Raw genomic sequence first — 221012 nt, 5'->3', positions numbered from 1 at the left:
GAGAGGAAAACAAAGAAAGAAAAAGAGGGGAGGGAGTGGGGAGAGGGAGAGAGAGGAGGGGGTAATTTTCATGTGATTCTAGAGTTACTGGGAAAGACATGCTGGAGAAAGGAGTGTTTACTGGTACAAAGTGTGACAGAGTGTTCACCAACATCCCACCAACAGATAGTATGAGATCATTATTTATACCAAACCAAAGTACAGGCCTTTCTCACAACTACACTGACCTCACTCTCAGCCTGAGCATTCTCTCTCTCTCTCTCTCTCTCTCTCTCTCTCTCTCTCTCTCTCTCTCTCTCTCTCTCTCTCTCTCTCTCTCTCTCTCTCTCTCTCTCTCTCTCTCTCTCTCTCTTCCAGTTATCAGTTGATCAGATCCCTCTCTCTTCATCTTGTGAGAGAACATAGGAATTCCCCTTGGAATGTGTTTTGCCAGAAACAGAAAACAGGCAATAAAAGGAGCAAAACCGTTCTGCCTCAGAATAAAAACAAAGGCAAAAAAAAGTCGGTAGTGAAGCCGTCACAGAGCACTGAATAACGTTATAAAAGGCTTATTCTGTCCTCCAACTCTACTTTTTGCACCTGCAATTTACCACACACGTCCACAATTACACCCTCTTCGCTGGTCTGGTAGATTGATAGGTTGTACATTTATAAAGAATAATGTGTTGCCATTTTCATAATGCATTGTTTAGCCTGCTTAGTACACCCATTGTAGTTTGTTATTGCTGAGTTGTACAATTATACTTTTGATGTGTTTTTGGTTACTTTTGCTTATCAAAATGGTACACTTTTACTAAAGTACAACAAACTTTGTAAACATCTCAGATTTTTACTTGGGTCTGAAGTGCAAAATAGATGCGTGCTAGCATAAGTATTAACGTTTACATGATGTTTTGACCAAGGACCTCTCCTTGGCTGAAACGTATTATGTTTATATTCTAAGCAAATAAACGTTGACACATAAACTTCGACACTTATGGAGAGACTGTAGCACCCATCCATATTGCCCCATAATTTAAGAAACCCTGATTTACGGTCATTCCTGTCCCAAAGTATTATTCTTGTTTCAAAAGTATAATTAAAAGTACAAATTTGAACACATTAAGTACAATTACGTGTTTTCAATTTAACACAGACTTTAGTATACTTTCTGAATACATAAAATTATAGGCTAATAAAATATGCTAAATATCCTTTTTTTTATCAATAATATAATATGTTTTTTGTGTTATTATTTATTATTATTGTTATTATTTAAATATGTTTTGCTTGCAGCGGAAACTCCCCTATCCCACTAACCTGCCCTCTGATGGGGACAGCACTAACCTGTCCTCTGCTGATGGGGACAGCACTAACCTGTCCTCTGTGCTGATGGGGACAGTACTAACCTGTCCTCTCTGCTGATGGGGACAGCACTAACCTGTCCTCTGCTGATGGGACAGCACTAACCTGTCCTCTGTGCTGATGGGGACAGCACTAACCTGTCCTCTGCTGATGGGGACAGCACTAACCTGTCCTCTGTGCTGATGGGGACAGCACTAACTGTCCTCTGCTGATGGGGACAGCACTAACCTGTCCTCTGCTGATGGGGACAGCACTAACCTGTCCTCTGTGCTGATGGGGACAGTACTAACCTGTCCTCTGCTGATGGGGACAGTACTAACCTGTCCTCTGTGCTGATGGGGACAGCACTAACCTGTCCTCTGCTGATGGGGACAGCAGTTTGTTGGCCCGTTGTTTCAGTCACAGGACCACCTGGCCCACATTAGGCTCCACTCTGACTCTACCCCTCATGCTGTCACGAGGCCTCCACATTATGTGTGTATACGTATGTGTGTATTTATGTGTGTGCATGTACGTGAGTGTGTGCATGTGTGTGTGTGTGTGTGTGTGAGTGTGTGTGTGTGTGTGTGTGTGTGTGTGTGTGTATGCTCCTCTCTCAAACAAACTACATCATCTATGTACATGGTATAGGACAGTGTTGTGAGGAGAAACTAAAGTCATAAATATGTCACTTTCACAGTGCGAATCTCAAATACTAAAGATTAACTAAAGACTAAAGAAAGACTGATTTGCCATGAAGAACTCCAAATATCCAAACATTATCCAAACATACATTAAAGGCCCTAAAGTCTAAACGTTTGGGTTTTCACATTCTGAAACTTTTGGAAAATAAAATAAAATAAAAATAAAATAAAATAAATAATAAATAAATAACAAATATTTCTCATTTATGAACTGAATAAAAAACGAGGTGCCTATTAATTAGTTGGTAATTTATTATAATATTTCTGAATGGACTTTTAATGACTATAGAAGGCCTATAATTAGATTTATTATTATTATGAATAATAATAATTATTATTATTATTATCATTATTATTATTATTACTAGTATTAGTAATAGTAATAATTACTAGTACTAGTATTTTAATACCAGACGAGCAGCAAATGGGATGCTGTTAAATGTTCCTTTGATGCAGTCAGAGCTTGGTAAAGCTGCATTCTCCCACTATGCTCCCTTTTTATGGAATACGCTGCAAGTGAAACTTTGTCTACAGGCACTTCCTACTGTGAATGCTTTTAAAGGTATGCTACGATTAGCCCTTTATGAAACATGTAACTGTTTTACCTGATGCTATTGTTGATGTGATTATGCTCCTTGCCACTGCACAAATGACCCTCTGTATTTATATTTGAATTGTATGTTTTTTGTTTAATGCCCTGTTTTATGTTGAAACTTGTTGTGTGCTGTGTTGGTCAGGACTCCCTGGAAGAAGAGATCTTGTATCTCAATGGGACATTCCTGGATAAATAAAGGATAAATAAAAAATAAAATAAATAAAAATTATTATTATTATGTTATTATATCAGAAATAAACAGTCACAAACATTATATTGTTATTTAAATATTAAAGCATGGCATGCAACATGCAGATTTGATGTATTTATTTAATCTTGCTATATGCAACTCGAGGATAAAAAATCAAACCTTCTTTGTTGTTTCGTTGATGCAATTAGCCTTTTTAACATAAATCACAAACGTTTTTTGTAAAACATTATTAATTAAACATATATGTCTGAAGCCAACTGTCCGAGCTCCTTTACGCTATTGCAACTTCATTGCGAAAAAAGTTAAGATTTCCAGAAAAAGACAAAATCTTGCATGGCTTAGGCCTGGCCCTATATGGGCTATCAACGAACATAGACTTTATGTTATTGCTATCGCAAAAACAGGCCTGTTATTACTGTTTAAAACTATTCGATGCATTATTCGTTTATTAATGTTGGGAGTTTGTAATCATATAGGCCTCATTCCACGCCAAGTTCGGGTGGGTTAAATTATAGCCATACAAAAACCCTGGTATAGCTCATAAACGGTACTTGGGGAGGGATTTTAATATTGACAGCCTGTTGTACAACTGTCCTCTTTTCAACTGTTTGAGCCTCATCTGGACAACGACATTTGGCCCTGCCCGCAGTGCCCGGCCACATCATAACAATACGCTGTCATATTATTGTTATTTGTATTCTCAATTTTTTCCTTATAAGCGCATTTATTCTGTTAGATTTATGTTCGGCTAAACCAATATCGAAGGCATAATGGCATATCTCCATTCTGCCAAAGCCTACAGTATATTCATTTCAGAGATTTTTTTTTTATAGGTCTAATTCTATACTATTTCCATTCCAATTTCGTTTTGATATATTTCTAACAATGTTCATGAAGTATATGTCACTAGGTATTTATCATTACGGTAAATACATTAGACCATAATAGCGGTATTTACCCCTCGAAAATTTTAGGACGCATGGTGTAAAGGTTACACGAAAACGAATGCGTCTCTTTTCATTCAACTCCCACACCGCGTTTCTGTTAAGTATTAATTTCAGTTAATTACAAAACAGGACTGTTCAATGATCTTGAATAAAATAAATATATGTTGATATTTAAGCGATATCAATCATGACAGCAACGTTGCTCTATAAATATCTTTCGCGCGACCAACATGTTATACCCAACATTCTGTGGCCCTGCCAATAACATTACATTATGGCTTCCCCCCCCCTCCAAACTCCAATCCATGTTCCTTGCTCTCCCCACCTTCATTGCTTGCGTTACACACAAAAAAAACTCACTTCCAGCTGAGGACAGGCCCCGAATGAAGAGCAAGAGTGTTCCCCGCGCGGAGCCGCTTCTGTGTCCCCGGTGTAAGGGCCCCAGGAGCCGGACAGGGCGAACCACAGATCCATAGGCAGAGTCGTGGCGGTCCTGGAGCATTTTTCTCTATATGTGAACGTTTGCTGAGACACGGACAAGGCAGTAAAGGGAGACACAAGTCTTTTCCCTTTTTTTTGTACATACACAGAACTGCTTTTTGTTCCTCATTTTTTCATTTAAGGGGTAATGGAAGGGGGGTGCTCGTTTGATCACATGATTAGAATTCACCTGAGATAAAACAAAGGATGCAAAGAAAGGAGGAGAGAGAGGGAATGAAAGGGAGAGAGGGAGAGGGGAATCGGACAGAGGGATGCACTCATGGTTAGGATTCCCTTATCACAGTCAACATTCATGGATAATGAAAACAGCAGTGATTCTTGTTGGATTGGGGTGTGTGTGTCGCCGAGCAGGAGATACAAGGGGTCATTGTTAGGAAGAACAGCGCTTGTGTGTATGATCCGTTCGGCCCGTGATATTCCCTCCCTTACTCTCCTTCTATATTTTCTGCAAATGATGTTTGGTGTTAAATGTGTGCTCTCTGTGTGCGTATCCAAAGTGAGCGCGCGCTGATGCAATTATAAAACTCACACATAGCGATGAAGTGGCGCACTGTTCAGGCCCGCGCTGGAATTATAGATCATTCCCAACACATTCTGTCTGAGGGCTACGTTGGCCTATTTTAGAAAGTGTACCTATATTCGGAGAGCCAGACGCCTGCAGTTTATAAACAACCCCTCCAGCGGTTCAAGTGTGTCTAATTAAACCCCATTAACACATGTTGATAGGCTATTGGATGCTGAGGGGGGGGGGGGGCTAGATGCATGCAAAGTAAAGGTGTGTGTGAGTGTGTGTGTGTGTGTGTGTGTGTGTGCGTGTGTATGTGTGTGTGTGTGTGTGTGTGTGTGTGTGCGTGCGTGGGGGGGGTTCTGTTATGTTGCAAATATAATTAAAAAACAACGAATACGCCCACATTCATTATATCCATGCATGGGTATTGGCTGTATGGAGCAAATATCGGTACAGAACAGAGCCGATTCAATTCATTATGAATTGAAAATGGGGGACGCTGATGTAAACAAGACGGAAGTCTTTCTCTGGTCTGTCTGCATCCCCTTAATTGTGTGTATTGAGCCGTACTGTATTGTACCCATTCTGCAATCTGTTAATAAAGTTTCCAATCAATCAATCAATCAAGCTAAATTAATCGGTCCATGTCAGGAGGAGCAATACAACAAAGCGACAAAGTGTTCTCACTCGACCCCGACCCCTGGGCTATTTGGTTGATGTCCCCTGACGTCACTTAAATCAGAGGGAAAAAAGTTTTAAAGAAAGAAAAAAAGAGACACTTCAAACTATGTGACTTTAATGCGTGGATCTATCTGTGACCTACAGGAAGCTGTTGGTATCACGGACTTCACAGGCGGTCCGGAGGCCGTTGCACGTTCTGAAACTATCAAGTACCAAATCAAATCAAACAGTCTATGATCAGATCAGTGCCCGGGTTGTAATCTTATTTGATTTATTATTTAACAATAAGATCACCCCTACCTACAACAAAGTAGAATGGTATTGTCCAAAGCTGATAGTGACCAACAATTACGGAAATACGATCGTGATAACTTTGACCATTGGCGGAAAATACCATGATTCCTTTTCTTAATGGAATTTTTGCTTTTTAGGGAATCTAAATGTTCAACCTCGAGTAACAGCAAATGACTATATGCGTATTACAAATGTTGAATTGATCTTGTACAGGTTAATTATGGAAAACACATGCATGTGCTCCTTTCATTTTAAATGGAAACGGGTCCATCCAAAATCCAAATGCGCAAAAGCTATTTTGGCCTCAGCCAAAAAAGGTGTAGGTATAACGGTCTCTCCCACACACACACACACACACACACACACACACACACACACACACACACACACACACACACACACACACACACACACACACACACACACACACACCTACACGCACGCACGCACACACACACACACACACACACACACACACATGCACTGACTCACTCACTCACTCACTCACTCACTCAAAAAGAGCGCAGTTGGTGCGTAAAAAACGTGCGTAAATTAGATAGGCCAATGCCCAAATTACACACAACATCAGGTCCATTTGAAAAATAAATACTACAGCATTTTATTTTATTTCATTAGAAAAACAGCATGGTATTCTACGCTCCATGTAATATAAGTTTCAAAGATAAATTATCTGGCAACACCCCCCCCCCCCCAAATACTGTCGCGGGGAGAGAGAGAGACAGAGCCCGCCCTGCAGGAAAGCGAGTGAAATAATCACCAACCAATCACAGAGATCGCTCATCTCGCACCGCGTCAGCTCGCTGCTCCTTCCCCACTTTTTTTCTTTCGGTCACACAACGGAGCTCTTTAAGTCTCGGCGCGGGACACAGAGCAGGCATTCATGGGCAGTGCGAGCGAGGGGGCTGGGGAGTGAGCGTCACTTTGGAACACTCGGGAACACACGGACTCTCGTGCTAAGCGGGCGACCTCCTTTTTCATTGCTGAAGTAAGGCGCTTAGCGTTTGAAATACTTTCCTCTCTCTGTTACTTACTGCTTACTATACTGTTCTCACGCACTATCTTTCTTTTCTTGATCTTTAAAGTTGTGAAGTGTGTATATATGGGGGCAGAATCACATCACAACATTAAATATGATCATGATTGTTGTAGTAATCATAATGTTAATAATAATCTTCATATAGCCTGACTGAGAACCATCACATGGATCATTATTGTTATAGTGACTATTATAATTTACAAGTATATTGCATAACTACAACTATTTTGAATTAATCGCTTCAATGTTTAACTTTTTTTGTATATGAAGGTTTTTGACGGAATATTTTTCTTAAAACACAGGCTAGCACCTGCGCGTGTTTCAGGTCATTTGTTGCAGAATTTTAAAGTTCAAATAGGTTTTACAGTCTGCTTTTAGCGTTTGACGCACAAAATTATATGCAGGTTAAACTCGGGCTATTTCCTTAAGAAGACGAGTGGGCAGTAGCATACAGTAGCATTTCCTCTCAAGCTGACGAGTTATATTATCTCTCAATTGTCACAACATAAATATGTTCAAATTATTATCTTTAAACGAGCCAGAAGAGCTCTGACCCGGGATACATCTAATATATCCCCCGGGCCCTTTCAAACGAGGGTGTAACCTGCTGCCTTTAATTGTAATTTTCGTTACTGTTGGATTTTGAACAGAATAAGCCACATAAGGTGTTACTGGGGTTTGATAACATCAAACATGCATATTGTAAAACTAATTGGAATAAACAGTGCTGAAGAAAGAAAAATATTCTACAAGCAAATTAAGGGCAAGTTATTGTTAGGTCAAGCGGTTTGAAGTTTTCTTTCATGTAGCCAAAATGCATCATGCCACAGTAAATACGCTCTATGTTGGAAAATTAGACACCATAATTACAGTTTAAAACGGGGTGTGGAAAACAATCTATATTTTGTAAACAGATGGTAAATTAAATAAAAGTGCTCCAAAGTGGACGGCCACAAACTGGCATGCAACTCTTGTTTGTAAATCAATTAGCCATATTTTTTTTTGTTTTACTCACTTCGCTAATCCTGATCTGTGAAGCAACCTAATGAAAGAAATACTTAATTTGTAAGGCATTAAAAAAAAAGTAGCATTTTCTGCCACTGAATAAAAGTGGAACAAATGTTGCAAATGAGTTGATCATCAATCAATCAATCAATCAATCGATCAATCAGAATCAACCAATCAATCTGTTAAATACATTAGTTATAAATCACAAGATTCAGTCGGCTTAGATACAGTCAAGATTTCATACAAAGGGGAATATGTTACTGTAACAAAAGCATAATTAGCATGGGACCGCTATATGTTATCTTTACACCTTGTCTTTTTTAATAACAAACGCACAGAGAGACGTTATGGTGCTAATCAAGACGTCACCCCTGCAGCCCAGGCGCTAAATTGTTAATGTGCGACAGATGGTTAAACTTACATGCACTGTTGCTTTAGGTGTGTGCCAAAATGGATACTTTATCTAACCTGCACTTATGTTAATTAAAATTTTATTTACAGCAGTACTTTTAAGGACCAATGCCTTACAACGAGTCACGTGTAATTACCATACTATTTGAATGAAGAAATTAGCCATAACTCCTATAAGTTTCAACCAAACTTTCTTTCTAACAAATAGTCCTATATGCCCCACAGTATAAGACAGTTGCCCTACATGTAAACAGACAAGATCGTTTATAATGTGATTGGACACACATGAGAAACAATTTCTCAACTCTAGCAATATGATATGTTGTATGTTGTTGAGGTTCACGGTAGGCTCGCTGATTTAAAACACCAAGGCCCTGTCGAGCCTGCAAGAAGTTGTTGATTTAAATGGACACAACAACGCCACACTTTGTCCCCCAATAGACAGGCCCCTATACTTTTTCACAAACAGACAGTGTCTAATTCACACACGCGCACCCACGCGCGGTTTATATTTCCAGCGCCAGTCCATGTTTTTCTAAGAGGCACGGGGTATAAATCGAAGGCCTGTGCTGCCTCGGGCTCATATTATTCCAACACTTTCTCTCCGGGGAGCTTGGAATAACCTACACCTTAAACAGTAGCTTGTTAGCAGGAGTGAGGCTTGGGCTGGAATAACACGCCTGCTTGGAGTTGGACCTCGTGCGCCTGTATGCCTGGTTACACTTAAATTGACTCGCCTTCACGTCGTCATCATTATTCATTAGGCATAAATGTGCATGCTCATTCTTGATCTTATGATAAAATAAAACCTAGCTAAGGAAAGCACAATCATGTTCCATCATATTTCCATAAACAATCTTCTATCCCCGAAAAAGTATCCTGTTAGAAGGCCTATACTGGATTAACTTTTGCCATGGTAGCCTATACCGGCCATTGTAGGCTACAGACAATTGACCATGGTATTACTTTTGTACTTAAATAAGACCATAACCCAATTTAAAGCATGATACCAATATGGTATTCCCATCATTCTTTGGTCACCATCATCATCGTAGTGACCAAAAACAATGGAAATGCCAAGGTACTTTTTTGTACCATGATACAAAAGGGTGAAGTTCTCATAGAACAGCAACTCTTCCAAACGTTACTTGTGTCCCTATACTCTCTAGAGCCACTAAAGTAATCCATTTGTTTCTTTCCAGGACTTTGCTGTAGACAACCATCACAGGACAACCCGAGGGGAGGACAGGAGAAGTAGACTAGGGTGGTTTGGAACAAAGAGGTGTAGAGCATGGAAAGAACTTTGATGTGGAATCCTAACAGAATTTTGGAACGGAGATTAAGAGTCGAGACTGACTGGCAGTTTATATTATAAAGGAGACCTCGAGACGAGAGTGACCTGCTGAAGGGAAATTACTAGTCTATACTCCCAAGTGCAGGCCAATAATAGTCTCCTCCATTTAAGAAAAAAAAGGATAGCCATTCTCAGTCATCCGTTTAGGAAGTAGATTTCACCATACAGGAATAACCTATAGGCTTGCACCCTCTACGCACCTGGAAGCTGTGTCTTTTGAGAGAGAGAGAGAGAGAGAGAGAGAGAGAGAGAGAGAGAGAGAGAGAGAGAGAGAGAGAGAGAGAGAGAGAGAGAGAGAGAGAGAGAGAGAGAGAGAGAGAGCGAGAGAGAGAGAGAGAGCGAGAGAGAGAGAGAGAGAGAGAGAGAGAGAGAGAGAGAGAGAGCGAGAGAGAGAGAGAGAGAGAGAGAGAGAGAGAGAGAGAGAGAGCAAGAGATGTCTGGAGAGGAGCAGAGTTTGTCGGAGGTAGAGATGAGTCCGGGGGTCTCGGAAGACAGCCACTCGCTGTCTCCGGGTCACTCCTCCGGCCCCGCCGGTGGGGGAGACTCTCCCGGTCAGCAGTCCCAACTGTCGGGGATGGACGACGAGACGAAGCCTACTGTGGGCAGGCTCTCCATCAAATCGGACGAAGAGGACGACCGTTTTCCCATCGGTATCCGCGAGGCGGTGAGCCAGGTGCTGAACGGCTATGACTGGACCCTCGTGCCCATGCCCGTGCGCGTGAACTCCGGCAACAAGAGCAAGCCGCACGTGAAGAGGCCCATGAATGCGTTCATGGTGTGGGCGCAGGCGGCGAGGAGGAAACTAGCAGACCAGTACCCCCACCTGCACAACGCTGAACTCAGTAAAACCCTGGGGAAGCTGTGGAGGTGAGGTTGGTGGTTGAAATCTGAAACAAATGACTTCTGAATATAGTAACGCTAGGTTTAAGTTCTGATTGAGACAGTCTCTCAGTCACAAATAAGAAAAATAAACCCACTTGACTGTTCAAAAGGGCAAAGAGCAAAGTAGCCTATATGGGTCCCACATTTTTAAAGCAACTCTCTCTTACTTTGTTGTTTTTCTTAAACTTTCCATAGATTTAAAATCACTCTAAAACGTTGTGTGTTTGTGTTGTTTTTCAACACATTCTTGTATGTGTGTGTGTGTGTATGTGTGTGTGCTCGGGGAAGTGTTATTTAAACACATCTGTTTTGTAGACTTTTACAACAATAGTCTCTCATTGAAACATATAAAACATATTACTACTGATGTCATGTGACCCAGGCTCATTGAAACATATCACATACATATTACTACTGTTGTCATGTGACCCTGCAGGCTCATTGAAACATATCACAAACATATTACTATTGTTGTCATGATGGGACCAAGGCTCATTGAAACATATCACAAACATATTGTTGTCATGTGGTGACCCAGGCTCATTGAAACATATCACAAACATATTACTACTGTTGTTATGTGGGGACCCAGGCTCATTGCAACGTATCACACAAATATATTACTGTCGTCATGGACCCACTGAAAGCCTGCAACCCATAGTTTAAGAAACCAGGCTTTAGGGGGGCTCAATTCAGAAGTATAGGAGGTGAAATAAGGTTTGTTGGGTGTGTGACTGATAAACTGTTATAACTAACTAACCTACTACAACACAGACCTCCATCACAATATCCTATACAGTACTCTATGCATTTAGTTGCGACCCAATACATTCATTTAACACTATACCATATATCTTCGCTGTTCTTTGTGCATGACTTCGTGTCAGAATGTCTCGTGACTCACTTTTGGGTCATGACCCACCGGTTGGGAAACACTAGTCTTGAGAAAATACAGCTGATGTAGAGTGTTTGTGTGTGTGTGTGTGTGTGTGTGTGTGTGTGTGTGTGTGTGTGTGTGTGTGTGTGTGTGTGTGTGTGTGTGTGTGCGTGTGTGTGTGTGTGTGTGCGTGCATGCGCTATATGGTCACATGTCTCTCTGAATCAGCCTAATTTCATAGACCACTTAATTCACTGCCGTTTCGTTGGAATAAATAGCACTCAAGGGAATTACTTTTTCTTTTTAATTCCCTCAGCTCAGTTGTACAGCTCAGATTATTTTAGCACTAATGACAGAATGTTTTTCCATTTGTGAGCTGTGGCACATAAGAAAGTGGTGGGCCATACCCTATTGATTCATACAGCGAATATTTTTCTTTTATATCATGCTCAGGTTGGGTTCCTTTCCACCCTGTTCTGGAACCCAACCTGAGCATGCCATAATGGTCATGTGAATCAATAGGCCTACAGACTGTTAACCTTTCAGTACCACACTACAGACAGTTAAACTTTCACTACCACACTACAGACGGTTAAACTTTCACTACCACACTACAGACGGTTAAACTTTCACTATCACACTACAGACGGTTAAACTTTCACTACCACACTACAGACGGTTAAACTTTCACTATCACACTACAGACGGTTAAACTTTCACTACCACACTACAGACAGTTAACCTTTCACTACCACACTACAGACGGTTAAACTTTCACTATCACACTACAGACAGTTAACCTTTCACTACCACACTACAGACGGTTAAACTTTCACTATCACACTACAGACGGTTAAACTTTCACTACCACACTATAGACGGTTAACCTTTCACTACCACACTACAGACGGTTAACCTTTCACTACCACACTACAGACGGTTAAACTTTCACTATCACACTACAGACGGTTAAACTTTCACTACCACACTACAGACTGTTAACCTTTCAGTACCACACTACAGACAGTTAAACTTTCACTACCACACTACAGACGGTTAAACTTTCACTACCACACTACAGACGGTTAACCTTTCACTACCACACTACAGACGGTTAACCTTTCACTACCACACTACAGACGGTTAACCTTTCACTACCACACTACAGACGGTTAACCTTCTGTAGTGTGGTAGTGAAAAGCATTAACCCTTTGTAGTGTGGCAGTGAAAGGGTTAATCGTGTGCATAGAGATGGTCAAGAGACCCCTGCCTACATACATGTACCTTCAGCGAGAACATCCTGTCTCCTCTATACTTGGTATCCCTCTCATCCTTCCAGCAGTACTCATCCTACAGCTGCATGCTGGCGGCTTGTTAATAAGAAGGCCAAGGGCTGCCTAATTCATTAACCTTGTAAGGACCCAGCATTAATTAGATGATGACTTGACCTCGGGCTCGGGAATCATGATTGGTTAATTGGCCCAGAAACATGATGAACTGGGACACTGAAAAAGGTGGTGATTTTCTCATGCCAGTCCCAACAGCTCGGTCAGGCCTGGGTTTGGTGCACCGCACACACACAGACTGGATACATCTTTGGCTTGTGTTGTAATTGCATTACTGTCTAGCAGTGAAAATCCCCTGGCAGGCGTAACTTTAGATGTAGCTGTGAGGGTTCATGGAGTGGATCAGGCTACCTAGACAAACTAAAACAGCCTTATGTAATAATAAAAATATTCAAACATGTATTGTAAAAACGTTCAATTATGTGAGAAAAGAAATGCCGCTATTGGTGCATAGTATGGCTTTCAATGAGACTTGACTTTGACCATATGTGTTCTTTGATGCCGTTGAATCCATACGTTGGCCCTGGGAATATATTCCTTGGAATATAACGTGCTGATTCATCAGCAGGCAGCTGTGTAGCCCCGCCCCTCTCTGGTTTACTTCAAGTTTCTCTTACAGCCCTCTCTCATTTCAGTCACTCAACACAAATGATTAATCCATACTGTTATGTTATTACTAACTTAATGTCAGGAATCAATCAATTAGTCAACCAATCAACCAATCAATCAATCAATCAATCAATCAATCAATCAATAAATAAATCAATCAATCAACAATTCAACCAATCAACCAATAAATCAACAAATCAAGCAACCAATCAATCAACCAATTAACCAACCAACCAATTAACCAATCAATCAAACAACCAATCAATCAACCAATCAACCAATCAATCAATCAACAGTCCATCTGTCTCTCTTTCCCCAGGCTCCTCAATGAGAACGACAAGCGGCCATTTATCGAGGAGGCCGAGAGGCTGAGGAAGCAACACAAAAAGGACTACCCTGAGTACAAGTACCAGCCACGCCGTCGCAAGAATGGCAAGCCTGGCTCCGGCAGCGAGGCTGACGGCCACTCGGAGGGGGAGGTCCCCCTCTACAAGGGCCTCCACCTGGATGTGGCCCACAGTAGAGACAGGATCCCTCTGGTCGATGGGCACCACCCTCATGCTGCAGGTTGGCCAACAGCTCCCACCTAACGCCGTCCCACTGACGCTATCACACTGTTAGGACATGGTGTTGAATAGCATAGAATAGAATATATCAATAGAACATTGTACGATAGACTGGAATATAATAGAATATTGTGCAATATAATAGAATAGAATAGAACATGTTGCAATAGAATACAATATAATAGAATTAGGGCTGTCAGTTTATCGCGTTAATTAGATTAATTAATTACACAGCAAATAATCGCGTTATGAAAATTAACTCAAAATTAATTACAATTTTTTTTTTTTTATAATAATAATTTTTTTTTTGTATCATTCATTCCATAAGCATGTAGAATACACATTTACAATTCTTTTTTAATATGGTCCATTTGCATGTTCTTGGTATCTGATTCTAGGGACATCTATGAATCTCAGGGAATGTATTCCCAGTGTCAGAAATACTGTGGGTTAGATCCACAAAGAATGGATTGCACGGTGCAAGTTGCACCCTTACTTACAATTCATTATGAATTGAAAATGGGGGACCCTGATGTAAACAAGACGAAAGTCTTTCTCTGGTCTGCATTCCCTTAACAATTGTGTGTATTGAGCCGTACTGTATTGTACCCATTCTGCAATCTGTTAATAACATTTTCATTCAATCAATCAATCTGCATGGTGATTGATTGAATGAACATTTTATTTTGAGTAAATTGTAATGAACCAAATGAGAATATCAATACATTTTTTTTTATCTTTGACTGTGAATAACACCATGCTCAAATTGACCAGACCTGAAAAATCTAAGCAAATTAATAGATGGAAGATGATTAAACAGAAGGTTTTGTAGATACAGTACTGAATTCTGCCATCCGGACACATGCAATTTGAAATATGATTATAGAATATAGAATATGAGGCATAAAATGGTAATGCGATTAAAATGCGATTAATTAGATTAATTAATTACAAATCCTGTAATTAATTAGATACATTTTTTTAATCGCTTGACAGCACTAAATAGAATTTAATATAACATGCAATAAAATGGAATGGAATAGAACATTGTGATAGAATCTAATTTAATAGAATAGAATACAACATTGTGCGATAGAATAGAATAGGATATGGCACAATAGAGTAGAACATGGTGTGATAGAGTAGGATAGAATAGGACAATAATGAGAACACCAGGCTAGTAGCTATGGTATCAGAGTAGACCTATTCTAACTGAAATACAAACAAAAATAACGTACCTTCATCTTCTTCATTTTGTGTTTTTAGGCCAGAGCCACAGTCCTCCTACACCCCCCACCACCCCCAAGACAGAGCTTCAGTCTGGGAAGGGAGGGGATGGGAAGAGGGATGGCGGTGGAGCCGGGGGCTCGCGTGGAGTCATAGGGGTAGGCGCAGAGGGAGGCTCAGGCGCTCCGGGCTCCGGTAAACCTCACATCGACTTCGGAAACGTGGACATTGGCGAAATTAGCCACGAGGTGATGGCCAACATGGAGCCTTTTGACGTCAATGAGTTCGACCAATACCTGCCCCCCAATGGGCACCCGGGTGTCGGGCAGAGTGCCGGGTCCGGAGCGGCGGGCCCCACAGCTTCTCCGTATGCCTATGGCATCTCCTCGGCCTTGGCCGCGGCCAGCGGACACTCTGCGGCCTGGCTCTCCAAGCAGCAGCAGCATCACGGCTCCTCACTGAGCTCCGACCCCTCCAAGGCCCAGATCAAGAGTGAGGCGGGGGGCCACTTTGCCGAAGCGGCCTCGGCAGTATCCCACGTCACCTACACCCCCCTCAGCCTGCCCCACTACAGCTCGGCCTTCCCCTCGCTGCAGGCCTCCAGGGCTCAGTTCGCAGAGTACGCTGAGCACCAGGCCCCAGGGTCGTACTACGCCCACTCCAGCCAGGCCTCGGGGCTCTACTCTGCCTTCTCCTACATGGGGCCCTCCCAGAGGCCCTTGTACACTGCCATAACTGACCCAGCCAGCGTGCCCCAGTCCCATAGCCCCACGCACTGGGAACAGCCAGTCTACACCACACTGTCACGGCCATGACAGACACCAGGACCAGAGGGCAATGGTGCAGATTCATACCCCTGTGTCAGACCCAGAGGGTAGCAGCAGCAGCAGCAGCGTTGGTTACGGTGACGTGGGTCTGGGTTGGGGGGAGGGGGCGGGCACTGGGGAACAGGTGGGGAGAGACCCCGTACGTACTGGTCTGGCCCAGGCGTAGAGAGGCTGTCGTGGCCCAAGGAGGACCTCGGAGTTTGGAGCGTTTGGAGCTTGTTTGATTATCTGGGGTATCACACAGCGTAGTAGTCAGTGAGTGTATTACTTCAGTATCAAAAGACCTGGAAGGTTTAGATCCTTGTTTTGTGAGGTTTGGGTTAGAAAGAGCCAAACTCATCCTAGATAAAAATGAGAAGGCTCCTCATTGAAATGGTTTAATGGTATTGGATGTGTACTGTAGGTGCCAAACTGCCAAAGTGCTTGGCCATAGCCCATTCACCTCTCAGGCAAGTTTAAAGGAAAACGCCAACATTATGGTAAATGCACTTACTGTTTTCTCCAGAGTCAGACAAGGAGATAGATAGCAATTTCCTCTCTGTGAGTTCAGTAGAAAGCTATCCGGCAGCAAGCTAGCCTAGCTTAGCACAAATTAATGGAAGGGGATACGGACCACTAGCCTAGCTAAAACCCTGGGGAAAGTGCTTTTGACCAACAGCTAGGCTAGCTGGTCTGTATCCACTTAAGCTAGGCTAGTTGCAGCCAGCTAGCTTTCTACTGAACGCACAGAGAGGAAATTGGTATCTTCAGTATCTTCTTGTCTGACTCTGAAGAAGACCGTAAGCGCATTTCCCATAATATCGCCTGTTCCTTTAAAGTGTTGTTAGTTTTGTTTTGAAAGCAGCCTGTTGTGGTTTCAGAGGCACATTTCTTGTTCCTTCTCCATTATACAATATCGTATTACATTCATTTACAATATATTGTCTTTTATACATGATGAGGGCTCATGGAATATAAAGAAAACGCCATCAAACCTTGAGTAGGTTATGAAGTATTTGTTTAGTCAGAAAACGGATGCCATGTTACAGTAGATAATTATGGACTAACTTCAGGATATCTTATTGAATGTGCTTGGAAATTTTAAATGTATATTACAGTTGAGGTATAATGTTTTGTAAAAAAAAAGAAGAAAAAAGACCAAAGTTTTGAGACCAAAACTTTAAACAGAGAGAGAAGAAACAAATGTTGTTATGTTTCTCCCAACACGACAGTCAACACTACCTTTAGATTATGTAGCCAATTCGTTTTCTCTTAGTTGACAAAGTTTTCCAATGTGACTTATTGTACCTTACAAATAAATCTGTATTGTACAGTATTTGGTATCAACCTCAAGTTAATATTTTGGATAATTCACAATATGGCACTGATCAATGAAAGTGATTGAGTTTTCAAAAGTATTCGATTTATATAGGATAGGATTCAAGGATATTCACGATGCAGAATTCTATTTATACAGATAATCCCTTTTCATTGACCAACATGATGGTCAATCTCTTTGTACCTTAGAATATATAATGTTCTTTCACTGTTTTAACAAGTTACTGTACTATAAATATTGTCGAATGCTTTTGCCATTATTACTATCTACACTGAAAGTCTGCACCACTGCCCTCGCATTTCTTTTGTGTGACATTCAAAATGTGTATCATGTGTTCATTATAAAATGTTAGACGTGTACATTGTAATTGTGTAGTGTTTTTGTTACCTCTTTTAGTCCCGGAGTCTCTTCTCAGTGTGCGAGACGTCATTATTGACACACAGTTGTCAGAGATTGAGTGAGCGAGAGATTGCATGTACCGGTAGGAGTTTATACGTTAAGAAGAGTGATACCCTTACATGTTTTAACCGTGCCTTTGCCCTAATGAAAAGCCAGCTAATCGAGAGAAACAGAAAAGCAACAATCTATATGTATTTTTCAAATAATGGGGTTGTCTCTATTTTATCACGTCAGCTACTGTAAAAAGAAAAAGAAGAAGAAAAATCAGTAAACATTCTAATGTAAGAGGCTTAGTGGTTGAGGATAATTCCATGTAGGGTCTGTGGGACTGTTATGTGTTCGCACCTGGAAACTAATCTTCCCCCATGTTGAAAAAACAAACCAACAAACAAACACACAAACAAACAAACAAATAAACAAACAAGCACTTCCTTGACAACGTGCCTCTTAAGTCAGGTTTGATATCCTCCATCTTGTAATGTGAAATAATTATTTTATTGTATTTACTCTAATGTATATCACTCTAATATAGTACATCATTATTTGACACAAATCCATACCATATACGTTTGGTCTGCTTTGATACTTTCCGGGTCATCAAAAGCTTACATTTTTCATTTTTGTTTAACTATGTACCAAGAAAAAGCAGAGGATAGTTCATTTTTACATCCTGAATTGTTATTTGTGTGAAATACTTGTTGTTGTTGTTGTTGTTGTTATGAATATTACATTTATTATTTATATTTGCTGGTATTTTGTGCGCTGTTAACCTTTTTTGTGTGTGCGTGAAGAAAACACTGACTGTCATTTTACTGTTATGCTTTGTATTTTCCCCACTTGTGCAGCACAACAAAACAACTGTAAATACTGTATGAGCCTGAATGAAACCATGGAGAAGTGATAATGATGATTAATGGACTTCTTTCCTCTTCTCACACTAAATAAATCTGTATTCTCTCTGCTTTTCTACCAGTCCGTCTCAAGGAACATCCTTTTTTCTTTTTCATGAAGGAGCATGGGGGCGGTAGAGGCTCAGGCGGGATTCGATCCCAGGCCAGCAAGGGTAGAATGAGAAGCATTTCCAGATCGGGGGAGTTGGTCTTGACCTTTACACCATCTCTGGGCACTCAGTGAACATTCTTAGTGAGGCTTGAATTAAAAAAAAAAGTTAAAATGGTGCTGACAGAGAAACCGGCCTAAATGCTATATTCACAATATATCCTCCAATTTATACAAATAGGTTATATCACTGTTGTTTGCGACTTCTAGGTTGCAAACAACAGGTGATTATCATTACATGACAACCTTGGCAAATGGTGGCATTGTGCCATGTGCATCATGAGAATACTATGAATAATATTCTTTGCAAGTGGAAATGTATTTGTTATCTTCACATAACATCATTGTAAATAATAAACTGAAACTAAGGCAAACAATGTATGGCTTCTGCTGACTCCATGACTGCTTCATTCTTCATGCTTCACAATCTACTCAAGCCAACCGTCAATTCAGTTTGTCAGGCTTGAATCTCCGCTCTAAAACAGAATCTACATTGTGTTATTCCAATGATTCGTGACAGCAGGTCAATATCTATAGACATAGGAAATTGTCGACGAGGAACTTTGTGGGTACACAGAATTTTAGTTTGAGCTATTACATCCAAATGGGTTTTATTTAAATGTAGGGCTTACAGCTCTGAATCAGAAAACTATATCCTAGTAGAATCACCATAGGTACTGTCATAGTGTCCTCATATCCCAGTAGAATCACCATGGGTGCTGTCATAGTGTCCTCATATCCCAGTAGAATCACCATGGGTACTGTCATAGTGTCCTCATATCCCAGTAGAATCACCATGGATACTGTCATAGTGTCCTCATATCCCAGTAGAATCACCATGGGTGCTGTCATAGTGTCATCATATCCCAGTAGAATCACCATGGGTACTGTCATAGTGTCATCATATCCCAGTAGAATCACCATGGGTACTGTCATAGTGTCATCATATCCCAGTAGAATCACCATGGGTGCTGTCATAGTGTCATCATATCCCAGTAGAATCACCATGGGTACTGTCATAGTGTCATCATATCCCAGTAGAATCACCATGGGTACTGTCATAGTGTCATCATATCCCAGTAGAATCACCATGGGTACTGTCATAGTGTCCTCATATCCCAGTAGAATCACCATGGGTACTGTCATAGTGTCATCATATCCCAGTAGAATCACCATGGGTACTGTCATCATATCCCAGTACAATCACTATGGGTACTGTCATAGTGTCCTATGTCTATGAAGCAGCTCCCAGATTAGTCTCTTGAGGATATCATCACTAGAGTTTTGTCTCTCAGGTCTTCAGTTTAAAGAGGGACTTGTTTATATTCAGACATGAAAACTGACCTGTACAATATTATAGAAATAACATAGTGAATTATATTTTAGGGTGGATTTACTCTTTTTTTTTTATCCACTTTTTCTCCCATTTTCTATATTTTCTCCCATCCCAATTTCGTATCATCCAATTCAACCCTCCCCTGTCACGAACGCTGTTTCTTGCCTCCCACAAGCCGGCTGCAATGTGGACTAAGTCATACATAGCACAAGTCCCCTCCTGTACTTGAGGTAACAGCAGTCACATCTTTTCACCTGCGCAGCTCGATCTCTCAGTGGCGAGGAGTAACGCGTGGGAGGCTCACGCTGCCCCCGACACTTCCTGATTCTACTGCGCAGGCGCACCAACCGACCTGTAGGAGTCGCTGTCCACAACGCCCGATCCACACCCATCAGTTTCCCACCCCCTAATACGGCCAATGTGTATTAGTATGAACGACCAGCTAAACTGAAAGCAATGTGGAGCGCTGGGATCGAACAGGCGATCCCAACGTCTCCGCATTCGTGGCGAGCGCCTTGCCCACTACGCCACGTAGCCGCCCAGGGTGGAACCATGACAATCCACAGCTACAGCCTTGACAAAAGGCACATGTTTCCTGCACGTTTTTCGTGTGTAAAAATTCTGTATTCTTTCCAGACCGTATGATGTATGTTGATAATGGCACGACACTATAACTTCCAACGAGGTCTCTGCAGTAACTGAAGATTATTCTCAACCACAACAAATATCACAATGTGAAATTACACAATTGCATACTGCATAAACTGTGTAATGCTGTGTACGGCTGAACAGTATGATTTTTTACAACCCCCCAAACGTTTCAGGAGCTGGAAACTATCAAATACATTTCCCATACTTTTTCAGATTTTCCAGACCTGCCTTAATTTGCCTCATACTCATTACTGAATTGACCTATCGGGGAAGCACCCATTGTGGATCATGGAAAGAGGGTGGGGTTTGAGATAGGTCAATTGCACTTCATTTATCTCTTCAAGATAATTCCAAAGCAGGCAGGACTAGATATCCTGCGGTTGTGTCCAGGTGAGGCCTGCGTCAGGACCGCTGTGAGCATGACCGCTGACACCTCGCGCACGCGTGTATAGAATTAAACCGTGTGGACGACGGATTCCATTAGAGTCAGAATGAGAGCAGCATCATCACATTCCATCTCCACTCATTGGCTATAATGTAATGTCCGCTTGTCAACACTGGCCATGCAGGACCGTTACTGCTTCATTTGCAGGTCAGTCAGGACCCTGAACACAAAACACTGTCCTTTACTCGAACACCGGCTGGGCCACTAGCCACCAGCTAGACTAGCTGGTCCTGGTGCTCAAATCCTGTATGAGAATGTGATAGGGTTTGGATGCTCATGCGCATGTTTGAAGTTTGTTGCATGTGTGTGTGTTTGTGTGTCTGAGCATGGGTAGTTATGCATGTGTGTGTATCTGTGTGCGTGCCTGTGTGTACATGCAGGCCTCTCTCTTTCTCTGTATGTATGTGTGTGTGTGTGTGTGTGTGTGCATGTTGCGGGTTAAGCCTGACTCCTAATTCCCTCTATTTAATCGGCTGTGTGATACTTTGGTAAGACAAAGAGAGCCATTGAAAGCGAGCAGGGGGAGGAGGCTGACGGGGCAAGGAGGGAGCCATACCCATAACTGGCTGCTGGCCTGGAGCTTCACCGGGATACAAAGGGACTCTCATACACACTGCACCCAGAGCCTGCAACCCCCACTACCCAACCCACACTCCTCCTCCTCCTCCTCTTCCTCCACTGAAAACCACCCCTCCCTTCTCAGGTTGGAACTGTAATGGGATTAAAACATTCCAAAAGTATAGGGAAGGAGAGAGAGATGGAGAGAGAGATGGAGAGAGAGAGAGAGAGAGAGAGAGAGGGGGGTGGGGTGTAACTAGAGAGCATGACAGTTAAAGAGAGAATTACTTAGTTGTAAAAATTTTAAACAGCAAGCAGTGTAATGAGACGCAATGTGTGCACATACCTCTGAGATACAGAGGTTACACATTCATATCATCGCTCTCATATAACTGTCGACCCCACCCATCTGGTACTCCAAGTAGATGAAAATATATGCTAACAATTATTGCTAGTACCATTTGACCCAGATCTATTAATAGAATACCTGTGTGGCGGAGTGATACATACAGTCCCAGTGCTGTTGTACTGAATATCAGCACCCATTGATCAAATGACTTGGTTGGAACTAACTATTGTATTATGAACATTATAGACTTCTTAGACCCTTAGTTTGGGGTCATTGGACAACAATTATTGAGATATATAAAATAAATGTTATTAGCGAGATCCAACATGCTTCTATGTCAGGGGTCAGCAACCTTAGGCACGAGTGCCACCATTGGCACATGGTATCTTAACCAATGGCACGCTAGCATGTGTGTAAGAGAGGAACCTTTTTGGAAATGTTGAACTGTCCTCTCATCCCCACGCCAAGTTACCTGTTTCACAGCCGTTGGCAGTTGCACAGCCTGTTATTTATGGTAGTTTGACTGATATACCAGGGATATTTCAGGGTCAGAGCCAATCAGAAGGGTCAGTCTGTTGTTGTTTGCCGAACATTGAGTGTCAAATGCCATTTTGAGACCAAACATGATAATAACTAATAATATCGGCTTGAATTTATATAGCTCGTTTCACATACCCAAGGCGCTTGATGAGAAGACTTTCAAGGATGAGGCAGACATGGCTGAATGTGTCCAGGTATGGCAAGCAAGCATCTCATAAAGACGGCAGCATTCTTGTATAGCGCTCTCATATAGTTATGAGAGGAAAATGGTTATTAAAACTATTTATATGCATGTAGCCTATATGGATGGAATATAATTAAATATCTTATCGTAGTTGGAGATTTACATTTTGATGTAGTGTCATAATTAAACTGAATGTTTACCTTAATGTTGATATGGCACACTGATTAACAAGAACATTTAAAAATGTAACTTGGTATCAAAAAGGTTGCTGACTCCTGTTCTATGTGTTGAAAATGCAGAAAATCATTTTATATCACTACACTCAGAGCTCCTTAGTTTGTGTTCACGGGATGTGTTCACTTCATATATTAATATTTAAGTCAAGTGGGAATAACAGCGATTTGATTAGCTATTCATGCATGTTACAACAGTGACATCACTGGATACATGTTCCACGCCTGTTGTATCACATGACAGACAATTAGTGGCAATGTCTCATATGAATTGAGTATAAAACTGGGAATTCTATGAACATATATTCATATTTGCCTTTTGAATAACATCTTCCTTGCTTTGATTTCATTTGGCCTCAGAGACTATCCTCTCATATTGATTTGAGGTTGTTGACAGTTTTGGGGTTGTGGGGAATAAAAAGGTCTGCAATACAGGCACAAGCAAGGCCATGCCTACTGTGTATTTTTAGTTACAGGAAAAGGTTAAAGGAACACTATGTGTAATGTACCATCTTCTCCAGACTCAGACAAGAAGATAGATACCAATTTCCTCTGTGCATTCAATATAGAAAGATAGCTTAGCACAGTACAAATTAATGGAAGTGGATATGGACCACTAGCCTAAACACAGAGGTGTTTTAGCCAAAAGCTAGGCTAGCTGGTCCGTAACCGTGCCCATTCATTTGTGCTAAGCTAGGTTAGCTTGCAGACGGATAGCTTTCTACTGAATGCAGAGAGGAAATTGGTATCTATCTTCTTGTCTGACTCTGGAGAAGACGGTAAGTACATTTCCCATAATGTTGGAGTGTTCCTTTAAGTATCTGGCTTGGTAATATGAATGGTTAGACAGTCCTTGCTCTGGTAACGTACCACAAGAATGGAAAGTGGCTTTCATGGGGATCAAACCCATGACCTTCTAGCCACAGGACACTGTATCTAACTGCCAGGTCACACCAGCACTTGTCACCACCAGTGTTGTAGTCGAGTCACTAAATCTCGAGTCTGAGTCGAGCCTCGAGTCCCCAGTGTTTAAGTCAGAGTCCAACTTAAGTCCGAGTCACCAAAGAAGAGCCAGAGTCAAGTCAGAGTCGATTCCCCATTACCCTAGTCCAAGTCATCAAGGTTGAGTCACCTCCACTCTGGCAGTCAAAGAGCTGACATACAAATAAAATAAAGTCTACATTAAACATAAATGACACAGCGGTCACCATTTCAAAGGGAGTTTATTTACTTTGTGACACAATAGCCAAACAAATGCACTAGCCATCAATATCTTATGCCAAATGATTAGGGCCTATTACAAAAAAATATTAAATAAATAAGTGTATTTATCAATTAACAAGTCCGAGTCCTCGTCTTCACCTTCCAAGTCCGAATGCAGTCAATGCTCGTGTCCAAGTCCAAGTCCGAGTCATCAGTGCTCAAGTCCAAGTGGAGTCACGAGTCCTGAACTAGAGTACTACAACACTGGTCACTACACACTAAAAAGTCTGGGTTCCAGAAAGGTTCTTAACTGAGTACCTCAGATGAAGAACAATATAACTGTTTTTTTTTAATCTTTTTCCCCCTCCTTTTTCCTCCGATTTTCTCCCATCCCAATGTTAGTCGTTATGCCAATTCCCAATCCCCTTCCTGGTCGCTGCGCACTTACCCCCCACAGTCGGTCTGGGAGAGTGGAGGCTACCACGTGCTTCCTCCGACACACGTCCAGCCATTGACCTCATTTTGACCTCTGACAAGTCCATGATCTCCAATAAAGGGGTGATAGCATGCGGGTTAAGTGATCATTATATGATTTTCTGTACCCGCAAAAAGCTAAAACAGAAGGCCGGCTGTCACAAAACAGTCACATCTAGAGACCTCAAAACTTACTCTAGAGAGGCCTTTAACCTAGAACTGGGGAGCTTGGACTGGTCAGATGAACTCAGTGGTACACAGGTTGAAGAAACATGGCTTGGATTCAAAATGATTTTCACAGCAATACTCAACAACATGGCACCCATAAGAACCACCAGGGTTAAAAATCGCGCTGAGCCATGGATGCACACTGAAATACTGGCCGCTATGAAAACCAGAGACAAAAAATGCTCTGAACTTCATAAAAGTCAGACAAAGCTTTCCAAAAGCTCAAACAGTGAACTCCAAGCCCATGTGGTTGAACAAAAAATTCAAAGAAACAGACTAAGAAATGACGTAAACACCATGATCAAAACCGCAAAAAGAAATTTCATCAACGACAAAACTGAGGAAAACAAAAACAAACCCCGCGAACTTTGGAAATTACTCAATAATCAACTAGGCTACAGTAAAAAAAAACTTAAAACCAGATTCTCAAACATAAACATAAAGACAACACGCTCATCACAGACAAGCTGGATGTAGCCAATTACTTAAACATCTTCTTCACAAACATAGCCACAACACTGGTAAACAAACTACCCTCCCACTCAGGGCATTATGGGGTAGAACACATAGTAGCATACTACAAAAACCTAGGGGTCCACAAAGACTTCAAACTTGAAATGGTAACAACCGATGAGGTACTCAAAAAATTGAGCACCCTCCAACCTAACAAGGCCACTGGCCATGACAACATCCCCTCCAAATTCCTCAGAGACGCAGCAGCCGCCATCACCCCAGTCATCACTCACATAATAAACCTCTCTATAAAACAGGGACACGTCCCCAAGGACTTCAAAATTGCGAGAGTGACCCCTCTGCACAAAAAGGGCAGCAAATTAGACCCAGGCAACTACCGCCCTGTTTCTATTCTTACCTCCATCTCGAAAGTCATGGAGAAAATAGTCTTCGAACAGGTCGAAAAGTACCTGGCGGAAAAAAATCGAATCTACGAATTCCAATCTGGCTTCAGAACGTCCCACTCCACTGACACATGCCTCCTCTATTTGAACGACCACATCAAACAAGAGGTGGACGCGGGCAAATACTGCGGCATGGTCATGCTGGACCTACAAAAGGCCTTCGACACTGTCAATCACTCCATTCTGATTGACAAGCTAAAAGCAATTGGTTTTGATAGCTTATCAGTGAGCTGGATGCAATCCTACCTGGAGGGGAGAGAACAGATGGTAGAGGTAAACGGTACTCTATCCCCCCCCCTCACAGTGAGCTGTGGTGTTCCACAAGGAAGCATACTAGGACCGCTACTCTTCCTAATTTATGCAAATGACATGTCGTCAGCCTGTGACTGCAACTTGTTCCTGTTTGCGGACGACTCAGCCCTGCTGGTCTCTGACAAGAACAAGTTGCAGGTTGAAAAAACCCTCAGCTCGGAACTAGGCAAAATCTGCATATGGCTCGCTGATAACAAACTATCATTACACATGGGCAAAACAGAGTCCATTCTCTTCGGTTCAAATAACAAACTCAGCAAGACCGACGGCTTCTCAGTTGCAGTGGGTGACAATATTGTCACAAGGAAAGACGAAATTACCTACCTGGGTTCCATCCTAGAGGCAAATCTTTCCTGTGACAAAATGGCATCCAATGTAATAAAAAAAGTCAACCAACGAACTAGATTCTTGTACCGGATCTCCTCTCTGGTAAACAAGAATACCCTGAAGACTCTGGCAGGAGCACTCATTCAAGGGTACTATGACTATGCGTGCACCTCATGGTACCAAAGCACCTCAAAGGCGCTTAAAACAAAATTACAAACATCACAAAACAAACTAGTCAGACTACTACTTGACCTTACCCCCAGAACCCACCTCACCCCTGCCCACTTTGACAACCTAGGATGGCTTAGAGTAGACGACAGAGTACAGCAACTTGCAATGGGCCTGGTCTACAAGATACACTATACGACTAAGGTACCCATGTACATGTCAAAATATTCCCAAAGGTCAGTGAATACCACAACCACTACACCAGAGGAAGCTCAACAAATCATGTTAAACCCAGATTCGGCTCAAACAAGGGACTAAATACGTTTCGCAATTATGCCACATCAATGTGGAACGCCCTACCTAAAGCTGTAAAGGAATGTGAATCCCTACCCACATTCAAAACCGCTCTTAAAGAGCACCTACGGGAGGCTGCAATTCGAAAACCCCCACCACCTCCTAATAGACAGTCTCCTCCCCACCGCATGTATATATTCCCTCCCCGCCGTATGTATATCTCTCTCCCACCCACCCACCCCCTCCTAATGTACAGTCCCCTCCCCATCATATGTATATACTCTGTCAGGATCTAGGGGTAACAGTACTGTATATTTGAATACCGTTTATGTCACAAATGTATCAGTACTAAATACCTATATGTTCCTATGCCATAAATGTCATGTATGTTGTGTATGTCATAAATGTCTATATGAATTGAAAATGGGGGACCCTGATGGAAACAAGACAAACGTCTTTCTCAGGTCTGCATCCCCTTAACAATTGTGTGTATTGAGCCGTACTGTATTGTACCCATTCTGCAATCTGTTAAATAAAGTTTTCATTCATTCAACCGCTTCTTTTCACCTGGCAGCGCGGATTCTAATATAACTCTGTTTTAAGTTTTCAGAAGAACAATGGTTTCACACTTTATTATTTCAAGTCTACTTTCTTGTGATAGATCACATTCCTCCATGTGATTCGGATTGACTCTACAACTGCAATACAAAAACTGCAAATAAAAAAAAAACATTTAAGTTCTTCAGTCCCAGGGTTCGTGAAGGAATGGTTATGCTTCGAACTGTTTTTATTTTTTTGTTAACGTTATGTATGTTTCCCCCCAAAGGATTCATAGTTAAAGTTTGATGAAAGATTACGGGGTGATAATAACCCATTAATTTTACCTCTACTCATCTTCTGTTTCATTTTAGTGATTCAAAATTATTCTAATATGCCATAACCTCAGAAATAAACATATTTTCATAAAGCCTTCAAGGAAAATGTAGTTTAATTTTTTCATTTCAATGTATAGTTTGTAGAAATGAACACATTAATTTAGTTGGACAGTTATTGAGAGTAAATTAGTTTGAATATGGCACAACATGTGTTGTGTTAATTACAGCACCATGAAATGATGTAGATGAAAAAAATTGCAATACCTTGTCTAACAGGGACTGTTATTATCATTTCATTGAGCTGTAATTAACACAACACAATGATTCAATGTCCTTGATGACATCACTGGTGCCCATAATAAAACTAATAACTGTTAAACTAAATTAATGTGTGCAAAACCATTTCCTTTTTGGATGTCAAGTCAAGTCAGTTTTATTTATATAGCACGTTTACAAATGATGTGTGATTATATGCAAAATAAATCAGCAGTGTTTTGGTGAAGTGCCCCTTTAACCAACTTCTGGTTTAAAATGTTGTAATTCAGTACCAAAAAACAGCAAACCCTCTCAACTTAAGTTATTATATATAGGTGGTATCACTGGAATTATGTTGCCAGGGAACAGTTTGGACCCAAATGCATTTCGTGTCAACTATTGCATTAGCAAAAATGGCAAATAAAGTATTTATTGAATGTTAAGAAGTATAAATAAATATAAGAGTTCTAAGTGAAAAGAACTGCCTAACACACACGTTCACCATTGCACCTTTAAAGGTTCCAATACAGGGGCCACAGGACCTAGATGGAGAACCTTTACATTTGCCAAGTTTCACTTCTTATATTTAAAGGATAATATCAGGTTAAAAGGGAGCTGGCTAAATGAAAGAGGTGAATGTGAGCGAGCTGCTGAAATAAGCCAGATGAGATTCCAGTACTCTAGCTGGAGAGACGGTGAAATGCTTCCGAAAGGATGATAGAAGCCGCCAAGCTGGGGTGAGCAGAGGGACAGGGTAACGTTAGGGGAATTTGAGAAGGCGAGAGGAAAGAAACAGAAGAGAGAGGGGGGAGACGAGGGATAGAGAAGGGAGGAGAGGATTCAGAGAAATAGAGGTAGACAAGGAGACTAGAAGAGCGAGAGTTGATGTTCGACCTGCCCTGGGCTGGATGGGGATTGGTGACCTGACGGCGTCCTCTGTGGTTGGTGCTGGTCACATGCGCCGCCTCTCTGCCCCATGAAAGGAGCGCTGTGCCGCCCTCAGGCACCGTCTCTCCTCATCAAAAGTTTCCCCAGATTCAAGCTATTAATAATCAAATCCTCCGACTGTGGCGAAACGCACTCGTTAAAAACTAGCATAAACTGGATTTTCACCCCCCCCCCACCCCCAGGAAATTAGAAGATGAATTAGATAACACATAAAAAAACATCTTGTTCAGCATTTACCATATATTATTATTACCAGTCAATATAGCATTATTCAACTTCCACACTGTATTTAGGTACAGCAGCCTATACACTAATCTATACTAATACACATGTACATTTACCACAGTACTACTTCTCGTAGATCCTGCCTTGACCGGGAAAGTACTTAATTTTTTTTTTTAAATAAAGCAGTGATTAGAGTGTGATTGTCCAGTGTCCCTCACATCAAAGCCGTTAATGGACCTATCTCAAACCCAGCCCTATTTTGAAGCAACACTTTTGATTGGAGGATTGAGAATAGGGCTGGGCTTGAGATAGGTCAATTGGCCTTTAGAATGGACAACCCTCGCTGCCCCTTTCTTCCAGCATGGGTTGGGCTTCTTGTTGCCACGGTAACAACCCATGGCCGTTTTCCTTCAACAATGAAGTTACTGTTTCCCTGTTTTGTTTGTGTGTGTGTACGTGTTCGCATGACGGGTGGAGAGAGAGAGAGAGAAGCTAGAGGGAGACCATTGACAGTTTCAATTTGTATCCATCCATGAAGATGGTAAACTGTCAACACACATTTTGGTATACAGGAGGGAAAAAAACAAAGCATTAACTTAGTTTTAGTAATTATTTTCATCAGGTGAATTTTAAACAAGACTGTCTAACTGTCCTGTGAGGCTAATGTCATATCAGCTGGTTTGTTAGAAACAGGTTCAGTGCCATTACAGCTTAAAGGGATATTTCACTTTAGTAGAACATGTCAAGTTTCAGCAGTCTCTGCGGCTTGCGCCGATCGTCATACTAACTCGTTTGGCTGAGTTAGCGGGAGGGAAGTCGTGGGTGGTAATCTGGCGTTGTGGACAGCGACGCCTACAGGTCAGGTCTGGGCGCCTGCTCAGCGAAAGGCAGGAAGTGGTGAAGGCAGCGTGACCTCCCACGCGTTACACCAATGAGAGTCCTCGCTGCCAGGTGAAAAGAGAGCCGCTGGCTGTCTCTGCATGTGTCGGAGGAAGCATGTGGTAGACTTCAGGGTTCCCTTGTACCGACCAGTAGGGGGAACATGCGCACAACGACCAGGTAGGGGAGGGGGGGAATTGGCATAATGACTAAATTGGGATGGGGAGAAAAGCATAGAAAATCGGGCAGAGAAAAAGATAAAAAAAATAAAAAAGAGGTTTCAGCAGTCTTAGCTCTATGTAAGTGCATCTACAAGTAAGCTAGCGACCACTGTTGTCCACTGTCAACATCACCATTCCTCCCAGGTATCAGGATCCTCATTCACTTCTACTCATTTTGAGGTCCTAGTCTAACTATCATACATAGTATAAACAAACTACTGCTGTGCAGAATTCAATAAGACAATTCTGAGTCAAGGGTACATGATTGTTTTGGTATTTGATGTATCTTTACAGATGTATTACACAAAAGCAGATTTGTTGTAAATTTGATATGCTGTCTGGCATAGGATTTTGAAGAATGGCTACTCTGTTTACCTGCTGCCTTGCTGGAGGAAAGATTATAAACATTCTCAAATGAGAAATAGTTCCTTTACTGATCATTTGAAAATGGCAACATTCGCTAAAAAAACAAACAACCTTTGACATAGAACAAATATATTCTCTATAGTTTGTTTATACTTTAGAAGTATTATATTTAGACATCGTCCTCAAAGTGAATGAGGAGCCTGACACCTGGGAGGACTGGTGGTGTCGACAGCAGACACCGGGGACAGCAGTGTTCACTAGCTGACTTGTAGATGACTTCAGATAGAGGTAAGACTGCTGAAATGTTCTACTAAAGTGAAATATCCCTTTAAATTCCTTCTCGTAAACTCAGTTAAAATGGATTTTCTACTTGCCCAGCTATAATTGCTTCCCTTTGTGTCTTTATAAATCCAAACAGCTTTAACCCATATCCTGAAAGGATCAGTATTAAACTCATTCCCAATATCCAGTTGTACTGCAATTGATGCAAGTAAAAAATAAATAATAAAAAGGTTCATACAAAATAATTTATTCACAACAATAAAACAGTTCTCTTATTGGAATCGCCTTCCCAAACAAAGTTATCATAAACATATTTTGTGTGGCAAAAAAGCAAATGTTTGACTTGAGTTACATTTCCCCCTTGTGGATTCTAGTTGTAATAACGCCTATTACTCCAAAACTTCCAATATTCACAATGAATAGAGAGAGTAGGCAAGAGCAGGGGCTTACAAGCGCCACATTAGTTGGGTTCGATTAGGTGGCCTGGGCAGGCTTTTCAAACAAAGCTTCTGGCATGGGGTCAAATCTGGTTCAACATGGTGCCTGCCCAGGGCAGAAATCAAACCCTGGCATCAACAGGTGGGTGATAAAGACATCCCTCTCCTAGAACTATAAGAGGAGAATGGGTCAGAAACGTTCAGAAATGGCTTCCCTGTTACCTCTGGGAGACAAGTTGCGTTGCCTCCCAGGGCTGAATAACTTCCATGACAGTGTTGGGGCTGTGTGACCCATCCTCTTCTTTGAATTCTAATCCCTCTCCAGGATGTTAGATTAGCAGATTGGTCCAGTGGGTTGGTGGGTGCGGCCACGTTCTGGTTCTGCCAGTGTGGATTAGTCAGTGATGATGAGCTCATCGCAGCCCCAGTCCTCATAGCTGCCGTCCGGGAGGTACCGTCGAATGATGATGGGGATCTTCCTGCCCCTGAGCAAACACAAGAGCCACAATCAAATACTAGGAATGACAGAACATCTACAAAGCAATGATTCATATGTATAGAAAATTACTGTATTGGTCCAAATATAAGCCAATTTATGGAAAAATACCCTATTGAAGACAAAATCTTGTTTTTATAAAGAAAATTATTTCTGTCAATTTCCTGGAAACGGCCACTTTGCAGACAGTGGCAAGCTTTTCTGACTGTTTGCATTTTTAAGGTGGTCTTTTTGGGCTCACCATCTTCTAACATTACACTCTGTAACGTCATATTTCTTGGCTGCTTGACAGTCGTTTGATGTGCTTTGTGCTTTTAAGGCAGAATGACCTATTGCCTAAATCTGAGTGAATGAACGCAGCAGGATGAACAGAACTCATGCTCCACGTTCATAAGATTCTTCCACACTCTTGCTCTCCGTCTCTTTAAAAAAAATTAACTTGTCACTGCAGGCTGTGTGAGAGATACACAGAGAAGACATTGACTCGCTTGGGTAACACTTGTTTAGCACAATCTGTTGTTGTGAATTTATAATGACATTTAAACGTCTAGTAGGTATGTCATCAGGGCGAGAAAGACAGAGACAAGACGCATGTAGAAAAATATGTCTCAATGTTTAGATACTGTTCTCTTACTTGAGCTCCTTCATAGCAATCTGCAGAGGGTCAGTCTCTCCCTCTAGCTCCACCATGACTGGGGCACACATTCTATAGGGAACACAACAGCACATAATATGACAGTTGAATCAATGATAAATTCTAGGTTTAGTTCTATCATGCGAGTGTGGTTTAATCAAAGTCTATCTAAAGAGAAGTCGGTTCACTCCGTCACCGTTTGATAATGAGGACTAACCAGAATTGACCCCAATCTCTTTGAATGGGGGTTCATCTGGATCTAGGAATCAGTCATACATAGAAATGTTTTTTTTCCTCCCATATTTGAATAATCTGGTTGAAAAGAACAATATTGTGATGCCCTTTCCCTCCACTACATACATTTTACTTTGGAGAATCATGAAAACCATAATATTAAAATCGTCATCATCCATACTTTTAACACACTACACTTCCTCTCAAAACCAATAGCATATATCTGCAGCGCCCCGGCTTGCACTGTGTGATGCGTCGGGGCTTGTACTGTGTGTTGTTTCCCCATAAAAACCCAACAGCATTTGCATTTCTGTGTTCCGCGTTGCGGGTTAGGGTTAACACATTGGGCGCCGGGCATTGTGCCCATCTTATACCACTCTCTGCCACCGTTGAAAGCCTATGGAGATGTTTACCTTCTTTGCAGGGCTATAACTTTTTTAATTGTATTGCTATATTGACATTACTATGGCCCATTCAACATCGATTATCTATCGTTCAGGATGTGGGAACGTTATATTTTTTCATTCATACATTGTTGTGTTACTAGCGTCGAGAATATAAGTATGTTTTTAATCTTTTCTGCTGTAATTCCAAAAACAGTAGTTATAGGCACTGAAGCATAGATTATCGATTGGCGTTTCTCTCCTATACATGCTATATTAAAAAATTCAAATGGATATTATCGGTATACATTATGCTTCATCATGCGTGAAGGAAAGGGGGGGGGGGGATCGTTTATAATTCCTTGATCGTCACTAACGGCTTTATTTACTATGGCTTGATACGTTGATCAGATGGTTTGCAGTGAAATGAATAAACAATCGGGCTGAAAATAACGTTACTGTCCTCTTACCGTGCGCCGATGAGACTGGAGGAGAAAGATCCCAATTATTCGACGCCGATCTCCTACATCCATTTCCGGTTTGTATGGTGCAATAAACACCGAAATCATATTGATTATTGCGTTATGGCAGCGATCCATATGCACTATAGTGTTTGTTTGGAGTCCCGTAACGAGATGTGACTGCCGGAGGAATTTCCTCGATGCACCGATGACAACATCCGGTTTTGAGAGTGTAACTCGCCCAACCATCCATCAGGCGGCGGTATTGAGGAGTTGCAGTCTCATTCAGGGTCCCGCTGGAGCACCGGAGGTTGGCTGGATGAATTATGAATGCCATGGCGAAAAAATTAAATATTGATCTCAAAAACGCTGTACAGATACTACAGAGTATTGGTATTCTTGGAAAAACACGTCACTTGCTGAGCACCGAGGTTGCCACAATGTTATATTACTCTATGGTTTACCCATATATCAATTACTGTAATTTAGTTTGGGGTAGTACTCATCAGACCAAACTTGAGCCCATATACCGTCTGCAGAAACAAGCTCTAAAAATAATCAGCTGTGTTCAACGAAGTCATTCTTCTCAGCCTCTATTCCATAAGTTAGGTATACTCAGTGTTTATCAAGTGAATCATCTTCAGACTGGTTTATTTGTGCATAGTTCTTTAAACAGAGCCCTTCCCCCTTTTTTTCATGACATGTTTGCCCACAATCACCAAATTCATAATTAACCCACACGTAGTTCCTGTTTGCTTAGACCACCCTTTTCCCGCACTTCCCAATCTCAGTTTTGTTTGCTCTACCGAGGGTCAAAGTTGTGGAACTCTTTGCCTCAACATATTTTGGAATTTTCTTTTCTGAAATTCAAAAGAGCACTGAAATCTCATCTCCTAGATCAACAATACTTCCCATATGGACTTCCTTTACAAACTGTGGTCTGATGGCTTGTTGTATTTTGTTATTGCATTTTCGTTTTATTATATAATCTTCCTGTCATTAATTGTTTTCTCTACCAGAAATCGTATGGCATGGGTGCCTGCTTCGGTGTCTATGTAGGCCTGCTTGTGTGTGTTTGTTTGTTTGGGGGGGGGGGGGGGTTATATTTTATCTTGATATAATGTAATTTTGCTTCCTGGTGAATGCCACATGCAAGCCCCTTGAAGGTTTTTAGGCAATTCTCCTACACATCCCTTGTGAATTATATTGTATTATATATGTAATTGTTTTTATATGTGTAAATAAACAAACAAACAAACAAATTTACTATGGCTTGATACGTTGATCAGATGGTTTGCAGTGAAATGAATAAACAATCGGGCTGAAAATAACGTTACTGTCCTCTTACCGTGCGCCGATGAGACTGGAGGAGAAAGATCCCAATTATTCGACGCAGATCTCCTACATCCATTTCCGGTTTGTATGGTGCAATAAACACCGAAATCATATCGATTATTGCGTTATGGCAGCGATCCATATGCACTATAGTGTTTGTCTGGAGTCCCGTAACGAGATGTGACTGCCGGAGGAATTTCCTCGATGCACAGATGACAACATCCGGTTTTGAGAGTGTAACTCGCCCAACCATCCATCAGGCGGCGGTATTGAGGAGTTGCAGTCTCATTCAGGGTCCCGCTGGAGCACCGGAGGTTGGCTGGATGAATTATGAATGCCATGGCGAAAAAATTAAATATTGATCTCAAAAACGCTGTACAGCGTTGTTGGCGTTCAACGCATGGCGGGCAATAACGCTGTAAAGCGTTTTTGGCGACCAATGTGTTCAAAATAAACAGCACAAACTGACTACTTCCGGGTTTTACCGGAAACAACACACAGTACAAGCCCCAACGCACAGTCACACACACAGTACAAGCCGCATGATTTCACCCCCCCCGTAGCCTCTGTTTGCGAAGACGCTCTCTGATTGGCTAGGCCGCGTACAGCAAAAAAGAAAAGACCCTCTATGACAGGTTTAGCTCCAAAGGGTCTCTTCCGCCTTGTACATATATTCTCTTCTTCGAAGTGGTTATGCTTAGGCATTCTTTCTAAGTGGTTATGCTTAGGCATTCTTTCGAAGTGGTTATGCTTAGGCATTCTTTCGAAGTGGTTATGCTTATGCATTCTTTCGAAGTGGTTATGCTTAGGCCCTCTTTCGAAGTGGTTATGCTTAGGCCCTCTTTCGACGTGGTTATGCTTAGAGTTAGGGTTAGCCAATCGGAGAGTGTCTTTTTCTTCTTTGCTGCAATCAAAGAGCGTCTTCGCTCACAGAAGCTACGGAAAAAAAGCATGCGTAAAAGCCGGGGCTCTGCGGCTCTGCAGATATACCCTACTCCTCAAAACACTCAAAATTTTATGACTCATGAAATCAAGCGCTGATGCAATCAACCTTTCGTGAACCATGTGACAACAAATTAATTTAGAATTTTATCTTGCCAATTGCACAGAAAAATAACTTACGCTATTTGAAGGGCCCGGGTCCCCAACACCCTGGCCCTCTCGTATTTGGTCATGTATGGCGTTGTAATTCGCTTCAGGTTGGCCAGCGGGTTTTCTCCAGCTGGCAGAATCGCCACATTCTCACGGTCTTCCTGGTTTCAATACGAAAATGAGAACAGATTTTCACACACCATCCAATCCATGGACCAACATAAATTAGGCAGCAGAAGGGATAATTATAAGGAAAGTGAAAGTATGAGGGCCGACGTTCCACTCTACTGGTTAAAGTTGCTTACTCGTGAGTAGTACGTTCATTGATAAAGAAAAATAATGTCCACAGCCGCTCCGGTGTAAAACAAAGATATCCAAATGGTTTATTTATCTTCCACAGCAAAGTCTTTCTTTACAGAAGTGATCCTAAAGCTATTTTCCTAAATATTCACGTCACTACTAAAAGCAGTACAAGGTAAGAAAACAGTATTTCCCAGTCTCCAAAATCACAGCCGACAGACACATGACAAAATTCCTCCACACCTGAAAGCCGTAAATCAACTTGCCTGCTCTTTCCACAGCAAAATGGTAGGCAAGGCACCCGGGTCTAGAAATGCAGGCTTCAATCTATGTTGTTTAGTCTATCTGTTCAGTACTGCTCAGCACTGTTTCAAGATGCACACTGATCTCTTCTTCTTCTTTAGAATTTCCGGCAGTGTAGACGCATCGTGGCGTATTACTGCCCTCTGCAATTCTTTTGATGGTCTCTTCTTCTTCTTTCTTGGCGTATTTCTTCCCTCCTCAGTTCTTATACTACACTAGTGGTGTGCCATATTTAGGCCTCTTCAACACACACTTTCTCCTTCTTCTCTGCTCCTCTTGTCTGTCCAATACTAATAAATACACTAACGCTATATCCTCTGGTACAACTCTGAAGCATGCAGAAATGTCAGCACTGCCTCTGTGATCAGCTGGTGGTTCTCATTATCCATGCCAAAGAATGATTTAAGAGATAAGGAAGAGACTCCCAACTCTACCAGACTTTTATAAAAGATTTCCCTCTCTTTCCTATACCTTTCACATTTTAGGAAGACATGCCCGACAGTTTCAGTCTCTCCACATTCACACCCCCCATCTGGATGTTTGCCCACAATGCACAAGGTACTGTTCAACCCACAGTGTCCCAGCCTCAGTTGAATATAGATACACAAATGTTCTAGAATCTAGAATGTTTGATTATGACATCATACTGTGACATCACAAATGTTCTATTATGACCAAAAATCCAATCAATATTCCTACTGCCGTTTCAAGGTTATAAAAATAAACATATAAACATTCATATAATACAATAACCTAAATATATAGCTGTGGCTCCTCTACAGAAAGAGTTACTGGTCAAGATGAAATAACTAATATATTATGTTTCACAACTCGACATTGGATCACTCACGTCTTCTACATTTTCCAGGTCATCCATCCCCTCGTCATCATCAGCTTCATCAAAGTCTCCATCATCGAAGCTTAATAAATGTACAGGGACATATTACTATATATAATGTGAACAATGTTTAGAATAGGTTACGTTGTCATTGACCTAGCCTGATCAGCTAGCTGTACGTTGCCACCATGCGTAGAATAGATACACAACTAGCCAGCAGCTAGAAAGATTCCACGTTGGACTAACGTTACAACAAAACACAAAGGAATCGTTTTTCTAATATGTTTACATGTTCTATACTTACTCGGCTTCGTTATCGGACATGTTTCTTTTCTATATGAATTAATACGCCTTCTAGATATAAATGTATGTGAATTTCAGAGGTGTTTTGTTATAAACGCGCAACGCCGCAATTCGACACAAGTCTCGACAACAACATGAGCGTACGATCCAACTTCCGGTTGAACGGTGCACCCACAATTATTCCGGCTTCTCGCAGAAAACGCTCATGCATCGTTCCGCTCGGTTCACACAAGAAATGTCAGGCAGTTACATGGATACATATTTAATAATCGTTTATATCTTGAGAAATATGAAAATATTGACCACATGTCATACAATGGCAAACTCTTTCCATCCAAAAAAGTCTACCATAAAGTGCAAGTTTTAATAAAAATATTGTATCCAGTTCAAATGTGCAAGGGAAATTACAGAATAAAGACATTTTAAAAGTTAATATTGAGGAAAAAATATCTGCAGGGGGGAAAAACGCAAATAGCATGACACATTCTCACAATTGCATCATTATTGTATTGAGTCAATAACAGTTTAGTTATTACGAGCATCTTCCATGGTAGAAGGAATGTGAATCACTACCCACTTTCAAAAACACTCTCAAAGAACACCTACGGGAGACTGCATTTCGAAACTGGCCCCTACAAATGTCCTAACCCAGTTGTACAGTAAATTACCAAGTATGGCTTTGTCAGTATTCCAATGTACAGTGCACAGTGTCCCCCCCCCCCCCCCACCTCCTCCAATGTACAGTTTCTACGTCAAATGTATATACACTCTTTTTTCTGGACACTTTTTGTATCACAAACAGTACTGTATTTGCAAATCTGGTATGTCAGAAATGTATAGATGTAGCAGTACTGTCTATCTGTATGTCGTGTGTGTCATATATGTTATGATGAATTGAAAATGGGGGACCCTGATGTAAACAAGACGAAAGTCTTTCTCTGGTCTGCATCCCCTTAACAATTGTATGTATTGAGCTGTACTGTACTGTACCCATTCTGCAATCTGTTAATAAACTTTTCAATCAATCAATCAATCAGAATAGTGCAAGTTCTGTATTTATATTTCTTTCAGAGTATGAGTGAGGTAAAATATTTTAGTTGAGTGTCTATGTATAAGTCTAGCCATGGTGACAGAGATCATGTGTAAAACTGCAGGGTCATGCCTGGGGACCAATATTTTAACCCCACTAACATCACAACGGCTGCATCTGTCTGTGTTTGTCCTTGAAAAGTATTCCAATACGTTTTTCCAATCAATATTTCACAATGTAGAGGAGCCAAAGCTATATATTTAGGTTATTGTATATTATGAATGTTTATATGTTTATTTTTATAACCTTACATTGAAACGGCATTAGGAATATTGATTGGATTTAGATTGTCATTGAACCGTCTTATTTGTCATAATAGAACATTCTAGAACATTTGTGATGTCACAGTATGATGTCAATACAAACATTCTAGAACATTTGTGTATCTATATATATTCAACAATTCTCTCAGAAGAAGCCAGGTAAAGTAGCGTCTGACCCAGGGTCATATCGACCCATAGCCTTGACGTCTGTATTGTGTAAAATTATGGAAAGGATGATTACTAATAGATTCGTTTATTTTTTAGAAAGTAAGGATCTTTATGTTGGATTTCAGAATGGGTTTATAAATGGCAGGTCTACAATGGAATCAGTAGCTGTTCTAGATCAGGACATTAGACAGGCTTTTGACAATAAGGAAGTAGTGGTAAGTGTATTTTTGGATATCGAGAAGGCGTATGACTCTTTGTGGAAAGAGGGGTTGCTTTTGAAATTGTATGAGTTAGGAGTTAGAGGGAGATTGTTTAATTGGATAAAGGATTTTCGATTAGACAGGACGATCCAAGTATGTGTGGGGGTGCAAACCTCAAAAACTGTAAAAATAGAAAATGGCACCCCGCAAGGAAGCGTGATTAGTCCGGTCCTCTTCGATGTTATGATTAATGACATTTTTGGGCGAATTGGAAGAGGGTTTGGGGTGTCTTTATTTGCAGATGATGGGGCCATATGGAAAAGAGGGAAGAATGTTGAGTATTGTTTAAAGCAGGTACAAAGAGCTCTGGGGGATGTAGAGGAATGGGGAGACAAGTGGGGTTTTAAAATCTCCGCCTCTAAGTCTAATTATATAATTTTTGGTTTTAAAAAGAGGGTGCTTAGGGGTGGGCTGGTTATGTATGGGTCTCCCTTAGAGAGAGTGAAGGTGTTTAAATTTTTGGGAGTTTGGTTCGATGAAAGAATGAATTGGGCTGTTCATATAGAGAAAACCCTGGCAAAGTGTGAAAGAATAGTGAATGTGCTGAGAAGCTTGGCTGGGAGTGGGTGGGGAGCGGATAGAGAGACCATGTGCATGATATATCAGACGATGATCAGGTCAGCAATTGACTATGGCTGTTTTGTGTACAGCTCTGCGGCCAAGTCTAATTTACGAAAGCTGGATGTGCTTCAGTGCAAGGCTCTGAGAATCTGTTGTGGAGCTTTTAAGACCACCCCAGTTCCAGCACTATTGGTGGAAATGGGGGAGTTGCCCTTAAACCTGAGGAGAGTAAAGTTAGGGCTACAGTACTGGGCAAAATTGAGTGGGACTAGTCTGTCCTTCCCAGCTAGGTGTTTACTTTCAGGAGACAGGGATAAGTATAAGCCTTTTTTGTCCAGTATTGATCAGTGGGCCAGGAAGTTGAGATTGCATCAGGTGGGGGTTGCGGAGCACACTCATTGGCTGTCAGTGCCATTTTGGCTAGTTCCTGATCGAGTCATTGAATTTAGGTTCTTGATGGAGGACGATAAGGGCGAGATTGTGGGAGAAATAGAGAGGTTCCTTTTGGCCTCAGGGTCTCTGGAGGTTTTCACTGATGGCTCTGTGGATCCTGAAAGTGGGAGGGCAGGCTTTGGGTGGTGTGTGCCTCGGTTAGGGATCGGTAAGGGACAGAGAATATCTGATGGCAGCTCTGTATTTGTGACAGAGTTGCTTGCCATTCTCTGGGCATTGTGGTGGGTGGAGGAAGTGAGACCAAGCCAGGTGATTATATGTTCTGACTCGGCTGCTGCACTGATGGCTCTGAGGGCAGGTGGGTCTAAAGCTCGCCCTGATCTCATTCAAGAAATAATGTTGGTTTTATATAGGATTGCGAAGGCAGGCTGGTCAGTGGAGTTTTGTTGGGTTCCGGGGCATGCTGGGATTGCGGGAAATGAGATGGCTGATTCCCTTGCCAAACAGAGCCTGGGAAGGGAGGAAGAGATAGGCATTTCAATGGGAAGAGTAGAACTCAGAGAGAAGATAAAGAAAGGAGTTGAGGCTGAGTGGCAGGCTGAGTGGGAAAAGGGGACCAAGGGAAGGCACTATTTCTCTCTGCAGCCTCGGGTCAAAATCAAGGTGGATGGATATGGGTCTAGGAGTGATAGGGTGAAGATGTGTAGATTGAGGCTGGGACACTGTGGGTTGAACAGTACCTTGTGCATTGTGGGAAAACATCCAGATGGGGGGTGTGAATGTGGAGAGACTGAAACTGTCGGGCATGTTTTCCTAGAATGTGAAAGGTATAGGAAAGAGAGGGAAATCTTTTATAAAGTTTGGAGTCTCTCCCTTCTCTCTTAAATCTTTCTTTGGCATGGATAATGAGAACCACCAGCTGATCACAGAGTCAGTGCTGACATTTCTGCATGCGTCAGAGTTGTATCAGAGGATATAGCGTTATATTAGTATTAGACAGGCAAGAGGAGCAGAGAAGAAGGAGATAGAGTCGATAGTAATGTGTTTTGAAGATGAGAAGAAGAAGAGGGTAAACAATCAAAAGTTGATTTACCAGAGGCCTAACTATGGAAACCAAACCACTAGCGTAGTATAAGAACTGAGGAGGGCAGTAATACGCCTGCGGGAAATTCAAGAGAAGAAAGAAGAAGAGATCATCAAACACTGCTGGAAATTTTAAAGAAGAAGAAAAAGAAGAAGAAGAAGAAGAAGAAGAAGAAGAAGAAGAAGAAGAAGAAGAAGAAGAAGAAGAGGTCAGTGTGCATCTTGAAACAGTGCTGAGCAGTACTGAACAGATATACTAAACAACATAGACTGAAGTCTGCATTTCTCAACCAAGGTGCCAAGCCTACCGTTTTGCTGTGGAAAGAGCTGGCAAGTTGAATTACGGCTTTCAGGTGTGGAGGAATTTTATCAGGTGTCGAGTCTGCGGTGATTTTGGAGACTGGGAAAATACAGTTTTCTTACCTTGTAGTAGTGACGTGAATATTTAGGAAAATAGCTTTAGGATCACTTCTGTAAAGAAAGACTTCGCTGTGGAAGAGAAATAAACCATTTGGATATCTTTGTTTTACACTGGACGCTGTGGACATTATTTTTCTTTATCAATGAACATACTACTCACGAGTAGGGCTGTCTTAAATACTTCGAAGCTTCGTTCGATGGCACAAGCTTCGAACATTAAAACATTTTTTTTTTTTACTTCAGTGTGTGTGTGTGTGCATGGGGCCATTGGGTGGGGCCGGGGGACAAATACACTGGAGGAAAGTAACCCAGCTCAGCACTGCCCAAATTATATCATCAATATTGCCTGTTTGAAGGATATCATCCTCAAACACATATACACCACCTACACGCCTATTCTCAGTCCTTGCCCCACAATGGTGGAATGAACTACCCACCCCAGTTAGGACAGCCGAATCCCGTCCAATCTTTCGCCGTCGACTAAAGACGCACTTCTTCAACCATTATCTGAAATAAAATAAAAAAAATCTAACCCTAACTAACCTTACTGTCATGCACTTGTCCTAATAAACTAACCTACACTGTAACACGCAACACTTTGATGAATATTGTTACTCAGCTGATAGAGTTGTATCCTTCCTGATGACCTGTCGTACAGAACTTATAAGTCGCTTTGGATAAAAGCGTTAGCTAAATGACTAAATGTAAATGTGAATGTAAATGCCTTGTAGAATTCCACACATAAGAAAGAAAGATACTGGGATGAATAAACAAAATAGGAAATAAAATGTAGAAATGCATGCAATACATAAATAAATATGAATCTCCATATATGAAATAGAACATTTAGATAAGGTGCTACTGAGATGTTTTGGTGAGTTCTTTGTTTTTTTGTGGAAGTAGCCCTTCTTAGAAATGCATGAACATTCACTGATAATTGGTCTGTAGTGGAGTCTACAAGGTCTACATTGCCGGACCTTGTAGACTGACATAATTATGTGCATAGTTTAGTCTACACAGGCCATATTTCAAATAATCAAAATCTTACTTCATTCATCTTAAACATTCTTGATTTGGGGGATTGGTAGTTCCCATGAAATCTGAAGTTGTTCAAACGACAACAGCGATCCACCTTGAATTAAATCACACAGCCGTGTTGGCTGTGTCACAGTCACGAAAGGGGCTACTTAATTCATTAATCCAATCCACTTTATTTATAGAGCACATTTAAAAACAACAAAGTTTACCAAAGTGCTGTACAAGTCCCACAACATAAGAGAAAAAAAAAAAAGATTATATAAAAAAAAAAAAAATTAATTTGATTTTTTTTAATTCGAAGCTTCGAATTAAAATCGAAGCTCGGCCCCGAAGCTTCGATTGCCAAAAAAAAATTTGAAGGTCAGCCCTACTCACGAGTAAGCAACTTTAACCAGTAGAGTGGAACGTCCCTCATACCACTCCTAACATCACAAAGGCTGCATCTATGTCTGTGTTTGTCCTTGAAAAGTATTCCAATACGTTTTTTCCAATCAATATTGCACAATTTCAACACATCATCTTGCTACTTCTTGTCAGGGAAACCATAGACACATTCCCTTCATTTTGTTGGTAAAAAAATACTTCTTGGAATACTTTCACAGAACAAACAGAAACGTCTGTTTAAGTTTAGAATTAACATAGATGCAGTCATTGTGACATTATGAGGAGTGGAGGTAAAATGTTGATTGCTGAATTAGTGAATGAATGAATGAATGAATGAATGGTCCAACATCATGAATGAGATCAATCAAAAAAAAATTCACAGTTTTACACAGGATGTCGGTCACCATGGCTATTGGCTAGTATAAGTTGTGGCATTACACTCTTGCATCCCATAGTCATATACTTCAGATCAAGGCTCATCCTTTCTTGACAGAACAGGACAAGTCCACCGCCACCTCAGCTTTTCTTCTTCTCTGCTTTCTGGCTCAGCAGCAGCTCAGCTCTTCTTCTTCTCTGCTTTCTGACTCAGCACCTTCAGCATCTTCAGCATCTTCATGGACTTGAACTTTCCTTTTGACTTCCTCAGGTCCTTCAGTCCCTCTCTCTGTAAATCTATTAGATATGTAGCACAGTGAAATAAATATATTAGATATATAGCACAGTGAAATAAATATATTAGATATATAGCACAGTGAAATAAATATATTAGATATATAGCACAGTAAAATAAATATAATAGATATATAGCACAGTGTGATGAGGATGACTAGCTACAAAAGGTTGTATGAGTACTGTGTAGAGCGGGGGGGCCCACACTTTATCTACATGGAGGGCCAAGGACCGAAATGTGACATAGGTGGTGCGACTGGATATTGATAGTTTTCAGCTGAATTTGACCTGTGGGGCTACAAATTCAGCCCTCCACAAAATTATTTTTGGCTATCCAAATGTTCCCAGAGAATAAGAAGATATACTTTGGGCAGAGTTAACAAAAATATGACAGCTAAGGTTGGACAACAGGTAAATATGAATTTTCAATAGAATTGAGTGTATTTTGTGTAAAATGTTTGTTTGCATTGCTAATGTCTGTAAACACTGGAGACAGAATATATTTAAAAACGTACACATTCTGGGCGGCTACGTGGCGTAGTGGGCAAGGCGCTCGCCACGATTGCGGAGACGCTGGGCTCGCCTGTTCGAGCCCAGCACTCCACATTGCTTTCAGTTTAGCTGGTCGTTCATACTAATACACATTGGCCATATTAGGGGGTGGGAAACTGATGGGTGGGGATCGGGCGTTGTGGACAGTGACTCCTACAGGTCGGTTGGTGCGCCTGCGCAGTAGAATCAGGAAGTGTCGGGGGCAGCGTGAGCCTCCCACGCGTTACTCCTCGCCACTGAGAGATCGAGCTGCACAGGTGAAAAGATGCGACTGCTGCTGTTACCTCAAGTACCGGAGGGGACTTGTGCTATGTATGACTTAGTCCACATTGCAGCAGGCTTGTGGGAGGCAAGAAACAGCGTCCGTGACAGGGGAGGGTTGAATTGGATGATACGAAATTGGGATGGGAGAAAATATAGAAAATGGGAGAAAAAGTGGATAAAAAAAAAAGGAGTCTGCAGAGCCCTGAGTGTGGAGAGAGAGAAAGAGAGAGAAAGAGCTATTAGGAGTCTGCAGAGCCCTGAGTGTGGAGAGAGAGAGAGAGAGAGAGAGAGAGAGAGAGAGAGAGAGAGAGAGAGAGACATTAGGAGTCTGCAGAGCCCTGAGTGTGGAGAGAGAAAAAGTGGATACAAAAAAAAAACGTACACATTCTAATTACTTATTTTCAATACACAATTTTTTTTAAAGGTCCTGTGTCTTATAAATGGCCTTTTCCAGTGTTTACCATTGTTTTATAGCAATGGGGGTTTGTATCAATGGGTCTGTTTCTCTAATCCTCATTTTGGCGGATTGCTCTAATTCAGTTGAGACAATCTCCTCCCCCAGTGAACTAGGTCATTCTGATTTGACTCGCTTGGCTACGTAGCAAGGAGCTGATCTGCAGTAACGCCCCCTCTAAGGTTGTAGCGCAACCATTCGCTCAACAACAGAGCGAGTGGAAATACCGACACTTCCTCAAGCGGGTTTTGACAGAGAGGCAGAGAACGAGCGAGCGCGAGAGAGAGAGATAGAGAGACAGGGAGAGATAGATTGAGAGGGACAGGAGCTTCTGTCGGGGAAACATGCATTTACACACACAACCTTGACCGGCGCGCGGGGAAACACTAGGGCTGACCCCTATTAGTCGAATAGTTGACTAATAGATTGAAAGGAGCCGTAGTCGACTGCCAACCTCTTAGTCGAAAAAAATATATATATATATATATATATATATATATATATATATATATATATATATATATATATTCTTTTTAACCCTTTATCTGCCGGAGCTTATTCTCATCCTTGTAGCCTCTCTGCCAGCACTATTTGTCTATGGAGATGTTCACCTTCTTTGCAGGGCTATAACTTTTTAAATTGTATTGCTAAATTGACATTACTATGGCCCATTCAACATCAATTATCTATCGTTCAGGATGTAGGAACGCTTTACTTTTTCATTCACACAAAAATACTGTCTAGAGTATAAATATGTTTTTATCGTTTTCTGCTGTATTTCATAGAACGTGAGTTATAGCCATTTATGCATATATTAGATCATCAAATGCAGTTTGATAGCGATTGACGCCAGATTAAAAATTTCAATTGTACAAGGTCCTAAACGTCATGACTCATCATCTGCTGGTGACCGGAGGGGGGGGGGGGGGGTCGTTTATAATGCAATGACCGACGTTAAATGATTCATGTAGTATGGGTGATATATAGATCAGAACAGTTTGTATGGATAATAATAATCAAAAACACTGAAACTCACCCCAGTCTCCTCTTACCGTTGGGTGATGAGCGTGGAGCAAAAAGATCGCTATTATGTGATGGTGATCTATGCGATCCATTTCCAGGTTGTATAATACTATATACGCCCAAATAATGTTGTTTATTGAGTTATGGCAACGGATCGATATCCAGTGTGTCAAGATGGAGTCCCGCGAGCGATAGCGAGTGGCCGGACGGAATAGGGAGACACACCGGCGTCACAATTATCAACATCCAATAGCAACTCGCTGATCGGCCACCAGGTGGCGGTATTGAAGCGTTGGAGAGTTGAGCGGAGATCTACAGCACCAGTCAATTGAAATATTGATCTCAAAGACGCTGTAAAACGTCATTGGCAGATTATGCATGGCGAGGAATGACGTGGTAACACGTCATTGGCGAGAAAAGGGTTAATTTTTTTTGATCATTCTTTCCAAAAGAAAAGAGGCCTAGAAGCGTGGCTAACGCTAATAGCTTACTTAGGCTAACTGCCTAAGAAAACAGGCACAGAGGCACTGAAAGAGGATTTCACCCATCTAATGAACACACTAGACTAGACAAATCAAGATGTATCCATCAGTGGACCAATTGCATGCTTTTGCAGAGGACTAATAGTTGACTATCGGCAAATTTTGGCCAATCATAGTCGACTATCCAAATCCTTAGTCGGGGACAGCCCTAGGAAACACACACACAACCTCGACCGGCACGTGGGGAAACACACGCATTTACACACACACACAACCTCGACCGGCTCGCGGGGAAACGTATTCCGATCTGTGCAATAATATTCACAGGGGTATATATTGTCATTTGAAACAAGTTACCAATGCATTGTCCCGTAGGATTATGCCCCCGCGGCGAAATTAATTATTATCCCCCTCCTCTATCTCTCTCTCTGTCTGCCAGTCGCAGACTGCGGGAGAATGTCACTCAAAGCGCTTATGGGCGGAGCCAAGCCAAAAACAGCTTGAAATCGGAGTGGAAAAATGCTGCTTTTGAATACTTGATTAGAAATACAAAACAATGAATTTTTTTGAAAAAAACTTTACAGATGTGTTCCATAGACTCAGAGGAATTGTGTAAAGTTGCCCAAATAGTGAAAGGAATAGCAAGACATGTCCCCTTTAAAACTATTTTTAGAATGTATGTGAATAACATGAGACATACATGATAACATGAGATAAAGAGACATGATAACATGAGAGACAAAGACATGATAACATGAGAGACAGAGACATAACATGAGAGACAGAGACCTGGTAATACGAGAGACAAAGACATGATAACATGAGACATACATGATAACATGAGAGAGACATGATAACATGAGACATATATGATAACATGAGAGAAAGAGACATAACATGAGAGAAAGAGACATGATAACAGGAGACAGAGACATGATAACATGAGACAGACATGATAACATGCGAGACAGAGACATGATAAAGTGAGAGGCAGACATGATAACATGAGATGCAGACACGATAACATGAAAGACAGAGACATGATAACATGAGAGACAGACATGATAACATGAAAGACAGAGACATGATAACATGAGACAGACATGATAACATGAAAGACAGAGACATGATAACATGAGAGACAGAGACATGATAACATGAGAGACAGACATGATAACATGAGAGACAGAGACATGATAACATGAGAGACAGACATGATAACATGAAAGGCAGACATAACATGAAAGACAGAGACATGATAACATGAGAGACAGACATGATAACATGAGAGACAGATACATGATAACATGAGACAGACATGATAACATGAAAGGCAGACATGATAACATGAGAGACAGAGACATGATAACATGAGAGACAGACATGATAACATGAAAGGCAGACATAACATGAAAGACAGAGACATGATAACATGAGAGACAGACATGATAACATGAGAGACAGATACATGATAACATGAGACAGACATGATAACATGAAAGGCAGACATGATAACATGAGACAGATACATAACATGAGACAGACATGATAACATGAAAGACAGAGACATGATAACATGAGACAGATACATAACATGAGACAGACATGATAACATGAGAGACAGATACATGATAACATGAGACAGACATGATAACATGAACGGCAGACATGATAACATGAGAGACAGAGACATGATAACATGAGAGACAGACATGATAACATGAAAGGCAGACATAACATGAAAGACAGAGACATGATAACATGAGAGACAGACATGATAACATGAGAGACAGATACATGATAACATGAGACAGACATGATAACATGAAAGGCAGACATGATAACATGAGACAGATACATAACATGAGACAGACATGATAACATGAAAGACAGAGACATGATAACATGAGACAGATACATAACATGAGACAGACATGATAACATGAAAGACAGAGACATGATAACATGAGACAGATACATGATAACATGAAAGGCAGATACATGATAACATGAGACAGATACATGATAACATGAAAGACAGAGACATGATAACATGAGACAGACATGATAACATGAAAGGCAGACATGACACGAAGCAGACATGATAACATGAGCCAGACATGATAACATGACAGACATATGATAACATGAGAGACGGACATGATAACATGAGAGACAGACCTGATAACATGAGACAAAAACATGATAACATGAGACAGAGACATAACATGAGAGAAAGAGACACGATAACATGAGAGAAAGAGGCATGATAATAGGAGAGAGAGACATGATAACATGACAGATACCCGATAACATTAGAGACAAAGACATGATAACATGAGACAGACATGATAACATGAGACAGAGACCTGATAACATGAGAGACAAAGACATGATAACATGACAGACAAAGACACAATAACACACACCTTTCCTCTTCATCATGGCTTCCAGCAGCATATCCTCTTCCTTTTCCCTAAAGAACAAGACAAGATGGACATGAGGCACAACCCTTTTCATCCATCTTTGTTGTCTAGCATTACTACACCTATTTCCACATGTTGTTTTAGCCCCGTTTCACATTATAGCACAGTAGAGAGATCTTGCAGAACACATTATAGCACAGAGAGTTCTGGCAGAACACATTATAGCACAGAGAGTTCTGGCAGAACACATTATAGCACAGAGAGATCTGGCAGAACACATTATAGCACAGAGAGTTCTGGCAGAACACATTATAGCACAGAGAGTTCTGGCAGAACACATTATAGCACAGAGAGTTCTGGCAGAACACATTATAGCACAGAGAGTTCTGGCAGAACACATTATAGCAGTGGGGGGTTTGGAGGAGATGTAGACCTGTGTATCATCGGCATAGCAGTGAAAATGGACCCCGTGGTGCTGGAGGATGTGCCCAGGGGGAGGAGATAAATGGTGAATAGGAGGGGACCCAATACTAACCCCTGGGGGACACCCAATGAAACAGCCGAACACCCTGACTTGTGAGTCCTGAGTTGTACCAACTGTTTTCTGTCAGTGAGGTATGATGTAAACCAGGAGAGTGCGACACCAGTGCTCCCAATACCAGCCAGACGGTCCAGGAGTAATGGATGGGAGATGGTGTCGAATGCAGCGCTGAGGTCAAGGAGGATGAGGATGGTGAGAAGTCCAGAGTCAGCTGCACGGAGGAGGTACTGTGTTGTGGGCGGAAACCGGATTGAAAGGGTTCATGGAAGTTGTTTGTGTCAAGGTGGGACCGAAGCTGTGCGGCAACCACCCTCTCAAGAGTTTTAGAGATGAAGGGAAGGTTGGAGATGGGCCTATAGTGGTTTAGATTAGCTGGGTCAGCACCGGGTATTTTGAGAATGGGAGTGATTGCAGCCAGTTTGAGTGGGGGGTACAGTTCCAGAGGTGATAGAGGAATTAATTATGTCCGTGATCATGGGTGCAAATGGATGGCAGACAGGCTTTGGCGAGGGTGGTGGGAAGAGGATCAAGCTGACAAGTGGTGGTTTTGGCTTCACGGATGAGCTCTGAGATGGTGTATTCCGATGCTGGGGTGAGGTTGGAGAGGGGGCTGATAAGTAGTTGGCCAGTGATAACCATTAATCATGGATCATTTGGGGAGGTACATGATGAGGAGGGTGGAGTAGGTGGCTGACTGTGGAGAAGAGGAGTCTGTTGTTACCTTTACAAGTGCGGTAAAGGTGAGGTTGGAATAATAGCAGGATTTGGCCGCGGAGAGCACGTTTTTGTAGTGGTGAAGGTGATCAGAGTACATTTGGGTGTGAACTGAGAGTCTGTTTTTTTTTTGCACAGCCGCTCCAGTTGACGGCCTGGGGTTTTTAGCTGGCGGAGGTCAGAGGTGAACCAGGGGGCGAAGTGGGTGAATGAAACTGCGAGTTTTCAGGGGAGCCAGGGCAGTGAGGGAAGAGGAAAGGCAGTTCTTATAGTGATTCACCAGGTCAGCAGGGGAGGGGGATGGGGGAGGGCTGGGGTAGGAATTGATCAGGGTGGTGAGATCTATGGGGTAAATGTGTTTAATGTTTCCGTTGTTCTTTGGCTTTGGAAAGGGGGGCATAAATGTCAAATAGCACAGCTTTATGGGGAGCTCGGTGACAGCCAGGTTAGTGGGAGTGATACCAGTGCAACAGAGTAAGTCCAGCATGTGACCTTTGTTATGTGTTTTGTGATACCGAGGCCGTCCAGGAGTGAGGTGAAATAATTCACAAAAACATTGGACGGGTCGTCAATGTGGATGTTAAAGTCGCCCAGGAGGATAACAGCAGGGGACATTGTACATACAGAATTCAGTGAGAAAAACAAAAGAGGGCTTTGGTGGTTTGTAGATGGTAACAATGGTGGTGGGTTTGGGGCCTGTGAGTTTACAGCTAAGCATTCAAAAGAGGAGTGAACACATTAATATTGTGCACTATTGCCCCTTTTCCACTGCATGGCACCTACTCGACTCTACTCTACTCTGCCTTTTCGGTTTTCCATTGCCAAATACCTGGTACCGGGTACTTTTTTAGTCCCTGCTCTGTCGAGGTTCCAAGCGGGTAGAAGTGGTACCAGAAAAGTGACGTGAAACACTGCAGACCACTGATTGGTCAGAAGAGAGAAGCGTCACACGTTGGAGCGTCTGCACAAAAACAGAAAGCCGCCATCTTTAATGCCTCGCATAGGATTTCATTATTTGTTTGCAGCAGGAACAAGTGCAATAAACAAAAAAGGATACATTCATTGTGTATTCTGCCTCATTTATTGATGAAACAAAACCAACATCAACACAATTGACCACCGAGCGGAGACTTTACTCTCACAAAAAGATCGCTGATTTGTTAGCTTATGTGATTGCGTTTTACCGTTAGCATTTGGCTAGCGTACATAGCGTGCACAGATCAATATAACTTGCTATTGATTGTTTGTACTAGTAACGTTAATGCTTGTAGAATAGACACAACGTGAGGTAATCATCATCATCCATTTTAAACCGGTTATTACCTAATGCTAACGTTAGTAGAATAGACACGAGAGGTAGCGTTAACGTTAGCAGAATACACGAGAGGTAGCGTTAACGTTAGCAGAATAGACACGAGAGGTCGTGTTAACATTAGTAGAATAGACACGAGAGGTAATGTTAACGTTAGTAGAATAGACACAAGAGGTAACGTTAACATTAGCGGAATAGACACAACGAGAGTCTGGTTAATGTTGTTATTGATTGATTGATTGAAAACTGTGTTTTACTCTGGCTTGCTCCAAGCCCTCACAGACTTATAGCTATGCTCACGGAGCTCTCATGCTGTACGCCAGCGGCCCCGCCTCCCCACACGGAGACAAACGGAGTACTACCTGCAGTGGAAAAGGAACGAAGTACCAGGTACCTAAAGCGAGTAGAGTAGGGTAGAGTCGAGTAGGTACCATGCAGTGGAAAAGGGGCATACGGGGGAAACATTTCTGGGTTATTTGTATTTCTTAAACCAATCACAATTGTCTAGGGCAGCGCTAAGCCCAAGATGCAGTAATGGTGATCTTGCAAAATAGTGTGAGGAGAGAAACGTGTCTGCATCATGTAGCTTGCTAGCTCTCAGATTTGTTGTTGCTCCTAGAGGTGGGGATTTTGAAAACATGCAGAGAAAAGAAGGGCTCATCACCTTGCTATAGTATACGTACACCCAACATCCTCAGTCAGGCTCCTTGGAAAATCCTCAGTCACTACATTTACACACTTACACATTTACATGCACAATGTAACTCATTATTTATATTTCAGAAGCACTGGAACACACCGTTCCATAGGAAACAATGAAAAAGCCACATGCAAGCACTTCAAAACTAAGCTTTGTCTGAACATACCCATGAGAAGGGGATTCTTCATGCGTGTAAATGTAGTCATGGTGTAAACACAAAGCGGTGAGTGTTTCTGTGTACCTTTTCCTGTCCTGATCTAAGCCACTGACGATCTGATTCCTCTGTTCGATGACGGTGACCAGCTCATCCATCAGACGCTGCTCTTGACCTTTGTCCTCCTGACTCCATTCACCCTCTGGATGGAGAGAATGATGCATGAAATATAGTGGATTTGCATGTATTCTATTATGTTACAGCTGTGGGCTAAGGGTACGAGAAGCGGGCTGTGGTCACTGGTACAATCCCTGGATTGGCAGGAAAATTATGGTCCCCATAACTCTGAATGAAATGAGGAACAAGCAGTGTTGTCTTCTGGGTAGAAAATCTGACTTAGCCTGTAATGGTGTGGTAGCATATGGGGCATAGATTGTGCTGAGAAAGGACTCTACTGATCAACAACATCATTAGTAAGTAGCGAATAGGACAACAAAATCTGAACTAACCCTTTAATATACAGGTAATATCAGATAGTATGACATCCCATCATGGATACACGGCAACGACACAGATGACAACACAAGGAACATGAACATGGACTTACCTGTTGAAATTGTCATCACATATCCAACACACATTTAAAAGTGTCCCTATCAAAGCTCAAATCCAACCTATGCCCCTGTGTGTGTGTGTGTGTGTGTGTGTGTGTGTGTGTGTGTGTGTGTGTGTGTTTCTCATGGTTCATAACTCATCACAGTAGTTTTGGACTGGAGTGAAAGCGGATGTTCCAGAAGATGCAACTATTAGGCCATGGTTACACTGGGGTAAAACAGCAACGTTCTATTTTCGAATGATTACGTTTGCATGTCCAAGTTAAAAAGAAACACAGTTTTGGCAGGAAAACGCGTTTTCCTAGTGGCAACGCTCAAAGGGTGTTTTCGTTTTGGAAACTCGCCGAAACTCGCAGACAATGGTGCCATGTAATTTGCACGAGCCGGATACAGAGCCGTTCTGCCCAATGCCCATGCGCAGTAGAGACCCGCACTGTTATTTCCAGTGTTTACAGCAGAGCTGTCCCAAGTAGCTGCGGCTACCAACGTGTTGTCAAGTTATTGTTATAAGGAGCCCAGTCCAAAACTACAACAGTCTGCATACCCTTAACTCTTTAAATGCCATGCCTGGTTTTCCATTTTACCGCTTGAATGCCACCATCCGCGCCAATGTTAACGTTAATATCGCCTAATCTATGTTTTAAATTATGGCTATGTGTCTAATCTGCCCATCGCATTATCAAAGACTATGTTCCAGACAGTGCTGTGAAGGCAGATTGTTTTTTTATCGCGTCGTTGCCGTTTCAGAGCAGTTAGAAAAGCCCCCGTTTTGATATAAAAAACAACTCATTCTGGAGCATTCTATGAAAATCGTCTTTTAGTGGAATATTCCACAACGTTGATATTCGTCGGCCTTTTTATGAATCGTTTTCAAATAAACGCTAGATGATCAATATTATACGTGCACGCACGCACATTACGGCCGCGCGCGGACAATCGCCTTGTTGATTTCCTCTCGGACTTTTACAGTGAAAACGAAAGAAGAGATTTCACAAAACAGCTTATAACTTCATCAAAATTACTCTGATTATCCTACCACTGATAACATAGAGTCCTTACCTGACATCAGATGGTATCCAACTGGTATATTCCAATTCCTGATCACCATTCGAAAAAATCGATACGTGTATGGATCCAACGCGACACAGTGGTTCTCCATGATCCGCGGAGATCTGAGGCTCCAGAATGAACTCTAGTAACCCCGGCTGGATCAGTGAACTGGAAAATGTGGAGTACCGGATTTTTTTCCCCATTCATTTTCATTGAGTCCATTCCAAAATCACTTATGTCATCTGGGAGACGACAGGGGGCGCTTTTTTCCACAGTGATCACCGGCGCAGCTCGGCAATACTCGGGTAGGCTCGGGTGATGCAATAATTTTTCAGATCGCAAAAAAAAATAAAAAATTATAATTCCGAGAAATCTCGTGAGTGGCTAGCAACCACCTATAAAAAAACACGAGAAATCTCGTGAGTGGCACTGAAAGAGTTAACAATTGCTGTATTGTATTGTACCCATTCTGCAATCTGTTAAATAAAGTTTTCATCCATTTCTACTAGCGTTAACATTACTACGTTAATAGCCTCGATGCTAACTATATACATGGAGAATGCCATTCACATTAGCATGTAGCTAACAACATCGGAGATCTTTTTGTGAGACTAAACTAAACTAAACTATCCGCTCTTGGTGGTAAATTGTGTTGATGTTGGTTTTGTTTCATCAACAAATGAGAGGCAGAACACACAGTGAATGTATCCGTTTTGTTTATTGCACTTTTATTGCGCTTTCTTTGCTGAAAAATAAATGCTACGTTGGCTAAATGGCTCACGCGAGGTATTTAAAGATGGTGGATTGTTGTTTTTTAGCAGGAAGTGTAGTGGCACGTTCAACCTTTCTGATTGGTTGAAAATGGCCTTCATGTTTGAACTACATCGCCACCTACTGCTTTGGCATTGTACTACATGTATATACATCACTGTGCTCAGGAGGCAAAACGATGTCTAACTTGCCTGCCATTACGTAGCGTTCTGAAAAACGAAACTGAAACTGAAAACTGAAAACGAAACTGGCCCTAATGTAACCGCAGCCTTAGGTTGGTAAAGATATTGAAATGAAGGTAAGAGTAGGTGAGAAGCAAATAACAAACAAGGATTCTGTAGTATATCTAGGCTGCATACTGGACAAACATCTCACAGGAGAGGCCATGGCTAAAAAAGCCCACACTAAAATCTGCCAGAAAATGAAATTCCTAGCTAGACAAGGGAAACTACTGGACCAGGCAACACTTAAAATGCTAGCGGGCGCATTAGTACAGAGTCACTTTGACTATGCTGCCACCTCCTGGTTCAGTGGCGCTCCACAGGTCCTGAAAAATAAACTTCAGACAGCTCAAAACAAATTAATGAGAGTAGTCCTTAAACTACCTCCACGCACTCACCTAGGGCCAACTTTCTTTAGGCAACTAAACTGGCTTCCGGTCAATAAAAGGGTAATTCACATCAAATTAGGTCTCACACACAAGATAGTTCAAAATACAGGTCCGAAATATCTATCTAATTATTTTAATCGATTCCGTGACAATCATTCATACTTCACTAGAAGGAGCAGTACGGATTTTATTCTGCCAAAATTTAACTCCCTAATGGGCACAAATACATTTTTATATTCTGCAGCACTGGAGTGGAACAAGCTTCCAGTGGCCCTGAAAAACATCGAAGAGGGGGGAAGTTTTAGACGTGCCACAAAGAAATGGCTAGCCAGTGAAGTATAGAATAGCCATAGGAAGGAGAGGGTAGGAAGTGTTTTTTTGTATGGGGTTGCTATTATGTTTTATTCTGTTTTTTATTATGATGATCTATGTTTTATTATGATGCTCTATGTTTTATTATGATGCTCTATGTTTTATTATGATGCTCTATGTTTTATTATGATGCTCTGTTTTAGTATGTTTTATTATGATGTTCTATGTTTTATGATGTCTGTCCATGTCCAAAATCAGGGACCATGATGGAAATAAGTGCTTGCACTTTCTCATGTTTTTATTCAAGTTCAAGTTTCAAGTTTCTTTAATAGTTGTCATACAGAAGTACAGAATACTTTCATACAAAATGCTTCTTACTGTTACGCTCCAGAGACTGTGCTAGACAAGATAGTATCAAATAACATAGTATAGCATGTAATTTAGAAGAAGAAAATGAGGTCACAGTGTTCGGTATAGACATATGTACAATGTTCTGAGTTACCATATAATATACAATACTATGCAGTGTACTAATGTACAGTACTATATAGTGCAAAGCAGAAATGGGATGAGGTACAATTTAGGTACAATTTACAGTAAGGTGTACGAGTTGTAGTGCAATCCTTCATCAATAAATATAAAGTGTGGGGAGTGGGTGCTACAGTGTGTTTGTTTAAAGTGGGTGTGTGCTATAAAGTGTGTGGAGTGGGTGCTACAGTGTGTTTGTTTAAAGTGAGTGTGTGCGTGTGGATGTGTGTGCTATGTGCGTTTGGTGGTTGTTGTTGTGTAGTGTTCATTGTTCGTTTAGCAGCCTGATGGCCTGGGGATAGAAGCTTCTTCTGAGTCTTTCTGTGCTCGCCTTGAGACTCCGGTATCGCTTGTCTGACCGCAGCAGTTCAAAGAGGCAGTTGTTCGGGTGACTGGAGTCTTTAATGATTCTCTTAGCCTTGCCCTTGCAACGCTTGTTGTAAATGTTCTGGAGGGTGGGGAGCCCCCCTCCAATTGTGCGTTCGGCTGAACGTGTCACTCTTTGTAGTCTGCTTCGGTCTTGTGCAGTGCTATTCCCAAACCAGGAGGTGATGTTGCCGGTCAAGATGCTCTCTATTGTACATGAGTAGAAGTTCTTAAGGATCTTCTGACTGACTTGGAACTTCCTTAGGCGCCTGAGGAAGTAGAGGCGTTGTCGTGCCTTCTTCACAACACTGTCATGCATGTGTGTGGTCCATGTCAAGTCCTCGGATATGTAGGCTCCGAGGTACTTAAAGCTGTTGACTCTCTCAACCGGTGCCCCGTCGATGCTGAGGGGGCTGTAGTCCTTGACCCCCGACCTCCTGAAGTCCACAATCATCTCCTTTGTTTTGCTGACGTTCAGGGAGAGGCTGTTTTCCTGGCACCATCCCGCCAGGACCTTGACCTCTTCCAGGTAGGCCCTCTCGTCGTTGGCAGAGATCAGGCCCACCACCACTGTGTCGTCAGCAAATTTGATGATTGTATTGCTACTCCGCTGAGCCACACAGTCGTGTGTGTACAGGGAGTAGAGGAGGGGACTCAGAACACAGCCCTGGGGGGCCCCTATGTTGAGGGTGATGGATGAGGAGGTGCAGTTGCCTGCTCTCACCACCTGGGGTCTGCCAGTCAGGAAGTCCAAGACCCACTGGCAGAGGTCATAGTTCAAGCCCAGGTCCCTGAGCTTGGCTATGAGTATGGAGGGGACTATGGTATTGAATGCCATGGATGCTGTATTATCCCTTGGATGCTGTCTTTTACTCCACAATAAAAATCAATCAATCAATCAAAGTTCTAGCAAGTGTTTTACATTTTGTATCTACTTTTTCTCCCCCTTTTTTCTGTATTTTTCTACCATCCCAATTTGTCATTATGCCAATTCCCTTCCCTCCCTTCCTGGTCGTTGCGCGCATTTTCCCCCCACTTGCCGGTCTAGGGAGGGTTGAAGACTATCACATGTCTCCTCCGATACATGTGGAGGCAGCCAGCCGCTTCTTTTCACCTGACAGCGAGGACTCTCATTGGGTGAGTGTAACGCGTGGGAGGATCACACTACTTCACCCAGATCCCTTCCTCGCTGAGCAGGTGCCCCGACCGACCTGTAGGAGTCGCTGTTTACAACGACCAGGACCCACCCCACCGGCTTCCCACCCGCTGACACTGCCAATTGTGTTAGTATGGACAACCGACCAAGCCGGAGGCACCGCTGGCAGCTGGATTCGATCCCACTGTCTCTGTGGTGGTAGGCAGACGCTTAGTCCGCTGCGCTACCCGGCCACCCCAGGTTCTAGCAAGTGTTTACATTTCTTTTTTATAAAGTTTACATAGTTTGTCAGCTTTTCTCGCTTGCTAAACTGGTTCCACTCAGAACGTGAGGGGGGTACTACCACAACATCTCCATGGCATAAACACAGTATTATCTCCTGAGAAACTTTCAGTTTGGGAGGGGGGAACAAGGCCATGTGTACTGTACTGTAGGTTACTGGGCTATTATTTTGCATAGCATACTATTACCTGGGGATGAGGTGAGTCTACCCATAACCACAGATTAGTATCAGTTATAAATGGTTTCAGCTTGACAACATAAACATTCTAAATGGACTGCATTTGATTTCCTGTGTCAGCTATATAACATGGCTTTAGTCACTGATGCTGAAATAAACCACCACTAGTGCTGGGACCAGCGTTCTAAACATTTCATTCACTTCAATAGATTCCTGGGTCCCGGCGCTGCCACGGCGCTGTCCTGTGGGCGCTGTCCTGTGGGAAACTAACTTGGGTCCAACCTGTTCCCTAGCAACGCTATCCCACTGAAACAGTCTAAAATAAACATCATAGAAGAGGAGAAGTAATGACATCACACGTCACCTGGTCTGTTAAGGAGGCATCTCAGTTTGTACTCTACATTCGCCTGTCTCTCTTCTAGGCTCTGTTGCTTTGTCCTGCAAAGACAGACGTGACACTAAGTATCTATAAGCCTCAAGAGAATTCATGACACAGCAAAGACTATTAAGAATATAAACTGAAGACATTGAACACTCAACAAATATCTTATGTATGTGTATATTGATGTAGGCTATGGGGGGGTCATGCAAAGATATACAAATTCATCATCATGTTTGTAATTCTTGCTATATGCTTTTTTCTTGCTAAATAATTTTCTACATCTACATACTAATCATTAAATCAAGTTAAATAGCCTGAAAATGGGAAATATATATATTTATGTTTTAATCAAAGCTCACAATTCTGTCTATGCTTTACTATGTAGGGGGGTTGTTGTTGGAGAACCAATGGTCTGGGGCACAAGGGTTAATTACATCATGTCTAGCAGCTTGTTAGTGTTTGCTAGTGCTTATTCTGGGATGCCGTCTAATCCTGGACACTTCCTGGTCCTATAACAATGTCATTTAAAGGGGATTTCTGTACAATACATTACAGTACCCTTGACTAGTGGTTATTCCTTTTAAGAATAAGAGTTTCAAACTCACAGATAAACCACTTCTGCATCTGTGCGCACCAGCATGTGTTTCTCATGGATCAGTCTGAACCAGTCGACCAGCATCTCCTCCTCCTCCCGACCTGGAATATGAAGCATGTCGAACCATAGACGTACAACTATGTTTAATGTCTTGTGGTATTGGTCCAACTATCTTTAATGTGGTATTGGTCCAACTATGTTTAATGTCTTGTGGTATAGGTTCAACTATCTTTAATGTGGTATTGGTCCAACTATCTTTAATGTGGTATTGGTCCAACTATCTTTAATGTGGTATTGGTCCAACTATCTTTAATGTGGTATTGGTCCAACTATCTTTAATGTGGAATTGGTCCAACTATGTTTAATGTTTAAGGTGGTATTGGTCCAACTATGTTTAATGTGGTATTGGTCCAACTATGTTTAATGTGGTATTGGTCCAACTATCTTTAATGTGGTATTGGTCCAACTATGTTTAATGTCTTGTGGTATTGGTCTAACTATCTTTAATGTGGTATTGGTCCAACTATCTTTAATGTGGTATAGGTTCAACTATGTTTAATGTTTAATGTGGTATTGGTCCAACTATATTTAATGTGGTATTGGTCCAACTATGTTTAATGTCTTGTGGTATTGGTCCAACTATATTTAATGTCTTGTGGTATTGGTCCAACTATGTTTAATGTGGTATTGGTCCAACTATGTTTAATGTGGTATTGGTCCAACTATGTTTAATGTATTGTGGTATTGGTCCAACTATATTTAATGTATTGTGGTATTGGTCCAACTATATTTAATGTCTTGTGGTATTGGTCCTACTATATTTAATGTATTGTGGTAGTGGTCCAACTATATTTAATGTCTTGTGGTATTGGTTCAACTATATTTAATGTCTTGTGGTATTGGTTCAACTATATTTAATGTTTAATGTGGTATTGGTCCAACTATGTTTAATGTCTTGTGGTATTGGTTCAACTATGTTTAATGTGGAATTGGTCCAACTATGTTTAATGTTTAAGGTGGTATTGGTCCAACTATGTTTAATGTGGTATTGGTCCAACTATGTTTAATGTGGTATTGGTCCAACTATGGTTAATGTTTAACACATTGACTGCCGTTCACGTAGATCTACGTTTCTGTGGCCCAGCGGTTGAGTGCCGGAAACGTAGATCTACGTTTCTGTTTCGTTATTTCTTTTATTCGCTATTACCATTCATAATCAATCGAGGCACCTTGTGCATGCTGTCCTAAATGTGTCTGAGATCGCAGATGGCCAATACCGCCGCCTAACGCCTTGCGTCCGCTATTGCACTCCATTTGAAACAATGTGGTTTGTTTTATCGGCCGAGCTGCGGCATGGGGGCGGGTTCTAAACACTCCGGCAAGAGAAGCGGTCACCACGGTTGCCTCGACGAGTTCATCCACCCGCCCGTTCATGTGCAATGCTGGATAACGTCGGACAAACGATCACGATGAATATTTGGAATGGCGATCAGATAATTGGATTATTCTTTTTGCAGTACATCAGAGACAAGGTAAGGACTATATATTACCAATCTTGCGTTGATCCGATAATTTTTTTCCTGCGATTGCAGCCTGTGTGTGTGTGTGTATGTGTGTGTGCGTGCCGTTGGCTGCGATAGACGCACAGAGGGCCGGTTTCCCCCCGTCCCCTTTCGTGCATGCACGAGGAAACATAATACAGATAATCGTCCGTTGTTGACATGACTTGAACCGCATAAACACTTTAAATTACCACTCTGGCAATCTCTCAGACGTTTCTCTAGCTCCACTCCTCTCAACTCCAGCTTCTCCAGACGTGTATCCAGTTCTCCCGCCTGAAGGCTTCCTCTGGGGACACAGGGGTCTGTCTGAACCTGCAGGGATGTGAAGGTGAGGGGTACATGTTGAATGATGCATTATGATCATAAACTCGTAAACTCACACACTTGCAATTAGGGTTGAAATTACAGAGGTGGTTAGAGGTAACACCATAACATACCAATTAAGCATCAGGGTAAATCAATCAATTCAAGAAGTACATTTTCTTACAATAGAGGTAGAAAAAGCTTTTGGCGTGAGAATGCGGTCCTGTCCAATCCACTGAAACATCTAACAGCAGACAAATGACAATTTCTCTTTACATTTTAAATTGATGGAGTTGAAAGTGAATGGAATTGATCATTCACACTGGTTGAATGTTAACTCATTGGGCGCCATACCCGAGATAAGTTGGGTTATCTCGCCATGCGTTGAGCGCCATACCCGAGATTTCTCAGGGTTTGATCCTTTGATCTTTTTCCTTTGATCCCCGTTCTAAACATCCAGCCGGAGCTCCCTGGCACAGCGTTGGAATTGCAATGATTGAAATCCACCAGGTGGCAGTATCGCCTACCTTATGAACATCATGGGCCAGCTATTAGTGTGTTAGTACCAGCCCCCAAACAACTAGGTACTCTTTGCGAGCAGCAGTGAGCAGGACACGTTCGACAATCGCGATCGCCTAGAGCAGGGGTGGCCAACCCGCGGCTCTTTGCCAGTCAATGTGCGGTTCTTCCATCAAAAAAAAAATTAAAAATAATGTTAACTTTTTTTTTTATGTCACTCATTCCATAAGGACGTAGAATAAACATTTACAATTTTTTTAAATGGCCCATTTGCATGTTCTTGGTATCTGAATCTAGGGACATATATGAGTAAATTGTAATAAACCAAAGGAGAATATCAATTCTATTTAAAAGAAAATGTATCTTTGACTGTGAATAACACCATGCTAAAATTGACCAGACCTGAAAAATCTAAGCAAATGAATAAAGGGAAGATGATTAAACAGAAGGTTTTGTAGATACAGTACTGAATTCTGCCATCTTTTTTATAATGTAAATTTCTCCACCATTTTTCATCGTATTGAAACACCGTTTTTTGCAAGACGTTCACAGAAAGGTAGAGAAACTAACTGCGTTCTGTTTTATGGCAATAACGTTCAGGTTTGTGGGAGATAATCCCAAAAAATAAGAGAAATAAAAAAGTAAATCCAGAAGTCAGATGATTGACAGGGGCTGGTGTGAGCTGGGTAGGGTAGTTTTTCAAAATTCGAAAGCCCTGAGTCTCTTCCTTCAAAAGACTACACTCACTTTAGGCTGTGCCACTTCCTCCTGTCAATATGCGCCGGTTTCCGACTCAATGCCCTGAGATTTCTATAATCTTATATTTCACTAATAACAGTTAAAATAATTGGTAAACAAACGTAATGCTGAAAATATACACTTTTACTGTATATCTCGGGCTTACATTTTTTTTAAAAGACATTAGCAACTTCAGAGGCCAGAGGGTGGGACATATAAACACATTTACTATCAAATAGCATTGTGAGGCTGAACAACAGGACCAATTGACTATACATGTGCTTAACATTTTTTAAATAAACATTCTTTTTTTTAAATGGCTAAAAGTGATTTTGTAATTTTGCAACCGTGGGTCTCACAGGGTACTTTTAACCCCGTGAGGCCCAAATAAAAAAGACATTAGCAACTTCAGAGACCAGAGGGTGAGACCTATAAACACATGAAGGGTGCCGTGACTGAAAAAAAAGGTTGAGAAACGCTGGTATATGGTGTGGCTCTTTGTGGTACCACAGTAATTTTTGTGGATGAATGAATGAATGAATGAATGAATGAATGAATGAATGAATGAAAACTTTATTTAACAGATTGCAGAATGGGTACAATACAGTACGGCTCAATACACAAAATTGTTAAGGGGATGCAGACCTGAAAAAGACATTTGTCTTGTTTCCATCAGGGTCCCCCATTTTCAATTCATATAGACATTTATGACATACACAACATACATGACATTTATGGCATAGGGACATATAGGTATTTAGTACTGATACATTTGTGACATAAACGGTATTCAAATATACAGTACTGTTACCCCTAGATCCTGACAGAGTATATACATATGATGGGGAGGGGACTGTACATTATGAGGGGGTGGGTGGGTGGGAGAGAGATATCCATACGGCGGGGAGGGAATATACATGCGGTGGGGAGGAGACTGTCTATTAGGAGGTGGTGGGGGTTTTGGGCATTTACGGTGGCCAGTTTCGAATTGCAGCCTCCCGTAGGTGCTCTTTAAGAGCAGTTTTGAATGTGGGTAGGGATTCACATTCCTTTACAGCTTTGGGTAGGGCGTTCCACATTGATGTGGCATAATTGCGAAACGTGTTTAGTCCCTTGTTTTGCTCTTAGTCTCTGACTGGTTGGCTACCCCTGGCCAAGAGCGAACTATTGGATATTATGAAAAAGACTAAATGGATTATATGGATGATGATTATGGATGATACGGTGCGTTTGTTGGACTAAGCACTACTGGTCAAACGTAAAACAACTATAATCAAACCGACCGATGAGGAAACCTATTCGGCTCCGTGGTATAGTCTGGCCCGAGCACACAATAGTAACCTGGCTGCAATGCAAAGGCGAGCGAACTATTGGATATTATGAAAAAACCAAAATGGATTATATGGATGATGATTATGGACGATAAGGTGCGTGACACTTTTGGACTCGAAGTGAGAAATGGATTACCTCTAAACCAAAGGTAACGTCTATTTTACATGTACTTTACCGAAACTCCATCATAAAACATGCGTTTATATGATCGCAGCGTCGGATATACGACCCCCCCCCTCCGGCTTTGTGAAGAAACAAGGTCATGTGTTTACCTTTGACCTGGCAATAATATAGGTTTCAAGCGAGCAGCCGTGAGATTTGCGCATATGCTGCACAAAACACACTTTATCTCACAATCTAGAAAACCAGCCTGGATTTTAGTGAAACGAGGCAATGTTTAGCTTGGAATTGTGAACGAACAAAGGTATGTAGAAACAAACTCTTTTTTACATGTTGGACTAGAAATAGTGTCTGTCAAATGAGCCATACTATTGTCTCCATAGCTATAATATACAATAGCTCCGCTCCGCAAAAATGGTCAAGAAAAGCTGGCGCCAGCCAGTACAGATGGGGAAAGTCTGTGGCGCTCAAAGAGTTAAAGGAACACACCAACTTTTTGGGAAATCTTTAAAAAAAAACAGGGCTTTTGAGGGGATGAAATCACTGCGCCCAGGCAGCAGTGGTTCGGCAAAAAATTGTTCAGAGTACGTATATATATATCTCCATGTGGTAAATACACAGGTCACAACATGTTTACAGACAGTTTTGGAGTTGTATTTGGAGTGTATTTAAAAAGATTTTATATATATATTTCTTTGTTTTCACTTTTTCTGTATTTTTGCTCCCATCCCAATTTAGTCGTTATGCCAATTCCCTTCCTGGTTGTTGCGCGCATTGTCCCACTGTCGGCCTAGGGAGGGTGTAGAACTACCACATGCCTCCTCCGATACATGTGGAGTCAGCCAGCCGCTTCTTTTCACCTGACTGGGGGAATGTAACGCGTAACCTGGGGGTTCAAGCTATTTCCCCCTGATCCCCTCCCTGCTGAACAGGCGCCCCGACCGACCAGTAGTTTACAACGACCAAGACACATAACCCACCGGCTCCCCACCCGCTAACACTGCCAATTGTGTTAGTAGGGACGACTGACCAAGCTGGAGGTACCGCTGACAGCTGGATTCGATCCCAGAGTCTCTGCGGTGGTAGGCGAGTGCATTCTCCACTGTGCTACCCAGCCGCACTATTTGGAGTGTATTTTGTGACTGTTGGGAACTAGGCTACACTGGCACACCTACTTCCAGTGAATGATGCTAAGCTAGGCTAACGGTGCGGCAAATAAGCTAATTTCCCCAAAAGTTGTCATGTTCCTAATGGGTAAAAAAAATAAAAATAAAAGAAACTCACGTTTACCTGTAGTGTTAAGGCTCCCACATAGTCGGGCGGAACGTACGCGGAACGGACTCCGCAGAGGTCCGCGCGTACTCAAAGCAGACTCAAAGCGGACTCAAAGCAGACTCAAAGCGGACTCAAAGCGTGAAGCTCAAATGTTCTAACCATGCGGACGTCTGTGTCGCTCACTTGTTCAAGTTTCAAGTTTGTTTATTAATTATCACAATAAAATACACATACTTTATGGTGAAATGCTTGGCTCTGTATGAGCCCCTGAGTGTGCTTCATACAGTAAAAAAAAGTAAGTAAGAAAGTAAGTAAGTAAAGATAAGATAAGATATTCCTTTATTGATCCCCTTGGGGATCAAAAGTAAGTAAAGAGGAATATACAATATACATATATACAGTAAAAATGTGTAAACAGTGAGGTACAATGCAGAAAATTAGGTAAGAAACTTTGAGGTAAGGTGCAAATGCAAATGAGGTATGAATGTAGTGCAAATGTCTTTAATAATAGATACATATAATGTAGTGTTAAAGTGTCTAACGTGAGTGTTAAGGTGAGTGTTTGTTTAAAAGTGAGTGTGTGCATGTGGATGTGTGTGCAATGAGTGTAGATGATGGGTTGTTACATGGAGTCATTGAGCATCCTGATGGCCTGGGGATAGAAGCTCCTTCCGAATCTCTCTGTACTGGCCATGAGCGCGGTAGCGCTTGCCTGACCGTAGCAGTTCAAAGAGGCAGTTGTTTGGGTGACTAGAGTCTTTGGTTATTCTCTTAGCCTTGGCCCTGCAACGCTTGTTATAAATGTCCTGGAGAGTGGGAAGCCCACCTCCAATTGTGCGTTCGGCTGAACGGGCCACTCTCTGTAGTCTGTTGCGGTTGTGTGCGGTGCTATTCCCAAACCAGGAGGTGATGTTACCAGTCAGGATGCTCTCTATTGTCACACAAAAGGCTGCTCGGCGTGTTGGTTGACATTGACCTGCATTAAATGTGACACCGACCTGCAATTTACTCTGAACACTCACTCTGTGCCAAGTGAGAGTAGGGCAGGATCACGGTTCTATGGGTAGGATTGGTCCGGTAAAACCTTGGCAGGTAGATGACGCTAAATTTAGTTTTACTATCGCTAATCGTTATCCATTCCAATTCATATACATTTGGACCATGTCTTTTTTTCAATGGCTTTTCTAAATGAAGTGTGTAAAACTGCCAGTTTTATTTAGAAATCTTGGAAACGGAGATAACCTAGAGTCTGTTTATTTTGACATCGGTGGACGACACCGTGACAGAAAGTGTAATAGCGCACAAGGATTGTGGGAAATGTAGTAAACTGGCACGAGAAATGTAGGAAATTGGTACGCGGTGGTACGCTCGACTATGAAACCTCAAACGACTGCGGACATGCCGCATGGAGTCCAGTCCACATACGTTCCGCCCGACTATGTGGGAGCCTTTAGTCCTTGGATCAAGAGCTCACTCAATCAACTACAGAATAATAAATGTTTGTGTGGAGTGGCTATCTATGTGTTAACGTTTGGATCACTGATTGGGCCTTTAAGGCCTAGATCCATCTATCCCAGCCTACCTTCCTCTTGATGAGGGGGAAACCAAATCCAGGAGCTTGGGGCCGTGTAGAAGGATGAGCCTGGAAGGTCTTGGATTTGGGGATGACGACTTTTCGATCTAAAGGGTTCTCTTTACAGGCCGGCTGAAATTGGTATCGTGAAAAAACATGTAACTTTACAAACATGATCTTAATGACTTGTTTGCAGTTCCAAGAACAACACTAACAATAGCCTCAACCCTTAAACCCTTGTGGCACTTTGAAACCTGTTTAGCCTGGTGTGTGTGTTTGCATACAATGTGTGTCCAGTAACATTGCCTTGTGGTAAGTTGTGATGAGAGGCAGGGCTATCAAAACAAGAGTCCATGCCTACAGTTATAAATACATTCGTTACACATTATGTAACACAGAAGATCTCAGGTCAGTAGTATTCTATTAGGTATCTCTACTTCAGCCTCTAGCTCTAATTTTACCTTACTCTGAGTCAGTTGAGACTCACTCTCCTCTGGCAGGTCAGTAGGTAGAATGGAGGAGATAGCCGGGACAGAGGCACTCTTGGGGAAAGGGAGACTCTGGGTTACATCCGTGCCAAGTGTCCCTGCTGCTCCAGAAGAACCCATGGGACAGACTCCAGCCTTTATGTCAAGTCCACCAGCTGCTCCCGCCATGTCAGGGACCCCAAGCTCATCTAAACCAAGTATTCCAAGTCCACTAGCTGCATCCGCTAAACTGCCTATGCAACTTTCCCCTGCCAAGTCAGGTACACCAAGTCCACTAACTGCACCTGCTAAAATACTTTTTTCCACACTAGGTGCAATGGGTTTATCTGCTGTTTCAGGTTTATTATCAACTCCACCACTACTGGACTCGTCAGGGGAACCAGCTAAACTGTCGTTCTGAACAGCTTCTGAAGTGGGTGGCGCGGTACCTCCGGCAGCTGTTTTCTTTGATGGATTAGCATCACTCTCTGGCTGGCTTGTTGCGTCTGAGGGCTGACTTTGCTTTGCAATATCGGTTTTAGTACTGGTCTCTCCAGAACTATATTTCTGAGCAGCTTCTGGAGTAGGTGGTGCGGTACCTCCGGCAGCTGTTTTCGTTGATGGATTAGCATCATTCTCTGGCTGGCTTGTTGCGTCTGAGAGCTGACTTTGCTTTGCAACATCGGTTTTAGTACTGGTCTCTCCAGAACTATCTTTCTGAGCAGCTTCTGGAGTAGGTGGTGCGGTACCTCCGGCAGCTGTTTTCGTTGATGGATTAGCATCATTCTCTGGCTGGCTTGTTGCATCTGAGGGCTGACTTTGCTTTGCAGCATCGGTTTTAGTACTGGTCTCTCCAGAACAATCTTTCTTAGCAGCTTCTGGAGTGGGTGGTGCGGCACCTTCGGCAGCTGTTTCCTGTAGTGGACTAGGTTCTTCTGTTGGTTTTGGTTTGCTGTCAGGTTTAGATTTGGTAGCAGTATTTCCTGTGTCACTTGAGCCGGCTGGAGAATCCAAGTCAGCTGATTTATTTGATGGATTAGCATCATTCTCTGGCTGGCTTGTTGCGTCTGAGTGCTTACTTTGGTTTGCAGCATCGGTTTTAGTACCGTCCTCTCCCGTGTCATTATTAGTTTCCTCTTCTGCGTCCTCATCGAATGGGTTGGGAGGAGCCACCCTGGGCTTGAACCAGCTGCCCTGAGGTACCACTGGGGGTGGGGCAGGTGGCAGCTGTGTCCAGAGTCCTGAGTGGACCATTTTCATCCATGGATGATTGTTTTTGACTATTCGGGAAGCCGCAGCGGGTCTAGACCTAAAAAGGTGAGAAATAAAAAGAAAGGACAAGTTATGCAATTAAAAAAAAGAAAGAAAAAAAAAGATACAAAGAAACAAAGAAAAAAACAAGATGTAAGTAAATGTACAAGTTCTGGAGGTGAATGCATACAGGTGAAAGCACTTACCTCTGGACGGAACTGGGTGGGAGTTTACTATGCTTGGGTGAATTGCCTGTACGGTGGAAGAGAGATAATTATGTTTTGTCCAACTTATTTTCAAACTCAAAAGGGAGAGCAGATTACCATGGAGTTAGAGTTAACATGTATGTAACCGAATGTTGTAATTATTACACAAGTACAAGTTTTACTTGATCAGATCCATGACTTTTCCATTGTCAATGTCTACGTTCAATTGATACATTTGATTGTTGGGCGGCTGATTTGAACGTCCCAGGCTTTACTTTGGTCAGCTACAACAATCACTTGAAACTTAACCCTTTCACTGTCACACGACCAGTGTTGGGACTAACGCGTTACAAAGTTAATCAGGAAATACGTTATATGGGTTACAGAAACGAAGTTACTTTTTGCCGCAACTAGTACTCTAACGCATTACTTTTGAAATTCAGTAACGCTACTTATGTTACTGAATGGTTCGTCACTGCGTTATTTGCGTTATATACGGCGTAGATTGATAGCGAGCGGTAGTGATTATTATTATTATTATTATTATTATTATTATTATTATTATTATTATTATTATTATTATTATTATTATTATTATTATTATTATTATTATTATTATTATTATTATTATTATCCTCATATCCTGTCTGCCTGGCTGCGGGGAACGCTATGCTGGGGGCGTGTTTTGTTTACTATTCCTGAGATTCCTGACTGATAATGGCAGCGCCCAGGCAGAGCACTCGCGTATTTCTCTTTTGTCGAGCGAAAAGAAAATAACGTTTTAGTTATGTCATTTGTGTTTTGGCTCAAAGATACTGGAGTCTAACGTTAACTACGAGGACTGTCACTCATCCAAATCCACTCGCCACGCTACTTGGAGAGAGAATATACAGTACAACATGGAAATGAAACAAAGAAAATGTTTAAGGGGCTGCTGGACTAACTTTACATCTCGACAGACACTGGTGAGTGCAGTGATGTGAATGTAAATGAATGGAAACTCAAGTTCATCAACGCATTTTGACTACAAATCTGCCAGGGAATCTCATCAATACTAATCAAACAATATAAATATAGTCCTTTCATGCACAATTGATATCCTAACTATTCTAACGTTGCAATGCACGATTGATATCTTAAACAACGTTGCAAGACTGTTATAATGAAACGCTCCGGCGACAGATATCAAGGCTTTTCCTCAAGCACTTATTTTCAACCTAGAACCTAGACGTGCATGCGCTCAACCTAAACGTGCATGCGCGCAACCTCCCCGAGCAATTATTACGTCGGGACATTTGTGTTTGTGATTTGTGTTTGTATCTAGACGGTGACCACATTGCTTAGCAGAGTTCAGTGATGTGAATGGAAACTGTCAAGTTGATCAACCGATTTTGAGTATCTGTATCTGGCTGCATGGGAGCAATTTTTTTCATCTTCAAGTAACTAAATAGTTACTTTTCACAGTAACGCATTACTTTTGGGTGTAAGTAACTAGTAACGTAACGGAGTTACTTTTGAAATGAGTAACTAGTAAAGTAACTGAGTTACTATTTTTCAGTAACTAGCACAACACTGCACACGACAGAAGGTTAACCCTTTACTATCACACAACCGACGGTCGCCGTCGCAGTGAAAGGGTTAACCGTTTGGTAGTGCGGCAGTGCAAGGGTTAAGTAATCAGGAAATACGTTATATGGGTTATTATTCCTTTAAGACAAATATATCTGCCTACAGCCAAGCCTCGCATTTATCATTTGACCAGGTGAAATCAAGATTAAGAATTTGATTTTGGACATGTAACATTTTCCATACATTTTCCAGGACTAGGAAACACAATTTTCAAATTCCATGACGTTTCCAGGTTTTCCAGGTGACTGTAGGAACCCTGTAAATGGTTCACAGTGAAAACCCACCTGTGGACGAGGAGCTGCTCATGGTTTGAAGGGTTTTGGTCCTGGGTGCAGGAACAGGAGGTGTAGAAGTGTCTACGGTGCGCCTGGGTGCAGGAACTGGCCGAGCACTTCCTTCTGAAACGGTGCAGATCAATAAGCCAGCGCTACTTCCTTGTGTGTAAGACCCTGGCAAGAGAGTGCTGCCGCATACTTGGCATCTGAAAAAAAAACAAAAAGGACTGTCCAGTATACTTGTAACTGAGGGGTACAATTCCCTGACTGTATTGATAAGTATGGTATCATTAAACCACTACCGCTTTATGTACTTTAATTACTGGCCATACAGTACATGATATATAAATATGATGAACACTTCCCACAATGAATCGGTTCCACACAAAGGTGTAATCAAGTATTTATTGCAGCAAAAGGTACATAATATACTTCTCTATTTTACTTTGGATGCGCTTATAAGGCAAAGGAATGTGCGTAGGCAAATCAATAATGAATGTCCATTCTCTGGTTACGCAGGAGGTAATTATACAACCTGAATCTTAGGGAATTATATCTATGGTACACTAGTAATATATAGCGGGAGATACTGGAAGGGTCCCCCCGGTTGTAAGCCAGCAGGGGTAGAGGATCTGTCGGTAGTAGAGAGTCTGGTCAACGATGACTAAGGAGACTCCAAGTACAGGAGACGGTGCAATAGTCTCTTGATCCACAGACGAATACAGCTGTTCTCCGTAGACTGTAGCTCCACAGTGAAGAAAGCTAGCCGGCCTCAGGCTCTCTGAGGCGCAGACTCGACTTGGCTCCTCACAGGGTAAATCCCACACATGTAGGCGTCGGCGATTCTCCGCTCCATAAATCACAGGACCAAAACAAATATAATCCAGCCGCAAAGGGCTATGTAGTCGTCGGGTAGATTAATCCAGTGTACATGTCCACACGGTTCTCGTCTAGGTCTCCTCGGGTGAAAGCGCCATGAAAGCAGCCCAGCCTGGATAAGCACTCTAGCTGATACGAGGAAGCGTTGGTGATGCTGGTCACTGTAGAACTTTAGCCGCACGATACACTATACACAAATAGACTATTACTGACTTAATAGAAATATGTCGCACTCGACGGTATAGCGCCAAACTCTGACAATTCAGTTATTAATTCGCACGCGGTCTCAATGCTCTATTTGGGGCCAAACAGGCCATACTTCACCGCACGGAGTATCGTGGGTGAGGCTTCAACTTATTGGGTAACTCTACTTCTGTATTCACCTGCGCCATATTTATATGCACGGCGAACAATCTAGTGCCAACCTCATTTCTGTCTCGTATTCCTGGGCAAGGCCGGGCATGTACAGACATGTCTTGACGGTGGCCTTGAACCTGACTCTGGAGGCATGGCTCTGGCGCCTGTGGACCGCTGTCCAATAGGAGAATGAAATATTATGGTCTGCACTAGGCTAAAGGGACATTCCGTGTATATGTACAAGGAATATACAAGGGATATCAAACGATATACAAATACTATGCAATATATATCAATCAATAAATATATATATTCGGTTTAATCTGATCCTTTGTAACAGCCGCCTCCTAATTAGTCCCACCTAATTAGCTAAGCAGAGACAGATTAACCGCACTGTCCACTACTCAATGTCTGTTGTGAGGGGTCGGGCAGTTCACAAAGTCATGGGGTCATGGTCGTCATCGATAGTATCGGGGAGCCTTGGCAGTTCTATTAGCCTCGCCACGGGTCGGGTGTAGATCCGTCCTTGGACGAGCACTTCGGCTGCTCGGACCTTTCCGTCGGCACCGGTGATCACTTTGCTTACGCGGCCAGCCGGCCACATAGCTCGGGGTAGTGACTGGTCGATAATCATGACGACTGTTCCTTCTGTCAAATTGTCTCTCTCTTTCACCCATTTCTGGCGGGTCTGTAGAGACGGTAGATAGTGGAGTAGGAAGCTGTTCCAAAACTTGTCAGCCAATACTTGACTGTACCTCCACATTCTTCGGCCGTTCGCTTCTTCAGGCCTGTACATTGTCTGTGGTAGCGCGGGGTCCAGCCGCCCCATCAAGAGTGTGTTGGGGGTGACTGGGTCGACATCTGCTACATCACTTGAGACGTAACCGAGGGGCTTTGAGTTCAATACTCCCTCGATCTCCGTGAGGACTGTCGTTAGGACTTCTTCCGCCACGGTCTGGGCCCCAAGCACGGCGTACAGGGCTGTCTTTATTGAACGTACTTCTCGTTCCCAAGTTCCACCGAAGTGAGGTGCGTTCGGGGGATTAAACTGGAAGTCAATCTGGGATGGAGCGAGGTGGGTCTTAAGTTCTGGGCCCATAGCTTGGAAGCTCTCTCTCAGCTCTCTTTCTCCGCCTTTGAAGTTTGTCCCGTGATCAGACAATAATATAGACGGTTTGCCTTTCCGCGATGTGAATCTTCGGAAGGCCATAAGGAATGAGTCTGTGCTCATGGTTGGAAGGAGTTCTATATGCATCGCTCGGGTGGTCATGCATTTGAATACAATACCCCACCGCTTCTCGGTTCCTCTTCCTTTCTTTATATACAGCGGGCCGAAACAGTCCATACCGGTGGAGTGAAAAGGCTTGTCGCCGAGTCGGAGGCGACAGGGAGGTAGGTCAGCCATCCGGGGTATACTGGGCTGCGCTCGCCACTTACGACAGTCTAGACAGGTTCGCTGGAAGCGCCGCACTGCTTCTCTCCCTTGCAGTATCCAATAACGACGTCTGATCTCCGCGAAGACTCTCTCTGCCCCGGCGTGATGCACATCCTTGTCGTATTTCTTTATGATCAGCTCTGTGACCTTGTGTCGGCTGTTTAAGACTATCGGGTACTTGACGTCATCCGGTAAGTCTGGAGCTCTCCGCAGACGACCACCCACTCTGATGAGACCATGGGCGTCGCTCTCGGGGGCTAGGTGGAGCAGTCTGCTGTCTGATGGGACGGGCTTTGCTCCCTGTAGACAGTCTAGCTCATCGGGGAACGAGTCTCTCTGGGCTCGTTGTAGTAGAAGAAGTTCTGCTTCTTCGTAGTCAGCTGCTGTAATGTCAGTAGTGAGCTGAACCTCTGGGTGGTGCCACAGGAATGTCTTTAGCTGCGCACTCTCTAGGGTGAGGCAATCGTCTATGTCGGGGTCTGTGGAGACGAGTGTGTTCAATCCACAGAACATAGATTTCTTGTTTTCGGCCTCCTCTTTACTCGCTTCCCGTGGGGTGGGTGTAGGCCACTCTTCTTCCGGGAGCTTGAGGAACTCTGGCCCGTCACTGTATAGGTTGTGACGGGTGAGGTCATCCAGGGATATTCCCCGGGTGATGACGTCAGCTGGGTTGTGTTTTGTGTCCACATACCTCCAGCTTGCTACTTCTGTTAAATCTTGAATCTCTGTGACTCTGACTCCCACGAAGACCTTGTATCTGCACGAATCAGACCGGATCCATGTGAGTACTGTCGTGGAGTCTGACCACAAGATTGTTCTTTGCACCGGAATGGTGAGTTCACGTTGGATTAACGTGGCGAGTTGCGCTCCTGCTAGGGCTGCGCAGAGCTCTAGACGCGGGATAGATTGTTGCTTTCCTGGGGCTATTCTTGAGCGAGCCAGGATGAAAGCACTATGTATTTCTCCTCCCTCCTCTCGGGCACGCAAGTAGGCCACCGAACCGTAGGCTACTTACAATCATCTTTGCCCTGGTGGTGTAAGGTAGAATACATCCCAACGGGTCATATTGTCTGGCGAGTGTTCTGTATACACTCCGTCTGGTGGTCGGTAGTGCAGTCGACCTTCCCTGCTCCTTGGTCAGGGGTGTGTGTTTATAATGGAGCGAGTCTGTTTTGAAGCGCCAGACTAGTCCTAATGTCATTTCTTGGGCTTCTCCTGGGATGGTTGCCATCCAGGTCTCGCTGCTTGCTGCCTTGTCCTCGGGGGAGAGGCTGCGCAATACTTGCTGGTCGCTGCTGGCCCACTGCCTGAGATCAAAGCCGCCTTTGATCAGGGAGGCGCGGAGCTTGAGTAGAAGGGCCTCGGCTTCTTCTGGCGTCGAGACGCTTTGCAGACAGTTGTCCACGTAGAAACTATTTCCTACACTTTGTCGGACCTCTTCATCAGCTGCTGGGTCCTCTGCGACGTGTTTTTGCAGTGCAAACGTAGCACAGCATGGGCTGCATGTGGTTCCGAAAGGGAGGACTTCCCATTGATAGATGGCTGGTTGCTCATCCCCGATCCTCTCTCTCCATAGGAACCGCAGCAGGGGCTTGTCCTCCTCCACTAGTCTCACCTGCAGGAACATCCCTTTGATGTCGCCGCTGATGGCCACCTTGTCTTGGCGGAAACGTAGTAACACGCCTAGTAGAGAGGGGCCGAGTGTTGGGCCGGGCAAGAGCTCTTTATTCAGATTTTGTGATCCGATCTGGTAGCTGCAGTTGAACACAATACGATCCTTGCCGTTGTGGTGGACTTTGTGGTGCGGCACGTACCATGATTCGGTCGTCTGATCGGCCTCTTTAATGTCAATTTTCTTTATGTGTCCCGCTGTGATAAACTTGTTAATCTCAGCGCGGTACACAGTCTCTTGAGCGGGGTCTCTGGCTAGGCGCCGCTCTGTGTTCAATAGATACCGCTCCGTCGCTTCTTTTGGGGCGTGGAAGGTAGGCATTCCCTCTCGCCTCAGGAGTGGAGTTGCGTATCTCATCACTCCGTTGACTTTGACTCTCTTTGTCCCCTGCTCGAGGAGGGCTATAGCGTAAATGTCTTCCTTGGAATGAATGTCTTTCTTTTCGTTCTTAAAGGGCATTGTCTCTAGTGTCCATAGCCTCTCGACATGCTGTAGGAGGGTGGTGTCTTCTTCTGTCACTCTGGAGTGGAGGCAGCTAGTGGCTGCTGTTCGGTTAAGAGACTTAGCGAGGGGGCCTTGTAATGTCCATCCTAGGCGGGTCTCGACTGCTGCAGGACAGCCTCTGGGCCCTGTGTGGACCCGGTCAATCGGGACGATGAGGTCTGCATGGTCGGAGCCTATCAGCAGGGTCGGGGTGGCACCGTCTATGAGCGGTATAGGTAGTTGACGCAGGTGCACATATTTATCCATCAGCTTGGCGATGGGGTAGGTGTACTGCGACAGGCCTATTTCTTGGCTGGTGAAAGCGTTAGTAATCCTATACCGTCTCTCTGGTTGCCCGCTTGCTGCGATAGTGAAGGAGACATTCTCGCCCTTTATCGTCTTTAGATCTCTTCTTATTGTCCGAATCGTCATCTGGTTTTCGCTCCCCCGCAGCCCCAGCTGGGCCGCAGCGGACGCGAGGAGAAGGGTCTTCTCTGACCCGTCGTCAAGGACGGCGTAAGTGTCCATGACCTTATCTTGGTAACTCAGTGTTACGCGGACCACCTTTAAGAGCACCCGGGCGCCCCCGCTGCTGGCGGGGTCAATGTACATAACACTTGCCTTTGTGCTGCTTGAGGGTGCAGGCTTTCTTCTGTTACTGTCGTGTAGGACATCTAGGTGGGCTCCGTCACACCGACTACACCTCTTCTTTAAGCGGCAATCGGCTGCCATGTGACTGCGCGCACATCGGTAACAGCGTCGGTTGGACTTTATCCATTGACTCACCTCGTCGGCGGTCATCTTCTTGAATGTGTCACATTGTGACAACCAGTGTTCCTTTTCGCAGTACGGGCACACCATCTTCCACTTCTCTTTTATCGAGGGGGTACTGTGGTTCTTGCTGCTCGGTACTGATTCTGATTGGTGCATGACGGTCACCAATCTTCGGCCATCGTTTGCTCTCCTAGGTCCCTCTCTGGAGCTTGGGGTGCTCCGCATGAACGTATCCAACCGTAGGCTGTTGACTTCTCTCGCCAGGAAGTCGGCTAGGTCTAGGAGGGATGGCTCGGGACCGTTAGGATCACGGTGGTCTCTTTGCCGCCTGAAGCGCTCTTGTCGGGCGGGCGGAAGCTTCTCTAAAATCCTCTCGACATTAGAGTTTGCGTACAGTTCGTGCATACCCTTTTCTCTTTGCGCCCCCAGCATCCCTACCAGGGATTGTACCTTGATAGACAGGTCATCTAGTGAGCGATTGTCTGTGGCTGGGGGTAGGCGGTCAATATGCCTTATCTCTTGTATTACGTAGTCCCATATGCGTCCATATCTTTGGTCGAGTGCTGCTAGAGCCGCTGTGTATGGGGTAGTAGAGGTGGCATAGGCCAGCGCTATATTGTGCGCTCGGGGCACCTTGAGGTGCTTCAGTAGGATAGCATACTTGTACGGTTCATCAGCTACATCGGACATCATTGTCTCTAAGCACATTCGTAGCTCCGTGTACTGTGCTCTGTTCTCGTGGGTGAAGTCCGGAAACGTCGGTGTGCCAATGTATGATGCCATGGATGGCTGGCACATCGGTGAGCGTTGGAAGAGAGGCCTCCTAGGCGAGTCTCCTCTTACGCCTCTTGGTGGGCTGGTACCTGCTGGGTACCATGGCCCGCGTATCCAGGTGCTGTTCCTCGGGGCTGGTCGTGCGTCAAGCTCACCCGTGAATTGAGTCGGGGGTCTGTAGCGCAGAGCCGCGGGGGTAGAGCCTGGGCTGTACTGGACCTCCTGGTCCTGTGGAGTACTGTGCTGCTGTCGGGCTTGACTCTCCTCCTCTCCCTCTTCTTCTTCCTCTGGCAGGTCCTCTAGATCCTGTAGTCGTCTATTTAGCCACTCCGCGGTGTAGACCGTTTCTTCCTTGTAGCTGGGTCTCACTTGGACCGGTCGGGGAAGGGGTTCGGAGGGGGGTATAGGCTCTCTCTGGTGGTCGGGCTCAGGGTCGCTTGATCGGGTAGGGGAGGGTGCCCTTGACCCTTGTCTTGACGAGGCCCTGGAACCCCGTGCGGAGGGAGGGGGTGTTGCCCTGGTGATCAGCTGCTTCATTATCTGCGCTTGTAATCGGTCGCGCTCGGCTTCACGCTTGGTGAGAGCGAGGTTGCGCTCTGCTTCTCTTTGGGCACCGGCAGCGGCGCGCTGGGCTTCGGCGGCGGCGCGCTGGGCTTCGGCCCGGTCCCTTACCATATTCTCTTCCGTCTGAAGGCGTCTAATCTCTAGACGTATACGATCTTCGTCGCTCCGTTGCTGCGCCTGAAGGCGTTCTCTTTCCATGGAAGAATGTTCGCGCTCACTAAGCGTCTGTGCTTGGAGTCGATCGCGCTCTGTTGAGGCTGCTAGGCTGGCGAGGAATGCCTGTGCCAGCATCTTGTCCGCCTCGCTGGGGGAAGACGCTGGTTGAGGTGATCCGCTCCTGGCAGTACTCGTTGGAGATCTGTTCTCCTGTGGCGAGTCCTGGAGATCCATCTCCGGGGTGCTCTCCTCTTCTTGTAGCGGGTAGAGTTCCATCCCTGGAGAGCTGTCTTTATCCTGGAGCTCTCCGGGGACTACTTCTTCGGTCTTGGCGGGGGGTAAAGTCATGTCGGGTCCCTCCTGGTCCCTACCGTGAGCTTGGTCAGTTACGTTAGAACCCACTAGGGCCTCTATTGGCGGGGTAGCCTGGTCGATAGGGTCGGACATAATTTTACTATCTACTTTTTCCGCGTTTACCGTCTGTAGAAAGCTAGGTAGTATATTGGCAACGTAATCCTCTAAGTACTGAGGTGTCTGCCGTCTACGCTGCGGGCGATCTACTTTAGGAGAACCGTTTTGTGGAGTGTTCATCATAGGCCATGTCAATATTAATACCACTATATTAATATTACACTAGTTACCCTCCGGCTCGAAGGACCAATTGTAACTGAGGGGTACAATTCCCTGACTGTATTGATAAGTATGGTATCATTAAACCACTACCGCTTTATGTACTTTAATTACTGGCCATACAGTACATGATATATAAATATGATGAACACTTCCCACAATGAATCGGTTCCACACAAAGGTGTAATCAAGTATTTATTGCAGCAAAAGGTACATAATATACTTCTCTATTTTACTTTGGATGCGCTTATAAGGCAAAGGAATGTGCGTAGGCAAATCAATAATGAATGTCCATTCTCTGGTTACGCAGGAGGTAATTATACAACCTGAATCTTAGGGAATTATATCTATGGTACATTAGTAATATATAGCGGGAGATACTGGAAGGGTCCCCCCGGTTGTAAGCCAGCAGGGGTAGAGGATCTGTCGGTAGTAGAGAGTCTGGTCAACGATGACTAAGGAGACTCCAAGTACAGGAGACGGTGCAATAGTCTCTTGATCCACAGACGAATACAGCTGTTCTCCGTAGACTGTAGCTCCACAGTGAAGAAAGCTAGCCGGCCTCAGGCTCTCTGAGGCGCAGACTCGACTTGGCTCCTCACAGGGTAAATCCCACACATGTAGGCGTCGGCGATTCTCCGCTCCATAAATCACAGGACCAAAACAAATATAATCCAGCCGCAAAGGGCTATGTAGTCGTCGGGTAGATTAATCCAGTGTACATGTCCACACGGTTCTCGTCTAGGTCTCCTCGGGTGAAAGCGCCATGAAAGCAGCCCAGCCTGGATAAGCACTCTAGCTGATACGAGGAAGCGTTGGTGATGCTGGTCACTGTAGAACTTTAGCCGCACGATACACTATACACAAATAGACTATTACTGACTTAATAGAAATATGTCGCACTCGACGGTATAGCGCCAAACTCTGACAATTCAGTTATTAATTCGCACGCGGTCTCAATGCTCTATTTGGGGCCAAACAGGCCATACTTCACCGCACGGAGTATCGTGGGTGAGGCTTCAACTTATTGGGTAACTCTACTTCTGTATTCACCTGCGCCATATTTATATGCACGGCGAACAATCTAGTGCCAACCTCATTTCTGTCTCGTATTCCTGGGCAAGGCCGGGCATGTACAGACATGTCTTGACGGTGGCCTTGAACCTGACTCTGGAGGCATGGCTCTGGCGCCTGTGGACCGCTGTCCAATAGGAGAATGAAATATTATGGTCTGCACTAGGCTAAAGGGACATTCCGTGTATATGTACAAGGAATATACAAGGGATATCAAACGATATACAAATACTATGCAATATATATCAATCAATAAATATATATATTCGGTTTAATCTGATCCTTTGTAACAATACTACTGTACTGAGGATTATTTAACATGTACCACAGTCCCACAGACACTTCATCTCCAACTCGGTCATTGGAGAGTATTGTAGAGTGTTTTATCGCCCAGTGGGCCGCACTGATCTGCCGTATCTGTCCGTCTACATCCGTCTTTAATTACTTACATTTAGTAATTTAGCTGATGCTTTTATCCAAAGCGACTTACAAGTTCTGTACGACAAGTCATCAGGAAGGGCACAACTCTATCAGCTGAGTAACAATGTTCATCAAAGTATTGAGTGCTACAGTGTAGGTTAGTATATTATTAGAACAAGTGCATGACAGTAAGGTTAGTTAGGGTTAGATTTTTATTTAAATATTTTTCATTTCAGATAATGGTTGAAGAAGTGAGTCTTTAGTCGACGGTGAAAGATTGGTCAGGTTTCGTCTGTCCTAACTGTGGTGGGTAGTTTGTTCCACCATCGTGGGGCAAGGACTGAAAATAGGCGACTTCTCTTTGATGACCCTCCCGGAGCTCGGATAGGAGTGGGTCTGAGATGGCCAGAAGATGCAGAGCGTAGGGGTCTTAAGGGTGTGTAGTTAGAGACCATTGACCAAAGGTAGGCGGGAGCTGTTCCCTTTGCCGCACGGTATCCCAGGTCGAGGGCCTTGAAGTGGATTCGTGCAGCAATGGGGTGCCAGTGCAGGTCCCTAAGAAGTGGGGTGACATGGGCTGACTTCGGTAGGTTTGACAGGGGCTGCTGATGGGTCCGTCTCCGCCTGATAAATCTTCATCTTGTCCTGATGAAGGCTGGTTTTGGCCGGATGAATATATATATATATATATATATATATATATATATATATATATATATATATATATATATATATATATATATATATATATATATATATATATATATATATATATATTCTTTTAACTGTCTAAATGTAAAGGAGGTCCACAGTCATTTGTTTTGCAGATAAAATGACTGCATCACATGACTACGTCAAAGCACCGCCAAAGCATTCAGAAGGTAAGTGTGTGGGTTTCGCTCCAAACTTCTACTATGATCTTTTTTTAATTGTTCTACAATGAACTATGGATTACACCTTTGTCTTACTGTTGGTTCCAGTCACCCCCTCTCTCCAAAGACTACCCTCCTCATCCCTCTGTGGAATCCCAGTGCTTTGCTGTTCTTTTATTATCCTGAAAGGACTTTTGGGGAAATGTGCTTACAGTCTTCTCCAGAGTCAAAGATAGATACTAATTTCCTCTCAGTGCGTTCAGTAGAAAACTATCCGGCTGCAAGCTAGCCTAGCCTAGCACAAATGAATGGAAGTGGATACGGATCAGCTAACATAGCTGTTGGCCAAAAACACCTATCCCGGAGTTTTAAGTTAGGCTAGCTGATCTGTATCCGCTTCCATTCATTTGTGCTAAGCTACAGTAGCTTGCAGTCGGATAGAGAGGAAATTGGTATCTATCTTCTTGTCTGACTCTGGAGAAGACAGTAAGTGCATTTCCCATAATGTTGGCGTGTTCCTTTTAAGAGAAAGAATGTGCACTATACTCTACTGTAAACTCCAATAAGCTAAAGAAACATTGACATCATGATCCAAACACATGGAATGGACATTGATGAGTCAAAAAACACAAAGTAGCCATTTCCGATGTTAAACCATTATGGCTCCGAACACAGATAATTCACTGTGACATCCCCAAGAACAAGAACCATGTATCGTCACCCTCTACAATTTACAATTACAATCTATCTAAGCATTTAGCTGAGCTGTTATTGAGAACAACCTACAAGATGTCCAACTTTAGATGAGTTCAGTGTGAACCCCATCATCACAAGCAGGCTTAGTAAAGAACAAGAGCAAGGGACGACAATGCAATACTAAGAACTAGGGATGTCCCGATCAAATTTTTTTGCTCCCGATCCGATCCCGATCATGTGATTTTGAGTATCTACCGATACCGATCTTTCCCGATCCGAAAAAAAAAGAAAAAAATGTATATATTTTTTTTCATCCCAATTGCTCACATTACATTAATCCTGAATGTTGACGTTATCCAGGTGAAAAGTTAACTTCATTCAAGCGAGGCATTGCAATCCTTAACATAAATCATTTGATGTATAATTAAATCAAAGGAAATGCGTTTGTTTTGGCAAAATTCTTCTGCTCTGTGTGACAATAAATAAATGAATGATGATATGCAATTTAAACCCAAAACTAAGGCCTCAGTTTGAGTTTAAGACGTGAACATGGTCATGTTTGTTGAATAAAAAAAAAAAAAAAAAAAAAAATCCCGATTTCTTTATTTATTTTTTTTGTCTATCCCGATCTTCGGAAAATCACGTGATCGGCCCCGATCCCGATCACGTGATCGGATCGGGACATCCTTACTAAGAACTAATATGTATATGTATATATCACAAACCTACTCTTAGTCATTAGTCATACCACTTGACTTACTATGGCTTACTACCAGTGTATTTATACTTGTATCACTGTACATACTACTGTACATCAAATTAGCATACTATTCAGTAGCTTCATTATATATAGTATATTCCATTTAATCACACTGTATATTGTTAAGGCTTTTTACTGTTACCTTGCACTCTATACTGTACTTGTACTGTATTTGAATTTAATCGAATGGAGATGTTTTTTGTTTGTTGTTGTTTTACCTGAAGCAGCTGCGGTGGTAGACGTGTCCCTCTGCTAGTTGTCTCTGTACCAAGTGGACATAGTTCCCACACAACACACAGATGCTGCTGCCTTGATATTGATGAACTTCTCTACTTGGCTGATGATCATGTGAGGTCTGAAAACAGAAGAGAAACCAGCGACTAAAGACGACTGCTGCTGTGGTGGAGCGAACACACAGGTCTGTGGATATCCGAAGGAGTCTTATATGTGCTTTAATGTGACTTTGAAGAGTTACCTCAGGGGGTTTTCTCTTGGTGAGTCTGGACAGTTCTGTGACACGTGACAACTCCAAACTGGCAGCACTGGCTGCAAGGTAAACAGATGGCATGCAAATCATGGCACACATCCAGTATGTCTTTGACAAACAACAACTGTTGGGTTGAAATGTCTTGCTTTTTGGTTGAGGAAATCGGCAGGCTTTTTATTCAAAGGTTGGAAGAGTAAGGGAAGTAGACGGTAGAAGGAAGGTAACGTGTTACAGGTGGGAAAGAAGTGGGGCTTGACGACGGGTCCCTTGGGGACATGAGTGGAGTGTTACATCCCTCTCTCTCTTTCTCTCCCTCCCTCCCTTCCTAATGGCACGGTGGGGTTCAGGTGTGCTGTTGGGTCAGGCTCCCAGCTATTAATCATCATCTCATCAATTCCTCTGCCATAAAGTTCCAGTCAATTCACCACTTTGTTGCCAGTTCGTAATCTCTGTCTCAGTGAGCAGCTACCAGCCTTTTCTGTATTTCAGTCCTATCTGTATTTACAGACATTTTGCATTTTGGCTCCGTGTTTTTTGATTGTATTCTCCTGTGCGCAGTTCTGCCTGACCCCAGCCCTGAACCCCTGCCGCAGCCTGCTCAACCCCTGCTCACCCTGGACCCCTGCCACAGCCTGCTCAACCCCTGCTCACCCTGGACCCCTGCTGCAGCCTGCTCACCCTGGACCCCTGCAGCAGCCTGCTCTACCACTACTGCTCACCCTGGACCCCTGCCGCAGCCTGCTCAACCCCTGCTCACCCTGGACCCCTGCCGCAGCCTGCTCAACCCCTGCTCACTCTGCTGCAGCCTGCTCACCCTGGACCCCTGCAGCAGCCTGCTCTACCACTACTACTCACCCTGGACCCCTGCAGCAGCCTGCTCACCCTGGACCCCTGCAGCAGCCTGCTCTACCACTACTACTCACCCTGGACCCCTGCAGCAGCCTGCTCACCCTGGACCTCTGCTGCAGCCTGCTCAACCCCTGCTCACCCTGGACCCCTGCCGCAGCCTGCTCTACCCTGCTCACCCTGGACTTTGCTCTTCCCCACTGGATTGGATGATACTTTTAGACCTAATTTCTCTGCTGTTTTCTGCATCCGTCTCTGGTCTGGAACCTTAACAATGAGAGTGATCAGACCGACACGTCAGCCCCATGGAGACCTATGTGGAGGGCTACACAAGCTGTCTGCACTGAAGAGATGATTCTTCATACTCAAGGGTTTTGCCAACAAATAAATGTGTTGATGCAATTGACAAATTTGTTAAACTGGGTTTCCCAGAAGACCCCATGAAGAAGAACCTAAAATGTGTGTTTATATCAGATATGTTTTCTTTAAATTTTCCAGGAAATAACTCTTTCATGTTGAGAAAAGAGCCTATAACACATAATTGACTAAACTCTCAGTCGAGTAAGTCGACCAGAAACGATTGGCTGACTAATCTACTAAGGGGGGGGTCCCTACAACACACCATGACACGTCTTGGTGAAGAAGCAGTAGTACTGAGAGAGGTAGGTGATGACACTCAGATGATCAGGCTCCACCAAGGACACCATGTCCTTTGCGTCCAGCAACGCAGGGATCCCAAGCTTTGTCTCTGCAACTTCAAAGGCCTGGTAGAAGAGTCCAGGATGGAAAGAGGGAGAATAACAATAGCCTAATATGAATAGGAGCAGGGTGGGTAATGAACAGGTGCTAGATGCAAAGAAAATGTCCTTGACCGTTTGTAAAATGCCTCAGAAATGGGCATTACAGATGCAAAAATGCCCCCAGGAAAAAAGAGAGAGAATAGAAAAGTGAAAATCCACCCTAAATTTTGAATTTACATGTTATTTTTATAATACTGTACAGCTCAGTTTTGATTTGCGAATATGACCAAGTCTCTCCTTAAGCTGAACACCAAAGAGACAAGGTTCTAGTGATGATGTCATCAAGAGACTAATCCTGGAGCTGCTCCATAGACAGTGAGTAGTGGAAAAACTCCCAGGACAGTACCCATGGTGATTCTACTGGGATATGAGGACACTATGACAGTACCCATGGTGATTCTACTGGGATATTATGACACTATGACAGTACCCATGGTGATTCTACTGGGATATGAGGACACTATGACAGTACTAGGGCTGACCTTCGAAGCTTTTTTTGGCAATCGAAGCTTCGGGGCCGAGCTTCGATTTTTATCTTATGTTGTGGGACTTGTACAGCACTTTCGTAAACGTTGTTGTTTTTAAATGTGCTCTATAAATAAAGTGGGTTGGATTAATTAATTAAGTAGCCCCTTTCGTGACTGACGCATCCAACAAGGTTTCACTCGGCTGTGTGATTTAATTCAAGGTGGATCGCTGTTGTCGTTTGAACAACTTCAGATTTCATGGGAACTACCAATCCCCCAAATCAAGAATGTTTAAGATGAATGAAGTAAGATTTTGATTATTTGAAATATGGCCTGTGTAGACTAAACTATGCACAGAATTATGTCAGTCTACAAGGTCCGGATTCTACATGGTCCGGCAATGTAGACCTTGTAGACTCCACTACAGACCAATTATCAGTGAATGTTCATGCATTTTTAAGAAGGGCAACTTCCACAAAAAAACAAAGAACTCACCAAAACATCTCAGTAGCACCTTATCTAAATGTTATATTTCATATATGGAGATTCATATTTATTTATGTATTGCATGCATTTCTACATTTTATTTCCTATTTTGTTTATTCATCCCAGTATCTTTCTTTCTTATGTGTGGAATTCTACAAGGTGCACACACACACACACACACACACACCTACACACACACACACACACACACACACTTACATTTAGTCATTTAGCTGACGCTTTTATCCAAAGCGACTTACAAGTTCTGTACGACAAGACAGCAAGAAGGGTACAACTCTATCAGCTGAGTAACAATGTTCATCAAAGTGTTGCGTGTTACAGTGTAGGTTAGTTTATTAGGACAAGTGCATGACAGTAAGGTTAGTCACGGTTAGATTTTTTTTTTTTTTTTTTTTATCATTTCAGATAATGGTTGAAGAAGTGAGTCTTTAGTCGACGGCGAAAGATTGGACGGGATTCGGCTGTCCTAACTGGGATGGGTAGTTCACACACACACACACACACACACACACACACACACACACACACACACACACACACACACACACACACACACACACACACACACACACACACACACACACACACACACACAAATCGAAGTAAAAAAAAAAGAAAAATTGAAAAAAAAAATTTGAAAAAGATTATTTTTTTTTATTTATTTTTTTAAACTTCGATTTTTTTTTTAATGTTCGAAGCTTGTGCCATCGAATCGAACGTTCGAAGCTTCGAAGCATTTAAGACAGCCCTAGACAGTACCCATGGTGATTCTACTGGGATATGAGGACACTATGACAGTACCCATGGTGATTCTACTGGGATATGAGGACACTATGACAGTACCCATGGTGATTCTACTGGGATATGAGGACACTATGACAGTAAGTACCCATGGTGATTCTACTGGGATATGAGGACACTATGACAGTACCAATGGTGAGGCATAATAAAAAATATTGTTGGTTTCCTGTTGGTTGTCAGTTTGGCCATGGGTAGGTAGGGAATTTTTTTTTTTTTTTTTTTTTTATTCTTTCCCACGGCAACTATGGATAGGGAATTTCTTTATTTAATTAAAATGTTCACAACAACATGGATGCATGTACTCTGCCAGCATGTTTAATATCCATAATACTAAATGTTTGATTAAGATTTCTATGAAACTTTATTCTAAAAAAAATAAAAAATAAAAAAAAATATGTTTTTTTTTTCTTTATGTTTTTTTTAAAAAACTCATAAAATATATTGGGTCGCACCTAAATCGGCAGGGTCGGTCGGCAACCGGAAACCAACTATTATTTTTGTTAGGCCTGATTCTACTGGGATATGAGGACACTATGACAGTACCCATGGTGATTCTACTGGGATATGAGGACACTATGACAGCACCCATGGTGATTCTACTGGGATATGAGGACACTATGACAGTACCCATGGTGATTCTACTGGGATATGAGGACACTATGACAGTAAGTACCCATGGTGATTCTACTGGGATATGAGGACACTATGACAGTACCAATGGTGAGGCATAATAAAAAATATTGTTGGTTTCCTGTTGGTTGTCAGTTTGGCCATGGGTAGGTAGGGAATTTATTTTATTTTTTTATTTTATTCTTTCCCACGGCAACTATGGATAGGGAATTTCTTTATTTAATTAAAATGTTCACAACAACATGGATGCATGTACTCTGCCAGCATGTTTAATATCCATAATACTAAATGTTTGATTAAGATTTCTATGAAACTTTATTCTAAAAAAAAAAGAAAAAAAAATTGATTTTTTTTTCTTTATAATTTTTTTTTAAAACTCATAAAATATATTGGGTCGCACCTAAATCGGCAGGGTCGGTCGGCAACCGGAAACCAACTATTATTTTTGTTAGGCCAGATTCTACTGGGATATGAGGACACTATGACAGTACCCATGGTGATTCTACTGGGATATGAGGACACTATGACAGCACCCATGGTGATTCTACTGGGATATGAGGACACTATGACAGTATCCATGGTGATTCTACTGGGATATGAGGACACTATGACAGCACCAATGGTAATTCTACTGGGATATGAGGACATGAGGAATTTCCCCAAGGGGATCAATAAAGGAATATCTTATCTTATCTTATCTTACTATGACAGTACCCACTTTTTTTTTGCCGGTAGAACATCCGTACGAATTGGAAGAGCCGTCGCGCTAACCCTTCAATAAGCTTTGTGGTCCGGGCATAAATGTGTCCATAAATCCATTTAGTTAGATCCAACACTGTCTGAATGTATCTTGTGAAGTTGTGATTATTATCAATTTCCGACGACGACAACAACTATTAGCGTAAATTTCCTGTTTTTCGAGTCCCTGCGTCCATTATTGTCGTCATCAGTCCGCGCACCCCCACACCAATGGCTCTGCTTGGGGTGCTAGAAAAATCGCCCTTCAGGCATCATATTTGAAGCCGCTGATTGGCTAAATTTTGTTGTTATGCTATTATATATAATTTATATAGGCTACCTAATACCGAGGACGGAGAACTTTAATCCCTGCAGTATCCATGATTCTACTGGGATATGAGGACACTATGACAGTATCCATGGTGATTCTACTGGGATATGAAGACTAGGGCTGGGCAATTAATCGGAAAAAAATCACGATCTCGATTCATAGACCTATGCAATCTCATTTCTAAGTTATGACGATTTTTTTTATTAAAAAATAAATCAAATACAAATTATTACAATTTTTTTTTAATGATGACTATTCTGACTTGAGTTATTTTGTATGTTACAAGATACTTTTAAGTTTAAGTCAAGCACTTTCATATATGTTATGTTTAAGTTTAAGTCAATCATTTTGATATATGTTATGTTGTCTGTTTAAGAAAGAGTGCAATAAATGATTTGATTGAAAAAATAAGAATCGTGTGAGTGAATCATGATGTCAATTCTTAGAGAGAAAAATCGTGATTCACATTTGAGCAAGAATCGCCCAGCCCTAATGAGGACACTATGACAGTATCCATGGTGATTCTACTATGAGGACACTATGACAGTATCCATGGTGATTCTACTGGGATATCAGGAAACTTTCTTATTCAGAGCTGTAAACCCTACATTTTGATGAAGCTAATTTTGATGTAATAGCTCTAACAAATATTCTATGCGCCCACAAAGTCGGACACTAATTAATTGTCAATGGACTAACTCACGCTACTTGATGACATCACAGATGTGAGTCTTGCTCTGGTTACCAGTTTAGGGAGACAGTTGTCTATTCTTATAGATATTGATTTAACTGTCAGATAATTGGTATAGCATAATGTACATTCTGTTTTCTCTTGAAAGGAATAGTTCTGATATTTTTTACCCCTAGCCCTATTTTATAATGATGATGTTGATTGGTACTAGTGTATTTTGTGTGCACTGTGAAGTAAACTTCAGTAAGCCTCAACCAGCTTGTACAGACAGGACCTTGACCCCACTGACTTTGCATTGGTTTGTGGCTAATAATCCAGAGCTAGTATGAGGAACAGCATGGATTAGACTGTGTTGAGAAACTCTACCGATCAACATCATCATCGGTAGGGGTGTAAAGGTACACATATACGTACCGAACCGTTTCAGTGTGTACCGTACCGTACTGTACCGAACGGCTGTGTACGGAACGAATACAACGCTATGTTAACCACTAACGACCGCCCACCGGGGGCTGTTTTTTTTCACAATCTAATATAATAATATATATATATATATTTTTTTACAAGTCGATTATTAATTTCAATATAGAATATTCGTTGACAGCCCTACTACAAGTACAATTAGTTACTGCACACTACATCACCGCTGAGTGGAACATGGAAAGACAAACTTTCCCCCACTGTACCGAAAACCCGTACCGAACCTTGACTTCAAAACCGAGGTACGTACCGTACCGTGGTTTTTGTGTACCGTTACACCCCTATCGGTAGGTAAGAAATAGGGATAGCGCTAGCGGTTAGAAAGTCAGCACAATCTGTAGCTGAATATAAGTAGCTGAATTACAACATACAGCAGTGTGATCATTCATTCATGTGAAGGGGTATGGTCAAATTGCCCCTAAATGCTAATAAATGTTCCCCCCCAAGGTTAGTTTACCTGCCCTTGCCACAATTATGTGTTATTAGTACTTGACACACAAAAACAACAGGCAGGCACTGTGTGAGGTCAGGCTTTTACTGTTATGTACTATAAGAAGAACTCACCAGCTTATTATTTTCATAAACATTATCTTTGGAGAGGGAGTGGAAGTCTCTGGAGCAAGTTGAAGAAAACAAACGGTTGATTGATTAGTAATGAAAAAGGACACGTGAAAAGGGAGACTGATTATTATGTTAAAGCTGCACCGGGTAGTTTTCAGAAGAAAAATGTACCTCTACAATAATAACTAGCTAGCTACACATGCTTGAATATTGTTTATAACCTACAGTACACATATATATATTTTTGTGGTAAGAGGTAGGAGCACCACAGCCAGACAGATAATTTCTAGTTTCAAACGGTGCTCCAGGGATCCAGTTTGTCCTCCTGTAACACACATATTCAATACTTAGATATATCATGCTTTATTTTTTACTTTTCAGAGGTTAGTTTCCTCCCAAAAAAAACTACCTGGCGTAACTTTTAGTTTTAGTTTATACAGGGGGGAAAAAGTTTCATGTGAAAATAATAAATATTGATGGATGAATGGTGGTTATGCAGGCACTACAGTACACTGATATGAAGTACTGTCTGTAGCAATGACAAAATGAGATTAAGTCAAGAGGTGATATGAGATAATAGTTACTAAGTTATTATTTATAAATACCACAACATTAGTCCCATTGAATAGGAGTGGGGAGAAATGGGGCAGATAGAAAGAGAGAGAGAGACAGACAGAGAGAGAGAGATTAAAGAGAGGAGTAATTTAGGCCCAGAGGAAGCTTGCACGTCTCTGCCACAGGTCTAGCCCCTTACGTGACTGCGATGTGCAAGCCTGGGGCTTTAGTGACCCACATCGTGTGCACATCGCAGTCACGTAAGGGGCTACCACAGGTCCAGATTACACAGATTACAGGCCAATCTAGATCTGTCTCTCCGAAGAGGCCTCCCTGAGAGGAGACTGCAGTTTGTCTCCAAACACAAATGTACACTGCAATAGGGTACAACTAGGTTATGCAGTACAACTACCAGTACATGAATAAACTACCATGGTTCCTAATATAATACTTTATACTTTTTCCTTGGTGAGTATCAGGAAACAATCTACTTTGCCCCCCCCCCCCCCCCCCCCCCACAGAAAATTATGATTGAATGGCAGAATTTATCTCAGAGTTATGGTTTAGTTCTTCTGAACCTGCAAACCCATAGTATTCAATCCAAAACCAGGAGGGGATGTGACTGAGGGTGACATGTTAATCAGAAACATGTGGCTTTCTCACAAATCACACAACTTTAGCCAAGAGGAGCCTTCTTGTCTACTACTACTGTAGCTACTTACATCAGATCAGGTCGATGCTTGTGGATGATGGCACAAAATGCAAGTCCATCTCTGAATGAGGTTGAAGTGTTCTTGATGTCCACATTGGGGTAATCTGCGCACTCTACGCGACACCATGCCTCTAAAGCCCTCAGTGATTCCATTTCATGGGGCATTGACATGGAGGTTGACTAAACATGGAACCCAAATCAAGATAAGATCAAAATGATCAGAAGAAACAAGTGACTTTGTGAGGGGAACCCCCCAGTGTTAAAAAACAGTATCTTGTTAATAATAAATTACATAAGGCTAACTATCATACAGGCTAACTAACTAGTCTCGACAACAGGCAAGCAGCATCAGAAACCTTGCAGTTGCTATGAGAGGAAACCTGCGGTTTCACCTCAAACCTCCCCTCTTCAGTCTCCGAGGCAGAAACGTTTCCTTGTCTTCATCAAATAAAAAACAACGCGACAATATCCGTTTTCGCGCGTTCAAATAATTTCATCCTGTTGTTTCCAACTTGTAGAAACTTCACTGAAATCTCCGATGTCGCTCATTCGAGAATCCTAAATTGCAACGTTTGTCAACACTGTCCCATCAACGACGATGGACCACGTGATGTTGGTCACGTGACTACCAATCGATTTTGATAGTGGTTTAAGATTTCCTGGTGAGTTATTTGATACCAGCATACACAACATAACAACCCCGTTATTCGCAGTACTGTTGTGTGGCGCATACAAACTGCAGTGCACAATAGCTACCGCGCGAGGGAGACATCGGCAATCATTTCTAAAATTAGCTGGGTAGGTTTCTGGTTTCAAGTAAAGTTCAGCTCATCTTTCTCAGAAATGTGGATTATTCAGATGATGGGCTCTCAACGAGTTTCACTCTGTGTGTGTTAAGTTATATTTCCGGCAAATTCAAGTCCTCAGTATCAGAAACACAGCACCCTCTCCCACCTTGACCGTCAGAAGGGGGGCTGTGAGACTGTTGTTCATTGACTACAGCTCAGCGTTCAACACCATAGTCCCCACCAGACTGGTGGACAAGCTGATCGAGCTGGGTCTGAGCTCCGCCCTGAGCGCCTGGGTACTGGACTTTCTGAGTGAAAGACCCCAGGCGGTCAGGGTGGGGGGTCAGACCTCCAACACCATCACCCTGAGCATCGGGTCCCCCCAGGGCTGTGTTCTAAGCCCCCTGCTGTACTCACTCTACACACACGACTGTGTGGCCAAGTTCAGCTCCAACTCCATAGTGAAGTTCGCAGACGACACGGTGGTGGTGGGGCTGATCTCGGACAACGACGAGAAGGCCTACCGGGAGGAGGTTGAGGTACTGGAACGCTGGTGCCAGGACAACAGCCTGCTCCTGAACATTGGTAAAACCAAGGAGCTGATCGTGGATTATAGGAGAGGACAGCAGGAGACACACACACCACTGATGATTAACGGGGCTACCGTGGACAGGGTGAGCAGCTTTAAGTACCTGGGGGTCCACATCTCAGAGGATCTGACATGGTCAACACACATAGACACAGTAGTAAAGAAGGCGAAACAGCGCCTCTACCACCTGAGACAGTTAAGGAAGTTCAGAGTATCGGGGAAGATACTCCAGTCCTTCTACTCAGGAGCTGTAGAGAGCATCTTGACTGGAAACATCACTGCCTGGTATGGAAACAGCACGGCACAAGACAAGAAGGCCCTACAGAGAGTGGTGCGCTCAGCCGAGCGTACCACGGGTATTGCACTACCTCCCCTGCAGGTTCTATACAACAAGAGGTGCAAATCCAGAGCCTGCAGGATAATGAAAGACCCTCACCACCCCAATAACAGCCTGTTCCAGCTGCTGAGGTCAGGCAGACGCCTGCGAACCCCAGCTACTAGGACAGAGAGGCTTAGGCTCAGCTTCTTCCCCCAGGCCATCAGAGTCCTGAACAATGAACATTGAGTACCACTGTAACACTTTAGCATGAGCGGGCACACACTCAGGCCGCACGCACCCCACTTATTGCCAAAAGGAAAGGCCACTTTAAATTAGTATTAGCAACAGTAACAGTGTATTGCACTACTATTACTACTACTGTTAACTGTTAACTGTTACCCGTTATTGTACAAATTTACTGTTACCTGCTACCTGTTATTGCACAATTTTATTGCACAAATTTTTGTATTGGATTCTATTATATGTTGTACCAATTGCACATCGTTGCGGGCAAGACCACCCGCATTTCATTGTATATCCGTATGCCGTGACAAATAAAACTCTTGACTTGACTTGACTTGTATAAAGTAAGTAGTTATTATGGGTAACATTAACCTAGCCGAGACAGTCTATAAACTCTATAGACAGACTTTGGTTCTAGTAAGCAGTTTTATCCATTGCATTGATTGATTGATTGATTGATTGAAAAGTTTATTAACAGATGCCCCGAGGGAGATTCGAACACAGGTCTGCCACGCCGCGTGCAACAACATGGCCGCTATACCAAGAGGTGAATTCACTTCATTGTACCGTGTCTATGCGTCTTTTGAGGATGTGAGAGTGAGTTTAACACATAGCACCGCTACTCACCCCAGCCCTTCGTGACTGGTATGTCATAAATGTATAGCAGTAGGCCTACTGTATCTGTATGTCATGTATGGCATATGTTATGATGAATTGAAAATGGGGGACCCTGATGTAAACAAGACGGAAGTCTTTCTCTGGTCTGCATTGATTGATTGATTGATTGAAAAGTTTATTAACAGATTGCAGAATGGTACAGGTACAGTACAGTACAGCTCAATACATACAATTGTTAAGGGGATGCAGACCAGAGAAAGACTTTCGTCTTGTTTACATCAGGGTCCCCCGTTAACAATTGTGTGTATTGAGCTGTACTGTATTGTACCCATTCTGCAATCTGTTAATAAACATTTCAATCAATCAATCAATCAATCAGAAGAGGGTCTTGTGTATTATTGGGTTAGGACATTTACTGTACATTGGAGGGGGTTGCACTGTCTGACAATACATAATGACATGATCGCACCACACTACTTTCTAGTAGTTTGTATATCGATAGCGGCGGCGAGCGCTGGTTGCAGCAAAGGTGATACGGCGCCTACGGGGTTCTTGAGTAGGATCAGTATGTGGTCTGTCTGTCGTCAAGTCCTCGCGAGACCAATGCATGACAAAAGTCCCGTAGTGATGGCTGCGCCGCCGGACGCGGAGAGTTTGGAGTCTCGTATCAGTGAGTAATTATCAAAGTTATTTATGCAGCCAGTGCTCCCGACATAGGTGGACATGTATGGCGTGATCTGTAAAATGCAACCTACAAGATGACAGCTGAAAAACTGTCTGCAATAAATAAGAGGAGAGAGAGAGAGACTAGATAATCAGATCAGCATGCTAATGTTAGCTCCCTAGCTGTTGTGCTAACCAGCTGTCAACATAGCCTGACGTAGCGTTAGCCTTGCGAGCTAACTGTGTAGTTAGCTAGGATCTAACACGTCTAGATTACAGTGCGACATGTGATTCAATTCAGAAAGTTCTAGATGAGAGAACGAGAGACACGGGCAGGCATCAAACGCAAGCAACATAGCTAACGTTACACCTAAACGCCTATTGTGCATTTTCACTGCACAGTGGTATGGCAGCTAGCTGGCACAGAGCAACTGGATGCTGCCAGGAAAGCTTTCTTGCATTTATTTCCCTTACGTACTGTAGTTATATTGTCGATAAGAACATTTGGCGATTAATACAAATAATGACTAGGACACTGAATATAGCCCAAATCACGTGTTATTGATGCCTCATTTCCAATATTCTCTCCTCACAGACAGAGCCACAAACCCACTGAACAGAGACACAGACTGGGCCAGCATCCATGCCTTCTGTGACCAGCTCAACAATGACTTGGAGGGGTAAGGGAGGGTTGTGTTTCAACAAGCTCCCAGTACCAGGGCCCTGTGGCAGGGAGAGGGCCCTGCAACATGCCCATTTATGCCCACTGTATGTTTTTTGTTAAACCCATATTTCATTAGCACAGTCATTACCTGCCAAACTAATGACACTGGTGGACAGACGGCTTAGTAGGCCAAAAATAGCTCATGCATTGGGCTTGTGTGTTTCCTAAATTACCCTGTTTCTAACATTTCACTACTTAATCAAAAGCACAACTCCCAAACCGACTACATCAACCGACTGCACCATTCTCAGCCTACACGCGCTTCTCCAAAATGAGCATATTTCTCCCTCGCTCTGGTATCTCTAGCACTGTGGTGGGGATACTGTACGTTGTCTCTTTGGGAGTTGTCCTTTTTTATTAAGTCGTAAATTGTCCAAAGCAGGGAACTTTAGGAACAGTGCATCAGCTATTTTTGGCCTACGCTGTCCGTCCACCACAGTACTATTAGTCTGGCAAGTAATGACTGTGCTTCTGAGATATGGGTTTAACAAAAGCGCACAGTGGGCAATGGCATAGATACGCACATTGCAGGGTCCTGTGGCGTATAGCCTCTTTCCAGAGGGAACTTTGATACTGGGTTAGGCTAGCTGTTGCTGATTAATGTCCTTATAGTGGAAACTCTTCTATTGATTGCTGTTGCTGCTTTTTTCTCTTATACGGAAGGGTAGTCAACTGGCGTGGCATCCCTCTTGTGAGAAGGGTAGTTAAGGGGGGTGACATCCCTTCTGTGAGAAGGGTAGTCAAGTCATGGGGAGTGGCATCTCTTGTAAGAAGGGTATCAATGGTGTGGCATCTCTTGTCAGAAGGGTAGTCAACAAGGGTGGCATCCCTCTTGTGAGAAGGCATTCCACCAAATGCCTGGCTCCTTGTTAATAATGTGGTTCTGATCAAATTTAAGGAAACATGGTCATTTCCCCTCTCCACCTAAAAATGCTAAAAATGTATGAGGGTCACACCCCAACTGCCTCCTCAAACCCATAGTTATGTGTGCCTGAAAGGAAGGGTGTTGTCACACTTGGTCCATTCCAGCCTCTCAAATGAAATCGGACGTCCACAGGAGATGCCCTCAGTTCGCTTTGCATTTGAGTCTGATTGGTGGTCCGCTTCCTGTGCGCATTGTGAACACTTAAAGGAACACACCAACATTATGGGAATTGCACTTACCGCCTTCTCTAGAATGAATGAATGAGTGAATACCACGCCCACAACACCAGAGGGAGTTCCACAAATCATGTGCAACCCAGATTCGGCACAAACAAGGGATTAAACACTTTTCGCAATTTGTGGAGCTCCCTCTGGTGTTGTGATCGTGGTATTCACTGACCTTTGGGAAGTATTTTGACATGTACATGGGTACCTTGGTCGTGTAGTGTATCTTGTAGATCAGGCCCATTGCAAGTTGCTGTACTCTGTCGTCTACTCTAAGCCATCCTAGGTTGGCAAAGTGGGCAGGGGTGAGGTGGGTTCTAGGAGTCAGGTCAAGCAGTAGTCTGACTAGTTTGTTTTGAGATGTTTGTAATTTGGTTTTTAGTGCCTTTGAGGTGCTTTGGTACCATGAGGTGCAAGCATAGTTGTAGTACCCTTGAATGAGTGCTCCTGCCAGAGTCTTCAGGGTATTCTTGTTTACCAGAGAGGAGATCCGGTACAAGAATCGAGTTTGTTGGTTGACTTTTTTTATTACATTGGATGCCATTTTGTCACAGGAAAGATTTGCCTCTAGGATGGAACCCAGGCTACGGTTTGAAAACGGAACATGATTAATCAATCTAAGCAATAAGCCTGATCAATTTCAATAATAAACCACTCTTTCAGTGTCATGATGTTGATCTTATCTCCTTTTAACGTCACAAAGCACAAACTGCTATTCACAACAGCCGTAAAGGGGGCTGAGTTGTGGGATCTTATCAGGGCTGCAGTGAACCAGAAAAGGATCAAGAGTTCTCTTTCAAAAAGGACAATGTGAACACCAACAGGATGGAGCTAATTTCTTCTTGGTCATATATTTGGTCCACTTAAAAAGGACAGAGTTTGGTTAGTTTAAAAAGGTCTATATGCGAAAACACCCACATCACTTTTCTGTAATCGTACTTGGTTAAGGAGAACTTCATGTCTGGCTTTTCTGTACCAATGAGCTAATGTTCCTCCTAATGTCTGTTCTAGGCCTCAGTTGGCCACCAGGCTGCTGGCCCACAAGATCCAGTCTCCACAGGAGTGGGAGGCCATGCAGGCCCTCCAGGTGAGTCCAGAGGATGAGATGCACCCATATCACTTTCCAAATGCAGATACCGATTTCAAGTACTTAACTTTTAAGTATCAGCTGATACTGAGTTCCGATTTGTGACTTATACCAACCAGTATTGGCTTAGACCATTTGTTTGAGGTAACCGGACAAAAATGATTGAGATATAATTAGAATTTTCCTCCATAAAAGATTAAGCTGGACTTTGAAGAAGTCTTTATTCATAGCACACATTGCAACATAGTCATGCAGCGACACACACATGCGATCGGCGACACTCGCCAATAAATCAAATCAAATCAAATCAAATTTATTTATAGGGCCCGACAACACACGTTAATGTCCCCATGGGCCGTACAGGTCTTCTTTAAACAAGTCAAGAAGACAACATAACAATAAGTCAAGAACAGAACAAGAACACCATAGGGTCCAAACATTTTTTAGATGAATGCAAATAAATGAAAGAATGCAAGCACTCCCAGACATACCCCACGCGAAGGTAAGGAAAAACTCACTAAAACCTAACAATAGGGAAAAAAGCTCCACAGGCAATGTGGAGGAGAGAAACCTTAGAAGGGCCGTTCAAGGGGGGATCTCCCTTCTTAGATGTCGGTGATAGTAGTGTTGCAGACGGACAGTTGGTAAGCATGCACTCATGTGTGTAGTGAAACACAGATGAGTGCATGCAATAGCAACTGTACATTTTGAAAAATTAAAGATAGAGTTGATAGCGGATCTATTTGAAGCACAGGGGCGGCGCAAGAGGGTCACGTCCTCCCCGTCTTAGTCACGGGACATTCAGCACTCCGGTCGTTGCTCAGGGACAGCCGGAGACAGGGGGAAGGGGGGGTGGCACAGAGAGGGTCGCGAACTCCCGGCATCATCGCGGGACATCCGGCACTCCGGTCACCACTACGAAACCTCCGAAGACAGGGGGGCACGCAGAGGGGGTCGCAATCTCCCGGCCTTCGTCAACGTCCAACACTCCGGTCAACACTCCAGGACAGCAAGTCATAGGAAGACAGGGAGACGGGACAGGCGTTAGACAGCCAATACAATTTTGTCTCTGCGCTTGACCCATCCCGTCGTTCTTCAAGAAGCAGACACGGTGTGGGGCCGCACCCGGGGACCAATCCAAGTGCTCATGTCCATCTTCGTCAGGGACACAACAGTGTTTATCTCTTTGTTTATCTCTTTTCCTGGAGGGGAAACCCTTGCGAGCACGGGGAGAACATGCAAACTCCACACAGAAAGGCCCGGGAGATAAACAACCTGGCAACCTGCTCCCCAAGCGGGAATCGAACCCAGGACCTTTTTGCTGTGAGGCGACAGTGTTAACCACTACTCCACCGTGCTGCCCGAGATTAGATCTCTATAAAACGGATGTAATATGCTTCTGTGTCCCAAAAATACTGAAAAATCAAGTCACTTTTGTTTCTGACACAACACACATGTCGCTTGGTATTGGATCTCAGAATGGGGGACATTCACAGATACCCATTTTCCGCCTGGTATGGATCTGATATCCAGTGTGGGTGTGTCCCTAAATGTTATGTTGCCTTGTTTAACCAGGTGCTGGAGATGTGTATGAAGAGCTGTGGGAAAAGGTTCCACAGTGAAGTGGGCAAGTTCCGCTTCCTCAACGAGCTCATCAAAGTAGTGTCCCCGAAGGTAAAACCAGTCAACATGTATCTGTTCAAGTTATCTTATGCCTGTCCATTTTACAACCAATCATTTCAAATTGGTCAAAACCTGCCAAAGTTATTTCACCCTATGGTCTCTTGATCTGTGATTCAAATAAGGAGGAATACCAAACATTTAACGTTTATTACTCCTATTTGAATCTTGCTGCTAAAACCGGCACCTCATGAAGACTATGATGCACCTTTACCTACTCTTTAATTTCTCTTGATCTGAGATGTGTAAACCATCAAAATAGAGAGGGCGGCTAAGTGGCGCAGTGGGCAAGGCGCTCGCCACTAACGCAGGAGATGCTGGGTTTGAGCCCAGCTCTCGGTGTTACTTCCGGCTTGGCTGGTCGTTCATACTAATACAATTGGCAGTATTAGGGGGTGGGAAAGCCGGTGGGTTGGGATCGGACGTTGTGGACAGAGACTCCTACAGGTCGGTTGGTGCGCTTGTACAGCAGAATCAGGAAGCAACGGGGGCAGCGTGAGCCTCCCACGCTTTACTCCTCGCCGCTGAGAGATCGCGCTGTACAGGTGAAAAGATGCGACAGAGGGGACACGTGATGCAAGGCTTGGTCCACATTGCAGCCGACCAGTGGGAGGCATGGTCTAACAACGTTCGAGACAGGGGAGGGTAGAATTGGATAATACGAAATTGGGATGATAGAAAAATGGGGAGAAAAAGTAGATACATTTTATTTTTCAAAATAGAGGTTCAACATATCTCGTCCTCCTCTCTCCTCAGTATCTGGGTTCACGGTCACCAGAGCCGGTGAAGAAGAAAGTCTTGGAGCTGATCTACAGCTGGGCCCTGGGGCTGCCTGACGAGGCGAAGATATCTGATGCCTACCAGATGCTGAAGAAACAAGGTAAAGATCTGATAAGTCTACCAGATGCTGAATAAACAAGGTAAAGAATGATATGATGGGTCAACCATATGTTGAAGAAACGAGGTAAAGATCTGATGGGTCTACCAGACACTGAACAAACAAGGTAAAGATCTCATAGGTCTACCAAATGCTGAAAAAACAAGGTAAAGATCTCATAGGTCTACCAAATGCTGAATAAACAAGGTAAAGATCTGATGGGTCTACCAGACACTGAAAAAACAAGGTAAAGATCTCATAGGTCTACTGTACCAGATGCTGAAGAAACAAGGTAAAGATCTCATAGGTCTACCAAATGCTGAATAAACAAGGTAAAGATCTGATAGGTCTACCAGATGCTGAAGAATGAGATAAAGATCTTTTAGGCCTATCCAATACTGAAGAAACAAGGTAAAGATCTCAGACCAGATGCTGAAGATTGAGATAAAGATCTTAGGGCGCTTACACATATAGTTTTGGTGGACTCGGTGTGATTCTGGGGGTGAAGTTGCAACATTGTTGCATTCTTCATTTGGTTCGTCTGCATTCACATTGCAATTTGTCAAGCGCACCAAACTTTCTGAACAATGTCACGCGGTCGAAAAGGGCACTCATCTATTGGACACATCAGAGTGAAAATGTGTGTGTGTGTGTGAATGCGAGCCCTATTGTGTGTGTGTGTAGTAGTAGACGCAGCGGGAGGAGTGTAGCGGAGAGAGTCGGGGAGCGGACGGTCTCTCGGTTTGATTGCATGAAGCGCCGGTGAGGTTGACCGGTGAGGAGTTTTTTTTTTTGCGCGTGCGTGTGTGACTGCAGCCCTGTCTGACCAGTTCCACCATTTGACCGAATGTCTCGCGTCTCACATATTGAGAGGATGTCCCTCTTTTCGAAGAAAAAAAACCCGCCTCTTGTCCACACACATTGCTCTGCTCGTGACGCTACCTCATATCGCAGATCTGATTGGTTAGGTAGTAATTTAGCGCTCTGCTCGTGAGAGTCGTGACTCACTTCCTATATTTGGTCTGATGAAGCGAAAAGAGACCTACGTTTTCAGGCGGACCAGAGTTCGCTTGTTTGGTTCGACTGCGCATTCACACCACCCCAAAAAAGCGGACTATCGAATTCTGGTCCGATAGTCCGGACCAAACAGCTCTGGTGTGAAAGCACCCTTATAGGCCTACCAGATGTTGAAGAAACAAGGTAGAGATCTTAGAAGTTGTGTAGTGTGTGTGTTCACGCTTACATGACTGCAGTTGAAGTACTATATGGGATGATGGATGTACTAATTATATTCAATAACTCTCTTGTCTTGTCGTGTTCTGCGCTTGTTCACCAGGTATTGTCAAACAGGATCCAGAGCTGCCTCCTGACAAGCTACTGAACCCTCCCCCGCCCAGACCCAAGAACGCTATCTTTGAGGATGAAGAGAAGTCAAAGGTAAGTGTTTGGGTCCATTCCAAAGGTTTATAGTAGGGTTGCACATGACTAAGGACAACACCGTTGTAACCGGTGACAACGGACATTTTACAAAATTATGCTCAATATCTGTACAGTGCTTAATTTGATCTCTAACGTTATGGCTTGTGTCCACATATAATTTCTTTCTGAGTGCCAGTGTCTTTTTTCAATTGTTCCCAATGAGGAGTGAGTGTACACGGCAGGCAGCATGCAGGGAAAGCGCTGCCCGGCTTCTGTTTTCAGAGATATTTTCTGTGCGGCCGCTCCGAGTGTTTCTAGTTGAAAACCTCTGAACGTTTCTGAAAGGCGCCGGTGTCGTCACTGTCGCTCCTTTTCAGGCAACCAATCATATACCACAAATCGTGTCATTCACCCACATCCTCCTTGCTCTTTGGCCGTCAGACTGCACGGGGACAGCAGGAACATCACCAAAACTCCTCCAAACCAAGTATGAGGACAAACATCCTCAGGTTGGTGGTCATCGCGTCAAATACAGCAAAATAACAAATGGCTAATAAAAAGCAAAGGGGCAAAACTCACACACAGCGTTTAAATTTTTTCTAGAGCCTTCTTTCTCTCCTTCACACAATAGAAATATAATAAAAAGCATACATGGTGGGCAAGTAATGTACTCGGTGGATGCCTGAACAGAGTAACGCCGGTATCACCGGCTATTGTGGCCTAGTTTATAGATATGTGCTCGCGTCTCCTCCTGGATTCCTCAGTGAAGCTTCACAGGGAAGAGATGTGAGGAGAAGAGGCGGAGCAAACAAACGTGTTGGAAGGAATGGAACGTTGTTTTTCACTCGCGTGACGTTCTGAAGTCGTGTTTGCGGGAGGAGCGTTACACGTTTAACTGCCTACGTCAAAGAAATCTTCAAACAAACACTTTTGCACGAGGACACATGCATATGTATCCTCTGCTGGAGGAGAAGAGCAAGGAAACCTCAGGCTTCCTGTGTATTTCCTATAGCTTTGGAGCGACCTTAAACAAGCGCTGAAACGGAGGTCTAGGGCCTCCACAGGTGCGTTTGATAGAGCTGGCGGACACTATGGGGTTGTGACTCCGATTAAAGAATCACAGAGGCATGCTTCAGTTAATGATTTGTATTTGGGAATTTGTGTGGTTGTCTACAAAGGAATACAATACAATATACATTAGTAAACACAGTGGTGACGTACATAAATATAATGTCATAAACATGTGGTCTATAGCTACAATAATATTAATAATTAGGGCTGTCAAAATTAATGCTTTAACTTTGGAGATTAATTTAAATAAATTAATCTAGATTAATCTATGGAGTGAAAAATCCTCAATTTTAGCGCTGCGGATATAAGAAAGAGGTCCATCTGAGTCAATGTTGATGGTTTTGTTGAACATTTGTATTTCACAGGAGAGAAACTATTCAAAGAAAGCTATTAAAATAGTATTTGAATCTAAATATACTTTCTTTGTGTTGATTTTACATTAATTTCATGATTTTACTCAAGTAAATATCTGTTACAAGCTTCGGTCTTAAGTAGAAAAATGCTATTTTGTATCTAGATTTATTACAGAAAATTGTGAGATTAATTAGTTATTTTTTATCTATTGACAGCACTATTAATAATATAATACAACTAGTAACTAAGACAATCGCTTAACCAGAGTTATTAATATAACCTACCGTTTCACATTACATAGACTATGCAGGGAAATTACTCATGCAATACATGCAAACAATATTACCGTAATTCCTCTAATAGTAACCCCGGCTTGTATTTGTTTCAACTGTAGAGGGTACCAGGCTTGTATTAGGAGGAGGCCTGTATAAGAGGGAGGCCTATATTTCAAATTTTCAAACGGATCATAATGAATAAATCAACATTTTGTGTCAGTTTGAACCCAGTAAAATGTACTGGGTTCATTTATTGAAACCAAGTACTGTATGAAATAGTAAACAGTGCAATTACAGGTGGTCACTGGTCATTTCAACGTTTTCAAAGTGAAATCAAGTAACTAGCTCAGTATGCAGCTCAGTATATTAGTAACCCGGCTTGTATTAGGAGGCCGGCTTATAATTGCTTAGCTCAAGAGCGCACCCGGCCATTAATAGAGACCCGGCTTGTATTTGAGACCCGGTTACTATTAGAGGAATTACGGTAAGTAGGCACACACTGTAAACCAAGTGTAAAGAAAGATACATTCAATTCACTAACAGTAATGAGTGACGAGTTGTATTTATATAGCCTAGCTAACACACAACTAAGCTAACCAACATAGCATGGCAAACGGCATCTCAATAGCAGAGGGAAACATCGACAGAAATGGATCAATGTGAACATAAGTGCAGAGTAAGCTCCAGTAAATTAATTGGGTAGGAACGAAACATAAATACTATACTTACGTCTGTCATTGACGCACACTTTCCCCAAAGGGAGAGAAGTAACTGTTGCGTACCGTCAAACAGCTGAACTGAGACCAAACTTAAGGGCCAGTAACCTTATCGGCAGACCAGAATGCGACACTAGCTGGAGCACATCACGCTGAACAATTACACTGGCATAAATCAATCACCCTTTCCTGTCAACAACAACATATTAAAGGGCAATTACAGATCAAAGTCATCTTATTAACAGGGGCTTTCCTACAAGCGCCAATATTTCACTTTCCAGGCCTTGAGGAAAGCGGGAGGAGGAAGGGATGTTTTCTTTAGCACGCAACGGCCCGCATGTGGGCCCTCTTGAGGACGATTTGCCCACCGGCACTTTGGCGACCTCTATAGGCTTGGGTGTGCATATTTTATACAATATATATATCGAATTAAAGCCCTATTTGTTGCCTGTCGATAGCCCTTTCAGGTGACCAAATCTGCTCAGCGGTTCTCGAGTTACATGCCGATATGTGAGGGGTGCACCAAAGTACAAGGCAGAGTCAGATTACCACCCCCGACTCCCGGGGCTCTAGCGCCGTCAATCATTTGGCGATTATTGGACAGGGTTGTAGCCAATGAGTGTGGCTTTCCAATGATACCCCACGTGGCGATGTACGAATCGGGGATCTAGGTGAAAAGTCACGAGCGAAAACAAAAAGAGAAACGCTGAATGAATTGAAGTCTGAGGAAAAGGAAACCAGGAACGCTACACAGTTTACCAAAATTGCTCCTAATCACTCATTTCTGAATGGACTTTTATGAAATTTGGACATGTACTACACAAGACTTCAGGCTATGTACCCATGGTGTCTTCTTAGCCATACCAATTTTTGGGGAAATACTACTTCTGGACTACTAACTACTACAGAAAAACGTGTGTAACAACAAGTTTTTCTACAACTCAAGTTCAGACCTATGTTACTCTATTTCATTAGCGCTAAAAGTGAATTTTCTTTATTGTATCAAGAAACTTCAGAATGTCATCTTTCAAAAGAGACCAGGCTCATGCATGTGCTATAAGTATAAAGTATAGTATTTTGGTTTGCACAAGAAGTATGCAGTCCTCAAAAACAAAAACTAAAATGACCACTTTTGGGGGCGATTGTTCTTTGGAATAATCTAAAACATTGTTTCTCAAACTCCAGTTCGGGGACCGGTATCGTATCAATCCCAGGGATATTGCTGAGCAGTCCCTGGCCTGGTTATCTGTTATAGGCTCTCATCTCTTTTCTTGGTGGATCAGCCAACCAGGCTGCATTCCATGTATTCGTAGGTTAAATAATCTGTTCGTTCATTCTGTCTCCCTGACTCCATTGTGTCCTGTTGTCTCACCAGATGCTGTCTCGCCTCCTCAACAGCACTCACCCAGAGGACCTGAAAGCAGCCAACAAGCTCATCAAAGAAATGGTTCAAGAGGTCGGTGTCTTTCCTGCTCGGGATTAGTGAACACAATACATTAAAATTCATCTTACCTAAATCGCAATGTGGACCAGTGCAATTTCCAAATCACAGGAGTATGATGCAATCATATCACAATTACAATATCTGTAAAAATAAATAAATAATGATAATTTAAATATCACATATTTAAATATCACATTTTCCATATCGTTCGGCCCTAAAATACAACAATACGATTATATTCAACATGTACAATACAGTGATCCTGTGTGAAATGATCAGAATACTAGCATGCTGCATAGAAGACTAGGAGAAATGATAAGAATACTAGCATGCTGCATAGGAGACTAGGAGAAATGATAAGAATACTAGCATGCTGCATAGGAGACTAGGAGAAATGATAAGAATACTAGCATGCTGCATAGGAGACTAGGAGAAATGATCAGAATACTAGTGTGCTGGGTATTATGAGCTTTTTGTTCTCAGTTTTGGGGGATATTGGGAGATTTTTGTCTTGAGTTTTGGGGTAGGGGTAATAGGAGCAGTCAGTGTTTAATAGTTACATCAGTGCAGCCATTGTGCATATTCTTACTTCTAGCTTTCAGCATTGAACGTGGTAGAAAGGTTCAGTTTGTGCAAATGGCAGACACTCAATGGTGCTTCCCCCTTTGGCCGACTGGTAGATGTCTGGCTTCCCATGCGGGAGATGTAGGTTTGAATCCAGCCGTGTTACACATGCCCGTCTGTGTGTGTCTTAGGACCAGAGGCGAGCAGAGAAGGTGTCCAAGCGTGTGAATACCATCCAGGAGGTGAAGGAGTGTGTCAGTCTGCTGACTCAGTTACTGGAGGACTATGACAAGACCGCCAGCACACAGCACAATGCCGAACTGATACAGGTCTGCTGCAATGGTCACACACACACACACGCACACACACACAGACCTTTTTATGATTTACATCATGCCTAGCGCTTGAGTCCTTATTTTATTAGTCGATTAATCGGTTGATTTGGTCTTGGTCAACCTTTTATGTTTCTTTTTTTTAAAGAGAAAAACTTCACAGAGCACACAAAGTACATTTCAGTGAGTCTCAGTCAGCTTGTACAGACAGGAGATCAACCCCATTGACTTTGCATAGGTTTGTGGCTGCTCACTATCTTTCTATATTGTGCTGAGAAAGCATTCTACCGATCAACATAATCATTAGTGAGTATGTTAAGAAATAGGGCCAGGGTTCCATATATCCGAGCTATCCCTCTAAATCTAATGTATATTAAGTGCCATAGCGTATTTGTGAATATACTATCGTGATGACAGAGATATATGTGACTCAACTCATTCAGCAGGTTTCACTGATCCACATCAGCCTATTATGAGGGGGCGTACATAACACGCACATCAATGCTGAACTCATGCAGGCTGTGTCAGTATATATACACACACACACACACACACACACACACACACACACACACACACACACACACACACACACACACACACACAGGCAAATAGACATACACTCACACAGCAATGTTAATCTCTGATAAAGCGGATACAGACCACCCCTATGAGAAAATGGCTTGAAAACGTCAACATATTGTGTGTTTCCTGCGTGCAGGACTTGTACCAGCGATGTGAGAAGATGAGACCGACACTGTTCAGACTGGCCAGCGACACGGAGGACAACGACGAGGCTCTGGGTGAGTGAGGTAGTGTCAAGATCACATCGCCCGGAAGGCTGTAATTCATCATCACTTTCACCTAAAACATAGTTTCTAAACCTAAAAAAGTAGTTTCTTTAAATCTCTTACCTTAACCTCTAACCCTACTACCTATAAATAGGGCTGCTCGATTATGGCAAAAATCATAATCGGGATTAATATTGATAAACAGGATCACTCATTGATTTGAGATCATAGGACAACGACTGAATTTGTTTGACTTTTCTTCTTGAACAAAGGCTGCCTTTCTGTCATCTTCTACAAGTTACCAAAGACGTTTCAAAATAACTGGTGAACACCATGGCTCCCTCCTCCCTCTCCACACTGGCTGAAACTACCGTTTGGGCTTGGAGGGAGGGGTGGAGTGCGCCGCTGTGAAGGAAGAGTGCACTGCATTTACACAAAATGAGAGCAACACGCCATGCAGTCTTGTTTTCATGATCGCGGGAAGGGAAGCCAAAATCATTATTGAAATTGAAACAGCCCTACCTATAAATGAAAATGTCCTTCCGGGAGATGGGATTTAGACACTATCCTGTTGATTCCTCTTCATATTGGCCCCATTTGGCCCCTACAAATGTCCTAACCTAGTTGTACAGTAAATGACCAAGTAAGGCTTTGTCAATATTCCAATGTACAGTGTAAAATGTGTGTGTGTCCCATACCCAACCCCCCCCCCCCTCCCCACCTCCAATGTACAGCCCTCACCCAACCCACCCAACCCCACCCCACCAACCTCCTCCAATGTACAGTTTCTACGCCAAATGTATATACACTCCTTTTCTGGACACTTTTGTATCACAAACAGTACTGTATTTGCAAATCTGATATGTCATAAATGTATAGATGTAGCAGTACTGTCTATCTGTATGTCATGTATGTCATATATGTTATGATGAATTGAAAATGGGGGACCCTGATGTAAACAAGACGAAAGTCTTTCTCTGGTCTGCATCCCCTTAACAATTGTATTGAGATGTACTGTACTGTACCCATTCTGCAATCTGTTAATAAACTTTTCAATCAATCAATCAATCAATATCAGTGCCGCTGCTGGATAGCTTATTCTCATCTTGAAAACAAAGCTGCGGTATAAAAACCAGCAAGTGTTACCAGAGAACTGCATTGACTGCAACATTATAATGATTGAGTATTTCATACATCTGTTCAATCAAAATGTTAACAGATATTCTTCATTTCAGTCGTTGTGATTGTAAAAATCAATTGATAAATGTAATCTCTTAGCCATATCTTCTAATTTACCAGACAGCTGAACATGGCTAAATCGACCTGCTGTTTACGAGGGCTGTCAATTGTCCCTAATAATACCGTTCCAATATGAATGGGCTGAAATGAGGCACATTCTAATGTAATTTGAATATTAATGATATTGATGATGTTATTTCCAAAATCACGAAAGAGATCACTTTATATCAATAAAACATTTTTAATTCATTCAACCTTTATCTACTCGGATCATTGAGGGTTGTCCTTGTTTACAATGATGTTGTAAGTTAACATAAATAGTCAAAACACAGATAATTACAAGGAAAGACATCTGTGAAATAGTTACACATTGAATAAATAGGACAAAACACAGATGAGGAAAAAAACAAGTTAACATAAATAGTCAAATTTAACTATCTGGAAAGTATGTTACCAAAATGGAGAGTATTACTTACATTATATACCTATTATTAAAAAAATTATTAAATTAAATTAAAAATGGCTTTTAAATATGCTGCTCCTTCATCTTGGAACAAGATACAGGAGGACCTAAAATTACCAGGACTGGTCACCCTCGGAGAATTCAAAGCCATTTTAAAATCCTACAAACTCAGTTCCCTTGGTCAGTGCAACTGTGTTTGATCATTTGCCTGTTTGATAACTTGCCTGAAATTGGAGCTTGATGTAAATGTTTTATCTGTATTTTATTGTGATGTTCTTTTTTATGTTGAAACTTTCTGCTGCCTTGCTTGGCCAGATCGCTCTTGAAAAAGAGATTTTAATCTCAATGATGCTTATCTGGTTAAATAAAGGATTTGATTGATTGATTGATACTGTTTTTAATTTCAATTTTTTCTTTTAATTTTACTTAATTTCTTTTTGCGTAGTTTTTTTCTGTCACATCTGTATTTATGTTTAATTATTTAAATGTTTTATTTATGTGAATTATGTATGTTTGTTGTCACCCTCCTTGGGTGGGATGGGGTGGGGTTAGGGGATAGGAACGGGGAAGGAAATGGAAGATGTATAATTTTAAATTATAACTGAAATGTACACACTTGCATAAATTCTTCCAATAAAAAAAAGATAAACCATAAAACAGATACAAGGAAAGACATCTATGAAATAGTTACACATAAGACAAAACACAGATGAGGGGAAAAAACAAGAAAATTCTTCAGTTCAAACAGAGGTTTGAGGTTTGTAATCTAGTTCTTAAATTGTCCATATTTAGTGGTGAATAAATCTTTAGTGTGTGTTGAAGATCATTCCGATCATTCCAAAATTATGAAATTTATTTTTCAAATACTGAAATTAATGTTGATAGTGAAATAGGGTTTCTGCAGGATATTGACCTTGGACTTTCATATCTTTCCACAGCTGAGATCTTGCAGGCCAACGACAGCCTGACTCAGGTCATCAACCTGTATAAACAACGGGTGAAGGGAGAGGAAGTGAATGGAAACAGCACAGCTAACACAGAAACACACACAGGTGGGTGACGCACTGAGCAGAGAACAGCACAGCTAACGGAGACACACACAGGTGGGTGAAGCACTGAGCAGAGAACAGCACAGTTAACAATGTTCCAGATTTGACAGATTCTTATAAGCAACAGCTTGGCTTTAGTATAAGTAAAGAAACTTGCATGGACCTGAATGTGCAGAACCTTATCTTTAACACTGTTCTTCAGGCCTTCTGGCAAATTTTTCAGTTGTGAGTGAGAAGAATAGACTACAGATTTGATGATTTAAGATTCAACTAATCGGTTAGTTGACAAAGACCGACTGTTGGTTGACTAAGAATCTCTTTAGTTGAGGACAGCTCTTAGTTGTGTACATGCAGTGCCAGTGGGCTTTGTAATTACACTATCAGTCTATCACTGACTCCCTCTTCTTCATACAGGAGGAAGCACAGCGCTGCTTGATCTGTCAGGGTTGGACACGTCACCCCAGTCGCCTTCCTCCTACCCAGAATTCCCTACTCCAACAGACAGCCTGAACGCCCCCTCCCAGGAGATGGGGATCAGTCTCCTTGACGACGAGCTCATGTCACTAGGTAACAGCGCACGCACACACACACCACTGTCCTTTAACTCATTCTTCTCTTTGATTCCTCACATTAACAAAAATGTAAATCCTTATTGTCTATGCTTACGCACTCCCAAGTGAAGCAGTTAAGTTTGACACTGTGTTGGACAACAATAGCGCTTATTATTGACTGCCAGAAGTATATCCTATCCTGTATACCTTGCTGGTCTTTGGTACCCAATTGTAAGTCGCTTTGGATAAAAGTGTCAGCTAAATGACTTTGTATGATTGTGTGTCCAGGTTTGAGTGACGGGACCCACACCTCCAACCCAGCCTCCCAGCCCGAAGACTCCACAGCCTGGGACTCCTTCCAGGTCAGAGTTCACTTAAAGGACAAAACCAGTGTTTTTGACACGGGCGGTCCCAAGTAATTTTTGCCAATGTCTACAATTCTTTTTCATTATCTTTTAACCATTACTGGAAGATTTGTTATTTTTTAGCTGAATGTCGTGATTTTAATGCGATGAATCACAGATGGTTCATAATGTGATGATTGGCTGATGGTTTATCTCAATGCTGTTTTCAATTTATTTTTAAAACATCTTACTGGTTAAGATGTACTGGCAGTTTGTTCCAATATGACATGGCTCTATATAACACGGTTTTCTTTGCTGCATTGGTTTTTGGTAGTAGCAGTGTGAAAGTTTCCCTACTAGCCTAGTATTATACTTGTGTGATGGCTCTTATGCCTCAGGTCTGTTCTGAGTTTGGATAGTCGGCTTCTTAGTTTTTCTGCTCCACATGGAGCAATCTTTAACACACCCTAAGATCCATACTCTCATAACCTTTGGACAGTTTGGAACCACGATCACAAACCACTCTATTTTGAGTGTTTCATTGTTTATTCTTTCTTGTTTGTGTTGTGTAATATCATCTTGTTCATTTGAACTCTGTGTATCGATGTCGTTGTAAATTAGATTAACCTCAATGATCTTTTCTAAATGAGATTAACCTCAGTGATCTTTTCTAGACTTGAATAAAGGTTTGAAGGTTTGAATGAATGTCTTCCTCAGTCCTCTGACAGCATAGACGCAGACATACCAGCAGCGCCCAGTTTGCTCCTGAGCCCAGACCCTCCTTCCCATTCCCAGCCCGTCTCCTCTGGGTCGACCCCTGGTAGCTCAGCCCTGGATGAACTGGACCTCCTGGGGAAGACACTGATGCAGCAGTCCCTACCCCCGGAGGGCATGCAGGTCAAATGGTAACTCACTCACTAAGACTAAACCGTTATTGATTCAAGAGTTTTATTTGTCACACACATACCAGGGCATACAGTGAAATGCGGGTGGCCATGCCCGCTTTGATTGTGCAATAATACTAATAGAATAGACATACAAAACAGGTAATAAAAAGACATAAGATGGGCATGATAAAATAGACATACTAAAGTCCTGAGATATTGCAATACAATGTTAGCTACTGTTGGATAATCGGGTTCTCAGCCAGTAATCTCTCTCTGTTGTTCCGTGAAGTCTGCGTTAGGGCTGGGCGATATGGCCTAAATATGATATCACGATATTTTCTGACCTTTCGGCGATACACGATACACATCACAATGTTTTTCTTTTTTACCCCAAACAATTCATTATGAGGCTTACCAAGACGGTATTTGAGTTTGCAAGCTAACATTAAAGACAAAATAAAATACCCATGCATTTAGCATTTTTATATTATATATTAGATTTAGATTATTAGATTATATATTGCATATGAGATATTATATGATTTAGATATGAAATATGATGAATTGAAAATGGGGGTCTTTCTCTGGTCTGCATCCCCTTAACAATTGTATGTATTGAGCTGTACTGTACCCATTCTGCAATATATTAATAAAGTTTTAAATCAATCAATCAATAAATAGCATTTTAGCATTTTTATGAAACTACTGTATATATGTATGTCTCTAAATGTTTTGATGAATTGAAAATGGAGGACCCTTATGTAAAAAAGCCGAAAGTCTTTTTCTGGTCTTCATCCTCCTGTACTGTATTGTACCCATTCTGCAACCTTTTAATACAGTTTTCATTCATTCATTCTGACGGCAACAATCATTTTGATTGACAGTCGAGTCTGCCAATGACGTCACACCGCTTGCACCCGCCCTGCTGTTCTTAGCACCAATCGTCAAGCGCTATTAGTTTGACTTCCTGAATGTCCTGTGTGCTGAACAACAACAAAGCTACTAACGTTAGCTCCCCGCGGCCGTCGAGTAGGAGACCAGTGCTCCACAGGATTACTAAATGAGGCATAATGATTTTACTACAACGAATGTTATAATAAAAGCCTTTCCATACATCTGTCTGATTGAAAACTTTATTAACAGACCGCGGAATGGGCATATCTCAGCACGGGCTGAGATATGAACGAGTAACGTGTGGACAGATTGACGCGACACAATCCTCTGGGGCAAAACATCACGATATCCACGATACGTTGAAAAAGTGTATCGTTAATGAACTGTACCCGATATTTATATAATATCGTCATATCGCCCAGCCCTAGTCTGCGTTGTGTTTATCTCTTACTCATCGTACTGGCTGATACCCTCTGCCTGCCCCGTTACTGCATCCGACTCAGAAGAAAACGACACACTGGAAACATGATACCTTTTCCTTGATGTTGATGTTTATTCCATAAACATAGCCTCTGTACCAGATGGAAAACGGTTCTGAAAGGTCTATTGAATTCCTTAATTCTACCAGTCTCTCCTGCTATCAGTTCGATGGTGGTTGAGGCCTAGTGGTTAGCCAAAAGCCTTCCCTGTTAGCTGAAGCTAGCGATCTCGTGGCATTCCCCCTCCCCCACCCTCCGGCTATCGGAGGGTGAAAGGGATCTCTGCTGTCTCTCTCTCTCTACGTCCCTACGTGTCAGCTTCGCGTCCTAGTCTGACTCAACCCGGAAGAACCCCCAGCTATAAAAGTGTATTTCCCTAGCAACGGCTGTCAGCCATAGCAACGGCTCTCTCTCTCACCTCTAACACACTCTAACTTCTCTCCTATCTCTTCCCCATAGCAACGGTTTCTCCCCTCCCTAGCTGGCCAGCTATCTTTGTTGATATTAACACCTCGGCCGATGACCTTGGCTCTATCCCTCGCAGGGCCTGAGTGAAGACACACACTGGCTGTTTCCTCATTTAAGATCTATAGATCCGTAAATGTCTGCTGTCATCTACAGATATTTACATTATGTACACATCTGAAAAACAAGTGCTATTCTTTCACTATGGATTTAAGGCACTGGGTCCTATGTACACTACTATACAATATACAGTTTTTACTCTATATCATTATGCTATACTTGCTATTGCTATATCTAAACTATACTATACAAGAACCACATCGGTTCTTTCCTTAAAGTGACCTTTATTTTCCTCATTCCTTTAAAGTGTCCTTTCCATTTTGTTTAAAGTGACCGTTTGTGTGTGAGCGCATGTGCGTTGTGTGTGTGCTCATGTGTACTTGTGTGTAGAGAGTTCAGTGTTCTGATGGCCTGGGGGAAGAAGCTGAGCTGTAGTCTCTCTGTTCTTGTTGCGTGTGTGTCGGCGCTTGCCTGACCGCAGCAGCTTGAACAGGCTGTTGTTGGGGTGGTGGTGGGGGTCTTTCATTATTCTGCACGCTCTGGATTTGCACCTCCTGTTATATAAGTCCTGCAGGGGTGGTAGTGCAATACCCGTAGTACACACTGCTGAGCGCACCACTCTCTGTAGGGCCTTCCTGTCCTGGGCCATGCTGTTTTCAAACCAGGCAGTGATGTTTCCAGTCAGAATGCTCTCTACAGCCCCGCAATAGAAGGAGTGGAGTATCTTCCCCGATACGCTGAACTTCCTTAACACTTTCAGTGCCAACAACGAGAAATCTCATCGTTTAACAGTTTTGAGGGCCAGCCATTTAACATTGGAAACCCCGTTGAATGCCAGCACCCACTTCAATGATAGCGTTGTGAAGGCATATTCTCTCTCCTAAATTATGGCTGTGTCTAATCTGCCTGTCGTTTATCAATGACTTGTTTGCAGTCAACATTGTCGAAACGGATAGTTTTTTTATCGGTTCATTTTCGTTTTATAGCATTTTGAAAAGCCCTCGTTTTCAAGGAAAATATATAGATTCCGTGATAAACGGCATTTACTGGAATATTCTAGCATACACAAACGTTGTAATTTTTCGGCCCTTTTTATGAATCGTTTTCAAATAAACGCTAGATTATCGATAGTATATGTGTACTTATGCACGCTATAGAGGCGGGCTGAAAAATCGATTCTCTCATTTCCTCATCAGGAATCACCGCGCGCACACACACACACGCATAGGGCAAAAGCTTATATCTCCGTGAAAACGGGTCTGATTATACTAAGACTGGTAAAATAAATTCCTTACCTGAGATCAGATGTTATCCAAAAAGATTATTCCAATTCCTGATCGCCATTCCAAATATCGATCACGCTTATTGATTACAGTGTTGGTACTGTAAATACATAATCGTCGCTGTTCTGATGGCCGGCGATCACTTGGTCTCTTCAGATGCCTCGACGGAAAAGTTAAATGAGGAAACTGACCACTCCCCCTCAATCAGTCTAAAGTAATGGGGTGCAGTTACACAGGGAGAGACGATAGGGGGCGGTATCTTCCCAATTGAGCTCAGAGACTCTGCAGCACTAACCCGAGGCTCGATTGATGAAATATGAATTCAAATCGCCAATAAAAAAGAAAGCGGCAAACAGACGCTATATAGCGTCGGGGGCACTCAAAGGTCGGCATGAACTAACGACAAGCGTCCGTGGCAACCAAAGTGTTAATCGTTATTTTTTTTATTATTATCGATTTCCATAAATTTTTCATCAATATAGCCTCACGTTACCAGTGGGGATCTGTCTGAGCTCGAACAGGGAAAATACCGCCCCCTATCGTCTCTCTGGATGGTACTACACCCCATTGGATTGGATTGAATGAAACGCATGGGGAAAAAAGAGTCCGGATTCCACATTTTACTTGTCAGGCAAGTAACCGGAGACGATCCCAGTCATTGCCCACCATCAGAACAGCGTGGAATATGTCTTTCGACTACCCAGCGTTGGATCAATAAACGCTATCGATATTTGGAATGGCGATCAGGAATTGGAATAATCTTTTTGGAGAATCTGATCTGAGGTAAGGAATCTATTATACCGGTATTGGGATACTCAGAGCTGTTTTCACATATATCAACGTGTCCCATATGTGTGTGTAGCTGATCAGGAAATAAGATAATGGATTTTTCAGCCCGCTTCCATAGCGTGCATAAGTATATATACTATCGATAATCTAGCGTTTATTTGAAAACGATTAATAAATAGGCCGAAAAATTACGTGTTTTGTGTATTACAGTAAAGCGCGATTCCTGCAGAATCTAATATTTTTTCTGAAAGTTTAAAAAAAGAGCGTTTTTCAAAATGGTATAAAACGGAAATTAACCGATTAAATAAAAAAATCCGCTTTGACAATGTTGATTGATAAGCGACGGTCGTATTAGACACATTAGACTCCCAGGTACTTAAAACTGCTCACCCTGTCCATGATAGCCCCATTTATCCAGTGGTATGTGTGTTCTCTGCTGTATTCTCCTAAAATCCACGATCAGCTCCGTTTTACCAATGTTCAGGAGTAGGCTGTTATCCCGGCACCAGCGTGCCAGTACATCAACCTCCTCCCGGTAGGCCTTCTCGTCGTTGTTGGAGATCAGCCCCACCACCACCGTGTCGTCAGCAAACTTCACTATGGAGTTGGAGCCGAACCTGGCCACACAGCCATGTGTACAGTGAATACAGCAGGGGGCTTAGAACACAGCCCTGGGGGGACCCGATACTCAGGGTGATTGTGCTGGAGGCATGACCATGATATGACTCCTCTGCGGAACTATCAACAGGACTGTGCTTTGTGACTCTGGCTAATGTGTGATGCATCGTATTTGAGGCTTAGAATTTGGTTTATGGTGAAACTGTCAAAATGATGCATTATACCAACATACAGTATATACGGATATAGAACAGCTTTTACAAGTATAGTATATACACAGATACTGAAACCAGTGTCCGATATTTGGCAGTGAAAAAGTTCTCTCCGTCCATCCCTAATGAAGTCATTGTTTTCTGTCTCTAGGGACAAGCAGCAGTCCAAACCCACTCTGCGAGACCTCCAGAGCAAGTCTGGATCCAGCATGACCCCAAGCCTGATCCCGGCCTTCACCCCTGAGCATCCTGGATCTCTCCTAGACTCTCAGCCCTCCCCTGGAGCTACGTTGCTAGATATGTCTCCTAGTCACACAGAGACTCCCCCTCCTCCCACGGTCACCCTGGACGATGTGTTTGTACCCCTAGAATCCATTAAGCCCAGTAAGTAAAACTAATGTCTTCAGTTACACCCACCTGAAAGTTTAGTTAGCTTGGTTTTCCAAGTGACTATCTTCTCTTCAATTCTGTCTTCACATGCACTTCTATTATACTGTATGTCATTCTGCAAACAGTGATGCACATAGTAATAAGTGATTATAGAGGGTCTCAACTTGACAACAAACCAGTGTTCTAGAATGGACTACATTTGATTTCCTTGTTTGTTGATATTAGCGAATCCAACAGGATTTAGTCCAATCGGTTCCCTTAGCAACGTAATTCCACTGAAACCGAGAGTGATGTTTGTATGTGCAAGCTGTATGTTAGAATCTGTCATACATTTTAAGTTTCTAAGTTGATAATTTTTTTCTCTTTTTTGCACGATTGTAACTGTGCATGTAAATTGTATTTGGATGAATAACGTATTTGATTCTGATTATTAATCTCTTCCGTCTGTCGGTCTCTGTCTCTCTCCTTCTCCAGGTAGTTTATTACCAGTGACTGTGTTTGACGGACACAGTTTGCGGGTTCTGTTCCACTTTGCGCGGGACTGTCCTCCCTCTCGTCCGGAGGTGCTGGTGATCATCATCTCCATGCTGTCCTCTGCTCCTGTCCCCGTCACCAACATCAGCTTCCAGACCAACGCTCCAAAGGTAAAAGTTAACCACATCGAGCCCTAGAATGGCTGATATTCCATGGATTGTAGTGGTGGGGGAAAATATCGATGCAGTATAGTATCGCGATACTTTGCGTGGCGATACTGTATCGATGCAAGGACGCCAATTATCGATATTTTATAAAAAAATATATATACGTATATATTCTTTTTGTATAAGGAAGTTGCATTGTTAATTTCAATAACTAATAGTACAGTAGTCCACACACATGTGTGCATTCAGTTAAGTTGGAATATGACTGTAATACAAACAGTTCAGTTTGTCAGGTACATGCAACACAGATTACAGTGTTGACATCTGTCTGCTTGAGAAAATCCCATTTGCTGCAATACAAATTATTGAAGTGAGATGAACAGACTGAAAACTTTATTTTATTAGATAATGTAGACTTGTTGACAAAGTTTTACTTTGCAGTTGAAAAAAGGTAATAAATCGCAATACTCAGCATATCGCAATATATTTTGTATCGCAATACTATCGTATTGTGACTTAAGTATCGTGATAATATCATATTGTGAGGCCTCTGGTGATTCCCACCCCTAATGCATTACATGTATTCCATATACAGACATGGGACACTCCATGCTAATTGTTCGGGGGGGATTTGCCCCGCAGCATCCATTTGTCACGCTCTGTGTGAACTTGGGACACGATCATTAATTGCTGTGACTTGGGGTCGGCTCTTGTCATATAGAATCAAATTCCTTTGAAAGTTCTGGCAGAAAATGATATTTATATTTAGTAAAAGATTGACACGGACCACAATCTGTGTGCGCGACGGGATGGCAAACACAGCAGCACCATTATCATTTGAAAACCTCTGTTAATCACATATCTTGAGGGGCACTTGTAAACACACCTGTCTCATCAACAGAAGTCTACATGTGATCCATGCTGCCATCCCATTGCATACACAGAATGAATGTGGTCCGTGAGAATCTCGTGGAAAAGTGGAGATATTTTTAGTTTTCTGACAGAACTTTCACAGGAATTTCATATGGCGAGAGCTGACCCCAAGTCACAGAAATTAATTATTGTGCAGTGTCCTAACTCCTATGGCTGTATATGGAATACATGTAATGTATGGATTATCATCCATTATAAAGCTAATCTAGCCCCTGCTTTTGGGATGTTGACAGATCTAAAATAGTAGGGATTGGTGTTAAAGGTTAGTTGTTTGGGGGGGGGGGGGGGGGGGGAGAAAACCTCTGAAAGGTACAAATAAAGCACGATATATCTAAGTATTGAATACATTGTTACAAGAGGACAAACTGGATCCCTGGAGCACCGTTTGAAACTAGAAATGATCTGTTGCATTTTATAAACGTTCACATTGGTTCACATTGTGTCAAAGGGTGAATTTTTTTTATTTGCGTTGATTGTAAACAATATTCAAGAATTTGTAACTAGTTATATAGAGGTAATTTTTCCTTCTCAAAACTCAACTTTGAGTTGTTGGCCTGTTCTACGTGACCTTTGTAGATAATAATTTTTAGCATAATTTCTATCTAATTGGCTGATGAAATCGTGAAGGTTTGTTCCTAAATACTGGGATCCAGTTTGCTGCCCTGATGTTCATTGCTACCGTTTTGAAGGGGGTCCCCAGAAACATGAGGAACAGCTTCATTTCACCATTTAATTCACTAGAATGTATAAGAGTGACTATTCTGTCAAAGGTTTCACCTTGTCCACTACTCCTCAACTACATAATAGACGGTTGTAGAATTCTGGACTTAAGTCTTATCTAACAGAAATATTCTACAATGTTGTTGGTATCCAAACTGACCCCATAATAGGGTGGTGTAGTGGTTACGTCATTGTTGTTTCCGGCCGGGCCACCTCGCTTGAAATCGCAATGTATTTCCCCATTGCCATTTCTAAATCGTCTCGTTTAAAACAAATAAAGCATGAACATTTGCATGGTGTACCTTTCTGTGCGTATTCATCCACAATCTATAGCTCAACATGAAAATATTCGCAATTAAATCGTAAAAGTCAAATTTTTTTTTCAACCAAAAATGCTTAAACAATAATGTTAGTGATAGAAGGGAACTAATTTTGTGCAAAAATGGAAAGCTTGCCAATGTTCATGAGGCATAATTATTACAATAGCCGATAATCCATTTTCCCAATGATAAATCCCTAAACGGGTGGACTGGACTGCACAGTGCACAGGCGGTCCAGAGTGACGTCAGACTACACCTCGCTATTTCCCCAAATGAACATCTTATCAAACTGTAATGATTTACTGAAGTGGTGCGTTATTTTTGCTATTGAATTATGATCTTAAACCATGTGACTTTTGCACGCATCGGTCATTTCTCCATCCTAGTCTATGGCTGTGAAGCTACAGCCTCTGTCAGGAGCAGCGCTTCCAGCCTTCAACCCCATCCTGCCCCCCGCTGCTGTGACTCAGGTGCTGCTGCTGGCAAACCCTCACAAGGTAAGACGCTCACGTCAATCATCCTACATTTTATTTATTCTTTTTAAATATCAAGAATTGTGACATGCAATTTTGCCGTCTAAAGGTTGGATTTCTCACAAAGATGACGTGAAATGTCTTGAGAATGTCACAATCATTGAAACTATCATTGAAACTATCACACTTCCCATTAACCACGGCATGACCGATATGATGAAGCGTTGATGGGATTAACTGATGTGTTACTTTATGGTGATCAATAGCGATATCGAAGAGAATGGCTTCTGAATATGGTGATATAAATTTATTTTCCTACATCAATTCAAACAGCATAGCTTACAGCTACAGCAAATACATGACGGCCTTGAATACCATCAATTTAAATGTCTCTGGACGAAGCATTACACAGTAGTGTCAATTCTATCTTTTCTTCTTACTCTTGTTAATTCTATCCTTTTATGCTTGATTGATCTTTTTATAGCTGCGTGGTTCTTGGTGTTGTTGTTAGAGTGCTTGCGTCACTTAAGTGGTCTGCACACGGCGGGGCGACCGACGTCGCCTGGCGATGCGATTGTCTGTCGCTCAACGGCAATCGCCTGGCCCCCCACACCAGATCCGACCGCCGCTCTGTCTAGCTGGGGGTGTGGTTACTTGTTTCCCCCCGGAGGGAGATATCAGAGGACGGACCGGATGTTAGGTTAGCGTATTAGCAGGTAGCTGTGTTGTGCTTTACGAGGGAACTAAACCCATATTGAGCTGGAATTAAACCACCTATACGAATACAACCTCTCCTCATTCTTCCTGACATTACTGCATGACTGATCGCTACAATACGTTCATTACCACCGATTGGACAAGTATTGTTATGCAGCTGAGTGTTTTTTCACTGAAGACGCTGTTCTGTTCTCAACCATCATTTTCTTTAGACAATAAACCTTATAAACCACATCAGCTGCAGCCTGGACATTAAACTGTCAACATCCACAACTTCTTTTGTTACCCACATCCACAACTTCTTTTGTTACCCGAGTATAAAAACATCTAAGGTGCATTGTGGCGCATTGTTCATTTATTAGTTAATGACAAGCGGCCACTATAGCTTCTCCAACTATCGTTATTTATTTAAATTGTTCCTGTTAATAATAATGAACATAAGCATTAGCATGGTAATAATACGTAGGTTATTGATCAATGAATGTATTGATAAATTAATAGTGTACAAATGATACACCAGTAGAACTGTACTACTTCTACTGTAGAAGTCATGTTATTTCCTCATTGTCCTTGCTGTGTCACCCCTGCCGTCGCCTCAAAAAATAGGATCGAGGCGATTTTTAGCCAGGCGACAGAAATAGCTGCGCGACCGTCGCTTAAAAATCTCCTGCCCTGTGGGTTCTCTCATTCATAACAATGGAGGCGATACAATTCGCCATGTGCGGAGCCCTTCAGATGCTGACCCGATTTCCCACTCAGCATAATTTAAGAAAGTTCCTATCTCTGTGGTACTGCAGAGAAATTAATCTAATCATAGGCAAGTGTGAAACCTAATGGTGTGTGTACCGTCATAATTCCATATTAGCAGCAGTAGGCCTGGGAATACCAAACGGATGTATTCATGCCTGCATTTATAATCTCTGATAGTCATGTTGTCACTTTGTATGCCATAAATCAGCATTTCCCTCCATTTGGGATGCAGTCCTAAATCCATGTGGAAAATATAAATGGATTGAATCCATTTGTGAAATTGACAAATATAAGGACTGTGTGTAAGGACTGTGGTTCACACACTTGTTTTTCTAATAATTAAAATATCAGTTAATGGGAAATTTGAAACTTTAGTTCAGAAGATTAGATATTATCCTAACTAAGGCTTAGAATTTCCAAAAGTTGATATTAGCTGATGTGTTTTTGAAGAAAATAAAAACTGAAAACATGAACCTAAAAGAAGACCTTGGACTTCACCTCCAGATGAAGCAAATGCTGACTTCACGGTCTACTAAATGGTGTGGTCAGCCTTCACCTCCCTATAACCTCTTGTCTCTTCCAGGAAAGAGTGCAGCTGCAGTACCGGCTAACCTTCACCATGGGAGAGAAAGAGCACGATGAGAGTGGAGATCTAGAACAGTTCCCTCCCCCCGAGACGTGGGGGAATCTATAGCATTGAGACAGGACCACAACCTGACAGACTCTCTGCTTTCAGTCATGGCTTCCTTCCTACTACAACTCAACACTTTACATAGCATTTCTTTTCTTTTTTTAGGATAACTTCCCAATTTTTTATCCTAAAGTGGGTCCTATCCAGATAAGTCGCATGATTTTTTTCCGTAGCCGCATTTCTCGGAGACGCTCTCTGATTGGCCGACGCCTGTTGTACACTGGTTAAGCTTAGGCACTCTTTCGAAGTTGGTTAGAGTTTGTCTTGGAGCGTGACGGCAAGTTCTTTCGACGGTTAAGCTTAGGCACTTTTTCGAAGTTGGTTAAGGTTAGAGTTTGTCTTGGAGCGTGACGGCAAGTTCTTTCGACGGTTAAGCTTAGGCACTCTTTCGAAGTTGGTTAAGGTTAGAGTTTGTCTTGGAGCGTGACGGCAAGTTCTTTCGACGGTTAAGCTTAGGCACTCTTTCGAAGTTGGTTAAGGTTAGAGTTTGTCTTAGAGCATGGCGATAGAATGCCAGGTAGTTTGCAGGCTGTTTGACGTAGAAATGGGCAAAGACACAGCTCGTCACACGATTGGGCAAACGCGTCAGTGGCCAATCAGAGAGCGTCAGTCAGTGCCAATCAGAGAGCGTCTCCGAGAAATGCGGCTATGGAAAAAAATCACGCAGATAAGTCAGTTCACTCTGCCGCCATCTTGATAACGGGAACTAACAAGACCTGACCCATCTCTTTTGAATGGAGTCATCCGTATCTAAGTATGTCATACATGTTATTGTTTTTATTTCATATTTGAAGTCATTAAATTTGGTCAGAAGGACTATTGTCATAGAATTATTTTGTTTTTACACTTGGACCATCTTTTACACATGCACCATCCAGTAGTTTCTGCCACAGTCTTTAGTTACCATGGCAACTACTCACTGTGATTCCCAGCCTTTTGGCTGAGATCGTGATTCATTTAGAAACTTCTTTAAGACTCACATTTCACCTCAAAATGCAGTAAATTATAATTGTACTCAACATAAAATCACATTTAATTTAATGTTTTGTAGCAACAAGTCTAGTCGTTGCCACCGTCTTCAGTGTTACGGATTTCTCCATTCAAAACTCCTGCAGTGCTGTTTCCTCTCTGGTCCTATGTCTGTCATGCTTTGATATGAGTTATCAGATCTTTATTGAATATGCCTTTCCATCGTAGAGAGATTTGGAAGTAATTTTGTGTCACTTCCATATGTTTACTGCAGTGCATCTGAAATGGTGCCATTGTCTAGTAGCACAAGAATATGAGGAAGTGGCAGCTCTCTGAGAGTGTTCTGGAATGATTAAGTGACTTTAAACATGTAAACCCACAGGTTAGCATGACATTTCCATCAGATGTGTTAGGAAACGAGTGTTTAAGGAACATTCTGAGCGTCCTCAAGGCGTTCTAAGTTATATTTTCAGATACAACTGACTCCTACGAAAGTGATGAATCGGCACAAAATGGCTACCGCATACTCTTGAGGGAAAAGCATATTGCAATTTGATATATATAAAGATAAGAATGACATTGAACAGTCAAAAACGATGGAGTTATCCTTTAACCATGCTGTATGTTTCCCTGTGATTGATATTATTGTTTGATTTATTCTCTGTATTGTTTTCTGCTTTGCTCTTCGTGAGTGGTGTGAGTCTAAAAGCGTAGTCTGCTGCTGTATGTTGCTGCTTGAGAAGGACACCTTCCGCTGTTTAACTGAACCAGCTATATGGCAGCCGTGTTTTTTAAAGCAGGTGTCCTAAATACTATGAAGGAAGAAAAATAAACCTTGTGTGTATAATCAGTCGTAAGCATTTGGTCTGCTTGATTTAGTTCACCCTGTGCACACAGTGGGTTCTCTGTAGAGTTTCACCTCAGGACCATTGGCCATACTCAAACACTGCCCTCTTTTCATGATCCTCCAATAACTGTTGATGGAAGCAACAGTTGTGATTTGAGGATGAAGAAAGAGGGTGGGGTTTGAGATGGGTCAATCGAGTTCCCTCTCACTTAATATAAAGTCCGCCCACCTGGAATAGAGAGCCTTCTAAATCAAGCACGCCAAAAGAGATGAAATGGGAGATATACAGTAGAATTGTGAACACTTGTCCAACAGTCATTCGTTTGTTAACTTTCCCCCCTTTGTTTACATTGCGTAAAATATATTTTACAACAAATGAGCTCACCTTTTGACTTGCACAGAGTGTGAGTTCTTGGTTGTATAATCATTATTTCCTGTTGTGTGATGAGAACCAAACCCCTCTGTACACTAACATTAACGTTTTGTTTGATCTGCCATACGTGCCTATTTTGCAGTTTCATTAGGTTAATATACAACTTGTATTTGAGATACAGATTCCACTCATTTCAACAAATTGAGGCCTTTAACGGAATGTTTAGAATGCAAATTTTCCCTCCATGTTGGAAGAAACAATGGTTACTATATGTTGATGTATTGTATGTCTTGTTAACGAGTCAGTGGAACTAATGCTTTTCCAGTATTCTACCTTCACCACTGCACAGACATGTAGGCATGGTGGTTACCAATGGTTACAGCCAGCTACGTTGGAAGAAACAAGTACACAAACATTCCGTGCAAGGCCTCACTATTGATCGTTTTAAAGAGCATTTCCAACAGTGTACAATTGTCGGGACCAACTCTTTATTTATTTTTTCTTAGCTAGTGTCGTGATTAATCTGTTCAGCTTTTACTTAAGAAATGAGAACATTCAACATCACAAACCTGTTGCGGGTAGAAATGTGCTCGACATGTTTCTGTGGTCTGCGATGCATGATGCTAGTCCAGCCTAGAGCCCCTCCCTCTCACATTCCACTGCACTACATCCGATAGTACTGCTTTGTATATACTGATGATGGCAGTTGTATTATGTACATTTGCCAAGAGCGAAGTTAAATAAGAGCATAACACTGAATATACATCTTATGGGTGATAATAAAGTTCTTTTTCTTGGGGGATTTGAAATGTTTGTTTCGTTTGTCACGGAAACTGGCTGCTAGAAGGTGGACCGACCAACTGACCAGAGCTGCTGGTTGCAGCTAATAAAGCAGGCAGGACAAACTGGTACATTGAAAAGCTTTACTGAAACCTGAAAAATAAAAACAGTAGGACAGTAAAAAAGAAGTGAATGTACTTCTGGTAAACTAAACAGCTTGTCTGTCAACACTAACAAAGACTACATTAGAGAGTCATTGATCAAACCACCCAGTTGCTGGGTTCAGCAGATTATTTAAACTAATCGTATCGGTCTTCATTGTAACAATTTATGGGTACGTACAGCATATTATTTGTGATATAAAACACAATTTAATAAATGCAGAGTTGAGTAGGAGGCGTAATCACGTGAATGTGACAGCGTTACTAGAGCTCCACTTCAGTCACTGGAAACTGTTGTTCTACACTTTCTAACGGGAGCTTAATATGTGCTAAATAAATGTGTTTAGTACAAAACCAGCAACAGATGAGTTGAGAAGCAACTGAAGCACCTACCTTTGATTTACCTAAAACTAGGCAACATATCAGAGTTCACGGTTCATCAGTGACGGTTCACGGTACAAAAACAGCAGGTTTGAGAAACCTCACTTTTAGCCCGACTCACCCGATGAAAGCATTTTGACATGACCTTCATGAGGGCATCTTCCTGAATAGATCAATCAAAAGCAAAGGGAGTTCTGAAAATCCAAGTGAAAATAATTAGGGAATTCAGTCAATTTTACTTACGTTGTCCTCAAAAGGACAACCGTTTGAGGTTGACAAAGACATAACTAACTTGCCACTATAATAAACGAGGTAAGAACTTCAAAGCACAGAGAGCCAACATGTTGTTAGCTAAGCAAGCTTATGGAATGGAATGTTGATGTAACTAACAGATCCACTCTACCAGTTATTTTGCTCATAGCAAAACATAGCCATTGGCTGCATATTACCAACAAAATACAGCTGTATTCATCACAAAGGTGGCATGGTTTTTGTTAAGCCATCAGCACAGTGGTACAAAACCAAAGGACATGACCAAAAAGTATACACCATTGAGGGGGAAATCCTGGGACAGACATTCTGGTCAAGGATAACATGTATGCCTTTATAAATGTGTGTGTATTTTGCGAGTGTCTGCATTTCCCCCAGACCTGGTTACTTCCTGCCTGAGGGCGGTGCTGGGGGGGCGAACTGGAAGGGCGAGTGACCCATCAGGCCCATCATGGGCTTTGGCTTCGTTGGGTTAAACTTCTGGGCCATGAGGGGCTGCGGGCCGGATGAGGGTGTTGGGGCGGCGGCCTTATCCCCTCCGCTGCTCCCCGACCCGGAGCCTGCTGCCCTGGAGCTGCTCCCCGACCCAGAGCCTGCCCTGGAGCTGCTGTGCTGCTTACTGCTGCTGTTATACTGGCTATAGGAGGAGCTGGAGGTGGAGTTAGAGCTGGAACCGTAGCTACCTCCTCCGTCCCTGCCCCCCCGGTCTCGGTAGGACGAGGACGACAAGGAGGAGCGCTCACCGTCCCGGCTGGTCCCTCCGCTGCCGCGCCCCTCTCTGCTGTAGCTGCCGCCGGCCCTGCGGCTGTCCTTACTGCTGCTGCCGCTGCTGCTGCTGCCGCCCACGGAGCGCATGCGCCGGTTACACTCGTCCTGGTACATCAGGTTGGGGTTGTTGGCGCTGGAGCTGGAGTTACCGCGGAAACGAGAGCGGACGCCTGGGGAGGGGATGAGATAAGAGACAGAGACAGACGGAGAGAGAGAGAGAAAATCACAGCTCAAAACCAACCACATTAACATCAGCCACCCTCCTAAGACAGCCGGCCCTTCTCACCTCCTCCCCCGCGGCCGGTGTCCACCAGCTGCAGCAGTTTGGGGTTGATGGCCTGCCGGGCCTCCTCCAGAACCCGGATCAGCTCCCGGGCCTGGCGGAGGTTGCCCGGCGTGAAGAAGGTATAGGCTGTGCCCTTGTTGGTGCTGCGGGCCGTGCGGCCGATGCGGTGGATGTAGTCCTCCGAGGAGTTGGGGTAGTCGTAGTTGATGACAAACTTGACATCTTCCACGTCTTTTGGAGTTTGGAGCGTAGAGTGGTGGTGGTGAGACGGAGGAGGGGGGGGGGGGGGGGGGGGGGGGTACGAAGGGTTGTTGATTTACAGGGAGGGAAAACAGAGAAGCACTAGTTAGGAGAAGTTAACATTGACTGAGAAAGAAATACAGTAACTATTTCATGGATTATATAATTATGCTCCCATATGGGAAAGCTGAGGAAGGAGCGTCTAGGGTTTGAGATGGTTGAAGCCAGAGAGTAAAGACACATCCCATCGTCCTCTCACTTACCTCCCCATCCGGAGACCATTCTGAATGAGGTCGTACTTACCATGCCGACTAGAAAATACCTACATTCTACAATAATCTCCCTAAATAGTAGACTAGATGCTAGTTGGAATGTCTGTCAGAATACGCCTAGTCAGGTTTGGGGGATTTGGAGAATTTAGACAAAACTGTACATCGAGATGGAGGAAAAAATAATCTTCCATAAAAAAGGCACAGTAACATCTAAAAAGTGATTCAAGCTAAATATAAACTGCATCTTTAGGCCAATGAGAGGTGTAGCCCTAACACTTTTCTGGATTTCTGACACATAGTTTGAAACATAGGGGTAGAAGAAAATCTATTTGGGGGAAATAATGTGATATCTGGTTCATTCTTTAAAAATGTTTAGGTGAATGTAGGTCTGTTTCTCATTACAGTTGACTAAGGGCTCTGAAAACACTGCTGAATAGAAGAAAAACATGGTCTCCTCTTTATGCGTCTTGATGAAGGTGCGGACGGATGGGTATAACGGGGGAAGGGAGGGGGGGTTGGTTGAGGTACTTACCCTGTATCAGAGATTTTAGAGACGACTTTACAAGGTTAGCCGTACCCCACTGTGTATCCCCCCCGTCCCTCGCCAGTCCTGGGAGGTGTGCAGGCGTAGCAGGAGAGTGCAGAGAGACCAAAGCGGTCCTTCCTTCCGCCTCGCCCCACTCCGCCACATTCCTCCCAACGCTGGACAGGTCCAGGCCGCGCAACTCAAGCTGGGCTGGGATGTCGGGTCGTTGTCTTTATTTACGATTTCATATCTCTGCCTCTTCGTCCCGCCACACCGCTCTCTTCAAGAGACGGGGAGACACTTTGAGGGGGGATTTTGTGGTGTTGCCGTTTCTGGGGGTGACGGGTAAGGGGCCTTGTTCGGGCCGTGTGACTTTTAGGGGTGGGAGGGCGGGCCTAAGCTATGTCAGATAAGACTTCCTTTAGCTTTTCTGACACAACGGGAGCTTTTATAAATTGCGGTGGTGTGGGCAGGGGCAGAAGTGGTGGGGTTTGAAGGTCTTGGTGGATGTGTATAAATTCTGAGGAGACACTCGGAGGACACTCTGGGAGGACTTATTCCAAAATGGCCCCCAGGTTCCTCCCAGAGAGAGAAACAGGCAGTCGTCTCCATGAGCCCAGGAATTCAAGTGCAGTAACAAGAAACAGACACTAGGGGCAGTGATGTGTGGATTTGTTGCTAAGGGGGCACCTCCAGGGGATTTCGGAGACAAGGGGCTGCGTCAAGATACATGTCCTGGCGAAGGACTAGCGGCTCAAAGAGCAACGATGAAATATTTACTCATAGAATTGCAGTGAACTGGTCTGTGCAGGACGCACATGAAAGAAAGAAAAAAAGGTCACAGGAGGGGGGGACGAAGGAAGACAAGGCAAGGGAGTGAGGACACAAGGAAAGCAGAGCAGACGGAAAGGGGTCAGGAATGGTATCAGTATCGGGGGAGAATTGGAGTTTGGGGAGGGGGGGGGGCTTGTGGAGAAAGAGAGAAGGAAATAGACTGAAATAAGGACATTGGAGGAAGAGGACAACAAAGAGATTAAGAAGAGAGAGACAAGGAGGGAGAGGAGAGAGGAGGGAGCAAAGTGGAGAGTTAGGGAGTTAAGGGAGGGAGATAGAGAGAGAGTTAGGGAGCGAAGGGAGGGAGATAAAGAGAGAGAGAGAGAGCTAGGGAGCGAAGGGAGGGACAAAGAGAGAGTTAGGGAGCGAAGGGAGGGAGATAAGAGAGAGTTAGAGAATGAAGGGAGGGAGATAAAGAGATAGTTAGGGAGCGAAGGGAGGGAAATAGAGAGTTAGGGAGTGAAGGGATGGAGATAAAGAGAGTTAGGGAGTGAAATAAAGAGTTATGGAGCGAAGGGAGGGAGATAGAGTTAGGGAGCGATGGGAGAGAGATGGAGAGAGTTAGGGAGCAATGGGAGAGAGATAGAGAGTTAGGGAGCGATGGGAGAGAGATAGAGAGTTAGGGAGCGATGGGAGAGAGATAGAGAGTTAGGGAGCGATGGGAGAGAGATAGAGAGTTAGGGAGCGATGGGAGAGAGATAGAGTTAGGGAGCGATGGGAGAGAGATAGAGAGTTAGGGAGCGATGGGAGAGAGATAGAGAGTTAGGGAGCGATGGGAGAGATAGAGAGTTAGGGAGCGATGGGAGAGATAGAGTTAGGGAGCGATGGGAGAGATAGAGAGTTAGGGAGCGATGGGAGAGAGATAGAGATAGTTAGGGAGCGATGAGAGGGAGATAGAGAGAGTTAGGGAGCGATGGGAGAGAGATAGAGAGTTAGGGAGCGATGGGAGAGAGATAGAGATAGGGAGCGATGGGAGAGAGATAGTTAGGGAGCGATGGGAGAGAGATAGAGAGTTAGGGAGCGATGGGAGAGAGATAGAGTTAGGGAGCGATGGGAGAGAGATAGAGAGTTAGGGAGCGATGGGAGAGAGATAGAGAGAGTTAGGGAGCGATGGGAGAGATAGTTAGGGAGCGATGGGAGAGAGATAGAGAGTTAGGGAGCGATGGGAGAGAGATAGAGAGCGATGGGAGAGAGATAGAGTTAGAGAGCGATGGGAGAGAGACAGACAGAAAGGTGGTTCCTCCAGGCCAGGACCCCTGGCAGCCAGGACCAGACATGACGTCCGCAGAGGGAGAGGCCGGCCGGCACAGCCAGCGGTGGGGGGTATCAGTGACTCATCGGGGGCTGCAGGGGGCAGTTCAGAGGGGAGCCTCCAGCATAGCCGTCCATGCCTGGTTTAGGCTGCTTTCCTTTCCTTCCTTACTTCCTTCCTGGCAGTTGTCTCTTTCACTGTCTTCTTGTAATGCACCACTGTATCTCAACTCTAGGGAGCTTTATTAAGAGTGCATCGTTGATCCAATTTAGGGAAAAATACGTGTTGTCTGACAAGCTAATCATAGATTGAATTTGCGTCGACAATGGTAGTGTAGCTTTGGAAAACCTATGCAGGGGAAAGTAATCCTAATCCCTAATCAATATATCAGAATATTGAGATATTGCAAACCGGTCCAAAAAGTCTCTGGGCAGAGTTGATCTCAAATGCTTAGGAATGGGTAGCTAGGTTTTTCACAGTCAGTCGTTGTTACTGGAGGTGTGTTGCATTACTGTGATAGGCTGGTGGCACGGCTGAGGGGAGCCCGCCCCCCTCCACACACCCCTCTTTGCCCTCTCAACTGACCTCCGCCCCCCACCCAAGGGTCAAATTTAGAATCCCAGCAGCAGCCCTCCCTCCCCCACCTCTGTCGCCCAGGCAGCCAGTGTCCTGGGAGGGGGGAGAGTTTGGTTTGAGGGTTCTGTTCTGGGTTCTCAGTAGAGACGGCTGTGTGTGGGATTGATTAATCAGGCCGTCTCTCCCCTGCTGTGTTTCTCTCCGCAACTCAGGTTTCGTTTAGTCATGCCTAGGTCCGGCTGCAGGCTCCCGAGGGCCTGTGTGCTTCTAGTTGCCGGAAGAGAAACTTGGAAACAAAAAGATTTAAATAAAATGAAAAGGAAAACAAATGAACACAGAATTAGGTTAAAAAAATATATTTGACTGTCATCTTGTAAGAGTGGTTCATCATCAACCAGACCCCTCACTTCACACTTCTAACATCAAGTCAAATCACTTGCCATTCCTGTGTCTATAGTACGTTGCAATGTCTCGTTCAATAGAACGGCATACAACTTAAAATTCAAGCCCAGTTCAAGCATGTTCTTCATATGATGTTCTCCATTGTGTATTGGCCATTCTATATATTATAATCATAGACAAACAGGTTGTGTGTGTCTGTGTGATGAAGTGGATGCGGTATTATACCATCATGTTGTACACTTCAACCTGGCTGTCATTTCAGCACCTACGTAGCTGACAGGTCTCTTAATATCTGACTGTATTTACTACATTTATGCCCTTTGCCTATTTGTAATAACATGTGGATGTTAACAAATTATTCAAGTGTGTGTGTGTATATCCACTGACCTGGCCTGTATGAGTTTGGCATCGATTTGGGTGCTCGGTATATATATGTGTGTATATTATCTACCACTGGATATATACCACTGACCTGTGTTTTGGTGTTGATTTGTGTGTCTGTCTGTCTGTGTGTGTATGTGTCATATCCATTCATCCGGCCTGCATGACGTGGTGCATGTGGTCATGCTGAGATGCACAGAATGGACCTACCTAAACCACGAGACGCCACATCAGTAGCAATGAGGATCGGAGCTTTTCCACTACGGAACTCTGCAACAACACAACAAATACAAAATCACATAGATAAGGGGACAATACAATGAACAGTCAACAAGGTAAAAACAGGGGGGGGCAGGTGGCGCACGGAGATTACGTTCGTCACCAACACCGGGAGACACTGGATTCGCCTGTTCGAATCCAGCTCCCGGCGTTGCTATCAGCTTGGCTGGCCTCTCACACTGATACAATTGGCTGTATCAGGGGGTGGGAAAGCTGAAGGGTGGGTCCTGGGCGTTGTGGACAGCGACCCCTACAGTTCGGTCGGGGCGCCTGCTCAGCAAGGGTTGGAACTAAGGAGAGATAGTGTGGCCTCCAACACGCTACACTCTCCCCGGTGAGAACCTGCGCGGCCAGGTTGGCCTGCCCCAGGCTGCACATGCGTCGGAGGAAAGCATGTGACAGTCTCCGGTCTCCCGGACCAACAGTAGGGGAAAGTACGCAACAACCAGGAAGGGTGGGATGGGAGAAAAATCGGGAAAAAGGAGGGGAAGAAAGATAATAAAAAAAGAAATAAAAAAACAAGGTAAAAACAAATGGACAAAACAACAGCAGTACATTTAATAATAATAATGGCTCAATTGTTCTAATCTTGTGTGTACCTGTCAGAACCCAGTCTCTCTCTGGTTGACTCTTGTCTCCATGGATACACATTGCCGGCCACCTATGGGACAAACCAATGACCCGTTAGCTAGATCAGTGGTGCCATGGATCCCTAAATTGCAATACATCAGGGACCCCCACCTGAGAAGATTCTGAACCCCCCCCAAGGACCCCACTTTGAGAACCACAGAGCTAGATAGTGTTCACGAGTAGTGTTGACCTGAGGCAGTGATGTCATCAACGTGTATATTTGTTGAGCTTTCGGTGCAAGACCTTCATCAGAACAGCAGCTTTACGCAAAAGAGATACGTTTGCATTTAATCTGATGTAGCATTAAAATGATTGGCCGTGTGATACTAGTTTGTTTTGTGTAAAATGTGACTACTCACCCGTCTCCTCTCAACCGTCTCCTCTCACTCTGCTACCTACTCCCCCGTCTCCTCTCACTATCCTACCTACTCCACCGTCTCCTCTCACCCTGCTACCTACTCACCCTCTCACTCTTCTACCTACTCCCCCGTCTCCTCTCACTCTCCTACCTACTCCCCCGTCTCCTCTCACTCTGCTACCTACTCCCCCGTCTCCTCTCACTCTCCTACCTACTCCCCCGTCTCCTCTCACCCTGCTACCTACTCCCCCATCTCCTCTCACTCTGCTACCTACTCCCCCGTCTCCTCTCACTCTCCTACCTACTCCCCCGTCTCCTCTCACTCTGCTACCTACTCCCCCGTCTCCTCTCACTCTGCTACCTACTCCCCCGTCTCCTCTCACTCTGCTACCTACTCCCCCGTCTCCTCTCACTCTGGTACCTACTCCCCTGTCTCCTCTCACTATGCTACCTACTCCCCAGTCTCCTCTCACTCTGCTACCTACTCCCCCGTCTCCTCTCACTCTGGTACCTACTCCCCCGTCTCCTCTCACTCTGCTACCTACTCCCCTGTCTCCTCTCACTCTGCTACCTACTCCCCCGTCTCCTCTCACTATGCTACCTACTCCCCAGTCTCCTCTCACTCTGCTACCTACTCCCCCGTCTCCTCTCACTCTGCTACCTACTCCCCCATCTCCTCTCACTCTGCTACCTACTCACCCATCTCCTCTCACTCTGCTACCTACTCACCCATCTCCTCTCACTCTGGTACCTACTCACCCATCTCCTCTCACTCTGGTACCTACTCACCCGTCTCCTCTCATCCTGCGCGTCAGGTCATCACAGCGCTTCTTGGTCTCCACGAAGATGATGGTCTTGTTCTCCTTTTCAGCCATGATCTCTTCCATTAGCTGGAACAGTCTAGATAGAGAGAGAAAGAGAGAGAGAGAGAGAGATAGAGAGAAAGAGAGCATCAAATGAGAGTTGTGGTAAAGAGACAAAACAAACACCTTTTTAACCATGTACTTCTGCACCCAATGTCACCGTGTCTACAAGACAAATTCCTGTCCATTTATTGTGCTTGGAGGTAATGAAGTGCGGTTCTGTTGTCCACTTTTGGGAGACGCAATAAAGCGGTGGGAGAAAGACGTGCTAATAATCAAATCAGTGAAAACAAAGATGTCAGCGACATCTCGTACTTGTTGTCCTTCTCTCCCTCCATGCAGACGTCCACTATCTGCAGGATGTTGTGGTTGGCGCTCAGCTCCAGCGCTCCCACATTGATCTGGACGTAGTCCTTCAGGAAGTCCTCGGCCAGCTGCCGAACCTCTTTAGGCCAGGTGGCGCTCCACATTAGGGTCTGTCTGTCGGGCTGGGGGAGGAGATCCAAACAAGTTTCAAGTTCAAGTTTGTTTATTATTTGTCACAACAAAATACAGAATAAAATGTAAGAGTAAAATGAGTAACAGTGAGGTACAATGCAGAGGTACAAAACTTAGGGTAGGGTGTAAATGAGGTAAGAATGTACAATGTAGTGCAAATCTCTTTAATAATAGATACATATAAAGTGTGTTAAAGTGTCTAAAGTGAATAAAGTGAGTGGTAAGGTGAGTGTTTGTTTAAAGTGAGTGTGTACATGTGGATGTGTGTGCAGTGTGTGTAGATAATCGGTTGTTACATAGCGTCATTGTCATTGAGCATCCTGATAGAAGGATAGAAGCTCCTTCTGAGTCTCTCTGTACTGGCCATGAGACTCCGGTAGGGCTTGCCTGACCGCAGCAGTTCAAAGAGGCAGTTGTTTGGGTGACTAGGGTCTTTGATTATTCTCTTACAATGTGCTTATATATTAATTAGATGCACGTTTAAAAATGATTTCCTAACTTGACTTTCACTCCTGTCGACAAACGGAAAAAAATTCAATTGTTAGGGATAAACCTATCATGAGAGAGCACATTTACGGAGGGCCTAAAAGCTGGATTCTAATCAAAACATTAAATGATCAATTTAGTGGCATGAATGGGCATATTAGAGCAGAATGGTGGCAAAGAACATTTGAAGTTATGATGATGACATCTGAACCAGGCGGCGGGCTAATGGCATTGCATCAGCTGCACTACTAACAATTATTCCATACCACTTAACATCCAAAAATACAAACTATCCCTTTAAGGTTGGAGACAGAATAGTTACACATGTCCTAGGGTAAATGATAAGTTACAACGTAACTCTTAAGTAACAACTGAATAGTTACACATGCCCTAGGGTAGGTGATAAGTTACAACGTAACTCTTAAGTAACTTTTGCAACACAGTAATCCAGTAGAGCCCTAATTTATTGATATATTTCAATATCGATCTAGCTTACTATAATGCGCTACAATACCAAGTGGCTCATGCCAACCAACAAGCGAATGCACATGTCCAAACTAGCTACAGTATGTTATGCCCTAAGTAATCATGGTGTAACCAATTTTAGTAGCTGATTTAGTTACAGACTAAGTTGTAACTCATTTCCCTTGAGCAAGGCACTTAGCCGGTTCGAGGAGTAGGCGCTCCAAACTGTTAATGCGTGAAACTGTAAAGGCCAAATTATACTTCTGCGTGGGCTGTCGCGGCTCCTTTCTCCATCATACTTACGTCTTTACATTTACATTTAGTAATTTAGCTGACGTCAAATAGTGCCGAACTTGAGTGCTAGTCTTGAGTGCATAGTAGTATAGACATAATTATTAGCATAGATAAGATAAGATATTCCTTTATTGCGTCACCTGGCGTACAGTACAATTTTTGGCTACAGCTGTACATAGACCACGCTGTGGCCTTCGGTGAAGCATCAGCGCCACTTTGACGTTACAAGAATAAAAAAAATAGTATGAAACAGTTCATTCCTTAAAAAAAAGAAGCTAGAATGATCAGTCAACCTTCCCTGGTTAAATAAAGGTTATTCTATTTTAATTGTTTATAAATAGCTCACCCTGATCTGATCGACAATCTTGCGGATCTGTGGTTCAAAGCCCATGTCCAGCATGCGGTCGGCTTCATCCAACACCAGGTAGGTGCAGCGCTGCAGGTTTGTTTTGCCGACCTCCAGGAAGTCTATCAGACGACCAGGGGTGGCGATGCAGATCTCAACACCTAGGAGAAAAGCAGAGACGCACATTTAATCCTCCTCACAGAGACTATGCTCATATAGTATACAGGGTTGATTGCACATTGCTCAGAGACCAGGTCAGTGTTGAAGAGAAAACTAGAGGATGAATGGCCAGCCGCCCAATATAAAGACTTTGGTCCTCATTCTCGAATGGACTTACGAGAAAAGTTACGCTTTAGGAGTGCGGAAAAGCAGTTGTAGATAGGACAGACTGGTGTGCGCCCGTGTTCTAAGGGCTTCATTTGGGAGAAATCATTTGGTCATTGCCTTCACGTTGATTCTACAGACATCCTCGGATTTTAATAATTATAATAATAATAAATACGACAATATTTGTATCATTAACAATTAAGTTTTACATTTATAGTCATGACTCAACTATATATATATAGATATACCCTATATATCGCGTTCCAGGAAATACCCCAGAACATTCTGCTATAACGTTCATATTTACGACGCTATAAAATGGGAACGTATTGATGAAAAAATTATTTATTTAAGGCATATTGAAGGGACAGTTTATAGTGTCAATTGACAATGAAAATGGACAGATAGCAATAATATAAAGTATAGATTTAGCTCTACAAACAGCCTCACGCACAATGAAAGTTTGTTTTGATATGCTGGTTGTATAGAGTGGGCCCCGTCTAATCTCAATGGCCCCGAATGTGTTAAGAGAATGTTCGAGAATGAGGTCCATTGATGAGAGATTCATTGGAAGGACTCCTTTTTGTATTGATGCAGCGGAATCATGGAATCTCTTAGAACGTGACCTAAAACTGAGTACTCTCGTCTCTTTTGGATGGCTTAGATTCTTAATTAATAACTACGTCCTACGTTAACTTGCTTTCTTTGATGCGCTATTGCATACGAGTTGTATTTATTTTTGACTGTGTGTTGGTGATTGATTTATTGTATGTTTGAAATTAGGGATGTCCGATATTATCGGCCGATATTGGCATTAAAATGTGATATCGAAAATGATCTGTATCGGTTTTAAAAAAATATTTTTTTTTATTTATTATTATTATTATAATTATTTTTTACATCAACCTTTATTTACCCAGGCAAGCAAGTAAGAACAAATTCTGATTCTATTTATTGTCAAAAGTATGCATAATGTTGTGTTAATTCCACGACAAGAGATATGTAATGTTAACCCATTCTCCGCCACCACTTTGATTCGTCCTAAACCGTCCTCTGCCAGCTCTATTTGTCTATCAATGTGTGCAACAGACTGCTGCAGTCTTTTTACCAGTCTGTTGTGGCCAGCATCCTCTTCTATGCTGTGGCATGCTGGGGAGGCTACATCAACTCAAGGGACACCAACAAGCTCAACAAGCTGGTGAGGAAGGCTAGCTCTGTGGTGGGAGTCGAGCTACCTAGACTTGAGGTGATGGCAGAGAGGGGGATGATAAGGAAGCTGGCTGCCATCATGGAGAACCCCTACCACCCCCTCTACGACGAGCTAGTCAAGATGAGAAGCTCGTTCAGCCACAGACTCATTCCCCCCCGACACTCAACTAACCGCCTCGGACAGTCCTTTATACCAGCGGCCATCAGGCTCCACAACAGTGGGCAGCGACTAGCAGCCTCCAGGCTCCACAACAGGGGGCAGCGACAGCGACTGCTACCAGACATTGACCTGGGACTTATAGGAACCCAAGGAGGACAACCTACACTACCTTAGGCTTACTGCACCTTATGTGGATACTGTGATACTGTGAATAATGTATATTTCAGTGGATACCGTGATACTGTGAATAATGTATACTCAGTAGTAGGGGTGGGACGATACATCGATCCAGATCGATACATCGATGTAATTATCAACGATCGAATCGGATCGATGCAATGTAATAAGATCGATTCATATCGATACTCTTATTTTGAAAATCCTGTGGCGAGTCTCATATCCGCCCAAGAACAACAGCAGTAGCTCAGTGTGTGTAGACGTTACAGCATAGCATTCTCCCTTTCTGTGTGTGTGTGTGCGCGCGTCTTTGGAAAGACCAGATGAGGTCAGAGGAGTTTGATGTTTAAATGTTATTTAAACATAAACAATATAATACATAATAAATGTAGGCCTATACATGATCATGCAACATCAACAAATTGTTGTAGGAACGGTTTGGGAGAGGGAGGTAGGGAGGGGTTTTAGGTTGTGAGTTTTGAGTTCCAAAAAATGGAGCTTAAAGTTTAAAGCTCAATATATCAAAACGTGGCACTTTACAGTGAACAGGAGGTCTATTTGTATTAAAAACAATAGATTGATTTTCCTTTAAATGTCTGGAAGAGCTCAAAAATACAAATGTCAAATGATATTTTCGTTACCTTTTTTTAGTTGATCTAAATGTTACCGATTGTGTTAAATGGGCATATGATATCATCTCATATCGATTGCAGGCACCTGAATCTAATCTAATCGTATTGTATCGTGAGAGACTTTGTGATATCGGCAAATATCGTATCGTTGTCCAAAGAATCAATATCGTATCGTATCATGATGAAACTGGTGATTCCCACCCCTACTCAGTAGATAGTAAATTATAACACTACCTTATGCATACTGCACCTTATGTGACACTGTGAATAATGTGAATATTTCTTCAGCTAGTCAGATAGTAAATTATATTGACCATATTGACCAAATTGTTTACACTGCCTGTGTTGTTTTTACTACCTGTACACTGTGTTGTTGTTTTACTACCTGTACCCCCCCCCCCCTCCCCCCCATGCTGCTATGATGCCTGAATTTCCCCAAGGGGATCAATAAAGGAATATCTTATCTTATGGAGATGTTCACCTACTTTGCAGGGCTATAACTTTTTAAATTGTATTGCTAAATTGACATTACTATGGCCCATTCAACATCAATTATCTATCGTTCAGGATGTAGGAATGTTTTACTTTTTCATTCACACATTCATACTAAAATACTGTCTAGAGTATAAATATGTTTTTATCGTTTTCTGCTGTATTTCATAGAACGTGAGATATAGCCATTATGCATATATAAGATCATCAAATGCAGTTTGATAGCGATTGACGCCAGATAAAAAATTTCAACTGTACATGATCCTAGACATTATGACTTATCATCTGATGTTGACCGGAGGGGGGGGGGGGGGGTCGTTGATAATACAATGACCGACGTTAAATGATTCATGTTGTATGGGTGATATATAGATTAGAGCAGTTTGTATGGTTAAGCAGTTTGTATGGTTAATAATAATCAAAAACGCTGAAACCAACCGCAGCTTCCTCTTACCGTTGGGTGATCAGCATGGAGCAAAAAGATCGCTATTATGGGATGTTGATCTAGATGAACCATTTCCGGGTTGTATAATACTATATACGTCCAAATAACGTTGTTTATCGAGTTATGGCAACGTATCGATTATCCAGTGTGTCCAGATGGAGTCCCGCGAGCGATAGCGAGTGGCAGACGGAATAGGGGTGACACCAAGCACTTCCGGCCCCACTTCCGGTTTGGCAACTCGCCGATCGGCCACCAGGTGGCGGTATTGAAGCGCTGGAGAGTTGAGTGGAGATCTACAGCACCAGTCATGACTCCGTGGGTGAAATGTGAATACCATGACGAAAATTTGAAATATTGATCTCGATGACGGCGTAATCCGTCATTGGCAGATTAAGCATGGCGAGGAATGACGTCTTAATCCGTCAATGGCGGAGAATGGGTTAATTACCTGAAATTATTCAGTTTTTTGGGGGGGGGAAACCCTGCATATATCGGTATCGGTTGATATCGGTATCGGAAATTAAGAGTTGGACAATATCGGTAAATCGCATATCGGTAAAAAAGCCAATATCGAACATCCCTATTTGAAATTGATTGTGCATGTTTTGTAACCTCATATGCCATGTACACTGCATACATTATGTCATGTACATTGAAAATGGGGGTCTCCCTCAATGACTCCTGAGTTTAAATAAAATGTATTAATTATAAAAGATTATAATTTCTCTGTCAGGTAACTAATACGTGATCCATACTTATTACACAGCCGTGTTGAATACTCGACTCTGATTGGTCAATGAACATACGTCTCCTCAGATTCTATTGATTTCTAATCAAATGCACATCAGTGCAACCAAGACCCTCTTCAGTCAGACATCAGCTAATGCACTCGGTATCGAGTGCTGTGAACTTTAGTCTGCACTGGTCAAGAGGCGGAGGACTGAGTGTTGGGCGAGAGGATGAGCAGCTCGTCGAGGCGCTAACATACTATTGAGTGGGCGGAGTCCTTTCAGTCCCTTCACTTCAGGTTTAGGTTTACTTTATTTGTTCAAGGGGGACAGTGTACATTAATAAAACATTTTTCCAAAAATGTAAATGCACCCAATTTTAGCCAAAATGCTCATTTCCATTGGCAGTTCCCCTGCCAGAAGGTACAGGCTAAAATCCTGTGTAAAAAAAAGGGTTAGCAATAAAAACAGAATAAAATAAAATCAGAATAAAATCAAGATAAATAACATTAGAATAAAAACACAACAAAAGCACATAGACATAGTAGGGATACAGGTCACAATACAGTCATGGACACAAGGACAGAGCACATAATGACATATTAAGAGACCCAGACATAGACAGACGCACCATATCCACACACACACACATACACACTCACTAACCACTCATCGTTCAGTGTGAGTGATTCAGAGTGATTCTTTGCGAACGGATCGGTGAGCGATTCTTTGGAATGATTCAGGAAGCAAATCAAATGGAGAGATTTAGATTCGCCATAGGCAAATGTAGTGAAGGGATTTGACAGACTCTGCCAACCCGAATGACTCCAAAGAATCGCTCCCTGATCCATTCTCAAAGAATCACTCTGTGTCTGGCTTGTGAATGTCAAGAGCCAATCGGAAAGACCTTTGCAAGCCATTTGTGGAGTTTATGGATATATTACAAACATATCTCTAACAACAGTCGCGTTGTAGATGTGAAAGCAAGACCCTCATCATGGCAGTTTGCAGATTAGATATAGTTAATTATTAGCCTACTTTCAGCTACTGAATGACTCAACCCTGCCTACCTGAATATTAATAATGTCAACAATGTTTTTAAGATATCACTTATTTAAAAACAATAATAAGCATTTGGCTTTAGCCAATACAAAACTGCTTAAAATGTTTTGAATTACTTTTTGTTTGTGCATTCTACTTTTGGAACAATGTACCCACAACTACAATTTACTACAAATTTAACAAAAATGTTAAATGTTAGCTTGAGTATTATTCTGATCATATGTTTCACTTTCAGCACTTTGAGCTGCATGACATGTATGAAAGGTGCTTTATAAATAAATACTTACTTACTCTCCACTGTTATCTCCTCAACTACAGTCAATAATATCCAACAACTCAAATCGAATCACATTTATCAAACTACATCTTATCCAGTGGGGTCCACAGCCTAATCTGGATCAATTCTGGGGTCCTTAACTTAAACTTAAACTGTGCAAGAAAACGGTTTAAACACTGCTGGTATAACTAAGCTACAGAATTTATTCAGAAATGTTCAATACAGGGGGCTGGGTGGCGCAGTGGGCAAGGCGCTCGCCACTAACGCAGGAGATACTGGTATCGAGCCCAGCTCTCGGCGTTGCTACCGGCTTGGCCGGCCATCATACTAACAATTGGCAGTGTTAGAGGGTGGGAAAGCCGGTGGGTGGGGATTGGACGTTGTGGACAGCGACTCCTACAGGTCGTTGGGTGACGCCTGTACAGCAGAAACAGGAAACAGGAAGTATCGGGGGCAGCGTGAGCCTTCCACGCGTTACTCCTCGCCACTGAGAGTTCGAGCTGTCTGGTGAAAAGATGCAACAGGCTGCCTCCTCATGTACCGGAGGGGACACGTGATGCAAGGCTTCTATCCTCACTACAGCCGACCAGTGGGAGGCATAGTCTAGCAACGTTCAAGACAGGGGAGGGAAGAATTGGAATTACGAAATTGGGATGGGAGAAAAATAGAAAAATAAGGAGAAAAAGTGGTTAAAAAAAAGAAATATTCAATACATACAGTATATATATTAGGGCTGGTTGATTATTGGACGTCCCATGATGAAGACCGGGAGAATGCGACCCTCTCTGTGCGGCCCCTTTGCCTCAAATAGATCCGCTATCAGCTCCATCTTTAATTTTTCAAAATGTTCAGTTGCTATCGTTATCAGCTCTATCTTTAATCTTTCAAAATGTTCAGTTGCTATCGCATGCACTTATCTGCGTTTCACTATGCATATGAGTGCATGCCTACCAATTGTTTGCCTGTTTTACTGCAAAACTACTATCACCGACATCTAAGAAGGGAGATCCGCCCTTGAACGGCCCTTCTAAGGTTTCTCTCCTCCACCTTGCCTGTGGTGCATTTTTTTCCTATTGCTAGGTTTTAGTGAGTTTTTCCTTACCTTCGCGTTGGGTATGTCTGGGGGAGTGTTGCATTTTATTTTGCATTTATTTGAAATTTTTTGGACTTTATGGTGTTCTTGACTTATTGTGATGTTTCTTCTTGACTTGTTTATTCTGCATCGAACATTGTACATATGTCTAAACTGAACACTGTGACCTCATTTTTTTTTACTTCTAATTTTACTATGTTATTTTATTTCATACTTATCTTGTCTTGCACAGTCTCTGGAGCGCAACAGTAAGAAGCATTTTGTATAAAAGTATTCTGTACTTCTGTATGACAACTATTAAAGAAACTTGAAACTTGAAACTTGAAACTTGTTTTAAGAAGACGTGTCCGGCCCATGGGGACATTAACGTGTGTTGTCGGGCCTTACAAATAAATTTGATTTGATTATGACAAAAATCATAATCACGATTATTTTGATTGATATTGAAATGCCAATTATTAAACACGATTACTCATTGATTTGAGAACATCACAGGGCTTGATGCTTACTTTTCCCCCCAAGGAGCACATAAATGAAGCACTAATTTAGAAAAAAACGTAAATGAAAACTTTTAGGAGCACAGTGGAAAAGGTAGGATTGGGTATCTTATCTTTATCCTGCTTATCGAATCTGGTTCTGGTTCTGCTAATCAAATCTCTGTTCCAATTCTAATATTTGTGGTGGGGGATAAAATTAAGAACCAAAACTATTCTACCTGGCAGATTTAGGCTATGGTCAGTAAATGAACGATGTTTGGCAGGTATCTGTGTAATAAGCAAGATAGTGTGTCTGACTCATAACCACCAAAACCTGCAAGGATGTATATTATGCCCGATAGGGTACAGACACTCACCTGCACCTTGTGTATACCGTTTACTTTTACTCATGGTATATATTCAGATAAAAAAATATGTAATTGCCTGTTTATTGTAACATATATTATGACTGGTCAGCACCTTTGTTTGCACTGTTTATATTAAATTGTATTGCCTATATAATATATACTCTTATTATTATATACTATATATTATATGTATATTTCTTCTATTACCCTACCCATACCTGTACCCCACCGCCCCCACACTGCTATGACACCTGAATTTCCCCAAGCGGATCAATAAAGGAATATCTTATAAGTCTGCAGTGTCTTGAATCCCCCTGCTGGGACTCGTTCTGCGATAACGACCGGCTCGCTGTACATCATCTCTGACTTAGACGGAGAGAGTCTGAACAGAAACCGCAAGTCGTCTTGCGGTCTCACTTTTAATTTTGCGTTTAGACTAGTGTTTTCGGATGGAATTCTGCGTGCAGACGAGGCTGAAAGACTCGAGACGACGGAGCCCCGCTGTCACACGATTGGCGCAGATGTCACATGACCAGAAACGTCAGTGGCCAATCAGATCGCCTCAGGTCGTTGAGACAACCAGACGTGCTGTGAAGACCCGCCCTACTCTGCCTCTGATTCGCAGACTGTGGGTGGGGAATGTGATTGGACCAAAGCAGAGTCACTCACAGACAGTGGGTCCAGTCACTAATAGTTGTGATAGCCGCAGGACAGATTATTGTGTATTTAAAAGTACTGCCAATGTAGCCTTCAGGTGATCGCCATGGATAGAATCAGACATGCTTTGTTTACGCTTCTAGGCTACTGGCGCATGCCTGTGATGTAAGCAGTACGTGCGACGAGAGCCTTGACAACCCTTTCGTCATTGTTTTATGCGGTTTGACAGTTTAGATGATAGCGCAAAGGTTTATCGTTTCTAGGAATTCCACCCTGGAAGGTGGTCTCACTTTTTTGCGGTTTCCCCCCGTAAAAACGCTGTTGCCGTATAAACAAAAGGCACATCCGAAAAAATATTTTTGCGGATTCACCTGCTAGCGTTTCCGTCTAAACAGGGCACATAACAAGGTGGATGAGTACTCCTCACCTCTCTCCAGATCACGTATCTGGGGTCCCTTGGGAGCACCACCGTACACACAGGTGCTTTTAAGGCGGGACGACTTGCCATAGTCACACGCCACCTGCTGCACCTGCTGGGCTAGCTCTCTGGTGGGTGCCAGAACCAAGCACTGGAGGGAAAAAAAACAGATACAAAATTAAATCCTAATTTATTTACACAATACCCAGTTTATATTTGTACTTATAATACTTTAAATGTTCTTTCATTTCCACCTGGAACCACTGACAGAAATCGATTAACAGCACCATCTAACTAAAATGGAAGGAATGTCTGTCTGTCCTTCCATTTTCTCGAGAACTGTTCATCCGGTTGACTTCACATTTGGTGGGTGTGTTGCTGAGGACCCAATAAAGTGCAGTGTGAAGTTGATTGGATGAGCGGTTCAAGAAAACGGGAAGCAGCAATATCGGGGGCCAAGCAATCGGCCTGTTTTGAATGGGCAATGTTTTGAATGGACACTGCACTAGTGCTATAAATAATAAAAGCTATATTTTCTGTTAATATTTTTTCCTGTTTACTTACAATGGGTCCATCTCCTCGCTCCAAGTAGGGCTGGTGGTTGATGTGCACTATGGCAGGCAGGAGATACTGAGGTACAAGAACACAGATTTAAGGGAAGACTACAATTAACACAAATAATCCCCTTCCATTGAGCCAAACAAAACAGTACTCTTCGTTTACACGATTCTTAGGCTACCCATTATCTCTATCATGCTAATGACAGGAGACAAGGAGGGAAGGTGCCTTACTGATAGCGTTTTCCCAGAGCCGGTCTGAGCGATGCCCACCATATCTCTCCCACTAAGGGCCAGAGGGAAGCCCTGAGCCTGGATGGCAGTGGGCTCCTTGAAATTCTGTTGCATCAGCACATCCATCACATACTCTGGGTGAGTAAGGGGGGGGGGGGGGGGGGGGGGGGGGAGTACTTCAGGTTATTATAGTTTTAATGGACAAACATTGAAGCAGTAGTTTTTAAACTTTTTGTGATGTATCTTCCTTCATACTAAATTAATAAAGTGTCTCCAAGAGTAAGACTTGATCCATGGAACACTACAAAGCTATAAACAATCTGTTGGACTGTGGTGTCCTACCCTCCCACCACATTTATAATATAAAGAAAAACTAAAAACTGTCTATACGGTTAATCTTGGTCAAAATGGCTGAGATAATAAACAGGATATAAACATTTGCTATTCATAATTTTACAGGTACATTTTTCCATTCCAAAACTACATCATGGAGCTTTAAGGGTGATGACTGCATATTGGTAAATTAGCTGCCAAAAAGCTGAAAACATAGAATTTACCCATCTCAAACCCTGCCCTCTTTTCTTGATCCTCCAATCACAACAAAACTTTCTTTGTCTGAGGGAAGCAATCTTCAACCGTGATTGGAGGATCAAGCAAAGAGGGCAGGCTTGGGCACCCAAGTGGCGACCCATGTAACGCGCTGCGTCGCGAAGCGGCCGACCCGGGTTCGATTCCTGGACCCGGCGTCCTTTGCTGAATGTCCTCCCCCCGCTCTGTCTCCCGTTCTTCCTCTCTCTCTCTCTACCGGACTGCCCAGTAGTACAAACAAATAAAAATATACTAAAAACATAATATAAAAAAAATGTATATATATATATATATATATATATATATATATATATATATATATATATATATAAAGAGGGCAGGCTTGAGATAGAATCAATTGAGTGTACACAGGTGCAGTAGTCGCTCTCACAGATAAACACATGCGCATGTTAGATCAATAACTTCAGTGTAGTTCTTTTGAAAGCGTTTACAAATACTTGTACTTACGCGGAAAATGCACCTGGTTGAAATAATTGACAGGTTTTGGGCAGCCTGTACCCCGGATGGTGATTTCCTTTTTCCTACGTAACTCCTCCACATCATACTAGAAACACAAAACATACCCATACATTAAAACCCCACAACACATGAAATCAGGGCTAGATAGATCTTTGGTTCCAATTTCGATATTGAATTTTTTTATATAAATTATTTGTAAAGATTGAACTAAAAGCAAATGACTGTTTGAACAAAATATGAACTGCAAACACAGAATAATAATAGAGAATAATGTTGGCTATACATAACAATGGGAGAGAATACATAATGTATGGATGTATCTTACTAGGCCTACCTCTAGTTCCCAATGGGATCATGTATAAAGACAGAGTTGAGTGTGATGTGACAGGAATACCTGGCTCAGCCGCTGCACCTCTGGGAGTTCCTTATAGAAGTTCTTTTCGAACTTCGGCAGTTCGTCCAAATTCCATTTTTTCTTTCGCAAACGCTCTCCTGGGTTCCCAAATTTCTTGTTGGGAGGACCGCCTCTGCTAGAGCCAAAACGAGGACGTCTGCGAGGCGAATAAATCACGTTTTATTATTAGATTTACATGTAGTCATTAAGCTGACGCTGTTTTATCCAAAGCGACTTACAAGTTCTGTACAACCAGTAAGCAGGAAGGGTACAACTATGACACAAACATCTCAAAACAAGCTAGTCAGACTACTGCTTGACCTGACTCCTAGAACCCACCTCACCCCTGCCCACTTTGACAACCTAGGATGGCTTAGAGTAGACGACAGAGTACAGCAACTTGCAATGGGCCTGGTCTACAAGATACACTACGCGACCAAGGTACCCATGTACATGTCAAAATACTTCCCAAAGGTCAGTGAATACCACGATCACAACACCAGAGGGAGCTCCACAAATCATGTAAAACCCAGATTCGGCTCAAACAAGGGACTAAACACGTTTCGCAATTATGCCACATCAATGTGGAACGCCCTACCTAAAGCTGTAAAGGAATGTGAATCACTACCCACTTTCAAAAACACTCTCAAAAAACACCTACGTGAGACTGCAATTCGAAACTGGCCCCTACAAATGTCCTAACCTAGTTGTACAGTAAATGACCAAGTAAGGCTTTGTCAGTATTCCAATGTACAGTGTAAAATGTGTGTGTGTGTCCCCTACCCAACCCCCCCCCCCCCCCCCCCCCCACCTCCAATTTACAGCCCTCACACACCCAACCCCACCCCACACCACCCAACCTCCTCCAATGTACAGTTTCTACGCCAAATGTATATACACTCTTTTTCTGGACACTTTTGTATCAAAAACAGTACTGTATTTGCAAATCTGATATGTCATAAATGTATAGATGTAGCAGTACTGTCTATCTGTATGTCATGTATGTCATATATATGTTATGATGAATTGAAAATGGGGGACCCTGATGTAAACAAGACGAAAGTCTTTCTCTGGTCTGCATCCCCTTAACAATTGTATGTATTGAGCTGTACTGTACTGTACCCATTCTGCAATCTGTTAATAAACTTTTCAATCAATCAATCAATCAATCACAGCTAAGCCATGTCATGATGTCATATATGTTGTGTATGTCATAAATGTCACTATAAATTGAAAATGGGGGATGAATGAATGAATGAATGAAAACTTTATTAACAGATTGCAGAATGGGTACAGTGCAGTACAGCTCAATACATACAATTGTTAAGGGGATGCAGACCAGAGAAAGACTTTCGTCTTGTTTCCACCAGGGTCCCCCATTTCCAATTCATCGTAACATATATGACATACATGACATACAGATAGACAGTACTGCTACATCTATACATTTATGACATACCAGATTTGCAATTACAGTACTGTATTTGTGATACAAAAAGAGTCCAGAAAGAAAAGAGTATATACATTAGGCGTAGAAACTGTACATTGGATTGGGTAGGTGGGGGTGGGACTGTACATTGGAGGTGGTTGGGGGGGGGGGGGGGGGGGGGGGGGGGGGGGGGGAGGGGGGGGGGGTTGTGTTCGGACATTTGTGTTCGGACCCTGATGTAAACAAGACAAACGTCTTTCTCTGGTCTGCATCCCCTTAACAATTGTGTGTATTGAGCCGTACTGTATTGTACCCATTATGCAATCTGTTAAATAAAGTTTTCATTCATTAATTCATTCAAGAGTAGTCACATTATTAATTTACATCATGTAAGTTAGCTGAGATGTTTTTTTTTAACATAAAATATAATTTTCAGTAACGTTGGCAAATAACTACATGTCTCAAAAATCCGAGTTATCGAGCAAACAACCGCGACATGTATTCAGCCAACTAACGGTAACGTTGGCTCATTCGGTGTTTACATTACTTACCCCCTGTCGCGACCACGGTCTCGGTCTCTGTCTCCATACGAACCTCTCATTTGACCGTCTTCTTAGTTATAGTAGCTAATAAAGTATGCAGTGAAGACAAGCTGGTGAACTACAGCAGGCACCAGTTTAGCTGTGGTTAGTACACAATGCGCGTCTCGACTGTCGGCCTTGCTATCTTTTGGTGATGACTGATATACTATAGAGCGAAAGAGCCCACTGGCCTGATAACGTTAACGTTAGCAGCTAACTCAAGCCTAAATAAATCGTTAGGGTTGATCATTTCTCAACTAACGTTAATTCAAAGATAATACAATTCTGGTTCTAGCGTAACAACAACGCAAACGTGTATCTAAAATCGAAGTAATATGGGCAAGACGTAGGTAGAATAACCTGAAGATGTTTTTTGTCTGCAAAGGAGACGACTTCTTTTTCTTGTTGTAGATATCCGGCAGACTAGACGTATTGCTGCCCTCCATTGGTCGGAAAGAGCATAACGCAAATAGCAGGCCTTGCCAGTTCTCCACTTGCACAATCTGAAAGTAGCCACTTCCGGTTGCCAATGGCACTTCCTGTCCCATCCAAATACATTGGTTTTAGCTACTTTTCTCCCCTTATTTAAACAACTTTGTCGTCACAGAGAGGCAATGAAACGTTTGTATTATTATAGTATAGAATGTATTTAATAAGCAAACGTTTGTCAGCAGGGTTTTTGGGCTGTATTTCATGTAAAAACGTTTACTGTTAGTTTCCTTGCTCAGCCAGCATTAGCTAACAGAAGCTAGTGTGAATATGTTCTTTTCCACACGTAAGCACGGAATGTAGAACTAGTGTACGCACAGGGAAGTCGGGATTCATCACACGGTGCGTACGCAGGCTCTACGCTCCTCCGTAGAACTTTGTTCTACCGTCAATGCTCGTGCATGATTATCCATATATGGTCATGAAAGTGAGGAAACACCCCCATGGGATGTGAAATAATGGACTGACCCGAGCGGTACTCTGAGAAACTCCACAGAGAATTCACTGCTGTCGAACCAAGAAGACACTATCGCATATTATGGGATAAATAAAAGGCGGATTTGTAAACGGTGATGTCAGATATCAACGGCTCCCTAAGACCATTGCTGCAATTCTGCCTGGACAGCTCAAAATACTAATAAAGACCGTTCGTTGACCACTGTTTGGTTGTGTGTCATTATAACCGTGCTGTAATATGAATGCCTTTATTAGTTGTGTTCGATTGGCTATATGATTTTTAGAGGCATCTATTTTGTTGTCGGCTAATAAAGACCGCGCTGGAATATGACTGCCTTTTCCCGTGTTGTTTGATTAATACCCAGGGATTAAAGTTCTCCTCAATTTGATTCCAAATCGCGATGGATCTCCCGTCAATTTTCTACCTGCTGCATATGATTTCTAGAGGCATACTACAATCTATTTTGATGTCAGTATTGTCGTATTCGATTTATACAGAATAATCTTCAGGACGAGGAGATAGCGTTTATATATTTATTCAAAGGTAAGTATCGTTCAACATGAGTGTGACTCCATTCACGGCTGGCAGCCAACTGACTGTCAGGACCCCTGGTCAGATATACATAAGCAAGGTGCGCCTGGCGCGCCTGTCGTAAATGATATATTCACAGCATGAATAATATAGTAAAGATATATTCAAAGCATGAATATTACAAGTATTGGGTAGCCTATATAAACAATATAATACGAGAGCATATACAAGAACAATGAATCTCACTGCATGTATGATGTAGCCTGCCTTTCAATACATGAACTTGAATTCCATCATGTTTGTGTGCGGGACTCACAAGGCTGTTGTCACAATGGGTGGTACCGGTGTACAGTAATAATAACAGTCCACACAATATCACGATCCATGCCATAGCCTATGTTCTATTAGGACATGATCTGTGACGACAAATGTTCTAGAATGTTTGATTAAGATATCATACTCTGACAGCATGCCTATGAGCAACAAAAACGCGAACTTGAATCCCATCATATAGTCTGTCCACTATCTGCATGGTGTCATTGCAATGCGTTTTCTATTCTTTCTTATACAGTAAAAAGGGGGAAGAACACTATATTCATATGACTTATTCTGCTTACAGCTTCGAAATTCCACTTGTTTCGTTTAACGTAAAGCCTTTTAAATATAATCAAAGCGTTCCCGTGTTTCGGCGGTCTGTGCGCAAAATAATAACGAGTTGAGCTTTATGATTTATGATGAATTGAAAATGGGGGACCCTGATGTAAACAAGACGAAAGTTGGTCTGCATCCCCAATTAACAATTGTATGTACTGAGCTGTACTGTACTGTACCCATTCTGCAATCTGTTAATAAACTTTTCAATCAATCAATCAATCAAGCTACGCGGAGCGCAGTCAGTCAGTAGCCTACACCCCGTATATTCCGATAACGCTATATAAACCATGCTGCATTCATTCTGAGAGAAAGATCTATTATTCCAAATGCTATTTATAGGGTTTTGACCATAATTACACTACTGTTGCTATTTTACAATGAACTATAATGAACTACGGTTCGTACAGAACATGCCAGTGTTATTATGCACAGAAGCTCATTTCCTTGTTGTAATAATATATTCTGTATATTTGCTGTACAACTGTACAAGCAAAACTGTACATTGGAATATTGACAAACAACTCATTACAGAAATATTTCGCAATCATTACATTTGATAGCACCCCCTCGTATATTTTCTGTTAGGATCTCTGTTTAACAGTACTGTATATTTGCATATCGTGTATGTCACAAATGTAACAGTACTGTATATCTGTATGTCATAAATGGCATGTATGTTGTGTATGTCATAAATGTCACTATGAATTGAAAATGGGGGACCCTGATGTAAACAAGACGAAAGTCTTTCTCTGGTCTGCATCCCCTTAACAATTGTATGTATTGAGCTGTACTGTACTGTACCCATTCTGCAATCTGTTAATAAAGTTTTCAATCAATCAATCAATCAAAGAGTATAAACAACAGTACAGGAATGAGAAACAGTCTAAATGGGTTTTAACATTTTAGTTTATTTCATGCGGATATGATCTGTAATACCTGATCGGTACAATATCTACTAACCTGATCAATACAAGCCCCCCCCCCCCCCCCCCCTCTCGTCAGCGCAGACATACTTGCTTTTGATTTTGACGTTCATTTTGACGTTCAACGTCAGACGTACTTCGAGATACTTCCGTACTTTCCGCCAATCAGCGCACATTGTCCTGTCCCGGGAGAAATGTCGTGGGACCGGGCGGAAGTTGCTCAATCTGGAACAATCTCCAGGGCTGCAGCTGGACCCTATTGCCAGCTGCAGCCCTGGAGAATCCTCTCACTGGCAAGCTTGTGCCACTGCCAGCCAGCCACAGGACGCGCGCTGGCGTAAAGTACGGAAGTTTCTCGAGGGGACGTCACTCTACGTTAGAGAGAGGGTCGCGGACTCGCGGCCTGGAATTGATTGATTGAAAACTTTATTAATGTCCGCCTTGTTTCGAACTGGTTATGCTTAGGCCCTCTTTTGAAGTCGGTTATGCTTAGAGTTTATCTTTAGAGCAGGGGGCGATAGACCACCAAACAACGTACAGTTTTGCTTGTACAGTTGTACAGTTTCCCCCACCCACCCCTCCTACCCAACCCCCCACCCACCAAACCACCTCCAATGTACAGTCCGCGTCTATGCCAAATACAACGCAGTTCGGTTTCCGGGTTCCTCTGATTGGCCACTAAGCCCACGTGACCGCGCGCTAGCACGCCCCCCTTATCGCCCACTGCCGCGCTGTGAAGCGGAAGAGCCAGCACGCGAGGCGGTGGTTTCAGCAGCAGCGGCCGTCTTCTTCCGAGGCGGCTCGTTCTTCAAGACAAACGTCTTTCTCTGGTCTGCATCCCCTTAACAATTGTGTGTATTGCGCCATACTGTATTGTAACCATTCTGCAATCTGTTAAATAAAGTTTTCATTCATTCATTCATTAATTTCTCCCCCACTACTCCCAAAAGTAACACTAAATAGATAAAGTACAACAACGCCAGACTCAAGAAACTGTGTTCCCTTTGGATGTGTTCTCATAAACAATGTTTGTTTACACTGCACATGACACTCGAGGCTGCATGGGTGTAATCTCTCCTCTAGCTATATCAAAGAGGTTGCGTTCAGGAATCGACGTTGTGGCGTCCTACGGATCTTCCTCTCTAAAAGCCCCACGCAATACAGCATGTCTTGAATGTTCAGGCAGGAATTCACCGCAAGAAAATGTGTTGCTAATCTTTGTTCAGTACAATATGATTGGAAAAATAACCTACATCTGGAATGAATAAAGTGGTTTCTTTTTTTTTTAACTGTCAAGGGTACCAGCGTCTTTTTCTCCAGTAGCGTGACTAATATCCATATCAGTTACATCATCCAAGGTATTGTTACTCAATGTTTGTGAGCGTGGTTTGGAGATATTTTAATTCAATTATTAAAACAGTAATTGTTAATTCAGTAAAGTAGTCAGATCTACTCTTTATTGAAGGTACTGATATGATATGATTCTACGATTAATACTACAAATGTAATGGTCCTCAATGAGTATAACAATTACACAAAACATTAGCTTTATATCAGCCTTTCTGAAAGAAGAAATGGTTTCTTTATACATAGTCCTATATATATAATTTGAAATAAAAAAATACCATGTTCCTTAGTCCTGTATTATGATCAAACAATTACACAAAAATGCATCCTATATAGACTCATATGCCAAAACATTCAGAAATACCCAAATGATGCGAGTTTGTTTTTTTATGACATGCACAACTACAAGCTTTTAAGAACACTGACATAACCGCTGAATATCACTGAAATCCGTATATCTTAGAAGTTCTTTGTTTCATCGTACAAACAGCCAAAGCTGTCATGTATGTTGCCTCGCGCCGCCCCGCTGGCTCTTCCGCTTCACAGCACGGCAGTGGGCGATAAGGGGGGCGCGCTAGCGTGCGGTCACGTGGGCTTAGTGGCCAATCAGAGGAACCCGGAAACCGAACTGCGTTGTATTTGGCATAGACGCGTACAGTCCCCCCACCCCACCCCACCCACCCAACCTCCTCCAATGTACAGTTTCTACGTCAAATGTATATACTCTCTTTTCTAGACAATTTTTGTATCACAGAAACAGTACTGTATTTGCAAATCTGGTAAGTCATAAATGTCTAGATGTAGCAGTATTGTCTATCTGTATGTCATGTATGTTATGATGAATTGAAAATGGGGGACCCTGATGTAGGGCTGGGCGATATGGCCTAAATATGATATCACAATATTTTCGGACCTTTCGGCGATACACGATACACATCACAATGTTTTTCTTTTTTCCCCCAAACAATTCATTATGAGGCTTACCAAGACAGTATTTGAGTTTGCGTGTTTGAGTGTTTGGTCTTTCTCTCCTCCCCCAAACACTCACACGTTGGCGGACTTGATAGCCATTCCATTCGAAAAGCACAGGCAATGCTCCCTTTGTGAGATGATGACGTCCATCAGGAGTTTTAATCATGTCTTCAGTGAGGAAATGCCTGCTACACACCCTGCTATTAGAAGTGACAGTGAAGTCATCCCTTCTTATGTTGACAAGCCACTTTGCTCTAACAGCAGCATCAGCTGGGAACTTATGAAAACTCATAGAACAGAATGAAGCTGAGGTAGAGCAAAGAGGGACTGAACAAAACTCATGAGAACCGGCCGCCCTCTTCATATATTTCACAGTGCCTTTCTTCATTCTGGAGCAGGGATAGCAACAGTGGGATGTTGAATGCTACTCACAGCAGGTCCCTGTATGCAAAAACGAGATGTGAAAGGATTAGATTTTCATAAAGAATCAGTCTATTTTGAGAATCACACATAAAGAATGCTGCATTCTTTTAGGTACAATGTGGTGCACATAGAAGTACATTTGACTTGGTGAGCTTGGTGTATCCTGCAGATAGCATTACAGATAGCATTATATGCAGCTAAACAGGAGAAAATACATGCATGCAGCATAATAAGCTTCCCAGATCGGCATAACATGATAAAATGTCTTCTGATTATCAAACAAGTCCATTTGACACTAGTAGACTGGTAGTAGTCATACTGGCCAGCAGCGTAACTAGTAAGAGTAGGTAAGGGATATGTACAGATATAGATATAGTATTATTATGTACAGTGATACAGGTATAAAGACACTATGGTAGTAGTCATACTGGCCAGCAGCGTAACTAGTAAGAGTAGGTAAGGGATATGTATATAGATATAGTATTATTATGTACAGTGATACAGGTATAGACACTAGTCATACTGGCCAGCAGCGTAACTAGTAAGAGTAGGTAAGGGATATGTACAGATATATATCTACAGATATGTAAGAGGATTATATGCAGGTATGTGAGTGATTAATTAGAGTGATTAATTCGGTTTGAGAAAGAAGTGCAGCTAACTATTTAGCTACTGTCTTTAGCTGCAATGCATTTTCGGTCCAATGTTCACCAAAACACACACCCACACACTATACAGTTTGTTCCTCAATGTTATATAGACAGGTAATGTTTTGTAAACTAACGTTATGTTTAGAATGGAATGAATACATCAAGGCAAAGCTCGTTAGCTCAAAGCTAATCCAGCCCGTTTTAACTACTAGCTTCTGTTAGCCAGCATTAGCCTTCAGTAGCCTGAGCAAGTAAACTAACAGTAACGTTTTTACATGAAATACAACCGAAAAACCCTGCTGACAAACGTTTGCTTATTAAATACATTCTATAATATAATATTACAAACGTTTCATTACCTCTCTGTGACGACAAAGTTGTTTAAATAACAGGAGAAAAGTTGCTGAAATCAATGTAATTCGATGGGACAGGAAGTACCATTCGCAACCCGGAAGTCAGCCGGAAGTGCCTACTTCAGGTTGTGCAAGTGGAGAATTGCAGCATAATAGCAGCAAGCACCGCAGTTAGGGAGCATTATGTGCGAGGCCTAATAGTTTTGCTTTCGCTTAATCCGACAAGCTGGCAACAATGGAGCAAAGTCCCTCTGTATCTGTTTGTTAGATAGTCCCGTTAACCATTTGTAGTGTGGTAGTGACAGGTTAACCTTATGTAGTGTGGTGAATGAATGAATTAATGAAAACTTTATTTAACAGATTGCAGAATGGGTACAATACAGTACGGCTCAATACACACAATTGTTAAGGGGATGCAGGCCAGAGAAGAACACCTACGGGAGACTGCAATTCGAAACTGGTCCCTGTAAATGTCCTAACCCAACCCCCTCCAATGCAGTGGCGTCGCGTGGGTAAAATAACAGGGGAAGCCAAAAAAATTATTAAAAAAAAATTATTAAATATATTTATTAATAAATATATATATTTTTTTTAAGTCAAGCAGTCACCATGTACACTACAGTATGGCTCGGCGGCCAGTCAAACTTTCTTAACAGATTGCAGAATGGGTACAATACAGTACGGCTCAATACACACAATTGTATAAGGGGATGCAGACCAGAGAAAGACGTTTGTCTTGTTTACATCAGGGTCCCCCATTTTCAATTCATAGTGACATTTATGACATACAAGACATCATGACATCAAATATACAGTACTGTTACCCATAGATCCTGACAGAGTATATACATATGATGGGGAGGGGACTGTACATTAGGAGGGGGTGGGTGGGTGGGAGAGAAATATATACATACGGCCGGGAGAGAATATGACTGTCTATTAGACAAACGTGACAAGACAAACGTATTTCTCTGGTCTGCATCCCCTTAACAATTGTGTGTATTGAGCCGTACTGTATTGTACCCATTCTGCAATCTGTTAAATAAAGTTTTCATTCATTCATTCATTCATTCATTCATTCACGTGTCTGTTGCGCGGCGCGCCCAGCCATCAGAGCGCTCCTACTGTAAAATGCGGAAGCAGCCATTTCAGCCTCAGTTTTACTCGTTTATAAAAATGATTTAAAATGTTTATTAGCAACGCCGAGCTTTCAAACCCCGCCGCATCTGTGTGTGAAACCCTAATGGAACGCTGGGTACCTTTGACATTTATATCCGATATATTTTGGACCCACCGCTAGCTTTTAAGCAGTGCTTGATGGTGCACATTAACCTGGCTACTACGGAGGAATAAGTGACTGCGTATTCCAGCCCCTGGCTTGCATTGCAGTCATCAAAGGGTCTACAAGCTTGCCTGATAACGTTAGTTAGTCAGTCAGGCTGCTCAGTGCTTACCTGGTCAATAATGTGGTCCTCCTCTTGCCAGATAGATTTGTTAAATCATAATATCCACAGTGGTGTGCTCTGCTGGTCCTCAGTAAATGTCCGCCGGCGAAAATAAGTTGCTATTAAAGTGCTAAATGTTAGATACACTAATAGAGGATTCGAACGTGCCCGCTCTGTTAATAACATTTTCAATCAATCCCGCGAGGGGATGATGTTCAGACATGTTTGTAGTAGACTACTAGACTGAGTGACGCCAGACAGTTTTATACTACTAATGGGATGTCACGTTAGGTAGTCAGGTGGAAACGTGAACTTCTGACCTGCCCCGCCTCCAGGGGGGAAAATATGCTGAGTGTTTTCCTCCCAGCTCCGTTTTAAACTTTTAGGGTGTGGCAGTCAGCTCGAATCTGATTGGCTAGGATCGGATTTGGACTCTATAATGCTGGAAGCCTGAGAAAGAGACCTACCCACTGCCTCTCTCCTATACTAGCTGCAGTGAGCACAGTGAGTCTGACAGTGTGTTAGAGGGAGTGAGAAGGAGAAGAGGGAGACATTTAAAAAAAAAATATATATATATATAACACAGATGCACAGATGAAAAAGAATGTAAACTATATATTTTTTTTTTTTTTCATATTTCATATTTGATATGAATTTATAGGGAGGCATGGCTTCCGTTGGCTTCCATAAGGATTCGCCACTGCTCCAATGTACAGTAAATTACCAAGTATGGTTTTGTCAGTATTCCAAATGTACAGTTTTGCTTGTACAGTTGTACAGTGTCCCCCACCCACCCCTCCTACCCAACCATACATGACATACAGGTATATAGTACTGTTACATTTGTGACATATACGATATGCAAATATACAGTACTGTTACCCATAGATCCTGACAGAGAGTATATTATACATATGATGGGGAGGAGACTGTACATTAGGAGGGGGTGGGTGGGTGGGAGAGAAATATACACTGTAACATTTTTCACCCTAAAGTTACAATAAATTACTGGCAATATTTTGCATGACTTTTACAGTAAGATTCACAATAATTTACTGTGAATGGCTTCACAGCAATGTGTTGTACTTTCACAGTAATGGTAGTACAATACATTGTTGTAATTTCACAGCTTCATACTGTAGGAAATTACTGTGATATTACAATAAATTACTGGCAATATTTTGCATGACTTTTACAGTAAGATTCACAATAATTTACTGTGAATGGCTTCACAGCAATGTGTTGTAATTTCACAGTAATGGTAGTACAATACATTGTTGTAATTTCACAACTTCATACTGTAAGAAATTACTGTGATATTACAATAAATTACTGGCAATATTTTGCATGACTTTTACAGTAAGATTCACAATAATTTACTGTGAATGGCTTCACAGCAATGTGTTGTAATTTCACAGTAATGGTAGTACAATACATTGTTGTAATTTCACAACTTCTAACAGTAAGAAATTACTGTGATATCACATTATTCTGTTGTATATATATTACAACAATGTATTGTGACTTCACAACATCAAATTGTAAGAAATTACTGTAATATCACATTATTTTGTTGTATATATATTACAACAATGTATTGTGACTTCACAACATCAAATTGTAAGAAATTACTGTAATATCACATTATTTTGTTGTATATATATTACAACAATGTATTGTGACTTCACAACATCAAATTGTAAGAAATTACTGTAATATCACATTATTTTGTTGTATATATATTACAACAATGTATTGTGACTTCACAACATCAAATTGTAAGAAATTACTGTAATATCACATTATTTTGTTGTATATATATTACAACAATGTATTGTGTATTTACAATAGCCTACATGTATTTTTGTAGTCCAGCTCCAGTACACTTCCTGAAGGTCACACTTTGGTTTCCTGTCGTGTTTAATCACGTCATCCTATTGTATCTTGACATGAAACTATTGTATGAGCTTCCTCCAGAAGTATACTGGAGCTGGGGACTATAGAGTTATGCATGTCTATCATTGTAAATTGACTGTTATTTTGCCAAATTATATAATATAATAATTATTATTTTTCAATTATTTTGTTGGCAAGTCTTTTGCATTACTTTTCAGACTTGCCAACAAAATAATTGAATAATAATAATTATTATATTATATAATTTGGCAAGATAACAGTCAATTTACAATGGTATGCATAACTGTATAGTCCCCAGCTCCAGTATACTTCTGGAGGAAGCTCATACAATAGTTTCCTGTCAAATACTATTGGATGACGTGATTAATCATGACAGAAAACCAAAGTGTGAGCTTCTGCCAGGAAGTATACTGCGCTGGACTTCAAAAATGCACGTAGGCTATTGTACATTAAAAACAACAGTCCAAACGCACAAATGAGGTAAGCCAGCATTTATTGTCAAAAGACATAGAATTATTACAAATAATTACACGAGGTAAGCCGGCATTTATTGTCAAAAGACAGAATTATTACAAATAATTACATGAGGTAAGCCAGCATTTATTGTCAAAAGACAGAATTATTACAAATAATTACACGAGGTAAGCCGGCATTTATTGTCAAAAGACAGAATTATTACAAGTAATTATATACAAAGAATTATATTCTTATTCTTGAAATGGTAAATGGCTGTTTTCTTTTTTACAATTTGTGCACATTTTACCCATAGGAAAATCCTGCTCGTTGTACAAGTATCGCAGAGAAAATTCAAAGGTACTCAGTTGCACAAGAGTTTCGGACAGAGAAACGCAATGGTTTGAAAGCTCGGCGTTGCTAATAAACATTTTAAATATTATTTTATAAACTGCTGGTCAACACTGCTCAAAACGGCTTTAGCTGACTGATGCGCCTTGTACATTGAGCGTTTCGCCAGTTCTTCAGAGTTAATTATGGGATTTTATTGTCAAAAGACAGAATTATATTACAAAGAATTATATTCTTATTCTTGAAATGTTAAATGGCTGTTTTCTTTCTTCTTTTATATACAATTTGTGCACATTTTACCCATAGGAAAATCCCATATTAACTCTGAAGAACTGGTCCTCTGCGAAACGCTCGTTGTACAAGTATCGCAGAGAAAATTCAAAGGTACTCACAGTTGCACGAGAGTTTCGAACAGAGAAATGCAATGGTTTGAAAGCTCGGCGTTGCTAATAAACATTTTAAATATTATTTTATAAACTGCTGGTCAACACTGCTCAAAACGGCAAAACTAAGACAAAGTAATCATATTCGTAAGTAAAATGGTAAATGGCTGCTTTTTTTTCTTCTTTTTTTACATATTTGTGCACATTTTACCCATAGGAAAATCCCATATTAACTGTGAAGAACTGGTCCTCTGCGAAACGCTTGTTGTACAAGTATTGCAGAGAAAATTCAAAGGTACTCACAGTTGCATGAGGGTTTCGGACAGAGAAACGCAATGGTTTGAAAGCTCGGCATTGCTAATAAACATTTTAAATATTATTTTATAAACTTCTGGTCAACACTGCTCAAAACGGCTTTAGCTGACTGATGCACCTTGTACGACGAGCGTTTCGCCAGTTCTTCAGAGTTAATTATGGGATTTTATTGTCAAAAGACAGAATTATTACAAAGAATTATATTCTTATTCTTGAAATGGTAAATGGCTGTTTTCTTTTTTACAATTTGTGCACATTTTACCCATAGGAAAATCCCGCTCGTTGTACAAGTATCGCAGAAAAAATTCAAAGGTACTCACAGTTGCATGAGGGTTTCAGACAGAGAAACGCAATGGTTTGAAAGCTCGGCATTGCTAATAAACATTTTAAATATTATTTTATAAACTTCTGGTCAACACTGCTCAAAACGGCTTTAGCTGACTGATGCACCTTGTACGACGAGCGTTTCGCCAGTTCTTCAGAGTTAATTATGGGATTTTATTGTCAAAAGACAGAATTATTACAAAGAATTATATTCTTATTCTTGAAATGGTAAATGGCTGTTTTCTTTTTTACAATTTGTGCACATTTTACCCATAGGAAAATCCCGCTCGTTGTACAAGTATCGCAGAGAAAATTCAAAGGTACTCACAGTTGCATGAGGGTTTCAGACAGAGAAACGCAATGGTTTGAAAGCTCGGCATTGCTAATAAACATTTTAAATATTATTTTATAAACTTCTGGTCAACACTGCTCAAAACGGCTTTAGCTGACTGATGCACCTTGTACGACGAGCGTTTCGCCAGTTCTTCAGAGTTAATTATGGGATTTTATTGTCAAAAGACAGAATTATTACAAAGAATTATATTACAAAGAATTATATTCTTATTCTTGAAATGGTAAATGCTGTTTTCTTTTTTTACAATTTGTGCACATTTGACCCATAGGAAAATCCCATATTAACTCTGAAGAACTGGTCCTCTGCGAAACGCTCGTTGTACAAGTATCACAGAGAAAATTCAAAGGTACACAGTTGCACGAGAGTTTCGTACAGTGAAACGCAATGGTTTGAAAGCTCGGCGTTGCTAATAAACATTTTAAATATTATTTTATAAACTTCTGGTCAACACTGCTCAAAACGGCTTTAGCTGACTGATGCACCTTGTATGACGAGCGTTTCGCCAGTTCTTCAGAGTTAATTATGGGATTTTATTGTCAAAAGACAGAATTATTACAAAGAATTATATTACAAAGAATTATATTCTTATTCTTGAAATGGTAAATGCTGTTTTCTTTTTTACAATTTGTGCACATTTGACCCATAGGAAAATCCCATATTAACTCTGAAGAACTGGTCCTCTGCGAAACGCTCGTTGTACAAGTATCACAGAGAAAATTCAAAGGTACACAGTTGCACGAGAGTTTCGTACAGAGAAACGCAATGGTTTGAAAGCTCGGCGTTGCTAATAAACATTTTAAATATTATTTTATAAACTGCTGGTCAACACTGCTCAAAACGGCAAAACTAAGACAAAGTAATAATATTCGTAAGTAAAATGGTAAATGGCTGTTTTTTTTCTTTTTTTTACAATTTGTGCACATTTTACCCATTCACACACCGACGGGAGCATGTAGGGGTTAAGTGTCTTGCTCAAGGACACATCGACACGCTGCCCGGGGAGGAGCGGGAATCTCCGGATTGCCAGACGACTGCTCTACCTCCCGAGCCACTGTCGCCATGAAACTAGTACTTCCAGGTCTTACCCGAAAATGGAACTAATGAATACACTTTATGCACTCACTCAAAAGAACAAAAGAGGCACTCAAAATAACAAAAGAGGCGCAGGGACGACAGGAGCATGACAATTGTCTTTGCAAACCATTCAAAGTCTATGAGCTTCCGAAGAAGGGTGTTCACGTCAGGGGACGACAGGAGAAGGACGATTGTCTATACAGATGCAGACCATTCAAAGTCTATGAGCTTCCGAAGAAGGGTGTTCACGTCAGGGGACGACAGGAGAAGGACAATTGTCTTTGCAAACCATTCAAAGTCTATGAGCTTCCGAAGAAGGGTGTTCACGTCAGGGGACGACAGGAGAAGGACAATTGTCTTTGCAGACCAAAGTTTATGAGCTTACTTACGAAGAAGGGTGTTCACGTCAGGGGACGACAGGAGAAGGACGATTGTCTATGCAGATGCAGACCATTCAAAGTCTATGAGCTTACGAAAAAGGGTGGTCACTTGAGGGTTGATGGCGCTTCGCTTCTTTGCCCTGGAGCCTTTCTCCGGGTTGATGCCCAAGAAGAACCTGTTAATAAGCAAAGATACGTTTCAGTTTTAAATAGACTCAGCATTTATCAAGGTGCTCACCTGTGTTTTTTCATGGTACCTCTAACATAATGTTTACTCATCCGAATTTTGAAGCCATACTATAATGTGAATTAAACCATTATGTCAATTTCTTAACAAGATAGCAGCAATATCAAGTGATGGTGTGGTCCCAATTCACATAGTTGGTTCCAGGCTTCATACTCAAAGCATTTAATCTACTTTATGGCCTCTGTAGAAAGGCATGGACTTAATAGCCAGATAGTCTTTGCATGATAAGTCTTACTGATGACATTGATCATGTGTTCAGAGTGTTAAAATACCTTTGGATGAACTCAAGTGTGGATGATCCAACGGAAGGATACTCCAGGTTGAAGACATAGTAGCTGGTGAATAAAGCAGCTACCCCATGCAAAAATAATGGGTGTGGGCCCATCACAACTTCTCCCTCGATGGATAGCATCCATCCAGAAGGCTGCATTGCGTCACCTGAAATGAACAGATACCCCGTCATGCGTTGTTGTGGATAGGTATACATTCCTGCAAGGACATGACACAGAACTAAGGCTGTCTTAAATACTTCAAAGCTTCGTTCGATGGGCATGGGATTTGAATATGAAAATAAAATTCGATTATTAAAAAGAAAAAGAAAAATGCATATATATATATATATTTTTGCCAAATCAACTCTGCCTCTCTTACAACAAGCAATGCTGTCTCTTATTTAAGATGAGGTCGCACTGACAGATTTGTGTTCATTGTGCTGCTTTTATAAAGCCTCAAATGACGGCTTACAATATTTCATGAAAGCAAAGTGTTTTGTTTGTCTAAGATTTAAAAAGGTTTCAACTTTACAGCACTGACAAAGTTGAACATGAGACATGCCAGCTCAGGATATTATTTATAAGCGTCATATGTGTGCCGTATCACAAACTGCCTTCGGTCAGATTTTCCCCCTCGATGCAAAGGAACACAAGCTCATCCCTGAACATTATTACCTTGAATTATCAAACAGGGGGTGCTTGGGAGTGCTGCAGTATTCACATCAGCAACAGTGGCACAGGTCTGCAACAAAGTAACACACAATAGCAGATTTAACATTATGAAAGGATGAAGATAAGCTAATCCACGCACTACAGCTCACCACACATCAGCTCGGCCCATTTGGAGCAACTTGGGGGTTAAGTGTCTTGCTCAAGGACACTTCCGACATGCGGACAGTCAGAGCCAGGATTCGAACCACCAACCCTACGGTCGATGAACGACCATCTCTACCAACTGAGCTTCAGTCGCCCCTAATGTAATCACTCGCATTTCAAATATTTTAATATTTAAATAAACGTACATCAACTTCGAGCAGTAGTTTCTCCGTAGGCTCCTTGAAGTACACCATAAGGAGCAGGACGATGCAGGCACTGATCTCCGAAACCTCTGGATGATATCTGGCCAGAACATCCCTGATCTTCGGGTTGTCCAGTTTCTGGCAGAACTGCAGGATGGTCCGTCCTCGATGACACAGGGCATCTTTGATCTTTTGAAGGACATCGGTGTCTGTCAGGAGGCCAAAGTGGGAGAAAAGCCCCGTCTGAGAGAAGAGAAAAGGCCATTCTTCTTTGACCGCCACCATCGTTGGTGGAGGCATTTTATTCAAGTAACGCCGCAGGATGACGTAGGTCCTCTCCATCAGAAGTTCTGCTCTCGCTGTCCCACCCATCCCTTCCTCTGTGTACAGACATACAAACCAAGTAACAACAATTAGATTTGATGTTGCCACATCTGGGAAATTGAGTGGCAAACCTTTAATTGTATTACTCATTCTGAATATTAAAGTGGCCTTTTTGCTTAATGTGGGATATTTATTCATGGTGTCAATTCACCAAAAGTAAAGTAGATTGCATGCCTGAGTAGATGTTCCGCAGATCCCTTTTCAAAGCCGCCATGGTTTCCTCTGTCTCCCCGTCCGGTAAGCTTGCTGGGCCCCACCTCACACACCTAGGGATAGGAAGGAATCATAGGCAACCTCTTAGTGGAATACATAAAAAAAGAAAAATTATAATATATATATTTTTTTATCATTCTTTCCAAAAGAAAAAAGGCCTCTAACGCTAATGGCACGCATACCAGAGGCTAACTGCCTACGAAAACAGGCACAGAAGCACTGAAAGAGGATTTCACCCATCTAATGAACACACTAGACTAGACAAATATCAAGATGTATCCATCAGTGGACCAATTGCATGCTTTTGCAGAGGACAAGAAGCCTTCAGACATTAAGCACCCCCCACAGCCCAAATGGAATGATAAAAAAAAAATATATATAAATATATATATATATTCTACTTTTTATTTTATTTTTGTCGACTAACTGCACATTTTGGCCAATCATAGTCGACTATCCAAATCCTTAGTCAGGGACAGCCCTAGAAATTATATTAAAAAAAAATCTACACATAATTTAAACATTCAATCCAAATAACCTAAGTTAGTCGAGCATTGGCAGTGCCACTTTAACCCCTAATTGCTGCGAGCGTGAATGGAGAGGACACTGGCGTCGTTTGTTTTGCCACCCCTACCGTATTGGTCAACAGGACCTCTCGTCAGCCTGGACTCTCCTGCCACGCCAGTGGGCCGTCTTTCCTCTCTGCCTCTGCGGCGTCTAGCCAGAGTGTTGTTCCTGCTTTTATACTCCACTCTTGTTTTTACTTGTTGGAGAAGAGAGTGGCATCCGTCTCCAACCATTTCACCTCGCCTGCTAATGTCAGCAAAGGTGTCAGGATGGCTCCTGACAATTGTTCGGACGATACTGAGGCACGTGGTTCTGGTTGGGTTGTGCTCGTGCTCCATCATCTGATCCACCAAAGCGTTCACAAAGGCCCTTCTCTCATCTGGCTTTGGTCTCTGTTCTTTTTCCACTGCACGTTGAATGGCTGTTGACATCCGGTTCCAGTTGACACAAAAGTCTACATGCCATGCGCTGCCAGGCTGTGAAGAGTTTGGAGTGCTTGGGGGGCTGCACAACAGAGATTGCATAGAGGTTTTCGGAGAGGACAGAGTGTTCACAGAGCTCGTTGTTGGGGAACTTGAAGCAATTGGATGTGTTGGGGAACTTGAAGCAATTGGATGGGGAGGGAGCACCTCCATATTAAGGGTTACTAACCCTAGAAGGGACAAAAACAGTTATGCCAATGTTCCAAGGGCATAGTTCCAAGTGTCACGCAAGTCTAAATATGAATTTACCTTTCTTAAGACCATCCATCAGCTTCCGACACTGGATTGGTTTGAGGTGTCGGACCAGATCCACCCTCTCCATTAAGGCCAGATCTTCGACACTCTCCACTCCAAGATCCTCAAGTAGGGTGGTCAGTAAGTCATCAGGGAGGCCCGGTAAATATGACCAAACTGCTTCCTTTATATCTTATATCAGAGTCCACAGGCGAATAAGTGGGCCAAAGTGGATGATTAGATCTGGATAATGGCCAATATAGTGATGCTTTGGCCTCAGGGGGGCATTGGGGAAGAGCCTTTTCCTGTTGCATATGTACTCCTCTGTGATGACTTTCAGATATGCTACCTGGCCTTCTGTAATGACTGGTGCACAGATAAGCTCAACCATCTCTCTCAGCTGCAAAATGAGCTGCCACACCTCATTGTCACAGGGATCTTTAATCCTGCCACCCACCAAGAGAGGGAGTAATCTAAGGAAACACCAGTTTTGAACTGCATGCCCACTTAGTTTGTCACTGCTGGGAGAGAGGTCTGCTGGTTTGTCCCTACCATCGTTCCCTTCATATCGGAACTTGTTTTTGCACCGATTTAACTGCAGGTAAGTAAAATGATTCTCCTGGACTAAATGGCGAATATATAAAGGAAGGTCATAAGCCATGACTCCCTCAAATAAATCATGGCCTAGACATGGTGGGAGGCCAGGCTGGCAAACATGGAAATGAGAAAGCTGGTTGAAAGGAGAGTCAAACTTGATACCGCATACAGAGTCTGTGGTACTAGTTCCCAGGTCTTGCAAATTACTTGTGTATGATTGGACCGTTCTTGTGGCACCACACAACACTGGATTCTTCACAAAATCCTCTCTCTGTACCTGACAGTAGCGACAAAAATATTTAGATCGACTGAAGTTTTCTAAAAATCCCCCAATAGAATGGGATCCTAAGTTGTCTCCTGCAATGGCAACCAAAGAGCCCTTTAGTACAGTGCCATCAGATATGACTACACCTCTCTCCTCCAGGATTTTGAGGTCCTCAATCAGATGTGCAAAAACCTTTTTTAGCCCAAAATACTTAAAGTCCTGCTCCCTACATAAGAGAACAAGTTGCATTTGATCTATAGAAGATCTATTGTGAGGCAAGATGTCAGTCAGGGTTAGGTAAACAGCTAAGACCTTGTGCTTTTTCTTCCCTGAGCCCAGTGGATTAACAACCTCGAAGGCTTCTTCGTACAGTATCAAACCAAGTGAGGAAGGGTCAGCTTTCAACATTGGATTACTTTGAAATCCTTCTCCATCCTTGACATCCTGATAGACAGCATCAGTAGATTGCTGCAAACGTGTCATGTTATACTGTTCTCGTAGAGACTCGTTTTTGAACAGTGTCACCAATGTCTCATGTATAGGTACATACTGAGCAAAGCATTCTTTGTCATTTTCATCATTGCCCAAGAGCAAAGGCACGGGATGAACATGGTTGAAACACTCTTTAAAAGCAGACTTCCTCTTTGTATCTGTACTGAGTCTTCCCTTGTTAAAAAGTGTGAGTAGATCATCTCTGTTCACTTCATCAACCATGCTGCTTATAGTGGCCTGAGGGATTCCAAGTTTCTTCAATTTCTCACTCAGAACGTTAAGTGTATGAGACAGGCCAAGTTCATGAGCAATTTGAAAGTCCTCAATAATGGTTTGTATGGTGCTTGCCGGTAAGAGTAGCTTAGATTGCAATTTCAAATAGAAAAGTGTAAGGTTATGTAAAAAAAGGGTTTCGTCCACAGCTAATGGCACTTCTGGTTCATCATGTTCACCAGCAGCTTCTGAATACGTCTGACTGGGTTCTGGCAATGACTCTGTAGACTTGTCTAGTACCAAGTCATCTAAAACTGAATCCTTGTGTTTCCTGGAAATATGTGAAGCAAAAGTCATTACGTTTGTGAACCTGCAATCACAACCTCTAAATGGACATGGCGATTCCATTCCTCCCTTTATGTGTGTCTTCAAATGCTTGATAAGAGAGGCTAAAGTGTCACACTTAAATGCACAAGCCTCAAGCACACATTTCAAGGATGTGTCAGGTGGTAGAGCTGATCTAGGAGGTCTAGGCGGCTGACCAGCTTGCAGGTAGCACCTATGCAGCCTATATATATGAGATCTCAGTGCTGCGTGTTTTCTGAACCTCTGTGAGCAGTCAGGTATCCCGCACTGATAAAGATAATTGGGGGCGTTACTGTGGAGCTGCGCGTGCTGGACAAAGGTATGCACACTCTCAGACACATGCTGACATCGAATATATTTACAGTGGAACATTGTTGTGCGTGCTATAGTTACCTACCCAATCATTACATCTGCCTCACACTGAACACTGGTTAGCCTGGCTGCCTCACTGAACAAGATGCCACTGAACAGGATACTGTATGTTAAAGACCTCTCTGATGACCTAGAAAAAAGGAAACCAGAGAAAGGAGAGATTACAGTTTGCATGCAGATTATGAACGTATACTATAGGCTAATCTCAGGTGTACTGCACAGGAAACAAATAGTCTATAAACTACGATCTGTGTTGCATATAGGCCTACCTATACAACCAAGAAGCAATCCGTGCATGGATCTGGGGAGACGTCAGTGCAGATTACTGTCCTGTACGCCTTGTCGGCCGGAACGATTCAGGCAGGCAATCAGTTGGCAGGCCCTAGGACAAGGGAGGGAGGCAAGAGGAAAGAAAAAAAACAGGGAACGACGCATAAATTCATGTCAAACAGTACTGCATGAGGTGATTAATCTCAGGTGTACTGCACAGGAAACAAAGATAGTCTATAAACTACGATCTGTGTTGCATATAGGCCTACCTATACAACCAAGAAGCAATCCGTGCATGGATCTGGGGAGACGTCAGTGCAGATTACTGTCCTGTACGCCTTGTCGGCCGGAAAGATTCAGGCATAGGCAATCAGTAGGCAGGCCCTAGGACAAGGGAGGGAGGCAAGAGGAAAGAAAAAAAACACAGGGAACGACGCATAAATTCATGTCAAACAGTACTGCATGAGGTGATTAATCTCAGGTGTACTGCACAGGAAACAAATATAGTCTATAAACTACGATCTGTGTTGCATATAGGCCTACCTATACAACCAAGAAGCAATCCGTGCATGGATCTGGGGAGACGTCAGTGCAGATTACTGTCCTGTACGCCTTGTCGGCCGGAAAGATTCAGGCATAGGCAATCAGTAGGCAGGCCCTAGGACAAGGGAGGGAGGCAAGAGGAAAGAAAAAAAACACAGGGAACGACGCATAAATTCATGTCAAACAGTACTGCATGAGGTGATTAATCTCAGGTGTACTGCACAGGAAACAAATATAGTCTATAAACTACGATCTGTGTTGCATATAGGCCTACCTATACAACCAAGAAGCAATCCGTGCATGGATCTGGGGAGACGTCAGTGCAGATTACTGTCCTGTATGCCTTGTCGGCCGGAAAGATTCAGGCATAGGCAATCAGTAGGCAGGCCCTAGGACAAGGGAGGGAGGCAAGAGGAAAGAAAAAAAACACAGGGAACGACGCATAAATTCATGTCAAACAGTACTGCATGAGGTGATTAATCTCAGGTGTACTGCACAGGAAACAAATATAGTCTATAAACTACGATCTGTGTTGCATATAGGCCTACCTATACAACCAAGAAGCAATCCGTGCATGGATCTGGGGAGACGTCAGTGCAGATTACTGTCCTGTACGCCTTGTCGGCCGGAAAGATTCAGGCATAGGCAATCAGTAGGCAGGCCCTAGGACAAGGGAGGGAGGCAAGAGGAAAGAAAAAAAACACAGGGAACGACGCATAAATTCATGTCAAACAGTACTGCATGAGGTGATTAATCTCAGGTGTACTGCACAGGAAACAAATATAGTCTATAAACTACGATCTGTGTTGCATATAGGCCTACCTATACAACCAAGAAGCAATCCGTGCATGGATCTGGGGAGACGTCAGTGCAGATTACTGTCCTGTACGCCTTGTCGGCCGGAAAGATTCAGGCATAGGCAATCAGTAGGCAGGCCCTAGGACAAGGGAGGGAGGCAAGAGGAAAGAAAAAAAACACAGGGAACGACGCATAAATTCATGTCAAACAGTACTGCATGAGGTGATTAATCTCAGGTGTACTGCACAGGAAACAAATAGTCTATAAATTAGTATTGTTTGTCTAGCAGTGTCGAGCTTGAGTGTTATACTCCGAGTACATACTGTAGTATAGACAGCATAGTTGGTGGTAGTATAGACATGGTAGCATAATAGTAAAATTCAGTAAGACAGTTATTATTAGTTAAAATTCTGATATTGAAGAAGTTTTGGTTGATAAAGTGGGCAGTTTATCCTGTGCTGAAAAGTCTCCATTCCAATAGAGAGAGTATATATTTTAGTGTTTATTTGATTGATTTGGCCTTTTATTTATTACGTTTCCACAGTTATTTCCTCATACTTTATTAACATTTTGTACATAATACAAGTTCATGTTAAAATGATGACACAAAAAGCCAGACCGAGGGCTTGTTTCATAAACAAACTGAACTTTCTTTTGCCTGCCTACTGTATTTGTTTGGTGGAAACCTGATCATAAAGTAAAGTAAAAAAAAAAAAAAAAGTAGTGTGCTATTTTTGTAGTGTAGCTTGCTACATTTATCTGGGGATAGCTTCCATTGTAGTTGAGCTATATTTAATCGAGAGTAACTAGTGTAGCTTACTACATTTTCCAAGTAGCTTGCCCATCACTGGCTAAATGCTGCATGTAGCTAGTTAGCTGAACTGAAGCTATATAGGTAGCCAGGTAGCTAAATGGCTGGCTATACTATAGCTCCAGTTCAGAACAACACTTTTTCACTGGTAGTTTGTGGAAATGAACCAACTTTCCTCTCTTTCACACGGTAAAATTAGTTTGAACAGCCAGGAGCAATATAAAAAAAAAACACAGTGGTCCCGTTGTTTGGTAGGCAACGTTGCATTACCCAACAGAGGTCAGACATAGCTAACAGCTAACATTAGCAGCAGGCACACATAACGTGTAAAAACGCATAACCATGTAAAAAACGAACACAGCACTACTCCGCTGGCGTTTGCAATCGAAATCATAGATACAGAATAATATCCACCATCGACTTTATCATGCACTATATACTCACGTTTTATTGTCGATTAACGATGCAGAGATACAGCACACGCTGATACAACAATGGAGGAAGGTGCAGGTATTCTGGGAGGCAAGGTACAGGTGTAGTGCATTCTGGGAGGCGCCCGCCCAGGAAGCTGGTGTGTGTGCAGGCAGCCTAGACAAGTCTCAACATGTCTCCTAATCATGCATTATATAGTGGCCCCCAATACGCAGGTGCAGAACGGGTACTGATTGATTGATTGATTGATTGAAAACTTTATTAACAGATTGCAGAATGGGTACAATACAGTACAGCTCAATACACACAATTGTTAAGGGGATGCAGACCAGAGAAAGACTTTCGTCTTGTTTACATCAGGGTCCCCCATAACCTTTCAATTCATCAGGACATACATCGTCATCATCATTTATTTATTCGTACATGGAATTACCACAGTCCAACAGTACATATAATTCACCAAATACCATGGCCGAAAGGAACAGGAAGAAGAAAAAATCTTCTACACCTGCCCTTACACACACACAACACACCAATAGACTTATTGTGTAAAACAAACAGAATATGCATTTTGCAAAAATGGAAACATCAACACAACCAAATTAAATCAACATAAATAAACCCATTTTGTGTATCTATCAGCAAACTACATATTTCGGTTCATTCATTTACACACACACACACACACACATACATGACATACAGACTGTGCTGAAGGGTCTGCAATTAGGTAAAATTAGACCTAAAATAATCCCCCTTTAAGTTAATATGTGGGAGTTAAGTTATTATTTACCACATAATGTTACACTGTCTGCCTATTGATTGCATCTCAGGTTATATGACGGTGCTGCCATCTAGTGGGCCAGAGGTGGTTTAGTGTTCCCTCGTATCTGCGTCACTTCCTCTCGATGAGCTTGTGACGTGGAACTTGACCGGACACGGAAGAGAGCGGACGTACACACGGCGTTGCTCTCGTTAACGTTATAGTTTGACAGTGACCAAGTATGTAAAGTGGCTTACCAAGCGGACATTATACCACCAAGAGAGAGTGAGTTTTAGTACCCAGCTAATTTGATGTTTAGTAAACGTCTGGGATTAGCATATTACAGCAGACTATAGTATTCCCCATCTATCGTTACCAGTTAGCCGAAGCTAGCTAGCTCGGCGCTAATACCTAAAGTAGCTTCGGCTCATGCTTCGATAGCTGCTCTATACTGGACATATCAGTCGATATATAACACAGACCAGAGAACATTTAGATAAGGTCTGTGTCGCTGTAAAGGGACACAACTAGTCCTGAGAAGTAGCCATAGCAGTAACCTGTGGTACAGAGGGGACCAGCGTGTCTGCAGCAGCTGTCGGCGTGCGCCGTGCAGCACCACGGAGCGGAGCGAGACACTCGGACCACCACAGCGGAGCATCTGGTCTGCAGGAGCAGACTAGTGGCGCCTATTGGACCGGGCAGCGTCTTCCCGCCCTCATCAACACGCAGCGGTCTACTACTCCTCATCACCTCCATCTCTCTCATCCTGCAGAGGGAATTGTTCCTCTGTCACAGTGGTAACCGCGGCAACGTTTGGCCAGAACACTTTATTAGAACTATTTGGGCGCCCATCTAAATTTAGTATTAGTATTTAATTAGGCTTTGTGTAATGTGATAACAATATTTTGTATGTATCCTTTTTTCCCTTTTTTGCTTATATAAAAGCATTATGTTTCAAACAGTTTCCTCGCTCTTTCTAGTTTAGGTGACTCCATTTTAAGTTATTCACTCAGTTGTGTATTTGGTACAATTAGTTTAAGAGTTAAGGCATCCTACCACACCCCCTAAGGTGATAATTATATACAGTCCTCTAAGCTCCCGCACAATTTGGTCCTTCGAGCCGGATTTAAACCAGATAGGATGTCACAAAAGAGCGAGGTAGGTTCAAAGGGTCCCCCCCCCCTTCCCTGAAGGGAAGACACGTGCTCCTAGGGAGCGTAGATTACCCTCCCGACTAGATGACTGTGTCCTGGGTACACCCAGTAGCCCTAGTTCGGAGAGCAATCAGCATATGCTAAACACATCAGCTGACCGGACAGTAGGGGACTTTACAACCCAGACGGCAGGCACACCCCAGCTAGTAGAGGGTGCTGCTGCCACACCACAGTTAGATCAGACGGCAGGCACACCCCAGCTAGTAGAGGGTGCTGCTGCCACACCGCAGTTAGATCAGACTCTGAGAACAGAGTCAGACCCGACTGACACCCCCCAGCGGCCTGAAGAGAAGAAGAGACACCAGGTGGCAGTCTCGTGTAGTAAAGACATCACTACCTTCTCGCCACTGGATACCGCCAACCAAGATGAGTATGATGAGCAAGATGAGTCTGAAGAAGAAGAGGAGAGTGACTCCGCTGAAAACGACTCGCAACCTGGAGAGGATATCAATCCCCCAGACAGAGTGGAGCCACGCGGCAGGCAGGACTTCAATCACTTCCAACCGGGAGAGTTCTTCGTAGACACTCGCAGAACTAGTAGGCCCCCCAGCAGAGCACAAAGCAGAGGGAGCGTTACAAGCCAAACAGAATTCATGTTCCAATGCATGCAACAACAACGCGAAGATGCGCTCGCAAGAGAGGCTCAACGACGCCAAGATGCACTCGCAAGAGAGGAGTGGCTCCAACGAGATGCGCTCGACAGAGAGAGAAGAGCCGCGGAAGCACTGGAGCGGGAGCGCGATAGAGCGGCAGCCCAGGCCTTGGAGTACACCCGGCTCGCTACCGCCCAACTGCAATCGGCCTCTGCCTCCAGGCAATCATCAAGAGCATCCACTAGGAATAACTCACCCCAGCGCCGCCAGCCTGAAAGGGAGGAGCACCCGGCTACGTATCCCCGACCCCGAAGAAGGGACAAGGCCGACTCCGAAGACCTGGAAAGGCGACTGGCTCGTCTGCAGGAGGAATATACGGCACCAAGAGAGGCGCCACCCCGCTCTCAATGTGAGCGGCTACCCGCCACACACAAAGCAACCTCCAGATCCCATCAACATTGGCCCGTAACTGCACCGGCCCCTAGGTACGACCCGCTCCCACAGCGCCCACCAGGGAGCGCCATCCCATTCTTCAAAGACAATTCTAGAAGTCAGTACCATGACATGAGGATGTGTCTGGAGTTCCTCCTGGGCGCCGCCAACCACAGCGAGCAACAGAAGTTCCTCGAGCTGTCTATGCACTGTAGGCTGCCTGCGGCCAAGCTCATATGCACTGCCAACGCATACTCCCCCACCCCCTATACTTCGTCTATCCAGGCCCTGGACGAGCGCTGGGGACGCCCGTGGGACCACATAGTGGAGGAGATCCACGAGCTGGGAGAAATGGCAGACATAAAGGACGACCACGCCCTGGACGCATACTCCTTGAAGGTACAGGCTCTGGTGAGCCTCCTGACGTTCCAAGGAGCCGCCGGCCGCACTGAGCTCTATGCAGGCTCCAACGTAGAACGCTTCGTCAGGAAGCTTCCAAAGGAAAGGGAAGAGAGGTTCCGACGGGAACACGAGCGTCTCCACCCCCAACAGCCACTGTCTACCCTGATGGAGCTCTCAGAGTTCCTGAAGTCGGAGATGAGGCACATCCGCCTCCCCAAGCGGGAAGAGCCGAGAGGCAGTGGACGAGACAAGTCCGACCGAACGGGGCGGCCCGTTAGGGTGCTGACCACCGTACATGAAACCACATCAAAGGAGCACCAAGGGCCCCCGAAAGGCCAACGAGGCTTCTCCTCCCAGAAGAAAGGAGAGAAGAAGACTCCGCCGCCATGCCAGTGCTGCACAGAGGTCCACTGGCTAGACAACTGTCCCGTGTTCAAGGAGAAGACTACAGAGGAAAAGAAACAGTGGATAATAGAGAATAAGCGGTGCTGGAAGTGCGCCCGTGAGCACAGAGCAAAGGACTGCACCCTCAAGGGACCCTGCAGACAGAGCGGGTGCGGGAAGATCCACCTCACGGCCCTCCACGACCTCAACAATAGAGACGACAAGGCTAAGCCTTATGTGGCGGAAGTCCGTGATGAGCCCTCTAGAGAGCTACGCAACTACTACGTGGGCCCCGTGAGAGGCAGCACTCCCCGCGTGCTGTTGAAGATTGTGCCGGTGGTCCTGCGGAACCGCGACAAGACTCTGGAGACCTACGCGGTTATTGACGATGGCTCGGAGCGCACGCTGCTGATGCGTGAGGCTGCCATCGCCCTTGGACTCGTGGGCGACGCAGAGGAGCTGGATCTCCTCACCATCCAACCAGGGCGCACCACTATTCGAGGAGAAAGTGTGGCCCTCACCCTCACACCGGCCGGACGGCCGAAGGAAGTCTTCAAAGTGAGCCGCGTATTCACAGCTGCCGGGTTGTGCCTCTCCAGTTACGGCTACCCGATGGAGTCCCTCATGAAGAGGTACCCACATCTCCGTAATCTGGGGATCAACGCTGCAATGGAGGTGAAGCCCACCCTCCTGCTCGGCTCCGATAATGTGAACCTCACTTTACCCAAGCACATCATCCCGGGTCCACCCGGATGTCCCGTCGCCCTGGAGACTCCGCTAGGCTGGACCCTGCAGGGCCCCATCAGTCTAAGAAATCTGAACGCCCGTCAGACCCACTGCCTCTTCATTGGAGCGGGGCACGAAGACGAGGCATTGCTGGAGAATGTTCAGAGGTTATGGCGGCTGGACATTGCTCCATACAAAAACGAGAAGATACACACTCGCTCCAAAGAAGATAAGGCGGCGATGGATCTTCTCCAAGCCAAGACCAAGCGTGTCTGCGTGCGCGGTGTCCTCAGATACGCCACACCGCTCTTGAGAAGAGAGCCCATGCCGACCTTCAAGGTTCCCCCAGGAGTAGCGAAGCCGTGTCTGCTTAGCACTGAAAGAAGACTCAGCAGAGACCCCGAGACGGCTGCCGCCTACGCCACAGAAATGAGCAAGCTCATAGAGTCTGGACTCGTCAGGAGGCTGAAGCCTGAGGAGGCGGAAAGGAGTACCGAGTCATGGTACCTTCCACACCATAACGTTAAGCACAACGGAAAGAACAGAGTGGTCTTTAATTGCAGCTTTCAAGTGCGCCAGCAGAACCTCAACCGCTATCTCCTGCCCGGTCCGACTCTGACCCCTCCTCTCCTCGGAGTCATGGTGCGCTTCCGACGACAGAAGACCGCCATCAGTGGCGACATCAAACGCATGTTCCATCAGGTGTGTTTGCTCGACGAAGATAAGCCACTCATGAGGTTTTTGTGGAGAGAAAACCCAGACGACCCGGAACCGTCCATCTATCAGTGGGAGGTGCTGCCCTTCGGGACGACCTGCAGCCCGTGTTGCGCCACCTACGCCCTGCAGCTTCATGTCGACGACGGCGCCGCACCCCCCGGAGTCTCCGATGCTGTCCACCACAGTTTCTATGTGGACAACTGCCTCCACAGCGTGGAGACCGCGGAAGAGGCCTACAAGCTGGTGCATGACATACGCACCTTCCTGGCCACCGCTGGCTTTGAGGTCCGCCAGTGGGCCACCAACAACCCTGAGGTCGTCCGAGACCTCCCAGACGAAGCGAAGGCTGACAGCAGCGAGACCTGGCTCTCCCAGTCAAGTGAGGACGCCCAGGAAATGACTCTGGGTCTCCTCTGGCGTTTCAAGTCTGACACCCTGTGTTACCGGCAAAAGAAAATCGAAACTCGCCATTACGTAACCAGGAGGTCGATCTACAGTACTCTGGCGAGTCAATATGACCCGTTGGGTTACATCAACCCCTACACGACTCGTGCCAAGGCTCTGGTCAGCGAGCTGTGGACTGAGGCGAAGGGATGGGATGACCCCCTACCAGAGACACTCGGGGCGAAGTGGAAGAAGTGGGAAGAAGAGCTCCCCACCCTCCAACAGATCGAGTTTCCCAGGAGCTACTTTCCCTCGAGCGTCAGTCTGACCGGCAGCCAGCTCTCCCTTCATGTATTCTGTGACGCGTCTGAGAAGGCATATGGTGCAGTAGCGTACCTGCGCGCGGTGGAGCCCGACGACACAGTCCACGTCTCCTTCATTCTTGCACGCTCAAGAGTTGCACCCAAGAAGCAGCAATCCATTCCCCGGCTGGAGCTCTGCGCAGCTCTAAGTGGAGCCCAGTTGGGAAAGATGCTGAAGGAAGAGCTGCACCTCCCCCTTCACGCGGTGTCGATGTGGTCTGACTCCACAACAGTCATCCAGTGGATCCAGTCGACTTCGTGCAGATATAAAGTATTCGTAGGAACAAGGGTGACAGAGATCCAAGAGCTTGTGGGGATCAGCTGCTGGCGATACGTTTCGACAGATGTCAACCCGGCGGACGTGATCACCAGAGGTGCGACCCTCGAGGAATTGGCACGTCCCAACCTCTACCACCGTGGACCCGACTACCTACGCAAGCCAGAAGAAGACTGGCCTTCTCCTCCGAACTTGGAGAACGCAGAGGTGGAGGTGGAACTTAAGAAGTCCATCTTCTGCGGCCTCACTGGACTCCAAGACCCTTCAAATACTGACGGTCCCAAGGTTGAGGATTGCCAGACCCTAGAAGAGCTCCAAGTACGTACCTTCCACCACCGGAACCCCGGTCCCGGAGACCCGACCCCTCTCAGCGCTGACGACTACGCCGCAGCTGAGATCATGTTGCTGCAGAGGGTGCAGCGGGAGGTCTTCCAGATCGAGATGGCGTGCTTGGGACGGAAGATGGAGCTACCAAGAGACAGCAAGCTGAGGCTACTGGCCCCCGAACTGGACGAGAAAGACCTCATACGTGTCGGAGGCCGCCTACGACGGGCTCAGGGCCTCACTGAGGACAGCAAACACCCCATCCTACTCCCCTCGAAGCATCCGGTGACTAACTTGGTGATTCGTCACTATGACACCAAATTGTATCACCCTGGAGCGGAGCGGCTCTTCGCGGAGCTCAGGAGAAGGTTCTGGATACTTCGCGGCCGGGAGGCTGTGCGGCGTTACCAACGGTCATGCACAGACTGCCAGAAGCTCAGAGCCCAACCCATCATGCCACGAATGGCTGACCTCCCATCCTGCCGCCTCCGTCTCCAAGAAGCGCCCTTCCACAACACGGGCATGGACTGCTTCGGGCCCTTCACCATCAAGGCGGAGATCGGGAGAGCAACTGCTAAGAGATGGGGAATCATCTTCAAGTGCCTCACCACGAGAGCCGTCCATCTCGAGGTGCTGGCTGAAATGACAACAGACAGCTTCCTCCAGTCATTCCGTCGATTTACTGGAAGGAGAGGGCGACCCCATACCTTATGGTCTGATCATGGGACGAATTTCAAGGGAGGAGAAGCTGAACTCATCAAGAGTTACCACCAGATGAGTGAGGAGTTGAGGGACGAGCTGGCCTCCCAACAGGTCACCTTCTCCTACAACCCTCCAAATGCACCCCACTTCGGTGGAACGTGGGAGAGAGAGGTCAAGTCAGTAAAGGCTGCTCTAGCAGCCGCGCTCAGAGGACAGGTTCCGAAGGCAGAGGTCTTCAACACCGTGCTGGTGGAGATTGAAGCCATTCTGAATTCCAAGCCACTGGGGTACGTCAGTAGCGACGCGGCCGATCTCGACCCCATAACACCCAACAGCCTTTTGATGGGGCGGCGAGACGCGGCCCTTCCCTTTGCGGTCTACGCCTCCACCGAGATCATCGGCAGAAGACAATGGAGGTATAGTCAGGCTCTAGCCGACCAATTCTGGAAGAGGTTCACCACCGAATATCTCCCATCGCTGCAAGGCCGCCGCAAGTGGATCACTGAAAGAGGCAACCTAGAACCAGGAACCCCAGTCATGATCGTGGATCAGGCGCTTCCCCGAGCCCGCTGGCTCACCGGAGGGGTGAAGAGTGTGGTAAAAGGGCAAGACGGAAGAGTCCGCTCGGCTATCGTGGATGTCGGAGGAAGAACATACCACAGACCAGTGGCTCGACTGATCCGACTACCCCCGTACTCTGACTCTGACCAGCCTGAGTGACTACTAGACATTCAGCAGACCTCAGTACTGATTAGCGCCGCAAATCAGGGGGCGGCTGTGCTGAAGGGTCTGCAATTAGGTAAAATTAGACCTAAAATAATCCCCCTTTAAGTTAATATGTGGGAGTTAAGTTATTATTTACCACATAATGTTACACTGTCTGCCTATTGATTGCATCTCAGGTTATATGACGGTGCTGCCATCTAGTGGGCCAGAGGTGGTTTAGTGTTCCCTCGTATCTGCGTCACTTCCTCTCGATGAGCTTGTGACGTGGAACTTGACCGGACACGGAAGAGAGCGGACGTACACACGGCGTTGCTCTCGTTAACGTTATAGTTTGACGGTGACCAAGTATGTAAAGTGGCTTACCAAGCGGACATTATACCACCAAGAGAGAGTGAGTTTTAGTACCCAGCTAATTTGATGTTTAGTAAACGTCTGGGATTAGCATATTACAGCAGACTATAGTATTCCCCATCTATCGTTACCAGTTAGCCGAAGCTAGCTAGCTCGGCGCTAATACCTAAAGTAGCTTCGGCTCATGCTTCGATAGCTGCTCTATACTGGACATATCAGTCGATATATAACACAGACCAGAGAACATTTAGATAAGGTCTGTGTCGCTGTAAAGGGACACAACTAGTCCTGAGAAGTAGCCATAGCAGTAACCTGTGGTACAGAGGGGACCAGCGTGTCTGCAGCAGCTGTCGGCGTGCGCCGTGCAGCACCACGGAGCGGAGCGAGACACTCGGACCACCACAGCGGAGCATCTGGTCTGCAGGAGCAGACTAGTGGCGCCTATTGGACCGGGCAGCGTCTTCCCGCCCTCATCAACACGCAGCGGTCTACTACTCCTCATCACCTCCATCTCTCTCATCCTGCAGAGGGAATTGTTCCTCTGTCACAGTGGTAACCGCGGCAACGTTTGGCCAGAACACTTTATTAGAACTATTTGGGCGCCCATCTAAATTTAGTATTAGTATTTAATTAGGCTTTGTGTAATGTGATAACAATATTTTGTATGTATCCTTTTTCCCCTTTTTTGCTTATATAAAAGCATTATGTTTCAAACAGTTTCCTCGCTCTTTCTAGTTTAGGTGACTCCATTTTAAGTTATTCACTCAGTTGTGTATTTGGTACAATTAGTTTAAGAGTTAAGGCATCCTACCACACCCCCTAAGGTGATAATTATATACAGTCCTCTAAGCTCCCGCACACAGACAGTACTGCTACATCTATACATTTATGAAACCGTACATTAGGTGGGGTGGGGTGGGGGGGGGCTGTACATTGGAGATGGTTGGGTGGGTGGGGTGGGGGGGTTGGGTAGGTTGGGTATAGGAGGGGTGGGTGGACACTGTACAACTGTATACAAGCACATTGGAATATTGACAAAACCATGTTTGGTAATTTACTGTACATTGGAGGGGGTTGGGTTAGGACATTTACAGGGGCCAGTTTCGAATTGCAGTCTCCCGTATAGGTGTTCTTTGAGAGTGGTTTTGAAAGTGGCTAGTGATTCACATTCCTTTACAGCTTTGGGTAGGGCGTTCCACATTGATCTGGCATAATTGCGAAACATGTTTAGTCCCTGATTGAGCCGAATCTGGGTACCAGGCCCATTGCATGTTGATGTACTCTGTCGTCTCTAAGCCATCCTAGGTTGTCAAAGTGGGCAGGGGTGAGGTGGGTTCTAGGAGTAAGGTCAAGCATGTAGTCTGACCAGTTTGTTTTGAGATGTTTGTGTAGCAGGGTGGATTATCCCTATGAACGTTCACCAGGTAGGGGGAACGCAGCATGCAGATCTGAGTCCAACTGAATCCCTGACTTTAGTGCAGGAGTAGAGTGGAGCTTTAGCAGAGTGGTGGATGGGGCCTATAGGATTTACTAACCTAGGGGTAGTGAGCTGGTCCTTCTTGCCCTCCAGGGCGACTCGCAGTAATTCCCCACACACCCACACTTCTCCTAATACTACCCGCACCCTCCCACACCTGGTGGCAGTAGTGATAGATGATATACTTTCTCCCCAAAGCAGTACCTTTCCTTGCTGATGAGCAGAGACCTGTCCCAATGATATAGGCTCCCCTGTTAGGGAAGTTTAGGCTGCAGAGGACTATGATGGTCCAGTTCTACACTGCCATCATCCAGTCCATCCTCACCCTCTCCATCATCACCTGGTTCCCTGCAGCCACGGTCAGGGACAAGGCTGCAGCGGGTGATACGATCAGCGGAGAGTGTGATCGGCTGCCCCCTTCCCTCCCTCAAGTCCCTACATTCCTCCAGGGCCTTGAGGAGGGCGAGGAAGATCATGGCAGACCCCGCCCACCCGGGTCACGACCTCTTCACCATGCTTTTCACCCTAGCAACCACCTAGAAACACCCTAGCAACCACATATAACACCCTAGCAACCACCTAGAAACACCCTAGCAACCACTTATAACACCCTAGCAACCACCTAGAAACACCCTAGCAACCACATATAACACCCTAGCAACCACCTAGAAACACCCTAGCAACCACTTATAACACCCTAGCAACCACCTAGAAACACCCTAGCAACCACATATAACACCCTAGCAACCACCTAGAAACAACCTAGCAACCATATATAACACCCTAGCAACCACCTAGAAACACCCTAGCAACCACTTATAACACCCTAGCAACCACCTAGAAACACCCTAGCAACCACTTATAACACCATAGCAACCACCTAGAAACACCCTAGCAACCACTTATAACACCCTAGCAACCACCTAGAAACACCCTAGCAACCACTTATAACACCCTAGCAACCACCTAGAAACACCCTAGCAACCTCCCATAACACCCTAGCAACCACCTAGAAACACCCTAGCAACCACCTAGAAACACCCTAGCAACCACTTATAACACCCTAGCAACCACCTAGAAACACCCTAGCAACCACCCATAACACCCTAGCAACCACCTAGAAACACCCTAGCAACCACTTATAACACCCTAGCAACCATAGAAACACCCTAGCAACCACTTATAACACCCTAGCAACCACCTAGAAACAACCTAGCAACCATATATAACACCCTAGCAACCACCTAGAAACACCCTAGCAACCACTTATAACACCCTAGCAACCACCTAGAAACACCCTAGCAACCACTTATAACACCCTAGCAACCACCTAGAAACACCCTAGCAACCATATATAACACCCTAGCAACCACCTAGAAACACCCTAGCAACCACTTATAACACCCTAGCAACCACCTAGAAACACCCTAGCAACCACTTATAACACCCTAGCAACCACCTAGAAACACCCTAGCAACCACCCATAACACCCTAGCAACCACCTAGAAACACCCTAGCAACCACCTAGAAACACCCTAGCAACCACTTATAACACCCTAGCAACCACCTAGAAACACCCTAGCAACCACCCATAACACCCTAGCAACCACCTAGAAACACCCTAGCAACAACCTAGAAACACCCTAGCAACCACTTATAACACCCTAGCAACCATAGAAACACCCTAGCAACCACATAGAAACACCCTAGCAACCAGCTATAACACCCTAGCAACCACCTAGAAACACCCTAGCAACCACTTATAACACCCTAGCAACCATAGAAACACCCTAGCAACCACTTATAACACCCTAGCAACCACCTAGAAACACCCTAGCAACCACCCATAACACCCTAGCAACCACCTAGAAACACCCTAGCAACCACCTAGAAACACCCTAGCAACCACTTATAACACCCTAGCAACCACCTAGAAACACCCTAGCAACCACCCATAACACCCTAGCAACCACCTAGAAACACCCTAGCAACCACCTAGAAACACCCTAGCAACCACTTATAACACCCTAGCAACCACCTAGAAACACCCTAGCAACCACCCATAACAGCAACCACCTAGAAACACCCTAGCAACCACTTATAACACCTTATTGTGAAATAAGAATAATATAATGTGATATGTTGATATGCTATTGTGAGATTACAACATCTGATGTGATATGACAGAGAAAGACTTTTGTCTTGTTTTTTTTAATAAAATTACAATATATTATTGTGAAATAATAAATAAATTATGTGAAATATTCATATGCTACTGTGAGATAAAAAAATGTGATGTGATATTACAGAGGATTTTGATTGCAATATTTTATTGTGAAATAATAAATAAATTATGTGAAATATTCATATGCTACTGTGAGATTACAACATCTGATGTGATATTACAGAGGATTTTGATTGCGGTATCTTATTGTGAAATAAGAATAATATAATGTGATATGTTGATATGCTATTGTGAGATTACAACATCTGATGTGATATTACAGAGAAAGACTTTCGTCTTGTTTTGTATAAAATTACAATATTCTATTGTGAAATAAGAATAATATAATGTGATATGTTGATATGCTACTGTGAGATTACAACATCTGATGTGATATTACAGAGAAATACTTTCATCTTGTTTTGTATAAAATTACAATATTTTATTGTGAAATCAGAATAATATAATGTGATAAATTGATATGCTATTGTGAGATTACAACATCTGATGTGATATTACAGAGAAACACTTTCGTCTTGTTTTGTATAAAATTACAATATCTTATTGTGAAATAAGAATAATATAATGTGATATGTTGATATGCTACTGTGAGATTACAACATCTGATGTGATATTACAGAGGATTTTGATTGCAATATTTTATTGTGAAATAATAAATAAATTATGTGAAATATTCATATGCTACTGTGAGATTACAACATCTGATGTGATATTACAGAGGATTTTGATTGCGGTATCTTATTGTGAAATAAGAATAATATAATGTGATATGTTGATATGCTATTGTGAGATTACAACATCTGATGTGATATTACAGAGAAAGACTTTCGTCTTGTTTTGTATAAAATTACAATATTTGATTGTGAAATAAGAATAATATAATGTGATAAATTGATATGCTATTGTGAGATTACAACATCTGATGTGATATTACAGAGAAACACTTTCATCTTGTTTTGTATAAAATTACAATATTTTATTGTGAAATAAGAATAATATAATGTGATAAATTGATATGCTATTGTGAGATTACAACATCTGATGTGATATTACAGAGAAAGACTTTCATCTTGTTTTGTATAAAATTACAATATTTTATTGTGAAATAAGAATAATATAATGTGATAAATTGATATGCTATTGTGAGATTACAACATCTGATGTGATATTACAGAGAAACACTTTCGTCTTGTTTTGTATGAAATTACAATATCTTATTGTGAAATAAGAATAATATAATGTGATATGTTGATATGCTACTGTGAGATTACAACATCTGATGTGATATTACAGAGGATTTTGATTGCAATATTTTATTGTGAAATAATAAATAAATTATGTGAAATATTCATATGCTACTGTGAGATTACAACATCTGATGTGATATTACAGAGGATTTTGATTGCGGTATCTTATTGTGAAATAAGAATAATATAATGTGATATGTTGATATGCTATTGTGAGATTACAACATCTGATGTGATATTACAGAGAAAGACTTTCGTCTTGTTTTGTATAAAATTACAATATTTGATTGTGAAATAAGAATAATATAATGTGATAAATTGATATGCTATTGTGAGATTACAACATCTGATGTGATATTACAGAGAAACACTTTCGTCTTGTTTTGTATAAAATTGCAATATCTTACTGTGAAATAAGAATAATATAATGTGATATGTTGATATGCTACTGTGAGATTACAACATCTGATGTGATATTACAGAGGATTTTGATTGCAATATTTTATTGTGAAACAATAAATAAATTATGTGAAATATTCATATGCTACTGTGATATTACAACATCTGATGTGATATTACAGAGGATTTTGATTGCGGTATCTTATTGTGAAATAAGAATAATATAATGTGATATGTTGGTATGCTATTGTGAGATTACAACATCTGATGTGATATTACAGAGGATTTTGATTGCGGTATTTTATTGTGAAATAAGAATAATATAATGTGAAATCAAAAGATACTGTCTTTTTTACATGTATTTGTTGGGATATTACAGGAGGCCTTAATTACAATATGTTACTGTAAGATAATACTGTTAAATGTTGTGAAATGCTGGTTACTTTTTACAGTGTACATACGGTGGGGAGAGAATATATACATACAGTGGGGAGGAGACTGTACATTAGGAGGGGTTGGGTGGGTGGGAGAGAAATATACATACGGTGGGGAGAGAATATATACATACGGTGGGGAGGAGACTGTCTATTAGGAGGGGGTGGGGGGGTTTGGACATTTATGGTGGCCAGTTTCTAATTGCAGCCTCCCGTAGGTGCTCTTTAAGAGCGGTTTTGAATGTGGGTAGGGATTCACATTCCTTTACAGCTTTGGGTAGGGCGTTCCACATTGATGTGGCATAATTGCGAAACGTGTTTAGTCCCTTGTTTGAGCCGAATCTGGGTTTAACATGATTTGTTGAGCTTCCTCTGGTGTTGTGGTCATGGTATTCACTGACCTTTGGGAAGTATTTTGACATGTACATGGGTACCTTAGTCGTATAGTGTATCTTGTAGACCAGGCCCATTGCAAGTTGCTGTACTCTGTCGTCTACTCTAAGCCATCCTAGGTAGTCAAAGTGGGCAGGGGTGAGGTGGGTTCTAGGAGTAAGGTCAAGTAGTAGTCTGACCAGTTTGTTTTGTGATGTTTGTAATCTTGTTTTTAGCGCCTTTGAGGTGCTTTGGTACCATGAGGTGCAAGCATAGTCGTAGTACCCTTGAATGAGTGCTCCTGCCAGAGTCTTCAGGGTATTCTTGTTTACCAGAGAGGAGATCCGGTACAAGAATCTAGTTAGTTGGTTTTTTTATTACCTTGGATGCCATTTTGTCACAGGAAAGATTTGCCTCTAGGATGGAACCTAGGTATGTAATTTCATCTTTCCTTGTGACAATATTGTCACCCACTGTAATTGAGAAGCCATCGGTCTTGCTGAGTTTGTTATTTGATCCGAAGAGAATGGACTCCGTTTTACCCAGATGTAATGATAGTTTGTTATCAGCGAGCCAGGTGCAGATTCTGCCGAGTTCTGAGCTGAGGGTTTTTTCAACCTGTAACTTGTTCTTGTCAGAGACCAGCAGGGCTGGGTTGTCCGCGAACAAGAACAAGTTGCAGTCACAAGCTGATGACATGTCATGTGCATAAATTAGGAACAGTAGCGGTCCTAGTATGCTTCCTTGTGGAACACCACAGCTCACTGTGAGGGGGGGGGGGGGATAGAGTACCGTTTAACTCCACCATCTGTTCTCTCCCCTCAAGGTAGGATTGCATCCAGCTCACTGATAAACTATCAAAACCAATTGCTTTTAGCTTGTCAATTAGAATGGAGTGATTGACAGTGTCGAAGGCCTTTTGTAGGTCCAGCATGACCATGCCGCAGTATTTGCCCGCGTCCACCTCTTGTTTGATGTGGTCGTTCAAATAGAGAAGGCATGTGCTAGTGGAGTGGGATGTTCTGAAGCCAGATTGGAATTCGTAGATTCGATTTTTTTCCGCTAGGTACTTTTCGACCTGTTCGTAGACAATTTTTTCCATGACTTTCGAGATGGAGGTAAGAATAGAAACAGGGCGGTAGTTGCCTGGGTCTAATTTGCTGCCATTTTTGTGCAGAGGGGTCACTCTCACAATTTTGAAGTCCTTGTTTTATGGAGAGGTTTATTATGTGTGTGTCTCTGAGGAATTTGGAGGGGATGTTGTCATGGCCAGTGGCCTTGTTAGGTTGGAGAGCGCTCAGTTTTTTGAGTACCTCATCTGGTGTTACCATTTCCAGTTTGAAGTCGTCTTTGCGGACCCCTAGGTTTTTGTAGTATGCTACTATGTGTTCTACCCCATAATGCCCTGAGTGGGAGGGTAGTTTGTTTACCAGTGTTGTGGCTATGTTTGTGAAGAAAATGTTTAAGTAATTGGTAGGGCTGACCCCTATTAGTCGATTAGTCGACTAATCGGGCGAAAGGAGCCGTAGTCGACTAACCAACCTCTTAGTCGAATAGTAAAAAAAAAAAAAAAATAAGAATTATAATAATTTTTATTTTTTTATTTTCATCATTCTTTCCAAAAGAAAAGAGGCCTAGAAGCGTGGCTAACGCTAATGGCACGCATACCAGAGGCTAACTGCCTACGAAAACAGGCACAGAGGCACTGAAAGAGGATTTCACCCATCTAATGAACACACTAGACTAGACGTGCCCAGGTATGGACTTCAGGGTCATGTTGAGGGATCTTAATCTTTTTTTTTTTTTTTTTTTTTTTTTTTTTTTACATATTATGAAAGTACAGATTCATACCTTCAAAATAAGCCATCACTTGAACATTTTGGTGGGATACTTTGCAAGCTACTTCCTATGATTCATGGTGATATCACAAAACGTATTCAGAGATAATAGCCTTCAAGAGACGAGCAGGCTATTCGGTGACAATAGTGAAACAACTACAACACTACCCAGAATTAATTGTAATCCATGGCCCCCCTCTCTCTAGGGCAATTAACACCTGGCAGCTTTCCAGTCTGAGGCCTTTTGTTATTACAATGAGTCTGGTGACTGCAAACACAACACCCAGAGGAAAAAGGAAAAGTCATGATAGTTTATTAAAAAATTAGTGTGGTAGTGAAAGGTTAACCTTCTGTAGTGTGGTAGTGAAAGGTTAACCTTCAGTAGTGTGGTAGTGAAAGGGTTAACCTTCTGTAGTGTGGTAGTGAAAGGTTAACCTTCTGTAGTGTGGTAGTGAAAGGGTTAACCTTCTGTAGTGTGGTAGTGAAAGGTTAACCTTCTGTAGTGTGGTAGTGAAAGGGTTAACCTTCTGTAGTGTGTTAGTGAAAGGTTAACCTTCTGTAGTGTGGTAGTGAAAGGTTAACCTTCTGTAGTGTGGTAGTGAAAGGGTTAACCTTCTGTAGTGTGGTAGTGAAAGGTTAACCTTCTGTAGTGTGGTAGTGAAAGGGTTAACCTTCTGTAGTGTGGTAGTGAAAGGTTAACCTTCTGTAGTGTGGTAGTTGTTACGACCCCTGTGTGTCTAAGGGTAAAGGGCTGTAACATAACAGTTGGTTGACAGAAAAGATGGACCAGGTTTGTAAACAACAATGATATTTATTGAATAGAGGCAAAAGAAGCACATGTAGCTCAGGGGTGAGCCCAGGCCAAAACAACAAACAAACACCACTATACTCCAAATAAACACAATCTAATCTATGGTAAAAGAGATTACATTACCTAAACTACTCTTACCTAACCAAAACAGGAGAAAACAATGTCCAAAGGAAATGGCAGCTCACCCCATCTGTGCTTCCTGAGAAAGAGAGAAAAACACATTAATTATACAGAAACAAAAGCAGAATATATACAAAAACAAACTATAACTAACAATGCTCTCTCTGTGGCCATACACACACAAGGAAATTACTACTAAGCACCAAAGGCCAATAAACAAAATGCAATGCTGTCAAAGTTACAGGTTTACCAAAATCACAACAAGCCTAGCCTCATGCCAGAGATAGAGAAAGACTGAAGTGAGAAGCCATGTTTTAACAGGTGTGGGGTGATCCATGATTGGGGGGTGTGGATTGAGTGTTGGAGTCTGGAAAGCCATCCACCAATCGGTGCTGTGTTGCAATAATGGAAGGATTGGCCTGGCAGGGACCAATGGTGAAGGGAACAATGGCTGGAGGGAGGAAACAAAATGGAGAACACACACACATGGAGACACACACTGGGGAATATATACATTGGGATGTAACACCCCCATACATAAGACAAAAACATGTTTGACACCTAACACCAACTAAACATGTTTTTTTTTTTTTTTTTTTTCTAACAACGAGATAACATCCCAGAGATAACATGTACTCCAAAACAAAGAGCTATGAAAAACTAGCAGTTGGTACAACCACACGGGTCAACAATGACAGAACGAGTTGACAGCAACAGACAACGAGTCGACAGCAAAATAGAACAAGTCGACAGCACGAGAGATTTAACTCCGAGATAGAGCATCCGCCAACACATTCTCAGACCCCTTCTTATGCTTTATGCTGAGGTTATAATTTTGCACTATGAGCGCCCAACGCATGAGGCGCTGATTGTGGTTGTACATCCGCGACAGAAAAACCAATGGGTTGTGGTCGGTGTATACGCTGGTAATACGCTCGAACCGACATACACCTCAAAATGTTGCAACGCATACAACATAGCCAAAGTCTCCTTTTCAATAGTGGAATAGTTTAGTTGATGTATGTTAAATTTCCGGGAGAAATAACAAACCGGGTGACTGACACCATCGTGATCTTCCTGTAACAACACCCCTCCAGCTCCCACCCCGCTGGCATCCACCTCCAGCTGGAACGGCAGGGAGAAATCTGGAGCAGAGAGAACAGGGGAACTGCATAAGAGAGCTTTAACACCATCAAATGCATTTTGACAATCAGCTGTCCAAATGAATGGTTTGGACGGGCTACACAGGCTAGTGAGAGAAGTGACGACAGAAGAAAAGTTTCGGCAAAAACCACGGTAATACCCAGCCATCCCAAGGAATCTACGCAATTCCCGCCTAGTAGTAGGCACTGGAAAAGTTGTGATTGCAGATATTTTTGCATCCACCGGACGCACTTGGCCTTGTCCTACCTGCTTACCAAGATAGGTAACCGTAGCCTTGCCGAACTCACACTTGGCAAGGTTAAGGGTCAGGGAGGCTCCAGCTAAGCGGTCAAAGACAGTTTGCAAGGTTGTCATGTGGTCACGCCAGTTGGTCGAATAGACAACCAGGTCATCGAGATAGGCATTACAATTTGGAACACCAGCCAGGACTAGGGTCACCAGTCGCTGGAAAGTGGCCGGGCATTACGCATTCCAAAAGGCATTACAGTATATTGCAAAAAATTGTCAGGAGTAACAAACGCAGAGATTTCCGAGGCACGGGGGGTCAAAGGGACCTGCCAGTAACCCTTTAACAAATCTAGTTTGCTAACATAGGTGGCAGATCCAAGGTTGTCAATACAATCTTCCATGCGGGGCAGTGGGAAGGAATCAGGCACGGTGACAGCATTTACCTTTCGGAAATCAGTACAAACTCTAGGAGTTCCATCCGATTTGGGAGCTAACAAGCAAGGTGAACTCCAGGGACTGCAACTTGGCTTGGCTAAACCATGTTTTAACAAATAGTCAACCTCCTGTTGCATCATGGCCCTCTTGGTGATGTTAACACGGTATGCATGTTGCTTGATAGGCACAGCATTGTTAACTTTAATATCATGGGCCAATACAGAAGTACAGGAGGGAACATCACCAAACAGAGCCAGGTAGGCCTGAATCAAATCTGTGATGTCCTCTCGCTGCTCCTCAGGTAAGTGTGCTAAGTGAGTGGGCAGGTTCAATAACATCTCAGTGTTGGACAATCTAGCACCCTGATGGGCTGCATTGCGCAACTCCAAGCCATCTACATCCTCACCACTAACGTCAGGAGAGTCCGGAACTATTGGAGTTGAGGCAACAGCAGAGACGGCCAGTCCGGCTGTCTGGTCTGAGGTCTTCACCTGCACACTATCTCTGGAAAAATATGGTTTAAGCATATTGATGTGGCAAACACGAGAGTGACGTTTACGATCAGGGGTGCGAACTACATAGTCTGTATCACTTATTTTCTTGTCTATTGCATATGGTCCGGAAAAACGAGCGGAAAGAGCAGAACCAAGGATAGGTAACAGGACTAGAACCTTATCACCTGGCTGGAAAGATCGAGAAACAGCTTTCTCGTCATAGTGCCGTTTCATAGTTCTCTGGGAAGAAGAGAGCGCTTCTTTTGCGAGAGAGCACGCCTGATGCAGTCGCTCTCGAAACTGGCTAACAAAATCTAGAACATTAGTGGGTGTGCTGGCACCCTTTGACATGAACCGTTCTTTAAGAACTTTCAGAGGCCCTCTAACAGTGTGCCCAAAAACGAGCTCAGCAGGACTGAAACCAAGAGACTCCTGTATGGTCTCTCGCGCAGCAAATAGAACAAGGGGGACACCCTCATCCCAATCTTTCTCTGTGTCTAAGCAATATTTACGCAGCATGGACTTTAAGGTCTGATGCCAACGTTCTAGAGCCCCCTGAGTTTCAGGGTGGTAGGCACTGGACACTATATGTCGGATACCCAGGGACTGTAACACTTGCTCAAATAACCTAGACAGGAAGTTGGTGCCTTGGTCCGTTTGTACTACCTTAGGCAGTCCAAACGTGGAGAGAAACTTCGTCAAAGCCTTAATTATTACAGGCGCTGTAATTCTGCGAAGAGGGATAGCCTCAGGGAAACGGGTGGCGGTACACATTATTGTCAACAAAAACTGATTGCCGGCCTTGGTCCTTGGCAACGGACCAACACAGTCAACTATGACATGTTCAAATGGTTCACCGACCGCTGGTATAGGACAGAGGGGAGCAGGTGGAATTACCTGGTTTGGCTTTCCGGTGATCTGACAAGTACTACAGGTACGACAGTACTGTGCTACATCGGACTTCAAACCGGGCCAAAAGAAATGTTGAAGTATTCTGTTGTATGTTTTAGTGACTCCCAAGTGTCCAGACCAAGGGTGGTCATGGGCCAAGAACAGTACATGCTGACGATAAACTGCAGGGACAACAATCTGATAAACAGTGCTCCAGTCTGGTACCTGATCTGGTAGCCCTATCTCCGATTGTGCATGCTCTGCCAGTCTAGTACCATGGGACCTCCATGTACGCATCAAAACTCCTTCATCCACAAAATAAGAATGCAACTCTCTCCTCTGTTCTATTTCAAGAGAAGAGAAACATTTTGCAAGAGAAGGGTCAGCCTTCTGGGCAGTAATTAGCATTTCACGAGTAACTTCAATGCGTCGGAACTAGTTACAGTTGTCTGTGGGGGTACCTTACTATGAGTCGGTGGTTTGTCAGCGGTATCAGAAGTTGGAGCCAGCAACTCCTCCCTGACAAAGGCTGAAGCAAAAACAGAGTCAGACAAATTAATTTCATCACCTCTCTTTTTCAATTGAGCCCGAGTGACAACACTTGCAGAAAAAACTTCAGGGAAGTTCTGTGACAAGTCATCAGGCAGAGAATCTGTGTCTGGGTGATCCAACACTTCCAGTACAGCGTTCACCTGTCCTCCAGCTAAATCATTTCCCATGATAAAGGAAATGCCTTTAACTGGCAAGGAAGGTCTCACCCCTATTTTAAAGAAACCAGTGACCAAATCAGATTGTACATGAATACAGTGTAACAGGGCTGGCACGAAACCCATCTCAATACCTTGAACTAGGACACTAGAACCACAGGAAGATTTCTCAGACAGAGGTAGTACATCAGAGAGGATAAAGGATTGTGAGGCTCCAGTATCTCGTAAGATCTGAACTGTACACTGATCTTTTGGATCCCCTGTCAAGGAAACTAAACCCTTGGAAGTAAATGGCCTGAAACAAGGATCGAGAACATCCTGATCATTGTGCATCTGTTGATCGGAATCAGGTGCCATTTTAATCAGACCAACCCCTTTGGGTTGTCTAAAGTTCTGAGAGGACGGTTGCTGCTTACGTTTCAATGTTAAACAGTCAGAAATAACATGACCAGATTTATGACAGTAGTAACATGTCCGCTCCTCTTTTGAGCGTGGAGGTGACATTTTTGGTCGGGGGTGTGTGAATTCTGAATGGTTGGGGACAGAAGGTCTCTGAGAGAAATCATGGGGGAGAAACGAGTCACGCCTATCTACAAACACAGTTTTATGGGTTAGCGCAAACTCATCAGCTAATACAGCAGCTTGCTGCAGAGTGGACACTTTCTGCTCACTCAGGTAAATTACAATACGCTCTGGCAAACGATTCTTAAACTCTTCTAATAGAATGAGTTCTCTGAGAGAGTTAAGATCTGAGGCCTTGCTTGCTGCACACCATTTATCAAAGAGAGTTCCCTTCTCTCTAGCAAACTCTACAAAGGTCTGGTTGACAGCTCTCTTGTGACTGCGAAACCTCTGCCTATAAGCTTCGGGCACAAGCTCATATGCACGAAGGATGGCAGCCTTCACAGTATCATACAATAGACTATCTTCTAGGGAAAGTGTTGAACAAACCTCTTGGGCTTTACCAGTCAATTTGCATTGAAGCAACAAAGGCCAGACCTCTCTTGGCCAGCGCAATGAAGCAGCAATACGCTCAAACACATTAAAATAAGTATCAACTTCTGTCTCTCGGAACGGAGGCACCAAAGCAATGTGTTTACTTATATCAAAAGTGTGTGATGAATAAGCTGTGGAGGAGGACATACCCGGGCCTTGTGGAGGAGTCGGTGTAGCAGAGTTGGATTCACTCCTTAGGACTTCCAGCTCAAACCTCCGCAGTCTGAGCTCTTTTTCCACTTCATGTTCAAGCTCCAACCTACGAATGTTAACAGCCCTTTCATTTTCTGCCTCAAGCTCCATTCTACGAAGCCGATACTCCGCCTCACGTGCTTGTGCCTTCTCCTGAGCCTCCATCTGGAGACGTGCTATTCTAACCTTGACCTGGGCCCCTTCTCGAGACCCAGTTGACACAGGAGAGGTCAAGTGAAAATGTGGCAATGTGACGTTCACACCTGCCTTTTCAGCACCATGGGCTTGCTCCCCAGAAGGCTGTGCTTCCGTAGGTTCACCAGGAGGACTTGCATGTTCATCAGAGACCGCAGGTAAAACAAGCGTCCCCTGCTCCAACAGCTTATCTACCACAAGACACCTGATATCCTGCTTAAGATGCTTTTGTTGAACCGAGAGTTTAAAATGTGTGGCAATCTCCACTAAGTCTGCCTTGCGGCAGCTATCTAGCGCTTCCCAAGTAGGATTGCTCAAGAATTTCCCCAGATCAAAAGTACTAACTGCCATTATTTTTTTCTTACACAAATGCCATTTTTACACACAAATCAATTAATTACTATACAAGTGTAAACAAACACAGTTCACCAAATCCATCAACCAACAATTGAACACGGGTTACAAGATCCAGGCAGAGCCCCCATTTATGTTACGACCCCTGTGTGTCTAAGGGTAAAGGGCTGTAACATAACAGTTGGTTGACAGAAAAGATGGACCAGGTTTGTAAACAACAATGATATTTATTGAATAGAGGCAAAGGAAGCACATGTAGCTCAGGGGTGAGCCCAGGCCAAAACAACAAACAAACACCACTATACTCCAAATAAACACAATCTAATCTATGGTAAAAGAGATTACATTACCTAAACTACCCTTACCTAACCAAAACAGGAGAAAACAATGTCCAAAGGAAATGGCAGCTCACCCCATCTGTGCTTCCTGAGAAAGAGAGAAAAACACATTAATTATACAGAAACAAAAGCAGAATATATACAAAAACAAACTATAACTAACAATGCTCTCTCTGTGGCCATACACACACAAGGAAATTACTACTAAGCACCAAAGGCCAATAAACAAAATGCAATGGTGTCAAAGTTACAGGTTTACCAAAATCACAACAAGCCTAGCCTCATGCCAGAGAGAGAGAAAGACTGAAGTGAGAAGCCATGTTTTAACAGGTGTGGGGTGATCCATGATTGGGGGGTGTGGATTGAGTGTTGGAGTCTGGAAAGCCATCCACCAATCGGTGCTGTGTTGCAATAATGGAAGGATTGGCCTGGCAGGGACCAATGGTGAAGGGAACAATGGCTGGAGGGAGGAAACAAAATGGAGAACACACACACATGGAGACACACACTGGGGAATATATACATTGGGATGTAACAGTAGTGAAAGGGTTAACCTTCTGTAGTGTGGTAGTGAAAGGATTAACAGTAATAGCATAATCTATGCTTTTTTCATCGAGAAAAAACAGATAAATAGTTTTTTTACCATATTTCTACACATTTCCGCTGCCACATTACAAATTATGACGAAATACCTCTGAATAAGAATAAAAAAAAAATTAAAGATTCGATGACTAATTCGGCCAGAAACGGCTTTGAGGCGAAGCGTTACTAAGCGCTTCTGTAGTGTGGCAGTGAAAGGGTTAACGAGCGCCTCATCTCCCCTGCCTCCCCTGCGTTACGTTGCTTATAACTTATAACATTAAGATAGTGTATTAATAGTGTACCACAGTACTTCTGTGGTGTTGTAGTGAAAGGTTAACCTTCTGTAGTGTGGTAGTGAAAGGGTTAACCTTCTGTAGTGTGGTAGTGAAAGCAGTGGCGTAACTCTCTCTGTAGATGTGGGGGGGACATATTCGGGGGCGTGGCGAGTGACGTCACTGGGGGGGATTAGGGGGGGCCCCCCTCTATACCTAGATTTTTTTTTTTTAAATACCAGGGGTGCAATACCGCATTTTCCCAGGCGGTGGCGCCATTTCTCCATGTAAACGACACACTGAGCTCATACAAAAAACAAGTATTCTGTTGTGACAAATAATAAACAAATTTGAAAGGTTTATGGTGAAAGAACATTTATTATATGGTGCTTCAATTAGCAATTATGAACACAGTAATACAAGATATGCATGATAAAAAAAAGACATGCTAAGTTCCTGAGAAACACTACTATACAATATACAATTTTAGCTCTTAATGTATCTATCACCTTTATCTATCACCAATCACTTTTAATCAAATTTAATTACAGGTACAAAATGGGGGACCCTGATGGAAACAAGATGAAAGTCTTTCTCAGGTCTGCATCCTCTTAACAATTGTATGTATTGAGCTGTACTGTACTGTACCCATTCTGCAATCTGTTAATAAACTTTTCAATCAATCAATCAATCATGGACTTATGAACCACGATTATTTTCAAGAGAAACAAACAGGCAAATAGCTATAGCTTAGTCAATCTGGACAGATACATTAGGCCTATATTAAAAAAAGAAAATCTGCTAAAATGCTGTTACTTGCCAGTCTTGCCGTTGCCCTCCTGTTTCGTGGTGGTGTCGTCACTGCTGCTGGTTTAGCTCTAGGCGACAGCGTAGCAAAACTTAGTTTGCTTTGAAGAAGTAGCTTTCTCCTCTTGGGCGACGGTGCCATCTCGTTGTTGCAATCACGCAGGTAGGAGTCGGACATAGCACTGAATGTCTTATCTTATCTCTCTTTATACCGTATGTGATGACGTATTTTAACACACACCTCGGCTGACGACCCGAGCTATTATTATGCAAAGACGAGTACTTTAGCGAGTGGGTACTTGGCCCGTGCAGGGCAAGAATGCGACCCCCATCTACTGCTCTTTGCATAATAATAGGACAGGTAGTCAGACTCAGCTCTTTGGACGGTAAAACGGGGGGGGTACATAACTGCATTCTGAAACCATGCAGGGGACACTTTCCAATGTCCCCCGCGTGAGTTACGCCCCTGAGTGAAAGGGACCCTGATAATAAACAAGAGACAAATCAAGTTTCAAGATTTTATTATCATTTAAAATAACACGAGAAAAATAGGCATGATAAAAATAGACATGCTAAAGTCAATGTTCAATGTTCTGATGGCCTCTCCAGATGATCACCGTGGTCTTTTTGAACCGCTGCTGGATATTTTGGCTGGTGGTGCTGGGCATGTTATGTCCTGGGCTTCCTCATCACAGAACTCTCTGATCTTGTGGAACAGATAGTGTTGTCTTGCAGAGTCCAGTCCCGGTGGTGGCAGCACAGGAAGTCCATCTATAGGCGGCAGGACACGGACGTCACGGAGCAGCTGGAATCTGGTTTCAGCGCCATCAATAGACATCTTTGCCACAACCACACCAGGTTCCTTGGAATCAAAGCTGCAATAATAAAGTGAAACGTTAGTACAGGGCACATAACAATATCAATGCATTTGTATCATTTGCCAATGACATTCTTTGCACTAAAGTGTGAATAATTAATTACAGTAAATACACAACACACTATGCTTATATATTTCACATTAGACACGTTTGTAGAATGTGTCTGACTTGTTCCTGGGTCTGCAGACATACTCACTATTGGAGCTCTGGGGCTCTGCAGCAGACATACTATTGGTTTCAACGAAGGGAGTGGTTACATCATGTGTACGCCGGCGTCGTCAGCTGCATTTGACTATTTCGCGCGTGCAGCTTTGGAGGTTATGCTTAGTTATGCCAGCCAAGATGAAGAGGTCGGTCATTATCAGTCGGTCGGTCACCAAGGAACGTTGACGAAAGGCCTCTCGCTGGCGGGACAAAAAGAAGCTATGGTGGAGCCTTGTCATGGTGCAGTCGGGATATAGCCATGATGATGTCGGCTAGTAGCTAGCTTAGCTAAAGGCTAACTAGCGTTAGCTAACCTAGAGACAGCGCATGCAGCCAAGATGAAGAGGATGGTCGTTTGGCAGATGAACTTCGTCAACTCCACGCGGTTGTCTCCATCCTCTTGGACGTTTGGTGAGTTTTTAACCTATTCTATTAACTCTATTCTATTCCCGCCGTGGATCTCTCTCTCTCTCTCTCTCTCTCTGGAGCCAAACTGGCCGACTAGCTGTTGTAGTACTAGTAGCTAACGGTGTGTGGCCTGGTGTCAGCACCTGTATTGCTTTTCTCACGTTGTACAGTTGTTCAGTGGTAGCCGCATAGCTTGCTTCTGCGTTAGCTAATGGTTAGCGATAGCCGGGTTGAGCTAACTGTTAGCCAGTTAGCTGTTTAGCTACGACGTTAGCTGCCGGCTGCGCTCGGCTGGGAACGTTAGCTTGATGCTATCAGTTAGCCTAGAGTTAGCTGTTAGCTTGTGCTACGACCATTGACATTAGCCGTGAGAATAGCAGGGGGTTCTGGCACTCTGACTACGACATCATGTTTGACAGAAGATGTAGTCGGGCCTGCACCATGACAAGGCTCCGGCCATAGCTTATTTTTGTCCCGCCAGCGAGAGGCCTTTCGTCAACGTGGAGACCTGTGTTGCGGCCTTTCGCCCTGCGTTCCTTGGTGCAGGTAAGATGAATGAAAATGTCATGACATTACCCCACTCTTCCTTCCTTCCCCTCCCGAATGTTTTGTTAATAACAATGTTTTTTTCCAGGCAAAACATATGTTACTTCACAACATTTGGAGATACGACATGTGCTGTGTGTGAATGAATTGTCTTGGTCGTTTGTGTAGCTTGGGTAGCGTTGGGCCGTTGGCCAAAGCTGTGTGTGGCCTGGTGTCAGTAGCCTACCTGGCTAGACTATTTAGCTGATGTCGGCCATTGGCTCCTTGCTGCTTTGTTTTCTCTGGTATAGACCCTCTTCTCTTTGGATTTAAGTGTTGATCTTTGTCCTTTTGGATCTATGTATATTCATGTTGCCTTTGTGAAGTTATCTTTTCCTTCTGTTTTGTTCTTTCATTAAAAGTTGAATATCCTTTAGGGGGTCATCTTTGCTTATCTCTCTCATACATGCTCTCTCTCTAACACACACACACGACAAACACACATGCTCTCTCTCTCTCTCTTTCTAACACACACAGTCTGCCTATGGCGGCCTTTCTCGATGGCTAGGCTGTGCTCGCTGAGTCTGTACCTAGTCAAGGATCTTCAGTCACAGTGCTCAGGTATTCTGCCACTGTGTACTCTCTGTTTAGGGCCAAATAGCATTTCAATTTCTTTCCAATGTGTCTCTCTCTCGCTCTCTCTCTTGCTATATGTTGACTGTATCATGCCCAGCCTCGGGCAGCGCTATTATTTAAGAATATGTTGACTGTATGAGGGCTCGCGTTTAAATCTCGCACAGGGCCTCGCATTTCTCCCAGGCGGCCCTGACCACACCCACCTAAAGTGCTGGTACTGCTTGATCTGTGGCAGTGGCTTGAAGTAAGGCCCCAGATGTTCCTGCCAGTTGTAGGACTCCACGATTACAGTGCCATCTTCCTTTCCCACTAGCTGTGGTATGTTGACTCCAGCCACTGAGCTGTCCCTTACGACTGCTGCAATCTCATCAAGAGTGTGCACCTTGGTCTTTCTGAAACGCTGCTTGAGAAGCCCAAAGAAACAGTCTGGGGAAAACTTTGTGTGGCCTACAATCAGCAGGTGGAGGTTGACACGATGGTGAAGACCATGTAGCGCTCGCCACGCTAAGTACCACAACATGTACTTGTTCTTGTTTTGGCCACTGCAGTTGTCACAGTGAAGGTCAACATCTGTCTCCCCAAGACCATGGTCTTTGAAGAAGTGGTGCAGGTAGCTTATGACGGCGTTGCTACCTTTGCTGGACTCCATCCCCTCATCCACCAAATAGTTGACTTGCCGTGGAATCGCCTCACAGCTAACACCGAATATGCTGCACTTGCGTGGAGCCAAGAAGTACATGGGCCCTGGCTGAAGGGGGTCTGATGGGTAGTGCACCTGCAATAAATGAATAAGGATTTTAGAAAGAAAAAAAAGGGAGCAATGCAGTAGTTATAACAATTATAACATGATGGTTGGTAAAGAGGGCTTGGTATGTAGTCACCTTTTGAGCGTAGTCGAAACTGTAATGCATTGTCATGGGCTTGCTTGCCGGTGGCACATGACCACCCAGAGAAAGACCATCACCGATCTCCTTGGCGGCTTTAAGCATGCCCTTGTAGGCAGCCCGCTCGGATTTTACATGCTCCAGATGTTGTTCCTGCTGCTTCAGCTTTGCAGACTTCTCAGCCTCTGGCAGATTGGCACTTCTGAAAATCTTATTTGTATAACACTTTTCATACAGAAGTTGCAGTTCAAAGTTCATAACACTGTGATGTTCACTAACCAGATAATTGTTCTTCTGACACACCCAGCAAAGATCAGACATTGGTTTGATTGCTGTGATATGACTCAGTAATTGCCTCCAGAGGGACTTAAATGTGGACAGGCCCACTGCTTGCTGGTCTGAAAGATTAATAAGAACACATGTTAGCACAATGTCATTCATTTTCAAGCTTTGTTTTTATTTGACAAAGACCTATTTGACCTATTTCTTTGACAAAGATTTGCTTACACCTACCAACTGGCATTGCCTTGGTATATAAACACCACACAGATGCCTTCGTGACGAAAGATGGTAACAGCTGACCGGTAAAGTTCTTTTGGTGTTTGGTGTTTCGGGGGGAAAATGCCGGGTTGGCCCGGGCATTGCAGGGTTTGATGTTATGAAGGTGTTCGTGGTTATGTCACTGCGTGTTATCCTTCACTATTGCTTGGTCCATATTGTGTTGTACCTTGCGCTGTGCTAAAGGAACCTGGTCCTTCTCCATTCTTTTTTCGCCCCTCTCTTCTCCTGCTTGGCGGGGCTGGGAGGGGGCTGTCGAGGTGGTTCTTGTACCCCTCTGGCATCCCTGTGTACCTCCCAGTCCGCCGGGCCCAGGTCCGGACTCGTTCTCGTCGACCTGTTGGCCTGGGTTAACCCCTTCTTGAGAACTGAAACACTTGTACTGCTGTATAGCCGGTGTATACCCGCAGTTGTGTTTTGGAGTTTTTTCTTGGGGGGGTTATAGGAACAACTGCCTCCTGTTAGGTGGTGGTTGGTTTCCAGGTGTGTTGGTAGCGGAGTCGACTCTCGATTTAGGCCGGGCTTGACCCCGTCTGCCTGCGAGTGTGCCCCCGCACCCTTCATGACGTCTGCCAATCGTGTCAGCCTTCTCTGCCTCGGTCCCTCTAGAGCAGTGGTCACCAACCTTTTTAAGCCCAAGATCACTTCTTTTTTGGTGAAGGCAAGATCTACCTATTGAAGCGTTGAGAGAAAAAGACAGCCAAGATTGTACTTTAAACTAAATGACTTTTATTTGCCTGTATTCTAATTACATGCAATGCTTTAGTCCAATATTAAAACGTCAAAGTAGAACTATTATGTACTTTCTCAGTCAGTGCTAAGTGCAGTCATCTTATGCAGCATCACTTTTCACATCAAAACAAAAGTAGAACTGTAATGTGGACTTTCTCATATTATTAACATTGACAAACATATTTACAATTAGCATTTTATAAAGTAGAACTGTAATGTGTACTTTCTCAGTCAGTGCTAAGTGCAGTCAGTGCTAAGTGCAGCATCACTTTTCACATCAGAACAAAAGTAGAACTGTAATGTGGACTTTCTCATATTATTAACATTGACAAACATATTTACAATTAGCATTTTATAAAGTAGAACTGTAATGTTTACTTTCTCAGTCAGTGCTAAGTGCAGCATCACTTTTCACATCAAAACAAAAGTAGAACTGTAATGTGGACTTTCTCAGTCAGTGCTAAGTGCAGTCAGTGCTAAGTGCAGTCAGTGCTAAGTGCAGCATCACTTTTCACATCAGAACAAAAGTAGAACTGTAATGTGGACTTTCTCATATTATTAACATTGACAAACATATTTACAATTAGCATTTTATAAAGTAGAACTGTAATGTTTACTTTCTCAGTCAGTGCTAAGTGCAGCATCATTTTCACATCAAAACAAAAGTAGAACTGTATGTGTACTTTCTCAGTCAGTGCTAAGTGCAGCATCACTTTTCACATCAAAACAAAAGTAGAACTGTAATGTGGACTCTCAGGGTAAGATCTAAATTTTTTTTTATTTTTTTATTTTTAATTTCGTTTAATTTTAAATTTTCAGGGAAAGATCTACAGGTACAGGGACAGTCTCAAAGATCGACAAGTCGATCAAGATCGACGGGTTGGTGACGACTGCTCTAGAGGGTCTGGGTTTTCTTGTGGAGGCTGCGACATGGTGCACAGCATACCGAACGCCCCTTCCGCCGGGGTGCTGTTTTCAGCAGACCCCTTAGGCGCCTGTCTAGTCCACAGTGCTCCAGGCTCAGGTCGAGTCCTTTTGACCTGTTGCCTGGATTGAGGGATCAACCTCTTTGGGGGTTGTCTCCCCGGTGCGCTGCCTGGTCCCGCTGTGGGGGTGTAGCATCTTGAGTGCTTCAGGGCGGCGTGCTGTAGGGGGGAAGGGCCTGCTCTTGGATGGGCCCTGTCCGATACGCTGGCGATGTGGGGGGTGGTGTTACTAGTGACCGCCTGGTGTGGTCTCGATGCTGCGGCGTCGTTGGCCTCACCAGGCCCCCTTTTTCCGGGGGGTCCTGATCCTTCCTGGGGCTGGGTCCTCCTTCGTGCTCCGCTGCTACGGCCTTGCCACGGGGTTGGGTTCTTGACCTTGCCCCCGTGATTTAGGGGTTGTAACAGTTTTTTTTTCTTCCCGTTCGTTCCCTAGTGGCATGTGGGTTGCACGCCTGTGTAGTCGTGGGTTCTTCTGTGGGAAGGTAAGTCCCACGATCTGCTCACCCTGTGCGTTTGAGTTGCTAAACCCTCTTCGCACAGTCGGATCCGATTCCCTCCCGTCCTCCACTAGGGGGGTCTGGGGGCTCGGGTCCTCCCCGGTTCTGATGGTTGTGGGGTGCCTCAGCGGGTACATTTGTCGAGCTTCTGCTCTGCTCAGCTCCTGTGTTCCACTTGAGCGCAGAGCGTAAGCTAATACGAAATATAACATACGGTTATCCTATAACCATAGTTATATGAGTATAGCGAGCGCTCTGCGCTGGACTCACTGAGGACCCCGTGGTCTTTGCCTTCGTGGTGAAAGACTTGGGAAGGAGCTGTTAGTATGGCCACACCTCTGCTTATGTAGAGGAGCGGATGGGGGTGTGGCCAGGCGGATGGGTGTGTACATGTACATGTGGAGAAATGTATTCAGTATTTAGACTGATATAGGATGTGTTCCACATAGAGCGCAGAGCGCTCGCTATACTCATATAACTATGGTTATAGGATAACCGTATGTTTTGTGACAGCCGGCCTTTTGTTTTAGATTTTTGCGGGTACAGAAAATCATATAATGATCACTTAACCCGCATGCTATCACCCCTTTATTGGAGATCATGGACTTGTCAGAGGTCAGAATGAGGTCAATGGTGGTTTGTGTTGAGCCACATACCCTTGTGGGTTGGGTGATTAGCTGGCTGAAACCGTGTAGATCACGGTGGTAGTGTAAGGGTTAACCATTTGGTAGTGTGGTAGTGAAATGTTAACCATCTGTAGTGTGGTAGTGACACGGTGACACTTCTGTAGTGTGGTAGTGAAAGGGTTAACCCTCTGTAGTGTGGTAGTGAAACAGTTAACCTTCTGTAGTGCGGAAATGAAAGGGTTAACCTTCTGTAGTGTCAGAAATATTGTGTCTGTTACTATGCTTGAGTAAATTGTAATGAACCAAAGGAGGATATTAATTATTTAGATTTTTATAACTTTTTCATATTTGACGGTGAATAACACCATGCTAACATTGACCAGACATGAACAATTCATTCAGCACCTTCTTGAGATCAAGTGTACAAAAGATCTAAGCAAATGAATAAAGGGCAGATGATTTACAGGGGTTTTTAAACTTTTTGTAGATACAGTACTGAGTTTTGCCATCCAGACACATGAATATAGAAAGAATATCAGACCTATAAATGTCCTTATTATGGCCAACTCACACATCTATGGATGGGGCCAAATCTCCTCTTTCCAATGGTAGAGTTTAATCTGGATTTAGTACCACCAGGCGCCCCTGACAGGGAAGCAAAAACCGTGAATGAAATCTACTGTAAGTACTGTATAGTTACTTTTTTTGTAATGTAAATTACTCCGCCTGATTGAGCCGTGTTTTTTTTTCAGACTTTCACAGAAAGGTAAAGAAACAAACTATGCTATATTTTAAGGTAATACTGTATACCCGTGAGATATGATCCAGAAAATTACACTGAAAAATGATGTCACATCAGATGGCTCAAATTTTGACAGGGGCTGGCGTGAGCTGGGTAGTGTCGTTTTTTTTTTATTCGAAAGCCCATCGAAAGCCCTGGGTCTCTTATGGATTTATGGCATGATGTCATTTGCGGTCCAGTACCGGACCGCTCGAGCTTAAGAGGTTAAGTACTGTTCTTGAGTAGAATTTTGAGGTACTTCCATTTGAGTAGAATTTTGAGGTACTTCCACTTGAGTAAAATTTTGAGGTACTTGCACTTAAGTATTATACTTTTTACATTGAAGTTAGTAGTAGTTACTTTGAAGGAAATTATTTTGCAGAGAACATCGCAAACATGTAATCAGAGCAGCATACCTGGACCACATACCACTTTAACATAACATTTAGAGGTCAATGGATCAAGGATTTAATGCTCCCAAGCACTGGAATACACAAACATCTTGTAGAATTTGTACTTTTACGTTTGATACTTAAGTACATTCAATATCAATTACTCCTCTCTACTTTTACTTAAGCAAAGGAACTGTGTACTTCTTCCATCACTGGTCAGATGTTGCATGGTTTCATCCAGACGGCAGATGATTCGTTGTCATTGTTTATGAACAATAAGAACCCAAACATGTTGGCTACATCAGAGTGAATGAGTTCAAAATGTACTCCAATTACCCACTAATCTCACACAGGCAGACCTCTCCTCACTGTGTTACTGCTGTGCCTGTAGTACTGCATTCTAACAGACTTCCGCTAGATGGCGATACTCAACAGGATATGGTATACATGGAAGACAAGTATGGGGACAATATCATTACATTTATGCGTGTCTGTGTTTACTGTGTCTGTGCCAATGAAGCACCACCACTGTGTGTGTGTGTGTGTGTGTGTATATTTGTGTGTGCGTGTATAACTGTATTTAAGATGTGCACAAGTGTGCATAATGTGTGTTTGTGTATCCATGAAGCAATGTCACTTGCAATAAGATATTGTTTTCAGAGGAAATATTTAAAGGTCAGGCAGGCTGATTGTTAGAATAGCCCCCCCCCCCATCACACACACACACGCACGCACGCACGCACGCACGCGCGCGCACACACACACACACACACACACACACACACACACACACACACACACACACACACACACACACACACACACACACACACACACACACACACACACACACACACACACACACACACACACACACACACACACAGTACGCGGCTATAGGCCTGATAACGCCATTTGGTAATGATGAGGATATTTATTGGAATCCTTTATCTGATTAATTAACCCTTTTAGGTCACACCGGTTTGATTCGAACATTGAGAACATTCTAATGATTATGTATTTCAAGTAAAAGTGGGCTTTACAATTTCTTCTTTATTGAGACATTCGGAAGCCTCTAAGAGGCAGACAGGGGACACAGGAGAGAATGGGTTTGGTTAACGGCCTTCAAGGGTAGTTGTGGTTGCAGAGACAAGGGTCTTAACCCCTACACCATCTCTGGACGCCAGTGACTTCTTGCATGAAGTTAAAGTTAAACTAATAATCTCAAACATTGTCATATAAATAAATGTCTATTTTGTCACTCTCTATCTGCAACTGATAGAGAACACAATAGTGATTCTACCTCTAACCAGTTCATGAATCTTTTTATGTTTGCTGTTCTTGGTTGTTTTAAACACTGGTGTCTGGTAGGACATTCCTGGGAAAATCATCCGGCACACAGGAAGTGATGTGTTTTACATCACCAGCAGCAGGATATTTGGAATGAATAGAAGGACATGAGTTTTGAAGATGGAAGGCAGGCCAATACAGTGCAAACCTACAACAGCAATGGCCACTTATCCCTGATAGATGTCGCCAAAATAAACAAAAATTAGGATCTTAATCTAATTCGTGACCTGTCCTGTCTAAATGTTTAAATGTTGAGCGATTTGCAGTGTCAAATTTCCCACGGGATAATAAAAGTATTTCTATTCTATTCTATTCTATAAAGTAACACACCAACTTTTTGGGAAATTAGCTTATTTGCCATCTCCCCCGGAGTTAGACAAGCATATACATACCCTTTTCGTCTCTGTGCATGCATTAGGTGCCGGGAACACCCACACCGTTAGCCTAGCTTACCGTCATTCACTGGAAGTAGGGCTGCCCAGTTAGCCTAGTTCCCAACAGTCATGAAATACAGTCCAAATACAACTCCAAAATGTTCCTGTAAACATGTTGTGACCTGTGTATTTACCACGTGGAGAAATAACTAATTTAATTAGAAACTTTTGTTTTCTAAGCAGATATATACAAAAAAATGCCGAACAACTGCTGCCTGGGCGCAGTGATTTCACGCATCACCTCAAAAGCCCCATTGTAACTATAGAAACTGGCTAAACAATGAAGACACTTTTATGCTCTTTTCTTTGGTCATAGACCTGTTCATATAACCTGAACTCCTGAGTAAACAAAATAGGTTACCCAATTTACGAGTAGTCTCATTTTTGGTGTTACATTATGTAACGCCAGTCAGCAAGCGAATGTAGCAATCAAATGGGATGCAGGGACCGCTGAGGATTATACTAGGATAGTCCAGCAAAGTTATGTCCTATTCATCTATCTCAATATTCGCTAACGTTAGACAGATGGAATACAGCCTTCCATCTAAAAACATAACTGAAAACTTACCACAGTCATGGTTGCCAGTGTTTCACTTTCTCCTCTCTGTGCGATGCCGATGGATGGTAAATGGCTGCTTTTTTATATAGCGCTTTTATCCAAAGCGCTTTACAATTTGTTACTTACATATTACCCACTCACACACCGACGGCGGAAGCGACCATGCAAGGTGCCAACCTGCTCATCGGGAGCAATTAGGGGTTAAGTGTCTTGCTCAAGGACACATCGACACGCTGCCCAGGAGGAGCGGGAATCGAACCGGGAACCTCCGGATTGCCAGACGACTGCTCTACCTCCTGAGCCACCCACTGGGATGGCCGTATCCTTGGTTCTGTTACTAAGTAGCATTGTTTCATAATAGTCATCTTGTGCAAAATGCTCTGAGCAAACACGAACATGTTTACAGGAACGTTTTGGAGTTGTATTTGGAGTGTATTTCGTGACTGTTGGGAACTAGGCTAACTGGGCAGCCCTACTTCCAGTGAATGGCGCTAAGCTTCGGTTCGGGTGTTCCCTACTCTGAATGCATGCACAAAGAAGAAAAGGGTATGTATCTGCTTGTCTAACTCCGGGGTAGATGGCAAATAAGCAAATTTCTCAAAAAGTTGGCGTGTTCCTTTAAGGATTGCCAATTTAAGTGTCTCTACATTTTCTTCACTATTTATTTGATTTATTTAGAGAGAGTTATTAAGATTTTCCTACTCGTTCAGGGGTAAGACATCCTTCTGGTCACATTTGGCAACTGTTACTCCAGATTTTGTCGTGTTAACCTGTTAAGCTGTAGCCCTATTTTCAGAAATGTCGCCTATACTGTACATGCCCAAGTAAATGGAAGATTGCTCTACTTCTACAAGGTCAATTTGCATGTTCTTTGTATCTAGTAGGAACATCTAGAGACCTCTGGGAATGTATTCACAGAAATATTGTGTCTGTTACTAGACTTGAGTAAATTGTGATGAAACAAAGGAGAATATAAATTATGACTTTCTTTTGGATTTTTGCCGGTGAATAACACCATGCTAACATTGAGGTTCTTCTGATTCAGCTCACTGAGCTCATTCAGCACCTTCTTGAGATCAAGTGTACACAAAATCTAAGCAAATGAATAAAGGGAAGATGATTAAACAGAAGGATTTGTAGATACAGTACATCTATGTGTAGAAGGGTGGATTATCCCTGCTTGTGGGAGTAGTAGTACACAGACACTGGGTAGTAGGATACTATAAAATTGGACCTATATGTACCCCCGTCTTTGGCCCGGAACGTCGTTCTGGAGGGCTTGCAGCTGGAGTGGATGGGGCCCAGGATTTACTAACCTGGGGACTGGTACTCTGGTCTCCCTCGCTTTCCAAGGCGGTCAGCAGTAGCTCCCCACACACTTTCACTTCCCCCAGTACCTCCGACAGCCCTCCCACACCCAGTGACTGTCAGTTCAATAGTATTATTGGGCTTCCCTTTAAGCAGTACCCTTCCTTGACCACCTGTATAGACCCTTCAAATGCTATTCTGTGAATGGGGTGTAAGGGTTAAATAATTATGCAGTCACAATATTTACCCAGGGGTTAGAATAGCAAATGGAAGAAACAGACTCGCAGACAATGCTCCCAATAAGATCTACTTTATAGAAGCCTGGGCAGGTTATCAGCTACAGTTAACACTTTCCATTTATTCATACATGGCACCGGGTGCTCTCACTGTTAATGTAGGGGAAGCTATTCCCACCATAGGCACTGCATGCTCAATACATTAATATCACCCCGCTTGTACTTGTTATGGTTTGTAACCGACCTCAAACGCAACGGCACAGACAGGTAGTTCAGAGTTAGCCAAATACTAGGGCGTATTTATTTACAGAGTCAAAAAAAGGGTAAAGTACAATTATCAAACAAACAGGGAAACTGCCTTCGGCAGAGTCATCTGCGGCTCTGCAGAATCCTCCTGGTGATAGCGGTGGGGAATTGGCATGTGACGTTGTAGCGGCTCTGCAGATACTCCCAGCTTTTACTCAAGGTGGAAAACGGAGAGAGAGAGAGGTATCAGAAACAGTCCAACGAAACACAGAGGCAGTGTGGTTCCCTCCTCCCTTAGCTGTGTCCAGAACCAATTGACAGTGACAGTCTTCAGTGTTCCCCACAACACACAATTTAGCTGAGTCAGTGCAAACAAAACGAAATCTTCAGTGTCTCTTCTAAAACACACAATCAGAATAATCCAGAGGGGTTTGGTTCCACTCACCCATAGGGATGGGAATTGATAGGATTTTATCGATACGATTCCATTATCGATTCTGCTTATCGATTCGATTCTTTATCGATTCCCTTATCGATACCTGATCAATTTATAATTTAAATAAATAAATTGGAAATGCAACAGAACTACATTTAGTCATTTAGCTGACGCTTTTATCCAAAGCGACTTACAAGTTCTGTACGACAAGCCATCAGGAAGGGCACAACTCTATCAGCTGAGCAACAATGTTCATCAAAGTGTTGAGTGCTACAGTGTAGGTTAGTTTATTAGGACAAGTGCATGACAGTACGGTTAGTTAGGGTTAGATATATTTTTTTTTATTCAGATAATGGTTGAAGAAGTGCGTCTTTAGTCGACGGCGAAAGATTGGACGTGATTCGGCTGTCCTAACTGGGGTGGGTAGTTCATTCCACCATTGTGGGGCAAGGACTGAGAATAGGCGACTTCTCTTTGATGACCCTCCCGGAGCTCGGATAGGAGTAGGTCTGAGGCGGCCAGAAGATGCAGAGCGTCGGGGTCTAAGCTGGTTAGAATAACAACATGCAACTTGACATTTCTGATTGTCATTTATTGTTGAGCCCCCATGTCAGAAAAATACAAAAACTGTAAAAAATTTAACATTAACTATAGCCTACACTTAAATAAAATAATGTATTTGAGATTCTCTTAAAATGTATTTATTTTTTTATTCTTAAACTAATTTAATCTATTGAATAACAGGTTGTTATTCCTCTGACTTCTGTCTCTCACTCACACTCTCTCTCACACACACACACACACACACACACACACACACACACACACACACACACACACACACACACACACACACACACACACACACACACACACACACACACACACACAGAGAGAGAGAGAGAGAGAGAGAGAGAGAGAGAGAGAGAGAGAGAGAGAGAGAGAGAGAGAGAGCTCCCTCCCCGGGCCCCTGTCCTTTATGTATTGGCTTGTGTTGCTACACGGACACATTTGTATGTTGCACCACTGTACTTCCTGGCTTACAGACATGTAAACAAGCACCCACGTCTCTCATTATATGTGAACTAAAGAGTACAAGGTTTACACAACAGCCCCCACCTGCTGTTTTATTGTATTTGTACCTGTACTATCCGCTGTCAGCTGTTTATCTCTCTTTGTGAGCTTGATTAAATAGCGTTAGCTCACGTTAGCTCACGTTAGCTCCGCGGCTAATTTTAGCTCACCCTGATCTAAATCAATGGCTGGGTTCTAAAGCATTCAAGTAGTTTTCACTGCACATAGAAGTAGCCAAACAGCGGGAGCATTTCGGGAGCATATTACCAAAACCCAGGCAATTTCGAGCCCTTAAGGAATCAAATAGAGTCTGCCATGGCTACATGCTAACGTAACGTTATTGTGCAACTGTAGGCAGCGATAAGGGAATCGAAAGTCACAGGAGCCACACGGTTCCAGGCATCGGCCAATTAGGAACCGGTTCCCAATGGGAACCGGTTTTCGATTCCCATCCCTACTCACCCAAGCGCAACGCGTAAAGCGGGTAAACGAGGCGCAGCTCCAAACGGGGAACAAGGTTCTCAACAGCGGTTCTCCACAGAAAGGTCCTGGAGAGAAAGTAGACCAGGAACAGCAACGGGGAAAAAGCAGGCAAATGCAGTTGTATTCCAGAACGACCCGACAACGATAGAAGGAAGGTCCAGGTATATAAAGCCCACTGGGGCGCTAATCACAAACTATGACAGCTGCGTGATGAAAGTGGCAATCGCTCAAAAAGCGTGTGGCGGGGAATGCACCAATCAGCACCGTACCTCAGGAGAGCGTGTGGCGGGGAACGAACCAAACCTCACAGTACCCCCCCTCCACGGGAAGCCAACGGAAGCCATGCCTCCCTAATATTAAAATATGAATTAATATCAAATATGAAATATGAAAAAAAAAAATATATAATTTTTTTTTAATATAGTTTACATTCTTTTTCATCTGTGCATCTGTGTTATAATTTTTTTATTTTTTTTTTAATGTCTCCCTCTTCTCCTTCTCACTCCCTCTAACACACTGTCAGACTCACTGTGCTCACTGCAGCTAGTATAGGAGAGAGGCAGGGGGTAGGTCTCTTTCTCCAGGCTTCCAGCATTATAGAGTCCAAATCCGATCCTAGGAGGAAGACACTCAGCATATTTTCCCCTCTGCACTCTGAACATTGTATTAACCCGTAACTGTTCCCACGGGCCGAATATTGCCCCGATCCTCGCGAGATAAAATCCACGGGAATCTCTCGGCGTGCCGAAGCTTTTCCTAAATCACTTCCATCATCGAAAACGAGGGGAAAAGGTCGGCTCGCGACCCTGAAAATGTCGCGTGATTTTAAAAACGCTGTATTAAGTGAGCCTATTATGGGATCCACGCAAGCTTTCTATCGTGGAAACATCTGGGCGTCCCGCAACTTTTACTCATTCACATGTAGCCTCGAAAATGCTTAGAAAAGGAAAACAGAAAGCGTGGAATAAACTCGCCGAAACGGAAAAGTGTCCCACGGGCGCGCCGTGATTCCGATCCGCGTGAAAATATTCACGGCCATAGAGGAGACCATGGGACACCTTTTTGCAACCGAATATGTGTCTCGAATTTGCTCCCACGCGGTGCAAAGAAAAATCGGACCAAAAATGAACCAATGCTCCAGCAGTATTAATGACCCTGATGTAAACAAGACAAACGTCTTTCTCTGGTCTGCATCCCCTTATACAATTGTGTGTATTGAGCCGTACTGTATTGTACCCATTCTGCAATCTGTTAAATAAATAAAAAGAAAGTTTGACTGGCCGCCGAGCCATACTGTAGTGTACATGGTGACTGCTTGACTTAAAAAAAAATATATATATTAATAAAAATATTTAATAATTTTTTTTTTATAATTTTTTTGTGGCTTCCCCTGTTATTTTACCCACGCGACGCCACTGCCGGCGACCAGCCCGACCCGGCTCGCCCGGATGGGCACGATGGAAGTCGGTGATTAGGCCGGGATCCACGATGAGCTGGTGGGAGACCCAGCTCCGTTCCTCCGGGCCGTACCCCTCCCAGTCCACCAGGTACTGGAACCCCCGACCTCGCCGTCGAACGCCCATCAACCGGCGGACCTGCCACTGGGGGTGACCGTCCACCATCTCGGGAGGAGGTGGTTCCGGAGCAGGAGGCATCAGGGGACTGAGAGAGACAGGCTTAACCCGGGACACATGGAAAACGGGGTGAATGTGCATGGACGCAGGAAGCTTAAGACTCACCGCCGCCGGACTGAGTACCTTCAGAACCTCAAAAGGACCGACGAACCGGGGGTTAAGCTTCTTGGCCGAGGACCAAAGCGGAAGGTCCTTTGCAGAAAGCCACACCCTCTGCCCAGGGCGGTACGTCGGCGCAGGGACCCGGCGCCGGTCAGCCCCACGACTGGCGCGCTCCGATGACCGGAGCAGCGCAGTCCTGGCGATCTCCCAGACCCGACGGCACCGGTCGAGATGGTCCTGTACGGAGGGAACTGCCACCTCCGACTCCTGTGCAGGGAAAAGAGGGGGTTGGTAGCCCAGGGATACCTCAAAAGGTGAGAGGCCGGTGGCGGAACTGACCATGGAGTTGATGGAGTACTTGACCCAGGGAAGGAATCGGCTCCAAGAAGCGGGTCTCTCGGCAGCCACACACCGAAGAGCAGACTCCACGCTCTGGTTCATCCTCTCCGTCTGTCCGTTAGTCTGGGGATGATAACCAGAAGAAAGACTGACCGTTGCCCCCAATCCCTTGCAAAAAGCTTGCCATACCTGGGAAGTGAACTGGGGCCCCCGGTCCGAGACGACGTCCTGGGGAAAACCATGGAGGCGAAACACGTGGCGTGTTAGGAGTTCCGCCGTCTCGGCCGCCGAGGGAAGCTTGGGAAGGGCCACGAGGTGAACCCCCTTGCTGAACCGATCCACCACGGTCAGTAGGCACGTGTTCCCCTGGGAAGAAGGAAGACCCGTGACGAAGTCCAACGCCACATGGGACCAAGGGCGGCTCGGAATGGGATGCGGCTGCAATAGCCCGGAGGGTGCCTGGTGGGAGGCCTTGCTGCGGGCGCAGACTGCGCAGGCCAGTACGAACTCCTTGACGTCGTTCCTCATGGTAGGCCACCAGAATCGACGAGCCATGAAGGAGAACGTGCGATGAGCGCCTGGGTGGCAGGCGAACCGGCTGGTATGGCCCCACTGGAGGACCCGGGACCGGACTGAGTCGGGGACGAAGAGGCGATGGACCGGTACATTGCCTGGAGCGTGATGGAAGCGTAGGGCACGCCTTACCACCCCCTCGATGCCCAAGGTGACTACTCCCACCACCCTGGCCTCTGGGAGGATGGGAGTCGGGTCCTCCGTGGTTGGAGCCCCCTTGGAGTGTAACCGGGACAGGGAGTCGGCCTTCGTGTTGCGGGAACCAGGGCGAAACGTCAGCGAGAAGTCGAACCGACTGAGGAAGCTGGCCCATCTTGCCTGCCGGCCATTGAGGCGCTTGGAAGCACGGATGTACGTCAAGTTCTTGTGGTCCGTCCAAATGGTAAATGGCTCCTCAGCCCCCTCTAGCCAATGACGCCACTCCTCCAAGGCAGCCACAACCGCCAGCAGCTCCCGATTGCCAAGGAGGCAGTAACCCACTGTGCTGCCCGGCCTGAGATGTCATGTAAGCCACTCGGGCTCCCCTTGAAGTGAATCGGCTGGGTTGATGACGAAAAACCAACTCACATTGCATGATGAATGTGGCACAATCCTCGAAGTTACCATTGAACAACCGTGGTTCGGAGAGACGGGGCTCCCGAGGTGCGGGATCGGGAGGCGCGGGACCTGCCACGGCTGCGGTGGATGCTCTGGCCAAGGCTCCTGTAGTAGGTGGGGTTAAAAGCAGGGTGTTAACGGCTTCACTCAGCGCTTGTAATTGGTGGAGAATATCAGTCTGCTGATTACCCTGGGCTGTCTGCAGGCTAGTCAGAGAGCTAAGGGACTCCTGAATAGGCTGGACCTGGTCTCGGAGCTCCTGTACAGCAACCGCAGCCGCACCTAGCTGTTGGCTGTGGTCGTTGGTTAATTCAATCTGGACCGCCAACGCTGTTCTGACCCTGTCTGTGTCGGCTGAGGTCGTCATGGTCGGTTCGTAATGTTATGGTTTGTAACCGACCTCAAACGCAACGGCACAGACAGGTAGTTCAGAGTTAGCCAAATACTAGGGCGTATTTATTTACAGAGTCAAAAAAAGGGTAAAGTACAATTATCAAACAAACAGGGAGACTGCCTTCGGCAGAGTCATCTGCGGCTCTGCAGAATCCTCCTGGTGATAGCGGTGGGGAATTGGCATGTGACGTTGTAGCGGCTCTGCAGATACTCCCAGCTTTTACTCAAGGTGGAAAACGGAGAGAGAGAGAGGTATCAGAAACAGTCCAACGAAACACAGAGGCAGTGTGGTTCCCTCCTCCCTTAGCTGTGTCCAGAACCAATTGACAGTGACAGTCTTCAGTGTTCCCCACAACACACAATTTAGCTGAGTCAGTGCAAACAAAACGAAATCTTCAGTGTCTCTTCTAAAACACACAATCAGAATAATCCAGAGGGGTTTGGTTCCACTCACCCAAGCGCAACGCGTAAAGCGGGTAAACGAGGCGCAGCTCCAAACGGGGAACAAGGTTCTCAACAGCGGTTCTCCACAGAAAGGTCCTGGAGAGAAAGTAGACCAGGAACAGCAACGGGGAAAAAGCAGGCAAATGCAGTTGTATTCCAGAACCACCCGACAACGATAGAAGGAAGGTCCAGGTATATAAAGCCCTCTGGGGCGCTAATCACAAACTATGACAGCTGCGTGATGAAAGTGGCAATCGCTCAAAAAGCGCGTGGCGGGGAATGCACCAATCAGCACCGTACCTCAGGAGAGCGTGTGGCGGGGAACGAACCAAACCTCACAGTACTAGGGGAACCCAGGCATAAAGTAGAGAAAACATTTGGGAATTCAAATAACCAAATAACAAAATAACAAAAAATAAAACCAAGTAAATGTGGGCCCACGTTACCAAAATAAAACCTACACTAAGCCGGCTTAAATTGTTTGGGGTACCCCTTAGACACTGGTTGTTAGCGTTCACTTGAATGGACGTTGCTGTTGATACACGAGGTACCGTTAGTACTTAGCCAAGATGGCGGACCCACTCTTATCACCACTCGTCCAGGTGACAAGATGGCGTCGGCGATCCCGCGAGCACAGCCAGCGGGCTGGGCGAACAGCATAGGCAGTGGTTAGCTGGAGGAGCAAGCTGTGATGGCGACCTCTGCTGGTGGGAAGAGGCGTCCTCTGTACCGTCTGGGGGACGTCCACTGCTGGCTGTTGCTTGCTGCTGTCGCGCGAGCTAATACTGTTGCTACCCTAAACACAGCTAAGCTTCGGGTCTGGATGCACCCTCCTGCTATATCGGTTGTACTACTAACGCAACGTGGCTGGCTATACCACCGGTCTTCAGCGCCGCGCGCCCGGTAGTCTACTGAAGTCAGACGGAGCCGTTAGCAGCATGCTAATACACCGCACACTTACTACTATAACCCGCTAACTCTAGACGTTAGTCCTTCGGTTCTGTATCGTTTACTCACACACTATCGCTGGTACTTCTAGGATAACCCGTCAACTAGCAAGTACTTCTCATCACCCGTTGCTCGTTCCAACGGGGCTCTCCTCATAACTTCTCCAACGGGGCTCTTCCAGAGCACACGCCCGCTGTGACTGCGACTGTTCACGGTCAAGTCCACTGCCGAAGAGAGCTTCCTGGTACTCTCGCTCCCAGGTAACTCCCTCTTCCTCATTGCTTTCCTCTCTCCTCCGCTCCACCTGCCACCACTGCCACTCCGCCCCCTGCTGGCAACCTCCACTGATCCCACTCCAGGACCGCTCCAGAAAGGGAAAAAGGGCTCCAATGTTATTGTTAGTGATCCATACTGAAGCCGGAGAAGAGTAGCACCTCCCCTCGTCATTAGACTGGGCGAGCTATCCAAAGGAACACTGTTAATCACACGTTATACACACACAGGGAAAGTAACAGTTAGTTAGCACTTCTGAATACTTAGTAGAATATTCAGGCTGCTACATATGGATAGGGAAAAAGAGATATAATTCGCATTATTCCGATAAATTCATATTTTTGGAACATTTTAAAAACATCGGTAAACAAACGTAGTGTTGAAAATATACACTTTGACTGCTGTTTTGATATGGTTAGGGTCTTTACTCTAGGCTCATTTGAATATACATTTGAATATTAAATACATGAAAGAAAATATGATTTGAGAGATATTTGTAAATGTACTGTTAGATATTTGTAAATGTACTGTTAAAAAAGCTAAGAAAAGAATTAAAAGGAGGTGTATTTCTATTATCGGGGTTAACTTGTGGAACAATGCTGATATACAGTTAAGAATGAGTAATTCACTTTTGGTTTTTAAGAAAATGGTTTGTAAAGCTATTTTTGAAAACTACAAAGGTGAATAATACAGTTTTTTGCTATTTTCTTTTAGAATACTGTTTTGGAATCTTAATTTTGAATATAGGACAGGCATGTATAAGCATTATGCTTTAGTCTGTACCTTTTCAGTCACTGTAAAATCAAATATTGTTAAATGATTGTGCATATTGTATTGTGTGAGATGATGACTGAATAAACTACTACTACTACTACTACTACTACTACTACTACTACTACTACTACTACTACTACTACTACTACTACTACTACTACTACTACTACTACTACTACTACTACTAACTAGGGTGACCAGGTGTCCCCCTTTTGGTTGTACTGTCCCACCATTTGAGACCGCGTCCCACATATTGAGAGGATGTCCCTCTTTTCGAAGCAAAAAGAAAAAATTGAACACAAGACATTCCTGTCAAGTGATAAAGTTTGAATATTTAAAACAGATGTTAGGTGGTAACAAGCCGGCTGCCAGTGCCAAGATGAATGTGGAGAAATATAATTCTGTATTTAATTTGTATTTATTTTTATTTAACCTTTATCTATTTGGTGAAGACAAGTTATTCTAATAAAAGAATTTACATTATCTATCTGTCCCACTTTGTCCCACCAAAATCTTACTGTTGTCCTGCTTTTGGACTTTTTGCATCTGGTCACCCTAACTACTACTACTACTACTACTACTACTACTACTACTACTACTACTACTACTACTACTACTACTACTACTACTACTACTACTACTACTACTACTACTACTACTACTACTACTACTAAAAAAGAAACACAACATTAATTAATACGGTCTGTATTGATAGATTTATGATAAAACAGCAGGGTCCCCCAAGGTGTTCAGACAAAATCAGGTTTTATAGCATTGACCAAGCATGTAGTAGGCTAGTGTAGTATTAGTGTCATGCTTTACAGGACCACATCTGATAACAGCTACTGAACATTGAAAGACACATATTTAATAGTGCTTTGTCTACCATACCATGGAAGGTCACCTGACCTTAACACGTAATTTATAATGTTATTTATATTCATTTAAAAGATTTTGGTATCACATAGTCTAGAAATCCTCTTTCAGATGCTTTATTAGCACCCCACCAAGATGTTCGGAACACTATCGTGTAAGTTACACCACAGCTTTGAAGCCGACAGCAGCTCGGGAGGTAATCCGGAGATTCTCTGTTTGATTCCTGCTCCTCCTGTGTATAAGTGTCCTTGAGCAAGACACTTAACCCCTAACTGCTCCCGATGAGCAGGTTGGCACCTTGCATGGTTGCCTCTGCCGTCGGTGTGTGAATGTGTGAGTGAATGGGTAAAAATTTGAGAAACTAATTGTAAAGCGCTTTGGAGCGCTTTGGACGCTTTGGACCATTTATTTATTTTAAATTTACACGTTTTTTCATGAACATAAATCGGCTCACGTCTCTGGCCTTATCAGCCCTTCAAACAAGTCAATCACATGGCTACCATCAGAATGAATGAATTAATGAACATTACATTTATATAGCGCTTTTCTAGACATTCAAAGCGCTCCCCACAATGTAGGGTGGAAATTGCCTCGTGGTAGCACCCAACCTTGGGCTACACAGGCTCAATGCAGTGGCGGCTGCTGACCAAATTTTTTGGTGAAGCACAAATTATTATATTATATTATATATTAAATTATATTTTTAAAACATCCACAAGGCTGCAACACCCCCATTCCTCCCAGATGTCAGGCTCCTCATTCGCGTCCATTCATTTTGGGGACCATGTTTAAATATCATACTTCTGAAGTATAAACAAACTACTGCTGTGACGATTTCAATAAAACAGACCATTCTGAGTCAATGGTACATGCTTTTTTTTGGCATTTGATGTGTCTTTACAGATTTATGCCCTTTGAAAAATAAAAGCAGATCAGGTGAATTTGTTGAAGGTTTTGATTGAGTGTGCTGTGTATCTTTGCCCTGCATGGAATGTTTATGGAGTGGGTACCATGGTTACCTGCTGTCTTGCTGGAAGAAAGATTCTAAACATTCTGTGAGAAGTTGACAGTTGGTAACATACAAAACCATTCAAACAGTTCTTATTCTTATTTCTGATGTCTGGAAGAATATGTGAGTGTCTTGTGAGAAATGCTTCCAATCCAAACCCCTTTGAACTGTATTACAGTTGCAAACTAATTCTACAGGTTGGTGTTCATTTCTCAAAAATGAATTTATCAAATAATCTGAATGCCATAGTAAAGGGCTTGATTAGTGATTAGTGGGTGGGGGGTGGGGGGTGGGCTGGGTGGGGGGGGACTGTACATTGGAGGTGGTTGGGTGGGTATAGGCGGGGTGGGGGAAACTGTACAACTGTACAAGCAAAACTGTACATTGGAATATCGAGGGAAACTTCAATAAGAGCAGCACGGTGAAAACAAGCTACTGAACCTTAGCCTCTCAGTCAAACATCAGCCACAACACCTGATTACTTCAGGAACCGATTTTATCTGAAGGAGCTTCCCATAACCTTCTGACAAACTTCCTGAGAAACATCCGCCTGGCCCCAGACTTCAGGAACAGCTGGTGATGACCAGAAAGACACATAGCATCCCTTCCTCTCCTCTAACATGTATTTACCACCTTCCTCTGCACGAGGCCACAGGTGGGTTTTATGTAACACTTAAAAGGACAATTACGTTGGTAATTCGAAAGTAAACACACGCATTTCAGCCACACACACGTCACTGACACACTGGATGCAGCGGTCCAATATATATATATATTTAAAATCCACTCACCATTTGAAGAAATAGTGTCCCAGTCCCTACAGATCACTTGTAAATAAAATCCATCCTTTGATATTTCGTTCAATGTTGTAAATCCAAAAATGCAAACACAGTCTTTTGTGAAACGTTCAGGACTGTAGAAACTGGTCACCCAAGCGATTCAAGTCAACACAAAAGCATTGCCAACTCGACCGATCTCATCTTCCGTTGAATATTCCGACTCGAGACACTAATCCCATTCCCATGGAAAGTGTAAACAATAGCCATGACGCCGTGCTTCGTACCTCTCTTGCAAACTTTGAACACCCGAAACCTACAGCAGCAAACTTAAACATGATGCACGGCCAGCAATACGTGCGATTTGTTTGCATGCTCCCCGTTAGCCACAGCACCTTGTCATACTTACTGTAGCTGGTTGGAAACGACGTTGTCGTCCCGAGCCAAGTTGTTGACTAAAGTTGATGTTAGGTTTTGGTCTCCCGTTTGCGTTTACTCTTAGCTTTTCTTCATAGGAGAATGTGTGAAAAGATTCCCGATGGTTGGAGCAGCATCCATAATTCTTTGCAAAAATAATTACCTAATATAGCTAATAGCTAGCTACAACAAGTACGTTTACAGAGTCCAAGACGGCACGTTCACGTGAACTACACTGTCTTCAACTGAGATAAAAAAAAATATATATATATCATCAAACGATGCAGTGCACAATAAGTTGATGAAGTTCAACAATTGAATAAAGATCTTAAAATATGAATTATTATATTAGGCAAATTAATCTTCTTTTGTCGATGTCAGTCTGTTTCAAGGCAGTGAGATACTGACAGAAAAATCTAGAACATATTGACACCACAGTCCAGCTGCAGCGCCGGCTCATTAGCTGGCACCATTCTCTGATTGGATCTTAAGTTTGTCAACACAATGTGGCACGGCATGAACGCCAATCAATCAAGTGCGCTGAACCTCACTACCCGCGTTTTTTTAAACTCAAATACCCTATTTTGATTGGATAATTATATTCTTAAGCCCAACCCGTGCAATCTTTTTGCAGTGAGTGATTGACAGCTGGCCATTATGTGTTACTGTTATGGGATCAGGCCAGGCCTGAGAACTCAGAGCTGTCACTTGGACATTTTTGAAGAAAAAAATTATTCACTGGCATTGTTTTTCTCACAGAGGAAAACATTTCTAAAGAAATTATAATAATAATAATAAAAAGAAAATTATATATATATATATATATTAATAATAATATATATATATATATTTTTTTGTCTGTATATTACTAGTGAAGCACTGCCTCACTAGTTGTCATGCAATAACCTCCACTGACTCAATGGCTGCCTTACACTGGCACCAGGCACACATCACACTACACAATGGCTGAAAGGCTCAGGAGACAGGGATTGATACCAGCCAATTAAGGGGAAGGGGTGATTAGCCTTGATGTCAGAGACCTGATTGGGAATTTGTCCAGGAACATCGGGGGAACCCCCTACTCTTTGCGATAGGCGCCCTGGGTTCTTTAATGACCGAATTCAGTCAGGACCTCGGTTTAGTGTCTCATCCGAATGACGGCACTCGCAGCTATATGGTGTCCCTATGACCGTAACAGGGTCATTGTTACAGAGTGCCCCCTGCTGGACAACAACACCACTTTCCGACAACGGCCTTGACCAGGGCTCAAACCGGTGATCTTCCAATCATGAGTCCGGAGCTCTACTCATGAGCTCTACTCATGCTGCCGGACAGAATCCAGAGGCCCCTGTGCCTTTGTAACTGACTGCCAGGAAGTACATCACAAATAGTCTTTTAATTGAAGAGCTCCATTACAAAATGAGGTAGCTGCCATCCGAATAATGACACATATCTCTACAAAATTGTCTGTCATGAAAGTGACAGTCATTACGAAATAATGTTGGAGTTATTAGCTGCCTTGAGACCTTTGCTTACATAATAGTGTCTCTGCCCTCATATGAGTAAAGCAGGTATTTGAGCAACTTTTCATCAGGGCAGCCATTACTAACTATGTAACACACCCTTCATTCACTCTCTTTCTCTCTGCCATTGGACCAACGGTATAGGGTTTGGCACCAGAGATAGAGTTTTATGATAGAAAGACATAGATATGTAGACATTGCAAATTTGGCTCCTGAGGGCCATGGCAGCCTTTTATATATATATATATTGTTACGGGAGCTGCAGTAGCGGAACCCAATAGCAGAAACACAGGGAGAGAGAGAGTGGAGCGGTTTAGGATATTTATTCCAAAGGTACCAGGCGTCAATATACAACAGGGAATGTGCAGAATGTGGTACAGGAGTACTCTTTGTTCTCCTCGGGAACGTCCGGGCGGGCGGTGTCTCGATAGCGGCACGGTGGTGTAGTGGTTAAACACTGTCGCCTCACAGCAAGAAGGTCCAGGGTTCGATTCCCGCTTGGGGACCAGGTTTCCATGATGCCAGTTACCCAGGTGGGGTATCGCCCAGGCCTTTCTGTGTGGAGTTTGCATGTTCTCCCTGTGCTCGCAAGGGTTTCCCCCCCGATAAGATAAACCCAATGGAAAAACATGCACAACAACAAGATCGCTAACGCTGTGGCGTCCTTGACGAAGACGGACAGGAGCACTTGGATTGGTCCCCGGGCGCGGCTCACATTGCGCCTGTCTGCTCCCGGCTGCCCTTGGGGGGGAAGGACGACGGGATGGGTTAATCGCAGAGACGAATCGCATGCA

General features: G+C 43.3%; 5 protein-coding genes across 5 annotated transcripts; 2 read left to right on the top strand and 3 right to left on the bottom strand.

The window, feature by feature from the left end:
• Nucleotides 1-6639: 6639 nt before the first annotated feature.
• Nucleotides 6640-16008, top strand: sox10 (SRY-box transcription factor 10). The gene is made up of 4 exons (XM_084328180.1): nt 6640-6770; nt 9443-10461; nt 13628-13875; nt 15141-16008. The coding sequence occupies exons 2-4, from the start codon at nt 10028-10030 to the stop codon at nt 15914-15916; spliced, it is 1458 nt and encodes a 485-aa protein (XP_084184306.1). The 5' UTR covers nt 6640-6770; nt 9443-10027; the 3' UTR covers nt 15917-16008.
• Nucleotides 16009-31205: 15197 nt separating this feature from the next.
• polr2f (RNA polymerase II, I and III subunit F) lies at nt 31206-37941 on the bottom strand. The gene is made up of 5 exons (XM_084328618.1): nt 37792-37941; nt 37500-37569; nt 36077-36207; nt 32542-32613; nt 31206-31896 (listed from the first exon to the last, which is right to left on the bottom strand). The coding sequence occupies exons 1-5, from the start codon at nt 37809-37811 to the stop codon at nt 31806-31808; spliced, it is 384 nt and encodes a 127-aa protein (XP_084184744.1). The 5' UTR covers nt 37812-37941; the 3' UTR covers nt 31206-31805.
• Nucleotides 37942-43399: 5458 nt separating this feature from the next.
• LOC311240514 (MICAL-like protein 1) lies at nt 43400-91140 on the bottom strand (the record flags this gene model as incomplete). The annotated part of the gene is made up of 14 exons (XM_084329091.1): nt 43400-44122; nt 49324-49370; nt 52829-52943; nt 58973-59046; nt 59596-59686; nt 61339-61459; nt 67469-68783; nt 68932-68977; nt 70845-71041; nt 82600-82736; nt 82857-82927; nt 84337-84478; nt 89724-89772; nt 90998-91140. The coding sequence occupies 14 exons, from the start codon at nt 91138-91140 to the stop codon at nt 44007-44009; spliced, it is 2664 nt and encodes an 887-aa protein (XP_084185217.1). The 3' UTR covers nt 43400-44006.
• A 2844-nt stretch (nt 91141-93984) lies between these two features.
• On the top strand, nt 93985-124649 carry LOC311240200 (ADP-ribosylation factor-binding protein GGA1-like). The gene is made up of 17 exons (XM_084328743.1): nt 93985-94214; nt 94803-94887; nt 97092-97167; nt 98743-98841; nt 99604-99727; nt 101061-101161; nt 104935-105015; nt 105759-105896; nt 106621-106702; nt 109331-109444; nt 109856-110008; nt 110281-110354; nt 111054-111241; nt 116175-116407; nt 116888-117057; nt 119414-119524; nt 121551-124649. The coding sequence occupies exons 1-17, from the start codon at nt 94004-94006 to the stop codon at nt 121659-121661; spliced, it is 2151 nt and encodes a 716-aa protein (XP_084184869.1). The 5' UTR covers nt 93985-94003; the 3' UTR covers nt 121662-124649.
• Nucleotides 124650-124660: 11 nt separating this feature from the next.
• Nucleotides 124661-148260, bottom strand: ddx17 (DEAD-box helicase 17). Its single transcript, XM_084328744.1, has 13 exons — nt 147950-148260; nt 145970-146126; nt 145564-145660; nt 144508-144641; nt 144281-144346; nt 143726-143867; nt 135196-135356; nt 133422-133594; nt 133033-133143; nt 131855-131916; nt 131187-131246; nt 126494-126724; nt 124661-126377 (listed from the first exon to the last, which is right to left on the bottom strand). The coding sequence occupies exons 1-13, from the start codon at nt 147997-147999 to the stop codon at nt 125824-125826; spliced, it is 1998 nt and encodes a 665-aa protein (XP_084184870.1). The 5' UTR covers nt 148000-148260; the 3' UTR covers nt 124661-125823.
• Nucleotides 148261-221012: the final 72752 nt, after the last annotated feature.

Source organism: Notolepis coatsorum (genome assembly GCF_963971535.1).
Source record: "Notolepis coatsorum genome assembly, chromosome: 14".
NCBI lineage: Eukaryota > Metazoa > Chordata > Actinopteri > Aulopiformes > Paralepididae > Notolepis > Notolepis coatsorum.
Note: the sequence above shows the minus strand (reverse complement) of the source record. Positions and strands in the feature narration are given on the sequence as shown.

What these genes read in the sequence shown, in the direction of transcription:
- sox10 (XM_084328180.1), top strand. Translation starts at nt 10,028, where the DNA reads ATGTCTGGAGAGGAGCAGAGTTTGTCGGAGGTAGAGATGAGTCCGGGG. An exon ending in ACCCTGGGGAAGCTGTGGAG is followed by an intron (nt 10,462 to 13,627) that starts GTGAGGTTGGTG and finishes CTCTTTCCCCAG; the next exon opens with GCTCCTCAATGAGAACGACA. An exon ending in GCACCACCCTCATGCTGCAG is followed by an intron (nt 13,876 to 15,140) that starts GTTGGCCAACAG and finishes TTGTGTTTTTAG; the next exon opens with GCCAGAGCCACAGTCCTCCT.
- polr2f (XM_084328618.1), bottom strand. Translation starts at nt 37,811, where the DNA reads ATGTCCGATAACGAAGCCGA. An exon ending in ATGTCCGATAACGAAGCCGA is followed by an intron (nt 37,570 to 37,791) that starts GTAAGTATAGAA and finishes ACATTTATTAAG; the next exon opens with CTTCGATGATGGAGACTTTG. An exon ending in ACCCGGGCCCTTCAAATAGC is followed by an intron (nt 32,614 to 36,076) that starts GTAAGTTATTTT and finishes TGTTCCCTATAG; the next exon opens with AATGTGTGCCCCAGTCATGG.
- LOC311240200 (XM_084328743.1), top strand. Translation starts at nt 94,004, where the DNA reads ATGATCGCACCACACTACTTTCTAGTAGTTTGTATATCGATAGCGGCG. An exon ending in TCAAAGTAGTGTCCCCGAAG is followed by an intron (nt 98,842 to 99,603) that starts GTAAAACCAGTC and finishes CTCTCTCCTCAG; the next exon opens with TATCTGGGTTCACGGTCACC. An exon ending in TCAAAGAAATGGTTCAAGAG is followed by an intron (nt 105,016 to 105,758) that starts GTCGGTGTCTTT and finishes TGTGTGTCTTAG; the next exon opens with GACCAGAGGCGAGCAGAGAA.
- ddx17 (XM_084328744.1), bottom strand. Translation starts at nt 147,999, where the DNA reads ATGAGAGGTTCGTATGGAGACAGAGACCGAGACCGTGGTCGCGACAGG. An exon ending in CAACCAGGTGCATTTTCCGC is followed by an intron (nt 144,642 to 145,563) that starts GTAAGTACAAGT and finishes TTACTCACCCAG; the next exon opens with AGTATGTGATGGATGTGCTG. An exon ending in GATACGTGATCTGGAGAGAG is followed by an intron (nt 135,357 to 143,725) that starts GTGAGGAGTACT and finishes CTTTTCTCCTAG; the next exon opens with GTGTTGAGATCTGCATCGCC.